The following is a 288,358-nucleotide window of genomic DNA, read 5'->3' as shown; positions in this document are numbered from 1 at the left end:
CAAAAATCATGTAGGATGGGATGAGGATTCTCCTCCTCACAAAGTCCAGTTAAAATCACAACCAACTGCACAAAGGCAGTACCCAATTAAGCAAGAAGCTAAAAAACAAGTAAATGAAATACTAGATCAGCTAGAATACCAAGGGGTGATTGAAACTTGCACCTCACAAATGAACAATCCTTTGTTTCCGGTCTCCAAACCAGACAATTCGTACCGTCTAGTTTTGGATTACCGACACCTTAACACATGTTGCAAAACTTTTGCAGTGCAAAACTCACACAGTGCTGCACTAATGAATAACATAGTGCGCAAAAAATACAAAACAACCTTGGACATCTCCAACGGATTCTTTTGTCAAAACATAGCACCAGAGAGCAGATATTTAACTGCATTCTCAGTAAATGGCACTCAAAAACAATTCTGTCGGTTAGCCCAGGGGTACAAGAATAGCCCGGGGGTATTCTCAGCGAGAGTAACAGAATTACTACAACAATATGATGATGAAGCATTATCTTATGTCGATGACATTTACTTAACAGATGATGACTTGGAAACTCACTTGAAAAGAGTGAACACCATAATACTTGGTTTCGCTGCAGAGGGTTACAAATTCAACTTCAAAAAGTCCAGAATTGCCCATCTGAAAATTCAGTACGGAGGATATGAATTATCAAGTATTGCCTGGTTGACAGTCTTTTAAGAACTAGACGAATTAAAAAATCTAAAATATGAAAAAACGTATCCTCTGCCAATCGACATTCTGCCTCTAAGACATTACGCCTGTGTAATCTATACAGACGGACATGCTCAACCCTCCGTTTGGAGAGAACATGCATACAATCCCACATGTGAGATTACAAAAGAAGTGTGGCACGGAGGTAAACTAAGACCTCTATTAACAAAATCACACTCAGTAGAAACTAATTCAGAACTACAAACTGAAATATTAGCTTTGAAAATGGCGCTAGATAATGCGGATCGCGAATTCCCGACACTTATAGTGTCAGATTCATATTTCTGCATCAAAGCATATAACAAGGATTTGCAGACATGGATTCAGAACGGTTACAAAGATGACACAGGTGCACCAATAAAGCAGAGACTTCTCTGGGAACAAGTAGCTCTTTTGAAGAAAGAACTACCAAAGACTCACGTGACTCACTCACTGAGTCATCAACGTGATGGCGTTCACGTTGTGGGGAATTCATTGGCTGAGACAGCCGCAGCGGCAGCCACTAAATCGGCTCCCGTAGATCGAAAAAAGCGTACATTAAAATACATTGACGGCGAAACATTGCTGGCGGTGAAAACGTCATCAAAAGGCGACTGTTCAGCGTTACCGATCAACTATCCACTCAATTATACATACATAATCGATGCAAACTCCGTCCCTTTTGCTCGAATCCCTGGAGTGGGGGATAGAGTGATTCCAAACATGGACAGGAGAAACTTGTTAATCGCAGACGCACACATGGGCGAGGGTCACAGACACCTTAAATTAAAAGATTCTCTGGAAGAATTACAATCACGGTACTGGTGGCCAGGCATGAGCCTGCACTACACCATGTTTGTAAAAAACTGCCCAAACTGTAACAGAGATCGCAGTGGGGAGAGAAGCAGTTTAATACCTCGTCGTATCAAGGCAGATAATATTACCAGCAAAAAGAATGGCTTGCGATTAACATACATAGGCTAGTTCCACTTATAATGTAGATCCACAGCACTCGGCTGACGTCCGGACTGTTATACAAGATTTGCGAGTCTAAATGGCATATACGCTAAGAGCATGCTACGTTCGACCATTTTTTTCTTTTTTCTCAGGCAATCCAGCCTGGGGGGGGAAAGAATGGCCAAATGAGCACAGCCCAGCGGGAATCTTCTCACTTCCTTCCTGAGGGTATGGGATGGTGTAAAGAAAAAACCAAGACAGAAAGCAATCTATAATAGAAAGGATATTAGGTTCGGGAGCTGGGTGGGTCAAACATCTAATAAGTGTCCAACGTAGTCTAAATAACTTGCCAAGAAATTCTCTGAAGGGATTCAGTCCGTACGAATTATTATTCGGAACTAGGATGTTGATCTCTGACCTTGATAGTCAGACTTCAGTGGTAACAGAAAAAACCTTTGATGTCAAAGACCGTTTGGCTATTTTGCAGGACTTAAACAAAACAAGAAAAGACCTGAGCAACATACAGTTGAAACAACAGCCAACAACCACTGAAGATTCACCACCTGTCCCAGCAAGACCTGTCTGGATTCCAAAAGTCGGGGATCTAGTCAGGGAAAAGATCGCGGTAAAGAAGGAATTTGGGCCTTCTTACAGAAAAGCAGTTCCTGTCTTGTCTGTCAACGGGACAAGATCAGTTGTACTACCGCCACTTGCTGGAAAAAAGGAGAACCGAGTTGTATCCATCGACCTGGTAAAACCACAACATGTGGCCGATAACAAACAGTAGGCCAAGTGGACTCCCAATAAGTAGCAGAACACCAAGGTTTGCTACCAGTACAGAGGTTCTATCAAAAAGGCTCATCACATTCGAAACGCCTACAGAAGAACAACAAGGACTATGCAACAATGCAATAGAACTAAGACCTCTGAAAACCCAAATAAAAACATTTAGCAGAGACACACCAATCTATACTGAAGTACCAAGTGAAAATGCAAGGAACAAAAATCCTGAACCAATTGGAACAATTGATAGAACTGCATCTGGTTACTTCATCAACTTCGATGATTCCTCTAACGGCTTCAGTGAACAAAAGACACAGCCATCACCAAAATCCTTTAAAGACAAAGCAAAGGAACTTTTGAAACAACTAAAAGAAACATATCTGATTTCTCCATGGATTGAATTTTGGGTGGGTTTTGGTGCATTTATCCTCATACTTTGGCTCATCATGGTATTTACCTTGGGACGCTTCATTGAGGGAAAATATGCTAAAATGGACACAGCAAGTCAGAACATCAACTTGGTCCTCAAACCACACACATCTTCACACGTCGAGAAACGAGAACTTTCTTCAGAACTTTCTTCAGCCAACTTCACAGCAAATCCAATACCTGGTGGGGTAGCCTGGGACAACACTGACTATGAAATTTATGGTCCGGTCGAGATCCTGAAATATCCACACCAAATTAAGATCTCTTTGAGTGACTTTGCAAAACCAAACTCATTTGCTGATGATTGGGACTTTGAAAGTATAAACAATATGATGTCTGACTTAGTAATGTCTGCTAAATTTACAAAACATGATTATTTGCAAGGTTCTACAAATTATGATAGTATGTATTGCTATAACCACTATGGTAACCATTTCTTGCATAAATCTGCACAACCTAGAAATGTTTTAAATTATAATCAATGGGAACATTGTGCTACACCTCCAAAAGGGAGCTCTAGAACCGTTTATGACAAATATTCATACTTTCAAGGTTTTAACACTAGTAATGCTGAAACATTTTATTATAAATTGTCAAACAAGACAGGGACCAAAACCATGATAACCAACACAAAATTGATTTATTCTGATTCATTCTTTGAAAAAATGAATACTTTTGGATTCGATTATTGGGACAAAAATGTTGATTTGAAAAGTGTTTGGGGTACAAAAGAATGGCAAGTACAGGGTTTAGAAGCTTTGTTTAGAGCCTGCATGATCCCAGAACAAATGATATTTTTAAATGACACCGTCCAACAAACCACCTGTCTTGGCCTAGCAAAAATCAAAGATTTAAATAACCTGTCTATTCCAAAGCCAACAATGTTTAGCAATAACTCTGATACAGATGAAGAAATAGACATAAACCATATACTTAACCAAAACAGAACACATCCTGATTGGAAACAATGGTTGATCTGGCCCACAGATACAAATAACTGTCAAGATAGATTCCTGAATAAAACACAGGGTTTCAAAATGACCAGGCCAGACCCTAGATATCCCCAAAGACATCACCCAGGGATAATAACAACCTACAGTGTGGGCAAATTATGCCTTCAATGGCTACAAACTTCCACACTGCCTGAAATTAAGCAACACCTAACTTTACTTACTGACGGTGCTGACTTGCGTGATTTCATACTGGGACCACGCAAACAGCGTCATAAGCGTTTCATAGCAGCCTCTGTATATGCAGCATACAATGAGGCCTGGAAGGTTACTCAAATTGAGACAGCAGAAAGAAAAGGGAAATTGACCGTATTAATTTGGAAAAATCACTTTCTGTAGTGGACAATGGGTTAATGACTCTGTCCTCCAGAATTTTTTCATTGGACAGCATTGTGTCTTCAGCAATCGATATATTATCGCAAGACTTACTATTATTACAACATGGTCAGTCACAATTGCGTTCTATTGTACAGCTTGGTTGGACGTTACAAAATCTGCGTTCAGGCTATGTGCCTTGGCGTTTAATCAACACAACGTCACTATTCCAAATCTTTAACCTTACTGATAGACAAATCGGTATGGCGCAGAAGGGTGCTGATTATACAATCTTGAGCATTGAAAAACTAGAAAGATTACCAATGACAATGTCAGAACGACCTGTCAGTGAATGGATAATACACGGAATCATAAATATTCCAATCTCAACCTTCAGGTTTCAATACTGCCAAAAATATATACAGGCTGGCATGTACGAGAAACTGGGAAAGGGGTACCTTAAAACAACTTGGAACCTGCCCTATTCACATGCATGTGTCAGTAACAAAGGACAGAAAGTGTTTCTTAGTGGCAACAATTGTGCTATGTCACTGAGCGGCACGCTTCTGTGTAACGGTATTAGTTTGCACGGAGCCTGTGAAGGGAATTCATACAACCTTTCATGTCACCAGCAAGGCGCACCTGCAACTGAAATAGAACCATTCTTTCAAAGACTCTATAATGGGAGTTACATTCTTATTGTAGACCGCAGATGTTGTAGTCTTATGCCCGGGACTCCTTATCTCGTCACTACGACGGCGAAGGTCAAGTGCTGTGGACGTTCTTTATTCCCCAGCTCCTTTCCAGACAGGGAGGCAAGGGCATGGCCCGGTTTGAAAATTACTTCTATTCGAATAGATACTTTAAGCAGAATGAAAACAGTGCTTCTTCAGACGCCTACAAGGCTCACGTCATCTAAAGAAACGTATGATCTACAAGTCGCAAGGACGACTGCAGAGATACATACATTATTATCAACTAATTCCCCCGTACATTTCGCGGAAATCCTGAGCGAAATCTTAAATATTTCTGATACCACAGGGGTCTCAAAGGTATTTAAGACAGTATTTTCGATGGCATTAACACCATTCAAAGCCATACTGGGTATTTTTCCAGACTTCGTCCATTCGATTTTTGGCGGACTTCCCCTGATCCTAGGACTAATTGCAGGAATCCTATTCCTGGTCCTTATTTTTCGTTATGGCAACCCATGTCACAGAACAAAATCTCACGACAATGGAAGATACGATCCTAGCCATTGGATACCGGGACCGGATATCAAAAATCCTGGGACTCTCCCGGCTTAGAGACCTAAACATGACTTGGTTTCTATCATTTCGACCAATGTGGCAAAGGTGTGTTTTACCTGTACTAAGGTGTCTGCTATGCGGAGAAGAATGCGTGTTAGACACCTGTCTGACGCTACAATCGGATGCGCCAGTGGATGCAGATACACTGTTGGTTCCTACCAAGGTTCACGCACTGTGCTGCCCTCAAAGGCTGCCAATTCTGATGACGGCATTCCTGGAATCTTCACCACTGCGATTGAAGAGTAGTGAAGTTCAAGATGAAAGCAGCATCGAACAGGTACGACCTTCTGTCAGCAATGCAAATCAGAATGTCAATGCAGACAATCATGCGCATGAATACATGGTTACCCCTATTTCCGACTTAGTGGAACTTTCCCATGAAGCTGTTGACAGTTTTTTCGAAAGCCTGAATGATATGATGTTCTCTCCGGAACAGAAATAGAGACTTTTGAGTAAACTCGCACGCGGCGTTCCCTGAATTCGGCCTTCAACTTTAAAAATAAAGTCACATGAACAATTACAATCCAGTTCACGGACAGCAACTTTTTTCAGCAAGCCCCTAAAATATTTTTCTATATATTTTTTCCCGGGACACTGATCTTCTGCTTAAAGTAAGAAACTATTCCTAGAGAACTAAGATTTCTATTTTTTTTAGATTCTTTATAGACTTTATATAGACTTTAGCTGCCCACTGGTATGTTCACAATATATTTTATGTGATGAAATGGTTTCGACCTTTTTTCTGTATAGCCATATTAAGAGCCATTTCATGTGTATTTCTCATATACCAACAAACAATAATGCATAACAATGCGTGTTTACTTTTGCATTTGATTCATAGCTTAAGTGCATACGATATATATGACTGCAATTTTTCAGTATATTTGAAAATTTCAAAATGCATTTATGTATTTTGGGGTGGTAAGGTATACACTATACTCTATAGTATGTTGTACTATGTTATACTATGCATAGATTAGTAGATATGACCATAGTTAGCGTGGAGTGGGTGTCGTGTATTTCTATAGGTTCTGAATCGATCCCCCTATTCCTGACCCTATTCTGGTTAAACTACCTAGCTAGTTAACTAACAGTCAGCCCATGAGGCAAGAAATCCCCCATGATGCAGATACCGTTATCTGACGCAGTCACACTACGGCACAGGAACGTGGTATCTGATTAGGTCATAACGCTTGAGATCTAATTAGACAAGCGATATTCCTCCAGCCCCTGATAAGGCATACGACGTTCTCATAACAAATCAAACCTATGACAACCTGGATAATCCGTGCGGCCATTGTTTTGATTTCACAGAGAACTTTAGTAAAGAATGTGCTAACGAGCAAGTCGTATGACATCTTTATTGACGTACCTATGTCCATCCTTACGTCAATCCCGGCACCTTTAAGGTATAAATATTGCCGATCTTGCCCTATGCAAAACACACGCGTGGTGACAAGACGGAGCAGCCTTACTTGCCGAAGCCGAGAGCAGAAGCAGACCCCGCAGGCAGCAGCCCCGCCTTCCTGACGCGCTGAGAGACGCGCTGCTATCTCAAGCCGAGAGACCCAGCACCGGCGCTTCCGGGTAGCCCTCGCAGGCAGCCTGGAATATCGAGAGCAGAGAAAGAGATACCATTCCTCATTCATCCTAAATTCCAGGTACAGAACTGAATAACCCCTCCTAGAGAATTCTTTAGTTATTCACTTGGCAAAACAAACTTAACTTAAACTGTAACTTTCTATTCCCGCCCACGCATTAGACTTAGGTCAGGTACACGGGGTAGGCGTATTTAGAAACACCAGTTGAGTACGTTTAGTCAAATGTATATGTGTATGTAAATATATTTTAATCATTTTAAAACATCATATGGCTCAGAAACCATATCAATGTTTTTACAGTATTATTTTATACTATTGCTTTTAATGTATGCACTTTACTTAACTATAAGTATTGCAATAATATCGATCCATTTCTCTTGTACGAGAAAAGAGACTGATCAATAAATAACATCTTTTATTGAACACGCCCGTCTCTTCCTTTTCTCTACATTCTGATGAGACTAAGAATGCACGTACTGACTGAGTAAAATAATTGCCTTGTGCTCACACGACTCTTGAGATTGACTCTTGATTAGGGGAGAGCAAAGTTGTCATGTTCTATGGTTGTCAGAAACTAAATCCCTTCTTGTCTAATCAGGGGAGTTAATCCTTCCTTGAACATTCGAGAAAGTTTCTAGCAAACTCTGAGCTTAGCTGGCAAACCCAAAAATTAAGTCTAGCATCGACAGTAGTAGACCTAGTTAACGTCTGGCCTAGGCCTTTACTGCTGTAGGTACTATTCCAATGCGCAGAGCCTATTGGGAAGATAGGAACTACACTACAGGTGGATCCAAGGGTGGATCGGAGATGTGAAGAACCTGAAAGCAGAAGGGACAGAGTCTGGGTCACTAGCCAGTGACCAGGATGGTAATGGGAAGCTGCCAGCCAATGTCGGGTGATTTCAGGTGAAAAGGTGAAGTTTGACTCTTCAGCCACGAGGTCCAGGAGGCGTCAACAACAACTAGAAACTGGATTCAAGCTGTCCCACAGAGGATCTAGTTGACTGCGGTGTCGGTATCCGGATTGGGCCCAACATGCCTTGGCAAACGCAATCCACACAAGATGTCAAGATTGGCTTTGGTGCAGACCAGCAAGGTCTGAGGAACTTCTCTTTTTGAGGAGAAGTTGGAGCAAGCCTGGAGCAACAAGGAAAGCAAAGTAAATTAAGGATTGGTTTTCTTGGGGGCTCACTAGCCAACAGACTAGGAACCGCAAAGATGCATCGAGCTGAAATGCACAAAGCGGGCCCATGGGACACTCGTGGAGTGTGGGCCTCTGAGCTTCTGTGCAAAATAGTGTTCGGGCTGGGCTTCAAGCACCCCAATGCACAATTTCGGCATACCTCGGGAAGTAGGTGCAGGTTGCAGAAAGCAGGATGTCCAGGAGTTTCAGTCCCACGTCTCTCGTGTCCGCCAAAGGTCTCAGCTTTGCTGGGAGTGCAGGTCAGCATCAGAGATGTCTGGAAGTCTGTGTCCTGAGTCACAGATTCTTTGGGATCCAGCTGGAGCCTTGAAAAAGCAGACCGGCAAAGTTGCTGTTGGTAATAACCGCGAGGATTATAATGCACTTAAGAGTATATGGTATGGCAATACCCTGGAACAGCTATAAGGACATGGTTCCGAAAGCTGCAGACAGGCTCAGCTCATGCTAGGGCACCCTCTCACACAAAACCAAGCACTCTGCCTTCAGGAGTGTCAAGGTCTGCCATAGGAGTGACTTATAGGTTAATATGTGTCTATTTATATATATAGATATAGGTATACTATATCTAAGTAAGGGGTGATTACACCACCTTACCCAGGCTGTAAGTACAGACCTGTTGAGTCAGTTTGGAAGGCTAACCATACCTGCTGCAGCCCCTGGTAGGCCCAAGGTGCACCTATGCCCTGGGTACCTAAGGTACACTATATAGGGGCTCACAAGGGTGACCCAGTAACCAATCTGGTATGTACCTAAAGTACATGGTATCAATTTAGAGAGAGAACAGCTAGGCTGTGGGCCTGATTAGCAGGGCCACAGCCATACTAAAGTAGAAAAATCAAAGAATCACAGCAAAAAGTGGGGGTAACCATAGGAAGCAGACCCTATTCTCCTACAACTACTACTAGGTTCAGACATATGGTGGATGTGCTTGGCTGAGGAGCCAGTGGGGTGAACGACCTCATTCTGGGTCAGGGTTTCGTGAGTAGCAGAGTAGCTACTTTGTTGCAATCTATAGAAAGTCATCCACTGAGCCAAACTTTTGAGAACTCACGCTGCCAGCATCCCTCTGCTGCCAGGCTGGTGGAAGGGATGAGGTGTGGGCCCCTGGGAGGCTGCCTTCAACATCTGCAGCGTGTCATGGGGGCTTCCCCTACCACCCCATGCTGTTGGGTGCAGGGACGAGGTCACAATCTCTCACAGGTCAGCAGGATGACCAGATGGCCACAGCGAGCACAAGCAGAGTCGCCTAAAGGCAAGAAACTGGTCTGTGGCTCAAGGAAGGAGCCTGTTGAGCAGCACCTCATCGGTGGCTGCTGCCTGGGCACTCTGGTCACAAGAATGGCTCAAGTAATCTGGTTGTCTCACTGGCTGACCTGATGACCAGCCGGTGGTTGGCTGACCATGTGACCAGCTGGTGGCTGGCCGACCTGATGACTGGTCGGTAGTTGGCCAGCCAGATGACAGACAGGTCAGTCGGTGCCGCTGACTCTGACTTAGTCAAGGAAAAATAGCTTCTAGGCAGCCCCAAATGATAGACGGGTTGGCTGGGGGCTTAACCCACCTTAGCTCCCGAGGCTTGGGCACTGGGAAGGTGGAAGTCATCGACACAGTGCACCCAAACCCAATTGACTGGGGTGACAGTCCCTAACCTGGGCGTGGTCGCTGAAGACTGGGAAGGACTATCATGCCCCTCCAGCTATGGAGTGAAGATGGAACCTAATGTGAAGGCCCAGGTAGGTCCTGAGGCAGGGTGGCATTGGACCAAATAGGAGCCTGAGGCTCCAACAAGCTCAATAGCTCTAACAATACCCCATGAGAGGTCTGCTAAGCCATGACCTTCCCCCGGAAGGCTCGGTCCATTCAGGCCAGGGCTCAAGGCGCTAGACAGGTCTACCTTCTCTAACTGAGCCAGGATGGTGTTGGACTGAAGAGGAGTCTAGGGCTCCTGTGGACTGAAAGCTCTTGTATTACACATGAAAGATGGGAGAAGCCATGGCTTTCATCTGGGAGGCCTGGTCCCCTCAGGCCTGGACTTCGGGCACTGGATAGGGCCATCTTCCCAACCCGGGCCTGGGTGGCATCAGACCAGCAAGGAGTCTGGGGCTCTTACAGGCTGAAAAGCTCCTGCAATCCCCCATGAGAGGAAGGCAAAGCCATGGCTTAGACCTGGGAGGCCAGAGTTACAGGCAGCAAGCAGGGCCAACCTACATACCGTGGCCACGGTGGCTTTGGACTGGGGTAATATGGTGCTCCTGCAGACTGAATAGCTCCCGTATTCTCCCATAGGATGCCCAGTCCCCGCGGGCAGGTGGTGCCAGCTAGCAGGCAGAGCCTCCTAACCTGCATCAGCAACAGTTTTCCAGAGTTCAAAATTTTCACCAATTACCTTGTTACATTTGTATTAGCAAAAAGCTCCCCAGTGACGTTTCATTAGCAAGGCCTGTCCACAAAATAGACGAGCATGGGATTGCCAACTCAGAGAACCACGTCAGAAGCCCAACCTTCCTAATTTAAATTATGCCCAGGCCTACTTTTTAGCAATCGTAGAATAAAGGCATATTAAGAAAAAAAGAACCATAAGGTTCTAAACCAATGCCTTACAGTGTGCATGCAGCTGCTTGATACCAGTTCATAACTAACTGTGCAATAATATAAAGATTGCTACTTAATTGCAAGTAACAAAAGGATCTCTATATCTCAAAAGCAGTAGATCACCTATCTACATCAATACCAATATGTGATCTGCATATTACTCAGTGTGCTTTGCAGTTGACAAATTAATTGCCTATACTATTTCTATGAGTCAAAACTGTGAGTAGACAAGACGGATCTCTCCAGCAAGTGTATTGACCAACAGAGTTATCTTACCATTATTACTGTCCCCTGAAAAATGCTGAGCCAACAAAAGTCGCTGCAGCAAATGCCATAACCCCATAAGATAACTGAAAAGGCAGACTGTTAGTGATCAAATAAGTAAGCCAGAACAGGCCTACTGTCACATGTGTACTTCTTGCCAAGTTCTTTTTATAAGAGTTTCTAAAAAATAAAAATATAACTTGACCTGTCTGCTTCCGTTTTCATGACTACCCACCACTTGTGGATCCACCTCCTTTCTGCTGCCACATCTTGACCCTCAATTAACTAATTTTCCAATTACTGTACTGAGGCTAACATAAACATCTTTTTACTATACATTGTTGTGGCAGATTCTTGTATTAGACTTTTATTTCAGCCAGTAGAAATTGGCATAGATTGATAAAATATAGAACGCCCTGTGCAGACAAACGAATGTATTTATCTTTTATTGCTATGTTAACAAGGCTTAACTGTTAAGGATGCATGACTGTCTTTCCCTCACCACATAAGACACCGGTACACACCTATATTTGGCAACCAGGGAGATTCACGGTATTGCAAAACCCCTGAATGCAAAATACATATATACATAGTCCCAATGTTAAGCATTCTTTGTTTCCTTAGTTATTTAACTGAGAGACCAACCAGAAAGTTCTACAGTTTGCCAACTTCAGTGGTGTGAGTTTACTTCCTATTTGTGATGGAATTAGACTGTCTTAACCCCTTAACTGCTGGGCTTGCCCACATTGCTAAGCCCTTTTCTTGGCTATTTAGGGTAGTTTTGTTCTTAGGACTCCATATCATGTTTACACATAAGATATAGACGCCAAATTTGTCTCATTTATTTCCCCATCATTCTGGGGATTCTAAAGGTACCCAAGGGTCATGAATTCCCCTGGAAGAAACTGAGAAAATAGGCAAAATATAGCTGTGTTTCGAGTTTTTGGGGGAAAATTTGAAAAAGTGTTTCAGATAAAAGTGTCTGGGTTTTTTGTGCAAAAGAATAACAACAAATGGTCTGCTGTGCTAAAGCCACCATCTTCCGTCTTTCAGAAACAAGCAGAGCTGATTAAAAAAAAAACATTATTACCATAGTTTTGTAATTTTTTCTGGTTTCTAATTGTTTCTATTTTTCTTCTTTTTGTGCTCTCAACCTATTTCCAATCTGTGGTTTGGACGGTGGAGCCTGCTAAATATTTGGGGGTTATGGGTGAATCATGACCCAGAGATGGTGCTGAGGGAAAACTTTGGAAAAGCGTTGGTCTCAACAGAAGAGCAGGTGGATGGATGGATTAAATTACCATTATCTCTGGCTGGCAGAATCGCAGTGAGAAAAATGGTTATAATCCCGAGATTTTTATATCTCTTCACAAATGTTCCCATCAGATTATCGGGATCCTTCTTTGCCAGGCTACGTTCAGTGCTAATTCGTATGGTCTGGGCAGCCAAGAACTCCAGGTGCAGTTGGGGAACTCTCACTAGACCCTATTCACAGGTGGGCTTCGGAGCTCCAGATGTATTAATGTAATGTATTAATGCAAACTGTGTCTGTGCACACAGATAGTGTGCACAGGCACAGTTTGCCCATTATTGGTCTTTCCCCCGCCTTTTCTTCCACACCTGGCGGTGGAGGCAGATGTTGTGTTCCCGGACCAACTGGTGGCGCGGATATTGAAGGCATGTGCAAACTATCCACCTAAGGAAATGTGCACTGCTGACTGTACAGTGCAGGCATGGCTATTGATGGAAGTAATGGCGGGCAAATCCCCAATTTATGCGCCGGCATTCCCACTGGCGCATCATCCCAGCATCTCTGTTGCGCAGGACAAACAAGCGCTGGAAATACTGGCGACAATGGGTATAGTTACGATGGGTTATGCATACCCGGAAGGCACCTTTATTACGTTTGGCTGCCATACACGACCGACATCCCAGATCACCTATGACAGTATTCACATATTATAGCCTACGAGAAGCACTTGAAGCTTTTAATGACAGACATTCTGCAGAGCCAATAGTGCTGAGTCCACTTAAATCTTTACTGGCAGGTCCCTCACTGGTAAAATAAGTCATTAGGCTGTACACTGCTATGCAAGCGGAAACCGCACCCAAATCCAGCAAAGCAAGGGGGTGGTGGGAAGCGACACTAGGGACCACACTTACAGGTGAAGAATGGGACTTCAGTTGTTCTGTGACGCAACGGCTGACTGCCAACTGCAATCTGCGTATAATCCTCTTCAAATATGTACAACAATTGTATTATACCCCCGTACAGTTACAAAAATATGGTCTGAGAGAAACGGCTAGTTGTAAAAGGTGCCATCCGCAGGTGGCAGATTTTATCCATTTAGCTTGGCCATGTGACAGAGTGCATGGGTTCTGGGTTTCGGTTACACAGGCTGTGTCAGAAATGGTCCTGGAAGCAATGGGCTGCACACCGCAGGTGTGCCTGCTGGGGCTTGTGAAACATTTGAGGCCGGAAAACAGACGGCTAGTCCTGATCAAATTGTTTGTTTGTTTTAATTCTTTTTATTTGCAACAAAGGTAAAGTGTTGGTCAGCACAAGCAGGGAATACATTAGCCACAGACGTACCTTAGGAAAACACAGTATACACATAACATGTACAGTACATGACGTTCCATAGCAGTACAATCACAACAGCAGTTCACAATGTAATCAGCCCGTCAATCTGTGAGATTCGGGGGGGGGGGGCTCACATATGGTACCTTGATAGTCATTCCAGTTGGACCACACTGCTACCCATTTTCGGGGGCACCTTCGTGCCACGTATACTGTCTTTTCCTGGATCATGCAACAGTCCATGTCCGCCTTCCAGGAACTGAGTGTTTGAGGTGCTACCGCCCCCCACAGCCTAGCAATGTTCCGCTTCGCGTTACCAACCCTAGCGTTACCCAAAGCTTACCCCTCAATGGCAGGTCCGTGGGCTCCCAGATATTCAAAAGGCATCTCTTTGCCTCCAGTTTCAACTCCACCCCCATACCTCTTGCATACAATCAAGCACCCGTATTCCAATAAGTCTGCAGTACCGGGCATTCCCACAGTATATAGAAGGAGGTTCCTACCTCCCCACATCTCCTCCTGCAGAGGCCATCCACACTGCGGCCCATCAGCATCAGCCTAGTGCCAGAGACGTAAACCCGGTGGAGAATTTTCAATTGGATTGATCTAAGTCTGGCTGATATCGCTACCTCCCTGGAGGAGGCCAGCGCTCCCCTCCACTCCTGATCATCTATTTCAAGCCTATCTGCCTCCCATTTTCCCTTGAGAGTTAGTAACGGGTCTGGAGAGTGATTAATAAGTTTCTTGTATGTGAGGGAGATGGCGCGCACTGGGAGGTGGCCATCTAGCAGCATATCCTCCAGAGGAGAGGACTCTGAGGGCTGCATCCCCCAGGGTATGTTGGTCTGAAGGGAGTGCCTGACCTGGAGGTATCGAAAAAATTCTGTCTGCGCCAAATCGTATGTGCGCTGGAGCGAAGCGACGGACACAACTCCATCTGGACCTCACAGATCTTTAACATGAGAAATCCCAATCAGATCCCAGTTGCGGAACCCCTTGGTGCGGCCCAGATTGCCCAACCTCTCTGAGACCCATAGCGGGGTAGCCATTGTTAGAGTGTTGGCCCACCCCAATGTTTGTTGGACAATATGCCATAATTGAACAGAGTGTTTTGTGGGTCCAGTAAGTGGGTACCTGCCAGGCCTACAGTAGAGCGTGGCCTCAAAGTTCCCACCCGGAAGGAGCCATCGGTCCATGCCGTATCCCGGGTCGTTTCCGTCACAGTAGGTGCCCTGATTTATGGCCGAAAGGTGCGCGGCCCAATAGTATTTCCGGATGTCTGGGAGCGCTATGCCCCCATGCAACCATCCCAGTGTGAGTTTCTTCAAGCATATGCAGGGCAGTCCGGTCCACAAAAGATCTCTCTGTGTGGCTTCGATGGTAGCAAAATAGGACTGCGGGACCAAGTCCGGGTAGTTTTGTAGAGTGTAAAGGAATCGCGGCAGCGCCATCATTTTGAAGAGCGCTACCCGGCCCAAGAGGGACAGCGGGAGTTTCTGCCAGGTGGTGGAGTCCCTTTTAAGCCGCTGCAGAGGTGGCAGCTGATTTTTCTCATACCTAATTGTTTTCTCTTTGGAAATAAAAATTCCTAAGTACATGAACCCGTCTGTGGCCACCCTAATCGGGCAGTCGCGTGGGATAACCGGAGGGTCTCCATGAAGAACATACATGAAGGACTTACCCCAGTTAATACTGTATCCGGAGTTCCTTCCGAAACTGGTGAAAATGTCTAGGGCTACTATGAGGGACTTTCGGGGTTTTGTAAGGTATAGGAGGATGTCATCCGCGTAAAGCGAAATCTTGTCCTCCCAGCCATCAGCCCACTGGAGCCCCTTCAGAGAGAGATCCTGTCTGATCCAGGCAGCAAGTGGTACCAGAGAAAGGGCAAAGAGCAGAGGTGAAAGGGGACACCCCTGTCGCATCCCTCATCCCAGGTTAAAAATCTCAGAGGTTTTGTTATTAATTGTGACCTGGGCCAAAGGCTCGGAGTAGAGGAGACGCACCCATCCAATGAAGCTAGGGCCAAAGCCCAATTTCTTGAGAGCTGCCATCATATAGGGCCATTCCAAAGTGTCGAATGCCATTGCGGCATCAAGTGACACCACTACCGCATCTTCTTGGATCACGTGGCAGCGTCCCAGCACACCATGTAGGCGGCGCAGATTGAGCGCCGTGTTTCGATGGGGCATAAAGCCCGATTGGTCGGGGTGGACCAGTGTAGTTAAGACTGGCTTAAGCCTATTGGCGAGGACCTTAGTGAGGATTTTGGGCTCTGCATTTAATAAAGAAATGGGCCTGTAGGAGGCACACAGGTCTCTCGGCTTCCCCTCTTTAGGGATGGCCACGATTGTGGCTATACGTTGATCCCGAGGCAGAACACCCCTCTCCCTACTCTCCTCAAACATACATTTCAGGTGTGGGCTAAGGCCGTCAGGTTTGAGCCTGTACAGTTCGATCGGGAGACCATTGGGCCCGAGGGCCTTCACCGGCCGAAGATCTCGAATGGCTCCACACAGCTCCTCGACGGTAAGTGGCACCTCCAGAATTTCCCGTTCAGCAGCATAGAGAGTAGGCAGTCTAATGTCAGCTAGTAGGGCCACTGAGTCCTCCTCCAGCCAATCAGACCCCCTACTATAAACCCTACTGGAAGTGCCTCGCAAATTCCCTGACAATCTCTCGGGGTTCCGTGATGACGGCCAATGATTCAGCCCGAAGCTCGGTGACCACTCTCTGCGCCTCCTGCTTTTTATCTAACCAGGCTATGAGTTTGCCCGCTTTGTCTCCTTGGTCATACAATCTGCCCTCCCTATCTCTTGCTAGAGTCTTAGCGGCATCCGTAGCCAGGGCCTTTTATTCCGCGGCTTTAAGTTGCATACGGTGCATAATTTTCGGGGTCCCATCAGCCTGCGCAGCATTTTCTAGGGCAAGAAGGTCAGTTTCCAAAGTTATAAGTTGTGCCTCCCGCTCCTTGCGACAGCCAGCGGTCGCAGAAAGGGCCTCCCCCCTAAGCATGGTTTTGAATGCCTCCCACAATACTACTGAGGACTCTACAGTGCCTTTGTTGCTCTCAAAGTACTGGTCAATTGAAAGAGTCAGTTTCTTCCTCATCTCTTCGCTGTGAAGGTGCCAGGCACTAATCGGCGTGATGCACTCCTCTCATCGCTCACTGATGGTGAGGTGGGCCCACAGTGGGGAGTGGTCCGATATACCTCTTGCTAGGTGCATGACCTCCTGAATTGTAGTGCCCTGGTGCATAGGTGCCAGGATGTAATCTATGCGCGAGAAGGAGCGGTGTGGGCCTGAAAAGAAAGTATATTGTTTGTGCGTCGAGTGTCGGAGACGCCAGAGATCAAGTAGGCCAAACGCCTCCAGGAAATCAGCGAGCCACATGTGTCCCGTCGGTATGTCCCTAGGCGGGTGTCTATCGAAGTCCCCCGAGACCACAGCATTAAAGTCTCCGCCCACTAGGAGTTGCCCCTCCGGAAGGGAGAGAAGAAGCCTACCCAAGTCTTGATAGGATTGAGTTTGGAGACCCGGCGGGATATAGGTCGTCACCAAGTTGAGCCTGACCCCTCCCATTTCCCAGAGACAGCCGCAAAGCGCCCCAGAGGGTCGGATTCTGTGTGGTCAATGACAAGGGGGAAGTTGCGGCGGAGGAGGATTCCCACCCCCCAGGACCCTGAGGTAAAACCAGCGTGGATCACAAGAGAGTACCCCCATCTGTTCAGCGCATGGCATGTGTTTCCCAGCAGGTTGGTCTCCTGCAGTAGTACCACATTCGGGAGGTGTCGTTTAACAAATTGCAATACAATAGTCCTTTTAAGCTTCTTCCCCAGCCCATTGACATTCCAGCTTAAGACTTTTATCCCACTTCATAGCCATCAGCGCATTTCACTGCAAGAACGATCCTGTGATTCCTGGCACGTTGAAACTGGCCCCCAACTCCCTCCATCCCCAAAATGTTTTTTCCCTCCCCACAAATACTCCCCCACCCTGCTTCTCTGCTCCGTAGGTTTCAAACTGCCCACAACCCCAATTAGCAGAGCGCCTTTTGCCCAACCCCAACCCGGGAGAGAGGAAACCACCCCCTCCCGCTAAAAACTCCTGAAGAGGAAGAGGCTCCAGCTCCAGCTGCCACCCACGCCCGTCCCCCCACATGGATAACGGTCCTATACCCAAGAAAACACTCTTAAAGAATTAGATCACAGTCATTACAGTTCGTAACTCGCCACTAGTGTTATCAGGTAGTGGCCTCCCAAGGGGATCATCACCCTCCATTAGTTCGGTGAGGTAGAGGCCTTCCTTCCTACCCCGCCCAGCAGTACCAGGTGTCTGTGATGCTAACTGGGCTGAGAGGTTCCCCCCCCCGTGTCCACCCGCCCAGAGGGAATAAACGATTGTCCTGGCAGTTCACAACTTTATACTTTACTGTTTTGTCGGGGTCCATGTCTCATGTCCGCCTCCACTAGCGACCATCCGTGTCTCGGAGAGACCCCCACTTGGGGCTGGCTGACCTGGACCTCCAGGAGCGTTGACTCTGGACGTCCACCTCCGACCTTCCAGCTGTGGATCCAAGAGAAGCGACCTGGTTGTCTCTCCAGGTACCACCCTCTGTCCGCTCCTGCGCTTGCGACGACTCCCTCTCAAGCCAGTCCTGCACTTCCAATGGCGCGGTGAAAAACAGGGATTTGGCCCCCGTGATGACCTTCAACTTGGCCGGAAAAAACATCATATATTTGAGACCCCTATCACGGAGTGCCGCATTCACGCCCGCAAAGGAGCGCCTTTCCCGCTGGACTTGAAGCGTGAAATCCGGGAAGGAGCGGATCGTGGCGTTTTCATATTGCAGGTCACCCTTCTGTCTAGCCGCCTGGAGGATAGCATCTCTATCCCTATGGTTCAGGATTTTCTCAATTATCGTCCTGGGCGGTGCTCTTGGCTTGGGTTTCGGGGCCGGTGCGATGGGCACGTTCCACCGTGAAGATGTTGGATAGGCGCTTAGGTTTTAGGTGAGTGAGGATGAGGTCCTCCAGGAACAGTTCAACGCTGGGCCCCTCCATTCCTTCCGGCACCCCCACCACCCGTATGTTGCTTCTGCGGGCTTTACGTTCTTGATCCTCGAGTCAGAGGGCCAGTTGTCGGTGTTGGTGTACCAGTTCGCTCACTCGTTTTTCTAAATTCTCAGAGGAGGCCTGAAGCGCCCGTATATCAGATTTGTTTGCTTTGGTCTTTTCACTGGTCTTGCCAAGGTCCGTTCGGAGAAGGTTGACCTCTATTGAGATTTTGTCCATTTTAGTCTCTAAAAAAGGGGGTGGTGATGGACGGAGCATCTGAACCAATCAAACACTCACACCCAGTCAAAAGATCTGGGTTTGATCCATCACCGTTCTTTAGCCCACTCTGCCACCCCAGTTCAGACATGGCTATATGCAAATCAGTCTGACCCTGTGCCCCATGGGAACAGTCCAGCCCGAACTGCCAAGCCATGTCTTCCCTGGACCGGAAACAAGCTTCCGAGGACCGGTTTCTGGCATTCCAGCCGTCTTCAGCCCGGCTTGATTGAATCCAGTGGCAAAGTGAGCAAGGGACTCACGTCTGAGCATACCCTGCCACACTTATGGCGGCCAAAAGCACTACAAAAGGGGGTGGTGAATCTGTGATGGACGGAGCATCTGAACCAATCAAACACTCACACCCAGTCAAAATATCTGGGTTTGATCCATCACCGTTCTTTAGCCCACTCTGCCACCTCAGTTCAGACATGGCTATATGCAAATCAGTCTGACCCTGTGCCCCATGGGAACAGTCCAGCCCGAACTCCCAAGCCATGCCTTCCCTGGACCGGAAACAAGCTTCCGAAGACCGGTTTCTGGCATTCCAGCCGTCTTCAGCCCGGCTTGCTTGAATCCAGTGGCAAAGTGAGCAAGGGACTCACGTCTGAGCATACCCTGCCACACTTATGGCGGCCAAAAGCGGTACAAAAGGAGGTGGTGATGGGCGGAGCATCTGAATCAATCAAACACTCACACCCAGTCAAAAGATCTGGGTTTAATCCATCACCGTTCTTTAGCCCACTCTGCCACCCCAGTTCAGACATGGCTATATGCAAATCAGTCTGACCCTGTGCCCCATGGGAACAGTCCAGCCCGAACTGCCAAGCCATGTCTTCCCTGGACCGGAAACAAGCTTCCGAGGACCGGTTTCTGGCATTCCAGCCTCCTTTTGTACCGCTTTTGGCCGCCATAAGTGTGGCAGGGTATGCTCAGACGTGAGTCCCTTGCTCACTTTGCCACTGGATTCAAGCAAGCCGGGCTGAAGACGGCTGGAATGCCAGAAACCGGTCTTCGGAAGCTTGTTTCCGGTCCAGGGAAGGCATGGCTTGGCAGTTCGGGCTGGACTGTTCCCATGAGGCACAGGGTCAGACTGATTTGCATATAGCCATGTCTGAACTGGGGTGGCAGAGTGGGCTAAAGAACGGTGATGGATTAAACCCAGATCTTTTGACTGGGTGTGAGTGTTTGATTGATTCAGATGCTCCGCCCATCACCACCCCCTTTTGTACCATTTTAGTCTCTAAGTTTGTGCCCAGCGTTTGTATCGCCGCCATAATGGAGGTCAAGGACAGCTCCTTCTGGCCCGCTTGGTCTTCGGATGCGCTCCCCGCCTGGCCCTGTCCAAGGGGAACTGCATATTTGTCCAATTTGTTGGTCTGAGCAGTAACATTGCCTTTCGGTCTCATAATGGCGGACTGTCCACACCTCGGTATTCCACCCCGAGTTTGTAATGCCTGGATTTGGAGGCGTTGCTCAACTTCCGTTGCATGAGGGGCCCCCCCAGCGGCCTCCTTTGATGATCTCCAGTCCCTTGCGTTGCCCTGGTAGGTTTTTGTGGCTTGCTATGTTTGGCCCCAAAGTCGTCGGTCCACCCAAGGCCGCAGTCTATCCGCGCTCGTAAAATTCGGCGCAGGCCGCACCCTCTTCCAGAATGGAGCTGCGGCTCCGGGGGAGAAGAGCGCACCTCCGCCGTGTCCCGGGCATCCCAGGGGTCCACACTCCTCTGTGCTCCCTTTTTCAACTGCCAGTGATCAACCGCCGCTTTGGACCATCGGTATCATCTGGCGAACAAAGGCCGCAAGCAAGTTTTGCGTGTTTCACTTAGACGCCAACCGCACCTCTCATCCGGGTGGTGCAGCGACTCTGGGGTCCAGGATAATCCCCACACTGCAGCTCAAGATGTCTCAGGGGGTTCCACACTTCTCGGTGCTCCCCCTATGCTGCTGCTAGTCCTCAGGCTCCACTCCAGATCACCGGTCTCGCCTGTTTGACAAAGGCCCCAGACCAGTGATGTTGGGCCACTTTCGCGCAGGCCGCGCTTTCTACACTGGTGGCGCTGTGTCTACAGGGGCAGGGATAGTATCCCCACACTGTCCCAGGGTAGCCCAGGGGTCCGCACACCTCCGTGCTCCCCTACTTGCTGTCCTACCTCGGCTCTGCTTCGAATCAGGCCACAGCGCGAACCCCCTCACAGCGGGCAGGCTGCAAGCCGGGGCCTCTCCTGATTACGCGATGCAGGCACGGTGCTCCAGCGTGACTGCGGGCCGCACGGTCTCCATGACTCGGGAACGTTTCTCTGGGCCACAGGCAATTCGCGCTCCGAGAATCAGTTGCGCCGGGAGCGATCCGCCACAGCAAGTACCGGATCGCACTTGAGTGTGTCTCGGGGCGGATACACTCCGGATATTCAAGGGGACATACTTAGCTCCAGCGGAGCTCATCTCTTAGGCGGCCATCTTCTCTGGGGCCTGGCTACGCCCCCGATCACATTGCACATTAGCAAAGAGAAAGGTGGCACAAAATTGGGATAGTAAAAACGTGCCCAAATTTCGAAATTGGTTTATGGACGTTGTATACTTCAGAGATCAACTGTTGTACTATGCCGAAGAACTGCCTACATCATCTAGGCCCAAGGACATTTGGGCTCCTCTTACGACATATCTGTTGTCAACAGCCAATGAGGTCCCTTCAGATGTAGGAATGTCTTAGTTCAGTTAAAACCTAACTGTAAAAAGAGTTGTAATGCTGCACTGCATATCTGTATCTTGATGTACCATGTACATGCTGATTATACTGTGGTATCAAGCTGGGGATTGTTGACGTGTACTTCTACATGTCTGTTGTATGTTTGAAAATGAATTAAACAAATTAATTAAAAAAGAAAAAAAACTTCTAATCTGTGGTGGAAACCATTGTGAAACCCATGGGTGAGCCTGAAAAGCTATAGATTTATGAAAAGGAGACAAAAGTTTAAATACTGCAAGGGGGGCATATGTGTAGATTTCTCAGGATTTCCTAAAGAAACTAACTGTGGAAACATTGAAAATAAGTAGGAAAAATGAAACAAAAAAATTACTATAACAACGGACTGCTGGATTTACTTTGGAATGGACATTTGCTCATGATTACATTTTGTTTCTATATATTTATGAATTGGGCACAAGATGTAGAGTTTAGGAGCAATGTTTATTTGTACATCTCTGAATTTGTGTGTACACGTATCAGCAAATGATTTAGATGGGATTTTTCAAACTGTCTTCTTTCTTAAACACTGGCTTACATTGAAAGGCACAAATGCAGTGAAATCCAATTAGTAATAACAAATGTTCTACTACACCAGGGGTACTCATAGTATGGCCCGCGGGCCGCTGGCGGCCCGGCAAGCCTTCGCTGGCGGCCCGCGGACCTTGCAGACATTGTACCCGAGTTTTTTTTGGTTTATTTTAAGAGTGTCTGCAACCAGAGCGCGACTCAGACTCTGCTGCTCTGTGGGGGCCGGGCGATTCCCGCCATTGTCAGAGTGGGGCTGCAGGGGCGCTGAGAGGTGAACAAAGCCTCATTAACATGCCAATGGTCTTTTAAAGGCCTGTGAAGTGCTTGGGTGTGGCTGTGTGTGTGCCTGGAAGCTGTCACAGCCCCGGCACACACAGGCAGGGTGAGGAGGGCGAGCGAGGGAGAGAAAGCGAGGGAGCGAGGGAGGGAGAGCAAGCGAGGGAGCAAGGGAGGGAGAGGGAGGGAGGGAGAGCAAGCGAGGGAGTGAGGGAGAGGGAGCGAGGGAGGGAGGGAGAGCAAGTGAGGGAGCGAGGGAGAGTGAGGGAGGGAGACTGAGTGAGGGAGCGAGGGAGAGCGAGTGAGGGAGAGTGAGGGAGGGAGGGAGAGCAAGCGAGGGAGGGAGAGCGAGGAGGGAGAGCAAGCGAGGGAGAGCAAGCAAGGGAGAGCAATGGAGGTAGAGCGAGGGAGGGAGAGCAAGGGAGGGAGAGCGAGGGAGGGAGGGTGAGCAAGCGAGGGTGAGCGAGGGAGGGAGAGTGAGGGAGGGAGAGCGAGGGAGGGAGGGAGAGCAAGCGAGGGAGAGCGAGGGAGGGAGAGCGAGGGAGGGAGAGCGAGGGAGAGCAAGGGAGGGAGAGTGAGGGAGGGAGAGCGAGGGAGGGAGGGAGAGCAAGCGAGGGAGAGCGAGGGAGACAGAGAGAGGGAGACAGAGGGAGGGAGACAGAGGGAGGGAGGGAGACAGAACGAGAGAGAGGGAGACCTCAGAGAGAGGGAGACCTCAGAGTGAGGGGGAGGTAAGGAGAGAGAGGGAGACCTCAGAATGAGGGAGACAGAGGGAAGGAGAGAGAGGGAAACCTCAGAGTTAGGGAGACAGGGAGGGAGACAGAGGGAGGGAGACCTCAGAGTGAGGGAGAGGGAAGGAGAGAGAGGGAGACCTCAGAGTGAGGGAGACCTCAGAGTGAGGGAGAGGGAAGGAGACAGAGGGAGACAGAGGGAATGAGGGAGAGGGAAGGAGAGAGAGGGAGACAGAGGGAAGGAGGGATAGGGAAGGAGGGAGAGGGAAATAGAGTGAGAGATAGGGAAATAGAGTGAGGGAGAAGGAAACAGAGAGAGGGAGACAGAGAGAGAGAGAGAGAGAGAGAGTGAGACAGTCAGAGTGAGTGAGACAGAGGAAGAGGGGGAGTGAGACAGTCAGAGTGAATGAGACAGAGGGAGAGATGGAGAGAGGGAGTGAGAGAGTCAGGGCGAGAGAGTCAGAGTGAGTGAGACAGAGGGAGACAGAGAGAAAGAGGGAGAGAGGGAGCGAGAGGGAGGGAGAGAGAGGGAGGGAGAGAGAGGGAGGGAGGGAGAAAGAGAGGAAGGGAGAGAGAGAGAGAGAGAGAGAGAGAGAGAGAGAGAGAGAGAGAGAGAGAGAGAGAGAGAGAGAGAGAGAGAGAGAGAGAGAGAGAGGAAGAGGGGGAGTGAGACAGTCAGAGTGAATGAGACAGAGGGAGAGAGGGAGTGAGAGAGTCAGGGCGAGAGAGTCAGAGTGAGTGGGACAGAGGGAGACAGAGAGAAAGAGGGAGAGAGGGAGAGAGAGGGAGGGAGAGAGAGGGAGAGAGAGGGAGGGAGAGAGAGAGAGGGAGAAAGAGAGGGAGGAGAGAGAGAGAGAGAGAGAGAGAGAGAGAGAGAGAGAGAGAGAGAGAGAGAGAGAGAGAGAGAGAGAGAGAGAGAGAGAGAGAGAGAGATGTGTGTATGCCGGGACTGGTGGCTCAGTGGACGAAGGCGTCCGCTGCAGGGACCTGTGATCAACCTCATGGTCACAGGATTTTTTTGCTCTAGCCCCGCATTCGGTCTATCAATTATGTGTCTTTTGCTTTCTCTCCCTATATGCGCCAGGTATGCCCAGACATTGGTCCCGGGCTCACTGTGCCACTGGATTCAAGCTATCCTTGCTGATGAGGGGTGAAACCCTGAAACCGGTCCTAGGATGCTTGTTTATGGTCGTGGGAGGACCCGTCATGGCAGTTTGGGCTAGACTGTTCCCATGTTCCCATGAGGCACAGGGTCAAGACTGATTTGCATATGGCGAGGTCTAAACTGGGGTGGCATGATGAGCAACAGAATGATGGATTTAACCTAGATCTCTTGACTGGGGGTTGATGTTTTGATTTGTACTGCATTCCATCCATCAATTGTGTGTCTTTTGCTTTCTCGCCCTAGGTGCGCCGGGTTTGCCCAGACGTGGATACTGGGCTCACTGTGCCACTGGATTCAAGCTATCCTGGCTGATGAGAGGTGAAACTCTGATACCAGTCCTAGGATGATTGTTTCCGGTCCACGGAGGACCTCGCTTGGCAGTTCAGGCTGGACTGTTCCCATGTTCCCATGAGGCACAGGGTCAAGACTGATTTGCATAAGGCCAGGTCTCAACTGGGGTGGTATGGTGAGCAAAAGAATGATGAATTTAACCTAGATCTCTTTTTTTAAGTTCAGAATAAAGTTTATTAAAATAAAAGAGGTGTCAATACACAGTCAAAGTAAAATACAATATCAGTGTCGAGGTCAAATATAGAGAAAAAAAAAAGAAAATGCATGAAACAGTACAATAATGAAAAGAGGAAAAAGATATACAATATATGAGGCTATCCGAAGGAGAGCAAAACAAAAGGCATTTGTGAAAATTAACGAGTTATAAAAGAAAGAAATGGAACGGAAGGTAAGTCATGGAGGTTTAGAAACCTCTTGCTGAGAGGGAGATAAACGGGTAGAACGTTTAGCACAACCATCTAGATACAGGGTAACGGGAAGCCATAAGGCATGTCTCTTCGGGGCTAGGGTAAGAGGGTAAACAAATGCAGTGTCTAATCTGTGATTATGGCATACATTAAACCACCAAGCTTTGAAGGTAATATTGTTCGAATTCTTCCAGTTAACAGTTATCTGCTGAAAGGCAACCGCTATTAATAAATCAATAATTTGTACATTAGAATCCACATGTGCCCAGGAAGGAGATAGGCTTCCTAGAAAAATGTCAACAATAGAGAAGGGAGAGGTAGTATGGAATATAGAATTGATTTGATCCCAGACTTGAGTCCAAAAGGTGCGAGTTGAAGGACAGGAGAAAAGCATGTGGAGGAGTGTAGCATTAGGTGCGGAGCAAGACCAACAGGAGTCTGGGGTTGAGGGAAATCTCTTGTGAAGTAGAGATGGAGTGTAAAGAAGTCGGTTGTATATAAAGAAAAGTGTTTGTGTGAGGGAGGCAGCTCTGGAAGATTTGCGAAGTTTAGTCCAGAGTTTGTCCCATAAGGAGGAAGGCCAGGACGTATTGAAGTCTGTTTCTCAAAGCTGTTCCACCGTTGACTTCGGTCGGGGAGATAAGGGTGTATGAAAAGAATGATAAATGGAAGAGGCTTTAGGTCCAGTGCTGAGCAAGGCGTGAAGACATGAGGCTGGGCTAGGGGAGTCAGAGAGGGGAGGGGATCGAGGAAGAGAATTGTAGGCAGATAAGACCGCATCTTTTAACAAAGGGAATTTATGGGCAAAAGGAGAAGGGAGTGAAAAGGTCTGACGTAGGACAGAAAAAGATAAGAAATCCGATCCTTGAAATAGTTGGGACACCCAAAGTAAACCTCGTTGTCTCCAGGTTTTCCAATAAAAAGGTTTTTGCTTAATGAGGATACTATTATTGTACCAGATGGGGGACTTAAGAAATTCAGCGACCGAGGCAGGAGGGTCTGGAGAGGAACAAAGGAGTAACTTAGCGGTGTGTTTGTGAATAGGGGTAGAGAGAAATTGAGGTTTGCGGGAAAAGGAAAGGTATTCAGCGAAAGAAAAAGGAGAAAGGGAAAGACGTTCGATTGTAACCCATAGGGGGGATGGTTCATCGGGATCCTTCAACCAAAGGGAGGCTTGCCGGAGGAGGAAAGCCTTATGATAAATGGGAAAATTTGGAAAGTTAACCCCACCCTCTAATTTGGGAAGACGAAGTCGGAGCAAGGACATACGCGGTTTCTTGTGGGACCATAGAAAGGAGGAAAGAATAGTATTGATTTTCCGAAAGAATTTGGTCGGGATAGAAACAGGGATATTGGAGATGACGTAAAGGACTATTGGGGTCATCATCATCTTAACAGTATCAAGCCGGCCCCACCAGGAGAGATAAAGGGGATGCCATCTGGAAGTGAGATCGGAAAGTTTCTGGGAGCATTTGTTGAGACAGAGTGAAACGGTATCTGAGACAGAAGGGGCAATATGCAAGCCAAGATATTTGATATGAGTAGGACTCCATGTAAAGTTGGATGCGACAAAATCTGGTTTAAAGGTAAATTTGGTGAGGGGTAGGATCTCACATTTGTCGTTATTTAATTTATAGCCAGACAATTGAGAGTAGGCCTGAACTTCAGCGAGGAAAGCGGGGATAGAGACAGAAGGGTTAGATATGAAGAGGAGAATGTCGTCTGCGTAGGCAGCTAGTTTGATATGGGTATGAGAAAGTTGAAAGCCATGTAAGTGGGGATTCTGACGTAACCTGGAGAGAAAGGGTTCAAGGGCTAGATTAAAGAGAAAGGGAGAAAGAGGGCATCCCTGACGGACTCCTCTACCTAGATTGAAAAAGGATGAGATTAAGCCATTGGCACAGACCGCGGCTCTGGGATTAGAATAAAGGAAAGAAATGAGAGCGATGAAATTGGGACCAAACCCAAACCACTTTAGCGTAAAGAAAAGGAAAGACCATTCAACTCTATCGAATGCCTTCTCGGCGTCTAAAGCGATTGCAGCCAGGGAATCGTTGAAACGTGAGGATTTAGAAAGGACGTTGAAAAGGAGTCTGGTATTATCTGTGATATAGCGGCCTTTAACAAATCCGGATTGTTCGGGACCTAGGAGTTCTGGAAGGAAAGGATCTAATCTGATTGCTAAGGACTTGGCATATAATTTATAATCAATGTTGACAAGTGAAATTGGTCTATAATTTTTGCAGTGTTGTGGATCCTTACCCTCCTTGGGTATAATACAGATGTGGGCGTCAGAGAATGTGCCAGAGGAAGCACCGCTAGATACAAAGGAATCAATGAGGGCATGCACTTTTGGTAAAAGTAGGGAGGCAAAATGTAAATAGAATTCGACCGTGAATCCATCTGGGCCTGGAGCTTTATCTTTTTTGAGAGAGTTGAGGGCAATATGTAATTCGCGTGTGGTTATGGGTGATTCGAGGGCAGATAAATCGACTGGAAAATTAGAGGGAGGTTGAATGCCTGCAAAGAAAGTATCAAGGGAGTGAGTAGAAGGGTGGGTGTCAGAAGAGTAGAGTGTAGAGTAAAATCGGGAAAACTCCTCCAAAACATCAGAATCTTTATAACGTAAAACAGAAGTAGTATCAAAAACAGATTCAATATTCAATTTGTTTTGTTTAACTTTCAAATAATTTGCAAGAATTTTCCCCGCCTTGTTTTTCCCACCATAAAATTTTGAGCTAGATTTCAACAGGTACAATGAAGCGTCTTCAGTAGCTTGCTTGTTGTATTTCATTTTGGCGCAAACAAGAGCATTCAAGCTGTCTCGGGAATGGGAGGTATAGAAGGAGTGTTCTAGATGTTTGATTTGAAGTAGGAGGTCACTAGTATGTTTACGTGCAACTCTGCGTTTTGTGGCAACGTGTCTGATAATGAAGTCCCTGGCAGAAGCTTTATAGGCATCCCAAATGGTGTGTTTGGGTAGAGAAGGGGTATCGTTGAGGGCAAAATATTCAATGGAGAAGTTCGTGAAGGATTCAGTAAATTTAGGATCGAGGAGAAGGGCATTGTTGAAGCGCCACCTCTTGGGTCCGATAGGTTTGGGGAGAATGTCGATGTTAATGAGTACCGGGGCATGGTCAGAGAACATTATAGGGCCAATATCAGCTTGAGTGAGGGATTGCGATAAATGATGGGAAAGGAAGATGTAGTCAATACGAGATTGCGAGTGGTGTACAGGTGAGTAAAAAGTAAATTCTTCAGAGGTTGGGTTGCAAATTCGCCATGCATCGACGAGCTTGTGTTGAGCGATGGCATGTGTAAAGAGTTTGTGAGATTTATGAGGAACAAAAAATGAGGTGGATTTCCTATCTAAAAAAGGATCAAGGGGCAAGTTACAATCACCAGCTAAAATAAAATTGTCATCTATACATTCAGTAATACGAGTGGTAAAGGAGCTCCAAAAGGCGGGATTGCCGCCAGTGGGGGCGTAAACATTAAGCAGGGAGAGAGAGGTGCCTTTCGAGGAGAGCTTAACAAACAACCATCTACCTTCAGGGTCAAATTCAGAAGACAAAACTGAATGAGGAAAAGATTTGCGAATTAACAGAGAAACACCATTCCTCTTACCATCACCAGGAGCGGAAAACACTGCCCCCACCCAACCTCTTTTAAGTTTTGCAGCTTCAGTGTCAGATAAGTGAGTCTCTTGTAAAAAAGCAAAATCAACATTCAGTTTAGCTAAATGGGAGAGAACTTTTTGTCTCTTAATTGGTGAGTGTAAACCTTTAACGTTCCACGATACAATACGTAATGACATTAAGTAATATTAAAAGAGTAAAGCGTGAAAGAAGTAAGAAAACAAGAAGAAGCCTCAAAGAAGTGCGTAGTACAGCTAAATGGAGAGGGAAGATGAAGAGAAAAAGATGAGAGAGTAAGTGGGAAAAAGAAGAATAAAGAACGTGGTGAAAGGATCATAGCAAGAAGTAAGGAGGAAAAATAGGAAAGAAACAGCAGGAAAGGGAAAAACAGTGAAGATGAAATATCAGGATCAAACCAGAGGGAGATTGAAATGAGGATCAAGGTGAGTCTGAGAGAAAAAAGGAGGAAAGGAGAGGAGAGAGGAAAAGATAAATAATGCAAGCATATGAAAAAAGGGAGAAGAGACGAAAAGAAGCAAAATTGTGCGAAAAAGAGTGACACCAAAAGAAATGACAAGGTGAAAAAGGGTAGGAGATCAGGAATGGATACAACAAATGAAAACATTTCAAAAATAGGAAGGGAGGAAGGGTAGGTACTTACAAGGGTGAAGGAATAAGGATACAAAATCTGGAAGGAGGACGAAGGGGATGAGAACGAAGATGAGACGAGGGGGGTAAGGCCAACCAACGGAGGGCAGGAAAATGGGGCAACGAGACGTCCAACCAGGTAGACATGAGGGGGCGCTAAATAGGGATCTGCAAAAAAAAGGAGAACAGCGTGATTAGGTAAGAAGAAACATGAAAAATATACTATGACAAGAAAACAGATAGATAAAAATGCATAAAACAGCAACGAGGGTCGGCTTAGTCAAAAAAAGACTAGTCAAAAACAGGAACGGGGGTGAACAATCAATGAGAGTAAAGAAACATGAATAAAAGGCCAGCAGCATACTAGGAGAACCAATTACAACAATGTGAAGAGTCACGGAGGAAATGAGGATGAAGAACTGGAACTGGAGAACTCCATGTTGACAGGACCGCAGGAATTGAGGAAACTACGGAGTCGCACTGGACCTTCATAGGTTGTGGTCTTATTGTTGTGGGTAACTTTGAATAAGCAAGGATGAAAAAGACCATATCTAGCTCCAATAGAACAAAGTTCCGCTCTCATGTCAAGGAAGGCTTTGCGTCGAGTAGCAGTGGCCTTGGCATAGTCTTGGGCGAAGAATAGGGTGGAGCCAGACCAAGTTAAGCATGGAGAAGCTTTAGCAGCCAGGAGAACCTTCAATAGATCAGTGTATTCAAGAAAATACATTATGACACCCCTAGGCTTTGTAGATGGAGACGCAGAAGAAGAGAGTCGGCCAAGCCTGTGAGCACGCTGGATATTGAGCGTAGTGTCTTCAGGTAGATGCAGGAGCTTGGGCAGAAGGGACTTGAAGAAAGTGATAGGATCATTCCCCTCACAACCTTCTTTCAGGCCGTAAAGACGGAGATTATTACGTCTATTTCTATTTTCAAGGTCCTCCACCTGCTTCTGGAGAGAGGACAACTGCAAATCCATGTGGGGAATCTTGGTGGCAGATTCCTGAAGAGACGACACAGACTTTTCCACGGTAGAGACCCTGGCGTCCATCTGAGACCAATTGTCAGTTAGTGTTTGCAGTTTGGCATTAGTCTCCTCCATGTAGGGGCGCAAGGCCCTAATCTCCTCAAGTAGCAATTCCATGGAGATGACTGAGGAGGATTTCGTAGGAGAGGGGGGATCCTTTTTTAACCTCTTTGGATTGGTTTTAGAAACATTGTGTGAAGGAGTATCCATATTAGACAGCGTGTCACTGGCGATGAAGGGTGCAGAAGCTTCTAAGTGAGCTAGCGCTGTAAAAAGTTTGGAGTTTTTAATATAATTGCGCTTAGGGGTCCTGCTGGAGCAATTCGCCATCCAAGCGTGCGTAAAAAGGATTATAGAAGACGCACGAGTTAAGGCTGAAGGAGTAAAAATATATAGTAGGAGCAAACAGCGTGCAAAAATGTAGGAAGTCGTGGAAAAAAGCCCAAAAAAAGAGTCAATGAAGTAATGTGGCAGAAGAAAAATACCAGAGTAGCCAAAGGAGAAAGGTAACTCCTATTCAAATCGCAAGGAAATTGCGAGCAGAGAGGACAAAAAACAAAATGGCGGCTCGTTTTGAGGGAAGCGAAAAAGACGAAGTAATTGGCATTTGTGACGCCAACAAGCAAAGAAAAGTCACCTGTGTAGGTCAAAAGATGTCTTCATGATGGTAGAGTGGGCGAAGACAGAGCAGGAAGCCTCATGGCGCTGGAGTGCAGACGTGAAGAAAGCTCACGGTGAAAAGGAGCGCCGCTACGAAGGACAAAATGGCGTCCGCGTCCGCTGCAGAGCCGCGACCGGAACGAAGACTGGAAAATGCGGGTGTAGGGGCTTCAAGCCGCGACGGGAGTCATCGCATGTGAAGCCTGACGCTGTCACACATCTTGCGCTGCTTCTCCGGTGCAATTTTGTCGGCGCGAACCGCCAGTCAGCTCTGGTGCGGACGGAGCTCTACCGCCGCACCGCCATCCAGATCGGGCGCTTAGCCACGCCCCCCTAACCTAGATCTCTTGACGGGGGTGAATGTTTTGATTTGTACTGCATTCCGTCCAACAATTGTGTGTCTTTTGCTTTCTCGCCGTAAGTGCGCCGGGTATACATAGACGCGGGTCCTGGGCTCACTGTGTCACTGAATTCAATCTATCCTAGCTGAAAAGGGGTGAAACCCCAAAAACGGTCCTAGGATGCTTGTTTCCAGTCCACGGATGACCTAGCTTGGCAGTTCGGGCTGTACTGTTCCCATGAGGCACAGGGTCAAGACTGATTTGCATATGGCCAAGTCTAAACTGGGGTGGAATGGTTAGCAAAAGAATGAGGGATTTAACCCAGATCTCTTGATTGGGGGTGAATGTTTTGATTTGTTCTGCATTCTATCCATCAATTGTGTGTCTTTTGATTACCTTCGTCAGCGTCTGCAAGTGGTGCAAAAGGCTGCGGCTAGGGCAATCCTGAGACCAAAGCCCAGAACCCATACGACTCCCATTCTGAAGTCCCTGCATTGGTTTCGTATGAAGGAAAGGTTCAAATTTAAAGCCATGGTGATCATTTTTAAAGCATTGCATGCCATAGGTGCTAACTACCTGAACAAACGTGTCAATCACTACAAGCCAACAAGGACCTTAAGATCCTCCAAGCTGATCTTGTTCGCATTCCCAAAATTTGTTAGGCTCGTATTGGGGCAGATCTTTTGGGTTCCTTGGGGTAAAAGCATGGAACAGTTTACCAGCTTTGCTGAGAGCCACTGCTGACCTTTTAACCTTCAGGAAACACCTTAAAACATGGGTTTTTAAGAACTAAGGGGCATATTATCAAGAACGGCATTAAAATGAGCGCCGCTTTAGTGGCAGGACACTGCAGCTAAAGCGGCGATAATGGGCTTGATAATATGCCCTTGTGAATTCCCATAGAAGCCCAGGCTCTGGTGTGAAACTGGCTTCTATGGGAATTCACAAGGGCATATTATCAAGCCCAATATTCCTGCCGCTAAAGCGGCGATAATTTTAACACCAGTCTTGATAATATGCCCTTAACTCCTGTTTTACTGACCTGCCTATCATCTAGTCTCAGTGCCAGGACACTCTAGTTTGAGTATCTGTGTGCTATACCAAATTCATCTTTTTTATTCATTTATTCATTAATTCATTCCTCAATTCAAACGAGGAAAGAAAGGGGGATGCTAGTAAGTGTAGAAATCTCCTAACACAGACCAAGCAGGGGGCTACAACTTGGGGGTGATTAAATCTGTCTGGGGATCTCCGGCGTAGCACACACATGTATGCAGGGCAGATTAACTCCCAGAAACTCTGTGCTAAAAGTCAGAGCAAGGACCCCAAGTTTTCTCAAATTGAGGGAGCTTATGCTCTACGAAGGCCATCAGTTTCTCCATACCCGGGAAATCTCATAACTTATATTGCCAGTCTGTGTGCGTTGGTGCTGTCACCTTGCCCCACCTCAACAAGAGAACCTTTTTGGCTGTGCCTAGGGCTAGGGTGATATGTAATCACAATGGGGTAACCCTGTGTTCCTCAGAACCTGGATACACACATGAAAAGCTACAATGGTTCTGTCGAAAAAGAGCAATTACTTCACAAATAATAAACAAATCATAAAGTAGCACGTCTATTCAATGCAGTTGGAACCCGAAAACACTGGCAAGTAAGTGCTTGCAAAATAATTACTTTATGTTAAATAGAGCAATCTTCATGTATATTTACAAGTAATTACAAGGCTGTCAATATTCAATGCAATATTGGAGTGACATAATATAGTGACAACGAGTGATCAGTGACAGTGCTGCAGTGCACATCACATAAACAAGGGTAAGAATGGTTTTTGTACAAGTTATCAAGGGAAAATAAGCTAAAGGTGGGCAGAGCAACGAAGAGACAATCAGCCTGATTCATCAAGCCGAATTGCGCTCGCAAAGGGCCAGATTCTGAGAATCTGGCCCTTTGCGAGCGCAATTTTTGCATTTGGAATTCATCATCCAAAATGCAAAAATCGGTAATTGCTAATTCGCTAAATTGCGAGGAATTACATTTAAGGAATCTCTATTTGAGATTCCTTAAATGCAATTCATCAACCATTTTTAAATTGCTAATTCGCAATTTTGGGCCGCTATTTACCGAGAGGTCAGACCTCTCGGTAAATAGCAAAAACTTAGAAAAATGCTTTTAAAAGCATTTTTCTAAGTTGCATGTTGCACACACACATGTCCTTTGGACATGTGTGTGCGCAACACCTGTTTCAATTTGCATTTAAGGGGTGCTACAGGGTGTCCTTTGGACACCCCTGGCACCCTTTAAATCGCTATCTTATTTGCGAGTAGCAAATTGCTAATCGCAAATAAGGAATACTTCCCATTCATTCCTATGGGCCTTTTGGCCCATAGGAATGAATGGGGAGTTATTCCTTATTTGCGATTAGCAATTTGCTACTCGCAAATAAGGAATGTGTAGGAATCGCTATTTATTTAGCAATTCCTACATGAATACCGTTTTGCAAGTCCTTAATAGCGATTCTCTTGGAATCGCTATTAGGGGCTCGCAAAACGGGCCGTTGATGAATAAGGCTGAATATCTCTGGTGAATAGCAAAATTGCTTATTGGTTTGAGCTAGGGTGATTGTAGTCCCCCTGGCTGATCACAAGGGATAGTTAATGAAAGAAGGGGGTTTCCCAGTGGGTTTTAATGATGTGGGCAGGCAGTGGGGGGAAAAGAAACTATGAATAGAACACACACATACTCTTACCTTTAAGTTCTAGTAGTTCGTCCTTCAGTGGGATTCCGTCGCCTCTCCGGGACCACAATATCTTGAGGCAGGGTTGCTCTTTTGTGTTCTATTCATATATGACCACAAGGGATAGGTCAGCGCATTAGGAAGAATTAGTAGGATGTAGCTGGGGAAATGTGGCAGCTAAGTGTCAAACATTTCATCAATGTCCGCAAGGACATCAGACCAGTAACGGTGTAAGTTGGGGCATGCCATAAGAGGTGAGTCAGTGTGCCTGTATGGTTGCATTGGCGGCAGCAGCTGTCATCACTACCCTGCTTCCACTTAGCAGTTCTTGCCGCTGTATAGTACCAATAATGTGTGATTTTGAGGAGGGTTCCTTTTCCACAGGCACTGCAGGGGGATGTTCGGACCCGTTGTAGCCGGACGTCTGACTGTTCCTTATGGGTGAACTGACGTTTACACTCCCTTACCCAGCGTAAGTGGGAAGGAGCTGTGCTAGAGTTGGGAAGCATGTTAAGGAGGCTGTAGATATCAGAAAGGAGATGTTTCACATAACAGCAGGAAAAGAGCCACTTCTTTTTTTTTTTTTTTTTTTGCAGGGTTTTATATAGCGCGAACTAGACCCGAAACGAATCAGGTATCAGAGCGCTTTACAAAGCACCAGTTACGTTACATGAGGACGGACACACATTCATTTTAGGCACGGGGAGATTAAGGGCCAGATGTAGGTGGCCAATTACCGGTCGGTAACGGCCGAATTCGGCCGTTACCGACCGGTAATTGGATTTTGAGATGTAGGGCCATTCATTTTACAGAATCGGTAAATTTACCGATCGGTAAATTTACCGATTCTGTAAAATACCGAATCGGTATTTTTACCGAGTCGGTAAATTTGAGATGTAGGTGGGACTCTTCTGAGTCCCACAAGCCTTACCGGATCGGTATTTTACCATCAAATCCAATTTGATGGTAAAATACCGATTCCGGTGTGCATGCACATGTGTGCATGCACACCTATGCCATATGACAGGCAGACCTGCCCTTAGGGCATGTATGCCTGCCACATGGCACCCGAGCCTGTTTTGGGGGGGCCAGAGGGTGTCAAAGTGACACCCCCTGCACCCATGTGAAATTCGGTATTTACCGATTCGGTAAATACCGAATCGGTAATGCCCATTCATTCTTATGGGCTTCAAAGCCCATAGGAATGAATGGGCATTACCGGTCGGTATTTACCGAATCGGTAAATTCCGATTTTTACCGAATCAGTAAAAAAACATCTGGATTGTCCTACATGTCCCCCCTTCATATTTACCGACTCTTAAATACCGAATCTGTAAAATTCGGTATTTAAGAGTCGGTAAATATGCTTTACCTACATCTAGCCATAAGTGATTTGCCCAGAATCACAGGAGTTTTTGGCGTCGTTACCGAGACTCGAACCCAGAACCGCAGGTCCGAGGTCGAGCGCCCTAGCCGTTAGGCCAACTAAATGAGGGGTGTGCCTGCATGGGGAGCAAACTAGAGAGTGTGTTACTCAGTCTTTAAGGGTAGTGTAGTGCCAATATTCTGTGTCATGTAATCCATAGGCAGCTTTGAGCTGATAGAAGTCCAGCAAGCCTTTATGGTCAAACAGGTCCCAGATCTGCTTACAGTTAGCCTTGTGCCAGGGAGTGAACAACGGAGCATGAAGTGCCGTGGAGAAGTCTGGATTCGCTATTATATGTTTGAGCGGTGAAAAGCTGTTTAGCTAAGCAGGTATTGTTCCATGTCCCCACCGTCGCCCTCTCCACTGGGGAAATGTAGACCCCTGGTGGTCGCTGTTTCTTGGGAAGCCAGGTGATTTTCCATATGCGTATACCCACAATAGCCTGATCCATAAAGCACCCGTTTTTCACCGTGCTTGGTCGCTGCCATTCCACCAGGTACTAAAGCTGTGCTGCCTGGTAGTAGCCACTAGGTGGAGGATCCCCAGTCGTCCCGCCATCATCGGCAAGTGAGACTGCCTCCTAGCCATACATATCCACCTACCATTCCAGATAATGTCTCCAAAAGCTGCCAAAGCTTCTGTAGGACATGTGTGATTGGTCAGAAGGGAAGCGTCTGCATTAGGTAGAGAATCTTGGGAAGAAAGAACATTTTGATGGTCGCATTCCTCTCAAGCCATGATAAGGGTCCTCCTCACCAAGATTGGACTGTAGAATAGGAGGTGGCCAGCAAGGCAGCATAGTTGTAGTTTGCCTTCTTGTCTAGTGTGGAAAACTATTGAATAAGTAGGCAGCGAACCACTTGGGTCACTAAGGGGAGGAGGCTTTCACTGTCAATCCTCTCACCCTGAGGGATGGTGAGAGTAAGGGATTGATATTCCCACATGTTAATCTTAACGCCTGATACTCTGCCAAAAATCTCAAGCTCCTGCAACAGCAGGGGAAAGAGCGACGAGTTAGAGTGATGGCCAGCAGAATGTCGCCTGCGTAGAGGGCTATTTAAGAGCCTAACCTCCCATAGAAATGCCTTCAATGAGGCGATGTTGCTGAATCCGCTCGGCAAAGGGTTCCATGTAAAGGGCGAGTGGTGATAGTGGACACCCCGACGTGTCCCACGGGAGACTGCAAAGTGGTGGGACAACAGCCCATTGATGCACATGGAAGCAGTGGGGTCAGCGTAACTGGACCATAACCAGCGTTGAAAGTTCAGAGCCAAGCCCACCCTCTCTAAAACAAGCCAGAAAAAGTGCAAATGCACTCGGTCAAACGCTTTTTCAGCGTCAATCAAAATGAATAAGACTGGAATACAGGATCAGGTTGTTTTATCAATGAAGTGGAGGATGCGCTTGGTGTTGTCAGTAGAGTTTCTCCCAAGAATAAACCGGCCTGATCAGAGTCAATTAACCCAGACAATTATGGCCCATAGCGGACTGCAAATATGTTAGTGAAGTTTTTGGCATCAACATTGAGGAGAGAGATGGGACAGTATGAGGAACAGAAAGCGGGGTTCTTCCAGGGCTTGGATATGACCGTAATGATTGACGTTTTCATCATGTCAGTAAGGGTTCCTGTGCACTAAAGGAGGTATGCAGCCTAATCAACATTGTTGCCAGCTAAGCAGCAAATGTTTTATAAAAAAGGGGATGTGACACTCATCCTGGACGGGTGCTTTATCCAGTTGGTGTTTCCCTAGTGCCACAAGAACTTTATTCACTGTTATGTACTAGTCTAGGAGGTGGGCATCCCTCTCAGATAAGCCTGTGAAATATATTCAGAGGCCTCAGTATGGCTGAGCTGATCTGCCGAACCCAGTTCAGCATAAACGTGTTCAAACTCCACTCTGATACCATCATCATGGCATACCCTGGTATCAGATGGGCCCTGATTATCCTCAATCCCGTGGGGTTGGGTCTGAGCTCGTAATTAGTGGGCAAGAAGTCATCTCGCCTTGTTGCCCACATTATAATACTTCTGCCTAGTGCAGAGTTGGGCATGTTCTGGGGCATCTACCTCTAACACTTTAAGTTGCTTCCTGGCTAACGTGAGCTGGCGGCTTATTTTACGCGAACTGGTTTGTCTGTGAGTATTCTCTAAAGCCCTCACATGACCCTCTAATGTAGTCCGGCTGTCCTTATAAGGGCCCCTGCTATAAATGCCCCAGAAACCACTGCCTTGAGGGTGACCCAAAGTAATGCAGTTGAAGTGTGGTTATTGTCATTGATGATGAGGTATGCCTATATGGTGTTTCTGATTTCTTTGGCTGTAGGCTCCTAAGTCAGAAACTTTGGATTGAGTCATCACATGCATGATTGTGGACAGGAAAGGGGTGTGGTCCGAGAGGGCCACCACTCCAATGTATGTGGGTGTGGTGGCCGGTAGAAAGGAGATGGTGGTCTGAAAGTAACCAATACTCGTGTATGTTTGGTTTGCAGTATAATCTTTAATTGCGGTGTTTTGGGATCTCCAGACCTCTGCAGTCACACCTTACTCAACCACTGAAGGCCTTGAGTCAAAAATGCCCCCATTTGACCCGCATGTTTCATCAAACAGTCCATGAGGGCATTGGGAACTAGACTGAGGCCTCCACCAATTAAGACATCAGCAGATGTAAGTACCCTCCACACTGCTTGTTGGATGAAATCTTCCTGTCATTTATTGTGTGCATAGATACAGGCCACAGTACGGATAGTTGACCAGCAACCTCCGAGTGCATTTGTAGCATCTGCCCCTGGAAATGTGTTGCCAGGAGGATCGCCACGCCTGCTTTCTTCCTAGGTCTAGAGGATACATACTGTCTATTGAACCATTTGGATTTCATGCATTCCCAGTCCTTCTGGAAGAGGTGACTCTCTTCCAAGAGGCATGCATTGCATGGAGAGTCTTTCAGCATCACAAGTAGTGCCAGACATTTTGTTGTGGCATTGAGGCCCCGGACGTTGAGGTTCAGCACTTTAACCATTGCTGCAGTATGAGGGGTAGGCCATCAACTGACTCACTCTTCTCAGTCCCCTGGTCTAGCATAGTTGTGGGGGCAGTGTACGGTAAAGCAGCAATTTGGGAGGAGTTGAGAAGATCGGGTGAGCGAGAAAACAATCCAACCAGGGAAACCAATTGTTTCAATACTTGGAGTCCAAAGTGTGGTGTGAGTAGAGTCCAATGTCGCTAGAGGGGATCCTGTGTGGGGAGGGAATGACTGACCAGAGCTCCGCTGTACCAAAAATAAGGATAGTAGGAGCAGGCAGCCTACCAGGGAGTTTCATCCAACGGTCAGCTGGGGAGAGCCCCCAATGCAGAGGCAGGGGAACCCCATTCAGCGGGATGGGCAGCCGTCTGTCCCACTGTGGCCAGCCCAGGATTCTCATGACTGTCCAGCGTCAATTTGTGGGAGAATCCGGGGAAGGGTCCCCCTGATGTAGTTGTTGGAGAAGGGTCAACCGCCCTCTACGCCACTCAGCTGCTGAGGGCTTGCTGTTCTTTTCAATATCAGGGGTCTAGGCCGTCCCATGGGACTAGTAAGTGGTTAGAAGGGGCTGCAGCTGTTGTGTTGGTGGGGGACTGTCCTCCCCTTAGTCCAGCCCCAGGATTGAGCATTCTTCATCCAGCTTGAATACAGCATGTGCCTTACCCTTCCATGCAAAGATGAGAGGAAACGGGTGCCCCCATTTGTATTTGACTCCTTTCTCTCTGAGTAAGGCAGGGGCTGGTTTCAGGGCCCTGCACAATTGGAGAGTTATATAGGAGAGATCCTGATAAATCCATTCTTTCGATCCCTCGAAAGCGACCAATTAATCCATCAATCAAAACATTTATAGAGCAAGCTACTCACCCGTAAGGGTCTCAAGGCGCTGAAGGGAGGGGGGTGCTGTTACTGCTCGAATAGCCAGGTCTAGAGGTGTTTGCTGAAGGTGAGATGGTCTTGGGTCAGTCATAGGTGGGTGGGGAGGTGAGTTTCACATCTTGGTAACCAGATAGGAGAACGATCTTCCTCCGGTGGTAGTTCTGCGAATCCGTGGGATGGTGGCGAGGGCGAGGCTAGCGGAGCAGAGCTGGCGGGTTGGAGTGTAGAACGTGAGGCGGTTGTTGAGGTATTCGGGGCCCATGTCGTGGAGCACTTTGTGTGCGTGGTGAGAAGCCTGACTGTGATCCTTTTGCAGACGGGGAGCCAGTGTAGGTCTCTCAGGTGGGCAGGTATGTGACAGTGGCTAGGGATGTCGAGGATGAGTCGTGCGGATGCGTTCTGTATGCGCTGGAGTGTTTTCTGGAGTTTGGCTGTGGTTCCTGCGAATAGGGCGTTCCCGTAGTCCAGTCGGCTGGTGATGAGGGCCTGGATGACCGTTTTTCTAATTCCGGTCGGGATCCACCACAAGATCTTTCGGAGCATGTGCAGGGTGGTGAAGCATGAGGATGAGATGGCGTTGACTTGCTTGGTCATCGTGAGAGAGGAGTCCAGGATGAATCCCAGGTTGTGTGCGTGGTCCGTGGGTGTCTGTACGGTGCCCAGCACTGTGGGCCACCAGGAGTTGTCCCAGGCGGATGGGATGGTCTGAGGATGAGGACCTCCGTCTTGTCTGAGTTCAGTTTCAGACGGCTGAGCTTCATCCATTCCGCGACGTCTTCATTCCTTCCTGGAGGTTGATCTTGGCGGTGGCTGGGTCTTTGGTGAGGGAGAGTATCAGCTGGGTGTCGTCTGCGTAGGAGATGATGTTGAGGTTGTGTTTGTGTGCGATGGCGGCGAGGGGGCTCATGTAGATATTGAAGAGGGTTGGGCTGAGCGAAGAGCCCTGGGGTAAGCAGCAGATGATCTCGGTGGCCGCGGAGCGGAAGGGAGGGAGGCGGACTCTCTGGGTTCTGTTGGAGAGGAACGAGGTGATCCAGTCCAGGGCTTTACCTTGGATCCCAGCGTGTGGAGGCGGGTTATTATGGTGCGATGGCAGACGGTATCAAAGGCAGCTGAGAGGTCTAGAAGGATGAGAGCGGTTGTTTCCCCGTTGTCAAGCAGGATCCTGATGTCATCGGTTGCTGCGATGAGGGCGGTCTCGGTGCTGTGGTTGGCTCAAAATCTGGACTGGGATGTTTCGAGGGAGCCATTTGTCTCGAGGAATGCGGTCAGCTGTTTATTGACGGTCTACTTGATGACTTTTGCAGGGAAGGGAAGAAGAGAGATGGTGCGCAAGTTCTTGAGGTCTTTAGGGTTTGCTGTGGGTCTTCAGTAGGGCGTTGATCTCTGCGTGCTTCCAACTCTTAGGGAAGGTGGCGGACGTGAAGGAGTTGTTTATGACGTTCCGGAGGTGGGGTGCGATGGTGGTGTCGGCTTTGTTGAAGATGTGGTGAGGGCATGGGTCGGAGGGAGAGCCGGAGTAGATGGTGTTCATAACGTGGATGGTGTCTTCAGTGCTGATGGGAGTCCAAGCGTTGAGGGTGGTGGTAGAGGGCGTTGGTTCGGTGGCTGGAGGCGGAGTCTGGGCGCCGAAGCTGTCGTGTATATCAGCGACTTTGCGGTGAAAGAACGTGGCGAGGGAGTAGCAGAGGTCTTGTGACGGTGTGATGTCGTTGCTACTGGTGCTGGGGTTGGAGAGCTCTTTTACGATGCAGAAGAGTTCCTTGCTGTTGTGTATGTTGTTGTCCAGCCTCTCTTTGAATGATATCTTTTTGGTGGTGCGGATCAGCTGGTGTTGTTTGCGAGTGGCGTTCTTGAGGGCTGTCAGGTTTTCTGTTGTCTGTTCACGGCACCAGTTTTTCTCGAGGGTTCGGCAAGATTTCTTTGATTCTATGAGGTCGTCGGAGAACCATGTGGCTTTCCTGTTGTCGAGCTTGCCTGGGGGGTTCTTCAGTGGTGCGAGGGCGTCAGCGCAGTTGGTGATCCACTGTGTGAGGTTGCGAGCTGCGTTGTTGGTGACAGCAGTGTCGATTGGTGGTTCTGGCTCAGTGATGTGCCTAGCTGGTCTGTGGTGACTTTGCTCCAGCATCTGTGGGGGATCTGTTGCGGGCGGTGGTGAGAAGTGGTCTTCTTAAAGGTGAAGTGGATGCAGCTGTCGTCGGTCCAGTGTAGTCCAGTGGAGTGGCTGAAGGGAACGTGGCCGCTGGCAGAGAAGATGGGGTCGAGCATGTGGCCGGTGTAGTGGGTGGGGGTGTTCACCAGTTGCTTGAGTCCGAGGTTGGCGAGATTGTCGAGCAGGGTGGTGGTGTTGTTGTCGTTGTTGTTCTCCAGGTGGAAGTTCAGGTCCCCTAGGAGGATGAAGTCTGATGAGGCGAGGGCATGCGGGCTGATGAAGTCGGCGATGGCTTCACTCAATTGTGTGCGTGGGCCCGGGGGTCTGTAGATGAGGGTTCCTCTGAGGGTGGTCTTTGGGTCGGTGTGGATCTGGAAATTTAGATCTTCGGCGGCAGGGAGTTTGTTTTCAGAGATGGTGTTGACGCTGATGGTGTTCCTGTAGATGATGGCGATTCCTCCTCCGGTTTGGTTGACGTGGTCCTTCTGGATGAGCTTGTAGCCGTCCGGGATAGCTAAGGCATTGTCGGGGGTTGAGGAGGCGTTCATCCAGGTTTCCATGAGGAAGGTGACGTCTGGTGCTGCTGTATCGAGGAGGTCCCAGAGTTCGATGGCGTGCTTGTGGACAGAACGGGTGTTAAGTAGGATGCACTTGAGGTGGTTATTGTTGTTGCCTGGTCCGGAGGATGGGGTGCAGGTTCGGAGGCAGGTAAATTTGCAGGCTTAGCAGGTGAAGGGTCCATGGGTGCTCTTCGGGGTGGCCTGGTAGCAGGCGGATGGTCGGCCAGTGTTGAGTGCGTGGAGGGTGGCGGTGTCGTATCTCAGTCGGGTTTCTTGGTTTCGGCGGGGGCCAGGGGTTCTGGCGATGGGCGCGGTCCAGGCGCGGACGGGCGTAGACGGGCTTGGCTTTGGCGCGCCTTCAGCGCACCAGCGGCGCAGCCGCTGCACGGCCTCCATATGAGGTGTTGTGGGAGGGAGGAGCAGCTGGGAGGTGGGAGCAGGGCGGCGAATGGGGCACCAGGGGGCGGGGCCGCAACGGACGCAGCGGCGGGAAAGCACGAGGGAGTGGAGCGGGTGGGGGGTTTACACAGGAGGCAAAAGGGGGCAAGGGTGGAGAGGGCACGAGAGGGCAGAAGGGGCAAGATAAATGAATAAGCGGCAACAAGAGGGCACAAGGGGCGAAATAAACAATTAGGAGACACCCGGAGGCAAAAATAAACATACACAGGCAAATCAGGCAGGCCTGACCGCGGAGCTGAAGAAGCGGTCAGGACACAGGCACAGTGGGTAGCGGCAGCGTGACAGTGGCACAGGAGGACCGTGTGGCAGCTGGGGGGGGCAACTTACCCGGTGACAGGGTCATGGGTCGCTCCTTGGTGCCGCTCCTTGGTGCCTCACCGCTGCCATGATCAATTCCATCTAGCAATAATTATGAAGAAAGGTAAAGATATCTTGTGGGATCCCAGGTGCACTCCAAGTGCAGCCAACCCTGTGTCTGTGGTTCAAGATGAGGTCTTCATCAGCAAGTTTCAGTACTATGTTGCAGAATAGGCAAAGAACGTAGTCTTCTAGCTTCCCAGAATCCACCTGCAAAGGGACCCCTTTATTTCAAATGTTGGATTTGCGGAACCTGTTCTCTAATTCCTCTAGGTGGTATCAGAGATCGGCATTCTGATCCTGGAGTTCAATCAGCTGGTGTCGGTGCACCTCCAGCTCCTCCTCTTGAGCGTAGCGACCCTGTTCCAAAGTGAAGACTCTTTGGCCCATGTCACCCCACTTACGATGAATCTCCTTAATATCTTGGGCTAATTCCTGCTGTAAGGCCGCTATGTCAATTCGCAATGTAAGGAAAAGGGTTTCCATGAATCCATGGGAGACTGGGGGTCTTCGTCCCCATTGCGCTCTTGTGAGGCAGTGGAGAGGGCCCGTGTAGGGGTTGGTTGAATCTGAACCTTTCGAGACACATTTGGAGAGCATGTCTTTAATGGTGTTATCCCTTCTGCCTCAATGTGATGCCATGGCTGCAGATGAGCCCCATGCAGTGCGAGGATGTTCAAAGGGGGGACCGCAACATAATGGGCACCCAGAACAATGGTCAGTCCCCATAGTATCAGGGCAAAGCGCCTCCTCTAAGTCACCTCTTACAGGCTCAACGTCGCTTCAGTAATTCATTGGGTGGGCTGCGCAGGGGCTGTTCCCCCCCATCACCTCAGCCTGGAGGACAACACAATGCACAGCAGGGCAGAAGGGTAGACAAAGCTTTTGCAGTTGCGGGTTCAGTAGGGCACAGCCTACGACAGCCAGGAGTATAGCAAGTTTCTCTTAGTAGTAGAAGTATCTTTATTTGATTTTATAAAAACCATAAAAGTACATCAAATCACGCGAATACAATTCAGAGAATTCTGATTTCCCATTCAGAAAATAAAATTAAATTCTAAAACATAAATACATTAGCATACAGTTTAATTAAAAAATAATTAAACTGTCCATTAGGATGCTTCTCAGTATGGATTATTTCCAGAATTTAATCACAGCTGTTAGTATTATCAACGGTAAATTATATTCACTGAAATGCTGAATAAAGTGCAGTGTGAAGTATTTCATCATTAGATTGCTGTGTAGGAATTTCTTTACAAAAATTGATGAAATTCGCCCTTTAGTTAAAATCTTTACCCATTATGTAGATGCTGTTAAAAAAAGTTAAAATCATGAAAACTTCCTTATACACAGTACACTTTAATAAAAATGATGCACCTATCCCCTGAAGCTATGCTCATTGGGAGTTATATTCGAAATGTATGGCACAGCTGTATTAATATCGATAATATGCTTAACAAAGTGTCAAGTGCAATATTTCATCGTTCTAATTACTACATAGAGAATTCCTTGCAGGAATGATATCGTTTATCATAGAATAAAATCTCCAGGAACTCTCCAGTCTTGTAAGTTGTTGGAATCGCTCCAGCTATTCCATATTAATGAATTAACATAAAACACAGACACATGCTATGCATCATAATCAGTTCAGTTGTTACTCAAAGTTTTCGGCATCCTAGATCTTAGTCTCCATGCATATAATTTGTATCTAGACACAGTAAAAGCTAAGTACTCTGTGCAGTCGCTTTTTAAGATCCTGATAATCTGATTCAGTCTATTTGTGGCAAGTATTCTACAAATAAGTATTAACCATGTTCTTCTAATGTGTGTATACTTGGAACAAAGGAATAAGAAATGCTCTTAAGTTTCAGGTTCCTCCTTACATGTAGCGAGGGTGGGCGAGATGTTGTTACTCCTCTTGTAACTACAAAAGCTGTTCACAGGTAGGATACTATACCTGAATTTCAGGTAAAGAGATGTAGCTAACGAGGGTTCTATGCGATTTATACATTCTTCTTGATGAATGTTGTCTTTGAAACTCAAAAACCTACTTGTCAACTCCCCTGCAAATCCTTTGTTTAGCCATTTGTCATTAGCATAGAGCCAGGAAGTCTTTTTGAGGATGGGCAAAATCCTTTTTTGAATAGTACTAGGATTAAACCAGAGGTAACTCATACCCAGTCTATCCAACCAGCCCTTAATGAAATTAAGCCACTGTATACTCTGTCTAGTATTGAGTGATAATAGTTCGAGTTAAAATTCTTTCATGGGTAGTGGTGTGTCATTTGACCAGATGCGGATTCCGTAAGCAAGGGGCCTAAAAGCAATTGCATGAGCGATGTTCTTTGGACCCAGATCCAGATGTATCGGTGTCAAAGGAGAATTCTGAGGGAGCTTCAAAACTGATCTCATTTATTTATTTATTTATTTATTTAACCCCTTCAGTGCTAATGACAAGGGTAACTCGTCATGGAGTTTCCATTGATTTCAATGGAAAGTGCATGCGGAGCCATAAAACACCTTAGCATTCAAGTGGTTAAAGAGTTTTATATAGCGCTGGCTAGACCCGAAGGTATCAGAGCGCTTTACAAGAGAATCAACAATGTAACAGAAAAAGTCCAACAATTACACAATACATAAAAAAATAGGCAATACAATTAGGAGGTGAGAGAAAGGAGAGAGAAAAATAGTGGGGGGGGGGCAGGGGAGGTGAGAAAAAGAGGATAAAGGAAGAGACAACAAGGAGAGACGAAAGGAAGTCTGTCTAAAGACCGACTGGGTAGGTGATGACCAAGGAGGGAATCCACGGCCCATCTCCCCTATAGCTAAACCAGGTAGCTCCATCGGGCATCAGACAAAATTGTTATAAATGTGATTTCAGTTTTGTCTACCACTCCTACATTGTTGTTGCCCAAAGCTCTGCCCCATAAGGTGTAGCTCCAATGCCCTGAGCTTGTTACACTTCGATTACTGGTGCCAAAGTTCTGAAAATTGACTTCCTTAGCTTTTAGACAAGGGCAGTGCCTACATGCTGAAGTGAGAGTTGTCTTTTCACTATTTGGGGTGCCCAAGGTTGTGTACTAGTCAGCCTTACCCCCAAGTAGTCAAATTGGTTCACCTCCTCTAGTAAGGTAGATCCCACCCTTGTACTCCCCCTGAAGGACTTCTGTCGATTGAACTGCCTGCTGCAAATGATAAAGACTTACAATTGAGAATTTGTTCTTGGAATGTCCTCCGGCAGGCCCATTTGATAGCCGATCCGGACACTCTTTATTTTTAAATACCTTTGAAATGTTAATGTTCCAAGAAACATGGAGACAACAAGCAACTCCATTGGTTGAGTTCAATGAATTTAAACTCCCCGCTCTTTGCACTAATAAACTAGTCCATGCAAAGTGCGGACTTTCGTGCTAAAATTGCGATTGAACTACATTTAACAGTAGAAGTAGTTGATTTACAGTTGGAATGGTTACAATGCATTTTACTACAATTTAATTTCCATAAGATAATAATATTTTATGTTTATTTAAGTGTAAGAAAAATTAGGCAACCCAGCTGTTGCTTTTATTTGATATTTTAAGCTTATTAGCAATTCGGTACTCAGAAGCTGCTTTGATTATTTCTAGTGACTTTAACTTACATCTGGTCACTCTTAATTCCTTAAATGGAATGAGTAATGGTCTCGCAAATGAGTGTTGTGACAACATGAATCAGCTTGGGCTAATACTGTTAAAAGAAAAAATCGCTGTGCAAATTAAGGTCAGTTCCATCTTTTAAACAGTCCAAGCAAGGTTCAATTATTGATTACACATTTCAGAAAAACTCGGCCCAGAAATTGTTGAATATAAGGTGACACTTCAACTCAAAAGTGAATATAACCCTCAGATAGTCATACTACAACTGCCAATAAACTGTAATCTTAAATCCAATTAGCTTGCCAATATAGTCATTTCTTCATACAACCTGAAAAGACTGAAATGGCATTCGGATAAACAAGTAGAAATAATAAAGTTTTCCAAAACAATAATAAAGGACAGTGTCCATTGGCAGGTGGGGGCAAGTTCAGTGCTAGATAAATGGAAGAAAATTTCCAGTTCGAAATCGCAGAAAAATAAATCCTTCATTATTCTCCCTAAAGAAATGGTATACATCTCAGTTACTTAAATGAAAACAGTCCATTAACAAAGCACACAGGACATTTTTTTATCATAGATACGGGCAATTTTATTATGCTTTTAAAGATAAAATGATGGCCCTGAGAAGATTATATAGACGAGGGGTTTGGGTGGCTAAATCAAGTTATCATTCTGGGCTATGGCATTGATTATTACATGTCAATATCAAAGAGGACTAGCTATTTTAGGGGGGGTTGGAAGGGGAGACTCAATGAAGTACGCGTGCCAGCAAACTCATTGGTTTGTTTATGAAGCCCTCACCCACCAACCTAGTTGGTGGCATGCTTCATCATCAGGCCCACCACAGTGACACCGAATGTGTCCCGGGTGTGCTTCAATGCCAGATTACTGCAGAGCTGGTATGTTGCTGAGTGTGCAGTGTGATGGGTGAGAAAGTGAAGGTTAAAAAGCTATACAGTGGGTCCCAGTACCCGAGGGTAAATAAATAGATTTTAATTACTGGGCCCCTGTTAGCTACTAAAAAGGCAGACGGACGTAGTGGAGTAGGGATTATGACCTCCAACGTCCTGCGTGGTCTACATGTTTCAGCCAGGCCTTTTGTTTTAAAACTGGCTTTCCTCAGGACCAAGTGAGTATGTGAATAAGGTGCAATACAAAATAAAGAAACTAAATTATAGTGATGTGCTATTCTTTTTTATGTGTCGCACTCTCTAAGGTGCGTTTATATGTTAGAGGGGATTCCCTCTAGCTTTGCTACACATAACATATAGGACGTAGACAGACGTACATGGTAGAGTCATATTAGCATGATATGATAATTTCCACATCATTAGCCGACTTATAAGGTGAGTGCGCGACCTATATTCGACTAGGGTGTGGTCATGTGCGACATGGCCTGCGTGGGTTTAATCTTACAACCGCTTGTAGTGGTGGTGAACTAGAACAGCGGTTATTGGCATGGTGAGGTACAGGTAAGTAAATTCACATTATCCTCACACAGGCTATTTGCTGTAAAAAGCTTCCTTGGGTCACCATGCAGAGAAAGAGACCCTGAAAGAAGGTTGTAAGAGTTTTTGGTTATATACGACCTATACGACCTGTAGGGAGGAAGATTTAGAGAGCTTACCCCAATTGTTGCAGTAGCGCGCTGAGATTACTCACGGAATTGCCGGTCTGGATCCTCCTTGGACCTGTCGTCCTTCTGCGGTGCCCGAAATGAAATGCTTGGGCCCGTTGATGGTGTTTAAGTAGCCCCGTTTATTGCTTTCACCTGGGTTTGGATGGAAATAGAGGAGGGATGCGCTCGCGCTGGATGCCTAGTCATTCTGCTGCGAGGCGCATGCTCAGGTGAGCAGTCTTTTGTGCGCATGCGCATTGTGATGTTGGGTGCTTCCGAGTCGCACTGGCGTAATTGAAGGCTAGTGAGGGCAAGGCTCTGCTGGATTACCAGCGGCACGTTAGGATTCTATGTGTGAAAGCGGTACAGAGCTGCATGCAGAGTTCTAACAGGGTGCCCAGGAGTCAGTATGTTAAGTGATTCGTATACTTTGGGTGCCTACGTGCTAATAATGTGCACGTAGGTATGGATTGTGCTGGGAACATTTGCGAGAAGGGGAAGGTTGGGACCGTATGATGGATCACACTGTGTAAGAGTGGAAAGATCACTGGGTTAATGAATTCCACGGAATGGAATCGTTCAGGCCCACAGTGTGGGTGGATAGTCTATATATCCAACGTTGTTCTTTCTGGAGGAGATACTTATCTTTGTTTTCTTTCGTGTTGAACTGTTCAATGACAGTCCATGTAAAATCATTGGGGGTGTGGTTGTGGGATAAGAAATTGTCCGTCAGTTTACTAATGTTCTTGCCACATCGAATGGTACTTCGGTGTTCTGTCATTCTGGTTCTGACTTTGCGGGTAGTCATCCCGACGTATCTGAGGCCACATCTACAGGTCATCATATATACTAAGTTGGATGAGTTGCAATTTGTAAACTGGCGCTGCGTCCATATTTTGCCTGGTTGCCTGGTTCCAAATTGAGAGTTTTTGATGATGTCGTCAAGTGGCAAACGCTGCAGCTATTGCATGGTTGGTGACCTGTGACTTTTGGTAGGCCCCAGGCGTTGAGGATTGTGTTCTGGGCCGGGCAGGGTTCGACCTGGGCCTTGTGTTGACAAGTTGGTCTTTAAAGTTTTTTCCTCTTTTGTATGCGAAACGTGGTTTTTCCCAGTTTCTTGTGCCTGAGTTAATGATCTTCCAGTTTCTTTGGATGATGTTGGAAATCTGGTTAGATGCAGTATTGTATGTCGTCACACAGGTGAGAACAGGTTCTTCTGGTGGTTTGACATTGGTTTCAAGTAGCGCCTCCCTGTTCTGGTTACGTGCTCTTTTACATGTGGTTCTGATGATCCTAGTAGGGTACTCTCTGTCCTCCAGTTTGTGGACCAGGGCGGTGGATTGTTGCTTGTAGTCCTGGATTTTGCTGCAGTTGCGTCTGAGGCGCAAAAATTGCGCATAGGGGAGGTTTTCCCTCAGTGGTCTCGGAAGGAAACTGTCGAATCTAAGGAGGGAGTTCCTTGCTGTGGGTTTGTAAAAGGTGGTGGTGGTAAGGCCCTCTTGGTCTGCTTTGATGTTAAGATCCAGGAAAGCCAGTTCGGTTGGGCTACTTGTGCTTGTGAATCGTAAGTAGCTGTCCCGACTGTTGATCCAAATTAGAAAGTTGTCCAGCGTATCCTGGTTGCCTTCCCAGATGATGAAGATATCGTCGATATAGCGACGCCATGTTTTTATGTTGATTGAGTATGGATTGGTTGGGGGTTGTATGTCAGTCTGTTCGAAGTGGGCGACATAAAGACCCGCCACGCTTGGGGCAAAAACACTGCCCATTGAGTTCCCGTTGGTCTGTAGGTAGAATTTCCCTTCGTATTCGAAATAGTTTTCTTTCAGCGCGAGGGTGGCGCAGTCAATGATGAAGCTTCGGGGGTATGATAGTCCCAGGTGAGATCCATAAGGACATCATGTAACACTTTCAGTGAGGCGTCTTGTGGCAGGCTGGTGTACAAGCTCTCTATATCAAGTCCGACAAGGAGTTGAGTTGCCGGGTTGAAGCTAGTGTCCTTTATGATGTTGAGAAGATGTTTGGTATCTTTTATGTACGATGATGTCTTTTGAACAAGGGGGTTTAGGAAGAAATCACAGAAGCGTGATAGGGGTTCTAGGAGCGATTGGATCCCTGACACGATGGGTCTTCCCGGTGGTGGTGTGACCCCTTTGTGCACCTTGGGGACCGTGTAAAAGTACAGGGTTTTATCATTTTTCGTACAGAGGTAATCAGCTACTTGTTTTGAAATTTGTTCTGCATCACTGCCATTTTTAACCAGGATGTTGATGGTGTTGCCTAGCTCCTCAGTTGGGTCTTTTTTGAGGCATTTATAATTCCTGGTGTCACTCAGGAGCCTGCGGCACTCAGTGTCATAGTCCGATCTGTCCATAAGGACAATGCCTCCGCCCTTATCTGCCGGCTTGAAGATCAGGGATGGGTCATTCTGTAAGCGTTTGATCGTTTCACGTTCCCGGTAGGACAGGTTGTTGAAGGTGTTCCTTTGTTGTAGGTTTTCAACATCTGTATAGACCGCCTGTTCAAAGGTAGATATTTCTACTGGGATGCTGGCTGGTGGTGGGATAAAGTTGGACTTCAGTCTGAGGCCTGTCTCATTGATGGTCTCGTTGTTACTGTTGTCTGTGTTTTATTTCTTTTCAAAGAAAGCTTTCAGCTTGAGCTTCCTGAAGAATTCGGCTAGTTCTATATGCAGCTTGAAAATGTCCAATCTGGTTGTGGGAACGAAGGAGAGCCCTTTGTTCAGGACTTCCGTTTCCTCATTAGTGAGCTGTGTGCTCGAGATGTTGAAGACTAATGGAGTGGTAGTTCGGGAAGATGTTATTTGCTTGGTCCCGCCTGTTCCCTGGAATTGTTCCTTGTGTTGGAGCTCACTGGTTCCTCTTCCGGTGCCCACTGGACCTGTTGGACCTGCGTGTTGTTCCTTCTTTTTCCGCGTGGTCTCCGGCCCTGGGATAAAAAAGGGTATCTCTGGTTATGACTATTTTGATAGAAGGGCAAGTGCCCTGGTGCATATAGAGGTGGGTATCCGAAGTATGGTGGCGGCATGGGGCCAAATTGCGGGGGCCCAAAGTTGTGATTTTGTGGCGGTTCCTGCCAAGGTTGTGCCAGTGTTGTCCTCGACGTCCTCTGCCTCTCGGTTTGTTGGATCCTGTGCTGGAATTGCTCGAGATGGAGCTGTTGTCATCGGAACTGTCAGTGTCCCTTCGGGGAACAGTGTAGTCATCGTCAGCATAGGGGTAGGTTTTTAAATAGCTGAATTTTTTCAGATCTTTCTCGAATTTCTTCACCTTGGTCTGGGTTAGATACTCTTTGTACTCCGCCATCTCTCGGTTCTGATCGTCCAGTTTTTTCTTAAAACCCGTGAGTGTGGTTTTAAAGTGAGTCTCTGTTGCTTGGATTTCGATCATAATGGCATCCGATAGACGTTTAGCGGTTTTTATGATTAGTATCAGCCAGTCCCTGGTGCAGTGCCAGGCGATCTGGGCCCAGTCTTTTCTGAAAGTGGTGTCATCCAGGAATATCCTTGGGGCATTGGTAACTAAAAGGCCTGTGGGCGCCGTGTTAGTGCGTAGATATTGCGCCAGATTTACACCATGCAGAATGGTCCGTATTCTATTCCTCTTTTTCTCGGTCAATGTGTCCCAGTCTGTACTTTGCGCTATTGTGGTGGAGATATTGAAATCTGCCAGGAGGGATGGGTCGGATAGGATTTCACTGACATCATCCCGGGTGTGCTTCAACGCCAGATTACTGCGGAGCTGGTATGTTTTGTATTTTTTGTATTGCACCTTATTCACATACTCACTTGGTCCTGAGGAAAGCCAGTTTTAAAACAAAAGGCCTGGCTGAAACGTGTAGACCACACAGGAGGTTGGAGGTCATAATCCGTACTCCACTACGTCCGTCTGCCTTTTTAGTAGCTAACAGGGGCCCAGTAATTAAAATCTATTTATTTACCCTCGGGTACTGGGACCCACTGTATAGCTTTTTAACCTTCACTTTCTCACCCATCACACTGCACACTCAGCAACATACCAGCTCCGCAGTAATCTGGCGTTGAAGCACACCCGGGACACATTCGGTGTCACTGTGGTTGGCCTGATGATGAAGCATGCCACCAACTAGGTTGGTGGGTGAGGGCTTCATGAACAAACCAATGAGTTTGCTGGCACGCGTACTTCATTGAGTCTCCCCTTCCAACCCCCCCTAAAATAGCTAGTCCTCTTTGATATTGACATATAATCCTGGGGATTCGGACTGGCTTACCTAGTCCTCACTCTCTCCTTTGATACGGCGATTGATTATTACATGCTTCATGACAAAATAACGTAAAAATGTTTTGGGAGATCATCAATAACCTCGAAAGGAAAGGCAACAGGGCTTACAGTATCAATATTATGGGAGACAAATTGGTACTGTTTATTACTAATTTGTATGGTGTGTGCAATCTTGATGTGAGTAGGCAAGATTTGTGCCATAACTGTGATAAAATCGGCAAGCCAAATATAGAGAAAGTGTGTGACCTAAACCTGGTAATGACTTGGATCATTCAAATAATGTTAGGAAATCTAGCAAGTCAGATATAGAAGAAGAGAGCAGTTTTAATTTGGAGAATGATTTTGATTTTATAAAATCTAACAAAATAGCCATTCACCTACATCGCCTTCGATCAAATGGGGCTCCTGGCCCAAATGGGCTTCCTAATGCCATATTCCGTGCCAATATTGATGTGTGGGCCAAAGTGTTAACTCCAGTGTTCCATGAAGTATCGGCATTGGGTATCGCCCCTGTACCATGACAAGGTAGTATTGTGCAGCCCATTTATAAAGATGGCTCAGTTGACAACCCTGCCATTTATCGGTTAATTGCCTTAACTGATGTAGATGCTAAGGTTTTTGCCTCCCGTTTGATGATCAATCCTGAAAACTGGGCTGCACAGCAAGGTATAATCCCCATCAAACAAACAGGTTTCCGTAAGGGCCATTACCAATCTGTTGGCCTTTACTTTACTTGCGGAATGGGAAGTAAAAAAAAAAAAATCTATTTATTTCTTTTATAGACCTAAAAGCAGCATTTGACTCAGTTCCTCCAGCTTCATTATGGAAACCCCTGGTAGGTTGGGCTATCCCATGAAAATTGCTATATGCTATGATTCTCCTCTACACTAAAACTTGGGTCCAGGTCAAGCTAGGCGATGGTGGCCCACTATCACAAAAAATTAAACCCTATAATGGTCTTAAGAAAGGAGGTATTCTTGCACCTTGCCTTTTTAGTTTATTTTTCGTCAGATCTGCTTCAGCACCTAGAACCCATTAATGCCCATCCTCCAAAAATTGGTGAGGTGCACTTTAGTTATCTACAATACACAGATGACACTATTTTGTTGAGTCAGACCTTGATGGGCCTACAAAGACTGATTAATGCATTTGATGAGTCTATCTTATTGAATGGCGTGGAATTGAATGTTAAAAAAACTAAAATCTTGAAAATCGGCCCAACAAAATCAAAGACAGATTCATGAGGGCCAGAGGAGGGCCAATTGAAGTCGTAAAGACATATAAATAACTGGGGGTTTTAATTCACACTAGAGTCTTATTTAAAAGTAATTTTAAAGACCTATAGGCAAAAACTCCAACCTTACTCTTTGCTTTAAATTTTTTACATACATCATTGAGATGCCAATTATATGATCATCTCCTTGCAGTTATGAGAGTAAAGCTACAGCCAACTATTACATATGGTTCAACTATTACTAGGGGAAACATGCAAAATTATTGGATCTACTCGTACTTAAGGCTTATAAATCAATCTTTGGGATCCCTCGATCAATTGGACAAGCAGAAATTAGACTGGAGTTTGGACATCAGAGACAGTTGTCAGTGTTGCAAGGATCTTTTCTGAAGTGTATGTACTCTTTGTATTTATCTGACCCTGCGTCCTTAGTGAACATTTGTTGGTATGAAATACTGAACTCTGACTATACAGATACCTAGCGATCTCATATCTCAATATGCCTCCAGAGTTTTGAACTGCATATAGGGCTTTCTGACTTGACAATGGCCAGCCTTAAACAACTTGTAAAAAATAAAAAATAAAATCAACTCATTAAATGTAGATAAAATAGCCTGAGCAGCAAAATCTCATGCATGGTCCATGATTAATTCACATCAGTCTCTGCGAATCTAGCCTTATCTGAATGCTCATTTCTCAACCCAATGGAAAGAAACATTTTTAAAAATAAGATTGGGCATAAACTCAACCAAGGAGGGTACGCCGATCTGGATTTTGCAATGGCGAAGTACTAAATGTTGACTGTGTGGATGGCCATGTGAAACCTTATTGCACATAGTATGTGTGTACCCTAAATTGCTAAAATTATGCTGCACATTTTTAAAACCTCTATTTCTTGAAGCTGGGGTATGAACAGCCCGTAAGGCTTTTATTTTATGTCTAACGGACGAGTCGATTCCACTGTTATACCAAATCGACTAAATATTTAGCTTATGCTGATAAACTATTGGAATCTGCTACCTAAGGGTTGATTTAATGAATCATGATTTATAGTGGTAGTCCTCAGGTTGCTGACATCCTGAAGGATTTATTGTCTAAGCAATTATGGTAACTAGGCCATACGAAAAATATGAAAATATTGATTCATTTCTATTGCTCTTTGAACAATGGAACTTATTGCTTAAATTTCTAGCCATAAGGCAATTTTAGATAACAGGTTTTAAAGCATATAGAGTCACCATATTGTTAATTTGTACTATGGTGTATAATGATACAGGATAGTTCGCACACGCACTTTATAGCAAATTTGCACAATGAAAAATAAAGTTAATCGTTTTTATTGCATATTTCTGGGAATGTACCCATAATATGGTATCAGATCTTTGATTACATCGCGCCTTGAGACCCTCATGGGTGAATAGTTCGCTTTATAAAACTCCTGATTGATTGATTGTTAAAAAAATGATGCATGATGTTAATGTTATGGTACAGCATGTAATCATAGAAACATTTCCTTTGTTCAACCGCATATTGTTTAATTAAATTGGCACTGTGTTTCTTTTTGCTTTGCATGATATTTTTAATGTTTTGATTGTAATGATTTTTGATAATCAAGCAATAAATATTTCCACACTTATGTTGATTGAATGCCATAAAATTAGTTTTTGAAGTATTGATTTCTAGTCCAAGTTCCTCACAGTCTACACGAAACTGAGCCACTATATTTTGAAGCCACATCAGTGTTCTAGAGATGAGCAGGTTGTAATTTGCGAATAGTAAGGAGGGCACGACTTGTCCAGCAAGCTTGGGAGGATCACCTCTACACACTCTTAGTGATTTAATCAGGCCATTGATGTAGAGGCTGAGCAGAGTCGGCGCATGGACACAACCTTGGCGCACTCCTCTGTTTTCCCTAACCCGGTCGGTCAACTCCCCGCCTCACTCCCCCACCTAAACGATTCAAAAAGGGGGGGGTGATGGACAGAGTATCTGAATTAAGCAGAACACTCCTACCCAGTCAAAAGATCAGGGCTTGATCCATCACCGCTTTTTAGCTCACTGCACCATCCCAATTCACTCCCCCACCTGACTTGGGCGTAGTTGTTATTATGGAGTCTCACAATAATTTGTAATAGGTTGCTCGGAATCCCCATTTTCGTAAGGGCCGCCCAGAGTTTTTCGCGGGGGACTAGATCAAATGCAGCGTGGTGGTCCATGAACACCACATTTAAGTGATCCTTTTTAATTGTTACATAGTTCCAAAGGATCAGTAAAAAATTAAACAGTTGGTCTATGGTGCTTGTGTTGCCTCTAAATCCTGCCTGGAGAGGTGACAGAATATTCCCATCCCTCATCCAATCTAGGAGCCTCTCCAGCAACTGCTGGCAGCACCAGCTCCAAAGGATACAGGTGAGGGGATGTACTTCGGCTGCTTCCCATTATTTATTTGCTGGAGATTGCTAGGCACATGGCAGTACCACTAGGGGCTGGGAGGTTGGGTGGGATTTTTTGGGGAGAATCCTTTGCAATCCTTAAGAGCAAGAGGTGACTGTTGCCTCCAAGAGAGGGTGCTGTAGTCCTCCCCTCGAGTGCCAGTTCCTGGTGTCTTGCTGGTGGTGGTGGTATCACTGACCATGGGGGAATATGTATCTTCACATCGCATGTGAATACGTCACATGCCATTACAACAGTAGTTACAAAACTCCGTTGTAACAACTCAAACCAGTACATCGCAAGTCATTACAATGACTTGCTGTAGGTTATGCGCTGGACTTAGGAATAGTACTATTTACTATTCCTACTCCAGTTTGTGCAACAGCAGGGAAGGTATCGGATTGTAAATCCAATGCCAGCGCGCCCCCATAGCAAGTCGTTGAAATGACTTGAAATATAATGGTATGTGTGATAACAACGCAGTTGTTGTAACAACCACATTGTAAAGGTACCACATGTGGAGATAGCATTGTAAATGCTGTTTCCCACCGCGGTGCCACCCAGCACTTAAGAGCGCATGGTGGGCTAGGCCTCCAAGAGAGGGTGCTGGGGTCTGTAGTCCTCACCTAGAGTGCCGGTTCCTGGCATCCTGCTGGTGGTGGCAGTGTCTCTTATCAGGGATCCCTCAATCATTGGTTTCCCTGCAGGGTAGCAATGCTGGGGCCCCCCACTTAGTTGATGCTGGTCCCAGTCACCTCCCTGCAAATAGTTTCCTCCAGTCAGATTCTGGCTCATTGGGAGCAGGGAGATTGCAATAGGTCCAGATGCCTTGCTCTCTCCCCTCCGGGTCTCAGGTAGTGGCTGCCTGCTTGTCTATGCCCACACTGCCCCCCCAAATGTCAAGGAGCATCTCTTGTTGTCCTCAATGTACTGGGCCTTTACTAGGTGCAGTACTAAGTTGTCAGGAGGGGTCTGCTTCCAGTTACTGTGGGTGCCAGGCTCTCTGCCTGCAGCTGCTCTCCAGGTTTCCTGAGCCTTCTGTGACTAGGCGGCCTTTAGCAGTAATTGTTTGGGGTTGGATGCTTGCCCCTCCCCTGGCTGTTGTTCGACTACTGCGGACTGCTGCCTGGCTGCCACTGACCTAAGCGGGTGATCTGGAACTCAGTTGCTGCTCTGATGGTCCAGCAGGGACTTCCCCAGCACTGCAACAGTCTCGGGTACCCTGGTAATCATTAGTGGGCTGTTGCGAATCCACGCGCGGCAGTGGCCAATTTGCAGACTGGTGTCTTTCGGCAGCCACTTGTGGTGCCAGATCGGATGTCTCCTCCCTGATGCTGCTCGGCCTCGTTCATCTCCTCCCCAGGCTACGACGTGGAGTACATGAGATCCCTGGGCTGGTTGCAGCCGAACAGGTTTAGCAGAGCTCCGGGAATCGGCTCCTATACAGGCACCAACTTGGACAACCCCCCTTTTTAAAACCTAGACACCTAGGGAAATCCAGAGTGGAATGGCTTGAATGGCTTTAACTAACATATATATTTGCCCTGAATCCTCAAATGTTGAACATAAAAACACATTTTCCTCAAATTTCTGTAATAGAAAGTTCGGGAATCTGCAGGAAGTCACAAACTTTCTTCCACCTTACTTCTTTGGGTAGGCCTAATGCCTGCGGGAGGAAAAGGCCAAAAGCGCAACATGGACACATCACAATTTTCCACACAAAACTGCACCTTTTTAGGTCTCGCCTAGGCAGCGCATGCACTGTCTCAAGAGATGCTGTAGACAGTATAGCGGGGGAAGATCCACCCAGTTTTTGGCCATATATTTGATTGGCTGCAATGATAAATTCTGCATTTGAATTTTTTTTGCCTTCTTAGTCCCGCCTCCTGACTGCCATGGCGTCATTGTTGCTCTTCTGAGGTAATCAGCCCCTTTATTTGTAAAACAGTTTTGTTTCCCTGTCTCTCCACATTCCCTCCAGCAGTCTGTAACATTTTGTACTACAACCACCCCCCATCCCCTCCCGTTTGTGCCTTTTTTCATGCCGGCACTTGCATTTAAAATGCAATAGGTCTCGAGTAAATCCGAGTCATATTGCATTTTCAATGCTTGTTTATGGTGTGATTGGTGGATGAATTTGCACTCTTTGTCTCGCATGCGCGCGATGCCTTACATCCTACGCATGTGCGACAAAACAGTAGTGTTTTTTCAATTTACAACTGCCCCCAGGCGTCTACGAGCAGATGGCGCGCGCCGGTAGCTGTTAAAGAGTGGCCGCGACGGAGCACGCAGGTTGAAAGTGAGCAGTGGTCGCCCTGGGGCCCATCCCCCGGAGACCAGCAGGCTCCAGCCACGGCGTGCTGCACCGCCTCTCAGCCCAGGTTTTGCACCCAGCTGGTGCCCATGGTGGCCTGCCGCAGCTGCGTGGTCCGGCGGATGCAAAAGCATGAATGAAAGTTCGCTCTGATTTCAGGTAAAGGGATCGCAAGGTTGAAAGAGAGCTGTGGCCGCCCTCGGGCCAATCCTCCGGAGACCAGCAGGCTCCAGCCACCGCACGCTGCACCGCCTCTCAGCCCAGGTCTTGCACCCAGCGTGAGCGGGCCATTTGCCTCTTCAAATGCAAATAAACTTTGGACAATTGAACTCCAACGAGGGGCTGCTTTCCTGCTTCTCTAAAAGAATGCAAGGTTGTGTTTTCTGACCGAGTGGCCAAAGTGCTTGGGTTAGCAACTCTTTCCCAAAGTATTTAGAGTCCGGTTATACAATCAAGTTTCTCCCACGATGCAATGCTCACAATGCTAACAGGGCACTATAGCAGAACTACAGGTTTCTCCGCGCTTGGATAAATCCATGTTGTGTACTATAAAACAAATATCACACTGGTTAAAACTAACACTGTTTTACCACTGCCAGCAAACGGCAAAATCTAACCTCCCACGGGCTGTATTGAAGGTCATTTCTTATATTAACAGGTGCATCCAAGGTTGTACACATCTCGCCCTGATCTTCGGGCGGTAAGGTTGCTGAAATAGTCACGGAGAAACTCAGCTTCAAGTTCCCTCAATCCGTCACATCTTTCGCCTTAGCACCTCGAAGCCTCGTCGTGGAATTTTCATTAAAGGTGGGCAAGCACTTCTTGTATTTGGAAACCAATTAATACTGCACAGCGCCGCGACTGTCCTTGTTTTGACCGCCCTGCATACAATGTGACAGCAGGTAAACTCTGCTGCCGCTACCTTTGGTCCTGATTTGACCTCACTCCTATAGGATTTATTCTAATTGATTTCCGAAATTTGCGCACCCCTCTTATTTTACCTCTTTGCGCCATCACTACCCTAGTGGCCCCTTTTTCTGTCCACCACACCACGTCTTAACCTCATCTCCTTATCATGGCTTCCTGTCGAATTAAGTCTGGAATCAATTGCTTCAAAGTCATTTATCCCCCTTATATGTCCAAAGCACAAGCTAAACGGTTCAAGCATAACATCATTGAACAATATCCAGATTCCCTTTTTGTTGACCAATTCCATAATGGGCGCCTAGGGAAGATTAAAAATGACTTAATTTTCTTCACTAATGACATCCCTCCTGGTCCTCCAGCTTCTCCAATTCCATCAACGTCTCCTCCTCCTCTTCTTTCCCGCAGCGGTTAAAAATGTCTTCCTCCGCTCGCTATCTCACCATTACACTTTATAACAATGGCACCGTCATGATCCAAGCTTCTGAGTCCAGTCTCTCTCTCTTTGACCACATCTTCCACTCCCTTCGTCCCACCCCTGCGACTACTATCTCTCTAGATTCTTCCTCTTCTTCTTCTAACTTGTCTACTTTCTCCCTTTCTCCCCCCTTGACCCCCACACATTCCTTCAGACCGCTCTCCTGGGAGTCACAGGTCGACCCTTTATCCCCCCTTCTCTTGTTCCCTCACCTCCCATTCTGCCACCTTCCCAACTGGACCTCCCCCTTATCTCATCTGCTTTACACCCCCACTTCACCCCTACAGCCTGCATCTCCTCATTATCCCACTGCCTTCTCCCACCCCCTAACTCCCCTATTTCTTCCCATTTCCCCCCTATTTAATCCACCTTTCTTACAATCTGAAGTACCGATCAACTCGCCTTACCCTCCCCTTTTCTCCTCACCCCTCTACGCTCTTCCCCTTTCCTCGTACCCTCAACTCTGTTCTTACATCTCCCATCTCTCTTCAACTTTCTCACCCCCCTCCCATGCCTCACATCCCTGCCTCCCCTATTGGTAAACCCATCATCTTCCCTCCCACTGATCTCTCACCTCCTATCTCGCCACATCTTACATTCCCCCTGATGCTTCACAACCCTGTTTCCCCTCTTGGTAGTTCCTCCCTCTTCCCTCCCTTTGACTCCCACAACTTTCATTTTGCTAGACCCCCCCGCCCACTTTGCCTGGTGCATTTACCCCTTCATTCACCTTTCATTACCCATGATACCTGACCTGCACCCTCTCTCTTCTCCCCACTCCTGTGGCCTCCCTTTGACCTCCCTCCCTCCTCTACCTGTTCAGCCCCTTCTCCTCTCATCTCACCGTATCCATGGCCTTCCCATAACCCCACTCTTTCCCCCCTCCTCCTCCAGCCATCCATTTCTACTTCTCAACTTTCTCCTCCTATGTATGATCTCTATTATTCACCTCTGCTCAACACCAGTAAAAATATCACAGTAACTCCATTCACTCTTTGCTATTACCTTCTCCCCCCCTCAGACCCTTGCATCACATCTCTCTCCCCAGTCCCCCACAGCCCACTGTCCTCCTTTGCCTACTTCACTTCCCCCACCACCTTCCATTTCCCAGCTTGAAGCATCCATTTCACTCTTATGTGCTAAGATATCCCCCTCCCCGAATAACCTCCCGATGAATTCCTTGCTCCAGCGCCCCAGTAGAACCAACCACAATCTGTCCTTCACCAACTTATTGGCTTCCTACAAGAACATCAATGTCAATTCCCCTCCACTCGGCTCTCCTAACAGCTCTACTCAATTTGCCATTCAGACCATCTCTTCCGTCAGAACTTACCAGCCTCCCCCTCAAGGGGCACCCTCATTCAAGAATCTAATCGCTATCGCCCTCATCAGTCCAGACACTCACATCACCAAAACAGTTGCGTCAGAGCTACACTGTATGCTCCATAACTGCAGATCTACAGCCAAACACAAACTGGAAATCTCTGACACTATCACTCACCACAATCTTGACATGCTCTTTCCCATTGAGACCTGATTTATTGACCACTCTCACACTTCTTTTGATCTTTTCTTACCTATTGACTACTCTATCCTCAGAAATTATAGAACAGGTAAGATTGGGGGAGGTGTTGCGATTATCTACAGAAACGCCCTTCAAATCAAAGCCTTTCCCACCACCCTCTTTCGCACCTTGAATGCCTGTCCCTAGAACTCCTAGTTCATTATGGCTCACCCTTCAGGTTCCATACCATCTACCACCCGCCTGGTAATTGCTCTTCCTTCATTGAGGAATTCATCGACTTCATTAGTGACCAATATTCACAAAGTGACAAGCAGATCTTCCTAGGTGATTTCAATCTCCACTGGGGCTCCGTGGAATACTCAGCTGCCAACAAGCTTGCAACCTTTCTCTCAGCGAACAATCTTGCCCAATACTGCTCGAAAATTACATACGCCAAGGGCTCAATTCTGGACCTTGTGATATCCAAATCAGATCAGATTACCACTGCTTCACCCATCCGTGTTGACTGGTATGACCATTTCCTCATTCCCTTCTGTTTTCACCTCTCTCACATTTTAACTCTCGGCCAACCTAAAAGAGCCTCTACTTGGTTCCACAACACAAAAAACATTGATCTTGGGGGGGCGTGGCCAAGATGGCGGCCTGAGAAGACGGTGATTTCTGTGGCTCCCCGTCCCGATCCCCATTAACACCCTTTATATTGCAGTTTAACCCCCCCCAGCACCTCGAAACCTGACAGCCTTGTGGGGGCACCTTGCAGCTGCTCCAGTGTGCCCGCGACCTGGCCCACGCGACCTCCGAGCTCCCTCCAAGCCGCGAGACACTTGCCGGCTCGCGGGTAAACGAAATGGCGGCTGGTCCCGCCGAGTAATAGCGGCCGATCTGACCCCCGGCTGTCGGCCAGGTTTTCCCACAGCAAGACGTTGGCCACGCTCCCAGTCCGCCTGCTTGGGGCCAGGAGCGAGTGAAAGCGGCGAACGGAGAGAGGTTCCTTATTCCTGGGGACACCCGTTCCGCTGATATTCAAATGGAACGGAGCCCTACAACAGCTGCATTCACTCAAGGACACTTGTACACTACTGGGCATAGAGATTGCAGAGGACGCATCACCAGTGAGGTCCTCCCAGGGAACCTCCAGGGGAGGTTGGCAGATGGTGGGCTGAAGACGCTCCCCCAAACCCGAGGCCCATATTATCTCACAGGAGAGAGCTACGGTAATTTTAGAAGTGGCCAAAGAAACATCGTCCTCTGATTGACTTCCCTTGTCGGGGGGGATTATCACAGCACCGTTGCATGCTAGGTAGGGGGGGGGCGGGCGGGGGGCCACGATGGTCGCCATTGGATATCACCCCAATAGGTATCACTACCACATCCCTGTGTTGGACTGACAGGACTGGGACGTTGTATTCACACAGTTGGGATGTTGGGGTCCGGGTGGGGGGAGGAGGGGATTGGTTTTTGGGATTGGGGGCTTGCTGGGGTTGGGGGTGGGGAGGGGGGGTGGACGGGATGGGAGTTTTGGGGGGGGTGGGTTGGGAAGGGCGGGAGGGGAGGGAGGGGAGCCGGTGTGCCACAGGGGGTTCAAAAAGCTGGGTCTGTCGCCCCTCACCTTTGTTTCAGGGCGGGGCGCTATCCTCCTCATACAACGCCTCTTCTCTACCTGATTCGTGATGGCTAATTCTGTTTTGAAAGTGTTGACCCTTAATGTGAAGGGCTTGAACAATCCCATCAAGTGGAGGGCAGTGATCTCATATCTGGAAAACTCGGGGGCTGAGGTTTGTTTACTTCAGGAGACCCACCTGCTTGCGAAAGACTGGCATAGGATGCGTTCCCGCGCTTTTCCCCAGCAGTTTTTTTCCTCTCTTCCATCGAAGAAGGCGGGGGTGGCCATTCTGGTTTCTAGGCACTTCAAGGGGCGAATGGGGGCTAAAGTGGGAGAAATTAAAGGCAGGCTCCTTGCTTACAGCTTTTACATTGGCGATCAACATCTCACCATCGGTTCCCTTTACGCTCCTAACACAGGTCTAGAGCCCTTTATGAAGGGTGCCATTTCAGAGACGCTTCAATCACCCGACCCTCTCTTACTCCTTGGGGGGACCTCAATCTAGTGTTGGACACTCATATGGATAGATCAGGCCACAGGTATGGGGACACGAGTGCCCTTTCCAGCGCAGGTAAGGCTTGGTTACACGAGCGGGGTTTGGTGGATTTATGGAGGGCCAAACACCCTACTGCATCCCAATTCACTTTTTATTCCCACATTCACCGCACTTACGCCAGACTTGACTACTTCCTCGGCTCCTCCGACCTAGCCACTTCCCTCGCTGATGTTAGCATTGTCCCTGCCGCTCTCTCCGATCATGATGCCGTGGAAATACTGCTTGAGCTTCCCAGCCCTAGTCATCCCCCTGGGGCGTGGAGGCTGTGCGAGACTCTGTATCAGCGCCCAGAGGTTACTAAACAACTCCGTGCGTGTATTTCACATTATTTAGCCATTAACGACACGCCGGAGACGCCGATCTTAGCTTTGTGGCGGGCCCTCAAATCAGTGGCCCGTGGTGACCTCATCGCAATAGCGGCAGCGGAGGCTAAGGCTCGTAAGGCGAAGCGGGAGGACCTCTCCGCTCAGGTTTCTGAGCTCGAGAGAGTTCACAGCCGTACCGGGGCTCCACGAGTGTGGAAGCAGTTGAAGGCCGCCAGGGCCCAATTAGCCAGCCTACACACAGACAGGGCAGAGTTCGCGGCTCTCCGACTGCGCCATTCGTACTACGTCAGGGGGAATAGAACTGTCCGCCTTCTGGCCAGCGCGCTGAAAGCCAAATCCCAACACTCGAAGATTTCCGGCCTTCGGGATGACTATGGCGTTACCATTGAGGGGGAGACGAGGTTCGCGGAAACATTCAGAGACTTCTACGCCTCACTATACCGCGCTGATAATGTCCCGAGCGGGGGATATCGATAGCTATCTGGAGACAGCGGAGATTACCGCACTCTCCCCGGTTACAGCAGACGCCCTGGAGGCTCCAATCCGTTTGGAGGAGGTGCTGGCAGCTATCTCTTGCCTCCGCCCTCTTAAATCTCCGGGGCCTGATGGCTTCTCAGCTGATTTTTATAAGACTTTTAGCTCACTACTCGCTCCTATCCTTACTCGGCTCTTCAATTCCTTTACTGGTCCAGGCTCCATCCCCCCAGATATGTTGGCGGCTGAAATCGTGGTGCTGCCTAAACCCGGCAAGGACTCCACACACTGCTCGGCGTTCCGCCCCATCTCTCTCCTCAATTTAGACCCGAAGCTTTTCACCGGAGTATTAGCCGCACGCCTCGGGGCGTGCCTGCCTGGGATTCTGGAACCCGACCAATCGGGTTTTGTCCCGAGCCGCCAGTGTAGCGACAACACCAAGCGGATCCTCCACTTGGTCAACAAGGCCCACTTCCAACAATCGGACTCAGCTCTTGTCGCCATCGACGCTGAAAAAGCGTTTGACCGCGTCGATTGGACCTTTTTACAGCGGGTCCTGGCCCGCTTTCGGCTCAGGGATCGCTTTCAATCCTGGATTGCGAGCTGTTACCATCGTCCTTCAGCGCGGGTCCGCTTGGGCGGCTTCTGTTCCAGTCCCTTCGAAATCCAAAGGGGACGAGGCAAGGGTGCCCACTTTCACCCCTTTTATTTGCTCTTTATGTTGAGCCGCTAGCGCAAAAAATTCACGATAACCCCAACATTCACGGCATCACTTTTGGTGGGGAGCCCCACACGATCGGCCTTTACCCCGACAATATTATTGCTGCTCTCGACAACCCGGAACGCTCGATCCCTGCTTTTTTGGGGGAGATTGACACCTTTAGCGCCATATCTGGCTTTAAAATTAACAGGGGGAAGTCGTTGATACTGCCCTTAGGTAGGAATGCCCGAGCTCTAGACGATGTGCCACCATATTGCGGAGGCCTGCAGACGACAACATGACTCCCTTATTTGGGCATCACGCCCACCTCCTCCACAGATACGATGGTCACCCTCAACTACGATACCCTCGCCTCCCGGATTCGAGCTGACCTCACGCGGTGGTCTAAACAACCGCTCTCTTTGCTAGGCCACGTCGCGGCAGTGAAAATGTCGGCCCTGCCCAGGATTTTGTGTATCTTCCAAACCATTCCGGTAACTCCTCCGGCTGGGGCTCTCGCAAGTCTGCAGACTGCCTTTCACCATTTCATCTGGGGGGGGAAACGCCCGCGCCTGAACAAACAACTGGCATATCGCGGCTTAGAAGAGGTTGGCCTCAGGATCCCCAATCTCCAGCAACATTTCCAGGCTTCCCACCTCCATTATCTAGTGGAGTGGTATAGACCGGAATCTGAAAAGAGATGGTTATTTAAAGACAGGGCAATCGGCCAGACATCTCTTTGGAAAATCCCGCTCCTTCGTCGCCAGGATCGACCGAAATATCTCCAGAAATCTCCCATCACTCGCTCTATTCTACGCGTGTGGGACACGGTTGCCGTTAAGTGAGAACTGACAAATTTTCCCTCCCCGCTCACCCCCCTCCTGGATAACCCCGAATTCCCACCGGGTGCTGACCCCCACGCCTTTTTGCAGTGGCGTGGCACGAGCTGCAGGTCGGCAGGCCATCTCTTTGACCTGCAGGGCTTTCTCCCTCTCTCCGAGCTGTCGGAGGGTTATGATGTTGTCTCTCCCCACTTGTTCCAATACTTTCAACTCCAGCACTGGCTCACCCACCCAGATTATGCTCCCTTGGTGAACAGACATATGACAAGTTTTGAGCGGTGGACGGTGACAAGGGAATTGGACAAACATCTTATCTCGGACCTTTACACGATGATCACACCCCAAAGCGCCCCGGGTCGAGCGGGGGGACAACGACGTTGGGAGGCGGAGTTGGGGAGGACCTTGACGACCCAGGAATGGAGCTCCATATACTTTAGGGCCTCCCACACTACACGTAACACAGCGGGCAGGGAGGCAGCGGTGAAACTTTACTGGCATCTCACTCCTGTTAGGCTCAACAAAGGGAATCCGGCTCGCAGCGCGCTCTGCTGGAGAGGCTGCAGGGAACAGGGCACCATGACTCATCTCCTCTGGGACTGTCGGGAAGTCAGGGACTATTGGACAGCGGTCTTAGATGATATAGATAAAACTTTTGACACTGAAATCTCACGATTCCCTGCCTATGCTATCTTAGGCCTTCCCAATGCGCACACCATCCCCCTGAAATCAGTCCGAGGGCGTCAAATGGGGATTGCGGTACAGGCGGCAACACAACACATTTTGTCACTCTGGGGATCCTCCACCAAACCCACCCATACGGGATGGCTGCATAAACTATGGTTTACACTAGGCATGGAGCGCATTCAGGCTACACTCACACAGTCCGCAGTCACGTTTCGGAAAGTATGGCTACCACTGCTGTCCCTCCTCTCCACTGAATTCAATGAGATCACGTGCCCCAGATATCTCCGCTTACTGCGCCTCACAGAGGTCCCTCCATGACCTCTTGATGGGGCACACTATATCCATTACGAGTGACTTGGCGTTTGTTTTTCTGTTATGGCACACTGGCTGGGGTGGGGGGGCTTGGGGGGGTGGGAGTTTCGGGGTTTAATTTTTGAAGTTTTGCTTCTCTGCTAAGCTCGGCAACTATGATTCTTGTATCACACTCATAGCCCGGATCATGTACCTTGCTTGCAGTTCGATTTGTGGAGAAGCCTTGTATGTCTGTCTCGGACGCTTCCTTTACATGATGCCTTTCTATTGCAATGTATTGCCTGTCATTGCTCTTGAAATCAATAAAACAAATTTAAATTTAAAAAACATTGATCTTGAGACTCTGTGTGATTCTGCTATACGTTCACTTCCTAGTCTAGATTTCAATACGGATGTCAACTATCTCACTCCCCTTTGCCTCTTAATCCTTGCAGTCGAAATCGACAAGGTTGCTCCACTCCAAAGCAAAAGGAAAAGACCCACCCCATCAGCTCCTTGGTTCAACAAAGCTCTATATGGCGAAAGGAAAAACCTTAGAATCTTGGAGAAGCACTGGAGACAATCTCCATCCACCCCGTCACTTGGCAGAACTTTGCCGCCATCTCGGAGAATGATCTCCTCAAATGCATCCGCAAAACCAAACCCTCCAACCATTCTTCTGACCCCATACCCAGTGGCATCCCCATTGATTTCTATACTAACACTCCCTCCCTCCTACTGGACCAGGCTAGTCAATCTCTTCCTCAATCAAGGATCCCTCCCAGTTGTCCTCAAAACAGGACAGGTTACCCCCTTCTAAAAAAATCTCTGCAGATGCAGATGCAAATGACCTCAATAACTTCCACCCCATCACCAATCTCCCGTTTCTTTCAAAGATCACAGAAAAATGTGTTGCACAACAACTTTCCCAACAAATTATGGATAATAACCTCCTCAACATGTTCCGGTCGGGCTTTACTCAAAATTGCAGCACTGAAACAGCCCTGCTGCAAGTGATCGATGATGCGCTGCACATTCTAGATTCGGAGGAATAATGCCTTCTGCTTCTTCTTGACCTCTCTGCAGCTTTTGACACTGTTAATCACAACAACATCCTTAACATTCTTCAACAGAGAATGGGCGTGGAAGGCACAGTTCTCAAATGGTTTGCCTCTTTTCTCTTGGACAGATCCCAAATTATTAAGATTGCGAACAGTCTCTCATCTCCACTGCTGGTTTGTCAAGGCATCCCTCAAGGTTCTATTCTTGCTCCCACTCTGTTTAATCTCTATCTGGAACCATTAGGGAACCTCCTAAGCAAATCTGGAATCCTCTACCATCTCTATGCGGATGAAAAACAAATCTACCTCAAGGTGTCTTCCCCTCATGATCTCTCACTACTCAGCTCTACTCTCAACACTATTCACAACTGGATGTTAGTGCACCAACTCATTCTTAATCACTCCAAAACTGAATTCCTTCTCGTATCTAGCTCTCTCTCCCCGCCTCCTGTTCAATCCTGGATGGATCAGTTGAATCTACTCAACAGTAAATCCATCATTGTGGACTGCGCTAAATCCTTAGGTGTCACACTTGACAAAAGACTCAACCTAATCTCACGCATCAATTCCATGGCCAAGAGCGCACGTTATCAGCTGCGCCTTTTATGGGGGATTCGTCAGTTCTTCGCGGAGAATGACCTAAAAACCTTGGTCCAATCGCTAGTTCTCTCTAGACTGGATTATTGTATTTCTCTTCTGACTGGCCGTCCCAAATCTCACCTCTCCCCCCTCAAATCCGTCCTCCACTCGGCAGCTCGCTTCATTTCAGGGTCCAAACGAAGTGACCACATCACTACTATCCTGTCTTCTCTCCGATGGCTTCCCATCGAGGCTAGAGCTACCTGCAAAACGGCGTGCATCACCCACAAAGCTTTGCTCTCTTCCTCCCCTCGCTATCTGGTGAATAAACTGAAATTGTCTGGAGGCTCAAGACCTTCTTGGAATGCGGAAAAGTTCCTACTTAAGCCCCCCTCCTTCAAAAGGGAAAAATTGATGGCACAATCGTTCTCAGGTAATGCAGTGAGAATCTGGAACTCGTTTCCTCCTACGCTCTGTGCCATCACCTCCATCCAGATCTTCAAAGCGGACCTCAAATCTCTTTTATTCCACAGACACTTTCAGAACTAATTCCCTCCTTCTCAGACCCTGCAAGGAAGTTCCTTAGTCATTGTAAATTTGTCACTGACATTTATATTTTTTTTGTACATCCTGTGCTTGCTGCGTTCGATATTGTGTTCCTTTTGCCTGCGTTGTTTTGATTCTATGGCCTGCTATTTTTCACCAGGAAGTGCTTTGGTTATTGTAAAATTTGTCATATATATTCATATTTTTGCTTTTTCAGTCTGTGCTTGCTGTGGTTGAGATTGTTTGCCTTATGCCTGCGTCGCTTTGATTCTATGGCATGTTATTTTTGTTTGTTCCATTCCTGTAACAGTTCACTCATGTAACGTAACTGGTTCTATTGTACAGTGCTCTGACACCTTCGGGTAAAGTCAGCGCTTTATAAAAATGCATTAAATAAATAAAATAAATAAATAAAGGGCTTTGTGTTCACGCCCCCCAGCATCGTCACGGCCCACCATCCTCTAAAGTCATTGGAGTCGAGACTGTAGGTGCCCCGGAATCATAACATGCCATGGGACATATGTATCTTATGACCCATGCTCTGCTTGTGGCTCGAAGCCTAGAATGTGTGATGCTCATTTTTGTGTCGACACATGCATGTAAACAGATGTGATTGTGCGAAATCAGGAGGAATATTTGGTACATGATTCCGTGTAGTTGATGTGGCATATCGTAGTCCGGGGGAAAGGGCACAGGGAGGGGTGGGCCTGGGGGTGGTGGCGGTGGGTGTTGTGGCCCTCTTGGGTGTCTGGGCTGCATGATCAGTGGCTCCATGGCATCTGTTGTTCTTCTGGTGTGGCTCTTGGCTGGGCTCCCGTTTGTGGTGCAGGCTGTGGTCCGAATTTACAGCAGGTCAGAGCAGCTGTTAGTTTCCTGCAGCTAACGCGCTTTATCGCATGTTTTGTGATCTTATTGCCGATGTGGCTGGTCGTTGAGAATGTTGCGGAGTGGTGTTATTCCGACTTTTTGATCGGGAACGCCTACTCTGCCTCTCATTAGCAATAGTTGAGGGGGTCATCTGTGGAATTTTTTTTTGCGGATGCTATTGCAGGTAAACTGGTGCAATGGGCTGTTAGCACCAGCTTGTGAATGGAGCGATAAATCTATTGCGACTTTGGCTGCGATAAAGTGCTGTTAACTCAGCGATAGCTCCTTGAGAATATGCCCCCCAGTTCCATACATGTTTGCATTCTCTAAATTTAGGTACTTCTGATCTTTTTTTGCAAGGGTAGCTCTTATTTGTGTCCATGAGGCCTCCCATTGTGCCCATTAAATACTGCCATATGGCTCGATGGTAATATGTGTTTGTTGAAGGTCTCCTTGATGGTTCCATAGATTTTTGAACAGTGTTTCAGTGCCACATGTGGACAAAGGAGACTTAATTCTGCACATGTCTTTCATCCTCACAAGATGTACCCATATCTACGGGCTTGAGAATGACTATGTCAATTGTGTTGGTTAGCCACAGATTGAGCCACCCCCCAGCAACCTCACCCATGCTGGCAGCTTATTGTACACAATGAGCTGTGCACTAGACACATCAACACTGTTTGTGTATCCTACATCCTGAGACTCATGCATACTCCTTGTTGGAACCCGAAGGTCTCTGGTTGGCACAGGTAGGTACTTGTGACAAGCAGGGACCCTGAGCTCCAATCGTCAGGGCAAGGGAACTACTCCTTTGAATAACCCCTGCTCACCCTCTAGGCAACGTGGCGCGAGCAGACAAGGCTAATCTTCAGGGCGATAGTAAGTTAAGCATTTATGATCACACACAGTAAACCCACTGACCCACCACAAATGGACACCAGTCAAATGGTTGTATCAAAAATACGTATACTTTATATAAAAGATATATTCGAGCAGAATTATCACAAGACCAACAATAACGTTTAGCGAATGGGGGCCACCAGATTACAATAGGCAAACTTAGTCTTTCAATGTTCGTTATTCGGCAAGGTACGAAGACAGGGAAATAAGAACGTTGCGGACCCTGGATCCGATATGAACTCGGGACGGAGTTCAGGTGTACCTTGCTGTGGGAGTCCGAGGCGTTTCAGGCGCGGCCGGTGAGGGCTGACCCCGAACGAGGCCGACGGTTCTCCAGAGGATCTCTCCGGCTCGGTCCCCCTCGAGGAGCGAGGCGGGGGAGCTAGACTGTGGAGGGTTGCGGAGATCCGGGATCGATGCAGCTCACTGGGCGAGGCGCCGTTCAGGCCTGCGGGGTGTACTACTTCTTAGCACGCCGGGTCGTACTCGTGGATCTGTGAGGGGCGTCGCGTTCTCGGGCAGACGGGTGCAGCACCAGGCTTCCAGTACCACTGTCCGGGGAGGCCTTTCTTGAGGTGCGGCACGAGCCTTGGTATGCAGGAGGACAAAGCGAGACAGTCGGGTACGTTGCAACGTTCGGACCGTCCGAGGCTATGAAAATGTTCTCCGTGCAGATTCCGGCTGGAGAGATGAGAGGTACACAGTCGCGCTCCGTTAGCGGCGAGGTGACAGGAGAGCAGGCGGCCCGGCACTGAAGCGGAGAGCGACTCAGGGATGAGCGGGGCTCTCTACGGCGGGGCGACCAGGCTCCGAGCTGTCACGACCTGGGAGGGGGCGAAGGCACCCGAGTCACAACTCTGGTGAGGGAATAAGAACTAAGGCCCAACAGCAGACGGGCACAAGCAGATAGAACCCAATGGCCCTGGGGTTCCGTTCAGGGGGCAAGCTCTCGATCAAGCCCTTGGAGATCGTTTCAGGCACAAGTCTACAAAGTCCTTTCTGGTCCTTTCCTCTCCGTTCTCAGCAAGGCACCACTGCAGGCAAGTCTAACAGGATACAGACTGGTTTCCGTCCTTCAGCTTCTCTTGGTCCTTCTAGTCAGGCAGAGGTTCGTCGTGGTCAAAACTGGATCTGATTTGTAAGGAGCGGAGCTCTTATATTTATACTGCGATTCTTTTGTCTTTGCAGGCCAGGGGGCCTGAGCCTGGTTCAACCCAGTTCTGGAGTACTTTGTTGACAGGACGCTGCCGTCTTCTTTCAGGGTTCAGGGCAGAGACATCAGACGCTCTGCGGGCGGTGGAGCCAGCATCGTAGTGGAGGAACACAACCCTATTTAGAGTCAAGGACTACTCCGCCCACCCATCCTGGGGTAAGCACCCAATTCACCACCTGGAGCACCCGACTATCCCCGGGAATCTCCCAGCCCTGTCACTCACACAAACCCAGACAGCAGATACACATCCTGGCAGAGGCGGTTAAACAGTTAGGCGAGCAAAGGCTAACTTTCTAAAAGTAGCGTTTGCAAACACAGGATATTAAAATAAACCTTACTAAAGGAAGTATTTTATTATTCTGAGTTCAGGCATACTAAACTCGACCTGCTACCGTGTTCCCGGAGCCTGCCGGGACTATAGCGTGTAATAGCTCCGACAGCTCGTCTGGCCTAAGGGAACAGGTAGCCCTTCAATAGTGAAGAACCAAAAAGGCGGTAATTCACTACTAGGACATGCCACACTCTAGGCTTGTCCTACCTTACGCTCGCAACGCACCCTGCCCGTAGTCCTACCATAGAGGTGACTGATATGGAGGTTAGGGAAGGTTCAGGGACTGGCAAGTGACACTTGCGCAATCAGCGTGCAGTACGAGACTGTACGCGGGGTCTGCAATGGCGGACCCGAGACACATCTTACGAGGCCGCTTCTGTGGGTGGCGCAACCAGCGCTGCAGGCCCAGTAGCAGCATTTGTATCTACAAGCCCCGGCACTCCTCGTGCACGTTACAGGGGACTGACAGTAAAGCAAATAAGCCAATCATGGAAATCAATTGTACATACACTTTACATTGGGAGCACTTGCACTGCGGCATGGATTGGCCGTGGCGCAGTGCCCTGAGCATCGAATACCAGCAAAACATCGGAGGCACATCAGCAAAAAGAGGAAGGGAGACTCACGCCAAGGTGCCAGGTCTAACACTCCTACTGTTGTGCAGGACACAATTTGCACTTTCAAAATGAGATTATTATTTTGCAGCACACACTACAGTCTGAGGAGCTAGATGCTGACTTTCTGTGAATGACATTCTCCAAAGATGACCGTAGATGCATACAGATTGGGTATTGTGTGCAGCGGCACCAGTGATGAATTTATCCTACATTGTTGTTGGCCAATGCTTCTTTCAAATCCAAGATGGATTTGGTCTACAAATATTTCCATGGCGATTGTGACACAACCACTTATATGTTGTTGTATTTGGAGACACTGAAATCAGTACATAGTGGCTGGGTCAGTGGACATGTGTGTTGCCTGGGCCAATATCCTCTGTGCTTTACTGTACACAGACACATCACAATGTCTTACTATTGTGAGTACATTGTAGTTCTGTTGCCCTACTATTTTTCAGTGTGTGTTGTGGTGTAGTCATGCATTCACTTTGTGATACATATATGTGTGGTTATGGCATTTCCTGTTCTACTGTAAAATGTTTGTTTCCCCCAGTATTTAGCGTGCTAGTGTACCTACCTGGTGATGACATTCTCTCAATGTACATACAGGGCATGATATGGACCCATGTTCTGATTGGGATCACAGTGATGCTCAGGCCCTCTGAAAGTAATTGCCACGCACTCTGTGATCAACTCTTTTATTCTGGCCTTTGTGCTTTTACCTGTCAAGTGTTTTTTTAAATAAGACACATTGCTGCTGAGGAAGGGGGTGCTGTATCGGTCAGACTGCCCAGATGTGACTTCCCTCCCTGCAAGGCCCCAACATACAACACAACCTCCCTGCACCTGCCATGACCTGTAAGCGATGGTCGTGTAGAGGAATGACATTACCTCTGTCAAGGCCTGTAAGGCAGTGCACCAAGGTGAGTATGCTCCAAAGGCTGTCCCCCAGCCTCAAATTACAGCACAGATGGTGAGCTGAGAAAATGCTGGACCCACATTGCAGTAGCGTGGTTGGACTGTGTAAGTGAGTCAGTCTCTTGGTGTGGTTTTCAAAGGCCCAAAAACCATGGCCCACAGGTGTCCCTGGTGCACCAGCCCATCAACCAATGCCCAATTGCCAACATGGCCAATCCAAGGGTATGCTAAACACTTTCTGATTTAACTCACCACACAGCTTTGTGGTATTCGGCCCCCATCATGTGTGTCAGCCCAGGCTGAGACAGCTTCTCCACACACATATACAGTCCTTGAGCGGCTGTTGGTGGCTGGTCTAAACTATTTGCGCATCCACCCCACGGTATTTCACAGATTTTTAAAGGACCATTTAGTAGATAATGAGGCTTTGTTTGTCTTTCAAAGATTCCTAGAGCACTTGCATCTCCACTCTGCCCATTCCACAAAGTTGCCAGTTACTTTTGCTGCAACAGTATGGGAATGCATTTCATGGAAAATGACTTTTGTGTTTGTTTATTTAGACATTCCTGCAGCATGAACTCCACCTGTAGGTATTAAGGTACTTTGCATGTGCACAAGTTACATTGTTCACGTACATGTTGCTGGGGGGTTTTGCCCCTAAACCTCAGATTTGGATCTACATTACTGGCAAATTTCCCCAAACCCCCAGATTTGCATCTACTTTACTGGGGGGGTTCTCCACAAAACCCAGATTTTCATCTGCATTACTGGTGGTTTTGCCCCCCAAACTCCAGATTTGCATCTACATTGCTGGGGGATTTGCCCCCAAATCCCAGATTCACAACTACATTAATGGGTGTTTTGCCCCACAAACCCCAGATTGGCATCTACATTACTGGGGTTTTTTCACCCCAACTCCCAGATTTGCATCTACATTACTGGGGGTTTTGCACACCAAACCCGAGATAGGCATCTACATTACTGGGAGGGTTTGCACACTGAACCCCAGATATGCATCTACATTACTAGGGGTAACAACGAAAATGCCTAAGCACACATAAGAGAAAATCAAGTTCATGTGAATAACCAGTTGAAGGACACAAGAAATCTCATACGGATGGAAGAAAAAAAGTCTTGCTGTAATTTGCATTCAAAGTTCAATCAGGTAGATGCTTTTTATCCCGTATCAACAGTGAGGGCACGTAGAACAAGCCAGCCGACACATGTTTCGTTGCACAATGGAGTGATGCTCCGCTACTTCTTCAGGGCAAATGGCCTCTTACCCACATGCATGCACACAACATACATTAAAAACATTTTATTTTTCTTATCTAAGATGCCAGTGAAGGTCCTGATCTTGCTGCTCCACTTTTTCTTACACTAATAGTGAATAATAAACTATTTTAACAATTAATGTAATACAAATTAGGAGATACCGAGGTTAGCGCCTGACTCTGATAATGTGCGAAACCCCTGTGTTCTTGGCACTGATTTTTTCACCTATGTGGCCCGGGGTCGCAAAGTGGCGACCTCTAGATGACATCCATGATGGGGATGCAACATAAATGAAGCATTTGAAAGTAAGTGCATGTACAATTGTACAATAGTTTCTTTTACAAAGGTAGGTGCATGGATTATTGTCAGATGTTTATAAATGAAAGAAACTGTAAAATCAAGTTTGAATATAAACATGTATGTTATTTAATATTCAAATAAGAAATGCAGGAATCAAATCTCTGTTTTAGGAGCATCAGTCATTGTGTAGTGGCGGCTGGTGAAGGTAGGAGTAAGACCAGTAGGAGGAAGACAAGGACAAGTAGGAGAATAGGGGCCAGTACGTGGATCACTAGGGGTGCTAGGACGACCAGAGCCTCAAGTACCAGGACAAGAAGAATCAGACTCAGTCAGACCTAATCTATGAGGACCAAGGTTACCAATGCTAGAAGGGAACAGGATCAAATGGATGACTAGGAACAGGAAAAGGGAAAACAGGCCTATGAGGTACCAGGGTGAGAATTATCAGGAGGGCCAGGAGGATGCAGAACAGGGGCTCTAGACCCAGTGGACAAGTGTCCGAAGGAACAGAAGGACCAGGCATGGAAGGAACAGAAGGTTCTGGATCAAAATGACAGAGTAGAGGACCTACATGAACCTACCAGAAACAGTCGGATGAGGGCAACCAGGGCCAGGAGTCGCAGACCCAGGTAGGCAGACAAAACAGGATCAGTACCAGGAGAACAATGGAAAGGTAGACCAGAGACAGGAGTGACAAGATCAAAGGGATCAGATGTCTTTCAGAATAAGTTGGATTTTTTTTTATATGTGGAACATTTAGATCTATAATTGAGGGTGACATAAAATGCATGTTTTGCTGTGGTGGAATTACATTGCCGTTAGGGCTATTTTCTTGGCATAAAATGCACCCTTACATCCAAAATGTACCCAAGGATGCATTTTGTGTAAAGAATGTACTGCTAAATGCATCAGAAAAGGAACAGAAGCAGCCACTCATGCTTAATATGTTCCTTGTTTCTAAGCTCCTGTAGTAAGAATGTTAATTCAAATTACTCTCAATTGTGCAACTGGGCATAATCGTGTAATTTATGGAAATCCCGCATCGCAAGAGTAATGCAGAGGTACCAAAATAACTCATATTTCCCAGGCGTAATTAAAATTTCACCCAGGCGTACTTATAATTTTGTGCTTGCATCTAAGCCAGCTTTAACACTAAGTCCCTCATGTCACAAAACTTGTAACAGGACGTTTGTGATTGTTATTGAAATAGAAATAGCAGGGGCCATGAAAGGGGCTTCTTCCCTACCCTTTCCAATTTGGAAAGGAATGTATTGATACAATTGCAATTGCTGTCACAAACCAGTGATGAGCTAACAACCACAGAGTTGGGGTAGTTACTAATAGCAAAAGGGAAGATGAGCCCTTTCACTTTGGTAATCATGTTGGCAACCTCAGAGGGAAGACGTTTCCCAAAACGGAGAACCTTTTGTTCTATAGCAGCACTGGTTCTTTAAGTACACAGGCTACTTAGAAAACTAGTTTTTCGATTTTGTACAGCAGTCATTGGATTGGGGTGTGCTATCCCTTGCAGGCCACAATCTCAGTGATTAAAGTCAATCTCAGAGAGTCGCAAATGGCGTCTGCCTAAATGAATATTAACTAGGCAGGTCATTCTGGAACACCCTGCAATTAAGTATTCTGTGAACCAACCTAATAGTTCATAGGTTGTTTGTAAAATACATTTCTATTTGCAAAATAAATGCGGGCAATTTGCAACCACATTTTTCAAATTAAATGATAATACCTCAGAACCCTAAATTCCATTAGGGGATGGATGCCAATTATATTCACTCCTTGTTTGCAATTATTCTTTGTGGTAAGTACCTGTTAAAATCTGCAGAAAGCATTATTACACAAAAATTAAACTGTTTAGACAGCAGCCGGGCAAATAGTGAGGTTCCTCTGCTATTTGGATGGATACTGGTCAAAGTGTGTATGCTGTCTGCTATTTAGCGAACTACCAGGTGAAGAATGAAGCTTCTTTTATATGTGCAAGATCTCCTGTCAAACAGAACATTGTTTCCGTATTTACAGACCTGCTGTGTTGCTGAGGGCCGGGCTTAGCTCCACTGTGTCTCCCTGGCCGGGCTTGGCTCCGCTGTGTCTCCCTGGCCGGGCTTGGCTCCGCCGACCCCGTGTTCCACTGTGTGGCACCTGTGAGCTGGGCTTTGCTTCACTCGCACTCTGGCCGGGCTTGGCTCCGCCGGGCCCCCTGGAACTACATTGCCCAGCAGCCTCATCGCGGCAAGGACGCCGCAGACGCGATTCGGAAGCGCCAGGAGGCGCATAAAGGCTCCCTTGGTACCGAGGTCGGGGGGAGCCGTATCTACAGACCTGCTGTGTTGCTGAGGGCCGGGCTTAGCTCCGCTGTGTCTCCCTGGCCGGGCTTGGCTCCGCCGACCCCCTGTTCCCCTGTGTGGCACCTGTGAGCCGGGCTTTGCTTCGCTCGCACTCTGGCCGGGCTTGGCTCCGCCGGGCCCCCTGGAACTACATTGCCCAGCAGCCTCATCGCCGCAAGGACGCCGCAGACGCGATTCGGAAGCGCCAGGAGGCGCATAAAGGCTCCCTTGGTTCCTCGTCCCGCGGGACGCGCGCGGGAGCGCCCGGGACAAGCCCGGGACAAGGCCGGGGCCGTCGGCGGCCCCCAGAGGCCAGAAGAGGCCGGGCCGGGCCACGGACTTTGGCCCCTTTCCCTTTGACTCTTTACAAACTGTGAGATATATACCCTATGACCTTTATCTTTATGTTTTGTGGCCTTTTTTAATGAACTTGCACTAGAGCTAGATTCTGGGTGATTCGTTTTTGTTTCAACAGTACTCGTGTTATAAATCTTGAAGTGCCCTAGGCTACTTAAAATGTCGAAACTTAGATCGGCAAAAATAACGACTGAGACCAGGACAATGGATAACTATCTAGTTAAGGTGGTTAGTAAGATCAATAAAGAAAGGCGACTCTCATTAAACAGGGTAAGCCCTATAGCTTCACCCACAAGTCCGAGATCACCTTTAGTTTTTCCGGTACTAGTGGATAGTTGTAATGAAGATCCGATTGTCATTAATACTAATGATACACCTCCAGTAGAGACACAGGAAGAGCGGGAAGAACTAGCCGACCTTACCCTGTGTTTGACCCCGACACCCTCTCCTAGGCCTTCACCAGTTCAATCGCCTGTTCGAAGAGTTGTGAGGGCATGTAGGAAGGCACCCACAAAGCGGGGGGGGGGGAGGGGAGGAAATAAAAAAAAGACAGGGACTATAACGACTAGTTCGACTTGTTCAGGAAGTGTATCTGAACCTACAAACAATGCAGAGATGAATAACCTGCTCCCTGCCCATATTGAGCTATTGGCAAGAATCATTGAATCAAAACTAGAACTTATGATTAAACCTCTTGTTGTAAAATTAGATCAGGTTACTCAAGAGGTTTCTAGATTAGGGGGTCTTTTAAATTCACACATAACCCTGACTAAAACACATAAGTGTGCCACCGCTGGTAATAACGTAATAGGGGTTGTAGGTAGCTCCAGTAAAGGGGAGAATAGGGCCATAGACACTACACAAACTATATTAGCTACCCAACCATCAATGGCACCAACTCGTAAAACCTCTCCACCTCTAGCACCAGTCACTCAACCATCTCCACCGAATCTCGGTAGTCAGAATATTATAGCTGGGGGGAATAATGGAGAGAGAAGTGTGCCTAAGAGAAGAACTGCAGACAATCTCCCTCCGGAGTGTGTCCCATATACAGTTGTATTAACAAATTTCCCTGAGGTTGATTCTTGTCTTACTGATTCTAGGCTAGAAACCCATGCGGCCCTAAAAAACAAAACACTAGTGTGGTTGAATAGGAATTGTGGTTTTCCATTTGCCTTTTCAAACGACATAATCTCCACACGAAGAGTCAGTTGGATAGGAAATGCTAGGAAGAACACTAGGGGGGACTGTATTATTGTAAATTTCAAGCACCTGCAACATGTTGCTACAGTCCTCCTTAGAGCAGCTTCCCTACCTATAGTGGATAACACCGTATGTGCATGGCCTCTTGGGTTTTTCTATAACCATCTTGTTAATACCCAGTCTTTACAATCTGACCAGCCCAAGTTTCCTGTCACCATAAATAGACGGGGAGTTGCCTGTTCTGTGCCAAATGGATATCAACCCCCAAACAGCCTGGATCCTTATTGTCATCAGTTGGCTAGCCCGTTCAATCAATTTGATCAATCCCTACCATTATTTAATCGTTATACCCCTTTATCCTCATTGGAGGAAAATGATTGACTCCTAATTGAACCTAGGACCATAGCTCAGCACCCAACATCTACTTTCAGAATTGCAACCTGGAATATTGCCGGTATTAAGGCTAAAGTTGGAAATGATGTGTGGATCAATTCATTAAAAACCTTTGACATTATTGTTCTACAAGAGACTTGGGATCAATCTAATAGCTTTTCTTTGGATGGTTGCAGTCATTTTTGCATCCCAGCAACCAGTAGTGTTGCAGGTAGAGCCAAGGGCGGTTTACTAAGTTTATTTAAACTTGATATAAAAGGCACTCTATCGCAGTGTAATTCAGGATGTGATAACTGTCTAATTGTTGAACTTTCTACCCAGGATAAGGCCAAGATTTTATTTATAAATTTTTATAATTCAAATGCAAATGACTGCACCGGTTACATTTTGGATGTACTGGATACATTTTTGTCAGCTTACAGTGTAAATGTGAATTCTTTTGAAATAATATTTCTTGGGGATTTTAATATTCATCCATGCACCCTACCATGTATTAGTTGCGAGGAAGAAGGCCCTCCTCTTTCTTCATTTATCCATCTGGAACATACTAGACGGGGGGAGTATCTACAAAACTTCCTGGCTAGATGGAATTTATATGAGTCAGGGTGCGGGGATGGTAAAAGCAGGTCCCCTACATTTAAGGGAAAAGATGATGGTACTATTATTGATTATATTTTTATGTCTTCTTTTTTGTTGTGTAAGGTTTTAAATTACAATACTGAGGTCTCGGTCTTTAGTGACCATAATCCGGTGTCAATGGAAATAAAGCATACGGACTTATTTTCATTGAAAACAGTGACACACAGAGGTGGCCTAAAGGTGACCATTAAAGATCAAGGACGTAGGCTAAAATGGACAAATATAGTCCCTGAAACTTTTCTGCTACAGGTATTGAATAAAGTAGAGGATGAAGTGGCAATATGCTTAGCAAATTGGGTGCAAAATAAAGAAGTTGTTCTCGCATTTGATAATATCTGCGCTGAAATTAATCAAAACCTACTTGCCGGTCCAAGAAAGAAGCCGTGTCAAGGCAAGAGGTGGTTTAATAAAAAATGCTCCAAGGCACACGGAGAACTACTCAGAGCCCTGAAGGCCACTCCAAAAGACCGAGCTTACATAGCTAGTCTAAGAACCGCGTATAAAAAAGCTATCTTAGAAAGAAAAAAGGAGTTGAAAGATGATGCTTGGGCCCAATTACTTGACCCAGATACCCTAAAAAATAGTGGATTATTTTGGAAAATTATAAATCAGCCATTATTCTCGGGTGAGGAGAATTCCCCACTTGAGGCAAATATCCCAGATGAGGGCTGGATAAAACATTTTGGAGAAATTTACTCTGATCCTAGTAATGATTCTTCAATGGGGGTTACCACCTTCATCGTTGAGGGTCCCGCTGTAACTTTTGAGGTTGCAGAAGTGGAAAGGGCGATAGACCTGACCCTGAAAAATAAGGCTCCAGGCCCTGATGGGGTCCCTGCAGATGTTTTTAAATGTGCCCCAAAATTTTGGTCAAAGATCTTGTGCAACGTTTTTAATGTCCTAACCCATGACAATATTCCGGTCTCGTGGAAAAAATCAATTATCATTCCAGTTTACAAGAAGGGTAACAGGCAGGACCCCTCCTGCTACAGACCCATCTCTCTAATTGACTCTTCTTTCAAAATATTGGGTCGGGTCATTTTGTTTAAATTGAATGAATGGGTGAACGAGAGAGGGGTATTGTCCAATGTCCAATATGGGTTTAGACCAAAGAGGAGCACATTAGATCAAGGTCTTAACCTGCATCTGCTAGTGGATAAATATACCAAGGCTAAGGAGGGGTCCATGTACTTAGGGTTCATGGACCTCTCGTCAGCTTTTGACCTTGTAAATCGGTCAAAGTTGTGGCAAATTCTACTCCATATGGGTCTTGATAGGGCTTTAGTCAATCTTCTGGCGGATCTACATTCTGGGCTATTAGCTTCCATCAGGGTCACTTCGGAGGGCCGCTGTACTAGTCATTTTAACTCAGAAAGGGGTGTCAGGCAAGGGTATATCCTGGCTCCCCTTCTTTTTACGATCTACATTAATGCCCTGGAACCCGCACTAAAGGAGGCCTCCATTGACATTCCGCGTGTAGGAGAACTTGGTATTCCAGTCCTCCTATACGCGGATGATGCTGTCCTGCTTTAGCGGACAGGGGTTGGTCTACAACGCCTTCTGGACGTATTTGAGAATTTTATGGGTTCTCTGGACCTTAAGATAAACGTCAAGAAGTCTCAAATTATGATAATGGGTAGGTGTCTTCTGGAAGAAGCACTCAAAAACTTTTTCCTGTGGTAGAGAAGAACTCTGCAGAGTATCTACTTTCCCATATTTGGGCATTACTTTTGATGAGAGAGGGAACTGGGGACCACAGCTAATAAATAGAAATATTTCCCTGGCAAGAACCTCTTCTGCTCTTCAGGGTTTCTCGAAAAAACTGGGGGCTAGGCCAATAGCAACACTAATGAAAATCTATAAAGCAAAATGCCTCGCAGTAGCTACCTACGGTAGTTCAATCTGGGGTTATAGCTCCCCGGATTGCTTACAGATTACCGAGAACACATTTTTAAGAGCTGTTCTTTCTGTGCCACAGTCTACCCCGTCATATACAATTCATACTGAACTTGGTGTAGGTTTCATTTCAGATACGAAAAAAATGGCCCCTCTGTTAGCATGGATGAAGATCTGGTTGAATCAGGAAATTCCCCTAAACCACATCATTTTGAAAGACTGTTTACAGCTAGATAGATATAAGAAAATTCAGTGGCTGGCATATATCAAAGATAGCTTTGTCAAGTTAGGGAGACCAGAGCTTTTTTCCTCACCAGAGTCGATAATATCAAAGGACATTGCACTAATTAAGGGTGCAATGGGGAAATGCTAAGCTTGGAAAGAAAACAAATGGAATTAAACAAACCTACTGTGAGGGCTAACATTATTATATCTACCCAAGAAGGACCTGAAATGTATTTAACTATTGTGAATCGACCGTATCACCGGTTCCTCCTAACTCGATTCCGGTTTAATTTGATCCATTTGAACCTTGGTCATTTTCCAGTCTGGAGTACCCCTGAAAATGCAATGCCGTGTTCTTGTGACAATTTTTCGACCCAGAACACAATGCACTTTTTGATGTTCTGTGGCCATTACACGGCATTAAGGGCCAAATTCTTGATCCCCATTTTATGTTATGTGCGATCTCTTCTATAGCGCACGGCTACCCTGGAGGGTGTCCTGGCGCTTTGGCAAAGAGACCTGAGTCCCAAAACATCCCAACAGCGGCTTATAAGTGGTCATGGAAGTCACGCGGAAAAGAGCCACGTCTTCAGCTCCTTTCTAAAGATGAGGAGACTGTTGGCTTTCCTCAGCGAGATCGGGAGCCCATTCCAATGGAGGGCCGCTAGATAGCAGAAAGACCATCCTCCCATCCGAGCACGTTTGATAGGCGGGACCACAATCGTAGCTGAAGTAGCCGATCGCAGCATCCTCCTAGGTGCATAAAAAGCCATTCGCTTCTTGATATAATTAGGACCTACAGAGTGAAGAGCTTTAAACGCCAGAGTAAGAGTTTTAAAAATGACTCTTTTAGAGATGGGGAGCCAGTGTAACTCTTTGAGCAGATTGGAGGCTCTAGCTCTACGTGGAAGGCCAAAAATGGCTCTTGCAGCCGAATTCTGAACTATTTGTAATCTTGTCAACAGATATTTCGGCAATCCCGCATACTTATTTATTTATTTATTTATTTTAACGACTTGTAGAGCGCCTGGTGACCCGAAGGCATCCCCGCGCTATAATGATTTTGATATCCAGATGAGATGGAGGAGAAAAAAGAAGAAAAGAAGAAAAAGGGGGGGACGTTATTTCGGAAATAGAAGAGTTTTCAATTTTTTTCTAAAAATAAGATAGCTGGGTTCCAGTCTGAGGGTACGGGGGAGTGAGTTCCATCCGGTGGAAGCTTTCACAGAGAAGCGTCGGCCTCCAGTGCGTGTCTTTTTGAATTTGGGGATGTTGGCTAGATGTTCATTCTCGGACCGCAGGGATCTGGGAGCTATATAAGGAGTTACCAGGTCGCTGAGAATCGGAGGGCCAGCTCCATTAATCAGTTTGTAGGCCGTGCACATGGGCATACAAGGCGTTAGCGTAATCAAGTCGTGATCCTATTAACGCCTGAACCACGATTTTTTTGTATTGCAGGGATAGCATTGGAAGAAATTTTCTAAGCATCCTCAGGATGCTGAAACATTTCCCTGATAGCCCATTGATCTGGGTTCTGAAAGAAAGGTCGACATCACAAATCACACCAAGAAGGAGGCTGGGTTTATTCAAGTGAAGCCAGCTCTTTTATTTCTTCAATTATTGCAGACCCCTAGGACCATGTTCCATGTTGCCAGTTTTCTAGTGGGTGCTGTCAGGATTAAGAATAGGAACATGATTAATAACTCCTAAATGTTGAATTGAATTGGGATGAAATCTAATATTATGTTTACATAATGAAAACGTTTACAGAATGAAAATGAAATGCGGGTATCTATAATGTATGAAGTTTTGTATCTTTTTTTAGCATTACCTCATTTTTATGAATTTTATGTATTTTTAAAGGGAATTTTTAGAAAAAATGTTGACATACTTTTTACTGTGTATAATTAATTCAGATTTTATCTTGTATAATTTATGTATCATAGTATATGTAAATTTTGTATAGAACTATTGTCTTTTTATGATATTGATTTATCGAAATAAAGTATTTTGACTGACTGACTGGCTATTTAGCCAGCAGCCAGGTAAATGTTCAATTGTGTTTTGCTATTTGCCAGGCTACCATTGAAATAGTATAAAATATCTGCCATTTAATCATTAGTCATGAAAATAGTTATGTTTATTTGCTATTTGCGTAACAGATGGCCACATTGTAAATAATATCTGCTGTTTTGTCAGCAGCTGGGCAATAAATGAGGCATATATGCTGTTTGCTTTACTACTGGTCAAATAGTACACAACCACTGCTAATTAGCCAGTGGCCAAGTAAATAGTGAAGTTTCCTTGTTTGCATTGCTACTGGCTAAAAAGTGCAGAATCTCTACTATTTAGCTAGCGGCCAGGTAAATAGTGGTTGTTCTGCTATTTCTACAGCTGCTGGCCAAACAGTGCAGAATCACTATAATTTGGCCAGTGGCCAGGTAAAAAGCAAAGTTTCTTTTCAAGGATGCCTGCCAAATAGTAAATCATTTCTCCCTGAAAGTCAAAGGCCACGTAAATAGCTACGAAAATTCACTCAATAGCTGCTAAGGGGTGTTTTACATAACCGGTGATACTATCAAGCTCCATCAAACAATCTGGAAAGAATGAAGGATAGAATCAGATATTCTTGGCCCTCAATTGGACTGCAGTGATAAGCATACTCTGTGTCACCCATCCTCACTGCAAAGACTCAGAGGAAAAGTATGATGTAGGAAAGATGGTGCAATCTGAAACAATCATGAAACTGAAGTACAGTGATGGTCTATGCTTGTGTACATATGTAAAGACTACCAGGGACTGCTTGAGATGGTAAGGAGCTAGAAGGAGTCCAACATTACAAAAGCATTAGAGTGGACAAACACTGATGAAATCATAAGGTACAGACTGTATAGGATTGTAGGTCAGGCAGAAACAAAAGGCTGTCATAGAGAGATTGAGCCATCACAAAGATGGACAGGGATCGCCAGAGACTGGTGGGAGCAGATGCAGACAAAGGCCTGTAGAGGGAGAGCAAAGACTCAAACTGAAACGAAGAGCCCAAGGCTGCCTATTATGTGCATCATGTCCCAGAAAGTTAAGAACCATCCCTGTGGCAGTCCCCCACATACTATTAACATAGTCTACAAGTGCACCTGATCTACAGTGAAAATTCAGCTATCATCTGGCAACAGGCTCACTAGTTCAGAATGTTTCCTATTTAATCCGTGACAGCATACATTTTAAGATTTGTTCACCCTATGGTACTTAATCTCTTCTTTTTTGTTGGTATCTGGGTAAATTGGTATCTGGGTAAATAAAGATTTTTTGCTATTTGAAAGCGACCCGGTCAGATTGTACTTGATCTCTGGCATTTAGTTGACAGCCAGGACAATAGCTAAATTGATTTGCTATTTCCACACCTGCCAGCCAAATAGTACATATTTTCTTCTATTTAATTGGCAGCCAGGTAAATAGTGAATTTTCTTCGCTGTTTGTACAGCTGTCATTGAGATAGTACATGACTTTAGGCATTTAGTCGGCAGCGAGGGAAATACTGCATTTTATTTGCTATTTGCATGACGGCTGACCAAATAGTATATGATCTCTGGTATGTAGTAGGTGGTCTAGGTAAATAGATGAGCTTCTTTGCTGTTTGCATGGCCACTCTCCAAATAGTAAATGATCTGTCATTTAGTCGATGGTTGAGTAAATAGTGAATTTTCTTTGCAATTTGCACAGCCATTTTTTAGGTCTCGGCTAAGCGCGCGGAAGGGCGTTCTCGCCGAGAACCTATTGTGGCCGTGTCTGCTTCCCAGGAGACAATCCTGGCCGTGCGCATCGCCTTGGAGGCGATTTGAAACTGGCACGCGCCGCGCTGGCCGTGGCTGTCTCCTGGGAAGCGCAAACATACACAGGCACACCTCCCCCTGCACGCATGCGCACACACACACGAGCGCACACAGAGACACTCCCCCTTACCCCCCGCCGTCACACACAGAGACACACACACAGGAGCGCACATACACGCACACATTCAGAGACACCCCGCCGTCGCACACATACACACACACACACACAAGCGCCCCCCAAGGCCCACTTACCGCCAATCCAGTGTTCTGTCGCCTCCGCGGGGCTCTCCCTCAGGCATGGGAGCCCCGCGTCACCACTGCTCCTCGGACCAGGAACTCCGTGGGCACGGGCTTCGCGCACAAGACGGAAGTCCCGCCCCCACGCTAGGTTTCGTTTTCGAGTGCGCACTTAACTTTTTAAATGTTTTTACCATGGCCAGCAGAGAAGAAAAGCACACGTCACACTATACAGTTTCGTGGTGAATACCAGGTGCGGGAGAAATTCAATTTCAATAAAGTTATGTTCGCAGTACGGTTACACCTTCACAAACAAACAGCAAATGGCGAGTCACACCTGCAGGCAACACGCGTCAGACATAGTGCACTAGATACATAACACACATGCTTTGGACACACGATCTTTCCCACTAGACACACAGCTTAGTTATCTGGCTTCACAACAGAGAGCCTTCAAGTCCAATGGCAACGCTCTTACGGACATGATTTAGACTGCACAGCTATCTCTCAGGTTAGCCCGGTTTTACCTACACCACTCCAGCTCATACGAGGCACCGTGTTCCAGTTGTGGGCTGTTACTTGAACATCAATTACATCCTCAGTTCTGTAGCCTCGTTTGCTTCAATAGCATTAATTTAATTATAAAAGGTTAAATACCCTGATTAGTAGAGGGAAAATCTCAGCTGTGATATTGTGTCCTGGGTTACATGGAACCATATAGACATATAGCCGTTAGGTTTTAGAGAGGTGAGTTAGAGCTCATGTTTCACGAAGGCCCATAGGGAAGGCTACAGCGTCCCACATAAGACACATAACTTGGCTTTACAAGTTACACAAATTGTACACGGGTTTGCTTTAGACAGAGCTATCCCTCAGGTGATACTGAACATAAAAGCTTTGGCAAGAGATAGCATATCTAACAGGGACCCGGTACACTTACTGGGCCAGGTGTCAGCCGCACTACTCTCAGTTGACACCAGTTGACACCAAACTTAAAAGCTCATTCTTCAGACAGCAGAATTAGCTTAAAGGCTTTGCTATCAGATAACAGTTATCTCTTTTGTTAAGGACGTCTAACAGCATAAAGCCTGAATCTCAGGCTAGAGCTATTCAAATGTGAAATTGGAAAATTCTAAGCACTTTGCACGATTGATTAAACCTAATATAAATAGGTTAAGTAATTTGCTCAGGATCACACTGACTGTCAGCAAGAAGCTGGGAACTCCACACTTGAAACCCAGCAGCTCAGTTGCCTGTTCACTCTTTCCTCCACCTTGGCCATCCAAAAATGTATAGTGCATACAGAGAGTTAACTTTGGTTACTTGGATTACTTAGTTTTAAGTCATGCAGAAAAACTGGATTTTGCATAGCACATTAAAGCTAAGCTTTCATACGATCTCATCTTTCATCCTGAATCTCATTTTTTGTTCTCCCTTCCTTTATCTCTCCCCTTTCACTCTAAACGTTATTGTCTTTCTTGCAAATTCCAACTCTGTGCTATAATAGAGAAACTGAGGTAATACGTCATACAGTCATGTACATTTGGACTAACATTACAAAATCAATGTTACGGCACTGATTTCCACATGTAACCCATAATGCAAGCCTTGCTTTTAGCTGTCATGTGCTGAGGATTCCATGCAGTATTACAGGATCCAGGAATACTGCTGTGCTGTAACACTACACCACTATTATAACCTTTTGAGTCAAAAGTGAATGACTGAGCAGCTTCTAATAGGGGCCGAAGTCTGCCACATTCCCCTAAAAGAGGCACATTCCTTACCCTACTGACGTCCCTTTTCCAGAAACCTATTGAGCCTCCTATGGATATCTTTGGCCCATTTGGAAGTTATCTCGGACCACGAAAAGCGTTGTGGTGCCATGCTCATGGGCGATTGTACACTACATGCATGGTGAATAACAATGACAACAGCTCAGTTATTTATGCATGGTCCTTAAGGATGCATTTATCATCAAATCATATAGCAGTCTTTTTAGGTCAAGCCTGGGCAGTGCATGCACTGCTTTGCGAGGCATGCTGTATTCAGGTATGGACTTGAAGTTCCTCCCATTTTCAGCCCATCTTTTCAATTGGCTCCTTTTACTGTCCTTTCTAAATGGTTGTTTTTTTAATAATGCCTAGGTTTAGTAGTTAGTCCCACTCTAGTACCGCCTTGTCTATGTTTGTAACCTCCCCTGAGGACTGGAACTTTTATTTGTGTTATTGCTCGGTATGTTTTATTTAGTCTGTGAACACTATTTTCTTGAATGATTTCTCCTATTGCACCTACAACAGGTTTTCCTGTAATACAGCATGGCGCCAGCTTTTATATTTTCTTAGTATTGGAGGATGTATCATATTTACAGCCTGCACCTTTTAATTGATATTGACATTTTTTGGCAGCGCTGTCCGTTTTAACTATAGTGGCTGCACTCAATTCAATTCAATTCAATTCACTGCACTCCTTTCTTTCTTTCTTTACTTTGCCAGCGCGTTCTACTTTAACTATAGCGGCTGCGCTCCTTCCTTAACTTACGTTGTCAGCGTGGGCCGCTTTGACAATAGCGGTCCCACTCCTTTTTAGGTCGAGGCTACCGTCGCACTGCGAAGCAGTCCCCAACACTGTACAGCGAGGAACTTTCCTATTAAAGGGACAGTGCTCGCGCGCACGCATCTGTGTCGGAACATTTGGGGTAATCTGCAGAGCCGCTGTTGTTGACAGTGTCGCACAGCTTTCTGCCGGCTTTCATTGCCTTTCCTTTGTTGTACCGTAGAAATGACGGGCGCAGGCGAGATATCGTCAGGCGGCCGCCACAGCTCCCCCTGCTGCGATATGCACAGAAGGCTCTGTGTGTGTGTGTGTGGCTCTGTCTGTCTGTGTGCGCGTGGGTGGCTCTGTCTGTGTGCGCGTGGGTGGCACTGTCTGTGTGCGCGTGGGTGGCTCTGTCTGTGTGCGCGTGGGTGGCTCTGTCTGTGTGCGCTTGGGTGGCTCTGTCTGTGTGTGCGTGGGTTGCTCTGTCTGTCTGTGTGTGCGTGGGTGGCTCTGTCTGTCTATGTGTGCGTGGGTGGCTCTGTCTGTGTCTGTGTGTGCGTGGGTGGCTCTGTCTGTCTGTGTGTGCGTGGGTGGCTCTGTCTGTCTGTGTGCGTGGGTGTATCTGTCTGTGTGTGCGTGGGTGGCTCTGTCTGTGTGTAGGTGGCTCTGTGTGGGTGGCTCTATGTGAATGACTCTGTGTGGGCGGCTCTGTATGTGTGTGTGGGTGGCTTTGTGTGGGCGGCTCTGTATGTGTGTGTGGGTGGCTTTGTGTGGGCGGCTCTGTGTGGGTGCAAATGCAATAGGTCTCGCATTTGCGAGCGATTAAGCTATTGGCATTGTAAATGACAATGTCATTTATTTATGTTTTCAAAACAAAAACATAAATAAAAATAATGTCATGAGCAATGCCAATGGCTCTAACTTTAACAATGTCGAGACCATTGCATTGTAAATGCTTGTGCTATTTAGTCAGTGACAAGGTAAATAGTGAAGTTTCTTTCGTTTTCACATAGCTGTGGGAAAAGAGTACATAATATCTGCTATTTATTCGGAGGCCAGGAAAATTGCGAATTTTCTTAGCTGTCTACATGGTGAAATGGTCCATCAAGTCAAGTCAAGTTTGAATTTATATAGCGCACTACTCACCCAGAGGGTCTCAAGGCACTTGAGGGAGGGGGGGGAGCTTTACTTATCAAATATCCAAGTTTTAAGTTGTTTCCTGAAGGAGAGGTGGTTCTGTGTGAGGCGGAGGTGGGTGGGGAGGGAATTCCAGGTCTTGGCCGGTAAGTAGGAGAAGGATCTTCCTCCCATGGTGGATCTTTGGATGCGTGGAATTGCGGCGAGGGCTTGATTGGACGATCGAAGTTGGCGGGTGGGGGTGTAGAAGGACAGGCGCGTGTTGAGGTATTCGGGTCCTAGGTCGTAGAGGGCTTTGTGTGCGTGGGTGAGGAGGCGGAAAGTTATTCTCTTGTTGACGGGGAGCCAGTGGAGGTCTCTCAGGTGACCGGAAATGTGAGCTTGGCGGGGGATGTCTAGGATGAGTCTGGCTGAGGCGTTTTGGATGCGTTGGAGTTTTTTCTGTAGTTTGGCTGTTGTTCCGGCGTAATGGGTGTTTCCATAGTCTAGTCTGCTTGTGACCAGTGCATGGGTGACCGTCTTTCTTGTTTCGGTGGGGATCCAACGGAAGATTTTGTTGAGCATTCGTAGGATGTTGAAGCATGATGATGAGACAGCGTTGACTTGTCTGGTCATCGAGAGGGAGGAGTCCAGGATGAAGCCCAGGTTACGTGCGTGGTCTGTTGGTATGGGTGCGGTTCACAGGGCCGGTGGCCACCATGAATTGTCCCAGGCGGAGGGGGATGATCCTAAGATGAGGACTTCCGTTTTGTCTGAGTTAAGTTTAAGACGGCTGTTCTTCATCCAATCGGCTACTTCTTTCATCCCTTTGTGTAGGTTGGTTTTGGCGGTGTTTGGGTCTTTGGTGAGGGATAGGATCAGCTGAGTGTCGTCTGCGTAGGAGATAATGTTGAGGTTGTGTTGGTGCGCGATGGATGCGAGGGGACTCATGTATACGTTGAAGAGGGTGGGACTGAGTGAGGATCCATGGGGTACGCCGCAGATGACTTCGGTGGCCTCTGACCTGAAAGGGGGGAGGCGGACTCTCTGGGTTCTTCCGGCGAGGAACGAGATTATCCAGTCTAATGCTTTTCCTTGTATTCCGACGTTGCTGAGGCGCTGTATGAGGGTGCTATGACAGACCGTGTCGAAGGCTGCGGAGAGGTCGAGTAGGATGAGGGCAGACGTTTCTCCGTTGTCCAGAAGAGTTCGAATGTCGTCTGTTGCTGCGATGAGGGCGGTTTCGGTGCTGTGTTTGGCTCGGAAGCCGGACTGCGAAGGGTCGAGGGATTTGTTGGATTCGAGGAAGGCGGCGAGTTGACTGTTGACGGCTTTCTCAATGACTTTGGCAGGGAAAGGGAGGAGCGAAATGGGGCGGTAGTTTTTAAGTTCGGTGGGGTCCGCTGTAGGTTTCTTCAATAGGGCGCTGAGTTCGGCGTGTTTCCAGCTTTCCGGGAAGATGGCGGAGTTGAGGGAGCAGTTGATGACGTCTCGGAGATGGGGTGCAATAATGGAGTCTGCTTTGTTGAAAATGTGGTGGGGACATGGGTCGGTTGGAGATTCTGAGTGAATGGTGTTCATCAGGCGGATGGTGTCTTCAGTGGTGATTGGGTTCCAGGCGTAAAGGTTGTTGGAGGGGGGTTTTGGTTCGGAGGTTGGTGGGGTGGGCTGGTCTCCAAAGCTGTTATGTATGTCGGCGATTTTGTTGTGGAAGAACGAGGCAAGAGAGTCGCAGAGGTCTTGGGATGGAGTGATGTCGTTGGTGCCGGCGGAGGGGTTGGTAAACTCTTTGACGATGTTGAATAGTTCTTTGCTGTTGTGGGCGTTGTTGTCGAGTCGATTCGTGAATGCTGATTTCTTTGTGGATCGGATCAGTTGGTGGTGTTTGCGGGTGGCGTTCTTGAAGGTGGTCAGGTTACCAGTGGTTGGGTTTTTACGCCAGGCTTTCTCGCGGGTGCGACAGATCTTCTTGGATTTCTTAAGGGCATCATTAAACCAGGGGGCTTTTTTGTTGCCTTGTTTGATTTGATGGTTTTTCAGGGGTGCTAATTCGTCAGCACTGTGGGTGATCCATTGTGTGAGGTTGGTGGCTGCTTGGTTTAGGTTCAATGATTTTGCAGGAAGGTTTTGGTGAAGCGATGTGAAGAGCTGTTCGGTGGTGATTTTATTCCAGTTTCTCCGGGGAATAGGTTGTGGGTGGTTGTGGGTCGTGGTCTTTTTTTTGTAGTTGAAGTGAACGCAGCTGTGGTCCGTTCAATGGAGAGATGTGGTGTGATTAAAGGAGATGTGCTTGCTGGAGGTGAAGATTGGGTCGAGCGTGTGCCCGGCAAGGTGGGTGGGGATGTCGACAAGTTGTTTGAGTCCGAGATTGGCGAGGTTGTCTAGAAGGGTGGTGGTGTTGCTGTCGTTGTTCTTTTCCAGGTGGAAGTTGAGGTCTCCCAGTAAGATGTAGTCCTGGGAGGGGAGGGCGTGAGGGCTGATGAAGTCAGTGATGTCATCGCTGAATTGTGTGCAGGGTCCGGGTGGTCTATAGATGAGGGTGCCTCTGAGTGTGGTCTTAGGGTCGGCGTGAATCTGGAAGTGAAGGTGTTCGGCGGTTGTGAGGTTGTCATCGGAACTGGTCGTGATGCGGATGGTGTTCTTATGGACGATGGCGATGCCTCCTCCAGTTTGGTAGATGCGGTCCTTTCGGATGATCTTGTAACCGTCCGGGATGGCTATGGCGATGTCGGGCGCTGAAGAGGCGTTCATCCAGGTTTCTGTAAGAAAGGCGACGTCCGGCGATGTGGTGTCGAGTAGGTTCCAGAGTTCTATGGCGTGTCTGTGGACCGAGCGGGTGTTGAGTAGGATGCACTTCAGGTGGTTAGTGTCGGGGCTCTGTTTGGAGTCTTTGAGTTTGGTGTGGGTCCTGATGTAGTTGAACTTGCAGGAGTGGCAGGCGAAGGGTCCATGGGTGTGTCCTGGGGCGGCTTGGTAGCAGTTTGGGAGTCGGCCGAGGTTAAGTGCTGAGAGGGTAGCTGAGTCGTACGTAATGCGGGTGGAGAGGAGTTTGCGGGGGCCAGGGGGTCTGGCGCTGGGCGCGGTCCAGGCGCGGACGGGAGTAGACGGGCTTACCTTTGGCGCACCTTCGGCGCGCATGGGGCGCACCCGCAGCGCGTGAACGCTGCGCGTCTGTTGAATTGACATATGTAGACAGTGGAGGGGGAGGGGCGAGGGAGGAGCAGCTGGGAGGCGGGAGCGGGGTGGAGAGGCTGGCTACGAGGCACAACAACAAATATGGCGGCGAAAGCAAAACCGAAACAGGACGAGATTGGGGGCAGGAAGTTGGATGTCGCAGTGGCACCGGCACATTCAGGCAATAATTGGTTAATTTAAAATCAGGCAATGCGAGCGCTCAATATTAATAAAATACTTTGCACAGATTAAAATGCGAGCAGCAGCAGTGAGCACTAGCAGGCAGCAATTCTTCACAAGTCAAGCGAACAAAGCGCCACGATACCCAGATCACAAGTAAAGTCAGCAAAGCGCTTTGATATCAAGGAAGGGAGCGTGGGAAGCGACCGCTTCTCACAGAGACAGAGCGGTCACAGCGTTACTGCCTCCGGGACGAGCCTTATCAGTCAGTGGGAGGGAGGAGCAGCTGGGAGGCAGGAGCGGGGTGGAGAGGCTGGCTACGAGGCACAACAACAAATATGGCGGCGAAAGCAAAACCGAAACAGGACGAGATTGGGGGCAGGAAGTTGGATGTCGCAGTGGCACCGGTACAATCAGGCAATAATTGGTTAATTTAAAATCAGGCAATGCGAGCGCTCAATAATAATAAAATACTTTGCACAGATTAAAATGCGAGCAGCAGCAGTGAGCACTAGCAGGCAGCAATTCTTCACAAGTCAAGCGAACAAAGCGCTACGATACCCAGATCACAAGTAAAGTCAGCAAAGCGCTTCGATATCCAGGAAGGGAGCGTGGGGAGCGACCACTTCTCACAGAGACAGAGCGGTCACAGCGTTACTGCCTCCGGGATGAGCCTTATCAGTCAGTGGGAGGGAGGAGCAGCTGGGAGGCGGGAGCGGGGTGGAGAGGCTGGCTACGAGGCACAACGACAAATATGGCGGCGAAAGCAAAACCGAAACAGGACGAGATTGGGGGCAGGAAGTTGGATGTCGCAGTGGCGCCGGCACAATCAGGCAATAATTGGTTAATTTAAAATCAGGCAATGCGAGCGCTCAATAATAATAAAATACTTTGCACAGATTAAAATGCGAGCAGCAGCAGTGAGCACTAGCCGGCAGCAATTCTTCACAAGTCAAGCGAACAAAGCGCTACGATACCCAGATCACAAGTAAAGTCAGCAAAGCGCTTCGATATCCAGGAAGGGAGCGTGGGGAGTGACCGCTTCTCACAGAGACAGAGCGGCCATGATATCTACTATTTCATTTGACAGCTGGATAAGTAGTGAAGGTTCTTTTTTGTTTGCACTGTCACTGGCCAAATACCTCCTGATCACTGCTATCTAGCCAGCAGCACAAAAATTCATGATCTTTACTATCCCGTTGGCGGCAGTGTAAATAGGGAATCTTGTTTGCTGTTTCATCGGCTGCCAGCCAGTTAGTACATGATCTCTGCTTTCTATTTGCCTGCTGGGTAAATAGCAAAGATTCTTTGCTATTTGGACGGCTGCAGGCAAAATAGTACATAATCTCTGATATCTAGTCGGCGTCCAGGTGAATAAGGAAGTTTATTTGCCAGTAGTATGGCGTCCAACCAAATAGTACATAATCTTTACTATTTTGTTGGTAGACAAGTAAACAATAACAGTTGCTACCTTTACATGGACGCCAATAAAAAAGTGCATAATTGATGCTATTTAGCCAACAGCTGTTTAAATTGCAGCAGAAATTCACTGTTTACCCGGTGGCTGGGTAAATAGCCGGTACCATTAATTAATGTCCAAACTCAAATTGCAGGGCACACTTTAAATGTGATATGGCCTCACCCTATCAAATTCTTTGGCAATGCTCACTCCCATTGTTTGGACGGATAATTCCTTATTACCATTTAACCTAACAACATACAGAAACCAAGGACACTCTCTAAACCACCAACCATGCCCAGACCTTTGCATAGGATCGATCATAATCTTCAGATGGAAGCCTTTGTAGTGTAGTTCCTATAGTCCCAATAGGCTCTGCGCATTGGAATAATATCTTCAGTAGTGTAGACGTAGGACTGAGGTTAACTAGGTCTCTACTGACTATATTAGACTTAAGTTTTTTGCCAGCTAGCTCAGAGTTCACTAGAAACTTTCTCGAATAAGCGAGGAGGAGTTTAACCTCCCTGGGTAGACAAGAAGGGATTTAGTTTCTGACAACCATAAAACATGACAACTGTGCTCTCCCTGATTAAGAGTATATCTCTAGAGTCGTGTGAAAACAGAATACAGCTATTTCACTCAGTCATAAGTGCGTACTTCGTTTCACCAGAGTGCAGAGAAAAGAGAGACGGGCGTTTTCAATAAAAGGTGTTATTTATTGAGCAGTCTATTTCTCATACAAGAGAAATGAATCGCTACAATTGCAATACTCATAGTAAAGTACAGTGCATATAGTAAAAGCAGGATTATAAAATAATACTGTAAAAGCATTGATATGGTTTCTTAGCCATATGATACTTTAAAATGGATAAAATATATACATACATATATACATTGACTAATCGTACTCAACTGGTGCTTCTAAATACGCCTACCCCGGTGTACCTGACCTAAGCCTAATACGTGGGAAGGAGTAAGTAAGTAGCAGTTTAAGTTAAGTTTGTTTTGCCAAGAATCTGACTCAAGAATTCTCTGTAAGGGTTAAGTCAGTTCAGTACCTGGGTATTAGAAGGCAGGAGGGCTGGTATCTCTCTCTCAGGACTCGGTATCCCAGTCACCCGCAAGGGTGGGCTGGAAATGCCGGAGGCTGGATTTCTCGGCAGGAGAAAAGACAGCGTCTTTCTCAGCGCGTCAAAAGGGAGGGGCAGCGTCCGTGGGCTCTCGCATCAGCTGGGCTCTCGGCAAGTAGATAGCTGCTCCAGATTCACCACCACCGTGTCTTTGCTTAAGGCAGCGTTGGTATATTTATACCTGAAAGGTGCCGGGTTTGACGTAAGGCTGGACATAAGACGTCAATAAAGATGTCACTAAGAACTGGTCGTTCTTACAGTGCTTTACAGGAGTTTTTGGACGAAATCAAAACAACGGGCAGCGGGGATTTCCCAGGTTGCTGGAGGCTTGGATTTGTTTAAGAACTCGGTGTGCTTTCTAGGGGGGCTGGAGGAGTAGGCTTGCTTAATGTGACAGCATGCGCTACGACTGAATTATGAATAGGGCTTCTATGCCGTTGTAGGGATATTATTGATTTATAACCGGACAAGGGCAAAGAATAGGAATATCGATTCAGGTACCTAGATAAACACACTACACCCACTCCATGAATTCATGTCCATAATTACTAAAACTAAGCAATAGTAAACATATCTAACGGGGCATGTGTATACCGATCCACCCCAAAATACAATTTTTGCATTTGAAATGGCGTATGCGAAATATATGAAAAATGAGTAAAGATACTGTACGTTTTTCAAGCAGAGTAATCATTCATAAAATAGGATGCATATATATAACAACGGAATGATTTTGTGAAAATTACACATGAAATGGCTCTTAATACAGAAAAGAAAAGTGCGAGACCATTTCATCACATATAAATACAATTAATTGTAAATATGCTAGAGGCTGAGGTAATGTATTGTCTCTAGAGTTCCTAAAAATAGAAGCTCTGTTCTCTAAGAATAGTTCTACTTTAAGCAGAGGATGAGTGCCAAAAAGTAAATATTTTGGAATCGGGCAAAAAAATAATTTCGTTTTTCAGGGCAAGGTGAAAAAACAGTTCCAAATATTTCCAGTAGCTTTTGTTTTTCAAAGCCGAAGGCCAAATTCAGAGTTCAGGGAACGCTGTGTGCTCGTTTGCTTTAAAGTTTATTCTTTCTGTTCAGGGGAGAACATCATTTCAGACAGACTTTCAAAAAAGCAGTTAACCGCTTCAGGTGAAAGGTTGACTAAGTTGGAAAATGTCCCTACCATGCAATCTTGCGCATGATTGCTTTCATCGATGTATTGATCAGCATTGCTTACAGAAGGTCGTACCTTGTTGATGCTGCTCTCATCTTGTACTTCACTAACCTTTAATCGCAGTGGTGAAGTTTCCACGAATGCCGTCATCAGGATAGGTAACCGCTGGGGACAATACGATGCATGAGCCGTTACTGGACCTAGCAAAGTATCTGTATCCAATGGTACTTCTGATTGTAGTGTAAGACAGGTGTCCAACACGCATTCTTCTCCGCACAGCATACATCTTAACACAGGTAAGATACAATTCTGCCAGGTGGGTCTGAATGAAAGAAACCAGGTCATATTCAGATCTCTTAGCCGGGCTATTCCAAGGACTTTAGTTATGCGGTCCCGATAGCGTATCGCTAGGATCGTTTCTTACATTGTTGCCGGAGTCTTGTCTGTGACATGGCTTGCCATAACGAAGCAGGAGTACCAAAAATAAAATACCTGCTACGAGTCCCAACAGGAGTGGAAGGCCGCCAAAGATCGAATGGACAAAATTAGGAAAGATGCCCAGGACTGCTTTAAATGGTGTCAACAGTCCCGAAATTTTTTTCTTAAATACACTAGGGATACCATTTGTATCAGAAATGTTTAAGATTTGGCTTAGCATTTCCGCGAAATGTAAGGGGCAATTAGTTGATAATAGTGCATGTATCTCTGCCGTCATCCTTGCAACTTGGAGATCATACGTTTCTTTTGATGACGTCAAGGGCACAGGCCTCTGTAGAAGAACAGACTTCATTCTGCTTAAAGTATCAATTCGAATAGAAGAGATTTTCAAACTGGGCCAAATTTTTCCCTCCCTGTCTGGAGTGTCGTTCGGATACAATACTTGCATACAACAAGTGACCATAGACGAAACGCTTACTAGATAAGCTTTTCCTGGCACTAAGCCACAACATCTGTGGTCCACTATTAGAATGTAGCTCCGGTTCGAAAGCCGTCTAAAGAATGGCTCTATTCGAGTTGCAGGTGTGCCAAGCTGGTGGCATGAAAGGTTATTTGATGTCCCCTCACAGGCCCCATGTAGATTTATACCCTGACACAGAAGTATACCACTTAGTGATTTTTCACAATTATTACCACTAAGAAATACATTCTGTCCTTTTTCACTATAATTTAATTTAATTAATTTAATTGTGGGTTTATATAGCGCTAGAATCAACTCCCGGAGGAGTTGATTCTATAACATGTGTGTGTGTGTAAGGTAATTTCCATGATGACTTAATGTATCCTTTACCCAACCTTTCATACTGGCATGCCTGTATATACTTTTGGCAGTATCGAAATTGGAAAGTTGTTATCGGAATAGTTATGATTCTGTGTATTATTCATTCAATGACAGGTCGTTCTAACATTGTCAATGGTAATCTCTCAAGTTTTTCAATGCTCAGAATTGTATATTCCGCTCCTTTTTGTGCCAAGCTGATTTGTGTATCAGTAAGGTTAAAGATAGAGAATAATGACGTTGTGTTGATTAAACGCCAAGGCACGTAGCCTGAACGCAGATTTTGTAACGTCCAGCCAAGCTGTACAATAGAACACAATTGGGACTGACCATGTTGTAACATTAGTAAGTCCTGCTCTATTATATCGATTGCAGATGATACAATACTGTCCAGTGAATATATTCTGGAAGACAGAGTCATTAACCCATTGTCCACAACAGAAAGTGATTTTTCCAAATTACTACGGTCAATTTCCCGTATTTTTTCTGCTGTTTCAATTTGTGTTTCTTTCCAAGCTTCGTTGTAAGCTGCATATATAGAGGCCGCTATGAAACGTTTTCGACGCTGTTTGCGTGGTCCCATTATGAAATCACGCAAGTCAGCACCTTCTTTAAGTAAAGTTAAGTGTTGCTTAATTTCTGCCAGTGTGGATGTCTGTAGCCATTCGAGGCAGAGTTTTCCTACACTGTATGTTGTCACTATCCCTGGATGTTGTCTCTGGGAGTATCTAGGGTCTGGCCTGGTCAATTTGAACCCCTGTATTTTGTTCAGGAATCTATCTTGACAGTTATTTGTGTCTGTGGGCCAGATCAACCATTTTTTTCAATCAGGATGTGTTCTGTTCTGGTTAAAAATATGGGATACGTCTATCTCAACATCTGTAGTGCTATTACTGTCAGGTATTGGTTTTGGAATAGACGGTTTGTTTAAGTCTTTGATTTTGGCTAGGCCAAGACAGGTTGTCTGTTGAATTGTGTCATTCAAAAATATAATTTGTTCTGGGATCATGCAGGCTCTGAATAATGATTCTATACCTTGGACCTGCCAATCTCTGGTACCGCATATGGATTTAGTTTCAATATTATTTTTCCAAAAATCAAAACCAAATGTATTCATTTTTTCAAAAAATGATTCTGAATATATTAATTTTGTATTTGTCAGCATGGTTTTCATTCCCGTCTTACTTAACAGTTTGAAATAAAACGTTTCTGCTTCACTTGTGTTAAACCCCTGAGAAGTATGGGAATTTATCATAAAATGTTTTTGAACTGCCTTTTGGTGGAGTTGCACAATATTCCCATTGGTTATAATTAAAAACATTTCCAGGTTGAGCAGATTTATGCAAATAATGGTTAGCATAGTGGTTGTAACAGTACATCTGGTCATAATTAGATGAACCCTGTAAATAATCATGTTCTGTAAATTTAGCTGACATAACTAAGTCTGACATCATATCATTAATACTTTTAAAGTCCCAATCATCAGAGAATGTGCTTGGTTTTACAAAGTCACTTAAAGAAACCTTAAATTGATGTGGGAACTTCAAGAGCTCGACCGGGCCATAGATTTCGTAATCTGTTTTGTCCCAAGCTACCCCACCAGGTATTGGATTGGCTGTGAAATTTACTGATGACAGTTCTCTTTTCTCGATGTGTGAAGACTTGTGTAGCTTCAGGACCAAGTTGATGTTCTGACTTGCTGTGTCCATTGTAACATATTTTCCCTCAATGAAATGTCCCAAGTATAGTACCATGATGAGCCAAAGCAGGAGGAAAAGTACACCTAGCAACACCCAAAATTCAATCCATGGAGAAATTAGATAGGTTTCTTGGAGTTGATGAAAGAGTTCTTTTGCTTTGTCTTTAAAAGTCTTTGTTGTTGGCTGTTCTTCAGGTTCGCTAGGATCCTCAGAAAAGTCATCGAAGTTGATGAAGTAGCCTGATGCAGTTCTGTCATTATTGGAATTGCTTCTGGATTTTCCTTTATTTTTGGAATTTTCTTTGTTTCATTAGCATAGTCTGTGGCTACATCGTTGTAGACAGGTGTTTCCTGACGAATTGTTGCAATTTGGGTTTTAAGAGGCGTAAGTTCCATGGTTTTGTTGCATAGTCCTTGTTGATTTACAGTAGGTTTATCAAATGTGATTAGTCTCTCAGTTTGAACCTCTTGTATTGTAGCAAACTTTGGTGTTCTGCTATTTCTTGGGAGTCCACTTGGCCTACTACTTATTATTGGCCACATGATTGTGGTTTAACCAGGTCGATGGATACAACTCGGTTCTCCTTTTTACCAGCAAGGGGCGGTAGTACAACTGATCTTGTTCCGTTGATAGCTAAGACAGGTACTGCTTTTCTGTAAGAAGGCCCAAATTCCTTCTTCACCGCGATTTTCTCTCTGACCAGATCCCCAATCTTTGGAATCCAGACAGGCCTTGCTGGGACAGGTGGTTTCTCTTCAGTGGCTGTTGGCTGCTGTTTCAACTTTATGTTGCTCAGGTCTTTTCTTGTTTCATTTAAATCCTGTAAAATAGCCAAACGATCTTTGATATCAAAGCATTTTCTTTCTACCACTGAAGTCTGACTATCGAGGTCCTGGATATGCATTCTAGTCCAGAACAATAGTTCGTACGGACTGAAACCTTTTAGAGAATTTCTTGGCAGATTATTTAGACTACGTTGGACACTTGTTAAATGTTTGACCCACCCAACCCCCGAACCTAATACCTTTGCTGTTATAGATTGTTCTATGTCTCGTTTTTTTCTTTCCACCATCCCATTTCCCTCAGGAAGGAAGTGATAAGATTACCGCAATGCAATGCCCATGCTGGTCATGGCCTCCTTATAAGCTCGAGAGCTAAAAGCAGGACCTTGAACAGAATGTAGCATGCCAATTGCGTCTATGCCGCTGTAGACTCGCGAATCTTTTATAACAGTTCTGGCGTCAGCCGAAAGCTGTGGTCTACATTTTAAGTGAAACTAGTCTCTATGTGTTAATATGACGCACTATTCCTACTGGGTTTTGAATATAGATAGCCTTATCCTATCTAAGCGAAGGGCCATGGCAATACACCGGCCGGTTCGCCACTGCGATCTCTGTTGCAGTCTGGGCAGTTTATTGCGAATTTGTGATGTTGCAGGCTCATTCCTGGCCACCAGTATATTGATTGTAATTCTTTCAGAGATTCCTTAATCTTGAGGTGTCTTAGACCCTCACCCATATGTGCGTCTGCTATTAACAAGACTCTCCTGTTCGTGTTTGGAATTACCCTATCCCCCACTCCAGGGATTAGAGCAAAATGAACGGAGTTTGAGTTTGCATCGATTATGTATGTATAATTGAGTGGATAGTTGACGGGTAACGCTGCGCAGTCGCCTTTACATGACGTTTTTACCGCCAGCATGGTTTCCCCGTCTATGTATTTTTCTGAACGCTTTTTTGTAGCTTACGAAGCCGGTTTAGTTGCTTCCTCTGTGGCTGTCTGAGCCAATGAATTCCCTGCAACGTGAACGCCATCACGTCGATGACTCAGTGAATGTATCATGTAAGTCTTTGGTAGTTCTTTCTGTAAAAGAACTACTTGTTCCCAAACCGATTTTTGCTTGATTGTGGCACCTGTGTCATCTTTGTAACCGTTTTGAACCCATTTCTGCAAATCGTTATTGTATGATTTGACGCAGTAATGCGAATCGCACACTATTAGTGTCGGGAATTCGCGATCGGCATTATCTAGCGCCATTTTTAAAGCTATTACTTCAGTTTGTTGATCTGAATTGTCTTCTACAGAGTGTGATATTGTCACCAGAGGTCCCAATTTACCTCCGCGCCACACGCATTTAACAATCTCGCATGTGGCATTATAGGCTTGTTTTCCCCAAACTGAGGGTTGTGCATATCCGTCTGTATATATTACACAGGCGTACTGTTGTATGGGCAGAATGTCGATTGGCAGAGGATATTCTCTTTCATATTCTAGATTTTTTAATCTTTTCATGTTCGGGCCAAAGTAGTATTTCACTGTGTCTGTAGCAAGAAAATGTTCCCATTGTATCCATTTTAGATTTAATGCCACGGTAGTTAAATTACATGGGCCTGTTAATGCCTCAAAGGCTGATTCTGCTGTTAAAACAGTAATCCGTCTGCCTTGGGCTTGGGCTCTTTCTTTTGCTACAGCTGTTTGAACTGCATGTACAATGTTTTCCTTAATACTGAATGTTTTTTCAGCTTTTGTGTACAAATGTGATTTGTATGCTATTGGTACCGTTTCTCCCTCATTAGAGGTTAGGTATGTGAATCCGCATCTTCCTGGGATGACCCGGATCACAAGGTTGCGTGTGTTATCACGTGTTTGCAATTTTGTTTTAGCTAACATGTCTGTTTACAATGATCTCAAAATTTCTGTGTGTTTTTGAGTCCAATTGATTGGTTTAAAATCTGGTTTGATTAGTTCATAGAGAGGTTTAACCCTCTCTGCATAATTTAGAATGTAAGTTCTTCAGAAATTCAGGAAACCTAGAATTGATTGTAAGTTTTTCAGCGTTCTTGGTGCTTGGATTACAGCGCATTTTTCTAAGAAATTGTCTGCCAGGCTTTTGCCTTCACTTGATAATTCATGTCCTAAAAATAGGACAGTTAGATGTGCAATTCTTGATTTTTTAAAGTTGAATTTGTAACCCTCTGCTGCGAACCCAAGTATTATGGTGTTCACTCTTTTCAAGTGAGTATCCAAGTCATCATCTGTTAGATAGATGTCATCGACATAAGATAATGCCTCATCATCATACATTTGTAGTAACACTGTTACTCTTGCTGAGAATAATCCTGGGCTGTTCTTGAACCCCTGTGGGAGTCGGCAGAATTTTTTCTGCGAGCCCATTATTGAGAACGCGGTCAAATATCTGCTTACAGGTGCTATGTTTTGACAAAAGAATCCATTAGAGATGTCTAATGTTGTTTTGTATTTTTTGCGCACGATGTTATTCATTAGTGCTGCACTGTGTGAGTTTTGTACTGCAAAAGTTTTGCAACATGAGTTTAGGTGTCTGTAGTCCAAAACTAGACGATATGATCCGTCTGGCTTGGAGACAGGAAACAAAGGATTGTTCATTTGTGAGGTGCAAGTTTCAATCACCCCCTGGTATTCAAGTTGATCTAAGATTTCCCTGACCTGTTTTTTAGCTTCTTGCTTAATTGGGTACTGCCTCTGTGCAGTTGGTTGACATTTTATCTGGATTTTGTGAGGAGGAGAGTCCTCATCCCATCCAACATGGTTTTTATATAATGCAGGAACTTGGGCTACTGCCCACTTTCTTGCAAGTGTATTTTTTTATGAATTGGAATGTGATTTGAGAAGGCAGGCATAATCATTTCTTCGCCATGAGGGCACTCCCTGACAAACTCCGGTGGCCAGTCTTTTTCAGCTAAAAGGATGTCATAGCCTTTGGAGAGGTTATCCCAAAATAGACCCCTTATTTTCCTAGTCTTATCTCCCTCTATACGTAATGTTATTTCGTATATTTTATGAGGTTTGCTAACCCTGGTATCTGCAGTTTCCACATGAATGTATTCATTTGTGTCCACTGTCTCCAGATGATTCATCAGGATCTTGCGAGCTATGCTCACTTCTGAGCCCACTCTCCGTTTTTCAGTTGTGTCCTCAGTATCCTCGGCATGTTTGATTACTTTAATACTGGCTACCTTCTTTTTTGGAAATTGTAATTTTTTACTTTGATGAGCAGGTTCCTTGTCTTTGGACTTGACGTGCTCTTCCCTGTGTTCTGACCGTCCTCTTCTTTCCGATTTCTGCGAGGAATTCTGAAAAGATCAAGAGGGACGTGTAACAATATCTTGATATCTATCAGGTTTCTTCAAATTATCCCTATTTCTAAGGTTGTATCTTTTCTCAGAGGGCTCCCTCTGGGGAGACTTGTGTCCTTGGTCCGGAGATCTTTCTCTCCGCCGAGGAGACCTTCCTCTGGACTGGAATCTTTTTTCTTTGGGAGTGGATTGTTTATTTCCATCCCAGCTCTTTTTTGGAGTGTTTAGATTAGTTTTAATAAATATTTTTTCAGGATTTTCAGTTAGTTGGGGTTTTACCGGTTTCCCACCCAAACTATCTCTTCCTAGTTCTTCATAGGATTTTTCTATGATTCTGGCAAGTTCAAATGGTTGTTCTGCTATATCTGTTTATTTCAATTTCTGGCGGATCGCCACAGATGCTGCTTCCCTTTTTATGTTGGATAACAATAAAGCTGAGACCTGCTTGAAGTCTTTCAGTAATTTCATACCCAGAGTTAAAGCAGGTTCTGGACCGTATTAATTTTGAATCGGTTTTAGCACATCGGGTATTACCGCCATGGACGGAACACCATGTGTTTTCGTGTAAATGGAAGCAAAGACTGTGCCCCAAGTGTCACAGTCCTCCACATGTGGTGCGATCCCCATTGGAAGACAGATAGTCAGAATTCTATGTTTCTCAACAGGGGTAGTATCCGGAAATACTGCCTCAATTTGAGTGATTTTTGTGCTAACCAGAATGGAATTTGTTCCCGTTTTATGGGTACTTTACCCAGACATGACTGTATGTTCTGTGGTGTGATTTTATTTGTGTTCTCCTGATGAGGGGTCAGCTGTGGAATGTTAGTAGCTGGTTGGACTGTTGAAGTTCACATTACATATTGGACTAATTGTCTATGTATTTTAATTAGTATTTTTAGCTGTGCTAAAAGTTCTGGTACTGACATTTTTTCAATGTCTGGATGTGGTGTGTAGCTGGCTAGAACCGGCCACGTTGCTCCTGGTCTACCTAGTGGACCGAGCCTACTGATGTGATTATTATGTTTTAGGGCGCCTTTAAACCAGAGCAGGTGCTCTTGGTATTTTAATGGGATTTCCACCTCCTCGAAAGGAGTGTACTCTTCCGGAGGTTCCTCTATTTTGTAATAGTGGAAGTCGTGTGTGACAGCGTTTGCTGCTGGAAAGTTTATCCATCAATAGAATACCTCTGTCTGCCGATATTCGTGTGCCTCAATTACGAATATGACTGTACCACCTCTTGGTGTCAGTCCATTTTCTATAAGTTTAAGAGTTATAGTTTTTCTTATGTTGACCGGAATGAGTATGGCATCCGGGTCATTCTGTAGGAGAGTCTTGTCATCCGCTAGGAGTTGAGCTGCTATTCTAGCTGCCTCCCTTTCTTCTTCACCATCTGACATTTTTACTGACAGAAGGGTTTTTGTTGCAGATCAAGTTTCAAGGAAACAAAGATTAGGTGCACAATATTTTGGAACACTGTATCCTTCAACGTTGAATAAACCAAAAACTATACATAGGAATCTCTTCCTACTAAGTTCCGGCAGATTTTAACCTTTGACCCACTCCAGACGTCTTTGGGGTATTTACGGGAGAAAGGGTCTGTGTGAAAAAGCACGACTGAGTTACTCTAACGTCTTGCGTTAGATTTATCGCCTTACCAAACGTTTAGCGCCATGTAGTGTAGTTCCTATAGTCCCAATAGGCTCCGCTCATTGGAATAATATCTTCAGTAGTGTAGACGTAGGACTGAGGTTAACTAGGCCTCTACTGACTATATTAGACTTGAGTTTTTTGCCAGCTAGCTCAGAGTTCACTAGAAACTTTCTCGAATAAGCGAGGAGGAGTTTAACCTCCCTGGGTAGACAAGAAGGGATTTAGTTGCTGACAACCATAAAACATGACAACTGTGCTCTCCCTGATTAAGAGTATATCTCTAGAGTCGTGTGAAAACAGAAGACAGCTATTTCACTCAGTCATAAGTGCGTACTTAGTTTCACCAGAGTGCAGAGAAAAGAGAGACGGGCGTTTTCAATAAAAGGTGTTATTTATTGAGCAGTCTCTTTCTCATACAAGAGAAATGAATTGCTACAATTGCAATACTTATAGTAAAGTACAGTGCATATAGTAAAAGCAGGATTATAAAATAATACTGTAAAAGCATTGATATGGTTTCTTAGCCATATGATACTTTAAAATGGATAAAAGATATACATACATATATACATTGACTAATCGTACTCAACTGGTGCTTCTAAATACGCCTACCCCGGTGTACCTGACCTAAGCCTAATACGTGGGAAGGAGTAAGTAAGTAGCAGTTTAAGTTAAGTTTGTTTTGCCAAGAATCTGACTCAAGAATTCTCTGTAAGGGTTTAGTCAGTTCAGTACCTGGGTATTAGAAGGCAGGAGGGCTGGTATCTCTCTCTCAGGACTCGGTATCCCAGTCACCCGCAAGGGTGGGCTGGAAACGCCGGAGGCTGGATTTCTCGGCAGGAGAAAAGACAGCGTCTTTCTCAGCACGTCAAAAGGGAGGGGCAGCGTCTGTGGGCTCTCGCATCAGCTGGGCTCTCGGCAAGTAGATAGCTGCTCCAGATTCACCACCACCGTGTCTTTGCTTAAGGCACCGTTGGTATATTTATACCTGAAAGGTGCCGGGTTTGACGTAAGGCTGGACATAAGACGTCAATAAAGATGTCACTAAGAACTGGTCGTTCTTACAGTGCTTTACAGGAGTTCTTGGACAAAATCAAAACAACGGGCAGCGGGGATTTCCCAGGTTGCTGGAGGCTTGGATTTGTTTAAGAATTCGGTGTGCTTTCTAGGGGGGCTGGAGGAGTAGGCTTGCTTAATGTGACAGCATGCGCTACGACTGAATTATGAATAGGGTTTCTATGCCGTTGTAGGGATATTATTGATTTATAACCGGACAAGGGCAAAGAATAGGAATATCGATTCAGGTACCTAGATAAACACACTACACCTTTTGGACTCCCCCTGTATCTCAGTGCCCTATTCATTGGTCCTCCTAAATTGCTAACACTATATTATCGGTATCTAAAGAAAACAGAGACAAACGTCACCTTGTTTACTGCAACACTTCATAAGTAAAAATACTTCATAAGTAAACTTGAGGTAAGACAAGCTGAGCAGAACAGGTGATCTCACTAGTCCCTAGAAATGTAAGTATTCTCTGAGCAAGCTCGCCGACTGTCGTATTGATGAATCACACATGTTTTTAAAATAGGTGCCACTCCATAGCACAGCGTGGCAAGATTATTGATGACAATACTTACAATTTCATTTATACTGTATAAAATTGTGGTATGCAGGGGGAGCATATGAGGGGAAAATGCAGACGTGCTTTTCATTGCAATGCAGGTCTCGCCTTTGGGACTTTTTATGTATTTGGCTATGCAGCACATTAGCCTGGGGTCTGACAAATCTCCTGTTCTTTAACATGGAGGGAAAGTAAGCACCAAACGGCGTAACATGCCAGGTATGGGAACACATAGAGAGAAATATTGCTTTTCAGTGGGAAATGTTATAGTCCAAAGCTCTGTTTTTGATATAAAATCAGGGCCTTCCGTGGTCATATCACTGAAAATACAAGATTTGTAAAAAATATTATTGTCTACGGGTGCTTGTGGAAGATAATTTCTATGGACTGGAATCTAGAAAATGCTAAAGTGATTCTGGTATGTTACTGACATCTGCTGGTCCTTTTCTATCAAGAAAGTTAAATAGAAGCAGTTGCCAGAAAAAGAAAAAAAAAGAAAGTCTCTCAGCAGAAAGCAATTCTGGTATTTTACTAACCTCTGCTGGTCGTATTTTATCAAGACAGTTGAACAGAAAAAAGTTCCTAAGCGGAATCAGACAAGTCCTAGGGATGATCTCCAGAGCCCACAAAGTACATACCCATATAAGTATATACTAAAGTATATACAAGAGGTCTCAAATGCTCGACCTAAATAAAGTGAGCTTGTTGAGAAAAAGAACCGAAAAATGTGTGTAAAAATGATGAATCTCTATACCGCAGTTTCTCATCACATGTTCTCCTTCCCTCCGCTTAATGGGCATGCAGGTGTGCCTTCCATAAAGAAGCAGAATCAGTTTTATTTACCTATAGCATCCAGGCAGCGGTTCTGTGTGAAAAGTACACAGTGGAAAGGGCGAGGTTTTGAAAGTGTCTTTGCTTCACAGAAAAACATGTGTACCTTGTTAGTGAAGTGTTAAGGCGGAAAAAGGAAGGCTGCTAACTGCCCCAAATAACAACTTGAGTTTTCTTCTCAGTACAGACATATAAAGAAACAAAAATATCACTTAGAAGCATAGTTTCAACTTCGTCAGTGGTAGTAAGCGCTATATAGATACAATTTAAAATAGTACAATTGGGAAGAAACATTAAGACTTGCACTGTAACAGTCTTTTTACAAAAATGAGTAAAAATGAAATTGTGTGACACAAATACATATATGAAGTTTAGATGTAAAATTGAACGCACAACATTTTATGTAGAAGGCCTATAAGGGATTCAAACTCAACTTCAGTGGTAAGCTTGCTCTGAACTGAGCCACAACGCAGGCTATAAGCAATGATTTTTTAGGTTTTGCCTGCACAGCGCTTGCGATGTGCTTTGAGAAATCTATTATTTTTAATATAAACTTAAAAATGACTTACATGCCACCTCCTTTCTTTCCTGGCTTCTCATTGGTTCCTGTGCATGCCACTCACCTTTCCTCCATTTCTACTGGCTGTAGCATATTTTCCTGCATATACCAATACTTGTTCCTCGTCTGCTTCTCTCATCAGTTTCCAGCTGCAGAAATACTATTAACATCCACTTTGGTGGAACTATATTTTCATAACGTTTAGCTTTTTGCTCTTGCAGCATATTTATATAACAATTTATCATCCGGAGAGATTAAGCGATTTGCATAGAATCCCAGAAGCACCGCCATGACTCCTGTCAGGAAGCTCTTTCCTTCTCCCTTACGATGATTGATGAAAGCAGCTCTTTATTCATTACAAAGGCAAAACCGGTGCATTTCCAATGCTTGTTTTCAATTGTTTTCCTTTTATTTGTTTTCAAAACATCCACATAATTTGTGTGGATCCCATTAATCAATAAGACACAAAGCTCAGGTATCAAGAATGCATTTAACAGTGTTAGTGAGATAAGGCTACGAAAAACCTATTTTCTTACTTTAAAAAACAATACAGAGCTATTATTCTATTATTCCCATTGTACAACACATGATGCCAGGCTCTCTTTTCAGCCAAAAGTGCTGGTCACAGGGACCATTCTCCAAGAAATTGCATCAATGTGCATCTGCCCAGACTGGAAGAAGAATGAAGCAGCAATCTCGGCTTTGTGGGGGACGACAAGCCTCAGGAGGCAAAGGGGCCCAGGAGGTGGCCCACTTCAACATCCTCAGCTCTGCTGAGCCCGCTAGCTCTATATAGAATCATGTTATGTTATGTTATGTTATGTTATGTTATGTTATGTTATTATGACTTTTATAGCGCGCAGCTGCCCCAGCAAAGGGGCATCCCAGCACTTCCAGCATCAGAAAACGGGCCTAAACACCATAACAGAACAACGCCGAAGAAAAGAGAAAGGGGCCAAGAATACTAAATTGAAGGTAAGAGAAAGGTTTTGATGGCTTTTCTAAAGTCCAGCAGACACTCCATTCTACGTATCTGAACAGGCATGGAGTTCCATAACTTGGCCGCCAAGCAGCGAAAGGACCGCCCCCCCGCATGACAGCTTTTCACACGGGGAACAGTAACTAAGTGCTGCCCCAAGGAGCGCAACTGGTGGGGGGAACATAAGGGGTAAGCAGGTTGCCAACCAGGCTAGGTGTTGCGAGCTTCAGAATCTTGAAAGAAAGACACAGCGTCTTAAATCAGATGCGCTCCACCATGGGAAGCCAGTGAAGTTTCTGGATGACGCCAGCAACGGGGCAGGACCGCGGGAGCCCCAACAAGGCTCTGGCAGCGGCGTTTTGAACACGCTGCATCCAAGTTATTTCAGCCTGATTGGCCCCCAGAAGGAGAGAACTGGCATAGTCCAATCGAGATAAAATAGCCGACTGAACAATCAGCTGGTTCGTAGGTGGATCAAAAAACTTCAAAAGGGGCTTAAGACCCCATAAGAGGCCAAAGCATGTGCTGGCAACTTTTTTGGTATGGTCTTGAAAGCTGAGAGAGGAATCCATCCATATCCCCAGGTTCTTAACCACTTTGTTAGGAGTACTACCCAGGACACTCGTTGCGTTCGTCCCTACTAACAAAACCCCGGTTTTGCTAGCATTCAGCTGCAAGCAATTAATGGTCATCCATTGTGCAATGGCCGTCAGGCCACCTCTAAACCTGGAGGCATTCAGAGTGGAACCTTCAGCCAGTGCCACCACTAGCTGCGTGTCATCCGCATAGGAGACCATGGTGAGGTCCCACTGCCTGGCGACCGCTGTCAGGGGCTGGACGTACAGATTGAATAGTGAGGGACTCAGCGCCGATCCCTGGGGCACCCCCTGGTCGATGGAATGGGCCTGAGAAAGAGGTGGGGGCAGACACTCGGAAAGATCTTTCGGTCAGAAATTATCTGAACCATTCCAGAGCCAAGCAAGTCACACCCGACTCCTCCAGCCATTGTAGCAGAATACCATGGGAGACTGTGTCAAAGGCGGCACTAAGATCCAGCAGGATCAGTGCCGCCATCTGCCCGGAAACGAGGATGGTCTGCAGATGTTCAGTCATGGCCAGGAGAGCAGTCTCAGTGCTGTGGCCCGAGCGGAAACCATTTTGCGATGGATCCAAGATGTTGTTGGAGTTAAAAACATTTGTTAGTGTGTTATTAACATGCGCCTCTGCTATCTTAGCCACCCAAGGGAGGAGAGATATAGGCCATAAGTTTTCGAGTTTGCCCGGGTCAAGCGATGTTTTTTTGAGAACGGGGGATACCCATGCATGTTTCCACAGCACCAGGACAATTGCTGTGGAAAAGGAAGAGTTAACTATCTGGCAAAGCGGGGCCAGAAAAAGAGAGAGTGACTCCCTAAACTGAGCCACTTTAAAGGGTCAGCTGGAGAACCAGATTTCATTTTCCTGCTCAATCGAATGAACTCATCCTGTGAAATACTAGGGATAGCTGTATGAGAAAACCGTGGCAAGGATCTAGGAGGGGTAGCAGTAGTAGAAGGAGCGGTCATTTGTGGGAAGGACCGATAGATGGCACGAACTTTCTCCACAAAGAAAATGGCCAGATCCTCACACTGCTGTTCAGATGAAATAGCAGGTGCCGCATTTTTCCTAGCCCTGAGGTCTTTAAGGATCTTAAAAATACATTTGGCCGGGTTAGGGCTAAGCATGGGCTGAAAATTCATTCCGCTTGTGGAATTTGCGAAATTTTGGCAATTTCGCAATCCGCAAATGGCACGAAATTACCAAACAATTCGCAATTCGCGAGTTGGTGATTTTTTTTTGCTTGTTCGTGCTTTAAAAATACAATCTCGCGCGCGCGGCGTTGACTTACCGTGATTCTGAGTTCGCCAAGTTGTTTTCCTCCCGGTTTGTGTGGGCTGCACTATTTTTGATCTGGCTGCGTGATTTTTCGACCGCGAGTATGTCATGGAGTCCCGCCATCTTGCACTGCGAGACATTGAGATCGCGAATAAGTCATAAGGACCCGCGATCATATATCGCGAGAGTAAACAATCTTATGTAGATGCGACGCGCAGCTAACATCCGGCGGGAGATTTGAACAGCTCGCTTTCCCGAACTCGCAAAAATTGCAATTCTGCACAAGAAATCTATCGCAGGCAGCATAAACCTTCTGAAAATGATGATTTGGATCAGAATAACTACTCAGATTGACATTTGGCTGCACTTTTTTGTGTGAGGAGTGCATTTCTGGGGGGTGGGAGGAAGGAAGTGCCCCAGAGTCTCCAACTTCCTGTTCCTGATCCTGTCCAGCAGGCTCCTCCCAGTGCTTTGTCCATGTCCTGGTCACTTTTCATTTGGATCTGGAGCAGGAAGGATTACTCTTTGTGGCTGCTGCTGGATATTTGTATATGAGGACTTTTTGTTTGGATCACTTTTGGATTTGAGATTTTACAAGTAAGTTGGTGTTGTTTGGGTGGGGCATTGCAGTTGCTGCAACTAAAATGTATAAACTTTTTCTCAACTTTAAAAAATATATATTGTGGGTAGCCACAGTATCCAGTAAGCCCAGGGTTAGTCATGGATGCATGATAAAACTGTTTCAGTGAGTTTTGTTGAACTTAAATATCATTTACGGCATGGGTGGCATGGGATTGAATAGCTCACTATTACATGTGGAATTTTTTTTTTAATGTTGGGTGCGTGTTAAAGCCACACTAACCAGTAGGCCCAGGGGTAGTCAGTGGTGCATGGACCAAGTCTTTCTGTGGGGTCTCTTGGATGTAAACATAAACATCATTTAGGGCATGGATGGCATTGGATTGAGGTGATTTTTCTGTGTATTTCGATTTTTTGGGGTGTTGTTGGGGCGTGGCCCAGGGCCTGGCCATATGGATGGGGGCCATTTTGAGGCCTGGTCCAGAGCCTGGCCATGTGGGTGGGGGTCTAGGGGCCATTTTGAAGCCAGGCAGTGTGCTTTGTGCCATAGGCCTGCACCCAGTCTGCCTTGCTTTCATCCATTATGCCCTGGGGTACTCAGTGGTACATGGACCAAGTCTTTCTGTGGGGTCTCTTGAATTTAAAGAAACATCATTTAAGGCATGGATGGCATTGGATTGAGGTGATTTTTGTGTGTATTTCGATTTTTTGGGTGTTGTTGGGGCCTGGTCCAGGGTCTGGCCATGTGGGCGGGGGCCATTTTGAGGCCTGGTCCAGGGCCTGGTCATGTAGGTGGGGGTCATTTTGAGGCCTGGTCCAGGGACTGGCTATGTAGGAGGGGGTCTAGGGGCCATTTTGGAGCCAGGCAGTGTGCTTTATGCCATAGGCCTGCGCCCAGTCTGCCTTGCTTTCATCCATTATGCCCTGGGGTACTCAGTGGTGCATGGACCAAGTCTTTCTGTGGGGTCTCTTGAGTGTAAAGAAACATCATTTAGGGTATGGATGGCATTGGATTGAGGTGATTTTTGTGTGTATTTTGATTTTTTGGGTGTTGTTGGGGCCTGGTCCAGGGCCTGGCCATGTGGTTGGGGGCCATTTTGCGGCCTGGTCCAGGGCCTGGCCATGTGGGTGGGGGCCATTTTGAGGCCTGGTCCAGGGACTGGCCATGTGGGTGGGGTCTCAGGGCCATTTTGAAGCCGCGCAGTGGGGTTTATGCCATAGGCCTGCACCCAGTCTGCCTTGCTTTCATCCTTTATGCCCTGGGGTACTCAGTGGTGCATGGACCAAGTATTTCTGTGGGGTCTCTTGAATTTAAAGAAACATAATTTAGGGAATGGATGGCATAGGATTGAGGTGATTTTTGTGTGTATTTCGATTTTGTGGGTGTTGTTGGGGCCTGGTCCAGGGCTTGGCCATGTGGGTGGGGGCCATTTTGAGGCTTGGTCAAGGGCCTGGTCATGTGTGTGGGGGCCATTTTGAGGCCTGGTCCAGGGACTGGCCATGTGGGTGGGGGTCTAGGGGACATTTTGAAGCCAGGCAGTGTGCTTTGTGTCATAGGCCTGCAGCCAGTCTGCCTTGCTTTCATCCATTATACCCAGGGGTACTCAGTGGTGCATGGACCAAGTCTTTCTGTGGGGTCTCTTGAATTTAAAGAAACATAATTTAGGGCATGGATGGCATTGGATTTAGGTGATCTTTGTGTGTATTCCGATTTTTTTGGGTGTTGTTGGGGCTTGGTCCAGGGCCTGGCCATGTTGGCGGGGCCATTTTGAGGCCTGGTCCAGGGCCTGGCCATGTGGGTGGGGGCCATTTTGAGGCTTGATTCAGGGACTGAACATGTGGTTGGGGGTCTAGGGGCCATTTTGAAGCCAGGCAGTGTGCTTTGTGCCATAAGCCTGCACCCAGTCTGCCTTGCTTTCATCCATTATGCACAGGGGTACTCAGTGGTGCATGGACCAAGTATTTCTGTGGGGTCTCCTGAATTTAAAGAAACATAATTTAGGGCATGGATGGCATGGGATTGAGGTGATTTTTGTGTGTATTTCGATTTTTTTGGTGTTGTTGGGGCCTGGTCCAGAACCTGACCATGTGGGTGGTGGCCATTTTGAGGCCTGGTCCAGGGCCTGGTCATGTGGGTGGGGCCATTTTGAGGCCTGGTCCAGGGACTGGCCATGTGGGTGGGGGTCTAGGGGACATTTTGAAGCCAGGCAGTGTGCTTTGTGTCATAGGCCTGCACCCAGTCTGCCTTGCTTTCATCCATTATACCCAGGGGTACTCAGTGGTGCATGGACCAAGTCTTTCTGTGGGGTCTCTTGAATTTAAAGAAACATCATTTAGGGCATGGATGGCATTGGATTGAGGTGATCTTTGTGTGTATTTCGATTTTTGGGTGTTGCTGGGGCTTGGTCCAGGGCCTGGCCATGTGGGTGAGGCCATTTTGGGGCCTGGTCCAGGGCCTTGCCATGTGGGTGGAGGCCATTTTGAGGCCTGGTTCAGGGACTGACCATGTGGGTGGGGATCTAGGGGCCATTTTGAAGCCAGGCAGTGTGCTTTGTGCCATAAGCCTGCACCCAGTCTGCCTTGCTTTAATCCGTTATGCCCAGGGGTACTCAGTGGTGCTTGGACCAAGTCTTTCTGTGGGGTCTCTTGAATTTAAAGAAACACCATTTAGGGCATGAATGGCATTGGATTGAGGTGATTTTTGTGTATATTTCGATTTTTTGGGTGTTGTTGAGGCCTGGTCCAGGGCCTGACCATGTGGGTGGTGGCTGTTTTGAGGCCTGGTCCAGGGCCTGGCCATGTGGGTGGGGGTTATCTTGAGGCCTGGTCCAGGGACTGGCCATGTGGGTGGGGGTCTAGGGGCCATTTTGAAGCCAGGCAGTGTGCATTGTGCCATAGGCCTGCACCCAGTCTGCCTTGCTTTCATCCATTATGCCCAGAGGTATTCAGTGGTGCATGGAACAAGTCTTTCTGTGGGGTCTCTTGAATTTAAACGAACATCATTTATGGCATGGATGGCATTGGATTGAGGTGATTTTTGTGTGTATTTAGATTTTTTGGTGTTCCTATTGGCCTAGCCTTCTTTTAGTTGTTGTTTGCCTAGCCATGTGGGTGGGGGCATATTGAGGCCAGGCAGTTTTTGCCATAAGCCGGCAAGCTTGCGGGCCAGGAGGCCTAGGGTTATGAATGGGTGCATGAAACAATTGAAACAACTCTCTCTGGGTGGTCTCTCTTCTATTAATTTAAACATCCATTTTTGATTAGAATTGCAGTTTTTGTTTGGGTCTTTCCGTTTTTGGGTGTGTTGTGTTAATAATAATAAATGCCTAGTTGCAATAGTATTAATTGAAGCACGACATATGCAACATTTATTTAACTGATGTTCCTCTGGCTTCTTTGCATTTAGGTGGACAAAGACTAAGAACCAGGAATCATCCTCATCATCATCACTTGTAGTGCCAGGAAGAAGTCCTGCTGCGGGGTGTGCACAACGTCACGTGATGTCACGTGTGGCCACAGACAACCCTGCAACTCATGCAACTGCGTCCTGCTGTTCTGACATCAGAAGAAGATGGGCCCAAAGAAAGGTAGCCGCAGCTCCTCTACCAAGAAAGTTGCCAGTGCCACTGCCAGTAAGAAGGAGCAGAAGAAGCAAGTTGTGCCACTTACCAAGGAGACTGGTGTGCCGACCCCCACTTTTTTTGGGAAAATAAAACTACGCCTGCCGCAGCGGTGTCCGCCTGGGACCAAGCTAGGAGCAGCACCTCCGCTTCATTGGTCTCAGTGCCACCGCGCCAAGTTAGGCCCAAGCACATGAGTGCCGCAGAGGCAGCCACTTTAATTGCTCTTTCCCCATCGACCAGTGATGTTGGAGTTGACTCATCGCAAAGTAGCATCCAATCAACGCAGGGTCTAACTCATCTGACGAGTGTTCAACCACAGCCGAAACGGCAACCACAGGTGCAACAAGGAGAGGCTCAAGGAGAGGCTCAAGGAGAGGCTCAAGGAGAGGTGCAAGGAGAGGTGCAAGGAGAGGTGCAAGGAGAGGTGCAAGGAGAGGTGCAAGGAGAGGTGCAAGGAGAGGTGCAAGGAGAGGCGCAAGGAGAGGCGCAAGGAGAGGCGCAAGGAGAGCCACAACTGCCCACAATACTTGTTCCTCAAGAAGTAGCGGCACATCAGGAAATTGAGATTCATGTGGAGGTATCAGCTGAGCAAGCCACTCCTGATGATCCATTGTCTTCCAGATCCCCAGCAAGGAAAAGGAGGGCTAGTACAACTTCTTCTTCAAGCCCCCTTCCTTCTGATGAACTAGATCTTGATTGGCACCCACCAATTCAGTCTAAGAAGGAGGCACGCCATGAGCCGACAAAGCTAGGGAAAAGGAACGTTCCCGCAAGGCTTTTACTTATGGGTGATGAAGAAGAAGTAGAAGTGGTGTATTCTGCTGCTGATGAAGAGTCTGACAATGACGAGCCAGTCATCACAGTCGTCAATTACAGGCCGGCACTTACCCTGTGCGATGGGAAAAACATTAACTCAGGCTTACCATAGCAATCCGCAATTCCACATCCGCCATGGAGGCAGTGACAGTGTGGTCATGTGGTTATGGCTGATGACGAAGAAGAAGTAGTAGTGGTGTATTCTGCTGCTGATGAAGAGTCTGATGATGACGACCCAGTCATCACAGTCGTCACTCCAGCCCTTAGCGGGCATGCAGCAGACAGACATTTTTACCCTAGGCCTGTTAGAGGTGTCAGTATTAAATAACGATCTCTTAAAATTACAAGGGGAGCAGTCTAAAGCAATGTTGCTTGAGTTGTCTCAAATCAGAGGGCTAATGCCGGCCTTAGTTAGTCCGAATAGCGAAGAACAGGAGGGGGTAGGTAGAATTGAAGAGGTGGAAACGGGGACAAGGGCTCCTAACCTAAAGATAGGGGAACCATCTGTATATATATCGCGGCAGCCAATGATTGTGAAAAGATGGGGTGAAAGAAGATATTATATGAATGGTCGCCGGAGATTAAGGGCGGGGGTAGTCGCCCTTAGAAAAAGACATTTAACAAGGCATTATGTAAGGAAGGTGAGAATAGGGACAGTAGGGAACAAGATGGTTGCGAGAGGGATACAATGCAAAGATTAAAAGCGAATAAAGCAAAGCCCCAAGCTGAACTAGCTGAACAAGAAGAGCATTGGAAAATCTTAGACAGACCTAAGATTAGCAAAAGTCGTTTGTCATCTACAATGAGAGAGAAGAAGGGGAAAGAAGGGGAAAGTATAGAAAGGAGGAAATTGATGCAAGAGAGACCTGGAAACTCTAGAGATAGTAAGGCCCCTATAGACAAAGAAAAGGGGGCTCCTATAACAATGAAAAGGGAGGCCAGACCAAAGGGGGTTACCCTTGGGGTAAGGGAAGAAGGTAACCCCGACCTATGGGTATTTTAGAACCTTACAACATCGGCAAAGGTGGCAAAAAAGTTAAGAAGTTAAACCCATTAAATTGATCACAGCTTCTATTCTCCCTGGCAAAATGTGCAAGTCTCGGCAGCATTGGTACGGAGGACCTTAGAGAAGTGGGGTTTGTTAAAAGTAGCATAGGGGGTGAAGTGACCAAGGTTCTGTTTTATTCAGCCTTGGTGAAAGATGCGGTTGAAAATGCCAAAAACTAACTGCAAATGGAGGGGATTAGATTGGTAAGAAGGGAGGAAATACAGGGACAGCATTTCCTTAAGAATCATGCTGAACTAGGATTACGGAAGATTAGGTTAATCAACTCTAATTGGAATAAGAGGGAGGACTTAACAATAACGGTATTTGATAATAAATCTGTAAGATACGGAAATGATATATCTGATGGAAATAGATTTAATGTCCTAGTATCCCCAGAATTTAGGGAGTATGAAGAGGAGGGATTTCTAAGTGAAATCGACTAGGAATATGGGTCGTAACACAGCCTTTCAGTACTTTCATGGAATATAAATGGCTACAGGAAAATATCATCTCAGACTAACTTTGATCATTTCATTAAGAATAATGATATTGTGTGCCTACAGGAAACTTGGCTGTGTGACGATAACCTAGAAACCTTAGTTATAGAAGGATTTGTCCAATTCTCTAAAGCAGCAAAGAAAAATAACTCTGGGAGGCCATCAGGGGGTCAGCTAACGCTAATTTCCACCCAAATTGTAAGGAAGGTTGAAAAGCTGGATCTACTCTGTGATTGGGCTTTAGGTTGCAGGACCCTACTACAGAACTCGGATCCCCGTTATGACGGAATTTGTATTATAAATGTTTACATACAGAAGGGAAAGGTCCAGGAATATAAGATAAACCTGAGAAGATTGAAAGAAGATATAGCGTCGGTTAGTGTAAAGTTCCAGAAGGATATATTATTGGTGATGGGTGATTTTAATCATAGATTAGATCCCCGAAGGGTGGATAGCTGGCATAAAGATTTATTAGAATCTTATAATATTGAATTGGCAATTTTCCCAAGAGGAGAGCAATTGCCACAGGACGTGACCTTTACCCAGCTGATGGGTTCATTGGGCATGGTATGTGCAAATGGGAGATTGAAGCCAGATTGGCCAGCGGAACGTACTTTTCTGAGGGGCCAGCAACTCTGCCCAATAGATTATGTGTTTTGCCAGGCTTGGTGTTTTGGGCTAATTAAAAACTTTGAGGTGGTGAAAATGACGGGTAGTGATCATTATCCATTGAGGGCAGAACTACATTCACTACGTAGGATAAATAGAGAAAGGGTTCTGCAGGTCCAAGTGAATTATTCAAAACGGCTGACAACTAGTATAACAGAGGATTATATCGAAAAGTTAAATCTAACCCAGCAGGCTATTCCTGTTGAAGAGTTTGAATTTAGAGATGAAATTACCTGGTTTGAATCCACCATTGGAAAGCTGGTGGATACCTTAAAGAAACAATTTAGGTCACGAATGCCAGGTTCTGGGAGCCATAGTACTAATAAAAATAGGAAAACATGGTTTGAAGATGAATGTCGGGTAGCTAAGGCCCAGATTAGACAGAAGGAAAGAAAACTAAGGGTAAGGTTTAATGTGGAATTATATCAGTCGCTCCAGTATTTAAGGTTAAAATATAAAACCCTAATTCGAAATAAAAAAAGAACATTTAAAAATAAGTGTTGGGTAAAAATGTTGGAGGTAATTGAAACTAGAGATGCCAAAGGATTTTGGAAATTAGTTCAAGAAAGTGTGGGCAGGGAAGTAGGTTCCCTAGAATGTATGGTCCCGGAAGATCACTGGGCGGGCTACCTGGGAGAAATCTATGGGAAATGGTCAACGCAAGAATAGCCCAGGATTCCAGTTTGGCCGCAGGTGAGGGATGACGTAAAGGAATACTTCACCACAAGCTATATAAAGAAAATTATAACAAGTATGAATCTTACCCGTGCTACAGGCCCAGATAACCTTCCGGCAGTGATAATAAAAACTAGGCCAGATTGGTGGGCTGAGTTCTTTGCAAAGATGTTTCAGGTAGTCTTGGAAACTGGTATTATTCCAGAAAGTTGGAAGGGTGCAATCATAAGACCTATACATAAGAAGGGCTACTACAAAATACCGAAAAATTATAGGTTGATAAATCTCCTTGATGTAGGGGAAAAGGTCTTTGCCAAAGCCATATTGGGTTTATTAAAAGACTGGGCAGAGGAGAATCAGATTATACCCCCGGAACAGGGAGGGTTTAAAGCAGGGCACTCAACAATCGACCATTGTTTTGCTCTCTGGGCAATAGCGCGGAAGTCGACGGAAGTACGGGGAAGCTTGTTCTGCTGCTTCGTAGACTTCCGAGCAGCTTTCGATCTGATGGATCGGGAACTGTTGTGGGAGGCCCTAACTAGTTTTGGTATTCCTAAAGATCTGCTATGCCTGATTCAATTTCTCCACTCTAAGAACTGGGCCCAGATAATTATAGATATAGACGGTAGTTTAACTGGGAGAATTGAGATTGGAAACGGGCTGCGGCAGGGATGTGTATTGGCACCTCTGCTGTTTTCCTTGTTCTTAGCAGATCTGCCAAAAAATGTGGGGAATGTGATTGGAGCAAGCCCGAAACAAGATGGTAGGCACATTGCATGTTTGCTTTATGCCGACGATCTTGTGATCATGGATCAGACAGAAGTTGGCCTGCAAAGGAAACTGAATATATTTAAGGATTACTGCTCCAGGAAAAAACTTATAATCAATATGGATAAGACTAAAACCCTGAGCTTTGGTAGAAGGAAGGCCGGGTTTACATGGTGGCTGGGGGAAGATAAATTAGAATCGGTTACTGAATACAGGTACCTGGGGCTATGGTTTGAAAAAAGTATGAAATGGTCCACCCATCTAGAGGCATCAAAAGTAAGAACTTCCGCATCAATAAGTGGCTTGAAATTGTTTAACACAGCCTATGGTGGGATGTTAGAAAGACCAGTGCTAAAAGCTTACTCGGCCATGGTACCTCCGCAAATTCTGTACGGCGCAGAATTGCTATACCTGAGCGGCAAAGAGAGCTGGGATGTTGAGGAAGGTAAAAACCTAAAAAATCTATTTATACTGCCCTTGTCAGCCATGGTTCAAGCAGTAAGACTAGAATTAGGACTTACTTCATGGGGCATTCTAGCTGGTATGGCCCTACTTCGATTCTGGCAACGTCTAGGAGTAGACGAAGACACCAAAATTTCACAATGGAGTAAAACGAAATACAGAATAGCGAATTAAAATGGGCAAGAGAGACTAGGGCGATTATGAAGAAGCTATGTCACACGATGGAGGTTAAATTGTGCCCTACGACCCTTATGATTAATATTGACAAGAAGATACTAAAGACTTTGGGGAAGGAATTATCCCATGCACAGGACCAAAATTACCTTGCAAATAAAATCTCAGTGCATTTTATGTTAGATGTGGCGCCGCGGCCAGGGCGACTGACTCCGGAAGCTGAGGATCACGGTTCTATCCCTGACACCGGCGGCAGATTAGCCCAGCACCATGTGACTCTGGGCAATAGCTTGCTTGATCTTCCCGACGGCCCCCAGCACCTAGAGACCCTAATGGGTGATTGTGCGCTTTACAAATGTGGATTATTATTATTATTATTATAATTAGCAGAGCTTTCCCTATATTGATAGGCTACCGGACTGCCGATTACGAAGTGAAGTTCTCAGGGTAAGAATTGGGGTGAACCCGTGTTATATGAATAATGTGGCAAAAAACGTAATGATCGATACGACGGGAAGATGCACTTGCACCTTGGGTACATCTTGTGACTTGTTACATATTTTAGTTGATTGTCAGAAGTTTCTTGACTTACGAATTATGTTTTTAAAACCGATTTTTAAGAAATATGAAATTAAATCTAGGGCCCAGGCTGTAACTTTAATGACTGAAATGACCCATCTAGATATAGCTGTTGATATTGGGAAATTTATGCAAAGAGTGAAGGCATTACTTCTTACCTTTTTTAATGAGTTTTAGTAATAATGTAGCTCCAATCAGAGTTACTGGAGGGTTTTATATTGAATATGTTTTATGATATGTTTTAGTGTGTTAATGAAGTGTCATTTTTAAGAGAAAATTTTAATAGTATATGTTTTGTTTGTGGACCAACGGTCCAAATAAACGTGATTTTAAAACTGAAAAAACTGAAACTACCCTATCCCTAAATGCTGCGCGGGATGTGGGTGGCGTGGCACTGGTACCACCACCAACACAGGTAACTACTACACCAACACGACCTACAGCTTCCATATTTTCTCTTCAGAAGGGCCGGCAGGGACCTCCATCCAGCTCGACCTCCATTACCTCAAGTAGTGGTGCTGTAAGTGCACAACAGAGTCAAATTCCGCCACGCCCATCCTCCACTTCATCTGGCATTGAAAGTGGCACCTCCACAACCACCAGAAATCTCAACTCCCAAGTTTGGGACTTCTTTAGTATTAGCAAAAAGGCGGAAAACCAAGTTATTTGTTCGATTTGTAAACAAGTAGTTAGTCGGGGTAAGCTAGGTACAAACTATGGTACTGGAGGCCAGAGAGGTCATCTCCAAAAACACCACAGCATCCAGTGGGAGGCGCACCAAAGTAACATCCGGAAAGCCAAAAGTACAAATCCAAATATAGCAATTGATATTGCATCGGATGACGAGGAGGTGATCATGCAGGGGGGAGGTGAAGAAGCGAGAGACATTTTTTCTGGTACACACAGTAGCCCTGGCAGCAGCACTGCAGTGGTAGCGCCCACACCCTCTACCCCAGTAACATCTAGGTGGCTCAGTAAGTGTGTGGTAGAGACACCAATGCGAAAAAGTACATCAATTAGCCTAACTGGGTTGAAGAAGTCTGGATCATCATCACATATGAAAATGGTACAGACCACCATTAAAAGCATATTTTGGTCGGAGGCGCCATTGGAACGCAACCACCTAACGACACGTCTGTATAAGCAAAGCTGGCTAAAATGTTAGCGCCGGACCTTCTCCCTTTTTAGGTCTTGACCTTCACAACGTGCATGCATTGCAAAGGAAAAAGACCTTTTCCCGTGGCTTCGGCTTTTCAGCCAAGCACGTGCACGCGTTCCATTGCCTTCAATGGCAACGCGTGCACGTAGGAGATTCACTCGCGGGAGCGTGCAGCCCATCTGGTCGCAATTATCGCTCCCGCACCCTTCCCCTGCTGCGCGCAAGGGCATTTTCTTCAATTTGCCTTTTGTCTGTTCGTCTCGCACACGCTACATTCCGTGAATTCCTTGTTAAATTTCTCCTTCCTCTCTGCCGCAGTGATCAGCACTTGGGAGTCGGACCTTCACCCTCAGGGACAGCCCGCGGACCCCCGTCACTTCGCTGCCCAGCCTCGCTGGTCCGGTTCATTGGCAGTGACTCACCGTGGCTCCCAGGGCCGCCGCCGTCAAACACACTTCTCACTCTCAGGGTCTGCAGATCACCGTCAGCTGCCATAGCTCATTTCTCTCTGCATGTCTCGTTGCTGAGCAGACCTCCCCCCATGAATCTTGTTGCAGGGAGTCTAGCTGCCGGGTGCACCGCATGAGTATCGGTCGCGGATATTGTCTCTGGTTGTTAGTTATGTGCAGATCTGTATGAGTGAATGCGCAAGTGAGAGGTAGTCAAGTCAAGTCAAAAGGCTTTATTTCGATAAAAACATATCATAAAAGCTTCACATTAAAAAGACACAGTTTTGGGATAAAAACATGAAATAATCTATTTACACCAATTTTGAGTTCATTATTTACAAAATAAAAAACATTTCAAGCAATTAATTTAAAATCTAATTAAAATTTCATTTAAGCCTTTTGCTTCTAATTTGCCATGCCCATGCTAAAAATTTAGACAGGCCACAAGCATACAGTGGCTGTGAGTCTAGCTGCCGGGTGCACCGCATGAGTATCGGTCGCGGATATTGTCTCTGGTTGTTAGTTATGTGCAGATCTGTATGAGTGAATGCGCAAGTGAGAGGTAGTCAAGTCAAGTCAAAAGGCTTTATTTCGATAAAAACATATCATAAAAGCTTCACATTAAAAAGACACAGTTTTGGGATAAAAACATGAAATAATCTATTTACACCAATTTTGAGTTCATTATTTACAAAATAAAAAACATTTCAAGCAATTAATTTAAAATCTAATTAAAATTTCATTTAAGCCTTTTGCTTCTAATTTGCCATGCCCATGCTAAAAATTTAGACAGGCCACAAGCATACAGTGGCTGTGAGTCTGCTGTTAAGATGCGCAACGCCTCATTGTGAGACCTAGTGCCTAACAACCGACACAATGGTTTAAGCCACCTATATCTTGGGTGCGTGTACTCCGGACACTCGAACATGAAATGCGCTATAGTTTCTGGCCTAGTTATGCAGATGGGACAAAATACTGTTGTCTGAGCCGGGGGTTTCCAGCGAGCTGTAAGGGCTCGCACAGGGAGAGCCCCGACCCTGAATCTGAAGTAGAGGGCCCTATCCAATGGTTTGGAGATGATGTCCAGATAAAGTTCGCGGATCGGTAGATCCTTAAACTTCAGAAAATCATCCGTAAGCCTGCCCAGATCATGGTTAATACTGGTTCGAAACGCAACCCAATTCCAATACAGGCTGTTTAGAGTTGTTTTCGGGGGAGAGGACCTGCCATCCCATGCCTCACTTAGACCCAGATTGCCGAGCAAGGCTTTTAAATCTTTTAACCACTTTATTTTGTGCCATCCAGGCAATGACATGACTTCAGATAGCCCTTTAGCGTATTTGGACAGTTCCGGTACTCGCCACAGCCGGGCCCATAAGAGCAACGGCCGCAGTTTTGCCAGATCGCTAATAGGGCGACACCCTAGGTCAAGGATGAGTGGTATCATTGGGGTGCTCTGGGGGAGTGACATGAGGGCCCTATAAAATTTGTTTTCAGACCTCATTAATTCGTCTATACTATTTGTACCCCATAACTCTGCCCCGTAAAGAGCAGCGCTAACACCCTTAGCCTTGTAGATGTCAATTACTGGGGCTATTGGTCTTATTGAGCAGGTACGCTGCTTCTTGAGCAATGCTCCAGCTACCCTCTTATGGGTTAGCAGCATTTTGCAAGGTGTGGGGTCCACTGCATGGTATGTGATATTCGTATACCCAAATAGTCGAACACAGTGACTCTTTCCAAGGGGACAAGATTCAGGGTAGGGACTCGGGCAAGATTTTTGGGGGGATTCATCACTAGATATTTTGTTTTATCAGTGTTAATTACTAGGCCCCGCTCTGAGCAAAAAATCTGAAAGTTGTTGAGGAGTTTTTGCAAGCCCATAGGAGATTTGGACAACAAGAGCGTATCGTCCGCAAATAGGAGGGTAGGTATTCGATCGCCCACCAGGGATGGTTCATCTGAAGGATCTTTTATGAGATGCTCGACCACACCATTAACATACAATGAGAAAAGGGTGGGAGCAAGAACACATCCCTGGCGGACCCCTCTCTCTACCGGGATTCTGTTGGTTTTTTCGCCCTCTATACCCCATCTTATTTGGGCAAAATTATCTTCGTGGAGCCTGACTAACATGGAGAGAATGTAACAAGGTAGCCCCATGTCGGCAAGTACTCCCCAAAGAGTCTCCCTGGGCACATGGTCAAAGGCAGTCTTTAGGTCGATAAAAGCGAGATAAAGACTGCCCTTGCCTATGACCACCACCTTCCAATAAATTAGCATTAACCTAAACGCTTGCTCTATTGTGCCTGTTCCGGACCTGAACCCTGCTTGGAAATCGGAGAGAATTTCATTTTCTTCGATCCATTGTAATATTCTCTCAAACAACACCTTACCAATAACCTTCTGGGTTGTGTCTAACAAGCTTATGGGCCGATAGTTAGAGGGGTCATCCCTCATCCCCTTTTTAAAAATCGGCACTACCTCGGCCCCTTTCCAGGACTGGGGAATAGCAGCACCTTTGTCGATTGCAGTGAGCAAAGAGTGAATGAACTTCCCCCATTTCAGCTTGTCCGAGCGAGCAAGTCCCCAGGAATGCCATCTGGGCCAGCTGCTTTTTGGGGCACGATGGTACTAATTGCGTACTCTACCTCCTTAATTGTGAAGGGGGACTCATTTGGGTCACCTTTCAAAGCATGAAAATTGGATGTGGTTAGGGCGCTAGTCTCAGGCTGACTGGAATACAATTTTGAAAAGTGGTCAAACCAAGCTTGGCTAGTGATACTACATGTAATAAGATCACTATCTGGTCTATTTCTAGCTCTTATGGTGTCCCAGAAGCGCCTGGTATCCTTGCTAGAGCTAGCCTCTTTTAGGGTTTGCCAATACTCCTATTCCCACTCCTTTTTTGCATTAGCTATCGCCTGCTTGTACTCTTTCCTGGCACACTGTATCGAGGGTTGTGACTTGTCTTTAGTGGCCTTAATCAGGGCTGATTTTTTATGACGGCAAGTAGTTGTGAACCAATCATGCAGGCCCTTGGGTTTCTGAGTCCCAATAGGCTTACCCCTGGACACTTGCTTCAGGAATTTCAGGATATTGTTGGAATACTGCAGAAAAGATTCCCTGTTATTATGAAGAAACTGAGTGTTTGGTACAACGTTAAACTGATGATGATAGGGGTACTTCACAAGTTGAACCATAGTTGATTGTACATCTTTAAACGTCTTAATCACTGTAAATATTGTACGATGATGAAAAAGTATGATAATGTAATCGGTGTTGAATGCTTGTATTTACGATACTGTTGGAATATTGCAGAAATAATTCCCTGTTATTATGAAGAAATTAAGTGTTTGTTGTATAGATCTTGCTATCAATGATCAATATGTCTGCTAAATCCCCAGAAGTATATTAAAAAATGTAAAACGCCATCTCGATAACGGGCCCCAAGTAACCCATTGAGGCTTAGAAACCGATACAGGAACTACCGTCACTTTAAAAACTACAGTAATGGCGGACATAATCTTAAGCGAGATCGTTCACGAAAGATATACATTAATTAATAAGGGATACGGAATCATTCGAATAAATGTGGTAATTATTTGTAAAGCTTATGGATAAATTTACGTAAGGACATTTAATAAATCCAACAAATTGATGAAGTTGGAGAAATACTGATATCTGGGTCCTCTTAGTATGGACATCTGAGTCTGTTTTCTATTCTTAGTTCTAAATACTAGAACTACCGTTAGCACAAAACTACAATAATGGTGGACGTGTTTTTCAAGCGTGATTGGCCCTGAGGTACATTATATGAATAGGGACATATAATCATCCAGATAAATTGACAAACGGTTGTCACATTCAAGAAAAGGAGCATGGATTGACACTTTAAAGACATAACAGGTCGGACGAACGGGATAAACATTGTCATGTAGATCCCCCCCATTATGGAGGTTGTAGGCCGTTTTCTATTTTTTGAGAAAACTACTACTCAAAACTACAAAAATGGCGAGACCGGGTGGCTATTTTTACCCGATGAGTCCCAGCTGTATCTTGTTTATTAGAGTAATTGCAATCACGCCGGGTATAAATAGAGCGTGCAAATAGTAGCGGTTTATCTGACTCGGGAGACCGGGAAGGCGGACCGCTACTATTTTGAGAAGAGGTAAGGCAAGCTTAATCGGACGTTTGTCAGGAACGTCAGCGGGGTTGGAGTAATGTTAGAAAGTACTTACTACCTCAAATCCCTGTTATTAGTAATTTTGGCTATATGCACCATGGGTTATTGATGGAATTAAGGATTAAAAAATATAACTACTTTATGCCATATGCTAGCGTGCTGTGGGACCGGCTTTATTAAAACCAATAGCCCTGATAACTAAAATGCATATATGTTATTCACTAAAAAATATGAGCAGGGGTCTTGCACCCTAATTTAACAACCTGGAGGGAATAGTGTGAACCATTGGTTGTTCCTGTATCCCGAATTATTACCTCGGAGGGATCAGTGTACACCATGGGATTGAGTTGCACAAAATAGGACGCACCAATCAATAGAAAAGTATTGACTTCTTACTAAAACAACAAATAATTAGGCAAATATGCATAGTTTAATTGCTATAATCAATAGATGGGAAGGCGTTCCTTATACTGTGTATTATATGCCTAGACGCTGACTATCCCCTCAAAGAATAAAGAGGAAGGAACCTTGAGACACCCCAAGAGGAGATAAAGAAAGAAATATCCTCGGGCAAGCAAGGCAAAGAATAAACAAAACTTAAGAGTCAATCGACATATAGTGCTCTAAACGAAGCGTGGCGCCGCCAGGCAATAAATAAGTGCATACTGAGGCAACTGTCTTTATACATCAGACAGTAAAATTTAAATGTGAAAACTAAAGATATATGTTGTTTTACATACAGATTCTCTGATGAAACACAGAGTTGAAGTGGAGGTTCAGCATTTACTGTGACCGCAGGGATATATTTGGTACCTGAAAGATTAAATTTAACAATAATGTAAGACCTGTTTTTGACCATTCACTCTAGTAGCCCGTTAGTGAAAAGAAGCTTTCTCCATATAAGTACAACTCTATTAATTGTATGCATTTAATTTTAGAAAGAAGATTTGATGTTTTTAAACCATACCGTCCTGAGGAAGGTGTTCTATAATAATGAAGCACCGAAACGCGTCAACATACGGATTTTTTATATGTATAAATATTGTTTTATTGAAATGATGTATTGTGAAATATGTATCGATTTATTGTAAAATTTAACAAAACTAAATATAATGTTATTATGAGGAATATGTACGATTGTTTTTAATGAATTGTTAATGCATCTATTTCGAATTTCTTTTAATAAAAAGTACTTAGATACATACAATTTTATGTGTGATTATAATATCTTATATGGGGCTATATATATAGTTTGAAATTGGTCTAAACAAAAGGTGTTTTGGAAAGTAAATGCGAATATATGAGTTGGAACACACATAAAGGAATTTCTTTGTTTGATCTTCATTTCATGACACAAATGTGTATACTGGTAATTATTACATGTACAATGACAAGCATTGGAATAGGTCTCACCTTTGGGACCTATAAGTGTTTAGCCATGCAACATTTGATGTTGTTGCACCAAGGACATTGCGCTGGATAACTAAAACTTATAAGGTCCCAAAGGCGAGACCTATTGGCTATGCCAATGCTTGTTCTTTCGTGGATGGGGTGGGTTTTCTAAAATTTGTGGCAACACTCTGCCCTTAATGGAAGGTTCCTAGCCGGTCTTAGTTTGTCAGAGTTGCGGTTCAAGCACTACATCAAGATGTGCTGGACGTGATTGGGGCAGCTTTGCAGAAGGGTGATGTTCACACTATCCAACTGACAACAGACATGTGGACCAGTTGCCAAGCCGTTGATTACATGTGCATCACTGCACACTGGGTCTCTTTTGCAGGGGTTAGAGAGAAGTTAGCTGCAGGTGTTGACAGTATCACAATTTTTCAAGCTACTCGGAAACATGCAACAGTAGCCATGTTTGCCATGGAGAAATCTCATACTGCAGTACACATTTTGGAGAAGTTAAACAGTAAGGTCTTTGAATGGCTGCAGCCAAGAAGGCGCATGATTGGTTATGTTTCCACGGATAATGGCAGTAATATAGTTAAGGCCATGGCGGATGGTGGCTATTTCAGTGTGCCGTGTTTGGCGCACAGCATTAACATTATTGTTCAAGATTTCTTGAAAAAAGAAAACACAGTAAGCAAGTTACTGACCACCTGCCGAAGAATCTGCACACATTTCAGCCATTCTTTTAAGGCCCGGAAGTAGCTGAGGATCATTCAACGTAACCGTAGAGTGCCAGTCAGAGGACTCACCCAGGAGGTGGCAACACAATGGAACTCAACCTTCTACTTGCTTGAGCGTCTGTTTGAGCAGTACTTGGTAATCAATGAGTATGTCTTTCACGCACGGGGTGCTTCTATGAAAGACATGAGGCTAGAGGTGGAGGAGTGGGACCTAGTTAAAAGCCTGACAGACATGCTTCATCCTTTTGAGGTCTTCACGTGTGAAGTCAGCAGGGAGGACTGTACTTTGGGAAAAGCTATCCCATTTTTGCGCATGCTAGAGCATCAACTGAAGGCGGTGTCTTCAACGTTCCGAGTTGATGCTGAAAAACAAGACGCATATCAGTTGGCGGAGAGCTTATTAAGCCGCCTAGTTGACAATGCAAGGCTTAAAGCAATACATTCAGAACAACATTACATTTGTGCCACTATTCTGGATCCCCGGTACAAAAAGGCACTGGCCAGCAATACATTAATTCATTTTTCTGAAGCAGATGTTTCCAAGTACAAACATTGGCTAGCTCTGTCAGCCACTCGGTTTGAAAAAGAGTGGCAGGAACCACCACAAGTAGTACTGAAGCAGCAGGCCATCCGGCGTCAAGGTCCACTACTGTGGCCGAAGGCAGTCATTTTCCCTCAGAGCCGTTACCAACACCAGCAACCATATCATCACCTGCACCAGGCCCAGCCATAATATTCTCGGAAGCGGATTGGATAACTCATCAAGGGTTTGCTCGTTCCAGTGTTGATGCAAAGGCAACATATGGTACACAAAGTGGAGCACCCGTGGAGGACCTTGAGTGGATGGTGCTGGCCTATCTGGATGACCCAACAGAGGTCTTCTTTGATCAGAACCTATTGGTGTATTGGTATGGGAAAAGGCCTCAATGGCTACTGATCACCAAGCTGGCTATAAATTATTTGGCTTTCCCACTCGCAAGTGTGTCTTCTGAACGCGTTTTCAGTGCTGCTGGTGCCATTGTAACTTCAAAAAGGACCCGCCTCATGGCCAAAAATGTGGAGAGGTTAACAATGATCAAGATGAATCAGCACTTCAAACCACCAGATTACAAAATATGTGAATCCACGCAGGAAGAGGACACCGACTTAGGTGACGAAAGTTCTTCTCTGTTAGCTGACCTACCCCCGGTTCAATTCACAGAGTTTGAGGACGAGCTCTACTTCCCTGACACCTAGGCTTGAAATACTTACTTTTTGTTTCCGTCCTTATTCACTTTTATTTCTGTGTGTCTTTTTTTGTTTTGCAACTTTTAGCACAACAAAACTTTAATCACAACAAATCCATCAGCAGCACTGTCTTTGTCTTATTTCCATATTGAAGGTGTCGCTGCCTGCATTCCTGAAGTTCACAAGTTCACAACTCAGTCATGCTCCCCAATCCTCCTCCTCCAGACTCCCCCTATCTATTTCCCTAAAGGCAGATGGCCGGATTACGCAGAATCAAGAAACTGTCGCTTCGTAGACGAGTCCCCTCAAAAGAAGTGGGATTAATATGACTGACTATGCTCACTGTTACTTCTGAAATTGACACGAGAGGCTGCCCTGTGGCCCTTCCCTTAAGAATAAGATGTCGACAAAAAGTGGAACAGGTAATGAATGATGAGATGGCATGCAGTGGACAACACTGGCTGTCTGCTTCTGATGAAAACAATTGCTGTTTGTTTGTTGTGCAAGAAATGAATCCTATTTGTTCTGTTATTATTTAATCTTTTACACATTAAATGTAACTCAAGTCTACTCTGTTTACCTTGTTTAATACAAATTGTACTTCTACTGCATTGGCCACTACGTTGCGTTTTTTAATATGGAAAATGTCCTTGCACTCACTGTGTGTAGACTTTGACTGCATGAACAGCATTGAGTTTGCCAACACCATGATGATGATAAATCATGATGACCAAAGTTACATATTATCTTCACAGTCACTTACTGGGATGGATGGATCATCATCGTCGATTTACGGAAGAACTATGGCCATTTCGTGAGTGGCAAACAGGTAAACAAGTCAACAACAACCACAGCAGAGCTACATGTCTGTCTAGTCGTGGTGGTATGGAGTGGTCGAGCCAATGTAGTGTTATGCCAGAGTCCAGCCAGCGGTTCATGTAAAATTGGGGCTATGTGGCTTGCTGTATAAAATTAGATCTGCTTTGTCTGTCTGTGTCAAAGAGGTATGCTACGTGGAGGTTGGTTCACTCAGCGGTGCCTGCCTTGACCGTCTGCATGGCCCTGGCCTGCTGTGTGCTAATTATTATCCTGGAAACAGAGACTCAGAGTAGGCACTTTAGAAATGATGCATGTATGTAATACTGTCGCCTCTGAAAGTAAAAGTGTTATTTCTGCCCTCACACCGTACCTTATATTTTTCCTCCGGGGTGTTTTAATATCCCTTTCTGTTTTCCATCGACAATTACAGGCCGGCACTTACCCTGTGCGATGGGAAAAACATTAACTCGGGCTTACCATGGCAATCCGCAATTCCACATCCACCAGGCAGGCAGTGGACAGTGTGGTCACCAAGATTGATCGACGGAGTGCCCGATGGAATGGAGGAGTACCGCGAATAAGAGATATGGCTTGATGCATGCAACTTCCCAATTTGACCAGGACAATTACAACATACAGTTACAGTATCCACTTCACTTGTCCCTATCTTTTAAATAATGTTATTGTTGTAAAGTTCTGAGTGCGACTCTGTGAGTTTGCTCTCTGCTTCAAATTCATCCCTACAGCTATTTGATAAGTTTCTTTGCTATTTTTAAAACTAATGTAATGTACTACTAAGTGTTTATTCTCTCTGAGGGCAGATAGGCAAGTGAAATTGCGTATTTACTGCAGCCCTGTACGGTCTAATTGTTTAGTACTAGTTAGTAAGTTGTAGTAAGTACTACTTTTCAGTAACCTAACCATCCATTTACCAAACAACTTCATGCATGCACTTCCTTTATGTCCCTTAAAAGATTTATGGATATCTTCGTATCCAAAGATTTGTTTTTCTTCATTTGTTGTTTGGCCATGCGTACTGTGTTTTTTTTTCTCTCTGAAGGATACAATTCTGATTGCCTCGTGCTCATGTATAAAATATAATAAGTTCATACTGTCGATATATATTGTATTAGCATGATGAATCAATAAGTCTTTGCCTTTTTGAATTAACAGAATGTATCTTGCATTTATTCGTACTTAAAGAAGTATATTGATTGTTCTTGTACATAGGCTAGGCCCTCGTAAGACCTGTGCCATATTGATATGTGGTTACTTCAGCTTCAGCAGTGGTCACGTGTTATCCCTTGCACAAATATAATGAGTTATAGTGGACAGCTGAATGTGGGGTGTTCTCTTTCTGTCCTGGGAACCAAGGTCACATCTGGTTGTTAGGGTGATAAGCACATTCCTGAAGGCGCCGTTCTTGCCCTCCCTAGCACCAAGACGAAAGGGAGTCACTCCTGCTGACCTACACCCACAATAGCCGTGTCTAATAATGAAACCAATTATGTGTGCCATATATGGTCTTTCCTTGGAGCCCTAGGGCCGGCTGGTACTTTTCCTATTATAGTGTTTCATGTGTGTAATAAAAAGGTATATATACCCTGTTTTGAATGTAAGCCAGCAGTCGTCTCTGCGGACCTCGAGGGTGGAGGTTGTGGGGAGTCTCCTCTGCGTAGAGTACTTTGTTAATAAACGATTGAACTTTCCTCACTGCCAACTGTCTGATTATTGATAATTGGTATAGGGGCTATTGGTGAGTATAGCTCCATAGATATACATTTTAACATACAACATCTCTCCCAAAAAACCCCATTCCCATCCATTTTTCAAACCCTAACCCTCTTCCCCCGGGCTGTGTGGTTTTTATTGATGTGTGACTAAATGACACCAATAATTCCACACGCTTTCTGGGGAGGATAAGGTCAAAAGCAACAGAAAATCAATTTCTAGGCAGGTCAAGGAATCCGAGGATATATTCTTATTCTGCTTGACACACACCCATGAGTATTTGCAAATCAATTCAGAATTTCATGTCCGCCATCAAGTGGATTCATCATCAACAACATCCTCCTACACGAGACTAAAGCTTACGCTGCTGTGTCCTTCAGTACTAGTTATTGTAGAAGCCATAATCCACGCAACTAGTAGTTAACTTTTGATTGAATACTTTAGCATTGCTTAGGCTACAATTTATGGCACTGTTCTTGTGTACTGTACTATCGTACTGTTTTAATTCTCCTCTCAGGCCACTCAATGTCTCATTTCCTTTTTTTTTCATATGCTGCTACTGCCAGTGTGTACCACTACTACTACCACCACAACAATGCCATTTCATCCGTCCAGGATTCCATAGCCAACCTTAATCGCCATTTGCAATGCAGCCAGCCCTGTGCCTAGCCCTATTCTCAAAGACGAATCACAGGTAAGATAAGCATTTTGGGGGAGGAAGAATAATGGAGTAGGCGATTACTTAGACAATTTGAATCAACCAGCCAGTTAAGTTTCAGGAAAACAAACGTACAGTTAACCACCCTGCCTCCCCCACAAAACAGTAAAAACGCGTATGCTATGTTTAAGTGGAAAATAAATAATTATTTAGACCCTAACAAAAATAAACTATCCCATAAGACCCGACCCAATCCCCCTCCCTAACCTCAACCAATGTCCATGAAATAAATGTCCCCAAAAGTTCAAAAACCCCAACGCCCAATTCCCCCTCCCCCCCCCCCAAAGTCTTTAAAAAAGGGTCAAGGGACAGTCTCTACTTTGGCCGGCGGTGTCCTGTGACCAGGTGGTCCCGCAGCTCTTTCCGGAGGGCCTTGAGCAGCACTTTCTGCCTCTCCACCTCCTGCTCAAGGCAGGCCACTCGCAGGGTTAGGGGGTGCACACACGCCTTGCAGGTACTGTAGGGGGACAGCTGTTGGTTGTGCTGCTCGGCGGCGGCAGGTGGCTGCAGGACCACGATGCCGTACCGCTGGAGAATTGCGCTGGCTGGATGACCCTGGGGCAGTGGAGGAGGATGCAGCTGTTGTTGTTGACTCCTCCTCCTCCTGAGCCACCAGCAGCTGATTTTCGGCAACAATTGCCTCCAGCTACGGGTGCCTGGCTCAGATAGCCAACTCCTTCCTCGATGGTTTAGAAGGAGTATCTATATGAAGAAAGAAAAAAATACTGTAACCAATACTCTTTAAGATTAACACAAAATAATTCAACAGAAAGTTGTGTCACAGTAGCACTAGCAACTTGCAAGCACAGTACATAACATTTGTGGCATGTATCTATCTAACCTCCCACTTCGTTGGCCTCTGCTCTAACACTAGTGGGAGTTTCAGGAATTCTACTAGCACTATGGACTCACTACATTAGACTCAGACAGTGCACCAGTCTTCTTCTTCTCTCTTGTTTAGCGAAATTAGTACGTAAACTTGTGGAAGCCGGCATAATGCCAGCGCAGTCAGCTTGCACCCAAGAAAAACAGACGCAAGCCATGATGACGCAGACTCGCGTTGTTACCAGTACTTGCAGGTGGGGAAGCTCTTACTTTTCAATTACGGGTGGCCCTGGCCATACTCTGTTACAACAAGGACTACGGCTCAATTAATTTAACTTTCACCCTGCCCTGCCCCTGACTACTACAAAAGGAAAAAGAAGTAGATAATATGATCATATATCCCTTCACATGATATTTGCTTACATAAGGGATAACTTTAGGTGCTTTGTTTTTATTGATTGAGTGAACACCGATAGGCCACACATGACAGAGTAGAAGAAAAATTATTAACATAGGTAGTGAGTGGTCCCCGTAATCACAGGAGGAAGGCACTTGTGACTTGACTTTGATAATGTGAACTATACAATATAGATACACAATATATGCTGTGCTTGTAAACTACTGTTAGTCAAGGGAGTATTCTGAAAAATTACAACTTCTACTTTCCTCGGCTTTCCTACTCTGGCACGGACGTGCGGTGTTACATGCTCTTCAAACTAACAATCTTCATCCAGTGACTGTCTACTCTGTCTACTCTACATACACCTATGCTATCTATGAGAAAATACCACCCAGGCATCCATCCATTCAAAGTAAATGTCAATCATTCTTCTTAATGTCTCAACTGGACAAACCTTACTTTTTCTCACAGACAAACACCCTTTTTATCATCAGATTCCTACCAGCCACCTCTGCCTGCATTCAAAAACGCGTATCATTCTTTGCCAGCTATTAATTTAACTTGCTCGTCCTTCCTCCTTCCTTACACCCTTCTTTCCCTTTTCATTCATCCCATCAATCAAGTTCATCTCTGATCTGACTTGGCTTCTCGATAAAACTTTCACAGCTGAGTTGAAGTCAAATTTAGAGGAGGCCATTGGTCACTCGTCACTCCCGCCGCTAATGCTACTGCTGATGCGAAGTCAAGGGTGACTGTCTTCTACCTGGTTGACAAAAACTTAGTTCTAAATTTGTAAGTCTTCTTAACAGTAAAGTGTACTTGTACTGTACAACATACACCCCTGCAGCGAGCCTACTGTGCAATCTCAATAAGTAAGGAATATAATAGCTTACCACTGCCCGCCACTACCGAGGCATCCCCCACAGCACTTCCTGCTGGCACTGGTGGCACTGCATACGCCCCTGGAGTGACCACCTCCACGCTGGCCCCGGCACTGGTGGTTGTCTGTGCTGATGGTGTTCCGCCTAGAAAAAACATTTCAGATTTTTAGATGCCATATACACCACTCCCTATTTTGTCTTGGAATGAAAAAAAAGTTACTACATAAACAAATTTAATTATTTGTGACTCTCTAGTCTAAACTAAAGATTTCCCTTTCGGAAGGGGAGGGTGTTTTTATTTATGCTTACCCATAACATGCTACACTTTTTGCCACAACTGATGAATGCTTGCTTTTTACCGCGCAACATTTTTCTCATAACAGAGAGAAGATTCCCTTCTAAAAACAAGAGCAATATGTTACTCATCATCATCACCACCAGTACTTTAAGTTCCAACAAGGTGAGGGGTCTCCCACAATTAATGTGTAAATCAGCCACTGTTCAGTTTTCATGAGTTCACCGTTTCTCTTCTATGAAGTTGATTTTAATAAATGTTTTTATATAATGCACAATTGAAAATGAATATACAGAGTACACACAGAGCTAGTTGTTTTACTTTTAATAAAGCTTTAAAACTTACATAGACTCTGTGTTTTTTGGTCATGAGTGAGTGAGCGAAAGGGTTTGCAATTTGCAAGCATGATTCCGTGACTCTGAGAGGTCGGGACTCTGACTCTGTAGTCTTATGTTCTGGGTTGTATAATCATTGGGGATCATCGCTGCATTCGGGAGCTAAATAATGACTCTGACACATTATCTAGTCAGTAAGGAGATTGGGGGTTCAACTTCTGTAATGAATGAGGTATGTGGAAAGTCGAACTGCGCCTTTTATCACCAATGCCCTATTTCTTGTCCATAGTTCTGTATGTGCAGAATAGTCCCTGCAACAGTAGTAGTATGTCCTCCTATCCAATCAAAAAGTAAACTAATATCTTATTCTTGGTAGCCATTGACATTTTATTGTTGGGAATTGTCAAAGCATAAACATTAAGAAGACTTCAATAGACATTATGGACAACCCAGAGGACTGCACTCAGTGCCTAGAGCTATTGCTGAATAGGAGTTTTGTTTAACCCCTTTTGCCAACTGTGCAAGCTTAGCTAGCTACACAGACAGACTAATCATAATAAATAGTAGTAGCACAGAGAGTCATAGTAGAGGCAGGATAAGAATTTAGAAACAGTCTACAAGAAGATCAAAGACAATTTCGGAAAAAATAGAATTATGATAAACGTTTGGAATAAATAGGTGCTGTTAAAGTTAGGGAAGTATAATTATTAATATTAACAGGAAAACTTACTGGGGCCAGCAGAAGAGCCCTCGGTGGACCAATCCTGGCCTTCCTGCTCTGCCGGCGCCACTACCTCTGTCTCTTGCCCCTGGGAGGTGCTGATGTACAGGAAAGAAAGATACAAACATGGATGATTGTTGTCAACGAAATCAAACATTTAAAAAGAACAATAAAAAATGATTACGGGGAAATAAACAACAATTGCACCAAATGTATTCACCTATCTGATGTGGTCTACTAGGATATTAGTATTGCTGGATTCGCGGACCGTCTACTTGGAAAGTTATGTAAATCACTAAACCAACTACAAAAAGGTTCTACTAGGACTGGCAGCACTCAGCAGCACGCGAAGTGACAGACACAGTCCGTCATGATTGCAGACCACTAAAAATGTTCCTACTAAATAACAAGTCATAATATACTCAACCTATCAATCCACTACCACTACCTCTTCTTAGTGGCAGGAGTGCAAAGGAAGGACTGGACTTGAGTCTCTAATCTCTGGCATTACGCAGTTCTGTTAAGTATACTCTTACATAATCAATCAGGCCAAATGAGCACAAAATTGAAAACAAGTAAGCATAGTAGCACCGCCACTGAGCAGGCGAGCACCTGCAATCACAGAAGTTTTTGAAACATAATTTACCTGCAATGTAATCAGCAGCATTCTTGCTCTTCAAAAAAAACATATATTTGCAATATAACACAGAGCAGAAGAAAACAAAGTAGTTATTAAATAGCTACTAGTACTCACCAAGCCCAGGGATCTCGATGCCAAGCAGGTCGAGCAGGTCTTGTTCCCGGTCCAGTATGTCGGACCACCGGTGCGTCACCTGGTTGTAGTTGCGCCGGACCCCTGACTCCCGATACATGGCCCGGCACACCTTACCCCATAGCTGGTGACGCTCCTGGAGGCCGTACCCGGTACTGGGCCTGCCGCCTGCTGCGATGGTCTTGGGGAGGTAGCGCTGAACAAAGAAGACAAGTGCGGCCACCTCCACCTGGCTGAAGATCTCCCTGGGACTTACAGATGCCTCCCTTAAACGTCCGCAAAGGAGCCGGCTGAGAGGTGCAGGACTCTTCCCCTTGGAGTTCTTGCCGGTTCCCTTTGCCATGGTCCTGGGTTAAAGGAAAAATAGGAAATAATAGGGAAAAAGTAAATAAAAGGAAAGAGAGAGAGAGATTGAGAGAGTTACAAAAAAGTAGTTATTACAGCAACGAAAAGTAGAAAAAACCACAAAATATAGATGTACAAAAATAGCAATGAATGAAAAACAAGATGGCCGCGCCCATTGCAATCGCGTGGGTAAGTTTGCGCGATATTTTCCTCGCGAGCACGCATAAACGGACGCGAACATGTAGTAACATCTAACATGCGACCTGGAACAGGAAATGCACAACGCGAGCATGCAACTCGCGACCGGAAACAGAAATCCGCAACGTGAACAGTGAAAAAAAAGATGGCCGCGCCCATATGCCACCGCATGGGTAACTTCGCGATCGCCGCGATGAAAAAAATCTCGCAATCTCGCAAACTCGCAAAAATAAAAAATCCGCAATCTTGCAAAAGTTCCTGTATTTTGCAAACGCGAGTACGCTTTCGTGCAAATTTGCATACCGCGAATTCGCAAAATTCTCCCATATTTATTTAGGGCTAAGCTTAATTTCATTAGCATAATAGGCCGCTTGAATTTTAAAGATGCTTCTGTGAAAGTGTTTGATCTCGGCCCGATAGCATGCTTTTTTCCTGAGGTCATAGTCCTTGCTCCACTCGCGCTCTGATCTTTTACAGGCCTTCCTTAAGATGGTCAAGGAGTCGTTATACCAGGGACTGGCGTTGGAAGTGTATCCCTTAGACCACTTCGCCGGAATGAGGGAGTCTACCTCTTGGGTGATCCAGTCGCAAAATAAACCATAACCTGTCTCAGCGTTATTAAGCGGTCCCAGAGGGTTTGCACCGAGAGGCCCTGCTGTACTTGGAGCAGGAATGTCGGCTTTGTGGGGGAATATATGCCACAGGAGGCAAAGTCGCCAAGGAGGTGCCCCTTCTCCACCTTCACCTGTGCTGAGAGTTCCCCAGCGCTATATAGCACCAACAGAGGTCCTGCTGCAAAGTACCAGTGCAGGCCAAGGGTGGGCCCATCCTGCCCCTTCAGTGACTGGAAGAGGCTGAACCACACCTCTTTCAATTGCAAATCAGACACCAATTAGGGGTCAGCAAAAGTTAACCAATTCGGATACCTCAAAGGTCCCAGAGAAGCATGCCTCCATTATTTCATACTTTACATTAGAAATACTAAGCACAGAAGAAAAACTGGGGCTAGGGGTGGAAAGAAGTTTAGTCTGCTGTGGTCTTCAGGGGAAGAAGGGATGTTCTGAATCCAAGGAGTGGGCAACTCAATTGTGGAACCTCCTCGAAAGGCCCACTGTACCTGAAGCTAAACCTACTGGTGGTCAACATATGCCCGAGCTGCCCACACTGGGATGCACAAGGAAAGCAAAGGGCCTGAAGACAAGCAGTGTTACCAGTGAGATGCCTGTGAATTTGCATAAAATGATGATTTCATTGACAAATTGAAGGCTTCTCATAGCTTTGGCCCTACAGGTGTAAATCTAGCTGAGACTCAGTTCAAAACAGTTTTGAAGCTGTTGTTTAAAGCTTTATATGAAGATGTTGGTAAGTCATTTTCCAGGTTATTGGAGTAATTGCAATCAAAGTTGCGTACCATAGAGTCTTCAGTTGACAGTTTGAAATCAATGATGGTTGGGAAAGGAAGAGGGGAGCTGTCCTCTGGTGTTCAGAGTGCTCAAGGGGCTTATACCATTGGCCCTAGCTCGGGTCCTATTTCTTTATATTCTGGGCCCACTGACCCATTGCCAAAATATGTTGGCGAAGATTCTCAGGAGTCTAGGACTGCCTCCATGAGATATGTTACCACACTGACACAAGCTTCAAGGGAGGTTAGTGCGAAAGGGCCTTCCTCCCAAATTTCTCAGTGCCATAGATAGATTCTTGATGAACAATAAGAGACCCGGAGAAGTCCCCGCGAGAAGAAGAAGGATACCAGTGGGAGCACCACTAGAATGCAGCTCCCTCCAAAATGGTGTTGCTCACTTGAGAGAAGGTGTGGTAGAATCAACACCAGAGTTAATGTGTAAATCCAAACATAGATGTGATAATTTTCTGGTGGATAGGCAGCAGGTTTCCTCCCATTTAGTAATGGCAAGAAGAGTGAGGTGGTTGAGAAATGGAGAAAAAGAATATGAGGGTGATTGTATAGTTTTAAATTTTAGGCATCTAGAATATGCAAGAAGAGTTTTACAACATAGGGTGTAGGGTAGCAAGCTCACCATGTTAATCAGAGTTTTACCATTGGGCTTTTTTTTTATCACCGCAGAAATCTTGGTCACTCAAAGTAAGGGAGTTAACTTTAATGTACAGAACATGAGGATGTGAGAAGGGTTATCTCAGATGAAGGTTTGCCTCTGGGGCATTTCCTGATGCACCACACACTTGCTTTCGGCTAGGTGTGGCAATTTAGCATCAGAACATCCCACACACCGCCTATTACAATATCTACACTTAATGGGCACAGGGAGACACTTGATATGCTGGTTCACCTCCTCACTCCGCCAACACACTGCGATATATCCGTGACTCACTGGGAGGAAGACCTAGGTCCAGTGAGGAGTTGGACTAACCCACATCTAGATCTTAATCGGGTTGTGATAAAGGAGCGTTTGTCTCTGGATAGGGCGATTCACATTCCTTGGCTCAAATATATTAAGGAAGCTACGACAAAACTGGGATGCCCAGAGTTATTCGAAAATCTGCAGGGCATCATAAAGTGATACTTGATTTGGGTGAAAGGGCATTTCCTTACAATGTTGGATTCAGAGAGAGAGGTAGAGAACTACACAAACCTTCTGTTAGGGCCACACATTAATAAAAACTTGTTCCTCACTAGAGCCTTACCTAATCATGGTCGCCATACCTTACCACCGTTTTCTGCTGATAAGATTTTGATCGAGTCACTTACATTGGTTACTGGTGGCCCCGCAAGGTTGGCACAAAGTAAACGAGCTGGGCCCCTTTTCTTGTGATAATTTTTCTTTGCAAGATACTATGCATTTTATAATGTTCTGTGCCCATTGTTATGCTCTGTGGCAACACCATATAGTACCTTTGTTAAGAGATAAATGTTTTCAGTATTTGGGGTGCACGGTTTTCTGCAACATCGCCTTTCTTCAATGGGAGCCTCTGCTGTCGGTCAGAACACAGGCTTCTATTGAAGTCAATGGGAGTCCGACCGAATGGTGTTTGGAAACATCGTAATCGGTCTATCGGACTCCCTGAACCCGAGTCGCCGGAAAGAATTCTGACAAGGAGTCAGTCGGAATACTTTCCAACCAACATCGTAATGAGGCCCTTAATGTTTATTTTTTAAGAATGTATATGTTTAATTTTATGGTTTTTATTAACCGAATAAAGTGTTTCTGACTGACTGACTGCAAGATGTGGTTGGTTACTTACCGGTAATCTTCTGTACTGTGAGTGTAGTCTTCCTCACCACATGAGTCACAAAGTACTTCAGCTTCCCAACGGAATCCTCCAAGCAATTTGGCGCTCCAGTCATCCCATCCCTCCCCAAGTTGGCTGACCTCCTTCACCCCCGACCCCAACAAGAGGAGGCACGACCCACCCTCCTACCTGTTTTACTACCAAGCCACAGTACCCAGCAACATGAAGCCGAAAGCCAAACTGGGCAGGGAGGGATGGAAACTCATGTGGCGAGGAAGACTACACTTGGAGAAATGAAGATTACTAGTAAGTAAGCAGAACATTACCTCCTCGTAAGTCGTCCTCGCCACCTGAGTTGTGAAGTGAGCATATACTTAAGCCAACACGGCTTCATGGTCACCAAAAAGAACACCAAAGGGCGATGCATAAACAAAGTTTAATCAAACAGAAACAAAGGTAAAAAACAAAGAGGCGCCCATCGGGTGGGCGGATGTCAAGCATAGGCACAGCCAGCCTGCAAAACAGCCTCAGCAAAACCTCCAGCAGCCGGACCATCCAACACCACCCGATAGTGGTCCATGAACATGTGAGGAGAGTCCCACGTTGCGGCCTTGCAAACATCCTCAATCAAAACACCCTTGAAAGAAGCCAAGGAGACAGAAACAGCCTGGTGGACCTCCCCTGGACCCAGGAAGACACCTTCAACCCCAGGGACCCATAGGCCAGGAGGATTGTCTATTTAATCCAACTACTCATGGTGGAAAGAGAAGGCTTATGACTGACCGCACCGAGCCAAACGTGGCAAACAGACTATCACGCTTGCAAAATGCCAAGTTCCGCTCCAGATACACCAACACTGCCCTCTTGACTTCCAACAGTGGGAGACCAGCATCTACCCCAGAACCAAGAACCGAGGAGAAGGCAGGAAGAATGATCTCCCTGGAATGATTGGCCACAGATGGGACCTTGGTCAAGAAATTAGGATTGGAGCACAAGACATCCCGATCTGGCAAGATACACAAGAAAGGAGGAAAGCGCAAAAATGACCCAACTCCCCAATCCAACCAGAATGGCCACCCAAAACACCACATTCATGGTCTAGAACTTTACGTCCACCAACCCCACTGGTCCAAAAGGAGCTGCTGAAGAGCATGCAAGACCAATGGGAGATCCCATGGTTGGGGCAGGACAAATCACCCTGGGGCGCAGAAGAAAACAACTACCCATCAACCGGGCCAACAAGGGGTCCAGCTAATCTAAATGAGAACTACAGAAAGACCGCAAAGCTGCTGACTGTGCCCAAAGCATAGAGGGGGGGCCAGGTTCAAAGCAAAACTATCGGACAGAAAATCCACTATCCTGATTGGATCCAGTGAACCAGAATCCAGCCCCTTACATAGACACCATTTCGAAAAGGACCACCAATGCCAGGCATAATACCTAAGAGTCGGCAGACATCTGGAACCCTGGAGCAGGTCCACCACCTTCATAGAGCAGCCATGTGACAAGAGACTCTACTTCTCCAGAGCCAGGCCTGAGGATGGAGCCACAGCAGAAGTCCTGTATGAAGACGCGGACCCCTAAGAGACTACGGGCGCTCAGGAATTGACCAATACCCCTGAACCACAAGCTCCCTCAGGAGAGGACACCAGGAACCTCAAACCCAGCCCAGCACAATCAACAGATCAAATGCCCTCTCAGGCAGATTTTGCACAGGACTCTGGCAATCAAAGGGATTGGAGGAAATGCGTAAAACAGGGAGTCGAGCAACTGGAACATCTACTCGCCACGCCTACAGACACTAAGTAATCATGCAGACGTGGGGCAGTTGAGCATTGTCCCTTGCTGCAAACAAGTCCCCCGTCGGGCACCCAAACCTTCCCTGCAACATACAGAAGACAGAGAGATTGGACTCATGGGTAGAAAAATCCTGCTCAGGTGGTCAGCAGCACAATTCTACCCCCGGGAGATATACAGCCCTCAGCAACAATACAGAGCCCTCCGCCCAAGTCAGATTCTCCTGCAGCCCCCCTTTGATTGAGATAGCCCATCACACCTAAGCCTAGACAGAGAACTCCCCTCCGCTCGCATTTTCCGTACTCCGCGTTACGCGGAGCTCCGAAAAAATCAGCTTTGTGCAGTGTAGTGGAGTTTTTTCCTTGCACGCGTTCACCAACGTCAAGTTGGCAAGCGCAGGTGCGGAAAATCCACCTCTCTGCAAGATTTTTCCTCGTTCCCGATAGCCAACATCAAGTTGCCGAGCGCGAGTGTGGAAAATAAATCTCCCGGCGAGATTTCTCAATACGGGGGGGGGTCAGGTTTCTCATTGCGAGTGGTCGCGTATGCTCGCGACCGCTCGCGTTGAGAAACTGCCCGTTCGCGTTGAGAAAGCTGCTGCTCGAGTAAAAATCTACTTGAGGGGCTAAAAAAGGTAAGCTTGTGCTGTGCATGGTGCTGTTCGCAATGATTGCACAGTGCGGACAATCATCCGGCACTGTGCAATCACTGTGAACTGCATTTTTCTACCATACTCCGTTGCTCCGTAGTGCGGCAGAGTTTTTTTTGCACTTCGCATAGTGCAACTCTGCGAACTCCACCCAGGGTTAATCACAACCTGATTATCCATCTGAACCAGAACATGATGCCCCCGGCAGGCCGAAGCAAACTCCAGACAAGCCATTTGAACTGCTTTCAGTTCCTGAAAGTTGGAGGAACAACCAGCCTCCAGGCAATCCCAGAGACCCTGCACAGACCAGAAATCCATTGTCGCCCCTCAGCCCAACTGGCTGGCATCTGTCGTCACCACTTGAGAGGAGGACACCTGAAATGGAAGACCCTTCACCACATTAGACTCCTCCATCCACCAACCCAGGGAGAGATGAATCTGAGGGGACACCACCACCCAAAGATTATAAGCTGCAGAACAAGGGGACCAATGGCACAGAAGATGGTTCACCAAAGGGTACAGGTGTAAATGAACCCATGGCAGCATATGGATGGCCGCCGACATCAAACCCCGTAGCCTCAACTATAAGTATGGGTGTCAAGTCAAAGTCAAGTCAAAAAGTTTTTATTTGCTTTGGTACTCCACTGAGGACCACAAATTTAAAAACAGTTTACAAAGATAAGTGTAATCATTAATATAACACTAAAAAAGATTTTAAGAATTTGTAAAAATTATAGCAAACCCATTCATTAGTCGGATATTTACATAATTGTAATAAGCCGTTTACTGTAGTAATGTTGCATTTCTGATAAAGAGGTTCAAGATATCTTTTACGCGCTTTAACAACAATTGCATGTGGACATACAAATAAGATATGCACAATATCTTGATCACCACCTAAACAAAGGCTGCAGATAGGGGAATCACCTAATGACCATTTTGATATGTAGGCGGAAACAGGTAAAATGCCTAAACGCAACATAGTAATAGACCTTCTTGCACCATGGGTTAGACAGAACCCTAGATACGGTCTTTTTTGCTTATATTCCAGTGACTCTATGTAAGTTTTGTATGTAGATAACTTACTACAATGCATGAAATCAAGGTCATAACTTAACCTCGGAGTGAAGCATTTCAAAAAGAGTTTTAACTGGGATTTTGTCCAGGATAGCAGGATATCTTCAGTAATATTCGCTAGTTCAAATGCATCAGACATATTCTAGTATGGGTGAATTTTGCGAAAGCATACTCGCAGTCCGCAAAATCCACGAACTTTCGTTTGATTGCAGATTTTTTTATTTTTGCGAGTTCGTGGGATTTTTTTCACCGCGGCTACCGCAAACTTACCGATGCGGTCTCCTATGGGCGCGGCCATCTTGTTCGCATTGCGTATTTCCGTTTCCGGTCGCTAGTTGCATGCTCGCGTTGTGCATTTCCAGTTGGGGGCGCAATTGCGTGTTCGCGTCCATTTCTGCGTGCTCGCGAGGGAAATATCGCGCAAACTTACCCACGTGGTTGCAATGGGCGCGGCCATTTTGTTTTTCATTCATTGCTATGGTTCTGGACATGCCTTTTCTATCCTGTTTCAATCTTTGTACTCCTTTGTTTCTTTGAACCTTTTTTGATCTTTTTTACTCATTATCTATCTCTCTATTTTTCTACATCTATATTTTGTGTTTTTTTCTACTTTTTTTACTTTAATAACTACTTTTTTTAGCTCTCTCTTTTCTTTTATTTACTTTTTTTTCCCTATTATTTCCTATTTTTCCTTTCTTCTTTGACCCAGGTCCATGGCAAAGGGAGCCGGCAAGTCAAAGGCGAAGAGTCCCGCACCCCGTAGCCGGCTTCCTTGCGGGCGAATAAAGGGGGGAGTCAGTAAGTTTCAGGGAGATCTTCAGCACGGTGGAGGTGGCCGCACTGGTCTTCTTTGTTCAGAGCCACCTCCCCAAGACCGTCGCAGCAGGCGGCAGGCCCGGTACCTGGTACGGCCTCCGGGTGCGTCATCAGCAATGGGGTAAGGTGTGCCGGGCCATGTATCGGGAGTCAGGGGTCCGGCGCACCTACAACCAGGTGACGCACCGGTGGTCCGACATACTGGACCGGGAACAAGACCTGCTCGACCTGCTTGGCGTTGAGATTCCTGGGCTTGGTGAGTACTAGTAGCTATTTAACAACTACTTTGTTTTCTTCTGCTCTGTGTTATATTGCAAATATATGATTTTTCCGAAGAGCAAGAATGCTGCCGATTACATTGCAGGTAAATTATGTTTCAAAATTTTCTGTGATTGCAGGTGCTCGCCTGCTGAGTGGCGGTGCTACTATGCTTACTTGTTTTCAATGTTGTGCTCATTTGGCCTGAGTGATTATGTATGAGTATACTTTACAGAACTGCGTAATGCTAGAGAGACTAGAGACTCACGTCAAGTCCTTCCTTTGTACTCCTGCCAGTAAGAAGATATAGTGCTGATGGATTGATAGGTTGAGTATATTATGACTTGTTATTTAATAGGACATTTTTTAGTGGTCAGCAATCATGACGGACTGTGTCTGTCACTTCGAGTGCTGCTGAGTGCTGCCAGTCCTAGTAGAACCTTTTTGTAGTTGGTTTAGTGAGTTGCATAACTTTCCAAGTAGACGGTCCGCGAATCCAGCAATACTATGATGATATCCTAGTAGACCACATCAGATTGGTGAATACGTTTAGTGCAATTGTTGTTTATTTCCCCGAAATAATTTTTTACTGTTTTTTTTAAATGTTTGATTTTGTTGACAACAATCATCCATGTTTGTGTCTTTCTTTCATGTACATCAGCTCCTCCCAGGGGCAAGAGGACAGAGGTGGCGGTGGCGGCGCCGGCAGAGCAGGAAGGCCAGGATCGGTCTGCCAAGGGCTCTTCTGCTGGCCCCAATAGGTTTTCTTGTTAATATTAATAATTATACTTCCCTAACTTTTACAGCACCTATTTATTCCAAACGTTCATCATAATTCTATTTTTTTCTAAATCGTCTTTGATCTTCTTGTAGACTGTTTCTAAATTCTTATCCTGCCTCTACTATGACTCTCTGTGCTACTACTATTTATCATTATTAGTCTGTCTGTGTAACTAGCTAAGCTTGCACAGTTGGCAAAAGGTGTTAAACAAAACTCCTGTTCATCAATAGCTCTAGGCACTGAGTGCAGTCCTCTTGGTTGTCCATAATGTCTATTGAAGTCTTCTTAATGTTTATGCTTTGACAATTCCCAACAATAAAATGTCAATGGCCACCAAGAATTAGATACTAGTTTACTTTTTGATTGGATAGGAGGACATACTACTACTGTTGCAGGGATTATTCTGCACATACACAACTATGGACAAGAAATAGAGCATTGGTGATAATAGGCGCAGTTAGACTTTCCACATACCTCAGTGATAACAGACGTTGAACCCCCAATCTCCTTACTGACTAGCTAGTGTGTCAGAGTCATTATTTAGCTCCAGAATGCAGCAATGATCCCCAATGATTATACAACCGAAAACATAAGACTACGGAGTCAGAGTCCCGACCTCTCAGAGTCACAGAATCATGCTTGTAAATTGCAAACCCTTTCGTTCACTCACTCATGACCAAAAACCACAGAGTCTATGTAAGTTTTAAAACTTTATTAAAAGTAAAACAACTAGCTCTGTGTGTAGTCTGTATATTAAATTTCAATTGTGCATTATATAAAAACATTTATTAAAATCAACTTCATATTGTTAGGAAACGGCAGTTAGTCCTGTTTCTGTGACCATGGGCCACCATCACATGACTTGGGCAATGTATATATTTGTGTCCTACCTTTTTGTTCATTGCTCGATATCGCCAACGTTGTGGCCCTGGTATCCAGCTCCTTCGTTTTCCTGTGCTTGCTGAGGAGGATTCATTGCCCCTTGCTCCTTTACTGTCTCCCACGGGCTCGTGGGGGATTTCTGTTCGTTTTTTGGTCTCCTTGTCTCCTTGTCCCTCCCCACTGTATTAGCGAGTAAGTTAGTTCCCCTTTTTATTTTTCGTGCCATTCCTGTTTTCTTTCTGTCCCCTCCCTTGTTGTTTGCCAGCATTTTGGTATCGTATCTTGATGTGAGCGGGGGCTCCCGTTTTCACCTTTTTGTCTTTTTGCCGACAGCGCGGTGTTAAACGCGCTGTTTGTTTTTCATCCGGCAATTTGCAAGTAAGCGCCTGTCTAAATCATTCGGCGCGCAGATGTGACGTTTTGGGTCATTCCGCTATTGTTGTTTAGATACAAACTGCTGGCGTGTTGGAAAGAGAGTCGCTAGTCTCTTTATTATCCCTTGCCCATTTTAATACATTAAGGTTTTTTTTTGTAGCTGGTGCTAGCTGGCGCTAGCGGAAGTATTTCCCAGCCTTTCTTTTTTCCCCTTGTTCGGTGCATAGCATGCACCTTCAGTAAATTCAGGACTTCGTTTTCTTTGTGCCCCTGACTGGGTTCTATCTCCTTGGAGAGTTATTTATTATCCATTGTTGGAGATACCAGTCCCTACACGAAGCCAAGCCTGCGCTTACCATTGGTAAGGAGGGGGTATATGTTGTTTGGGTGTTTTGGTGGAACTGGTCACAGATATAGAGGCTATATTGGTGTTATGTATATTTAGTGTTATTCTTTCCCTTGTTGACTTCAGGTGCAGAAGCGTGAAGGAGGGAGCCGTGTCCTGACGTTCAACAGGGTGGGAGACTTGGTGTCTCGTATTATACCACCCTCTTTTCGGGTTCACTGGGATACTCACAGTATAATCCAATTTGTGGGTTTTCGGTGGACAAGAGAAGGGGACTGGTGCATGCTTCGCTCCTGCAGTGCTTGGGCTGAGCAGGGTCCAACAGAATATCGAGCCCACGTATTTAGCACTGCCTGAGCGAGCATGGACGTGGATGGGAACGCAGTGGGGGATGGCTCAGGAGGTCCTTCAATGCAGGATATCATGGGGGCATTACAGACATTACAGACACAGGTTCAGGAACTACAGCAGGAGAACGCTGGTTTGAAACAGGAGTTGGTGGCTGTTAGGGCTAGAGAACAGTCACACCAAAGGGGGGCCGCTCCCGTTATTCACCCTGCGACCTTCCAGTACAGTGGGGGGGTTGGTCAGGGTACAATGGGAGGTAGTAACACCAGTAACCCTATAAACGTCACAGTGTCATCCCCGGTAGCTGTGCCATTGGCCCCTCCTGAGAGATTCACGGGAGATAGTGAGAAATTCGGAATGTTTATGACCCAGTGTCAGCTACATTTCATGTGCAGACCGAGTGCCTTCCCTGACGATTCTGCAAAAGTGGCCTTCACTATATCCTACCTGGCTGGCAATGCGGCTCAATGGGCTATACCTTTGGTGGATAGCGATGATCGGGTGTTGTACAATTATAGCGCATTTAAAGAACTCATGCGGGGACTGTTTGCCAAGCATGCGTTTATGCAGGCTAGTGATGCTGAACTAATGAAGCTCCGGCAGGGCAGACAGGATTTGTTGTCCTATATTGCTTCTTTTAACAGACTGGTATCTGAGACTCATTGGCCCGCTGAAAAGAGAACTTCAATATTTTATCAGGGTCTCTGTGAGGAGCTAAAGGACATCGTGTCCCAGGTGGTAGATCCACCAGAAGATTGTGCGGCATTCATAGATCTGGTGGTTAAACTGAACCACAGGGTGTCCGAGAGGCGAGGTGAGCGTAGCAGGTTCCAGGCATCCAGAGGTAGTTACGTGAGGGCGGAGGTAAAAGCCGCAGGGGATAACAAGGCAGCACCCGAGCCCATGGAACTGGGCGGGGTACGGGGTCCTTTGGCGCCAGAGGAGAAGAAGAGAAGGAGGGAGAACAATTTGTGCCTATACTGTGGTCAGGGGGGTCATTTTGCTAGGGAATGCCCTGTGAAGCCCTCTGGTGTGGGATTCAGCAAGAAGGTGGCTTGTGTTCAGGTAGATCGCAGGGTAGGTGAAGGACATGGTCAACAGTATGAGGTTGTCGGTTCCATAGACCAAGCACCTAGACATTTCGTTATCAACGCCCAGTTATTGATATGGACTCAGGATTGTGTTTCTGTATCAGTATTGTTGGATTCAGGCGCCACTGGCAATTTTATGGATATTACTATGGCGGAGAAGCTGGGGGTTCCTTGGCAGCTGAAGGAACGACCTGAGCCAGTAAGGGCTATTGATGGTACTGAGCTGACATCGGGGTGTATCACCCGTCAGACTGCACCTCTGGGTCTATCATGTGAGAATGGGCATTCCGAGATGGTGGTTTTCGATCTAATCGATGCCCCTTCATTTGGATTGGTGTTGGGGGTACCATGGCTGCAGAAGCATAATCCGAGGATTGATTGGGTGCAGAGGTTGGTGACGTTAGATTCAGCGTACTGTTTGAAGCATTGTTACGCCGTTGCAAGGGTACAGATCGAACCGTTGGTTTGCGCTGTGACGGATGTGGGATCTGTTCCTCCTCAGTACTTGGCGTTTAAAGACGTCTTTGATAAGACGAATGCCCAGACACTTCCCCCTAACAGGGCTTATGATTGTAAGATAGACCTGGTACCAGGGGTCTCTTTGCCTTGTAGTCGGGTGTACGCATTGTCGGAACCAGAAGAAGAACACTTGAAGGAGTACATCGATGAGATGTTGAGACTTGGGTTCATTCGTCCGTCTTCCTCCCCTGTGTCATCAGCTATTTTCTTCATTCCTAAGAAGGAAGGGACCCTCAGGGCATGTGTGGACTATAGGATTCTGAATGCGGCCACAGTGAAGAACAGGTACCCTCTTCCACTCATCTCCGTGTTGTTAGATCAGCTCCGTAGGGCTACCGTATTTACAAAATTGGATTTGTGGGGAGCCTACCATCTAATTAGGATGAGACCAGGGGATGAGTGGAAGACGGCTTTTAGGACCAAGTATGGTTTATATGAGTATACTGTGATGCCGTTCGGCTTATGTAATGCGCCGGCGGCGTTCCAGTTTTTCATAAATGAGGTGCTTAGTGAATACTTGGATCGCACAGTTATCGTCTATTTAGACGATATTCTTGTGTTCTCTGAAACAAGGGCAGAGCATACAGATCATGTACTTCAGGTATTGCGGACACTCCGGGAGCACCATCTTTATGATAAGCTAGAGAAATGCCAGTTTGATACTCAAGAGGTAGAGTTTCTTGGTTTCGTTATTTCAGCAAAGGGGATACGAATGGATCCAGGGAAGATACAGGCCATTGTGACCTGGCCTGTGCCTACCTCTGTGAAACAGATTCAGGTGCTCCTGGGTTTCGCCAACTTCTATCGGCGATTCATTACGCATTTCTCCGAGGTGGTGTCACCGATGACTCGTCTGTTGAGAAAGGGTGTTCCTTTTGAGTGGACCAGTGAGACTCAGAAAGCTTTTCGGTCTTTATTGGAGCACTTCACTTCAGCTCCCGTATTGGTGCACCCTGATCCTGCCCTGCCGTTCTTTGTAGAAACCGATGCCTCCATGTGTGCTGTAGGTGGGGTGTTATCCCAGCGTGACGAATCTACCGGTCATATGCATCCAATCGCCTTTTTCTCAAAGACATTGTTGCCCGCCGAAAGGAATTATACAGTGGCTGAACGAGAGTTGCTAGCCGTAAAATTGGCATTCGAGGAATGGCGACACTATTTGTGGGGTGCTAGACACGTTATCACCATCTATACAGACCACAAAAACCTTGAATTTTTCCGTTCCGCTAGGGCATTGACACCTCGTCAGATGCGGTGGGTGTTATTCTTTAATGAATATGATTTTGTCATCACCTACAGGCCAGCGGCCCAACAGGTTAAATCCGATGCCCTTTCTCGGATACATAGTGAGCCTAAAGGGGAAGAATCCATGGCAGAGAACAGGGCCATGATAGATGGTAAGCGGATAGTGGGGGCCATGGATATGGATGAATTTCCTGGTTTGGTAAAAGAGCGTTTGAAGCATTTTGACCTAGCTCCTTTGTTATCTGTGCCCGAGGTAAGAGAGAAGGAAGGGTTGTTGTATCATGGGGACAGGATGGTAATCCCTCCTTCTCTAAGGGATGAGGTTTTGGAGTGGTGCCATTCGTCTGCACTGGTGGCACATCCAGGGATGAGAAAGACAAGAGAACTGTGCGAGCGGTGGTTTTGGTGGGACTCCATGATAAAGGACATTCAGGGATATGTTAAGTCATGCCCTGTATGTGCCATCAATAAGCCATCGCACTGTAAGCCCTCAGGGCTTCTGTGCCCTTTGGAGGTACCGCCATCCCCGTGGCATACCATCAGTATGGATTTTGTGGCTGAATTACCATTAGTCTCTGGATATACGGCTATATTGGTGGTGGTGGATTTATTCACCAAAATGGCACATTTCATACCACTCCGCAAGATCCCTACTGCCAAGGAAATGTCGGTGGTCTTTATGTCTTCAGTAGTACGTTTACATGGGTTGCCAGAGGTGATCATATCCGATCGAGGGGCACAATTTGTGTCCCATTTCTGGTCTGAACTATGTCTGGTCCTGAAGACAGAGATACGTTTGTCCTCGGCATACCATCCTCAGTCTGATGGACAGACTGAGCGTACTAATCAGACAATGGAACAGTACCTGAGATGTTTGATTACCTCCTTGTCATGTGATTGGGTGACGGCTCTGCCCATTGCCGAGTTTGCATATAACAACAGCTTGCACTCCGCTTTGGGCATGACCCCATTCTATTGTTCACTTGGGTACCACCCTAGGGCGGTGGCCATCAGCCCACGGGACGCATGCCAGCCATTGACGGGATTTGTAGGCAATTGAGTGATATCTGGGGCTTGGCCCGGGAGAGTCTGGTGGAGGCCAAGGCTGCTATGAAGACACAAGCGGATAGACATCGGGCCCCAGCTCCCCCGTATAAGGTGGGTGATTTGGTATGGTTGGCGTCTCGTAATCTGCGGTTGCAGGGGTCTCGTAAATTGCAGCCCAGGTACGTAGGTCCCTTTCCAATAGTCCAGGTTATTAACCCAGTTGCAATGAAACTTGAGTTGCCACAGGACTATGGGGTACATCCTGTGTTTCATGCGTCCTTGTTGAAACCTTACATACCTTCTGCACAGGTGTTGCCCCCGCCTCCTCCTTTGACAATTGATGGTCAGGAGGAATTTGAGGTACATGCCATCTGCGACTCTAAACGGGTTAGGGGTCGCCTCTTTTACTTGATTGATTGGAAGGGATATAAACAGGAGGACAGGACTTGGGAGCCGGCTGGTGGGGTTCATGCCCCTCGATTGGTCCGATTGTTCCATAGGCAGCATCCCACGAAGCCCCGTCCCGTGGGGAGGGCCGTAGGGGGGGGGTACTGTTAGGAAACAGCAGTTAGTCCTGTTTCTGTGACCATGGGCCACCATCACATGACTTGGGCAATGTATATATTTGTGTCCTACCTTTTTGTTCATTGCTCGATATCGCCAACGTTGTGGCCCTGGTATCCAGCTCCTTCGTTTTCCTGTGCTTGCTGAGGAGGATTCATTGCCCCTTGCTCCTTTACTGTCTCCCACGGGCTCGTGGGGGATTTCTGTTCGTTTTTTGGTCTCCTTGTCTCCTTGTCCCTCCCCACTGTATTAGCGAGTAAGTTAGTTCCCCTTTTTATTTTTCGTGCCATTCCTGTTTTCTTTCTGTCCCCTCCCTTGTTGTTCGCCAGCATTTTGGTATCGTATCTTGATGTGAGCGGGGGCTCCCGTTTTCATCTTTTTGTCTTTTTGCCGACAGCGCGGTGTTAAACGCGCTGTTTGTTTTTCATCCGGCAATTTGCAAGTAAGCGCCTGTCTACATCATTCGGCGCGCGGATGTGACGTTTTGGGTCATTCCGCTATTGTTGTTTAGATACAAACTGCTGGCGTGTTGGAAAGAGAGTCGCTAGTCTCTTTATTATCCCTTGCCCATTTTAATACATTAAGGGTTTTTTTTGTAGCTGGTGCTAGCTGGCGCTAGCGGAAGTATTTCCCAGCCTTTCTTTTTTCCCCTTGTTCGGTGCATAGCATGCACCTTCAGTAAATTTAGGACTTCGTTTTCTTTGTGCCCCTGACTGGGTTCTATCTCCTTGGAGAGTTATTTATTATCCATTGTTGGAGATACCAGTCCCTACACGAAGCCAAGCCTGCGCTTACCATTGGTAAGGAGGGGGTATATGTTGTTTGGGTGTTTTGGTGGAACTGGTCACAGATATAGAGGCTATATTGGTGTTATGTATATTGAGTGTTATTCTTTCCCTTATTGACTTCAGGTGCAGAAGCGTGAAGGAGGGAGCCGTGTCCTGACGTTCAACAGGGTGGGAGACTTGGTGTCTCGTATTATACCACCCTCTTTTCGGGTTCACTGGGATACTCACAGTATAATCCAATTTGTGGGTTTTCGGTGGACAAGAGAAGGGGACTGGTGCATGCTTCGCTCCTGCAGTGCTTGGGCTGAGCAGGGTCCAACACATATAAGATAAACGGTGAACTCTTGAAAACTGAACAGTGACTGATTTTACACATTAACTGTGGGAGAACCCTCACCTGGTTGGAACTTAAAGTCTTGGTGGTGATGATGACGACTCCTACTAATATATTGCTCTTGTTCATAGAAGGGAAGCTTCTGTCTGTTATGAGAAGAATGGTGCGTGTTAAAAAGCAAGCATTCATCAGTTGTGCCAAAAAGTGTTACATGTTATGGCTAAGCATAAATAAAAACACCCTCCTCGTCCGAAAGGGGAATTTTTAGTTTAGACTAGAGAGTCACAAATAATTACATTTGTTTATGTAGTAACATTTTTTTTCATTCCTAGACAAAATAGGGAGTGGTGTATATGGCATCTAAAAATATGAAATGTATTTTCAGGCGTAACACCATCGGCACAGCCCACAACAAGTGCCAGGGCCAGCACGAAGGTGGTCACTCCAGGGGCGGATGCGTGTCCAGCAGGTACTGCTGTGGGGGATGCCACGGTAGTGGCGGGCAGTGGTGAGCTATTATATTCCTTACTTATTGAGAATGCAGAGTAGGCTCACTGCAGGGGTGTATATGTTGTACAGTACAAGTACACTTTACTGTTAAGAAGACTTACAAATTTAGAACTAAGTTTTTGTCAACCAGGTAGAAGACAGTCACCCTTGACTTCGCATTAGCAATAGCATTAGCGGCGGTAGTTGACGAGTAACCAATGGCCTCCTCTAAATTTGACTTCAACTCAGCTGTGAAAGTTTTATCGAGAACCCAAGTCAGATCAGAGATGAACTTGATGGATGGGATGAACGAAAAGGGAAAGAAGGGTGTAAGGAAGGACGAGCGAGTTAAATGAATGACTGGCAAAGAATGATACATGTTTTTGAATGCAGGCACAGGTGGCTGGGAATCTGATGCATGGCCGGTTGAAGGCTGAAGCAAGGATGGGTGGAAGGAGAAAGAAAAGAGGACTGCCTGGATGGGTGAAACAGAAACTGTATGTGTGCACAATATATCCTTTGGTTCAAATTCAAATGCAAGTCAAGCACAGATGCATGTCTGGCGGTTTACAAAATAAAATAAATAGGGTCTTTTTCAGTGAGAAAAAGTAAGGTTTGTCCAGTTGAGACATTAAGAAGAATGATTGACATTTACTTTGAATGGATGGATGCCTGGGTGGTATCTTCCTCATTGATAGCATAGGTGTATGTAGAGTAGACAGAGTAGACGGTCACTGGATGAAGAGTGTTACTTTGAAGAGCATGTAAAACCGCACGTCCGTGCCAGAGTAGCAAAGCCAAGGAAAGTAGAAGTTGTAATTTTTCAGAATACTCCCTTGACTAACAGTAGTTTGCAAGCACAGCATATATTGTGTATCTATATTGTATAGTTCACATTATCAAGTCAAGTCACAAGTGCCTTCCTCCGGCGATTACGGGGACCACTCACTACCTCTGTTAATAAATTTTTTTCAACTCTGTCATTCAAGTGTGGCCTATCGGTGTTCACTCAATCAATAAAAATAAAGCACCTAAAGCAGTGGTTCCCAAACTTTTTTAACCTGTGGCTCCCTTGAACTAATTGGCAGCTGGCCCTGGCTCCCCACCATTTTTTTACTGGTGGGCGGGTGGGGGGGTGTAAGCAAGACCTCGGGAATACTTCCTGTTGGCTTCCTTAAATTAATTGGGATGCAATGAAGGTATTAGGGATAAAAAGGATAGCAGCTGCTAGCTAGCTATTAACAAACTACCAGCAGACCATTAGTCATTCTCAGAGGTGTTGTAAGCACATCAACTAGTACCCGAATAGCATCACATCGCAAATTTTGGTACACTGGACAGATGATTTTTCACCTTTTCTTTAAATTAAAGGTAACGAGTAGCATATTGGCAAGACCTGGGGTGACCATCTACAGCACTTTTTCCATTTCGAAAGTTAACACAACAAATATTTTTTATAAATGCACATTAGGGAGGGCGAGATACAGGATGTACTCAAATATTGGGGTGGTTCACATATTTGTTGGGTTGATTTGACATGGTGGCCCACCCAGAGCCCACTCTCCCACCTCATGCCATTGGCATTTCACCTTTTATTATGGAGTTTGCGCACTGGAATGAAGGAGGGATCATTTTAATTCTCCACAGCATACAAATTAATAATCTGTACTTCATACATGCATTTTGTGGTCATAGCAATCCTTTTTGTTTTTCTATCCTCAATCCAGCAAGTTTCTTTTTTATGTTTTATTCAGGATTTTAATTTTACCTGCTGGACCATGCCAAAGACTGATAAATATTGGCAGAGCTCACTGGTCTAATTATTTTCAAACTTTTACACATGAAAGGTGAGTCTGGCTGCTAGTTGTAACAAATAAATGCAATAGCCGAGAGCATCGGTGGATCTACAGATTTGGGGATATGACTACTGACTCATTGTCAGTGAAATTGCTCTTCATTCAAGCTCCCCCATTAAGTGAGGCCTTTCCCCACCCAAGCCCCTGCACTTTTGAGTGTTGGTGTTGGAGGCCCTCTTCCACCTGCAGGTTTCACCTTCGCCTCATCCCTGGTGGTCCAGTGGACCTCTGTCTCCATTCTCTTGCTCCACTTTTCTCTCCTTTTTCACTCATTTTTTCCTCACTTCTATCTCCCCCCTTCTGGGTCTTTCCTCCACTTTCTCGTTTCCCCCTCATTTCAAGCTCCCCCTTTCACTCTCCTGTGTCTTTCCTCCACTCTTTCTTTCACTTTTTCTGTTTCCCCCTCATTTCAAGCTCCCTTTTCACTCTCCTTCTGTGTCTTCCCTCCGTTTTTTACCCTCAGCTCAATCTCCCCTTTCACTCTCCTGTGTCCTCTGTGTCTTTCCTCCACTCTTTCTTGCACTTTTTCTGTCGTTTCCCCCTCATTGACCTTCATTGACCTAAAAAGTGGCAGTGGATTGAGTCAGCACTTTGACCTAATACCTGGGTGCCACCTTGTGCCAGTCACATTATTGCTTTATAAAATGCTTTCACACCTTCCGTATTAATTCTTTTTGGACCCATTTTGTTTGTTGCACCATTCATACATCACAATGCTAATTATCTGATAACGTAATCTTTACAGCCTGATTCAGAATTGGTTGAGCAATAACTATCATCTGTTTGTTTTTTACGGAAGAACAAAATGAATGAAAAAAATATCCTTGCTTTTCTTTGGAGGACATTTCCATATCAATATTAGTTTGTAAACAGATTGAAATGAAGCAATGCATCTGTTTAGTAACTTTTCACTTACAGGGCCAAGGGCATGTTCCAAAATCTACACCTCTACTTTTTTATTATGAGATCTTTGAAACTCAAATATATGTTTCAGCATGCCATCTGGAGACCGTGTGCTTGAATGCAACTTTAAACTTTGTATTATTGTCGAACTTGTGGCGGGTGCTAGCTAGTTAAAAACGACTGACTTGGCTGTTGCTAAAATGTATTACAATAACAAAATGCTTGTCAATCAGCACGTACATAATGCTAACATTTTAAATCATTCGTGAGACAGCTCGGCTTAATGTTGCCTAAAATTAAATAGTGTGGCACGTGACAGCGGTTTCATAAAAATGCCATATTCCTTTCAGTGTTTCTCCTGGCTGCATTTTGTATTTCGCCTCGTAGCACAGTCGCCTGAAATTTCTGCAAGTCAGATGGTATGATTTCTTGTTTTTAATTTCACCGTTATAGGTTATTTGCCATCCGGATTATTTTCGCATAGCTCTGCTTGACGCCTGTTATTCTTCAGATCATTCAAACGGTATCCATGTATAAAGACCTGATAATCATTTTACATTTTTTAGCCACCCTCTGCTAGCAAAAACATGTTCCCCTGTCAGATTCTGAAGTCCTAAATCTTTGTAGTGTCTAGCCTGCCAACCTCTCCATGGTAGTTACATTTTTCCCCATGTAGGAAAAGAAAGAAAATGGGGCTTGGTTTGTTAGAAATGAAGCCTGTGCGCAGCGTTTGCTTGTTTATTCATGTATGAGTGTGCATGTGATCGTGTGTTTGTTTGTTTTAATCGCGCATAATTACTCTGGTGTTCTGGCACTCTGCACTTCTGGCATCGCTGCACAGGGGGCCTAACGAGGCCAGATGCTATTTTTTCCACATAGTGTGGCGGCGCCCCTGGCTACTGATAACGGCGCAACAGGGCACCGTGGCGCACAGTTTGGGAACCACAGACCTAAAGTCATCCCTTATATAAGCAAATATCCTGTAAAGGGATAGATGATCATATTATCTTCTTCATTTTCCTTTTGTAGTAGTCAGGGGTAGGGCAGGGTGAAAGTTAAATGAATTGAGCAGTAGCCCTTGTAACAGTGTATGGCCAGTGCCACCCGTAATAGAAAAGTAAGAGCTTCACCATCTGCATGTACTGGACTGGTAACAGTAACGCAAGTCTGCGTCATCATGGCTTGCATCTGTTTTTCTTGGGTGCAAGCTGACTGCGCTGGCATAATGGCGGCTTCCACAAGTTTACGTACTAATTTCGCTAAACAAGAGAGAAGAAAACTGGTTTACTGTCTGAGTCTAATGTAGTGAGTCCATATAGTGCTAGTAGAATTCCTGAAACTCCAACTAATGTTGGAGCAGAGGCCGACGAAGTGGGAGGTTAGATAGATACATGCCCCAAATGTTATGTACTGTGCTTGCAAGTTGCTAGTACTACTGTGACACAACTTTCTGTTGAATTATTTTGTGTTAATCTTAAAGAATATTGGTTACAGTATTTTTTCTTTCTTCATATAGATACTCCTTCTAAACTATCAAGGAAGGAGTTGGCTATCCGGACCAGGGGACGGAAGCTGGAGGCAATTGTCGCCGAATATTGGCGGCTGGTGGCTCAGGAGGAGGAGGATGACTCGCAGTCAACATCCATAACAGCTGCATCCTCCTCCGCTGCCCCTGGGTCATACAGTAAGGGCAATACTACAGCGGTACGGCGCCGTGGTCCGGCAGCCACCCGCCGCCGCCGAGCAGCGAAAACAACAGTTACCCCCCACAGTACGTGCAAGGCTCGTGTGCACCGATTGACCCTGCGAGTGGCCTACCTTGAGCACGAGGTGGAGAGGCAGAAATCCCTGCTCAAGGCCCTACGGAGAGAGCTGCGTGACCACCTGCCCACAGGACACCTCCAGCCAACTGGAGAGAGACTGTCCCTTGCCCCTTTTTTAAAGACTTTTTGGGGGGTGGGAATTGGGCGTTGGGGTTTTTAAACTTTTGGGGACATTTCATGGACATTGGTTGGGGTTAGGGAGGGGGGTGGGTCGGGTCTTGTGGGATAGTTTATTTTTATTAGGCTCAAAATAATTATTTATTTTACACTTAAACATAGCATACGTGTTTTTACTGTTTTGTATGGAAGGAAGGGGGGGGTTAACTACTGTACGTTTGTTTTCCTGAAACTTAACTGGCTGGTTGATTCAAATTGTCTAAGTAATCGCCCAAATTTGTACAAAAGTGCCATTGACAGAGTTACTGAATTCAATTGTCCTACTACTTTACTAGTACTACCGTCAGTCTCTCCTCTCCTCCTACTCCATTATTCTTCCTCCCCCAAAATGCTTATCTTATCTGTGATTCGTCTTTGAGAATAGGGCTAGGCTCTGGGATGGCTGCATGGCAAATGGCGATTAAGGGTGGCTATGGAATCCTGGACGGATAAAATGGCACCGTTGTGGTGGTAGTAGTAGTGGTACACACTGGCAGTAGCAGCATATGAAAAAAAAGGAAATGAGACATTGAGTGGCCTGAGAGGAGCATTAGACCAGTATGATAGTACACAAGAACAGTGCCATAAATTGGAGCCTAAGCAATGCTAAAGTATTCAATCAAAAGGTAACTATTAGTTGCATGAATTATGGCTACTACAAGAACTAGTACTGAAGGACACAGCAGCGTAAGCTTTCGTCACGTGTTGGAGGTTGTTGTTGTTGATGAATCCACTCGATGGCAGACATGAAATTCTGTAATGATTTGAAATACTCAAGGGTGTGTGTCAAGCAGAATAGGAATATATCCTTGGATTCCTTGACCTGCCTTGAAATTGATTTTCTGCTGCTTTGACCTTATCCTCTCCAGCAAGCGTGTGGAATTATTGGTGTAATTTACTCACACCTCAATGAAAACAACACAGCCCGGGGGAAGAGGGTAAGGGTTTGAAAAATGGATGGGAATGGTGGGTTTTGGGAAAGTTTTTTGTAGAGAGAAAAAAAAACACAGCATGGACAAACAACAAATGAAGAAAAATAAATCTTTGGATACAACCATATCCATAAATCTTTAGAGGGACATAAAGGAAGTGCATGCATGAAGTTGTTTGCTAAATGGACGGTTAGGTTACTGAAAAGTAGTACTTATACTACAACTTACTAACTAGTACTAAACAATTAGACAGTACAGGGCTGCAGTAATTACGCAATTTCACTTGCCTATCTGTCCTCAGAGAGAATAAACACTTAGTAGTACATTACATTAGGTTTAAAAATAGCAAATAAACTTATCAAATAGCTGTAGGGATGAATTTGAAGCAGAGAGCAAACGCACAGAGTGGCACTCTTAGAAGTTCACAACAATAACATTATTTAAAAGATAAGGACAAGTGAAGTGGATACTGTAACTGTATGTTGTAGTTGTCCTGGTCAAATTGGTAAGTTGCATGCATCCAGCTATTCCTCTTATTCACGGTACTCCTCCATTCCATCGGGCGCTCCGTCGATCAATCTTGGTGACCAGACTGCCACTGCCTGCCTGGCGGATGTGGAATTGCGGATAGCTATGGTAAGCCTGAGTTAATGTTTTTCCCATCGCACAGTGTAAGTGCCGGACTGTAATTGTCGATGGAAAAACAGAAAGGGATAATAAAATACCCCGGAGGAACAATATAAGGTACGATGTGTAGTGCAAAAATAACACTTTCACTTTCAGAGGCGACAGTATTACATACATGCATCATTTCTAAAGTGCCTACTCTGAGTCTCTGTTTCCAGGGTAATAATTAGCACACAGCAGGCCAGGGCCATGCAGAGGTCAAGGCAGGCACCACTGAGTGAACCAACCTCCATGTAGCATACCTCTTTGACACAGACAGACAAAGCAGATCTAATTTTATACAGCGAGCCACATAGCCACAATTTTACATGAACTGCTGTCTGGAATCTGGCATAACACTACACTGGCGCGACCACTCCATACCACGACTAGACAGACATGTAGTTCTGCTGTGGTTGTTGTTGACTTGTTTACCTGTTTGCCACTCACGAAATGGCCATAGTTCTTCCGTAAATCGACAATGATGACCCATCCATCCCAGTGAGTGACTGTAAAGACATTATGTAACTTTGGTCATCATGACTCATCATCATCATGGTGTTGGCAAACTCAATGTTGTTCATGCAGTCACAGTCTACACACAGTGAGTCCAAGGACATTTTCCATATTGAAAAATGCAATTTATTGGCCCCTGCAGTAGAAGTACAATTTGTATTAAACAAGGTACACAAAGTAGACTTGAGTTACATTTAGTGTGTAAAAGATTAAATAATTACAGAACACATAGGATTCATTTCATGCACAACAAACAAACATCAATTGCTTTGATCAGAGCCAGACAGCCAGTGTTGTCCACTGCATGCCATCTCATCATTCATTACCTGTTCCACTTTTTGTCAGCATTTTATTCTTAAGTGAAGGGCCACTGGGCAGCCTCTCGTGTCAATGTCAGAAGTAACAGTCAGCATAGTCAGTCATTCCAGTCCCACTTCTTTTGAGGGGACTCGTCTACGAAGCGACAGTTTCTTGATTCTTCGTAATCCGGCCATCTGCCTTTAGGGAAATGGGAGGGGGGGTCTGGAGGAGGAGGATAGAGGAGCATGACTGAGTTGTGAACTTGTGAACTTCAGGAATGCAGACAGTGGCACCTTCAATATGGAAATAAGACAAATACAGTTCTGCTGATGGATTTGCTGTGATTAAAGTTTTGTTGTTCTAAAAGTTGCAAATCAAAGAAAGACACAAAGAAATAAAAGTGAATAAGGACGAAAAAAAAACAGTAAGTATTTCATACCTAGGTGTCAGGGAAGTAGAGCTCGTCCTCAAATTCTGTGAATTGAACCGGGAGTAGGTCAGCTAACAGAGAAGAACTTCTGTCACCTAAGTCTGTGTCATCTTCTTCCTGCGTGGCTTCACGTATTTTGTAATCTGGTGGTATGAAGTGCTGATTCATCTTGATCATTGTTTACCTCTCCACATTTTTGGGCGAGAGGCGGATCCTTTTTGAAGTTACAATGGCACCAGCAGCATTGAAAACACGTTAAGAAGACACGTTTGCGAGTGGGCAAGAGAAATAATTATAGCCAGCTTGGAAATCAGTGGCTATTGAGGTATTTTCCCATACCAATACACCAATGGGTTCTGATCAAAGAAGACTTCTGTTGGGTCATCCAGATAGGCCTGCACCATCCACTCAAGGTCCTGCAGGGGTGCTCCACTTTGCGTACCATCTGTTGCCTTTGCATCAACACTGGAACGAGCACACCCTTGATGAGTTATCCAATCCGCTTCCGACAATATTATGGCTGGGCCTGGTGCAGGTGATGATGATACGGTTGCTGGTGTCGGTAATGGCTCTGAGGGAAAGTGACTGCCTTCGGCCACAGAAGTGGACCTTGACGCCGGATGGCCTGATGCTTCAGTAGTACTTGTGGTGGTTCCTTCAATTTCCTGCCGCTCTTTTTCGAACAGAGTGGCTGACAGAGCTAGCCAATGTTTGTACTTGGAAACATCTTCTTTAGAACAAGGAATGAATGTATTGCTGGTCAGTGCATTTTTGTACCATGGATCCAGAATAGTGGCACCAATGTAATGTTGTTCTGAATGTATTGCTTTAAGCTTTGCATTGTCAACTAGGCGGCTTAATAAGCTCTCCGCCAACCGATATGCGTCTTGTTTTTCAGCATCAACTCGGAACGTTGAAGACACCGCCTTCAGTTGGTGCTCTAGCATGCGCAACAATGGGATAGCTTTGCCCAAAGTACAGTTCTCCCTGCTGACTTCACACGTGAAGACCTCAAAAGGATGAAGCATGTCTATCAGGCTTTTAACTAGGTCCCACTCCTCCACCTCTAGCCTCATGTCTTTCATAGAAGTAGTCCGTGCGTGAAAGACATACTCATTGATTACCAAGTACTGCTCAAACAGACGCTCAAGCATGTAGAAGGTTGAGTTCCAACGTGTTGCCACCTCCTGGATGAGTCCTCTGACTGGCACGCTACGGTCACGTTGAATGATCCTCAGCTGCTTCCGGGACTTAAAAGAATGGCTGAAATGTGTGCAGATTCTTCGGCAGGTGGTCAGTAACTTGCTGACTGTGTTTTCTTTTTTCAAGAAATCTTGAACAATAATGTTAATGCTGTGCACAAAACACGGCACTCTGAATTAGCCACCATCAGCCATGGCCTTAACTATATTACTGCTATTATCGGTGGAAACATAACCAATCGTACACCTTCATGGATGCAGCCATTGAAAGACCTTACTGTTAAACTCCTCCAAAATGTTTACTGCAGTATGAGATTTCTCCACGGCAAACATGGCTACTGTTGCATGTTCCTGAGTAGCTTGAAAAACTGTGACACTGTCAACACCTGCAGCTATCTTCTCTCTAACCCCTGCAAAAGAGACCCAGTGTGCAGTGATGCACATGTAATCAACAGCTTGGCAACTGGTCCACATGTCTGTTGTCAGGTGGATAGTGTGAACAGTACTCTTCTGCAAAGCTGCCCCAATCACGTCCAGCACATCTTAATGTAGTGCTGGAACCGCAACTCTGGCAAAATAGGGCCGGCTAGGAACCTTTCATTTAGGGCAGACTGTTGCCACAAATTCTAGAAAACCCACCCCTTCCACGAAAGAAAAAGGGAGAAAGTCCAGCGCTAACATTTTAGCCAGCATTGCATTATACAGACGTGCCGTTAGGTGGTTGCGTTCAAATGGCGCCTCTGACAAAAACAGGCTTTTAATGGTGGTCTGGACTGTTTTCATATGCTATAATGATCCAGGCTTCTTCAACCCAGTTAGGCTCATTGATGTACTATTTTCGCATTGGTGTCTCTACCAGACTCTTACTGTGCCTCCTAGATGTTGCTGGGGTAGAGGGTGTGGGCGCTACCACTGCAGTGCTGCTGCCAGGGGTACAGTGTGTACCAGAAAAAATGTCTCTCGCTTCTTCACCTCCCCCTGCACGATTAGCTCCTCGTCATCACCAGATGCAATATCAATGGCTACATTTGGATTTGTACTTTTGGCTTTCCGGATGTTACTTAGGTGCGCCTCCCACTGGATGCTGTGGTGTTTTTGGAGATGACCTCTCTGGTCTCCGGTACCATAGTTAGTTTCAAGCTTACACCGACTAACTACTTGTTTACAAATCAAACAAATAACGAGGTTTTCCACCTTTTTGCTAATACTAAAGAAGTCCCAAACTGGGTAGTTGAGACTTCTGGTGGTGGTGGTGGAGGTGCCACTTTCAATGCCAGATGAAGTGGAGGATGGGTGTGGCGGAATTTGTCTCTGTTGTGCACTTACATCACCACTACTTGAGGTAATGGAGGTCGAGCTGGATGGAGGTCCCTGCTGGCCCTTCTGAAGAGAAAATATAGAAGCTGTAGGTCGTGTTGGTGTAGTAGTTACCTGTGTTGGTGGTGGTACCAGTGCCACGCTGCACACATCCCGCACAGCATTTCGGGGTAGGGTAAAAATGTCTGTCTGCTGCATGCCCGCTGGGGCTGGAGTGACGACTGTGATGACTGGGTCGTCATCATCAGACGCTTCATCAGCAGCAGAATACACCACTACTACTTCTTCTTCGTCGTCAGCCGTAACCACATGACCACACTGTCAATGCCTCCATGGCGGATGTGGAATTGTGGATTGCTATGGTAAGCCTGAGTTAATGTTTTTCTCATCGCACAGGGTAAGTGCCAGCCTATAATTGTCGATGGAAAAACAGAAAGGGATAATAAAACACCCCGGAGGAAAAATATATGGTACGGTGTGGAGTGCAAAAATAACACTTTCACCTTCAGAGGCGACAGTATTACATACACGCATCATTTCTAAAGTGCCTACTCTGAGTCTCTGTTTCCAGGGTAATATTTAGCACACAGCAGGCCAGGGCCATGCAGAGGTCAAAGCAGGCACCACTGAGTGAACCAACCTCCATGTAGCATACCTCTTTGACACAGACAGACAAAGCAGATCTAATTTTATACAGCAAGCCACATAGCCGCAATTTTACATGAACCGCTGTCTGGAATCTGGCATAACACTACACTGGCTCAACCACTCCATACCACGACTAGACAGACATGTAGTTCTGCTGTGGTTGTTGTTGACTTGCTTACCTGTTTGCCACTCACGAAATGGCCATAGTTCTTCCGTAAATCAACAATGATGACCCATCCATCCCAGTGAGTGACTGTAAAGATATTATGTAACTTTGGTCATCATGACTCATCATCATCATCATGGTGTTGGCAAACTCAATGTTGTTCATGCAGTCACAGTCTACACACAGTGAGTGCAAGGACATTTTCCATATTGAAAAATGCATCGTATTGGCCCCTGCAGTAGAAGTACAATTTGTATTAAACAAGGTAAACAAAGTAGACTTGAGTTACATTTAGTGTGTAAAAGATTAAATAATTACAGAACACATAGGATTCATTTCATGCACAACAAACACAAATCAATTGCGTTGATCAGAGCCAAACAGCCAGTGTTGTCCACTGCATGCCATCTCATCATTCATTACCTGTTCCACTTTTTGTCAGCATCTTATTCTTAAGTGAAGGGCCACAGGGCAGCCTCTCGTGTCAATTTCAGAAGTAACAGTCAGCATAGTCAGTCATTCCAGTCCCACTTCTTTTGAGGGGACTCGTCTACGAAGCGACAGTTTCTAGATTCTTCGTAATCCGGCCATCTGCCTTGAGGGAAATGGATAGGGGGAGTCTGGAGGAGGAGGATAGAGGAGCATGACTGAGTTGTGAACTTGTGAACTTCAGGAATGCAGACAGTGGCACCTTCAATATGAAAATAAGACAAAGACAGTGCTGCTGATGGATTTGTTGTGATTAAAGTTTTGTTGTTCTAAAAGTTGCAAATCAAAGAAAGACACAAAGAAATAAAAGTGAATAAGGACGGGAAAAAAAAAGTAAGTATTTCAAGCCTAGGTGTCAGGGAAGTGGAGCTCGTCCTCAAATTCTGTGAATTGAACTGGGAGTAGGTCAGCTAACAGAGAAGAACTTCTGTCACCTAAGTCGGTGTCATCTTCTTCCTGCGTGGATTCACGTATTTTGTAATCTGGTGGTATGAAGTGCTGATTCATCTTGATCATTGTTAACCTCTCCACATTTTTGGGCGAGAGGCGGGTCCTTTTTGAAGTTACAATGGCACCAGCAGCATTGAAAACACGTTCAGAAGACACGCTTGCGAGTGGGCAAGACAAATAATTTATAGCCAGCTTGGTGATCAGTGGCTATTGAGGTCTTTTCCCATACCAATACACCAATGGGTTCTGATCAAAGAAGACCTCTGTTGGGTCATTCAGATAGGCTGGCACCTTCAACTCAAGGTCCTCCAGGGGTGCTCCACTTTGCGTACCATCTGTTGCCTTTGCATCAACACTGGAACGAGCACACCCTTGATGAATTATCCAATCCGCTTCCGACAATATTATGGCTGGGCCTGGTGCAGGTGATGATGATACGGTTGCTGGTGTCGGTAACGACTCTGAGGGAAAGTGACTGTCTTTGGCCACAGAAGTGGACCTTGATGCCGGATGGCCTGATGCTTCAGTAGTACTTGGGTGGTTCCTTTAATTTCCTGCAGCTCTTTTTCGAACCGAGTGGCTGACAGAGCTAGCCAATGTTTGTACTTGGAAACATCTGCTTCAGAAAAATGAATTAATGTATTGCTGGCCAGTGCCTTTTTGTACCATGGATCCAGAATAGTGGCACAAATGTAATGTTGTTCTGAATGTATTCCTTTAAGCTTTGCATTGTCAACTAGGCGGCTTAATAAGCTCTCCGCCAACCGATATGCGTCTTGTTTTTCAGCATCAACTCGGAACGTTGAAGACACCGCCTTCAGTTGGTGCTCTAGCATGCGCAACAATGGGATAGCTTTGCCCAAAGTACAGTCCTCCCTGCTGACTTCACGGGTGACGACCTCAAAAGGACGAAGCATGTCTGTCAGGCTTTTAACTAGGTCCCATTCCTCCACCTCTAGCCGCATGTCTTTCATAGAAGCAGTCCGTGCGTGAAAGACATACTTATTGATTACCAAGTACTGCTCAAACAGATGCTCAAGCATGTAGGAGGTTGAGTTCCAACGTGTTGCCACCTCCTGGATGAATCCTCTGACCGGCACCCTACGGTCATGTTGAATGATCCTCAGCTGCTTCCGGGACTTAAAAGAATGGCTGAAATGTGTGCAGATTATTCGGCAGGTGGTCAGTAACTTGCTGATTGTGTTTTCTTTTTTCAAGAAATCTTGAACAATAATGTTAATGCTGTGCACCAAACACGGCACTCTGAAATAGCCACCATTAGCCATGGCCTTAACTATATTACTGCCATTATCCGAGGAAACATAACCAATCGTGCGCCTTCTTGGATGCAGCCATTGAAAGACCTTACTGTTAAACTCCTCCAAAATGTTTACTGCAGTATGAGATTTCTCCGGAGCTAACATGGCTACTGTTGCATGTTTCTGAGTAGCTTGAAAAACTGTGACACTGTCAACACCTGCAGCTATCTTCTCTCTATCCCCCGCAAAAGAGACCCGGTGTGCAGTGATGCACATGTAATCAACGGCTTGGCAACTGGTCGACATGGCTGTTGTCAGGTGGATAGTGTGAACAGTACTCTTCTGCAAAGCTGCCCCAATCACGTCCAGCACATCTTGATGTAGTGCTGGAACCGCCACTCTGGGAAAATAGGGCTGGCTAGGAACCTTTCATTTAGGGCAGACTGTTACCACAAATTCTAGAAAACCCACCCCTTCCACGAAAGAAAAAGGGAGAAGGTCCAGCGCTAACATTTTAGCCAGCATTGCATTATACAGACGTGCCGTTAGGTGGTTGCGTTCAAATGGCGCCTCCGACCAAAACATGCTTTTAATGGTGGTCTGGACCGTTTTCATATTCGATGATGATCCAGACTTCTTCAACCCAGTTAGGCTCATTGATGTACTTTTTCACATTGGTCTCTCTACCAGACTCTTACTGTGCCTCCTAGATGATGCTGGGGTAGAGGGGTGGGGAGTTGAGACTTCTGGTGGTGGTGATGGAGGTGCCACTTTCAATGCCAGATGAAGTGGAGGATGGGCGTGGCGGAATTTATCTCTGTTGTGCACTTATAGCACCACTACTTGAGGTAATGGAAGTCGAGCTGGATGTAGGTCCCTGCCGGCCCTTCTGAAGAGAAAATATGGAAGCTGTATTTCGTGTTGGTGTAGTAGTTACCTGTGTTGGTGGTGGTACCAGCGCCACGCCGCCCACATCCCGTGCAGCATTTCGGGGTAGGGTAAAAATGTCTGTCTGCTGCATGCCCGCTGGGGCTGGAGTGACAACTGTGATGACTGGGTCGTCATCATCAGACTCTTCATCAGCAGCAGAATACACCCCTACTACTTCTTGTTCGTCATCAGCCATAACTGAAAGCCTTGCGGGAACCTTCCTTTTACCTTGCTTTGTCGGCTCATGGAGTGCCTCCCTCTCAGACTGAATTGGTGGGTGCCAATCAAGATCTAAATCTTCAGAAGGAAGGGGGCTTGAAGAAGAACTTGTACTAGCCCTCCTTTTCCTGTTGGGGATCTCGAAGACAATGGATCATCAGGGGTGGCTTGCTCTGCTGATACCTCCGCATGAATCTCAATTTCCTCATGTGCCGCTACTTCTGGAGGAACAAGCATTGTGGGGAGTGTGCCTCTCCTTGCGCCTCTCCTTGCGCCTCTCCTTGTTGCACCTGTGGTTGTCGTTGTGGCTGTGGTTAAACACTCGTCAGATGAGTTACAGCCTGCGTTGATTGGACGCTACTTTGCGATGAGTCAACGCCAACATCACTGGTCGATGGTGAAAGAGCAATTAAAGTGTCTGTCTCTGCAGCACTCATGGGCTTGGCCCTAACTTGGTGTGGTGGCACTGAGACCAATGAAGCAGAGGTGCTGCTCCCAGCTTGGTCCCCGGCGGACACTGCTGCTGCAGGCGTAGTTTTTTTTCCCCAAAAAAGTGGCGGGCGGAACACCAGTCTCCTTGGTAAGTGGCGCCACTTGCTTCTTCTGCTCCTTCTTACTGGCAGTGGCACTGGCAACTTTCTTGGTAGAGGAGCTACGGCCACCTTTCTTTGGGCCCATCTTCTTCGGATGTCAGAACAGCAGGACGCAGTTGCACGAGTTGCGGAGTTGTCTGTGGCCACACGTGACATCACGTGACATTGTGCACACACCGCAGCAGGACTTTTTCCTGGCACTACAACAAGTGATGTTGATGAGGATGATTCCTGGTTCTCAGTCTTTGTGCACCTAAAAGCAAAGAAGCCAGAGGAACATCAGTTAAAATGTTGCATATGTCGTGCTTCAATTAATACTATTGCAACTAGGCATTTATTATTATTAAGTTAACACAACACACCCAAAAATGGAAAGACCCAAAATCAAAATTGCAATTCTAATAAAAAATTGATGTTTAAATTAATAGAAGAGAGACCACACAGAGAGAGTTGTTTCATGCACCCATTCATAACCCTAGGCCTACTGGCCCGCAAGCTTGCCGGCCTATGGCAAAAACTGCCTGGCCTCAATATTCCCCCCCCCACCCACATGGCCAGGCCCTGGACCAGGCCCCAACAACACCCAAAAAATCGAAATACACACAAAAATCACCCCAATCCAATGCAATCCATGCCCTAAATGATGTTTAAATTCAAGAGACCACACAGAAAGACTTTGTCCATGCACCACTGAGTACCCCTGGGCATAATGGATGAAAGCAAGGCAGACTGGGTGCAGGACTATGGCACAAAGCACACTGCCTGGCTTCAAAATGACCCCTAGACCCCCACCCACATGGCCAGGCCCTGGACCAGGCCCCAACAACACCCAAAAAAATTAAAATGCACATAAAAATCACCCCAACCCAATGCCATACATGCAATAAATGATGTTTAAATTCAAGAGACCACACAGAAAGACTATGTGCAAGCACCACTGAGTACCCCTGGGCATAATGGATAAAAGCAAGGCAGATTGGGTGCAGGCCTATGGCACAAAGCGCACTGCCTGGCTTCAAAATGGCCCTTAGACCCCCACCCACATGGCCAGACCCTTGACCAGGCCTCAAAATGGCCCCCACCCACATGGCCAGGCCATGAACCAGGCCCCAACAACACCCAAAAAAATCAAAGTACACACAAAAATCACCACAATCCAATGCCATCCATGCAATAAATGATGTTTAAATTCAAGAGACCCCACAGAAAGACTTGGTCCATGCACCACTGAGTACACCTGTGCATAATGGATGAAAGCAAGGCAGACTGGGTGCAGGCCTATGGCACAAAGCATACTGCCTGGCATCAAAATGGCCCCTAGACCCCCACCCACATGGCCAGGCCCTGGACTCAAAATGGCCCCCACCAACATGGCCAGGCCCTGGACCAGGCCCCAAAAATACCCTAAAAGATCTAAATACACACACAAATCACCACAATCCAATGCCATCCATGCAATAAATGATGTTTAAATTCAAGAGACCCCACAGAAAGACTTGGTCCATGCACCACTGAGTACCCCTGGGAATAATGGATGAAAGCAAGGCAGACTGGGTGCAGGTCTATAGCACAAAGCACACTGCCTGGCTTTAAAATGCCCCCTAGACACCCACCCACATGGCCAGGCCCTGGACCAGGCCTCAAAATGCCCCCCACCCACATTACCAGGCCCTGGACCAGGCCCCAACAACTCCCCAAAAAATCAAAATACACACAAGAATCACCCCAATCCAATGCCATCAATGCAATAAATGATGTTTAAATTCAAGAGACCACACAGAAAGACTTTGTCCATGCACCACTGAGTACCCCTGGGCATAATGGATGAAAGCAAGGCAGACTGGGTGCAGGCCTATGGCACAAAGCACACTGCCTGGCTTCAAAATGTCCCCCAACCCCCACCCACATGGCCAGGCCCTGGACCAGGCATCAAAATGTCCCCCAACCCCCACCCATATGGCCAGGCCCTGGACCAGGCATCAAAATGGCCCCCACCCACATGGCCAGGCCCTGGAACAGGCCATAACAATACCCAAAAAATCGAAATACACACAAAAATCACCCCAATCCAATGCCATCCATGCCCTAAATGATGTTTAAATTAAAGAGACCACACAGAAAGACTTTGTCCATACACCACTGAGTACCCCTGGGCATAATGGATGAAAGCAAGGCAGACTGGTTGCAGCCCTATGGCACAAAGCACACCTCCTGGCTTCAAAATGGCCCCTAGACCCCCACCCACATGGCCAGGCCCTGGACCAGGCATCAAAATGGCCCCCACCCACATGGCCAGGCCCTGGACCAGGCCACAACAACACCCAAAAAATCTAAATACACACAAAAATCACCTCAAACCAATGCCATCCATGCCCTAAATGATGTTTAAATTCAAGAGACCCCACAGAAAGACTTGGTCCATGCACCACTGATTACGTGTGTGTCACCCCTGAGGCGGAACCCGGGGGTTGTGAGTGTGTAGACGCTGATTTTAATAGCGCTGTGCTGTATTTTAGCCTTATGTCCTTTTTGCACGATTGCCTAGAATTTTAATAACTGAGGACAATCACTGTATTCTTTGAAGTTTGCTTAATCGCCCTGCTCCTACCCTTGTTTCATCCCTCGCTCGGCAGATCTGGTGCTGGGTCGAGCTGAGGGTGGGCATCATATTGGGAGAAGGCAGGGGTAGCGCTGTAGTCGCGGCTGCCCCCGCCCTCCCAGACTACTTAAGATCCTCAATCACTCTATCACAGAGATTACGTGTGTGTAACCACTGAGGCGGAAGCCGGGGGTTGTGAGTGTGTAGACGCTGATTTTAATAGCGCTGTGCTGTATTTTAGCCTTATGTCCTTTGTGCACGATTGCCTAGAATTTTAATAACTGAGGACAATCACTGTATTCTTTGAAGTTTGCTTAATCACCCTGCTCCTACCTTTGTCTCATCCCTCGCTCGGCAGATCTGGTGCTGGGTCGAGCTGAGGGTGGGCGCCATATTGGGAGAAGGCAGGGGTAGCGCTCTAGTCGCGGCTGCCCCCGCCCTCCTCTCCACCCATAAAATGATCACTGCTCCCCGACGGCGCAGAGGGCGCGCCTTTGGCGTGCCAAAGGCAAGCCCGTCTGCGCCCGGCCGCGCCCAGCCGGGTCCCGGGGCCACACACCCTGCCTCTAGTTTATCTTATACCTCTGCACAGCTTCTCTCATTTCAGGGTTCCTGGTCGCTCTGCCCTGCTTGATCATTCGGTCCACTCTTCAATTTCAACCCCTGTCCTTCCCCCTTATACCTAAAATTGACTTTCTAGTAGCTCGCTCGGTCAACCTCTCCGCTCCCCTCACTATAGTTCTACTATATCGCCCTCCCCAAACTATGCCCCATTTCTTACCCACCTTACAGGAACTGCTGGCTACTCTCGTAATCAATAACTCGTCAGTACTCCTATTGGGCGATTTCAACTATTGGCCCGGCGACCCCAGGGAAGATCAACCCTCCAAAGACTTCTCTGATACTCTTCGTTGCCTCAATTTTACTCCCCACTTCCACGTTCCTACCCATGTCCACGGCCACACCCTAGATCAGATGTGGTCGGCTAACCGGGTCATTTCTTCTGTCACCTCTTTCCCCTGTATTTGGTCTGACCATTCGCTTATCTCCTTCTCCATTGATTTGACAGCTATAGATAAGCTCCCCCTGCCCAAGAACGTCCGCGCACGGAATTGGAACCGGGTGGATTTCAATACTCTGCACTCGTCCCTGGCGGCTTCCCTCCCGGATCTATCTTCCCTCCCCGTTGACCATCAAGTAGATGCCATTAACACCTGGTTATCTACTTCTTGCGATCGGATCGCCCCGTTTAGGACGGTTAAAGCTTGCCGCCCCCATGAAGCCAACAAATGGTTCTCCGGTGACCTTAAGGCTCTCTTAAACAATCAGAGCGTCAATGGAGACGCAATTATTGCCCTCTTCTGAGGGACCAATATAGGTCTCTCTTAAATAATTATAAGAGAGCCATTCTCTTGGCCAAACTAGAATATTTCTCCAGCAAAATCCTATCAGCTGCCAACAAATCTAGGGAGATCTTCTCTATTATTCACAATCTGGCTGCCTCCGACAGAGTCAACCTCAATCCTGTTCCTTCCCAAGCCCTCTGTCTCTCTCTTAACGATTATTTCTTCGAAAAGATCGTCAATATTAAACAGAATATCTCCCCTCCATCCTCCCCTCTCCCCCCTTTCTCTCCCTCTTCCGGTCTCATCCTTCACTCATTTCCCCCCCATTCCCAAATAACTTTTTCTGATCCTGCTTGGGTAGGTTAAGTCTGGCTCTCCTGCCGATTGTGCACCGGCCCACATCTTAAGGGAGATATTTGCGAGCTGTCCTGACTCCCCCTGTCCCTTCTTAACTCATCTATCTCCCAAGGAATAGTTCCATCCCAATTTAAATCGTCTATCGTCATCCCCATTCTAAAAAAACCTGGCTCTGATCCTACCCTTCCTGTTAATTTCAGGCCTATTTCTTTGCTCCCTTATTTAGGCAAGATCCTAGAGAGCCACATCACTTCCTGCCTATCGACCTATATAGAGGACAACCACCTTTTGGCTTCCCATCAGGCAGGTTTCCGTCCGGTTCATTCGACGGAAACAGTGGTCCTCTCCCTCTTGGATGAATTAAAGAGAAAGGCGGATACCAACTCTCCCCAAGCCTTGGTGCTTCTCGATTTGTCCGCTGCCTTCGACACGGTTGATCATTCCATCCTTCTCGACCGTGTCAGGGCGGCGGGCATCCAGGGCACCGCTCTCTCTTGGCTCAGGTCATTCCTCCAAGGCAGGTCGCAGGCCGTTCAGCTCTCTGGTTTCGCTGCCCCGTCCCGTCCGGTGTCCTGTGGGGTTCCCCAGGGTTCCTCCCTTTCCCTTCTCCTCTTCAACCTCTATATCTATCCCCTTATTGCTTCTCTGTTACGCATGGAGGTCTCTGTGTACAACTACGCAGATGACCTTCAGCTTATCTTTGATCTTTCTTCCTCCACTGATTCCATTCTCAAACTTCAAACATCACTCGTCTTCATTTCTGATTGGATGAGCTCGAACCATCTTAAGCTCAATCCAGATAAAACGGAGCTGGTCTTGACTGGCGGTTCTTCCAGTCCCTGGACTTCTGCCTTTTGGCCTTCTAGTTTTGGTCCCCCCCGGCCCCCTCTGCCTCGGTTAAAACCCTTGGCATTAAGGTCAGCCAGGACCTCTCCATGCGTCCTCAGATCAGCTCCGTTGTCTCGTCCTGCTACCTGTCCCTCCGGATTATTCAAAAGACTTCTCGTTTTTTCTCCCTTGATGCCCTCAAAATTATGTTTTTAGCCATGGTCCTTTCCTGTCTGGACTACGGGAATTGCCTATATGTAGGCATCCCCGCCTATGAGCTGCGGCGGCTCTAGACTATTCAGAACCAGGCTGCCCGTCTCATTTATCGGCTTCCTAAATCTCACCATACCTCCCCCCTTCTAAAAACCCTCCACTGGCTTCCCATTCTGTATCGAACCCTCTTCAAAATGGGATGCACAGTTTTCATGGCTCGCGCTCGCACTGCCCCTCTTTTTTTCATTATCTCGCTGGTCACCCATTACCTTCCTGCTCGCAATCTCCGCTCTTCTAGTCAGGCTCTCCTCGTGGTTCCCCGCTTCCACAAGGTTAGGGCAGGCGGCACTAGGTATTCCATTCTTGCCCCCCGCTTCTGGAATACCCTCCCGCCTACTATTAGATCTATTACTGGCTACATACACTTTCGCCAAACATCTTTTCACCCAAGCTTTCTCCACCCTCTGATCACTCCTCCCGCACTTCCCCTCACCCATAATCACCCAGCGCCAGGAAAACGCCAGGTTGCAGTGCGCTCTATAAGCATTTTCAACTTCAACTTCAACTTCAACTTCACTGACTACCCCTGGGCCTACTGGCTAGTGTGGCTTAAACATGCACCCCAAAATTAAAAAAAAACTTCCACATATAACAGTGAGCTATTCAATCCCATGCCATCGTGGAGAAGTGTGGCTCACTGGTTAGAGCAGGCAGACCCTGAAGCAGAGAACGGCCCGGGACCAGGGTTCAATTCCCGGCGCGGCAGGGTGGTGGACCAGGGTCAGCGGACTCGATAATTCTCGCTTCAGTGCCTACACGAATCACGGGTTCACACTCTGCAACTCTGGGCATTAGCTTGCTTAATCTCCACTACGGCCCCCCCGCGGCGGGATGCCTGGCTTTCACCTTGGGGATACCCAGTACGGGTTATCTCACTGGGAAAAGCCAGGACGGGTTCCCAAGGCAAGCGCCGAGATGCCTCACGGTGATTCGAGCGCTATATAAGTAGCCTAAACATTTTTTTTTTTAAATCCAATTCGTAAATGATTTTTTACTTCAACAAAACTGACAGAAACAGTTGTATCATGCACCCATGACTAACCCTGGGCCTACCGGAAACTGTGGCTACCCACAATATATTTTTTTTAAAGTTGTGAACATTTTTATAAAGTGTAGTTGCAGCAACTGCAATGCCCCAAACAAACAACACCAACTTACTTGTAAAATCTCAAATCCAAAAGTGGTCCCCAAAAAAGTCCTCAAATACAAATATCCAGCAGCAGCCACAAAGAGTAATCCTTCCAGCTCCAGATCCAAATGAAAAGTGACCAGGACATGGACAAAACAATGGGGGGAGCCCGCTGGACAGGAAGAGGAAGTTGGAAACTCTGGGGCACTTCCTTCCTCCCACCCCCCAAAAATGGACTCCTTGCACAAAAAAGTGCAGCCAAATGTCAATCTGAGGAATTATTCTGATCCAAATCATCGTTTTAAGAAGGTTTATGCTGCCAGCGATATATTTTTTGTGCAGAATTGCAATTTTTTCAATTTTGGGAAAGCGAGCTGTTCAAATCTCCCGCTGGATGTCAGTTGCACGTCGCTATTGTTTACTCTCGCGATGCGTGATCGCGGGCCCTTATGACGTATTCACGTTCTCAAAGTTTCGCAGTGCAAGATGGCGGACCTCGACGACGTACTCGCGGTCGAAAAGTCTCGCGCGATCACGTAGCCAGATCAAAATGGCGCAGCGCACGCAAACCGGGAGGAAAACAACTCGGTGAACTCAGAATCACGGTAAGTCAACGCCGTGCGCACGAGATTGTAATTTTGAAGCGCGACCTAGCAAAAGAAATTCACCAACTAGCAAATTGTGGATTTTTGGGCAAATTCGCGTGATTCGCGGACCGCGAAATTGCCAAAAATCCGCAAATTCCGCGAGCTGAACCAATTTTCAGCCCATACTTACTCAACTACTGATGCACTGGGGCAGAATCCAGGGCAAGCAGACTACCCAGGTCCCTTCTCAAGGTCGCCCTCCTCTTGACCAGCAGGAACACTAGCCCCTTGACCATGTCCAGGTGACCTCCAATGAACACCAATTAATGAGTGGGAGTCAGGTGTGATTTTTTGTGGTTGATCAGGAAGCTGTGGACCTCCAGAATCTCGCACACCCTCTGGACATGAAGAGTCCCCCTGAAAAAAGAAGAGGCAGAAATCAGCCACTCATCAAGATATGGGAAAACCCGAATCCCCTCCCTATGGATAAGCCCAACCAAGGGAGCCAGGACCTTAGTGAAGACCCTCTGGACAGATGACAAACCATAAGGTAATGCCTGGAACTGGAAATGATTGGGCCCCACACAGAACCTGAGGAACAGCTGGGATGCTGGGTGAATGGGCATGTGCAGATATGCATCGAGCAGTTCCAAGGATCCACCACTTTCCCCTGAACCAGCAAGGTAAGGATCTCCTGCAAAGGCAACATCTTATACTTAACATGAGGGACAAACAAATTTACCCATTTGAAATCTAGCACAGGACAGAAATAAACCTACACCTTCCTTACCAGGAAAAGGATTGAGTAGACCCCTAGACCCCTCCGATAGGCCACAATGGGAAAGCTAGCCCTTTTGTCGAGAAGATCCAGAATACCTGCCAAAAGTGCCTTCCTCTTTGGTGCATGCAAAAACAACAATTGACGGACAGAATGCAGAACAATGTGATAAGTTCACTCCAGTATGGAGATCTGGGAGCAAATCCATCATTTTTTAATTTTTTTTTTGCTCACCATGCCATTCCAGTTTGAACCCAGGCATATGTAAATAAATCACTCTTGACCCTGTTCCCAATGGGAACAGTCCAGCCCAACTGGCCAGCCAGGGTCCTCCCCGGACTGGAAACAAGCATCCTAGGACCGGTTTCAGGGTTTTACCCCTCATTAGCCAGGATAGCTTGACTCCAGGGGCACGGAGAGCACTGGACCCACGTCTGGGCATACCCATCCCACTCTGGGTGACAAATTCCAAAACAACAATTGATGGACAGAATGCAGAACAATGTCATATTTTTACCCCAGTATGGAGATCTGGGCCTAAATCCATCTTTTTTTTGCTCACCATGCCATTCCAGTTTGAACCCAGCCATATGCAAATCAGTCTTGACCTAGTGCCCAGTGGGAACAGCAGTCCCAACTGCCAGGCCAGGTCCTCCCTGAACTGGGAACAAGCATACTAGGACCAGTTTCAGGGTTTTACCCCTCATCAAACAGGATAGCTTGACTCCAGTGGCATGGAGAGCACGGGACCAACGTCTGGGCTTACCCTTTCCACTCGGGGTGACAAATGCAAAAACAACAATTGATGGACAGAATACAGAACAATGTCACACATTCACCCCAGTACGGAGATCTGGGCCTCAATTCATCTTTTTTTTTTGGTGCAGCTGATGGCAAGGGAATGTGAACAAAAAACTCTGGGGGAGGAGAGTCAAAGACTATTGTGCAATCTTCCTTGACAATTTGCAGGATCCACTGGTCAAAGATGGACCTCCGCCAAGCCCCCATGAAATTCAACAAATGACCCCTCACAAGTAGCTGACCACACGGATAGTCAGGACTTCTTAGCAGGGACAGAGCCACCATCCGACTACTAAAACCTAGTTTTGTGGAAGAAAAGGACAGCCCAGCCATGATCCATGCCCCGAAAGAGCAAGTTTCCTCCAGGAGCAGAAGATGGACCGAAGGCCCTCTTCGTGCCTTCGTGCCTAAGAACCTCCCCCTGAAAGGAGAGATGGGAGCCAGCAGCTTTCTGTTCTCAGACGATTTTTTTCACCATCTCCTCCAGGGAGCACCCAAAAGCTTAGGCCCAGAAAAAGGAATCTTCTTTAGAAGGGACTTCCTAGCCGCCTCTGCTTTCCAATTGTGCAACAAGACCTGGTGCTGAGCCGGAACAGCACTGCCTCCCGCAGCGGCCTCATAGGTATTAAACAAAATGTCTGACAACAGCCTTGTCTGTTGTTCATTGACCAACAGGGTAGACATGATGTCCGTAACTGCTCTAGAGGTTCAGCAAGGGACTAATAGTCCTTCAAAAGAGGCTGGAAAGTGTAGGAGAGGTAAGCAGATGCCCGAATGGAAAAGTTGGCCACGGCGTAAGATCTTTTTACTGCAGCTTCCACTCACTGGTTCACCGCGTCCAAAGGAGAAGCACCCTCTGAAATGATGGACCCCTGAGAAGACAACCCAGCCATCAGAGAATCAACCATCCCAGCAGAGGGAAATTCTTTAGCAAAATCCTGATTGGCATAGTGCTTAGAAAGATAGCACAGAAAAGACTGTTTGTCCACCTCCTGACACTCATTATCAATCACCTTCTTAATTGATGGGTGCCATGGCAGAGACTCAGGTTCACACTTCTGGTACTGCAAAACAAATCCTCTGCATCATCCTCAACTAGAGGAACAGAGAAAGCCAGGTTATTCTTAATATGCTGCAGGACCTCCTTCAGCTCATGCCCCTGCACATATCTGCCTTGGAGGTCATCATCCTCCCTGTCAGCCTCTGTGTTGGTGGAAGGCTCCATGCTCTGCTTTTTAGTAGAAGAGTGCCCTCATCCTCCTTAAATGCCACAGCCACAGCAGCCTAAATAATCTGCTGGATGGCCTGCAAGGAAGGTGTCTCTACAGGAGCCTGAACACCAGGGCCTTCCTCCATGAGGGACTCATCACCAGGCTCCATCCTGAACACATTGACAGGATAGCAAGATCCCCACAGCGAGCAGCAGAAACAGCACATCATGTCCCAACAAAAACCACAAGCCGAGAAACCTGGCCAGTTGTCAAGCAAACCCAAACCAAAAGCAGTATGCACGCTGTCAGAGCAACACCATGTCCGCATTCCCTGGCAATTGCCGGTATGCCAGAAATGCGTGATGCATCACAGGTGCCGTCCAGCCTGACCGCCCTACTGCAGCATCCTGCACATAAACAGTGGGAGAAGACTCGCACCGGCCCGAAGTCAACCCGGACCAGCAGCGCACTCCCTGTGGTGCCCACGAGAACAGGGGCAGCAGAAGCCGGGGTCAGGGACCCACCAGACGATCCATTTGCCTCTGAAGAACGGCCCACAGTTGCAGGGCCTACTTCAACAATTAAGAGCCCACTTTGCTGATCTTACAATACACGTTGAAAATAATTAAGAAGATGCTGACAGTGAGCCCGCTTCGCAGGGCCTCCAACCCGGGCGTTAGGGCCAGCTTTGGCACGACCTTGCCCCACATGTGCACTCGGAGAGTCTGCAGAGCAAAACAAAAGAGCAGGAAGTCGGGTGGATTGTGCCTCCTCTTGTAGGTGTCAGGGGTGAAAGAGGTCAGCCATCTTAGGAAGGGATGGGATGACTACAGCGCAAACTTTCTTGAAGGGGTCTGTTGGGGAGCTGAAGCTCACTTCATAACTCAGGTGGCGAGGAAGACTTACAAAGAGGTAATGTGCCCACACATTGTGGTGTCAGGTACACACTTTAAATGAGGGCCTCAGTGTTGCAGGATCCTAAAAATATTTGCTTCTAACTATGGGCTAGAGGTGTCTTTGGAGATGTTGCTAGCAATGGGTGCACACTGCACATCAACTTTGTGCGACCTGCCCAGCATTTTGCACTGCACCTGATCGATGCTTCAGTTGCATCGCAAAGAAAATATTCCCAGAAGATCACAAAACCTCATGCTAGCGGCTGGATGAAATGTATGACCCCTATGAAGGGCTGAAAATGAAAGGAAAGAGGCCTGCAAGGGATAACAAATCTCAATTCCTAGTTTTGAGTTCCTGAAGGGAAGTGGGGGAGTGACACTCTAGCCCCCTTTTAAAACATGCGAACTGTCCCCTTGCCACATCACTGCATAGCTCTCACCCCCTTTGCATTTTGAGTTATTGAGATTATGGGGGACCGACTGATTTATTTGATACATCAAGGACACAATCCCCGTGCCTGACCTCAAGATGGCCGCCTCAGTGGGTCGCTCCTTAACCCCTTCCATGCTGGGCCGTTTCCGCCGCTGTGCGGTAAACAAATGAACAGGTTGGGGCCGTGACGAACCCCAGCCGTCATCAGCACACGAGCACCGTGGAGCGTGACGGCTGGGGTACGTCATCAGCATGGAATGGGTTAATGCTCTACTTCTCCTGGACATTATAACTGGCCTACGACCTTGATCATGATCACAGCCCTCTCCTGACCTTGATCCTGCTCACTCTTTTGGACTTTTACTTTGGGATCTTTCCCGTGACCTTAGAGACTTAGCTATGTGACGAATGCCCAGTGGAGCTACTTGATAGCAAAAGAGGAGATGGGCTGTGGACTCCCCCTCGGCCGTCACCTATCCAGCCGTACTTTGGACAGACTTTCCTTAGTCTCTCCATCATACCCCCCTCCCACCCCTACACCCCCTGTCTCCCTCTATGCTCCTTTCTTTTCGTCTTCTTTAATGTTTTTCCGTGGAGACTTAGCTATTTGGCAGATGCCCAGTGGAGCTACCTGATAGCTATTAACAAGATGGGCTATGGACTTCCCCCTTAGCCCTCACCTACCCAGCCGGTCCTTGGACAGATGTTTCCTTCGTCTCTCCGACGTATCTCCCCGCTCCTTTTCCCTACACCCTTACCTTTCTTCACTCCATGAACCTCGTCCTCTATGCTACTTAATTTTTTTCATTGGTATATTATGTAAATTGTAGCTGCTGTAATTTTTGCAACTTTGTGGAACCTTATTTAAAGCGCTTTGCTATCTTCGGGTCTAGCCAGCACTATATAAAACTCTTTAAATAAATAAATACACTTTTTTTAAAGCAGCTTATGTCTCTCACTAAAGCTGACAGTAATCATTCCCAAAGAAAAAGTTGTCCCATTGGAACAGTTTCCCCTTTCAAGATCAAATACCACCACAATTCACTATCTGATAAATGGTTTGTGATGGCAACTGCAATTGCAATAGTTATGAAATGATACATACAAACGGCCTCCCAAAAAGGGGGTGCAAGCCCCCTCCTATGTGCAATTTGTAATGGGATTTAAAACCCCTCTTTTGTGAGTCAGAAAGACTATTAAACTACATAAGGGGGAGCTTGTACATCCTAAACTAACTTTTTTCATTTCACAAAGCTTGTGTTGTTATGGCTTGCAGACTTTGCAACTGCAAATATATTTTATACATGAGGCCCTATAGTCTAATGACATATTTGAACAGTGGGATCATTATAGCGCTTGCATCAACTTCTTGGAACCAAACAAGATACATAGCAAGTTTCTAAGCTGTTTTCTCAAATACCCTGTAGACTCCTTTTGGTCTGACACATTTAGTACCCCTCAAGAGCTTCATCCATGAAAGCATGCCAATTTGAAGGTTAAATGCTCCATCTTGCACGTTTATCACCTACCTGCACATTTGTTGGACCATGTGAAACATCATCAATTATTTCTACTCTAAGAGTTCGGACATTCTAAGCTACATCTACACAAATACACAACCATCCCTCACGAGTCTTTCTGCAGTCCTTAAAGTGGATACGTAGAGGTTTGTGGTTGCAGCCATGCAATCACTTGGAGCAGATTACTGTCTGGGTAATCATATTGTCATAGACATTTAACTGTTGTACAGCCCGTAGTGCAAGACATTATTCGAGAAACTTCGATAAAGACCCAGAAGTCGTCTCACTAGCTGGTATGATGCAACAATACTTGCGAAAGCTTTGTCGATGTGCCACTTCAAATCAATTGTCTACCACCAAATAAAAGGTGCGTTTGAGCCATTTTGATTTCTCATTGTCTTTTATTTTGAAACTGCAACACAGCAAGCACAGTTTATTTTCTGGGAATGCTGCATACCTCCCTATAAATACGGTAATCTCCTTTTGCAGTTTGTTTGCCAAATAAGCTAAATTTAGGAAGGGATTGCAAAGTGTTGTAAGTAAACAGGTTCATCATGTTTTGACCTATGTTTGAATACTCTCAGCCTTCTCAATCACCTCTGTTTGAGCTCCTGACACAACTGCTTTATTTAATTTGACTACAAATATTTGCTAGGTACTGTTTACATACAATATTAGACATTGTTGAGTGATGTGTAGCCAACAGTGTTTAATATGAAGGAAAGTGCTTTTGCAGGCCTCATCTGCAATGCACACAAAAGAATAATAACATAATCCTGTGTGTTCACATCATGGAGCAAGGTGGAAAAACAAAATTTTCTATACCCCTTATGAAATCATACTTCCATAACCATAACTTGAACTAATTGAGTGATGTGTGAAATTAACCAACTTAGAATAAGAAATGCACCTACACAAGTACACGTGGGAAACTAATTTTGCTTATGTTGTGATCATAATTAACTAATTATGTGATTCTGTCGTGTCCTGAACTAATGAGCAGCTATGATATAATCGAAAGTAGCATAAATGTGCTTTTTGTACATGTATTTGTGGCAGAAACCGAAGGATAAGTGAGTATAAATTGCATAAATGTCGCTTATTTGCTAGGTAATAATTAACCGGGAAACCTTAGTATGGGGGGAGATAAACAGAAGGGCTATAGTATCATATTTAACATTTATTTTTGTTTGTTTCTATGGTAGTACCCATTTTGACTTGTGAGGCCTATCAGAAAATGGAGTCACACGTTTACTGTGGCCATAAGTGAAATACGCATGCGCGAATAAAGCCGAGAATTAATGCGAGCTGACTGTGCCTGAACAGCGAGGTTCAAGGCCACCATGTCCCAAGAATACAGATGACTGCCAACATCTGTGGGTGTCACTATTGTATAACGTGGGAACATGTTTGGATATAGCAATTTGAGAATGTGACTAGGCCGGACATTTTCTTAAACAAAGGACCCATTAAATTTTATCTGACACGACGGAAGGCGAATATTAAAAAGATGAGGTTATGCTCATCCACCCCTAAATTCTCCAATCAGAACTCGAGTTTATGCTGATAGTTACTTTTGTAGATAGATAAAATTAGTGAAAAAGGTATAAAAAGTGCTGATTTTACTTAAGAAAGAACTCCTCTTCAATTTCCTCCAGAGATGCTGTTGGAATGCTGATTTTTCCTGAGATGTAAGACTTTGAATAATTTTCTATTTCTTCTGAATGAGGTCTGAACTTTGGGTGAGGTTATTAGTCAGGGAAGTTAGGAGAAAAAAAGGAATTTTGGGAACTATCTGTCTTTTGCTAATACTTGCATATCTGAAATTAAAATAAAATGTCTATTTCAGATCTTCTGAAATAAATGAAATTAACTGTTTGAAATAAAATTCATATTCCTTAAATGTCGGTTTGAATAAAGAAAGAAATAAAGTGAATAAATTGTTTAGACATGCTAAATTTTTCTTTAATAAAAATTATATAAATGGAGAATTAAGCTGTTCTTGTATTTTCCTACGCCTAATTTTTACTAGCAGATTCGTCGACCATAATGGTGGCGTGTCTAAATAAATATTTTGTTAATGAAAACCATGGTAAATTCATTTAAGCTACAGGTGTAAATAGAATAAATATCCAGTTTTAGTTTAGACACCCCGCTATGATACAGCAGCTAACCTTTGAATTTCATCGATCCATGAAGTAGGATGGAAGTGTTTTGTGAGTGGCTCACGGTGTTATGGGCCCCACTGATGGGTAGATGTATGATTTTTGTACTTCAGGGAAAGGTGACATGGTTTTAGAATTTATTTCCGAAGTAGCGCTGCATCACACACAAATGTCATCCATTTTTTACCGTCCTGTTCAATCAAAATATTAAAGGTCCTATTCACATGAGCAAAAATGTACTTGTGCAGATTCACCCGTATGTAAGTTTACTCTTGCACGTAGATGTAAATCTACATATTTTTGCACTTTCAAGGGGGTGGAGACAACTAAGACTGAAAAACAAGTGTAAAGTTACTACAAGTAACTTTTCTCATGTAGGCACAGATCTCCACTATAAGGGCAGATACTGCCATCATGTGGGGGTGAACTTCATCACTGGGGTGGAGATCCCTGTTAGGCATAATACAGGGAAAGTGATATCATTTCTTAATTTTAAAAAGTTAACAAATATTACAATTTACAATAAAATTGACATTTAAAAAAAAATAATAATTATTAATTTGGAAGCAATAAAATAAAGTGTTACAGACAGTTACCTCATCAAATTAAATGTTTATTAAATAGTTTACCTAGATTAATTTAATTTATAAATATTACTTTTTGAACAGAAGTTCTCAAAACCCAACCCTCACTAGACTTTTCATGTTTAAATATTATTTAGTACATTTATTTAAAACCTATGTTATGTTTAAATTACATGTTTATTATTTAAAGGTTTAACATTTAATTTAATAATTTAAAAAAAATGTAAGGCCTAATGTAGATCTTGGCAGGACTCCTGTCATCCCTCAGCGGAAGAGTTTACAAGTACTTTGTCAAGCTGATGGATTCCCGCCTGCCGTACGCCAACGCAGACTTCTGTGGTGCCTAACATTAGTCCATTGCCATCAGGGCAGAGGGATTGGGCCGAACCTACTTAGATTTCATAGTTGTGCTGACATTGTTCTAGTGGCAGATTGCACAAGGGAGTGATTCCGTTCTGGGACAAGTTGAACATTGTATTATTCCTGTTGCTTTGGGATGGATGCTAGCATCACACACCTGATGTGTTTTGGCTAATTATTTTCACCTGCATACCCCACTATAAAATACACTTCATGTCAGACCATGATGCTTTGCCATTCCACTGCAGCACAACATTGTCAAGCAGAACTTTTGTCAGAGAAGTCAGTTTTTTTTGTTTTCTCTGTTTCTTGTCGCTTTTTTCGTCTTTAATTAATGTTCTTGTGGGTCATAAAATTGATTTAAGTTTTCTTTTTTTTCTTTTTTTAATAATGGCAGGGAGGAGAAATCTCCATTTTACAGAGGGAGAATTGCCAGTCATGGTGTATGAAATTATTAGAGTAGAGCCACAATTGTTTGGAGCCCAAGTACAAAATACAACTATAGCTCAGAAAAGGCAAATGTGGACTAGAATAGTTGACAGATTGAATGCTGTAGCAAACAACCTGCCCACACAGGAGGAAATTAGGAAGAGGTTGAATGACCTGCAGGGGAGGGTGCGTTCTAGGTCTCTAAATGTCACCTGGAGACCCAGTAGAAAGTCTTGCATATCCTGCATCCTGAAAGCTTGACAGGAATTCCTGGTGGAGTGTAAATTGGTAAATTATACTTTTGTATGTGCCACTAGACCTAAATGTCATTTTTGGTTTTCATTTAGCTGTTGATAATGTGTTTTGCATCTTTAGGAAAGTTAGAAACTATATATATTTTTGGATCATTTATTTTTGGTCTTGTTTGTTTGTTTGAATGTAGTTTGTTATATTTAAGATTACAGGATTCATTCTCCATTACATTTCACATGATGTAATGGTATTTGTAAGTGTTTTTACACAAAATAACATATTTCATATATGTGTTTTATATTGTAAATGTCTGGTCATTTTTGTTGCATATTTTCACTAACTTATGTTTAACTTACAAATTTGCAAGTGTTTTAATGTTTAATTGAAATGACTACAATTACCAGGATGCCTTGATTTTGTTTTGTCAAAATAATATTGCAATGTTATTCTGCTCATTCTCTCTTTTCTAATATACTTTTCAATAATGTTAACGTGCTATGTATTTATCAATCTCTATTTCAGGCTATGTGTTGAAATATTTTTGTGTTCCATTTTGTAAGTTGTCCTATCCTTGTTCTTTTATTGAATTGATGTTATTTGTTTTACAGATCGAAATGTATTGCCCTAAAAATCTTAAGGTATGTAATTCTGTATGTTGAATATAAGTATTTTTCTTAATAAATATACTCTGCAATGTTTATATGATGACTAATGCAATTCATCCTCCTAAGTTATTTAATTGTCAGATTTGTAGCCTGCTAAGTTTTGGAATGGTGTCTGTCACATTCTTCCTGTCTACAGTGTGGTGTTGAATGTTTGGTATATTTCATGTATACTTTTTTTTTTTTTTTTAAAACCTTTATTGAACAATGAAAGCTCACAAATACTGGCCTACAACCCCACGGGCTGGCCAGAACAGAATGGTCAAATAACCAGCATACAAAAAGAAGATCTGCACAGGATATAACATCAGGAGCACTGGTGAAGCAATAAAAACCATCGAGCGTTCAGCAAGAGCAGGATGATAAAGGTTAATTTTCTAGCACGGGGAGGGGACCAAAGGAATAACGGGCCATATATGAGAGTACAAGGGAGGGACCGCGGCAAGCCGCCATTTTATAAACACAACGTAAGAAAATGAAGCCATATAATCAAATCTAGCAAAGGACAGAAACAGAATCAGACCATCAAATAGCGACAGTGGCAACAGTCAATCGTGCTCACTCACCTCCGCCCCTACCCGAACAAAGAAGACGTGGTCAAAAAGCCCCATCACAAAGACTATGCAATACGCACCCCAACGGAAAAAGGGGACCTCCATAAAGGAGGAAGGGAAAGAGGGAGAAAAAGACAACAAAAGGAACACCCGCCAGACCATGCACCCCCAGGGGGAAAAACAGGACAATAAAACCGGCATGCGATGTAACAGAAATACGATACCAGAATAGGCAGCGAACCACAATCAGCCACACACCGGAAGAAGGACAGAAAACCCCCGGGGGAGATACGAGGTGACAGAGTCCCGAAAAAGTGAATACACAAGAGCCATAGAACAAAAAAGGGGAAAATAAGGGGGGAAAAAGACCCCCCGACACAAACAGACCCCCCCCACCCACCCCTAAGCCCACCCTGCACCCCTGCAGAAGGCTACGGCCTACCCCCCCCCGCAGCGTGCCTGTCGCCCTAAGTAGAACCCGAAATTTAGTGGAGCAAGAAAAGTTGGAATTAAAAGACAAAAAAGGGGGGGGGGAAGGAAGGGAAGGAAAGAAGGGAGTAAAGACATACAAACATACACACGGGGGAGGGCCAAAGACAGGAGTAAACGCACCCATCCACCCGCCCGGGTTAAAGGTCCAAGTCCTCGGGAAGCCAAAGAGTATCCGGCCAAAGTCCAGGAGCACTAACCAGTTACACAGAACCATATCAGGACACAGAGATCATCCAAACCGTTCATGAGCTACCGCATATAAGAGTCAGTTTTCATCAGCCCTGACCCTTTTTATCCAAAGCAGTAAGGGTCCGATCCAACGAGGACCCTGCCAGAAAGAACAGAAGGCAGGCAGCAGGAGAGTCCAACGGCAGTCCAAAAAAGTCACAGGAAGAAAAGCACGGAAGATCCAGGAAAATCACAGAATGTAGCAAACGATGCAGGCACAGTTCCAAGGATATATCCATAAAAACCGACCCATCCGGGCCGGCACAGGAGACGTCATCGGGCAGTGGTGATTGAGAGGGACCAGGAGAATCATAAAAGTCCGGCAAAACAAAATCCAGCTCCCGGGCCAAGGGCAGAGGAGGCAGCACAGGAGGAGAAGGCGCCATCAGGTTGCGCACCTCCGGGGCGGCAGCCGGGGCCGAGTCCGCCAGGAGAGTACCAGCCACACCCCGCGATATCAATGCCTCATCCGGTCGTGGGGGCCCGGGAGGCCCGCAGTGAGGAACCGTCTCCAGAGCCAGGAGTGGCGCGGCCACCGAGAGCCGCCAGGATAGCAGGATGTTCAAGATCCCCTTAAGTGCAGGAAAGCCTTCACAGTATCCGACACCCGGGCCTTGCGGCGGGCCCCCAGTGCTCGTCCGGGCCCGGCCCAAACAAATGGGGTTGGTCGCCATCTTGAGAGCCCGAACAGGCCGCGCGGCCAACAACCTCCGCCGGGGCGGCAGTCAAGCAGATGAAGCCCCGCCAACAGGCAGAAGAACACCCCGGACAGGAAGGGGGGCCACCAGAAGAAGGGGATTCGCCGGCCCCCCAATGTCGCCAGTCCCGTTCTCCGAGTCCGGGCGGCAAAGAACAAAATGGCCGGACCGGAGAACAAAGGGGGAGGAAGCTGAACACACGAGGAACCCCAATAATGAAGGGCAGCGACACCATCCAAGGCTGCCGCCACACAGGAGTCTCTCAGCCAGGAACCTCCGGCTCACACGAACAGCGGCCCTCCAGTCACCTCCAGCGCGCCCCGAAGGGCAAGCCCGCAGGCTGCATCCGGCCCAGGAGCCGGGACGAAGAACCAGGCCAGTCCGCCCTCGAGTCCCGGGAATGGTCGGGGGCACTGCACCGGACCCACAGCAGCCAGGACAACCGGAACAAGTGGTAAGTGCCTGCAGTGCGTCGTAGCAGTACCACACAGCAAGGAGGGCTTCCCGGGGCAGGATAAATGCAGGATAAATGTGAAAAACACAGGCGGGCGAACGGAGCCGAGCTAAAGCGCGGCCATCTCGGTCGCGAGCTAGGCTCCTCCCCATACTTTTTAATTATTATTTCATTTCAGGACATCTTTTTACCTGTTGTTTTTACATTTTTTGTGTGTAATTTAAATTGTTTTTGTAATTTATTATAATACAACTGAAAAGTACAATCCTTATATACATTTTCTTTTCCTCTAAAAATGCTTCAATTTTAGCTTCAAACTCATTTGATGTATAATTCAGACTTTTATCATATTTTCTTTTGTAATTCATAATCGGTCCAGCACCAAGAGTACATGAACAACAATACGCCACTGAGGATACCTCAATTTCAAACCAGGAACAAGCTATTAGTGAAGACTCTGCTCCTACAAGTCCATATGACGAGTAGCTGCCTGGTCCATCTGATCTTCCTGGACAGACTGCTCCAGTGAGTTTCCCTTGGCCCACACCTACATCTCCTACCCCAGCTGTTACAACACCTCATCCTATGGATACCTCCACTTCCTATGTCCAAACCAACATCACCCCAATCTTGTGGTCCATAGTCCTGGCTGCTGTTGTTCCCCCACCATCAGGCCACTGAATCAGACTCCGAGATAATTATACAATTGTGTACTGTTCAATATTAGTGGTCCCAAACTCCATTTCATAAGCTTCTTTTTCGGATGGCGTCCAAAGATCACTATCTTGGATTTCGTTGGGTTTGCAACCAGCTTATTTTTAGCGTTATACTCCGAGAGTGCTGTTAAGGCTTTTTGAAGGCCGCCTTTAGTGTGGTCCAAAAGGACCAAGTCGTCTGCAGATTGTATCAGCTGGATCCTGGTTCTCCCAATACTAGGAGTTGCTAAAGTTGCTCCGTGCAATGCGTTAGCCAAACCTGCTGTGTATAGGTTAAAGAGCAACGGGGCAATGACACAGCACTGATTTAACCCGTGATCTGTGATGATTTTTCCTGTAGCAGATTCGCACGGGAGTTTAACTCTTACCCAAGTTTGCGTATACAAGGGGGCGCTGGGTGGCGCACATCCAAGATGGCCGCACAACTGTGACGCGCTGGAAGCTTGGCATCATTATCCGGCAATAATCCTGATTTCTACCCCAGATAGACACTGACTTTTGTGCTCCAGCTCTTCGTTGTGGTCTCTGCTCTTGGCAGTAAAAAAAATGGCACATTTGCACCTCTGTGGGCCCAGCTGCAGGGAGCGGACTGCCTCCCGGGCCGACTTGACCAATCCTGTAGGACGCCTGCCCGGAGACTGTGGCTGCTCAAGCCCTGAGTGCACATGTGGTGTCGGGCCTCGCTGGGCCCTTCCCGGAGACTCGGCCCGCCCGCGGTGCTCTGACCTCCTGCTGCTTTCTACTTTGGTCCGGTGCTCTGCGGGCATATCTACTTGTGGACCAACCGCCTATGGGGTCGAGAACTGGCGGTGCGGACCCGTGCTTGCAGTGAGGGACTGTGACATCTGCAGGTAGGACTGCGGGGGGCCCATACACCCCCTGTTTGCCAGTATTGCCCCCCCACCGCTGGCTGCCTCCTCACCTTTTCCACATACCTGGGCTCTGTGAGACCCCGCCGACAGCGCTGGATTCTGCTGCTAACCTCTGCGGTCGTCATCTTTCACCCTGCGGCCTGGGACCATAGCCGCATGTGCCCCGCCCGCATGTGAGACGGCGGGATAGCGGGCATTGATACATCGCCCCATCGTCATATCCATGCTTTCCTGAGGCATTTACCATAATTCTGTGGGGCCTGTTGAGGACGTTTGGGCTGGGCAGCGCCTTTGCAGAAACACATGCAGCCAGATTCATCAATATCCAAATCTGAGAATTTTAAATTGCGAGAAAATGCGAATCGCAATTTAGAATTCGCAGAACGGCATTCATGAAGTTTTCCGATTTAAAAATGCTATTCGCAAGCGGCCGCAATCGCCGATTGCGGGAAGCCAGAAATCGGTAAAAAATCGCAGATTCCGCAGATACCCCTGTTGAAATTGCGATTTCGCAATTACCGATATCGCAAATAGCGATCTTGCTAACTGCGAGATCACAAAAACGGGAAGTCGCATCCTGAGCACAGTGATGACATCACAACCAGGAAGTAGGCAGCTCCCACCCTCATTCAGCAGTGAGAGGCAGAAGTACAGGCGGCAGTTGCAGAGCTCCCCTCCAGCATTCCCACAGGACTACAGCAGGAGACAGCACAGTGGCAAGCATGGCACAGGATGCAGCAGGAGCTTCCACCAGTGGGAGAAAGTGCAAAATAAAGTTTTCTGAGCAGGAGCTCGAACACCTAATTGAAGGAGTTTCCAAGGATCACAACCGCCTATTTGGTAGTGACTCCCGAAGGGTACCAGAGGTGGACAAAAGGCGCATATGGCTGCGCATCTGCACCAAAGTGAACGCCGTGGGGGTGACCCAGCGCTCGGTGGACGAGCTGAAAAAGCGCTGGTATGACTTAAGAGGGCGGGCAAAAGAAAAGATTGCTGAGAGGCTGGGGGAGCAATTAGCGACAGGTGGAGGGGAGCCCACTGTCCCACGAACACCCCACTGGAGGACCAAGTGGAGGAGACCATCAACCCACAGGCCTGCGTGGGTGTGACCCAGCTTGACTCCTCCCGACCCACCCAAGACACACCAGGTAAGTGCCATGCGACTGCAACCCCCTGTCCCCTAACATCGTCCATGACTCCAGTGCATCCCATAACAAACCCCAATCATGCAGCCAAAGTACAGCTCCATAGCGCTATTGCATTGTGGGACATGTAGTCTGCCCACAATTACCATCCTGTACCATAGAGCCTGACATGTCCAGTGAGAGTCAATCTTGCAGCGAGACAGGGAATGGTAGACTGCATGCATGTAGCAAGCCTAACTGTGTACGGAACATGTCACTAATCAACGTCCACTTCACATCACAGGTGGCGCTGATGTCCCCAGCACAGACAGCGAGGCCCTGGTGATTGAGGAGAACACGGAGGGAACGGAGGGAGATACACATCATACCTCACAGCCCGGACCATCAGGGCAAGCTGCCAGAACAGCGGTCATCCCACCACCCGCCCCTGTGGCCCGTGCCACCCCCGTGACAACAGGCGCTGCTGTAGCACCACGCAGCACACAGCCACCAGTGGGGCCTGCAACACCAGCAGCAGGTCGCCAACAAACCCGCCGCCCTGCGGCTGTGAGGAGCCAGACGAGCGGTCTGGTCAGGGAGCCGCGCACCAACACATCCCGCGCTGGCAGGGGCAGAATTATGCGAGCAGGTGGGCTCTCTATTGAGCGCAGGATGCTGAGTGTGCACCAGACCCAGGCCCGACACGTAGCCGCCATCCACCTCCAACTGGACAAGACGGCACGTAATGTGGCACATATGACAGCAGCTGTGGAGGCCAACACTCAGGCAATGTCCAGGCAGCCGAATGTCAATCGCCGCAGACACCGCCAACTATTGACCCGCCTGTCAGCGTACACGCGGTCAAATTACATTATTGGGAACGCCACCTCCCAGCTCTCGCGTCGCTCCCTGGCCATGCGGCAGCAGACCTCAGGATCGTATTTCATGGCTCCACCTGTCTTGTGCAGTATGCGGAACCTGCTTTTCAACAGGCCAAATGTCCTCTCAATACAGTTCCTTGTGCGAATGTGTGATGCATTAAATCGCCGTTATTGTGGAGTTGCAGGGTTGAGGTATGGGGTGAGGAGGTACTCACGGAGAGCATAGCCGCTGTCACCGCTATGTAAGGAGCAGAGAGTGAGTGCCTGTTCTGCGCAGCTACATGATCACAACTTACACATTTGGGGCATGTGTACTTACCCAGTAGGTGTCCTTCCCCAGAGTCTCCCCTGGCCAGTCGTGTGTGGATGCCGCTGTGCCTGAAGATGAAGGAGTCATGTGTGCTCCCTGGGTACTGTGCCACAATGTCCGTGATTATTGTTTTGGCATTGCACACCATCTGGATGTTGAGGGAGTGGTAGCATTTCCGGTTGCGGTACATGTACTCTGTCTCAGCAGGTGGGAAAATATGGACGTGTGTACAGTCAATACATTCAATGACGTGTGGGAATTGAGCTACATTGTAAAATTGCAGCTTTGTATCATTGAGGTCCTGTTGGCTGGTGGGGAATGATATATAGTGGTGTAGCCGGGTCAGCAATGCCTCCAGGAAACTCCTTAGGCAGGGGGACATGGTGGGCTGGGATATCCCCCCTGCAACAGCGACCATCCCCTGGAAGCTTCCGGAACCCAGGAGGTGCAGGCAGCACAATACATGCACATGTGTGGGCACGGCATTGGTCCTCCTTGTAGGGTGCTGCATCAGGGGGTCTAGGTCCCGGATGAGCTTGATTATCATGGCCCCACTCAGGCGGTACTTGGCATAGATTTGCTCCCTGGTTTGGCCCAGAAGGGTGACCCGCTGGCGGTATATCCGCTCCTGTATCCTCCGTCTGTTGCGTGCAGCTCGCTGCAGCCTACGCCGCCTCACCAGCATGTAAAGTCCAGGCATTGTGGGAATCACCAGGCTGCAGCTGCATGTCCTTAAATGTGTTTGATCAGCCCTGCACCTGTTGGGAGGGACCTAACTGTTTTTTGAATTTTTTTTTCAGTACTGGTTACCACCTGATTTGAGTTCTTCTTAAATTGCGCGTCGCAAATAGCGATTTTCACGTTTTTCGCTTTTAGCGATTTTTCATGAATGGCTTATTTGCGAATTCGCTATTAAATTCACAGAAACCATGGTTCCTCGCAATTTCCGATTCGCAAATGCCCATCCTCCAAGATTTCTGCGAATTTAATAGCCAATTCCCTATTTTTAAATAGCGATTTAGCTATTTTGGTTGTTTGGGTTTCTTGAATTCCTTCCCTTCAAATTGCGAGCGGAATTGCGAATTCGCAGCTATTTCCTTTCATGAATCTAGCTGTAGCACTCCTCCGTTGCTTGTGCTGCGCGAGGCCTGTGGGGCTGTGGTGGTGTGATGCGAGCCCAGGCCTGGCGCAGGGCGGTGTTTTGCAGGCGTCCATCGGCGGGCCTTCGGGTGTTGGCTGCCCCCCCCGCTGTGTAGTGACTCTCGTGTACACTATTATGCAATATACCGGTGTGTTCTCTTTTTTTTGAGGTGCCTCTTTGGACTCATGGGTGTTGCACACCCATACTAGTGCTGCTGGTACCAACCCCACTGTTCTGTGGACTGATTACACTGCTGTGAGGGCCCCTGGGAGCTGTGGAGGGGTGCTACCCGTGATCTTTCAACCTGCTCGGGTTGTATGCCCTGACTGTCCTATGTCCCACCACCGCTCTACACGCACCGTCTACTGCTGCATGTAAATTACATAGTTCCTGGTCTAAACGCTTACAACCTGGTGCGACTCGCTCTACGTACTCCTTGATTGCCGCCCTCTATGCTGACCTGCTGCGAGGCTTGTGCCCTCCTCCCATGGTGTGCACTGTTGACACCATATCATTGTGGACCGGTCCTGCATCAGTGAACCATCACAAACTTTCTCTCCTGCTGCAAACACGCACTGAGCGGCATTTACTCCCTCTTACTGCAGAGAGGCCTGTCTGTAGTGGGCAATGGATAAGCTGGACGGTCGCCAACCTCGTCTCACATTTGACACGCAAAAAAAGGCAGTGACAAGGTCGAATTCGGCAGATCCTGCGCCAACCAACATGGAGCAAACACAAACCCTGCCGCAAGCCGATAGGGACGACGTTAAATCGATACTCCTTGCACTGCAGCATGGTCTAACGGACTTATCAGGGAAAATGGTCACTATGAATAACCGTTTGGACTTCCTTGTGCAAAAATTGGATAAGCACGATGGTCATTTAAAGAAGGTAGATCATTGCATCTCTGAGACTGAGGACATCACCACCCAGATGCAAACACAGGTCTCACAGATGGACAAACTACTGAAAGTGATTGCAGCCAAGAATGAGGACATTGAGGCCAGGAGCCGCCGCAACATTGTCCGTATTTTAGGCATAACGGAGAGCACAAACATGGCCGGATGGAGGACTACGTTGAGTGTCTCCTTAAAAGCTCCTTCGGCGCTGAATCATTGTCGCCGCACCTGGTGGTGGAACGCGCTCATCGCTCCCTGGGCTAGAGACCGCCCCCTGTAGAAACCCCTCGCCCCATCTTAGCATGCCTTCTCAATTACTACGATTGCGACTTTGCACTTCAGAAAGCCCGCGAGCTGAAGTCATTGCAATTCGAGGGAAACGCCTTCCAAATCTACCCCGACTTTACGATTGTGGTTCAGGTGGCACGCCAGAAATTCCTCACAGTTAAACAAAAGTTCCGTAAAGCACAACTGGAATATGCCCTTCTATACCCGGCGAGGCGACACATCACGCTTAATGGCAAGCAGGTATTCTGCACCAACCCGCAGCAGGTGGAAGATTTCCTGAAAACTATTGTACGACGTTCGCCCCGTCCGGATCACAGCTCCAGTCCATCCTCCTCGGCCAATGACTAACCCGGTCTACGGTGGAGCATCCTGTTCTTCATTTACAAGTGATGGCGAACTGCGAGAACCCTTCTTTTGTGGTCTGCGGTGCAATGCCTTCCGTTGACTCACATCCAATGTGGAGCAATAGACGTTTTGAACCTTGTGCTATGACCTGGTCATCATGCCCAGATTGGACTAGAAGACAGATAAATGCCAGATAGGCTACGCTAATTATATCCTGTAATGTGTTCCCTTTTTTGCTCCTCCCTGTCTTTTACTTGCCTGTTGCTGGTCTATGTTGTTTTCTAAGGAGTGGAACTTTGACACTATGCCAAGCACACCTCCCTTTTTTAGGCCGCTTCCTCCCCTGCATTAATTGTAACCTGGGGACTGCATCGCAGCTGGTTGGAGGCTGGCCGAGGGAAGAGAGGACTGCCATCTAGTGCCCCTTACATGGGAAATCCCCCAATGCAAATTGTTTCTGTTACACTGTATTTGATTTTACATTTCCCGCTACCGAAGCCCAGCCCTGCTAGAACGGACTGGCCAGTTTTTCAGATTGGGAAATTGGGTGGGAAGAAGTATCCCGGCACATTTAAGGTACCGCAGTGGGTAGGGGGGGATTGTTAATTTTTTCTGGAGACAATGTGCCTATGTTACGTTTTTCCACAGGGTCTGATGGAGACAGATGCTGGTTACACCACTCACATATACATTTGAGTCGCAAGGCTTTTCATCTACGCTACTACGCACTTGAGTCGTTTGATATACTGCGCCGACAATATTATTGTAAAATGATGAATTCCCCGCACCTACACCACAGATAGTCTCACCATGCATTAATCTACTCACGTGGAATGTTAGGGGTCTTCGTGACCCATGCAAACGCCGGCAGATACTATCCTACTTGGACCGACACCACATACAAATTGCTATGCTCCAGGACACGCACCTTGATCCTGCATGACATTCATGCTTCGGCACCCGCTGGGCCTCGGTGCAAGCCATTTCCTCCTACTCCTCATACTCGCAAGGCACGCTTATCTTAATAAAGAAAAACACACCGTTCCAACTGGGAGGCACGTACAGTGACCCTTCTGGGCGCAGCTGTTTCCTCTGGGGCACCTTAGCCACACAATCGGTCACACTTATCTGTAGTTATGGCCCTAATACAGATGACCCTGACTACTTCATGACCCTCTGGGGGCATGTGCTTAAGATAGGTTCCACACATGTTATGTGGGGCGGAGACCTCAACACAGTCATTTGTCCTTCCATGGATCGCTCTAACCCTCTCCCACATCATTACACAAAAGTGCGCGAGGTCCTCTCAGGGTTGTTGGTGGAGAACGGTCTTGTCGATGCTTGGCGGCATGTACACCCCACTATCACAGAAGGTACTTTTTATATGGCTGGGCATTCTGCCTGATCGAGATTAGATTATTGGCTGTGCTCCCAGGGTGTAGTCCCATGGATCAAACTGGCCACTCATATGGCATGCACCTACTCTGATCACGCTCCAGTGCGCCTTGAGTTGCTACCACCTGATGCAGTGGCTGTTGCCCGTTGCCGGAGGCCCGTCCCGGAGGCCCGTCCCGGAGACTCTCCTCGACACTGTGTTCCAAACTGAAGTGAGGAAAGAGGTAGAAGATTTCTTTCTCAGAAACAAAGGCTCTGTTGACAGTGTTGGGTTGCTCTGGGAAGCCTTTAAAGTGACAATTAGGGGCGTCTGTATGTCCAAGAGTTTTGGGGTGCTCCGCGACCTTAGGAGGGATTTGGAGCGCCTTGAACTCGAAATAAACGGCTTGAGGTGGACATGTGGGTGACCAACTCTAGAGATAAGCTCGCCGCCCTCCGCAAACTTTTAACGGAGTACACTGACACTGCCAATCGGGAGGTGAAATTCAGAGGTAAATAGTATACTGCCCATCGCTATGGCGAAGGTGAGAGACCTGGGCGGGGACTTGCGAGTACTATAAAAAAAGCCCCGCTTCTCAAATCACATTTTGGACGTGGTGGACGATAGTGGCACACGCTATAGAGACAGTTTAGATATCCTCAATATATTCACTACATATTATGTGGAACTTTATGGCTCTCACAGTTCGACCACCCCTGACTTCTCTTCTTATTTTTGGGACATAACCCTGGGCTGGCTGGGAAATTCCCAGCGCGAGTTCCTAGCGGCCCCGTTTGAGGACGACGAGTATCGGGAAGCCATTATGCAAATGGCATCCGGGAAAACGCCTGGCTCGGATGGGCTACCTATTGACTTTTACAAAATGTACATGGATCAGCTAATCCCAGTGCTTAAGGAAATATTCATTGAGGCTCATGAGGTGCTTACCCTACCTGGCACCATGAGAGAGGCACTCATCAATTCTTTGTTAAAACCTGGCAAACCTGCAGATTGCTGCGAGTTTTATAGGCCTCTCTCACTAATAAACACTAATGTGAAAATCTTGGCTAAATTATTGGCCAACAGGCTCAGTCTACTTATGAACAAACTAGTCCTCCCCGACCAAGCCGGGTTCATACCGGGGAGAGCCACATCCCACAACCTCAGGACCCTGCTTTCCATTTTGCAAGCAGTAGACCCACAATTACAATTGGTAGCTGTGTTCCTCGATGCCTCAAAGGTTTTTGATTCAGTGGAGTGGGACTACCTCTTTACTGTTTTGCAGTGTATCGGCCTCCCCATTGGATTCCTCACATGGATAAGACTTTTGTATACCTCTCCCACTGCGAGAGTTTTGATTAATGGGCACACCTCACCACCCATCCCTCTCTCCCGTGGCACTCGTCAGGGGTGTCCACTTTACCCCCTCCTCTTCGCTCTGATTATGGAGCCCCTTGCAGCGAGAGTCAGGCAACATCACAACCACATGGGCCTGCGCTGCTATCTTCGCCCGATACTCATCTCCCTATACCCGGATGATGTGACCCTCTATATTAAAGAACCCCAACATAATGTCAATACACTGCTGCATGAGTTTGTCAGGAGGCCTATCCGGGATACACATAAACTGGTCCAAATCGCAAATATTCCTCTTAACCGCCTCGGTTGCTTCATTTACGATAGATTACCCGCTCAAGTGGTGTGCTGATGATGCTAAATATCTAGGGATCCGAGTGACGTCCGACAGGGACAAATTGATGCGCACCAACAATGGATGTGAGATGGAGCACATTACAGACTGCATCACCCGATGGATTGCTTTTCCCTTGACCATGGCTGGGCGCATCTCCCCGATAAAAATGGTGATTCTCCCAAAATGTGTGGGGGGCAATCTGTAGACTCGCCGGACTTGCCTGTTGGGTCCCGCACTTCTCGCCAGCACCTGCCCAGCCTGCAGCCGCTCTTCCTCCTGCCGCCGCACCTCCAGCCTACAGCGGCCGCCGAGTGGAGGGGAGACAGGCAAAGGCAAACTACAATACCCAGCCTGCACAGCGGCAGGAAACAGGAAGCGGTCACCGCCCGCAAACACAGCGCCAGGAGGCACTTAAACTCCACACAGTTTCGGTGGAGTGGGGGCAATCTGTAGACTCGCCGGACTTGCCTGTTGGGTCCCGCACTTCTCGCCAGCACCTGCCCAGCCTGCAGCCGCTCTCCCTCCCGCCGCCGCACCTCCAGCCTACAGCGGCCGCCGAGTGGAGGGGAGACAGGCAAAGGCAAACTACAATACCCAGCCTGCACAGCGGCAGGAAACAGGAAGCGGTCACCGCCCGCAAACACAGCGCCAGGAAGCACTTAAACTCCACACAGTTTCGGTGGAGTGGGGGCAATCTGTAGACTCGCCGGACTTGCCTGTTGGGTCCCGCACTTCTCGCCAGCACCTGCCCAGCCTGCAGCCGATCTCCCTCCCGCCGCCGCACCTCCAGCCTACAGCGGCCACCGAGTGGAGGGGAGACAGGCAAAGGCAAACTACAATACCCAGCCTGCACAGCGGCAGGAAACAGGAAGCGGTCACCGCCCGCAAACACAGCCCCAGGAGGCACTTAAACTCCACACAGTTTCGGTGGAGTGGGGGCAATCTGTAGACTCGCCGGACTTGCCTGTTGGGTCCCGCACTTCTCGCCAGCACCTGCCCAGCCTGCAGCCGCTCTCCCTCCTGCCTCCGCACCTCCAGCCTACAGCGGCCGCCGAGTGGAGGGGAGACAGGCAAAGGCAAACTACAATACCCAGCCTGCACAGCGGCAGGAAACAGGAAGCGGTCACCGCCCGCAAACACAGCCCCAGGAGGCACTTAAACTCCACACAGTTTCGGTGGAGTGGGGGCAATCTGTAGACTCGCCGGACTTGCCTGTTGGGTCCCGCACTTCTCGCCAGCACCTGCCCAGCCTGCAGCCGCTCTCCCTCCTGCCTCCGCACCTCCAGCCTACAGCGGCCGCCGAGTGGAGGGGAGACAGGCAAAGGCAAACTACAATACCCAGCCTGCACAGCGGCAGGAAACAGGAAGCGGTCACCGCCCGCAAACACAGCGCCAGGAGGCACTTAAACTCCACACAGTTTCTGCGTCGTGGGACCGCACGCGGACCAGCGCCGGGCTAAGCCGGGGCAAAGGGCGGGCCCTCTGTGGCCCTCAGAGGCACGAGGAGGACGGGACGGGGTAACCTCCCTAACATTATTCCCGTAAGGTACTTTCTTGTTTAAATCCTGTTTACGTGCCTGGGCAATCACAGTCACATTCATTCTGAGGACTATTGTTACTGACATTTCTGTTCCACATCTTAGTTGGGACTACCTGCATGCTGATTCTTAGCCATTTTACTTTGCGTACTGAGTGGTAACCCATTACTCCTCCTAGTTTGTTGTCCTTCGTATCTGCTCTGTCCATTCTTACCGTCTTGTCTAACAAACGTTAGCTCATATTGTGTTTGGACTAGTATATGCCATTCCCATTATGTCCCCAAGGGGCAGTCGCAGTAAAACAGCTGCCGCGGGGGGTGGACCAGTAATTGGCCCTATCGATAATTTCATCACTAAGGCCAATGATGCTATAAACCAGGGTATTTCTCTTTTAGTACGCAGGGTCTCACAAGATCTGGCCCATGCTAAACGTTCTTCCCTTGGTCTTATTGCTGCTGCTACCACACCTGCTCAGGTTTTGCCCAACAACATAAGACCCTTATTAAACGTAAATTCCGACATTCATACCATCCCAAGTGAGGTAAACTTATCAGCCTCTATTCCTTTGATAGACTCAGACACAGATATCAGTATGGATCTGGAGAAGACCCCAGATCTGCTTATCAATTCCACTCCTGAAGCAATATCTGTTGATAATACAAGGCAATTAAGAGGTAGATGTGAGGGGGCTATCCTAAAACAAAAATCATATGCACCCAAGTCCCGGTCTACAAAGGTTAGGAAACATGGTCTGATAAAAAGAAAAATTGGGAAAGGTACCAATTCTAACCTCAACCAAAATGTGAGTAGGGTTACGGAGACCACTCAGGGGGAGGAAAGAGAGAGGGAACAGCACGGTAGACTATCAGATAGCAATAATACAATTAATGACAACACTGAAAATGCAAACGACCGCATGCTGGAAAGGCTGGGTGAATTATTAAGTATTTACTTATCTCCCATTGAAAGTAGGCTTACTCGGATAGAAAAGCAAATAGCCAAACTGAGTATCCCTATTAAGAACCTATCCAAAGAAGGTGCTGTAAATGGTGCAATCAATCATAGTTCTACTAAAACAGTAGGCACCAAACCTAACACTTCTCAAGCACCAATTATAAATAAAAAAATTGCACCCAAAGTCCCATTAGCTACTTCAGTGACACCGAAGGGCCCATCCATTAGTCAGTCAATAGCTACCCTTAACACTAACAATGTAGCCCCAGACAAAAGGAAGGACCATAATACTAAACAATTAAATGGGACTACTACAGGCCAATCTGTGAACCCCGTAAGCAGCTATACCACGGCCCAACCACCACAAAAAACAATTAGGCAAGTCCCCTCTCGCATTAACCTTCCACCGGAATGCGGAGCATATGTATTGGTGTTAGTAAATGTCTCCAAATTAAGGAAGGACCAGGATGAAACACCTACATCTCTCAAAAATAAAACCTTACACTGGTTAATTGCAAATTGCAATTATCCCATCAATGGTGCAAGGGAGATTATTAACACTCAGCGAGTGGGCTGGATTGGCCCACTCAGGAAAAAGTTTGAGGGTGATTGCGTTACTATAAGCTTTAAAAGCCCTCAATGGGCAGAGAAAACACTTGTCAGCGCCCCATCACCCTCACCCTGGGAATTTAACACCACACTCCTTCCATTAGGTTATTTCTACAGACACCTGATACCCCCCGAACAAGCTATGGCGAATTATTCTACAATTCCCCATCAAGATTTGAATTTTGGAGCAAGGATCAAATCACCGCTCTTTATTCAGAATCAGAATCCCAATGTTAATTACATGAATAGCCGCAATTGGCGGATTCAGGCCCCAATGTCAATTCCCATTCCTCATCCCCCGCACTATCCACAATTCCCAACCATGCATCAATATAATCATAGAGATAGGTCCTACCCAGTTCCTGACCCCTATCAGTTCACACCGATAACTGAAGTTGGGTCAACATTTAACATCCCTACTCATAATCGGTTCGAATATTTTTCCAATTTAGATGAACAGGACTGACTGGGTACATCGGTCAAAAATGAAATGTATGGCCAAGTTGCAGCCTGTAAATTAGAGGGATCTTCAATTCCAGCTGTAGTTTGTCAGGATCAGAATCGCCCTACAGAAATTATGTTATCCGACAGTGTTTTGTCCATTCCTTATAAAATAATTCATCATAAAACAGGGAATAGTGGGAGCAGACCTGTCAAACGTTGTACTACCTATGGTTTATCAATATTAAGCTGGAATGTTGCAGGACTGGAATCCAAGCTGTCGGACCCTGCATGGATTGAGATAATTAATGATGTGGACATTCTCATGTTCCAAGAAACATGGGCTGTTGGGAATTTGTACATAGAGGGCTACCACTGTTTCAGTTTAACATCACCCAAACCTAGTTTCGGTCGAGCAGTGGGTGGCCTTTTCATTGGGATCAGAATTCTGGCAGGTGGTACAATCAGAGACCTGCAGATTGATAACCTTGTTAACCCTAACATCCAAATTCTTGAATACAAGTCAAAGACAAAGACCACGATTTATTTAATTAACTTTTATAATAATGATTTTTATGGTGTACCGAATAAGAATTTTTTGGCATTATCTAAGGTTTTAAGTATGTTTGAATGTTCTTTATCAGTAGACACTAAGGGGGTCATTAGGATGGCGGATTTCCCGCATACTCTGGGCCGGCGGAAGCCACCGCCGGCCCGGAGGATGCGGGAAATCCGCCGAGGAGGCCTGAAAGACCCACCGCCAAATCAGGATGGCTGGTGGGTCTCCCAATCCGTCCGCCGCTTTTCCGCCGCGGTCGGAAGGCGACCACGGCGGAAAAGCAATAACATGGCTGGCGGTGTCTATCAGACACCGCCAGCCATATTAGGATGCAGGGTGAGTCATGCTTTTCCGCCGTGGAAAAGCATACGGACAGTCACTTTGGGGGCCCATTGCGGGCCCCCTGGGTGAAGGTTGCGTGGGGGGTGCACATGGGGGGTACCTATGGTACCCCCCTGCCCTTGCGTGCACGAAGCGGCAGGCACCGCGCGGTGCCTGCCGCTTTGTGCATGCAAATGCACACCTTTCGTTTTTTGCATTGCGGCGGATGCTGCTTCAAGCAGCATCCGCCGCAATGTAAAACATAGAGGATGTGACCGCCAGGGTGACGGTCACATCCTAATTGCTATGGAGGGACCGCCGCTGCCCATGCGGACGGTCCCTCCAACTCAGGGGTGGCGGACGGACGCAAGTCCGTCCGCCATCTTAATCGGCCCCTAAGACTGGTATTCTAATAGGGGGCGATTTCAATGTGAAATTAACAGAGAATTATGGGTCTGATGATCCTATTTACCCTGACTTAGTAGATTGCAGGGGATCTGAATTGTTTAAAATATTATCCGAATTTGACCTTGCTGATGCTATGAGAGTAGGGTATAATAGGAATTTCCCCTATGCCCCCACATTTATCAGCAGGGATAGTAGCTCAATTATTGATTATGTATTTACGTCACCACTGCTAACAGATTGTATAGCAAAAACTTCTGTGGTACAAACATCTTTTAGCGATCATAATCCATTGCTGGTGATTTTAAATTTTGCATCTAGTCCGATTTTTATGAATTTAAATGGGGCAAGGGATATTACACCCTCAATTGACGGTCTTCGATTAAAATGGAGAGGAATTGACTGTGGGTCCATCTTAGTAAGTGTACAAACAACACACCCACATCTGATAAAATCTTGCTTGTCCCCCAGTGGAAACCATGATAAATTAATTGCAGATTTTGAAGCTTTATGTTCAACCATTAAAACCCTCCTGTCAGTCCCATTACCCAAGGAACGCAAAGAGCCAAGATGGTTCGATTCATCTTGCTCCTTGGCCAACAGAGAACTAAGAAAGGCACTCTCTGCCAAACCAAGGTGCAAAGTTGTTGTTCAAGCTGCCAGGAAAAATTATAAAGATAAAATATCGGAAAGGAAGGCTACTTTGCTTTCCGATCACTGGGACTACTTGTTAATTAGTGCGAACTTGGGTGGCAGTGGCCCATTTTGGGCCGCTGTCAGGAGAACGAGGGAAATGGGAAAAGAGCTCACACAAATTAGCTGCAAAATAGCAAGTGCAGCATGGGAGAGCCATTTCTCCAAAATCTATGCAGCCCCCTCCGATGAGTATTCTCTCCCTAATTCAGGCCAATTGGATGGTTTAAAGATTTTGGACCATGAAGTTAAAATAGCCATAAAAGAGAGTTTAGGAAACAAGGCGCCTGGACCAGATGGCCTTCCCATCAATATTATTAAATACAATGTCGATTTGTGGACATCAATACTCCTTAATATTTTTAATAGTCTCCCAAAAGCAGCCATGCCGGCTACTTGGGCTACCAGTATTATTGTCCCAATTTATAAAAAGGGAGACAGATCTGATCCAGCAAATTATCGTCCTATCTCCCTTTTGGATAATACCCTAAAAGTTCTAGGACGTATAATTTACAATAGGGTATTGGAATGGGCGGTTGATACTGACTTTTTAGATCCTTGTCAGATGGGGTTCAGGAGCGGGGTAGGAACAGTGGAGCAATGTTTAAATTTAAAATTGATAACTGATAAATATTGCATTGCCCGCTCATCTCCTACCTACCTTGCCTTTATGGATCTTTCATCCGCTTTTGATCTTGTGAATAGATCTAAGCTCTGGTCAATTCTCTCATCCAATGGTCTTGATGACACTCTCATTAGATTTTTAGCCTATCTCCATACAGACCTGAAAGCACGGGTACGTATTGGGATGGGTGGAGAGGTCTCGGGAGCCATTGAGATAGGGAGGGGGGTGAGACAGGGGTGCGTTTTAGCACCCCTGTTGTTTATTATTTATGTCAATGGTTTATGCAATCACTTGAAAAAAGCAACCTCTGATGTTCCACTGATTCTAGGTAATTCTTTACCTGTGCTTTTATATGCAGACGATGCGGTGCTTATGGCCCGCACTCCTAATGCTCTCCGTCTGCTTGTACACAGTTTTGTTGATTTTATGGAGGGCTTGGACTTGAAGGTAAATTTTAAAAAATCTTTCATTATGTCTTGTGGACCGGGCAAAAGGAAACTCAGCACAATCCGGATAGGCACAGATAAACTAGAATCTGTTCCTAAATTTCCTTATTTAGGGTTGGTTTTCGCTGCGAACAGCTCATGGAGTGGGCATTTGGCCCACGCCACGGGCAAGTTCTCGAAAGCCAACAATTCTGTTCTGAGTCTCCCCCACCCAAAGAAAATTGGTGCCACTAAGGCTATTTTAAAGATTTTTAAACTACAGTGTTCACCTGTCGCCACGTATGGAGCAGAGGTATGGGGGTCGGGAAGCAGTATTTGTATCCAAAGAGAGGAAAACCGTTTTTGCAGAAAAGTGCTGGGCGCACCGATTTCCACATCTGATTCTATTTGTCATTACGAACTTAATCTTCCTTACATAAGTGATTTTATCAGAGCAAGACCAGCTCTCTTCTGGATTAGAATCTGGAGGAATGATGCTGCTGTCCTTACACAAAATATTATCAAGGACTGCCTAAATTGCAAACATGGTATGAAGATTCCTTGGCTCATAGAAGTTTCTAAATCACTTAATGAAGTTGATAGAGGCACTTTGTTCACCGACCCAACGTCAATTGAACATAAGGACAAAGTTGAGGTTCAAAATGCACTTTATGCACTTTATAGAAATGGTCACACAGGAAGAGAATCCCAGAAATCAAGCGTTATGAAATATATAGGAAATGGTCTCTGTAGGCAAACTCTGCCGCCCTATCTCTCCCTCCCCATGTCCAGTTGGGAGCGATCTTTATTGTTTCGTTTAAGGGCAGGAACTGTAAAATTGTTGCTGTCCTTTCCTATGGGGTACCAATATAGTGCTGATCTCACTCCATGTCCTTGTGATGGTGTGAGCACACAGGATGATCTGCACTTTTTATTTTTCTGCAAATTTTATTTGAGATTTATTAAATGGTTTTTAACTCCCTATTTTAAAAAATACAGACCTCTCACTCTTAAAGAATCCTATATGATGCTGCTTACTTTGGACACTGATGAACTGACCTTCCGCACTAGCACTTTTTTAAGATCAGCCATACGAGCGCGTAAGACGATGGAAAATCCCTGAAATTAGAAACTAGTCACATTGGTGTTTATTGTGCAAACATTACAATGAAATGAAATTCACTGTATAGTTATTGTATGATTTTTTATGATATTATGAAATGTTTCTCTGTACAAATTCTTTTTATTGTTCTGTCTGTATTATATACAAATGTTTTATTGCTGTAATCGGTACTTTTATGAATTTTATGAAATTCGAATAAAGGTCTTTTGGAACTTGGTGTATACCTTTTTTTAAACATTTCATATGACCCTGGTCGTCACTTCTTCACCACTCTCGGAATTGATTTGCCTTGTATGGGGTGGAAAGCAACCATGTATACAGTGGAATGTGATGATGCAACCATACTCTCTTGGGGGGTTTGACATTCCAAATTTCGAGCTTTATTACCTTTGTGCACAAGCCCATTATTCCCATTTCTAGTTTCATCTACCCCGATACACAGTTCATGTCGCTACGGAACACTGACTGGCAGACCCTCTTCCCCTAGATGACGTCATCTTGGCCCCCAAGACACCCCGTAGCAGCGCCCCGTCCTCTGTGGATTGCACAATCTCGGCCTGGTCCCGCATATTGAAACACATGCGAGCACCTAGTCTATACTCCCGTCTTCTTTCGCTTACCTATTACCCTGAATTAACACTCCTACGGGAGGGGCTCTTCAAAAACACAGCATGTAAACGAGGCCTTCGATGTTGGGGAGACCTCTATAGTAGCGGCAAGTTCCACTCTCACCAGCAGATGTGTCCTGACCCACTATCATCCACTATGGAGACGTTCCTGTATGCTCGACTCCGCCACGGTATACAGGCATGCTTTGACACGTACCCTTCCCAGCCCGCTACATTCGCCCCACTGCATAATGTCCTGCGCTCCCCCACCACTTCTCACTTGGTGTCCACACTCTAACCATGGCCTTTATAGTGACATTGAATATCCTGCATGCCCAGCGCGCGCCAAATGGTCAGCTGAGTTGGGCCATGACATTACAGATGTGCAGTGGCTGTACTGCTGTGGACAGACTGGGCAGATATCAGCTAATAGTACACTTCGCATCATACACTGTAGGTTTCTGCATCACAGCTATTATACCTCAGCTACACTTCATAGATTCGGCCTAAGAGACATACACAAATGTGAGAGATGTAATGTAGACCATGCTGACTTCCTCCACCTTGCCTGGGATTGCCCTGATATACACGCTTACTGGGATGATTCCATGGCCACTACACCTCTCCCGAGGTCTCCACTGTTAACCCTCTTGGGATACACTGAGCAACTTCCTGCTAAACACCGGCACTTTGTGTCCCTCTACCTGGTGCTTGCAAAGTGGCGCATATCCTGTCGATGGGGCAGAGGGAGAGCACCCAAATTTAAGGACTGGCTATCGGATTTGATACTTTTCCAAACCCAACTCAACACGTATGCCTAACTCCTTCCCTGCTCTTCCCGCCCCCCTGACATTTGGGGCCCACTTCAGATATATTTATTAGAACACCCTTCTGTGGACAACGCTTTGCCCTAAGACATGACAACACCTGCTCTTCCATCTGCAAATCAACTAATACCTTAACTCTTCCTACCCTTCCATCAGTGCTCGCTACAGTTTTGTTCTAACCCTTACATTCTCATTTAAGTGCAAATGGGGACAGCACATGTATAATATCTTGCTTTGTTCTTTGATTGTTCATTCCTCAACTGTGGTGTGTATGGATTCAAGATGCTCCATGTGATCAAATACTTGTATATGTCCAGATATGTCCCTGCCACATGACTCGATGTATGTATGCTATGTCTCCCTTCTGGTTTTTGCAACTGCTTTTCTGTATGTTTCCATGCTGACCCAGTCTGCTAGTTCGGCCAGGAGAGTGCTTGCATAAGCCTTGCCCTCAATGTCCAAGAAGGCAATCATGCGGTAGTTCCTGGGGTCCGTGCTTGGCCCTTTTTTGTAGATTGAATGTAGTAATGACCCCTTCCAGGAATCTGGGACATCCTCCAAAAACCTGCACTCAGCATACAACTGTCCCAAACTCTCAGTCCAGAAGTTGATGTCCTCTTTGAAGAGGGAGCCAGGCAGGTCATTAGGTCCAGGAGCTCCATTGTGGCGTATTTTTTTCAGAATAGTTCATATTGCCTGTTTTTCGGGGGGGTGGGGTGGCTACGGCCAAAGGATAGGATCAATAGATTCAATTGCTGTTTTACTTGGATGGTCCCCGAAAGTTGTTATTTCTATTGGATTTATCTTCGAGTCGTTGGTGTAGAGGGTTTTTACATGGGCTGTCCAAGTGCTTGCATCAAGTGGGTTCTCTCCCTTTTAGAGGTCCCATGGATTACCTTGTTTATATATTGCCATAATTCTTGGAATTTGCTAGGTGCAAGCAGCTCGAAAATCTTCAGCCATTTTTCCTATGTAAGTTCGCGTTTTACTTGCCAGACCAATGTTGAGTGGCTCTTGGCCACTAGTTTTAGTTCTTTTTTTGCATACTCGGATCTAGTTACTCAATAGGCCCTGCGTTTAGAATTCAGTTGTCTGGAGCATTTCTTAATTGCTGGTTGATGTCCCAATTTGTAAGCACAGTTAACATGGATTCTTTCAATGTCGCTCCCCCGAAGCTGATGTGCTAAGTCATAGGACCTCACGAACAGCGTCAAAAACGTTTCATATACGCCGGTGTATATACGCTGCTTACAACGAAGCTTGGAAAGTAACGCAAATTGAAACTGCTGAAAAAATACGATAAATTGATCGTATTAATTTGGAAAAATCACTGTCTGTAGTAGATAATGGGTTAACGACTCTGTCCTCCAGAATTTATTCACTGGACAGCATTGTATCATCTGCTATTGATATAATATAACAGGATATGCTAATGTTACAACATGGCCAGTCCCAATGCATTCTATTGTACAGTTAGGCTGGACGTTGCAAAACCTCAGTTCAGGCTACCTGCCATGGCGTCTAATCAACACAACGTCATTATTTTCTATCTTTAACCTTACTGATAAACAAATCTCTTTGGCACAAAAAGTAGCAGACTATACAGTGCTGAGCATTGAAAAACTTGAAAAATTGCCATTGACAGTCTCCGAAAGACCCGTCATTGAATGGATAATACATGGCACAATTACAATTCCGATTACGACTTTTCAGTTTCAATATTGCCAAAAGCATATACCAGCAGGCCTGTATGAAAGGTTGGGTAAAGGTTACATCAAGTCGACCTGGGATCTATCTTATACACATAGATGTTACAGTGGGGGGAAAAAAGAGGTATTTCTTAGAGGTAATAACTGTAAAACTTCACTAAGCGGTACTCTTCTGTGTCAAGGAATGAACTTGAATGGAGCCTGCGAAGGTTCATCAAATAACCTTTCATGCCACCTGCACGGCACCCCAGCTACACAGATAGAGCCTTTTTTCAGACAACTTTCCAACGGCAGTTGCGTTATAATAAGTGACCGCAGCTGTTGTGGCATGGTGCCAGGAAGGCATATCTCGTCAGTGTAACTTCCAGGGTCAATTGCTGTATGCAAGTATTGTATCCAAACAGCAAAGCAGACAAGGAGGCAACGATATGGCCTTCTCTGAATATCTCTTCTATTCGAATTGATACTTTAAGCAGAATGAAATCCATTCTTTTACAAACAACAGTGCCTTTAACCTCGTCCAAAGAGACGTATGATCTGCAAGTTGCAAGGACAGCGGCAGAGATACATACATTATTGTCAACCAATTGTCCCGTGCATTTCGCAGAAATGTTAGGTCAAATTTTAAACATGTCTGATACCAGTGTCATCGCACATGTATTTAAGACAATTTTTTCGGGACTATTAGCACCCTTTGAAGCAGTCCTGAGCATCTTCCCGAATTTCGTGCACTCTGTGTTTGGCGGCCTGCCTCTCATCTTGGGACTCGTAGCAGGAATTTTATTTTTGTTCCTTCTGCTCCGATATGACAAATCCAGCCACAAACAAAACTCAGGCTACCATGGAAGAAACGATCCTTGCGATGAGATGCAGAGAAAGAATAACTAAAGTACTCGGTTTAGCTCGGCTAAGAGATCTGAATACCACATGGTTTCTTTCATTCAGACCAATCTGGCAAGATTGCATCCTACCTGTTCTACGATGCCTGCTTTGCGGAGAAGAATGCGTGTTGGACGTCTGTCTCACACCACCATCAGCAGTACCTTTGGATATCGATACTTTGCATGGTTCGGTAACGGCTCATGCAACGTGTTGTCCCCAGCGGCTACCTATTCTGATGACGGCATTCGTTGAGACTTCACCATTACGATTAGGTGACGGTGAGGTACGAGATGAAAGCGGCACACAGGTACCACCTTCTGTGACCATTGCTGATCTGAACACCGATGACAGCAATGCCTCTCATATTTGCACTATTTCTGCTTTTTTGAACTTGGTCGAACTTTCACCTACTGTTGTAGACGAATTCTTTGCCACCCTATCTGAGTTAATGTTCTCTCCTATCAACGAGAATAACTTTTGAGCACACAGCGTTCCCTGAACTCTGAATTCGACCTTCAATTTTGAAAACTGAACTTCTAAAAAGCTGTGGAACTATTTTTGCCCTGAAAGCAAAATTAATTATCCCCGTTCCCAAAATATTTACTTTTTTTTGGGCACACGATACTCTGCTTAAAGTAGAACTATTCTTAGAGAACAAGATTTCTATTTTGAAACTCTAGAGACAATATTTTGATTCAGCCTCTAGCACATGTACAATCTTGTATAAATATGTGATGAAATGGTCTCGACCTTCTCTTCTGTATTAAGAGCCATTTCATGAATGAAATTTTTTGTGATTCATTCAGCCAATATTTCAATGTACTATACATGCATTATCTGAATGATACCACTGTTTAAAAAACGTACAGTATTTTACTCATTTTTCGTGAATATACCATTTCAAGTGCATTTTATGTATTTTGGGGTGGGATGGAAAACACATGCATATTCATCTGTTTAAAATTGCTTAGTATTTAGTAATGATGGACATTATACGTGGAGTGGGTGTTGTGAACGTATCTAGGACCCTATTTAAATATTCCCGATTTATGCCCTTATTTGTTTATAACAAATCATATCCTTATAAAGGCATAAGAATCATATCCATATTAAGTCATAGCCAATGCAGTCCAAATACGGCAAAGCTACTCCCATAGACTCCTAGAAAGTAAAACGCGTTCTTAAAACAAACCAAGCCTCCAGCAGCCCGGGAATTCCCCCTGCTTCTGTTTTGATTTGTCCAAGAACTCCTGGAGTCCTGAAAGAACTGCGAGTTCTTAGTGACGTCTTATGTCCAACCTTACGTCAAACTCGGCACCTTCCAGGTATAAATATACCAGCAGCTGCCCTAGTAAACACGCGGTGGTTTGGAGCAGATCAGCTATCTACTTGCCCGACGCCCTGCTGTGGCAAGTGCCGAAGGAAGCCGACCCTCCCATTGACGCACTGAGAGAGACGCTGTCTTTTCTCCTGCCGAGAGATCCAGCTCAATTGTTTCCAGTCACCCTTGCGGGTTGCTGGGATATCGAGTCATGAGAGAGATACAAGACCTCCTTCATTCTATAACCAAGGTACGGAGCTGATTAGATCCTTAGAGAATTCTTGATTCAGATTCTTGGCAAAAACTATCTTAACTTAAACTGCAGCTCACTTACTCCTTCCCACGTACTAGGCTTAGGTTAGGTACATCGGGGTAGGCGTATCTTAGAAGCACCAGTTGAGTACGTTTAGTCATGGTTTTATCTATGTATATATTTTATCTATTTTAGATACCGTATGGCTTAGAAACCATACCATGCTTTTACAGTATTATTTTATAATACTCCTTTTACTGTACGCACTTTACTTTATGACAAGTATTGCAATTGTGGCAACTCACTTCTCTTGCATGAGAAAGAAGACTGTTCAATAAATAACCACTTTTATTGAAAACACCCGTCTCTCTACTTCTCTGCGCTTCTGGTGAAACTAAGTATGCACGATTGACTGAGTGAAATAGTTATCTATTGTTTCCGCGACTCTGGAGATATACTCCTTATTCTGGAGGGAGCAAAGTTGTCATGTTTATGCGGTTGTCAGAAACTAATCCCTTCTTGTCTATTCAGGAAAGTTAACACCTTCCTGTTTACTCGAGAAAGTTTCTAGTGACCTCTGAGCTAGCTGGCATTCATAATTAAGTCTAACATATTAAATAGAGACCTAGTCGACCTAAGTCCTACGTCTAAATTATCGTTTATGTTATTCCAGAGCCTATTGGGAATATAGGAACTACACTACAGCACAATACACAGTGGGATTAAGGGGGAGACCAAACCATATACTAAAATAGTGGTATAACAGTCACGACTGAGATCAAGACATTGTCTAGAGCACGTTGAATCCCTGGGACCCCAAGGAGCCACCCAAGGTGAGTAGACAGGGACCTCACGGAGGCTAGGTGCAGTGTGGGAACACGACAACGGGCTCCGTACAATTCTATGTGAAAGTCGTGGTAACACTTTTAAAGTTTAATGACCCTCCTAGGAGGACTTCAGGTGAACCCTTTGGAACTTAAGAGTTTGAAGAGCCACCCCACCCTTGGATACTGTAGTACCAGAGTTACCTAATCCAGAGGAGCCAGGTGCAAAGGTCTGGAGTGGCATTGGAAACTCTTGTGGTTGTCAATGGAGGGCTGTGAAGAAGTACTTGTGACTTGAAGGTGAAAAGGGTCCGGTGGAATCCAAGCCTGGATTCTGGAAGGAAAGAACCTGAAAGCAGATGAGACAGAGTCTGGGTCACTTCAGATTGATCCGGGGCTCGGAAGACGAATGCCCACCAATGTCGGATGATACAGGTGCGAAGAAGGGATGCTTAACTCTGCAGCCACGAGGACCAGGAAACATTGAGGACAAACAGGAGCTGGAGGTGAGCTGTCCCATGAAGATTGTTGAGTGCTGAGGAGTCAGTGTCTAGCGGGAGAACCAACAAGCATTGGCAACAGCAACCCACGCAGGACGGTCAAATAGGTTACCGTGTGGACCAGCAATGTCCAGGAGACTCACCAAGAAATGGAGAGTCAGGGCACGTCTGGAGAAACCAGGAAAGCCCAGGTGAAATCAAGATGACCCTCAGGAGGATCCACAGGCCGGATTATCAGGAGTCGTGAGGGGACCTCAAGCAAGATTGCAAAGTACCAGCCTACAGAGCACTCGGTGCGAGGAGGCTGGAGTTCTTTAGTGCAAACACTGCTCAGGGTCAGGACAACACGGAGTCCAATGCACAAGCTCGGGAGTTGCCAACATCATATGCAACTGCAAATGGACAGGGTGCAAAGGGGATCTGGTTATGCAGTCCCCACGAGGGATACTGGCCTCAAGTTCAGTGAGAGGGCATATTAGCCCCAGGGACCTTCGGAAACCCACCTCCTGTGTTGCTGAAATCTTCAGAGTCCATAGGAGCTCAGGAGCAGCAGGCCAGTAAGTTGCAATTAGGTACCTACCTCCTTTACTCCATGGGAGATTCTTCTGTTGTGTTAAGTGCACCACAGGTCCTGCACAGAGCCTGTATGGAGCACAGGCATTAACTAAGCTTCAGACAGAAAGGCTTGACAAAGTCAAACCTAGTCGGGGTCCAGCAAAGTCCAAGGTGTCCAGACGGTTGAAGGTTAGTGGTTTCTTCTTGTAGAATCCTGTCCATGTAAAATCTAAAGTCTTACAGCCAGGTAAGCCCTTTTGTACCCATGGGAGAGGGTTGGACAGATTCAGTAGACCCTCCTAGGGGAGGGGCAGGACAGAGGGGTGGCTACAGCCATGTCCTTTGTCCAGTTTCGTGCCAGAGCAGGAGCCAATGGCTCCCCGAACTGGTTTGAGCTGGACTATGCACAGGGACACCAAATGTGACCCAAGTGCAGACTTTCAGGCACTCTCAGAGTGCACCCACCCAGCCCCAATACACTAAATCCTGTCTGGGAGGTGGTCACTCCTCCCTGTGACAGGATGCCTATTGTGCTGACTTCCGGTACTCGAGCTTGGCTCAGAAGCACGAGGGCAGAAATGTTTCTTTGGTCGGCAGCATCCATTTTGTGCTGTCCGGGTCGAGAAGGCTGGCACTGGTAAGACCAGTGACCACAAGAAGCTCACTTCTGAAGGGTGGAATCATACCTCCCACACCAGTTACTAGTGTGGAGGTATGATTCCAAGGTGTTTGATACTAAAAACGATATGTTTCTATGCAGCCTTTTTCAAGATAGCATTTACCACAAGGTTATAATGCACCTTTACCTACGACTGAGTCACAGACAACCCAGGAGATTGGTCTCCGAAGGCTGCAGAGAGGCTCTGCTCATGCAGGAGCACCCTCTCACATAAAACCTAGCACCCTGCCTTCAGGATTGTTAAGACCTGCTGTAGGGGTGACATAAGTTTTAAGTGTAGTGACTATTAGATATAGTGAACCTACATCTAAAGTAAGTGGTGCAAGCACCATCTTACACAGGCTGCAGTAGCAGATCTCGAGTTCCATTTTGCGTGGCCTCTCATGGGTGGCATAATACATGCTTCAGCCCATGGGAGGCCTCTGGGGATCCTACGTTTGGTCGAAACTTCCTACAAAATCCTGGGTGACTATCTTGGAAGATACCTTTCCCATACATGAAACTAACCCGGTAACTGCGAATTATGACTTCCATTGTTGGTTAGCGTTGTCACTTGACACTATTCTTCCAAAAAAATGGATTCACAATAAAGTAGGAGCCAATCTAAAGGCCTGGTACATACCTAAATTTCAGGAGCTCAGACAGTCCAGCAAAAATCTGGAAAGAAATTGGAGAAAGTAAGCCTCAGTAACTAACAAAATCAAATATTAGAGAGGCTATAAAGATTTACAAATATGAAATAAAAGCTGCCAAAGCTCTCTATTACGAAGAGAGAATCACTTTAGTGGCAAACTCTCCACGCAAAATCTTTGGGATTGCAAAATCACTCTTAACTCCTCCTGCGCCCCCCATTGCTTTTGGGGATATCCCTCTAAGCTGCAACCAAACTGCAGAATTTTTCTCTGATAAAATACAAGTCAGTATTTACAAGTCCTTTCCTCTGGCGACGGTCTCACAAACTTTATTTCTATGTGACGAGACAGCCCAAGATGGAGATTGCCGACTGGAGGCAATCCCCCACTTGAGTCTGACCTCCCATCAAGGGCTTCTTAGTCAACTTAAATCTGGAGCACCGTCAAACGTTGCCCCCCCTAACATTTTAAACTTAATTTCTGAGATTGTATCCCCAGTAATCTTAAATGTGATAAACGCTTCGTTGGTAATGGGATTAGTGCCCTCACGATGGAAACAGGCACTGGTTAGAGCACTCTTAAAAAAAAAACAACCATGATCCTAACATGTTGGCAAACTATCACCCTATCTTACTATTACCAGGAATTGGTAACTTAGCTGAGAAGCATGTAAACCATACTCTCTCATTCTTTCTTGAAAATAATAATCCTCTTCATCCCTGACAGACTGGGCTCAGGCCATAGCAAGGCACAGAAACTGCATTCCTCACAGTGGTGGAAGAATTAATAAACATCCTGGCTGGAGGGGGCTGCGCTGCTCTTATTTTGTTAGATCTCAGAACAGCCTTCGACACAGTGAACCATCATACGTTAATCCAAAGATTTAGGAAGGCAGGAGTTGCCAGAACAGCGTTAAAATGGCTTCAGTCCTTTTTAGAGGACAGATCTTTTATAGTCTTTGAAGATGAAATTTCCTCAAAGTGAATGCCCCTTAGATGTCGGGTTCCTCAGGGACCCTCTCTGAGCCCCACTCTATTTAATGTCTATATGAGTTCCCTGGCAGAAGTAGTAACATCTTTTGGCATTCAGACCATCACCTACGCTGATGATACCCAGTTGATGGTTTCGCTTAATCAACTGGATGACTCAGGTCCGGGGCTAACCTTGCCCTTTGAACCTCCGGCTGACGGCTGTCCGGTCTTCTTGAATGAAGAATATTCCCGTATTATGGGGAGTGTAGGAAGGTGGCTACCTGACTATGGTTACCCCAGATTTTTTGCCTGTGTTTAGCTGGTTTTTTGACTTAGTTGACCTGGTTCCCTGCTAATCAGGGCCGCAGGCCATCTGCTCTCTCTGTAAAATGGATTCCATGTACCCTAGGTACATACCACAATTGGAAATGGACTCCTTGTCAGCCCCTGTATAATGCACTATAGGTGCCCAGGGCATAGGGGCCACCAAGGCCTACCAGGGGCTGCAGCATATCTTTTGCCACCCCTGGCTGGTTCTTAAATTGACACAACTGGCTGATCACTCAGCTGGGGTAAGGTGGTGTAATCACCCCTTACTTAGATATAGTATACCTATATCTAAACCTATATCTGGACACATATAAACCTGTGAGCCACTCCTATGGAAGGCCTCATCAATCCTGGAGGCAGAGTGCGTGGTTTAATGTGAGATGGAGCTCTAGCATGAGCTGAGCCTGTCTGCAGCTGTCGGGAACAACTCCCTAAGCCGTTTCAGGATAATGCCATACCATATACTCTTAAGTGCCTTATAATCCTCGCGGTTATATAGCAACTTTGGTTTGGCTTTATCAAAACATGTTGTGTAAGGTGTCATACGATTTGGAATACTATCCCCTCGCCAGTTCTGGCGACGGGGATAGCATTCCACCCCTCTAGAGGGGTAAGACATGTTACTTTGCTTAAATGCGGTTAATTTCTAAAAGGGCCTTAGATCCACAAAATGGATGCCTCTGCCACAGACAAGAGTCTGACCCCCTGAAGCTGACCGAAACTCAGCCAAATGGGGCCTGGACAAAGGGTTTCCTGTCGCAGGAGGGTGTCACCACCCTCCAGACAGGAGATAGTGGATTGTAGCAGGGAGGTCTGAAAGAAACCAGACACTGCCTGGGGCGCACAAGGCTGCCCCTTGCATAATCCGGCCAAACCAGTTCTGGGGCACTCCAGCCCTCGTGCCAGGGCGGCCTGGATCAAAGGAAAGGGGTGTATCCACCCCCTTCCTGGGTCCCACCCATAGGAGGGGACCTAGCAGGTAATCCAGCCCCCAAAATTAGTATAAGACTGGGAGCAGTGCCAATGCACTTCAGATTATCCTGAAGAAACATAAGAAACGAAATTCTGGACCCTTCGACATCCTACTCGACGTAGAAGCCCGAAGAATCTCCCTTGTGGTCAAGGAGTGACCACCCTGTGCAAACAGGCACCATCCAGCTATCGACGTCTACTTTGTTGCAGTTCCCGCCGGAACTCGAGCAACAGAGATCAACGAGATCAAGCCTGCCTGCTTTCCAACAGCCCGATCCACAGTCTCTGAAGAGCTGAGACCCGTGGAGGCGACCGGAAGCGTGGGGCACGCCATCTTGAATTGACCACGAGACGCTGACTGTGCAGCCCACGAGTGACCCTCGAAGCTGTGCACCAGGGTTTGAGAAGCCCCAACCCTGAGCCACTCTTGCACCGAAGCTCACCCCTCTACACTCATCGAGTGCTGCGTGGGGCCCTTCTGCTACTTTTGGCTCAATGCGTTGGCCCGGTCACTTGCCAGTCGGCTAGTGGCCCCTGTGCCGACGAAAACTTGAAATCGACTTGTGAATCTGGTTGCTCCAGATCTGCACCAGCTCCCCTGAAAAGGAGCCCCCACTCTGACCCTCCTGGTTCGAGTGAGAAGCAATCTCCCGGTTCCGCGTGGATTGCTTTTGCCAAGTGTTGTTTGCTCCAATCTTGAAGCCGACAGCGCCGACGGCGAGAGCCTGCATGGGACAGATCGTGACCTGCTCCTGGACGTCGTAGATGCCCCCGAGCCCACGTGACAGCGGAGAGAAGCACCTCGACAGCGACCTGATTGCGCCCGACATTGCCTGGTTCCGTCCTGGTTCCACCCTGGTCACTGCTGAGTGACCCAGACTCTGTCCCCTCTGCTTTCAGGTACTTTTCGACTCGAGTCCACCCTTGGACTCCACCGGACACTTTTCTTTCACCCCGCCTGCAGCCCTTTCAGCTTCAAGCACCAAGAGCCTGCGTGACGAAACCCGACTCAACTTCGACCCTGTGCACCCGCTTCCTGTGGGTGAGGTAACTTTGCTCCGCCGGTGTTCCCACACTGGTACACATCTCTAGGGTCTGTGTCTTAAGTTTTGTTCCTCTAGGTTCAGCGGAAGTGTCCTTAAACTTTAACTTTGTAACTTTTACGCACCATTGGTTAACATTGGTGCATGCGTGCGCTTTCCGCACTGCTCCCGAATCCCGTGGGCCTCTCCCGACTTCAGCACTGCTTGTCCTGACTGCTCCCAGCGATTCCCTAGGCCCTAGGCCTAACCACTGTTCGATTGGTATCTCTTATACCACTTGTTTAGTATATGGTTTGAGTGGCCACCCGCCCTCATCCATAATTGTGCAACTTGTATGTTTAAACTGTGCTTTTGATTTAACGCTTGTGCCCCTTTATTCATAAAGAATACTGGGGATTGTTTTTAGTAATAAACACATATATTTTTATAATATATACTTGTGTGGTGTCCTTTCATTTGATATTACAGGATTGTATGTGGTAAAACAGCTAGCTTAACACGACCTCTTAAGTTAAGCCTTTAGGCTGCTTAGTCCATGCTACCCCTAGGATAGCTTGTCTAATAAGGTTGACTTTCAACCTGACACCATAAGGGATTGTTTGGTCTGATAATAGGTGGTTCCAGAATTGGAAACATCACCTATCAGGCCAACTTCTCACATTGGTGAGCAGCGGTGCGGATTTGAGCTTGCTGTTGTTTTACCATTGCAATCTTTTATCAAATTGAAAGATCACATCAAGTACCTCTAGGTACATATAAATCAAAAGCTTAGCATATTAAGTTCTACTGAACTTAGTAGTTGTAGATTAAAGGGATTAGCACACCCTGACTACAACTCACTAGCAAGGTACAGTAGGAAAACACTTAGTGTAGGTAAGTGCACCACTTACACCTCACTAGCAGTCATGTCTGACACAGGAAAAGCCTCAGGGTCTGCTCCTGTGACAGTTGACCTTACCAAGGCAACTTCCAGCTATGACAAACTAACCCGAAAAGACTTGATTGCCTTGTGCATATCAAGAGGGTTAAAAAGGGGCAGAAGTCCCACCTGTCCTATCCTGATAGCCATTCTAGAGCAGGATGACTTAGAGAAGGGAAATGAACCTCCCTTAGAATCAGGAGAAGGAGTGAACCCCCCTGTAACTGATACCCCTCAAGAGGAAGGAGAAGAGGAAGAAGAAGAGGAGGAGGAGGACTCAGATGTAGAGGACCCAGAAGATCAGGATCAGAGGGGTAGCCAGGTCCAAGTTGCCAGGCTTAACCAGGCCAACTTAGACCTACTGGGAAATGGAGAGGGCCAGCAACTCCCCAGATCCAACCATGTCATTCTCCCAGGCAACAGAAGAGTGAGATCTCCCTCAAGGGACTCTCATATTTCTAGTGCCTCAAGAGAATCTCAGAGAGGCATGACTGCTTCTCAAAAGCTAGAGCATAGGGCCAGAATGAGGGCTGTCAAACTCCAAATAGAGAGGGAGGAGGTAGCCTTGGCTCAAGCTAGACTTGCCTTGGCAAGAGAGCAGAAATTGTGTGGCTTAGATGCCACTGGTGGCAGCAATATTCCTAAAGAGAAACCCAGGTCCTATGATAGTAGAAACCTGACAAAGATTGTGCCCCCCTACAAGGAAGGGGATGACATCCACAAGTGGATAACTGCTCTTGAGAGAGCCTGCATGGTACAGCAGGTTCCTGAGGAACAGTGGGCAGCAATCTTATGGTACTCCTTTTCAGAGAAAGGGAGAGATAAGCTCCTCACTGTCAGACATGAGGATGCAAACAATTACAAAGTCCTGAAGAGTGTCCTAATAGATGGGTTTGGCTTAACCACTGAACAGTACAGGTTGAAGTTCAGAGACACCCAGAAGACACAGACACAGGACTGGACTGATTTTGTAGATTGTGCTACTAAGGCTCTGGAGGGTTGCCTACATGGCAGCAAAGTACATGACTTTACAGGATTGTATAATTTGTACATGAGGGAGCAGATCCTAAGTAATTGTCAGAACCAGCTCTTACACCAGCACCTGGTGGACTCTGATCTGACCTCTCCCCAAGAATTGGGAAAGAAGGCAGACAAGTGGGTCAGAACCAGGATTAGGCCTAAGAATCAGGACAGTAACCAGAAGAAGGAGTCTACCAAGCCTCAAGATAAGGGTGGGGATAAAGATAAAGAAAAGACTTCCCCAGGGCCCCAAAACTCCAAGAATGGGGGTGGGTCCCAAGACACTTCTTCAACTGAGAAAAAGCCTTATTGTTATGCCTGTAAACAGGTTGGGCATTACAAAACAGACAACTGTTGTCCCAAGAATAACAATAAAGAGAATATACCTCCAAAGCCAGCTCCACCACCTCCTGTTACTGTCAGCAGTAATCCCCCAGGAAGTGGGAGCACACCCAGGAATCTGGGTGGGTTCACTTTTGGAGCTCAGGTGGACCCTGGCCTATCCAGGTCCCCATCACCCAATGATCTTGTTTATGAGACTGGCATGGGGTTTGCCAACTTCTCTGATTGCCCAAATACCTTGAGCAAGTATAGACAAGAGCCCATCATCAATGGTTTGAAAGTTGAAGCTTTTAGAGACACAGGGGCTAGCATCACCATGGTGGCTGATGGTATAGTCCCCTCTAAGCAACTTTGACCTGGTGCCACATACCAGGTAACAAACATTGATGGCATCAAAACAAATCATCCCATGGCAGTAGTAAGTCTCAGCTGGGGAGGTGTCATTGGCCCAAAGAGAGTGGCAGTGTCATCAAACTTGCCTGTAGACTGCCTACTTGGTAATGATTTAGAAATCTCAGCCTGGGCTGAGGTTGAACAGGAAATCCATTCTAGAATGGTAAATTCCAATGGAAAAGTTAGTGGGGCTGTAATGGCTACAGCCCCAATCCAAGATGTCCTTCCTGAAAAGGTTGGTAGGGCTGAGAAACTCTCTGCCCCATCTTTAGCAAAAGCTCTTCCTGAACAGAATAGCAAAGCTGTTATGATAACAGCAGAAACCCAAACTGAGTCTCCTCCTGAAAAGGTTGGTGGGGCTGTGATGGCCACAGCCCAAACTCAAACTGATATGTGTGTTGTGAAGCCTGAAAAGATGGATAACTCCACACAAACTGAGAGCATGGAGGAGGAAGAGAAATCTCCCCCTCACCAGACTTTAGGACAGGATCAGCCTCCTCAGGGAACTGATCTTACCCCTGATGAAGGAACTGCCCCAGAGGTTGTTAGGCCTGGCCTGACAGAGCCTCTGATGGCGGTGGACCCTTCTCAGGTGGGACCCAGTCTGGAGCAGGTAACCTGCCCCTCTCTCCCTTGCCTTAGCCAGCCCAGGGCTGCAGAGGACAAGAAGGACAGTGAGACCCAGAGGGCCCCCTGTCAAATAAAGCACCCCCATCAACAGATTAGGGGCACCAAAACTAGTAGCCCTAGTGAGGTGAAAACTTTAAAAACTCCTGAGGGAGCCCCCTTAAAAACAGTTAGGGACCTCCCACAGATGGATTCTGTTGGGCACAGCCAAACCTGGGACCCAAAGGGCCCAAACCTGAACTGTCCCTCCAGCAAGCCGAACATAGGGACCCAGCCTCCAGCTTTAGGTAGCCAGAGGTTGACCCTGAGAGCACAGTGCAACTCAGTTAAAGAAAGAAAGGCACACATGGTGGAAGATAATTGGAGGAAGCTAAGCCCTAAATTAGTAGAGCCTCACTTCAATACTCCATATCCAAACCAGCCTTTAACTTTGCATAAACACACCCAAGGTAGTGATTCCCTATGGTGGAGACCCTCTAATACCCCAAGGGTGAGGGACTGCTTAGTGGACCTTGAGACGGGGGGTACCCATGCTAGACTTCCTTATATGGCCACTCAGGCAATATAGGCTTACCTGGCCAAGGATAGCCTTATCTCCTTTCGTTTGGGGGGGGGTTGTGTAGGAAGGTGGCTACCTGACTATGGTTACCCCAGATTTTTTGCCTGTGTTTAGCTGGTTTTTTGACTTAGTTGACCTGGTTCCCTGCTAATCAGGGCCCCAGGCCATCTGCTCTCTCTGTAAAATGGATTCCATGTACCCTAGGTACATACCACAATTGGAAATGGACTCCTTGTCAGCCCCTGTATAATGCACTATAGGTGCCCAGGGCATAGGGGCCACCAAGGCCTACCAGGGGCTGCAGCATATCTTTTGCCACCCCTGGCTGGTTCTTAAATTGACACAACTGGCTGATCACTCAGCTGGGGTAAGGTGGTGTAATCACCCCTTACTTAGATATAGTATACCTATATCTAAACCTATATCTGGACACATATAAACCTGTGAGCCACTCCTATGGAAGTCCTCATCAATCCTGGAGGCAGAGTGCGTGGTTTAATGTGAGATGGAGCTCTAGCATGAGCTGAGCCTGTCTGCAGCTGTCGGGAACAACTCCCTAAGCCGTTTCAGGATAATGCCATACCATATACTCTTAAGTGCCTTATAATCCTCGCGGTTATATAGCAACTTTGGTTTGGCTTTATCAAAACATGTCGTGTAAGGTGTCATACGATTTGGAATACTATCCCCTCGCCAGTTCTGGCGACGGGGATAGCATTCCACCCCTCTAGAGGGGTAAGACATGTTACTTTGCTTAAATGCGGTTAATTTCTAAAAGGGCCTTAGATCCACAAAATGGATGCCTCTGCCACAGACAAGAGTCTGACCCCCTGAAGCTGACCGAAACTCAGCCAAATGGGGCCTGGACAAAGGGTTTCCTGTCGCAGGAGGGTGTCACCACCCTCCAGACAGGAGATAGTGGATTGTAGCAGGGAGGTCTGAAAGAAACCAGACACTGCCTGGGGCGCACAAGGCTGCCCCTTGCATAATCCGGCCAAACCGGTTCTGGGGCACTCCAGCCCTCGTGCCAGGGCGGCCTGGATCAAAGGAAAGGGGTGTATCCACCCCCTTCCTGGGTCCCACCCATAGGAGGGGACCTAGCAGGTAATCCAGCCCCCAAAATTAGTATAAGACTGGGAGCAGTGCCAATGCACTTCAGATTATCCTGAAGAAACATAAGAAACGAAATTCTGGACCCTTCGACATCCTACTCGACGTAGAAGCCCGAAGAATCTCCCTTGTGGTCAAGGAGTGACCACCCTGTGCAAACAGGCACCATCCAGCTATCGACGTCTACTTTGTTGCAGTTCCCGCCAGAACTCGAGCGACAGAGATCGACGAGATCAAGCCTGCCTGCTTTCCAACAGCCCGATCCACAGTCCCTGCAGAGCTGAGACCCGTGGAGGCGACCGGAAGCGTGGGGCACGCCATCTTGAATTGACCACGAGACGCTGACTGTGCAGCCCACGAGTGACCCTCGAAGTTGTGCACCGGGGTTTGAGAAGCCCCAACCCTGAGCCACTCTTGCACCGAAGCTCACCCCTCTACACTCATCGAGTGCTGCGTGGGGCCCTTCTGCTACTTTTGGCTCAACGCGTTGGCCCGGTCACTTGCCAGTCGGCTAGTGGCCCCTGTGCCGACGAAAACTTGAAATCGACTTGTGAATCTGGTTGCTCCAGATCTGCACCAGCTCCCCTGAAAAGGAGCCCCCACTCTGACCCTCCTGGTTCGAGTGAGAAGCAATCTCCCGGTTCCGCGTGGATTGCTTTTGCCAAGTTTTGTTTGCTCCAATCTTGAAGCCGACAGCGCCGACGGCGAGAGCCTGCGTGGGACAGATCGTGACCTGCTCTTGGATGTCGTAGATGCCCCCGAGCCCACGTGACAGCGGAGAGAAGCACCTCGACAGCGACCTGATTGCGCCCGACATTGCCTGGTTCCGTCCTGGTTCCACCCTGGTCACTGCTGAGTGACCCAGACTCTGTCCCCTCTGCTTTCAGGTACTTTTCGACTCGAGTCCACCCTTGGACTTCACCGGACACTTTTCTTTCACCCCGCCTGCAGCCCTTTCAGCTTCAAGCACCAAGAGCCTGCGTGACGAAACCCGACTCAACTTCGACCCTGTGCACCCGCTTCCTGTGGGTGAGGTAACTTTGCTCCGCCGGTGTTCCCACACTGGTACACATCTCTAGGGTCTGTGTCTTAAGTTTTGTTCCTCTAGGTTCAGCGGAAGTGTCCTTAAACTTTAACTTTGTAACTTTTACGCACCATTGGTTAACATTGGTGCATGCGTGCGCTTTCCGCACTGCTCCCGAATCCCGTGGGCCTCTCCCGACTTCAGCACTGCTTGTCCTGACTGCTCCCAGCGATTCCCTAGGCCCTAGGCCTAACCACTGTTCAATTGGTATCTCTTATACCACTTGTTTAGTATATGGTTTGAGTGGCCACCCGCCCTCATCCATAATTGTGCAACTTGTATGTTTAAACTGTGCTTTTGATTTAACGCTTGTGCCCCTTTATTCATAAAGAATACTGGGGATTGTTTTTAGTAATAAACACATATATTTTTATAATATATACTTGTGTGGTGTCCTTTCATTTGATATTACAGGATTGTATGTGGTAAAACAGCTCGCTTAACACGACCTCTTAAGTGAAGCCTTTAGGCTGCTTAGTCCATGCTACCCCTAGGATAGCTTGTCTAATAAGGTTGACTTACAACCTGACACCATAAGGGATTGTTTGGTCTGATAATAGGTGGTTCCAGAATTGGAAACATCACCTATCAAGCCAACTTCTCACAGGGAGATTTTTATTTCGGCGGTGAACAGGAGTTATACATGCCTGTTTTTCTCGCATCTTCACGCATAATTGCAGTTTCCCACTATCAACAACGTCGCCCATGGTGCCTTCATTTTCAAAATTGGTTACATTCCAGGCTTTTCATCTACCAAGGGCTACACCACTGAGTCTAGGACTGTGACTTATAGCCAAGGACCGTCGTTTTTTTTGACTTCCAGCGATCTTACATGAGGATCTTGTATATGCATTTGGAACTACATCGACTTTCTTTGCGGACTCGTGCACCTTTGGATTAGCATGTCCAGGGTTCATCTGGAATATTGTTGTGGTTTTTTTTCCCTGGCGAATTCCCCTTGGGGACGAAACGTGTTGGCTGAGGCTTTTTAAAGATTACTAAACAATAAAGGAACTTTTTCTACTCAATCACATGTGCCACGGACTTCTCTTTTTTTGGTGCACCATCCTATATTCATACAACCGGGGCTAACCTTATGCCTTGAAAAGGAGTTGGATGGACAGCTCTTGTCGAAAACTTAATGGAGCTAACACTGAGCTGATGCTCTTGGGTAATCCTACTAAGTTGAGCATGGGCTCATTCTGGCCTAGCTGTCGGCCTGGAGGCCCATAGGAATGAATGTCAATTACCGAATCGGTAAATACCGATTCGGTAATTGGGAAAACATTGAAGGGTGGCAGGGTGTCACTTTGACACCCTGTTGCACCCCTCAATTGTGTATGGGTGCACATGTTGCAGACATACATGCCGCATGTATGTCTGCTACATGGCACTGTTGGAAAAGCAAAAAAAATGCTTTTTCAAGGGTTTTCATTATTTACCACCAACTTCTAGTTGGTGGTAAATAACGAATCCTTAACCGAGGAATGCACTAACTTGAGTGCTTCCTACATCCTGGATTCGGTAATTTACCTAATTGGTATGTTAAGAATTCGGTATTTTACCGAATCCTTAAATTACCGATTCGTTAAAATACCGAATCCTTAAAAAATGCCACCTACATCTCAAAAACCCAATACCGGTCGGTAACGGCCGAAATTCGGTAATTTCGGTCGTTACCGACCGGTATTGGGCGACCTACATCTGGCCCTTAGTGAGACAACTATGAATCCAAAGAGAGAAGGACTATATTGGGGATATATGCGCCCCCTCAGGTAAACTAGAAGTTATGGAGCAAGGAAATGCATGGACCTTTGGGACATTCTATAAATCACTGTATACAGCTGACCAGACCGATACGCAAGGGCAACAGGACTACCTATGTTCAGTGAAACTTCCACAGCTAACCACATCCCAAAATGAGCAACTGGGAGAACAATAAGCAAGGAAGTACGACAGGCATAAGGGACCCTGAAGCTTCACAAGTCCACCCAGCCCGGATGGCTTGACAGCACAATTTTATGAAACCTTTAGCTTAGAGCTAGTTCCCTACCTGGCTTGTCTTTTTAATCATATAGGAGACACCAAACGTGTGACTCCTATAATGAGCGAGGCCATAATTTCAGTTATACTGAAACCAGGAAAGGACCCACAGAGATGTGGCTCCTTCCATCCTATAGCTTTGCTCAATCTGGAAGTGAAGTTATACTCTAAAATATTGGTCTCACGTCTAAAGGATCTGATGCCAGTTCTGATCCACCCAGATCAATCAGGCTTCATTATAGGCCAGCAAACTCATAATAATGTAAGGAGGGTACTCCATTTGGTTGATTAGGCCACTTAAAAGCATATTCTGGCAGTACTGCTTGATTTAGATGCTGAGAAGGTGTTTGATAGGGTAGACTGGCCCTTTCTGTTTCACACTCTGGAGTGATTGGGTGTTGCAAGGCCTTTATAGCAATGATACAGGCTAATTTTGCTGCGCCATGCACTAGGGTACTAGTCAATGGGGTGAGCTCAGATTCCTTTCTACTGAGCAGAAGGACGATACAAGGATGCCCGCTCTCACCATTTCTCTTTGCGGACAGTATTGAACCTTTGGCAGAAAAGATAAGGGTGAACCCAATGATCAGTGGCATTTGTTTTGGCTCAGAAGATCATAAGATTTCACTGTTCGCCGATGACATCTTACTAACACTTACAGATCCACAACATTATCTGACAACATTGCAAGAGGAGCTGCAACTATTTGAAAGGGTAGGGGGCTTATGCATTAACCTAACTAAATCCTTTCTCCTTAACCTGACGTTGCCCAACATGGAGAAGCAGGCGCTGGTGGGTGCAACCACCTTTCAGTGTGCAAGGAAATACCTCACTTACCTGGGCATTAAGATAATTCCCAAGAACACAAGTATGCTTGTGGCTAACTACCCTCCACTCCTCCACCAATTAAAGATTGGCCTTGCACGATGGGCCTCATGTACATGTCATGGCTCTGTAGAAGGCATGAAAGAAAGAGTTGTCCCTTTCAACAATTATGAATGGAGCAAATCATCACAGAAATATAATAACAAGTGTGTCGTATATTTTTTATAAGAAAAAACATTTTAATTTACATTATGAAAAATATGGAAATAATCACAAAGGCAGTGGGTTAGTGCCAAAAAAACGTAGGGAAAAGAGAAACGAAGATATAAACAAAAGAGTGTGGCCAGGACATAATCAAATAGTTAGGTCAAACAACATAGTAGAAGCAGCATTGCACCAATATAGAGTAATTTATATTCAACAATTTTGTGTCAAGGTGCTAGAGCCAGAGCCAGAGATCCGAGAAGTGGAGACTAGGGATCTCACACCTCTAGAGCGCTTTGTGAAGGGGGCTGGGACTATTAAGGATGCCATTTCCTTTCTATATTCCTTCCTGCTACACACACTACTCTCCTGACAACCACATAACCTCAATTTCTGGGAACGCACTCTCGGACATTACATTTTGGATATCCAGTGAAAGGCATCCTGGAAAGACATAGCACGGCACAATCATTCTCTCGGCCTCCGAGAAGCCCACTGCAAGATACTTTACGATTGGTACCTATATCCCAGCAAATTGAGAAAGATCTTCCCTAACTCATCAGATTTTTGTTGGAGTTGTTGTGGACTACTAGGTGACTTTCGCCATATTTAGTGGGACTGCCTGACAGTCCTCTCTTTTTTGGCTAAAATCCTAGCCCAAATCAAAGACATGTTGGGTTACCCCATTCAGGATTACCCGACTTCGCACTCCTGGGTTTACGGGATAAGTGCCTGAAATATCAACCAAAAACTGACCAAGATATAACGTTGCTCTGCCTAGAAGCAGCGAAGACTGCAATTGCTGCAGCCTGGAAAAAGAGAGAAGCACCGGCCCTGACACAATGGCACGCAAGCTTATGTCAGGAAGTCATATGGGAAAAAATGTGTGACATTTTTAAAGATTACTTTTAAAACTTTGGATATGTCTGAGGCCCTCTGATCAGTTACCTCTCTAGGGGTTTCCCACTTGTGGCCTGCCCCTCAAGGGTATGAGCGTTACATCTCTTCCAGTTCTGAACAACAAAGTCTCACCCACTAGAGATCCAACTACGAGATTCACATTCACCTCCATGTCACCCGCGTCCACTGCTATGTTTATCTTCATTTGTTGTGTTCTATTTCTTTTTCTTTTTAGTTCAAAAGGGAGGATTGAGGGACATAAGACAAGGGGAGAGCACATCTTGGGAGGGGTAATTGTAAAATGTTTCATTATTAGCCTTGGTATGCTTAATGAGAATCAGTTAGAGGGGTTACCCTAAAGAAAGAAAGTACGTTGTGTATTGATGTAGATACTGTGAGGCCGTGTTAGGATTCCTAGGGTGAATGAATTGCCATATTATGTGTTGAAAAATCAATAAAAACACATTTGACAAAAAAAACCTTTTTCTTACCAAACACTTGCAACTACACAAACTTCAGATTTGCCAGTGCCAAAACTGCAAGCACAGGCTACAACAAAGGAAAACAAAAGCTTGGCACTAGAATAAAAAGGAGAAATAAAATATTACGATCACAAATGATGACAAAAAATAACAGTTTACATTATCAAACACTTTGAAGCGTGCCCATCACATCCAAATGCAAGTCACACACACCGCCAGCCATGCACCAGTCCACACACTGCCAGCCAAATGCCAGAACACTCAGACCATTAGCCAAACTACATTTCACACGCAAAATTTCCCTGGTAGTTTAGTGGCTAATGGGCCTACAAATATCTCTAATCTCAGTCGACTCGGTCAAAACATTCATCCCCTAAAGGGGAGCAACCCTTGGCCAAGGGGCAACTGTCCAAAACATTATGTGCCAAATATAATAAAACATTGGTGGTCTAATGGCTTCTGCCCTCCCTTGGGGCCAGATGGTCCTAAACATGCAAGGCCAATCTGCCCTGTATGGGAGCAGAAACTGACACAATATTCACCACAAAAAGGGGAGCAACCTTTGGCAAAGGGGCCGCTCCCCCAAACATTATGCACCATATATAATAAAATCCCTGGTGGTTTAATGGCTTCTGCCCTCTGCCCCCCCCCCCCTTTGGGGGCAGATCAGTAAATAAATACAAGGCAGATCTGCCTCCAAGGGACCACAAAAAATTCACCCTCAAAAGGGGAGTGACCGATGCCCAGGGACCATACCCCAAAACATTATGTGTCAGATAAAAAAAATCCCTGGTGGTCCAGGGGCTTCTGCCCCACTTGGGGCAGGTGGGCCTAAAAATATAAAGCTGTTCTGCCCTAAGGGGGTAGAACCAGCCAAAATATTATCTCCCAAAAGGGAGCAACCCTTGCCCAAGGAATTGCTCCCCATAATCATAATAAACATAAAATCCGTGGCTTCCACCCACCCCCCCAGGGGCTAGATCGGCCACAAACACTGATCTAACCCTAGGGAGGGCGCAACACAGAAAAACATGTTTCCCCTAGGGCAGCGACCATTACCCTGAGGGTAAGATCGCCTAAAAAAACTGCCAAATATGCCCCCAGAGGGCTGAAACACAGATTCAATATGCCCCCAGTGGAATGGCCCTTGCCTAGGGGACCCCTCCCACAAATAACACCAAAAAACCTCCCTGGTGTCTAGTGGTGTTGATTTTGGTGCATGATCACGGCCCCATCTGCTATTGTGTAGCATAAATTGCTGAGGGGGCCATCCCAGTTGGGGGCATGTGGGTGAGTGCACCATGGGGGAGCACCAGCGCTTTCCCTGTGGGTAGGTGTCTAGACAGAATGGTTACATCCTCTGCACAGGACCACCATGGCCATTACATCCATGGCACAGAAGAGGTTAAGAAATCCCAAGGCTTAAAGCCTTTGCGCAACTTCGTCCGGCATGCATTTCAATACACATTTTAAATGCATGATTACAGATACATATACGGTTACATTATAGATGTTAAGCACTATTCAAATGGGTACATTTTTCAGTTACATGGAGAGTATTATTTAAATGAATATGCAGACATTTAAGAATTGACAATATTATTCAAACCACACAAATACAGATATATGTGAGATCCGCAATACGTTGGTACTGTAAGGGAAAACTTTAATATGCACACTTATATAGATGTTGAGATATCACATTCAGTGCATTTTCTAGATCTGTTCAAGTGCACTACATTACGTTAATAATGCTACATCCCATTTGTACACGAGGCCGTGTGTATACCTATATGTGGCCTAGTTTAACATGAAAGGGCGGAGTTCAAATTACACTGCTTCATATGGCACATTGTTCATGGGGAAGGAGAGGGATGACAGGGACATTTTCCCCCTCACCCGATTAATTCACCCCGCGCTTGATGAGCAAGGAAGTGGAAGACTGTGATTAGTCCCCCCCCCCCGTCCCCCATCCCTGTCCATAGTTACGCTACCCCCAGCGACACCTTTTGAGAAGACACCATTGAAATGGTTTACGTTGTATAAATAGATAAATGCGGAGCTTTGTATAACTAGATAGGTTTAAATAATATATACCACTTTGGTAGATCTTGATTTATAGGAATGCTAGTTTGTAATTAAAAAAAGCATCCTTTTCGTTTAAAAATGTTGGGCTAGAACATAAAAATGTGTTGAAGATTGATGTCAGTGTGTTAATGTATATATTGTGAATATATGTGTATATATTTTTTCGTGATGACTCTAAATGGGATGTGTATATATACGTGTTAGTTTTTGTATATATATGATCTTTTGAGTAACAAAAAAATTATGAATTCTAAGACAAAATAGAACAACATACAATGAAAAATCAATAGGTAAAAATGAAATATTTAGTATGATGCATCTTTTCTATCAGTTTGGGTTTGGATGAACATAAATTTGGAGATTAGTTTTGTTTGTGATTGAACTCACGTAGGAAGGGATAATTCATTTGTTCTTTTTCCTAAAATAGCTGGATATATCTTTTCCTAGGCATCGCTTCGTGTTTGCTTAATATGTTATTTACCCAGATGCTATAGGGTTAGTCTTAGATGGTCCCGATGTATAAATATCTGTCCATAGTTAAGAAGCATCTGATTTTCACCAGCTTCTTTGAATTTTTCCCTTTTCCTATGCTTTAATTTTTTTCTTAGATTTTATTATTTTTCTACCAATGGCTATAAACATTGGGCAAAAAATAATTACTTAGGCACTCATTACAAGTTTGTCAGAACAGTATAGGGTATAAACCACATGAGAAACTTACCATTACTCCAGGGCTTGCAACAGGAAAATGAGGCATATTATCCAGAAACTGTTTTTAACACACTGAGTTCCAATTCTTTTGACTTTTTTCTCTGTGTGTTTTCGCCCCATATATTACAGCTGGTTTGATCTGCCAGAATTTATCAGAGTAAACCTGTGAGGGTGCAATAATTATCACACAATCTAAAATCCCGTTCACTGTGTTTGAGCAGGGATCGAAATTTAGCTCTGAACTGAGGGCAACGTGCATAGCACTTGGTCTGGAGGTGGCCAAAGATACATAGCTAGATCATGGTGAGTGGAAGAGGTGCCAAGGCTGGAGAACTGGAGCAGAGACATGAACTGTTGTATGCTAGCCGAGAAAACAATCTACAAAAGCAGGGGCTGCCCCAGAAAATGGAGGAAAATACGGGCGGTGTGGAGAACACCCATGAGGTACTAGGGGCTGTTAAAAGACATCATGCAATACTTCATTTAACAACAGGTTGCTGGGAACTGTGTAATGCTGTGCTGTTTTTAATCGTTTATGTCTCTTGAGTTCTTAAAAATATCAATAAAAACATGTTTTTTTTTAATGAGCAGAGAGCCTTAGTGTCAGTGTACCAGAGCACTGATATCCTATTTTCTCTACATGCCCACAGGGCATTCACAGACGTGCGCACATGAACTTCACATTTTGTATTTTTATCTCCAAAATGGCTTAATGAATTTTCACCAAACCGAGAAAAAGCACAGAATAATGTAAAGGGCACTGCGACTTATACATATGTCCTATAGCAAAAAAATAGCGCGTCCAAAATTGGATTCATTATGATATGGCTATTTCCAATGACAGTGTCATATGTACATACAGTACTTCGAATGCAATAGCAATTTCTTAGTAATTGCTATTTAAAATCGTCATTTCTTAATAGTTGTAATTTTGCTATTCATTAAATTGCAGTTCACAATTTTTCTTTGGCAAATGCTAAAGAGGATGTGAGCCATTGAGGTCAGAGGAGGACAGAAAAGTATTGAAAAGAGTTGCTGTTATGCCTTGTAGAACACTTTTAGGAGTATAATCACAAGAACGTGTGATAACTACCACAAGAGTAACGCAATGCAACTTTCAACATCGCAGCCTATTGCAGGAAAATAACCCCATGTCAACGTGGAATTCACAACAAGGCGTTAGCATGCAACAGTCATCAGATAACGCGTCAAAAATCAGCGTAAAAATCTACAACGCGCCACAAAAATGTGAAGTATGAACGCAAAAAAACATGCGATGAGGCCAATCGCAGTACAAAAATCAGAGAAAACCAGCTACAGGCCTGTAAATCCCACACATCTGGTGGGAAAATGCACTATAAAAGAAAGAGCGAAAAAAAAATCAAAATGCGTAGGACCATGAATGCCCCCGGACCGGGTGCAGAGGACAAGCCGAACCCCACAAGCCCCAAGGAGGCCGAGCAAGGAACCCCATGCTCGGGGAAGGACAAGGACAAGAGGAAGAGGAAGAAGGGGTTCAGTCCGCAGGAAGACCAGACCATCGTCTCAGAGGTCATAGGACACTACCAAAAACTGTTCAGCACCTCCACTGCGGCACTGGAAACCCAAACGGAAATATAGCAGGCCCTCGTCATCAATGTCAATGCATTCGGAGTGGCGAGGAGGACACCAGAGGAGGTCAAGAGGCGCTGGCATGCAGTGCGCAGCCAAACCAAGGAGGATCTCCCCGCCAACAGGAAAGCAGCAAGGGCGACTGGAGGTGTGAGTCCTGCAACAAAGGTGCTGACTGATGAGCTGGAGGAAATGGTGGCCACAGTCAGTAGTGTGGAGACGGTGGCAGAAATTGGGGGCCTGGACACTGCACAATACGACCTGACCCAACAGCAACACGATGAGTAACGACCAGGGATGGGGGAACGCGGGGAGTATGGCACATATGCACGTGTAGCACACTGCACTCCCACAATGATCGTGGAGCATGTCACTGAGAGTCTTGACACACTGCAGCACACATAGAAATGCTAAGTAGGCCCCCGTCCACAATGATCACCAACATCATAATGCAGCGCACACATAGCAATCACAGAACAACAGCAATGATGGCAATGAGGTACAAAGTGCAACAGCAGCAGCATAGTACACGATTCACAACAGGTCCCGTATATGCGCAGTAACTATCCACTCATCTCTGGCATTGCCTGACACTGTGTGATGATAAAGCATGGGTACTACCACACATCCGTCATGTAGTCGAACAAATACACTGACTGCCATCAAATAGCCAGCTACACCAAAACAGCCACAATGTACATTGGCATGCAGTCAGAACATATACATAAGCAAATCTCCAACATACATGTACGACTCTGTAACCCTACATCTCCCCTTTCACATTGCAGAGGGAGAAACAACACCTCCTGCAGAGCAGACCAGGTAATCTGCACCGACACCCTCCAACGGATCGTAGATAGCCTCCGCACCCCATCCCCAGAAACAGGGCAGGCCACCTGCCCTGAGTTGAGCCCACCACCTGCAAAGACCACACTGCAGGAAACACACACCACCACTGCTGTCCCCCAGCACCCCAGACCAATTCATGGAGTTCCAACAATGTATATGGTGTTGCCAGGTGGAGTTGGCTCATCAGCTGCGGGTGGGCTTCGAACTCATGGCAGCCAATCTCGATGCCATACGTGGGTGTCTGAGTCCCATCAGGGACCACGTACAGTCCCTATTGGACACCCCCTGTATGCACCATGCCCCAGCACAGACCTTGGCTGACCTCGCTGGGGCAATGACCATAATACAAGAGCTGTGTCGTCAGACAGGTACCAGCGATCAGAGCACAGAGTAGTAACTGGGAACCTCAATGCCCTGCAGTACTTCATATTGCCATTGCTACCACTGAGCCGTTCCCAGATGACTGCAGCGGGAACTTCGACACACACAGCTCCGAGCCCTGATGTGTCTGTGGCACACAGTGATGCTGAAATCACCCCCCACACACACTGGACACACTGGACACAGAACCCGTATCAGGGGAGCAAGAAGGGGAGGGGAATTACTGTGTGAGAAGGTGGCAGTAGCATCCATCACCGCCATGTGCCCTGTCCCTGCCTGGTGATGACCTAAGCAGCATGCCCTGGGAAACACCTCCTACTGACCCCCGAAACACTCTGCGACATTCACCCGGACCCCGACACGGACGGTCATTTCATCACTGCAGACCAATTTCACAGCAATCCTGCCAAGGAATGCTCTCTCCCACTTCCGAATCACTGCTCAATCCCCATAGGACTGTGTTTGGCCCACCACTGGGCTTCCATGTGATGTGGGCTTGGATGGCCATTATTTGCTTCCATCAACGATAGTCTCTTGGCAAAACTCCAGGAGGTCCTGCAAAACACCGCAGCCAGAATGGTGCTTGATCTCCCCCCCCCCCCGCACCTCCTCTGTGCCCAATCTTAGGACACTCCACTGGCTCCCTATAAAGAAGCGCATCAACTTCAATGTATGCTGCCTAGTCCACAAAACCATCAATGGACAAGGACCTAAATACCTAGCAAAAAAACTCACAAACCATTGTCCGGTCAGAATCCTCCGGTCTACTGACAAGTCTCTCCTAACTGTCCCCAAAGTTCGCACAGTTAGAAACGGCGACAGGTCTTTTTCCAAAATAGCTCCAGAAGCCTTGAACGCCCTGCCCCTACACATCAGGACTGAACCCAACCACCTGAGATTTCGAGGACACTTAAATACCTGGCTTTTTTAGCTATCAGCTATTAGTTTCCTTCTCTGAGCATCTGCCAAGCGCTCTGAGACATACGGATGATTTATGCGCTATATAAACACAAATACAAATACAAATACAAATGCACCAGCTCCGTCAATCACCTGAATGTGAATAAAACATTCTGAATCACACAGATGTGTCATTACTATGTTCTCTCACGTATGGAAGTATGGCTGGATGTGGGGACATTGATGGCACATGAAGGTACACCATGGTAACTTACGTCTCTGCACATGGGTATCCCTAAGACACATGGCAAATTGGATGACTTTGAAGGTGAGTACTAGCTGTGTCCCCATTGTACATCGACAATAATCTCACGACCCCCACACTATAGCCCCACATCCATGTGTAGAATGGGGCTGCGGGTAGGAGTGACCAAATCTGTAGCCGCCCAGGAGTGCTGCCCTACATCACATGTGACAACAGAACTGCACGTCGCAAACCCACTTACAAACATCTGTGTGGTCACATTCCGTTATGATGTATGACAGTGCTCCACATGGTCAGAGGTTGCACACAACACTCACATTGTTGTAGTCACTTAAGTGCACATGTCGGCCAGCACCTATCCCATGACAGTGTCTGGCCCACAGAGGTTGAACTTGCAAAAGGGACACACTACCATTGCACATGCGTCAGTCAGTTCCTCCCTGTGATGTGACGATGCTCATTGTGGCACACGAGTGGACAATCAAATCAACACACCACACAGTTAGACACCAGTGAAGTGAAATGGACTTTATTGGGACTTAATTGGCGGCTCAAGGGTGGTAGTGTGCGCATGCAGGGCTCTGCTTGCACAGTCACGCGCCCGTTTTTTACAACTATTTTAAAAAGTTTAATTTTAACTTGATTTTTATCTTTTTGTGCTCACTAGTGTTACCTGCTGCTGGGGAATCGTTGTGCTGACTCCCTCCCCTACTGTGTCACTCTGGCTGGGTCCGTCCGTGCGAGCGGACCCGCCATCTTGGGAGGGGTAGTTGATCCGCTCTAGTGTTTTCTGACACCAGCCACTTCCCGGTACTCCTGAGTTCCCGGGGGCATAAATTCACCTATGGTGCGAGCGCGCATCACTTCATTGGCGGCAGAAGGGTGGTGGTGTGCGCATGCAGGGCTCTGCTTGCGCAGTCACACGCCCGTTTTTTATAACTATTTTAAAAAGTTGAATTTTAACTTCGTTTTTATCTTTTTTGCTCACTAGTGTTATCTGCTGCTGGGGAATCGTTGTGCTGACTCCCTCCCCTACTGTGTCACTCTGGCTGGGTCCGTCTGTGCGAGTGGACCCGCCATCTTGGGAGGGGTAGTTGATCCGCTCTAGTGTTTTCTGACACCAGCCACTTCCTGGTCCTACTGAGTTCCCTGGGGCATAAATTCACCTATGGTGCGAACGCGCATCACTTAATTGGCGGCTCAAGGGTGGGAGTGTGCGCATGCAGGGCTCTGCTTGCGCAGTCACGCCCGTTTTTTACAACTATTTTAAAAAGTTTTATTTTAACTTCGTTTTTATCTTTTTGTGCTCACTAGTGTTACCTGCTGCTGGGGAATCGTTGTGCTGACTTCCTCCCCTACTGTGTCACTCTGGCTGGGTCCGTCCGCGCGGGAGGACCCGCCATCTTGGGAGGGGTAGTTGATCCGCTCTAGTGTTTTTTGACACCAGCCACTTCCTGGTTCTCCTGAGTTCCCGGGGGCATAAAGTCACCTATGGTGCGAGCGCGCATCACTTAATTGGCGGCTCAAGGGTGGTAGTGTGCGCATGCAGGGCTCTGCTTGCGCAGTCACACGCCTGTTTTTTATAACTATTTTAAAAAGTTTAATTTTAACTTCGTTTTTATCTTTTTGTGCTCACTAGTGTTACCTGCTGCTGGGGAATCGTTGTGCCGAAGCCCCTCCCATACTGTGTCACTCTGGCTGGGTCCGTCCATGCGAGCGGACCCGCCATCTTGGGAGGGGTAGTTGATCCGCTCTAGTGTTTTCTGACACCAGCCACGTCCTGGTTCTCCTGAGTTCCCGGGGGCATAAATTCACCTATGGTGCGAACGCGCGCAGCGGGTGCGCCGGCGGCGCGCCAAAGGCAAGCCCGTCTGTGCCCGTCAGCACTAAGGAAGCACTCAGCGACAGCCACGCTGGTTGTTTGGATTCTAATGGAGGGCCTTCAGGGGGCATAGGCAGATTGTCAAGGCAGATGCTTCTTGATTTAGGTGAGTCTGCTACTAACAGAGGGGTTTTACACTTCTCCGATTCAGCAACACCCCTTGGGGACTTTCTTGCTAAAGGCCTCTTAATATGTGGCCTACTTAATGTTAGGTCTCTTCCTAAACATACGGTTGAGATTCAGCTTTTGCTGGAATCACATGAGCTCGCTGTCCTATTCATGACTGAAACTTGGACGCAGGCGGAGTGTGAGGTTGACCTTGGTTGGGCCTGCCCGCCAGGATATAAAATCCATCATCAACATAGAGAAAAGGGGTAATGCGGGGGGGTTGGAATAATCTATAAAGATACGTGGGTGATTGGTACCATTGACATTGACAGGGTCAATGACGTGGAACTATGTGGCATTTCCTTAAAAAATGAGTCTGGCCTTATATGTACTGGGATCGTTTGTTATAGGCCTCCGGGTGCGTTCTGTATTTCACAGCAGCAATTCTTATTGGACACCCTCTCTAATATTGCAGCTACTCACCATAAACTTATAGTTCTGGGGGACTTCAACTTATGGTTGAATGGACCACTTGATTCTGGCCTTTATAATCTTACTCACTCTTGTGAAGGGCTCGGCCTTTTTCAGCATGTTTCCTCAGCCACGCACAAAGCCGGACACATACTTGACCTAATTTTTTCAGAACCTCTCCTTCTACAGATTGGCAATATTCTTCCTATGGATTGGACGGACCTGTCGCGATTGCAAGCGGCGCTACTACAGTCGCGCACCACTAACCTGATGAATCTGGTCAGCAGGAACGATGGGATGAAAGTCCTCCCGACTTGTCTAGACACCACACCCAGTGGCGTCGTAGAGAGCACCTTCTGAATGGGTATTGCGAGAAGCCGGAAGGATAAGGCGTAGGGGATAAACGGAGTGAAGAATGTGGCTCTCTGGGTCTGGGTCCAAGGAATCCTCAGTGTAGGGACGTACTGCAGCGTAGAAAGACAAATGACAGGTATAAGTACCTGGTCCCCAAATATACACTTCCTTTCCCTGGCCCCGTACAATGGCACTTACCAAAGATCAACTCTTTATCACTTTAACGGAAAATAGTTAGTTCCTCCTTTCACAGCTCTCTGGGTCTGGGTCCGAGGAATCCTCAGTGTAGGGACGTACTGCAGCGTAGAAAGACAAATGACAGGTATAAGTACCTGGTTCCCAAATATACACTTCCTTTCCCTGGCCCCGTACAATGGCACTTACCAAAGATCAACTCTTTATCACTTTAAAGGAAAATAGTTAGTTCCTCCTTTCACAAGGACAGGCAAGATGATGAGAAAGTTATTCGTCACTTTCTCTAAATGTCAGATACCCCAAATCCAGGCTCGACCACTTGGAATGCTGAAACGTTTTTTCCTCCGTTTATACCTTTTTCTCAATACTGCTTGAGAACAAAAAGAATTTGTCGTAGAGCACCCGACCAAGATAATCACTAAGGCTCTTGGAACTAAAGAATGCACACCAGGGTACTTGCGGGAAAACCGAACTAATAATATTCAATGAGAATGAAGAACGATCTCGTTCTTCTATAGTTATACTTGCGGTTGGTCGGAAGTTTCTTCACTCCCCTGACCACGCTGGCTCTGACTCGGAAAAAGGCTTGATGAAGTGCTGACCACGCTGGCTCTTGATCGGCGGTGATTTCACTTCACTGAACACGCAGGCTCTTGATCGGCGGTGATATCACTTCACTGAACACGCAGGCTCTTGGATAACTCCGGCGGGGAACACCATCCGCCAAACACCAAAACACAAAAACAATTGTCAAGCGCCGACCCGTTTCCAAGGCGGGGCTATATAGGTACGACCTTCTTTCCTGCTCTCCAGAGCCGCTTGGCCTTCTGGGACTTGTAGTGCGAAGAGAGCATTCGCGCTTTTTGTCCTTTCCTTCTTCCCCTTGCTGTGGCTGCGAGAGCGATCACGACAGGACCATTCTCTGGTTAAATTTTTGGTGAGAATGCCTACCATCCGGAATCAGGCACCTCGATCCAAATTTGACTATGTTAGTAGGAACTGGAAGGCTCTTGCTCGTGCAAGAATTCTTGGCTTGGTGTTCAAGGTGGGAGATTGTTTTTCTGTAAACAGACAAGTCGAGGATAATTATGACTCTATTTGTTCTGTAATCACCTCGACGTTGGATTCCCAGGCCCCACTAGAAAAACATAGTTGTAAGGGTAAGCCCTCCGCTCCTTGGTTTACTGACCTTTTAAAGAACCTGAAATTAGCAAGTAGACAGGCAGAGAGGAAATGGAGGCGAGGTTATAAGGAGACAGATACATTTTTTGTGGAAGCAAAAAATGGCTGAATACAAATCTGAGATTAGAAGTTCTAAGGCACAACACTTCTCTCAGTTAATTTGTAAAAGTTCCAATAGCACTAGAAGCATTTTTACCATCCTGAATAGCATCACCAAACCGGAGTGTTCTAGGAAGGTGATAACTCCTTCTCTGGCCCTCTGTGAGAACCTGGCGGAATTCTTTCATGAGAAAATCCAACGGATTATTGACAACCTTAAAGTCGGTAAAACTGAGGCTGGGAATTTCTCAGTGGAGGATACCAGCATAGCTGGCTGCCTGCTGAGTGAGGCAAAGACTATTGGGAAGGGATCACTGAATAAGGATGCGAACTGTTTATCGGAGTTTCAGCCTTTATCCTCAGAGGAGTTTAGTAAATTGGCACAGGGTATCTCCTCTGGATCACCGTTAGATCCCCTCCCACATAGGATTTGGAAAGGATATGGGGAGGAAGTGTTTCCCTCCCTCCGCCTCATCTGGAATCAGTCTGTAACGACCGGTGTGGTTCCCACCAAATGGAAACAAGCCCTGGTGTCTCCTCTGTTAAAAACAACATCCTTAAACCCAGAATGTGCAAAAAATTATAGGCCCATCTCTCTGCTACCTTTCCCTTCAAAAATCGTAGAACGCACGGTTAGCTCTGCTCTCTCTGCATATTTGGAGCAAGCCAATGTACTGGAGGAGGCACAATTTGGTTTTCGACCAGCGCACAGGACTGAGTCGGCACTGGTGACGGTCATGGACGAGCTTCGGAGGCGGACAGACAGGGGTCAGGCAGTGGCATTGGTCCTGCTGGACCTGTCTGCCACCTTTGATACGGTAGATCATAAGCTCCTGCTGGATAGACTGAGTGGGGTCGGAGTGAATGGCTGCGCCTGGCAGTGGTTCCGCTCCTTTCTGCAAAACAGACAGCAGGCGGTGTCTCTTCCCCCATTTCAATCCTCCTTCTTTGACATACAGCATGGTGTGCCTCAGGGCTCGGCGATCAGCCCTATTTTGTTTAACGTGTATTTAAGACCTTTAATTGATGATATTAAAGCACACAACATTAGTATGGTAAATTATGCTGATGACACTCAGCTCATTCTATTTTTTTATGGCGAAAACGTGACCTCTGGGGAGGTATTTCATGAGTGTCTTCGGGACACAGCCTCCTGGCTACGGAAAAACTCCTTACAATTTAATGCTGGGAAGACAGAGGTGATCTACTGTGCAGCATCGAAGATTCCTCCCCCGTTCCCTGACAATATCTGGCCTCCTGAAACGCCAATGACAATACAGCCAGTGCAAGCAGCTCAGAACCTGGGCTTTATATTTGACAATAGACTTTCGCTGGAAGCTCAGGTAACCAAAATGATGGCTGCTTGTTTTGCAATTATCAGGTCCCTTCCAAAAAAATTTCCTTTACTCCCTCTTCATGCTCGGGCTCAAGTGGCACGATGTACAATACTTAGCAGGCTCGATTACTGCAATGCCCTTTTGCTAAACTCCCCGGAATTTGTATTCGATAGACTGCAGAGAATCCAGTCAGCAGCTGCCAAACTAGCACTTGGTCTTCCTAGAAGAGTCTCAGCATCTGCAGCCCTAGCAACACTTCATTGGCTTCCCTTGAGACAGAGAGTACAATTTAAGTCTCTGTGCCTGGTATTTAAAGCTCTTCGTGAGATCGGTCCCCTTTCCTTGCGTAAAAAATTTGAATGGTACACTCCTTCTAGAAATCTTCGTTCCTCTCTGGCAAGACTGGTGAGGATACCTAAATATAGAAGAGTTAGAATGGGAGGTAGACTGTTTGAAGTGGCTGCGGCCAAGCTTTGGAATAGTCTGCCCCGCGAAATCAGACAAATTCAGGAACTAATCCCTTTTAGAAAAGCCATTAAGACCTGGCTATTTCCTTTATTTTAGTTGCCGCCACAGTGTACACCTGTCATGGAATAGAGTAGCCAGTACCATTTTCACTGAGAGAGGGTAAGAAGAGGCCCTTTCGACCCTTAGTGGTCGCCAGCTGAGAGAGGGTAAGAAGAGGCCCTTTCGAGCCCCCTCGAGGATGTGGCCACGTTCACTGTGATCTGGATAATCGTCTCAATCAGGCACTGGTGGAAGGAAGAGCAATAACGTGAAATGACGAGTTTTCAAGCTGGAGTGGCACGTTTATTTTCATAAACACATGTATATCAATAAGGCATATTGCTAAAGAACACTCCTAAAAAGCTCTGGCTTCACTCTGCCAGAAAGTATGCAAGAAATCAATTGTTTCTAAAAGTACTGAGATGCAAACAGAAGTGACTATCTATTAAAAGATGACTTTCAGTGTAAAGAGGAAACGTTAAGAAGACATTAAAACCTGTTCAAGAAAATACGTTGTCTTCACACAATTTCCCGGAAGAGAACCATCATTGCAGGTTTAAACATTTAGCAAGAATAAAACATCAGAGGTTAAGATTCTTAAAAAGGCATAATAGAATTTCAGCTTGATTATACAGAGTACATTTCTATCAGGCCTAGTGCCTTAAAGCACCTACCTAGGGGAAAGAACCCTAGAGGATCTAATGCTAAAAGATACCTTTAACTAATGCAAGGAATTGGGTATGGATGAAAAAGCACTTAGCAAGTTAATTAAGAGGGTTTAAGATGCTATCTCATTCAGGAAGACATCACCTGGTAGAGTAGGTTTTTGCTGTCCCAAATCAGATAGTCGGTCGACCGGAGAACCACCCAAAAAGTCAGCTTGGAAAGTTCTGCCTTCTAATTGTGATGGTGAATCTTTTATACCTGAAATCACAGAACTGACACTGTCCTGACGTACTTTCTGGCGCAGGTGGCTTGACCGCATTGTCCTAGGACAGTGGGGGCGGTCGGGTGTCCTAACGGTCGGTTGGCCATGCTTGACCGCAGAACATAAACAGAGAACATCTTGTTCTATACATATTTCTAGAAATGTATGTGTGACTGGAACTTAAGTTAGGTGCTAGTTTTGCAAGAAGTTGCAGCTTATTTCAGCAAGCTAAGTTTCAAAACAAGACTTCAGTGGGAACTCCCTAGATGTGTCAACCTGCACCAGCTGGGTCTTGTGTACGTGTGTGGGCGTTGGTCTTGATGCTGTGGAAAATTACTGTACTTCACGTCAGGCCAATTTACCACGTTATTTTTCAGTGCAGCAGAAATGCATTTTTAACATTATTGTGGCATTGTGCACTCTATTAGCCTAAGGCATGTCTTTTTGGCCTTTGCCTTGGGTCTACGACCCCGGGATTCAGGGATTTTGTGGGATCTAATTCGCTGATCATGCATAGCAAAAATTGAGGGTTTTAAGCATATTTTCAGGTTTTCTCTGATAGGCCCATATGTGACATTTTCGCTATCAATGCAGCTAAGAAGTGCTCTTTTTGGTGATCAGATGGTAGAGCGTGATTTTAACCCTTCATCATATCCCCCGTCTTGTTCATTTATGAACACACTCCTTACTGAGTATCTTGGTGACCCTTCAGCTAGTGGCGGTTTCCAGGGCATGTCGTTAACATAACACTTAAAGCTGCCTTGGAGCCTTTTCTGGGTGATGGCTTTTTCTCCCTCTGTCCTAAGGAGTATTTTGACATATTCTGCATCTCGTTCATTAAGCAGACTTTCATACTGGGCTGCTGTAGGGCTCTTGCTCAGGGTGTCCCTACCTGGGGGAAGTGGGGGAGCAGTTGGTATGCCATAGTGGGTGCCAGGTGCTGCTATCTCGCTCATTTCTAATTGTACTCCAGTCCCATCCCCGGGGACTCGATCCATGTCTTCATACTTTGCTATCTGGGAGATCCCTGTGCTAGCATAATTCATTCCTACGGCCTTGGTACTTAATCTTTTAATGCAATGGCTCCCTATCTGAAAGGCGCAACACAGTATTATGAGAATCTCAACAATCGGTATCATTAACTTCAAGATTGCTGTGAGCCATGAAGGCATCCAATCAAGATTGCACAGGCTGTTGGAATAATGTCCGCAGGGGCACCTCCTTCATCGGTCATTTCTTTTCCCAAGTTGGTCAGCTCCTCAATGGCTCTTGCTATCGATCCGTTATCCTCGTCATTTCCTGGTATGAAAGTGCAGCAGGATTTTCCTATTTGATGACACAGACCACCATCTTTGGCAGTCAGCATGTCAAGGAAGTAGCGATGTTCCAGAACCATTAGTCTCAGTGGGCGCAGTTCTTCCCTGATTGCATTTAGTCCGTCTCTGGTGCTGTTGATGGCTTGCATGACCTCATAGCGCGTCACTTCCAGCCAGCGAGCATTAGCCTGAGTTTGGAACATTGGAACTGCTCCTCCGAAGAAAAGTTGGGCCTCGTTGAAGAGGCGGAATTCTGCTGGAACTTTACCAAAAGCCTCAGCTGCGAAGTACTCCGCTGTTCGCCGGTGTCGGTGGAGGAATATCACGTCACCTGTCATTGGGTGTGACAGTATGTGGGAAGCATTTGATGCCGGCACAACCAGATGTACTTCATGCAGAGTCACCAAAGAACACAGTCCGAGCCACTGTGGAGGTAGTTGGAGATAGAGGTGTTCTCCGCAAGCCCAATAGTAGTCCATCAGGGTGGAGGTGCCGTACTGCATATCAAAATTGAAGATAGTCGAATTACAGTCTGTGTTACGCCCAACAGAGACAGAGCCATTACCTATGAAACAAAGAGAAGGATTTTTTAGTTTAAATGCTTTTTTATGTTTGTACATTCTTTCCCCACCCCAGGTGTATCTGCTTCCTGCCTCATTCCAAATTTGTTCACAGTTATCCTCGACATCCCAGTCAATATTTTCTTCCCAGTCTGTTTCACCTGCCCAAGGGGGGCCTAAAGATGCTGCCTTGCAGTACACCTTGCTAGGTTCATGCCACTCATTGTTGTAATAGACTCGTGCCCGCAGCCTCAGTAATGTTCTATTTTGGCATAAGCGCTCACTGGGGGAATGAGGAGTCTGGTGCTTTCCATGGTCACATGCTGCAATGGGGGTTCATTTCACAACATATCCTAATTGTATTATTATCGGTGCCCGGTGATCCATATTAGGTGAACCTCTCTTTCGCATTGCCTTTATATGCTTCTCTATTTCTGCCCTGTCAGAAACGATCCTGAATATAACATTGTTGTAGTCCCATTCCGTTATATTTACAACTCCGATCCATATTTCAACCCCACTTACTTGGACCGGTCCCTCCATGCGGCAAAGATACAGGTGTAATAGGCACATGACAATATTTGGAGGAACTTCTTTAGGAAAAGTTAGTCTGTCCGCTCCTACTGCATGAGGGATGTAGGAACATACATAGCAGGACTCATTCGTAATTGTTTTCCCTACTGATGTCATGTCCCTGTACCACGAGTTCTCTCCTAGGGAGGAGTGGACTGAGTGATCTCTTATGGATTGTTGTAGGTCTAGCATGGGCCCTAGGCCTTCTTGTATTTCTACAAGATGTTGGAATGTTTTGGATGGGTATCCTTTAGACTTGTGTCGACTCTCTATATGGGAACCAGGGACGAATGGGGAAGGGACACGGGGTTTTGACTTTGTTAAGTAGGGGGGGATGGCGAAGGCAAATCTGCGTTTCCTATGGTGGCGAGGAAAGCGATGGCGGGACACTTGTTCTGTGATGTTTGTAGCTGTATTCCATGAGCCATTCCTTTCCCCTGGGGTGAAGTGTGAGAGTTCAAGCTGCCCACTAGTGAGTGCGTTGCTAGAAGTACTATTTTCTGGTAGTTCAGGACCTAGTGTGCGTTGTGTTGCTGTCTGATGTTTGAGTGTGACCGCTGGTACAGTGGCTGAAACAGTGGATGCTAAGGCATTTATCTCATTAAAACTTTTTACAGCAAGAAAATAGACACACCAATTGAAAGTTATTAGTGCCACTCCAACAATGATACAGAACATAAATGTGAAAAGAGTACATAACTTCGCATCACGGCTGCTGTATTCCTGGAACAGCAAGGGGGTGCCTTCTTCTTCTTCTTCTTCTTCTTCAGTGGACGGGAAACCGCTGTCCTCATTCAGGGGGACCATGGGCATGTCGCTTTCCTCTCTTAGTCCATTGTCTATTGCTGTGGAGGCGCAGGATCGAGCTGGACGTCTCGTCGGTGGACCCATGCCTTGCGCTCAGCTATCCGGATGGCAGTTGAAGATGAATCAGTCACTGCAAAGGGACCGTCGGATTTGGGGTCTTTCCACTTCCTGACGTGCCTCCGGACGAAGATCGAGTCCCAGGACAAATGGGTGGCAGTTCTGGATCGTTGGAGCTCTTCTCCTTCCTTTTGGACACCTGGGCAGAAAGGAACTGCGTAGCGCGGGTTAGTGTGCACACAAATTCGTAAAGCTCAGCTTTAACTACCTCTGAAGATGATTCACTGTCAGTCTTGGGCCTGGTGGAGGGGATAGTTACATTTATGGATCGTCCGGTGACAAGTTGGTGGGGCGTGAGGTGGTGATCCGAGCTTGGGGAGTTTCTTAGTGAGTAGAGGGCAAGTGGAAGGCAGTAGAGCCATTTCTTACCGATGGTGGCGCTGATTTTGCTTATTTTATTTTTGAGCAGGCCGTTGAGGCGCTCGCAAATACCATTGCATTGGGGATGGTAGGCAGATGTTAGTTTGTGTCTGATACCTAGCATTGTGGTCAGGGAGGAGAAGATGATGTTTGAAAAATGGCTCCCATTGTCAGATCTTATGGCGGTGGGAATTCCAAAGCATGAGATGACGTCACGCAGTAGGAATGTGGCTGCTGCTTTGGCATCGCAGTGGACGCATGGTCCAGCTTCGATCCACCGCAAGAATGGGCATACCACCACAATGAGATATCGGTAGTTTTGGCACTGATCGATCATATCAACATAATCGAGGTGGAGTTCCTTGAAAGGGCCAGAGGGTTTGGGGAAGGTGGAAGCAACTGTTTTGAGCGTTGGATTTGGTGAATACTGTTGGCAGATGAGGTAATTATTAACAAAGAGTTGTATTAGTTCGTGGGCATTGGGAATGAACCAATCTGCTTGCAGTGTTGTGGACATGTTATCTCGGGAGACATGTGCGGGATGGTGGAGTTGGTCCAGTGCCACCTGCAGGAAGGCTTGTGGCATGACAGGTTTCCCCGACATGGTCTGTCTGTAGATAAAATCAGCAGTGTCCTGCTGTACTCCCCTCTTCTTCTATAGCTCTTTCTCTTGATGTGGTGCACTTTCTTGTATTTCTCTGAGGTGCAGTTGGGCAAGGGAATCGTATTGTTGCGTGTTATCTATCGGGCAGGAAGCATTTGGGACAAGAGTGTCATTGCTGGTGTCTGTGTCATTGCTGTTGTCTGTGTCATTGCTGTTGTCTGTGTCATTGTTGTTGTCTGTGTGCTGTGCTGGAGCTACACTGTCTTCATGTGTCGTTATCTGTTCTGCTGGTGTTACAGCTTGCCCAAGTAAGATTGGGGCGTTGTACGTATCATGTTCCGTGAAAGGTAAGGGGGGTCTGGCTGCAGCTTTGGCTGCCCAATCTGCTAGAGGGTTACCTCTGGAGACAAAATCCTGTCCATTCGTGTGCGCTGCACATTTGACAACCGCTACCTCATTGGGAAGTGTAAGGGCCTCAATCAAGTCCTCCAGCAATTGTTTGTGGCATACAGGTGTCCCATCTGATTTGAGAAAGCCGCGCCTCTTCCAGCGCAGAATGCTTGAGTGTGTCGTTGTTGTGACATATGCAGAGTCTGAGTACACTGTGATGCGGTCATCAGCCCCGAGGTGCAAAGCGGCAGTTAGTGCCACCAATTCTGCAGCCTGGGCTGAGTAGTGTGGAGGCAATGTAATTTGCTGTACGATATCTAGGGAATCAGGGACTCCTGCTGTTGGGCCCTGACTACTGTGGCAGCTGTGTACCTAATCCCTGTTTCTTGATCAATGGTGGAGGACCCATCAACAAAATACACAGTGCTGTCCGGCAGGGGGTCCTCCTTTGCTGCTCCTGACTCGTCAGGAGAGTATTTGGCACAGTCATGGGTGTCGTCATCGGAGGCTGCAATGGGATGGGCAAAGAATGTGGCTGGGTTGACGGTGTGACATTTGACAACCTTCAGGGAGGGCAATGACAGAATGACTTTGTAACCTGACACTCTCTGTGTAGTCAATGTTGTCTTGGTTTTCTGAATTATAGCAAAGACGGCGTGCTCTGTGTACATTGTCAGCGAGGACCCCATGACAATGGGGGTGCTTTTATCCACAGCAAAGGCTGCAGCAGCGAGTGCCTGTTCACAGGGATAATGACCTCTCATAACTGAGTCTAGCAAGCCGCTGAAGTAAGCAATTGGCTTGTGGCCCATGGGGTATTTCTGTGTAAGGACAGCAGTCATGACCTGACCATTGCAATGGGCGAACAGATAGAATTATTTTGTGTAATCAGGTGTCCCTAACACTGGTGCATTTGTTATCTCATATTTGAGCTGTTGGAAGGAAGCTGTCATTTCAGGTGTCCAGTCTAGTCTGTTGCGTCTGTCTTTTGCTGCTTTGACTGCCTTCAGCAAGGGGGCAGTTATCGTGGAGAAGTCAAAAATCCATTGACGGACATAATTCACAAGTCCAAGGAATTATTGCATCTCCTTAACCGTTTGGGGCTCTGGGGTGTTTCTTATGGCCTCGACTCTGTCTGGTGTCACTCTTCTCCCTGATGCTGATAGTACCTGTCCTAGATAGTATACCTCTGTTTGGCAGTGCTGAAGCTTGTTCTTGTCCACTCTATAGCCTCTGTGAGCTAGGGTGGTAAGCAGAGAGATGGTGTCTGTTCTGCACTGCTGTTCTGTGGTGCTGCAGAGCAAAAGGTCATCGACATATTGCAGCAGGTGCTGTCACATTGAAAGTTTGATAAGTCTTCTTTGACAACTCTGTTGAAGACGCTGGGGTACTCACAGTACCCCATAGGGAGACTTTGGTAAGTCATTTGTACCCCTTTGTAGCAGAATGCCCATAGGTACTGACTGTCTGGATGAAGGGGGACGCTGAAAAAGGCATTTTTCAGGTCGATCACGGAAAAGTATTGTGCATTCGGGGGAACATTGGTGAGGATGACAGAAGGGTCTGGGACGATGGGAAACTCTGGTACTACTATGTTATTGATCGAATGCAGATCATGAACCAAACGCCATTGATTGGTCTTGCCCTTGCGGACAGGAAAAAGGCACGTGTTGCAGGGGGATACACAGGGGTATATGACTCCCTGATCTAGCAGGGCTTGTATAGTGGGGGCAATGCCTTCCTCTGCTTCCTTAGAAAGTGGGCACTGTTTAATTCTGGGTAGAATAGCGCCTGGTGTCAGTGTTATTTTAAATGGGGTGGCAGAACGGATGAGGCCTACATCATTGGGACCAGTGGTCCACAGATGCGGCGGGACTTGTGCTAAGTCCGCTTCACGTACTGAATCATATTTTAGTGGGGCAGCGGGTGTTCTCTTTTCTACTGTCACCGAGAGGGGTACCTCATACTGATAGACGATCTCTGTTATGGGGTATTCGTCAGGATCACCAAAGAGCTGTTCATCTCGAATGTCTCTTACTTGGTGTCCGGGCTCGATGAAAATTACACAGGCCCAGGAGCGCATATTGTCGTCTCCTGCTATGAATGACCCGTATGTAGGTGTAATGTGAAGAGCGTGTATGCCTAGGGTCATGCTTTTGTCCGATATCTGGTAGTGCTGGGACTGTGGGCGAAAGAGAAATTCCTTCGGGAGCTGGACAGTGCGCTGGTGCAGTTCAGGTGTGTTGGCTACAATGATGTGTACCTCAGTGGAGAACGCTTGCTCATCCACAGGGCAAGCCCTTATCTGATCCTTCAAGGAAGAGTCAACAGTGAGTGCCATAATCCTTGCTAGGGGTGTGCCTGGTATAGAACAAACCATTGTTCCGTTCTCATGGAAGTGAATGGTCATGTTCAGTTTTGCCATGAGGTCTCTCCCTAAAAGGTTGACTGGAGAGTGCGGTGAATAAAGCAGTGGTTGCTTCAGCATCGGGTCTCCTATTTGTAGGAGTACTGGCTTGGTAAAGGGGACCCTTGCTATTGCCCCAGAGAATCCCTGTGTGTCTGCTACTTGATCAGAAATAGGCAGATGTCCGCCTGTAATGCAGGAGTACGTGGCGCCTGTGTCAATGAGGAAGCTATATGTTTTGTTATTTATCGTGACCAGGACGGTGGGGTCATCTTCACTGCCCATGATGCATGATAAAACTGGGCACACAAGAGTTGTCTGTGGGCTGTCCTAGCAAGTGTATCCTCCAGCTTGGTATTGCTGGATGGTGCCCTGTGTGAAAGGGTTGTTGGGAGTAATCACCACTCCTCCTTGGGGTGTAGTGTTTTGGGCTTGGGACACCATTTGGTACGCGGATACTTGCTGTTGCGGCTGTATGGGAGCTTGCATTTGCTGGGGCTGCATGGGAGCTTGCATTTGCTGGGGCTGCATGGGGACTTGCTGTAGGGCAGGCTGGGCATAGGCATACAACATCTGGGGCTGTTGTGAAAACGTCTGTTGTTGTTGTTGTAATTGTGGTGGTACTTGTTGGATGGGGACTTGGTGGATGGGGCCCATGAGTTGCTGGCCTTGCTCTCGAAGTCTAGTACGACATTCCCTCATCATGTGGCCTTGTTTGTGACAATAAAAACAAGTGCGTGTCCCTGCCTGTAGTTGGGCCCTCTGTTGCCCCTTTCCATTTCCTCGTCCCTGCATGCCCTTGTTTCTGTTGGAGTTGTTTCTGTCATTGCTGTGATACTGTTGTTGGTCATTCCCATAAGCCGGTAGTGGTGCCACGTATTGTACAGGGGGCTGTTGTTGAACGTACTGCACTGTAGGCTGTTGCTGGGCCTGTACATACTGCACTGCTTGTTGTGGTGGGGTCGGCAAGTACTGTATGGCTGGCTGTATTTGCTGTTGTGTCTGTGCTTGCGCATATTGCATGGCAGGCTGTATGGCAGGCTGCTGTATCTGAGGAGTGTGTGCCGGGACATATTGTATGGCAGGCTGCTGCACTTGTTGCGAAGACTGGGTATTGGTGGTAAGCGCGTTTTGGGCGGCCTGTGGAAAGGTGGTAACTGCTGTCATTTGGCTGACAGGTGCAGCCAACATGACAGTGTCTAGGGCGTCTTTTTTCTTATTAAGCTTCTCCTGCACCAATTATTCAGCTGCATTCTCTAAAGCTAGTTGTCTATTTTTTCCTGATCAATTTTCTTTTTGCAAAAATGTATAATGTGGTCTTGTATTTCAGGCCATGGTTTTCCTTCCATGGCTACTACCCCATCTAATTTCTCCTGCACATCGTCTGGCAGTCCTCTTTTAACCATGTGGTAAAAGAGTCTGCTATTTCCTCCCGTGGTATTCCAAGAGTCACCTAACTCCTGGTGCCATTTTTCTTTCATCCTGGAAATAAAGTTAATCGGGTCTTCATTTGTTTGCATTGTCAGTGACATGAGAGACCCAATATCCGGAACATCAGGGTACTTTAGCCGCAATTTAGTCCAGACTGTTGCCCTTATTTTATCGAATGGTTCTCCATCGTACGTTGTGTCGTTCATAGTTATCAATCCTCTACTGATACTTGTGAACATTTCTTCTGCTTCCCCTCCCATGAGGGAGATTAGCAAACTCTTCATATCACCAACCCCTGGTTTGGTGCCTGTAGTATTTTTCTCTAGGGCCACTATCCATTTGCTGGCACCCTCCGTGAGGGGCGGGAGGTTCTTTTTAATGGCTTGCTTCTCCGCATAAGACCAGCAGTTATATATGGGGGGCCTTTGCTGTTTTGTATATTAGCGGCATCTGGCGGGTAATCCCTGCACCTTGATGCTTCGGTCTGGTGGTGTCATATCGTCTGGCATATTTCTGCCAAATTTTGAGACTGGCTCGCATATAATCATAATCCCAATCCTCATCCCCTACTCCCTGCAGGATACATTCTACTGCTGTGGCCATGTGCTGAGGTTCAAAAGACCCTTCTCTTGGCCAGGGGATCATCTGCGGGGCCAATGACTCTGTCCATCCTGCTAGATCGTCTGTGAATGGGTTGACAGCATAGTCTGAATTCTCACCTAGTATCACTATTTGGTTGGGAGTTAGGTCATTGTCCCGCCGGGCACATGTCTTGTTGAGAAACATTTCAAAATGAGGGGCGAATTTTCACCCCCAAACAATCGCACAGCTTTTGTGAAGCCTCCTTTGGCTTACATTCTTTAACAGTTATTTTAACCATAGTATTCCAATATATTCCGATTGTTCTTTTCTTTTTCACTCAATTTTAATCAATAGTATTGTCTGTCCACACGCGGAAAGAGAACTGCCATGTTTTCAGGTTTCTGATGCTCATTCAGTGTCCATCCGGACCTTCTCAAAGAACACGATTGAAGCAAACATCGTATGAAGCAGCGTTTATTGAATTAAAAGGCCCAATGCATTTCGGGCGACTCGCGCCCTTCGCCAGGGGTCGCTAGAAAATAAACAGTAAAACAATCACTATCCCTTGCATTAACATTGTATCATGCCGTGAAAAATACACATCAAACATTAAGTAATCCATCACTCCTATCCAGTGTGCTAATCATTGTTTCTGCATGTCAATCCTTCAAACATTACCCACAGTGTGCGCCAGTTACGTTTTATAAAAGTTTACAATGAGCCTACATACACTCGTTCCACCCCGTTTTGTTGTATAACCCTCGTCAATCCTTCGGTGTAACCCCATTCTATCTAGCTCCCTTTAGTATCTACCCGCCCTATATTTTTCTGAATCCTGCCTCCATTCACATCTATCATGGTACCGGTCAACTTTTTACTCACTTAACCCGCCTTTCCTGGCTACATACATTTCACTGTTACCAGTTTCCATCTGCTCTATTAGTTCCTGTTAGCGTTCTAATCTCAATAATATATCCCGTTGTTAACCATTCAAAATCCCTTAAATCCAGAGTCACTCTTTTCGTACCTGCTTTCATGAAACATGAGGTTTCCCATCTCGGTCTGTGTAAATCAACTGCCAGGTAAACGCCCAAATTTACCTCCCACGTGTCCCAGAATATATTAGCCCCATCATCTTCCCATTGGCTCGCACAACTGCTTAACCCCCTGGTGGTAGCGTCATCATTAGTTACTAGATGTCAAACGAACTCTAGTCCCCATAATCCCATTCATTCTGCCGCTAGCAGCACAAATAACACCACATTTAGAAACCCTATGCCTAAATCACGTATCAACATTATTTCTGCCCATATGAAGGAATAGTATCCATTTAAAAGTTTTGTCCTTATTCATTAAACGTCAGCATTTCAAGACGACTCTCGATGTTATTCCGTCCGTGTGGGTGACTCCATTCTTCGTCGTTGTGTTTTTCTCTCCTCCTTGTTTTTGACGGGTGCAAACCCAATTGTGGACAGTGGGTATGAATATATCTTTTGAGAAAGTGGGATGCACACCTACGTATTCTACTTTAAACATACTTTTGTTTAAAGGAAAGGCGGGTTAAGTGAGTAAAAAGTTGACCGGTACCATGATAGATGTGAATGGTGGGAGGATTCAGAAAAATATAGGGCGGGTAGATACTAAAGGGAGCTAGATAGAATGGGGTTACACCGAAGGATTGACGAGGGTTATACAACAAAACGGGGTGGAACGAGTGTATGTAGGCTCATTGTAAACTTTTATAAAACGTAACTGGCGCACACTGTGGGTAATGTTTGACGGATTGACATGCAGAAACAATGATTAGCACACTGGATAGGAGTTATGGATTACTTAATGTTTGATGTGTATTTTTCACGGCATGATACAATGTTAATGCAAGGGATAGTGATTGTTTTACTGTTTATTTTCTAGCGACCCCTGACGAAGGGCGCGAGTCGCCCGAAATGCATTGGGCCTTTTAATTCAATAAACGCTGCTTCATACGATGTTTGCTTCAATCGTGTTCTTTGAGAAGGTCCGGATGGACACTGAATGAGCATCAGAAACCTGAAAACATGGCAGTTCTCTTTCCGCGTGTGGACAGACAATACTATTGATTAAAATTGAGTGAAAAAGAAAAGAACAATCGGAATATATTGGAATACTATGGTTAAAATAACTGTTAAAGAATGTAAGCCAAAGGAGGCTTCACAAAAGCTGTGCGATTGTTTGGGGGTGAAAATTCGCCCCTCATTTTGAATTGTATTCTGGCGCCATGTGGGCAGAGCGTCATTGCAACCTGCACGCAATCATGACACAAAAGGAAACAAAAGCATGTTTAAAGTAGAATACGTAGGTGTGCATCCCACTCTCTCAAAAGATATATTCATACCCACTGTCCACAATTGAGGTTGCAGCCGTCAAAAACAAGGAGGAGAGAAAAACACAACGACGAAGAATGGAGTCACCCACACGGACGGAATAACATCGAGAGTCGTCTTGAAATGCTGACGTTTAATGAATAAGGACAAAACTTTTAAATGGATACTATTCCTTCATATGGGCAGAAATAATGTTGATACGTGATTTAGGCATAGGGTTTCTAAATGTGGTGTTATTTGTGCTGCTAGCGGCAGAACGAATGGGATTATGGGGACTAGAGTTCGTTTGACATCTAGTAACTAATGATGACGCTACCACCAGGTGGTTAAGCAGTTGTGCGAGCCAATGGGAAGATGATGGGGCTAATATATTCTGGGACACGTGGGAGGTAAATTTGGGCGTTTACCTGGCAGTTGATTTACACAGACCGAGATGGGAAACCTCATGTTTCATGAAAGCAGGTACGAAAAGAGTGACTCTGGATTTAAGGGATTTTGAATGGTTAACAACGGGATATATTATTGAGATTAGAACGCTAACAGGAACTAATAGAGCAGATGGAAACTGGTAACAGTGAAATGTATGTAGCCAGGAAAGGCGGGTTAAGTGAGTAAAAAGTTGACCGGTACCATGATAGATGTGAATGGAGGGAGGATTCAGAAAAATATAGGGCGGGTAGATACTAAAGGGAGCTAGATAGAATGGGGTTACACCGAAGGATTGACGAGGGTTATACAACAAAACGGGGTGGAACGAGTGTATGTAGGCTCATTGTAAACTTTTATAAAACGTAACTGGCGCACACTGTGGGTAATGTTTGACGGATTGACATGCAGAAACAATGATTAGCACACTGGATAGGAGTTATGGATTACTTAATGTTTGATGTGTATTTTTCACGGCATGATACAATGTTAATGCAAGGGATAGTGATTGTTTTACTGTTTATTTTCTAGCGACCCCTGACGAAGGGCGCGAGTCGCCCGAAATGCATTGGGCCTTTTAATTCAATAAACGCTGCTTCATACGATGTTTGCTTCAATCGTGTTCTTTGAGAAGGTCCGGATGGACACTGAATGAGCATCAGAAACCTGAAAACATGGCAGTTCTCTTTCCGCGTGTGGACAGACAATACTATTGATTAAAATTGAGTGAAAAAGAAAAGAACAATCGGAATATATTGGAATACTATGGTTAAAATAACTGTTAAAGAATGTAAGCCAAAGGAGGCTTCACAAAAGCTGTGCGATTGTTTGGGGGTGAAAATTCGCCCCTCATTTTGAATTGTATTCTGGCGCCATGTGGGCAGAGCGTCATTGCAACCTGCACGCAATCATGACACAAAAGGAAACAAAAGCATGTTTAAAGTAGAATACGTAGGTGTGCATCCCACTCTCTCAAAAGATATATTCATACCCACTGTCCACAATTGAGTTTGCAGCCGTCAAAAACAAGGAGGAGAGAAAAACACAACGACGAAGAATGGAGTCACCCACACGGACGGAATAACATCGAGAGTCGTCTTGAAATGCTGACGTTTAATGAATAAGGACAAAACTTTTAAATGGATACTATTCCTTCATATGGGCAGAAATAATGTTGATACGTGATTTAGGCATAGGGTTTCTAAATGTGGTGTTATTTGTGCTGCTAGCGGCAGAACGAATGGGATTATGGGGACTAGAGTTCGTTTGACATCTAGTAACTAATGATGACGCTACCACCAGGTGGTTAAGCAGTTGTGCGAGCCAATGGGAAGATGATGGGGCTAATATATTCTGGGACACGTGGGAGGTAAATTTGGGCGTTTACCTGGCAGTTGATTTACACAGACCGAGATGGGAAACCTCATGTTTCATGAAAGCAGGTACGAAAAGAGTGACTCTGGATTTAAGGGATTTTGAATGGTTAACAACGGGATATATTATTGAGATTAGAACGCTAACAGGAACTAATAGAGCAGATGGAAACTGGTAACAGTGAAATGTATGTAGCCAGGAAAGGCGGGTTAAGTGAGTAAAAAGTTGACCGGTACCATGATAGATGTGAATGGAGGGAGGATTCAGAAAAATATAGGGCGGGTAGATACTAAAGGGAGCTAGATAGAATGGGGTTACACCGAAGGATTGACGAGGGTTATACAACAAAACGGGGTGGAACGAGTGTATGTAGGCTCATTGTAAACTTTTATAAAACGTAACTGGCGCACACTGTGGGTAATGTTTGAAGGATTGACATGCAGAAACAATGATTAGCACACTGGATAGGAGTTATGGATTACTTAATGTTTGATGTGTATTTTTCACGGCATGATACAATGTTAATGCAAGGGATAGTGATTGTTTTACTGTTTATTTTCTAGCGACCCCTGGCGAAGGGCGCGAGTCGCCCGAAATGCATTGGGCCTTTTAATTCAATAAACGCTGCTTCATACGATATTTGCTTCAATCGTGTTCTTTGAGAAGGTCCGGATGGACACTGAATGAGCATCAGAAACCTGAAAACATGGCAGTTCTCTTTCCGCGTGTGGACAGACAATACTATTGATTAAAATTGAGTGAAAAAGAAAAGAACAATCGGAATATATTGGAATACTATGGTTAAAATAACTGTTAAAGAATGTAAGCCAAAGGAGGCTTCACAAAAGCTGTGCGATTGTTTGGGGGTGAAAATTCGCCCCTCATTTTGAATTGTATTCTGGCGCCATGTGGGCAGAGCGTCATTGCAACCTGCACGCAATCATGACACAAAAGGAAACAAAAGTATGTTTAAAGTAGAATACGTAGGTGTGCATCCCACTCTCTCAAAAGATTGTTGAGTAACATGCCATTGCCTGTTCTAGCTCGAGTGTTTCGCATGGAGGCAGTGCCAGTGACCTTGTAGTTGATGTGGGCGTCGGTGCCAGGGACATCGTAGACGATGTCCTCTGGTTGTCCGTGTGTTCCCAACACAGTAAGTCTTTCTACCTCTGTTTTTCTTTTCCTACTTTTCCCCCCTGTGTCCTCTGTATTTTGGAATTCTTGATTGTCATAGAATGGGTTTGTTGATTGCTTTGTCAAATTTGTGGCGCGTGGCTGGCTGGAAGAATCAATCATGGCTGTGGCGGATGGTGGGGCAAACGGGTCTGCTACAGGTGCAGGGTGCCGTGGTGGTATGTCAGGGGGTGTAGGCTGGACCTGTGTTGTCTCGGCAGTCGTATGTGTGTGGTCTGGCACAGCTGTCTGGCGACAAGGGGAGGGGGACCTATGGTACTGCACTTCTGGCTGTCCTTCATAATCCCTTATGTCCCGAGAGGGACCCGCACTCGGCAAAGGTGTGGATGGGAAATGGGCAGTCTGTTGTTTACTATGGCCTAGTTCCCCAGTCCCTTCCGTGCTTTGAAAGATGTCTGCTTGTTCAGTAAGTTGTCGTGAAGTGCTCATTGTCGCTTTAGTATTTGGTGTGTTAAAATGGGTGATCCTGAGAGTCTCGGATAATCTGTCACTTATTTGTTCTAGCTTTAATGAGGCACGTCGGACTACCTGTGATATGTCGTCATGTTCGGGGCTGCGAGTCATTTCTGGGATGCTCAGGTCTGTTCGGGTATCCCCATTGGGGCTGTCCTCAAAGCTTTTATTGAATTCTGCGGCTGTCCTCCATGTGTCATAATGGACTTGAAATGGTGCTGGAAGGCCCTGTAACCCTCTGTCCTTATTCTGTTGTTGGACAGAGGAGAATGTGATCAGTGGTTCGCCTGTGTTTATGCCGCAAAATGGCATGTGGTCTCGGGGGGTGGCCTTCTGCTCCTGGAGTTGTGGAGCATTGGTGTCTCGGAGGCTGCCGAGATCGGGGTAGTGGGGGAGTGCATGACGAAGCGAGTCGGATGAGTGGTGAGGTGACGTGCGTGAGTGATTTGATGGTGCGAGGGACACATTGTTGGACACTTCCTCTTCCTCCTCAACAGGCAGGACTGCGACAGAAGTGGGGTTCAGTTGTAGCAAAAACTGCGCATTTATTTGCCCTGGTAACCCTGGCACTGTGGCGTGCAGCGTTGGACTGCCACCAGCGACAGGTGTAACAGGTGGGGGGTTGACTAGGGCTGGCACTGACACGGGTATGGTGGCTGGCACTGTAACGGGTATTGTTGGGCCACTGCTGGTGCCGGGTGGTGTCGATGGGGCAGCACTACCTTCAGTGACAGGTTGAGGGTGTTCGGATGTGGTAAAGAGATCACTTGGGAGTTGACTGTACCCCACAGTTGCCATATTATTAGTTGTACACTGTAGGTCTAGTTCTTTATTTTCGGCGGATGCTAATGCGGTATACATGCCATTGGCCTGATACGGTGGGGGCGCCGAAGGGGCAGTGGGCCGGGTGGCAGTGTGTTCTTGCGTATTGTCCTCTTTAAAGATACGCCAGAGATCTAAGGTGGCCTTTCTTTTTTGTAATTTGGTGTCTGAATATTTGGTGTTTAGGAAGGTGGTGGCGTGCTCAATGATATTTACATCAAAGCTCCCTTCTGAGGGCCATGGATAATTCATATTTCTAGTTAACTTGTGAAGCTCCCTACAATGTTTGAGTATGCATTGTTCCTGGCCACTAAACATTTTCAGGACATGTTGGAGCGGTGTTGCCATGATGGGATATTTGTGTGGAAGCAAATTAGGCTCTGCAATAGAGGGTGGTGCGGTCTGTGTGGTCCTAGAGGTCAGGTACGAGTTCACCTGCTACTGCCTCAAGGATGCGGTCATATATGGCATTCTGTAATTCAATATTCTGGGAAGGAGTGCACCCGGGGAAAAGAAGTTGGCCTCCAAAGCAAGCGTCAGCTATTTTAGAGTGGTGTGGGTGTCTGGGGAAAACGCTTGATAGGACTGTCGGTCCTTCCCACCCTTCAAGGTCTAGGATAAAATATATATAAAAGCCAGCAGGCGTTTGGTATATAGTGGAACTCAGTATCCTGTTCATGGGGGTACTGACAGCAGGTGTTTGGTATATAGTGGACCTCAGTATCCTATTCATGGGGGTACTAACGTGTTGGTGATGTGGTGTTTCGTGCACAGGAGGGTGGGTGTGTCTCACCTATGTCTTTCTGCCCTAGACGATGGGAAAGTTGGGGAATTGATCTTTTATGAGTTCGTCTCCTACTTCACAGAAAACAATGTGCATAAGTATTAGCCTGAAGCCCAATTCGTTGGGTCCCCGATATACACCTGTCCCTGAGAAGTCAGGGAATTCGAGATTATAGCGGGCAAGGGACAAAATTATTTTACTCTGTAAAGGGTTTCGGGCCAGGAAGAAGTGTAAGTGGTGGGTATTTCTAAGCCTGGCGATACTAGGCGGACATGTATGTGAATCCAATTGGGAGTTTTGAGTGATGATACGCTTATTATTCTTTTTTCAAATAGTTCCCGAAGTGCTTGCATCAAGCTTGCGATGAACTGAGTTGTGTCCTGTGTGAGGGTGTGCTATTTGCGTCTGTATTTGAAGGCGTTTGATGCCGCCTCAAGAGGGCACGAGAATGCTGGTGCAATAGATAGAGTAATTTGTCTGGTGTGGCTATAGTCAATGTTGAGTGCTTGAAGGATTGTGAGAAGAACCGTGCTGGTGAGTGGTGTCACGTGGATAAAACAAGACGGGCATCCGTCTGAAATACCCACAACGTTATCGTTGATTAGAAATATTGTGATATTATCACGAGTATTTTCGTTCATTCCCCTACATAAAGTGGGAACAGTGGGGTAAGTTATCGATGTTAGGTAGGGATGCAGAGCCTGCAGGATCTTGTAAATAATCGGATAACATCGCTCTTAACAGAGGTGTTGTATCCTCCTCAGACTGTGAGTGGAAATAATTGGCGTCTGAGACTGAGGGTGGAGGGGAGTCGGGACCTTCGCCCTCCAGGGGTGGGATGGACGCTGCTTCAGATGGGGCGGCTGACTGTATGGAATCTACTGAGGACTCTTCGTCAGTGATAAAGATGGGTGAGTTGGTGGGATGGTGAGGGTATCCCAGGTATTCACGGGGTAGGAAGGGGGGGGCAGATAGGGTGGAGGAATTAGAGGCTTCTTCAGCGTATAGCAGGTCAGGGCGGGTAGTGTCTGGAGATGGCGGGCTGAGAGATATACCTGGGAGGGCGTTATATATGTCGTTTAAAGAGATCGCAGAAATGTGAACTTGGGTGTTTTGGGTGAAGTTGATGCCTAAGAGTGCCCAGGTGGCGGTCAGTATTTCGTGACCCTCGATGTCAAGGAGAGCGATGTGGTCAGTGGTGGTGTTATGAACAGCTTCAGGGATACCGTTAACAAACTGGATATTACAATGGATGATGCGTGGTGGGGCGTTGGACATCACGGATATACGGGGAGGCAGAGCATGACCGGTGTGGGGGAGGCAGAAAAAGGGAGGCAAGGGCCAAGACAGAATAAAGTTTACCCCTCCTCTTTTGACAATCAATTGCATGCAGCAAATGATAGGCAAAAGAATGCAATGGACGTGGGAAAGAGCGAGGCAAGGGTAGTTAGTTTGTAAATGAGAAGGCGATCCTACCTAGCAAGAGTGCAATAAAGGTAATGTCAGTGAGTATGCACCCCAGACACCGGGAGGGCTGGAGAGTGTTGTGGGACAAGGGGGGCAATGGGGCCAATTACACAAGAGGCAAAAGCAATGTTATCAAGAGCACAAGCAATGAGACTGATGACATGAAGCACGACACATAAACAGGGTACAGAAAACAAAAACGAAAAAGTATTTTTAGATGGAGCAATAAATGCTGATAAGGAAAAAAGGATGCATTCTGAAAGATGGCATTTTAATTCTTTGAATGTGCTAGTATATGAAAGGGAAGGAAGGAAATGCTTTAGTGAAGGCACGGATGAGGCAGGCAGCATAGGATCCTGACAAGGGAAGTAAGTCGTGAGGCCAGGGTTCCGATGCGGAGGGGAGATGGGGAGGGCTGGGGGAGGAGAGAGGATAGAGAGAGATAGAGAGAGAAAGAGAGAGAGAGAGAGAGAGGGAGATGACGAGAGGGATGACGAAGTAGCGAAGGAGAGTTGATAGGGCGTGGGGGTCAGGAGGTGGGGGCTGCATGAGGCAGGCGCTCAAGAGCGTCTGTGGACAGGGGAGGTGTGAAGTGCCATGGGATGTAGTGAACGACGGAGGCAGTGTTTTTTCTACAAATAGCACATACCACTTCCTCTTTTCGTGCGCGCGGATTGCAAGCTGACAAAGGCGATCGGTACTGCCTTCTGACAAGGTGAAGCGTAAGAGACACGACAATGCCCACTCCGTGAATAAGAATACCCAATCCTTGAAGAAATAAATCAGGAGAAGAAGGAAGGGGAGAAGTGAAGGGCGGAAAGGCGGTCCTCATAAATGAATGTGGAAGGGCAAGGCCAAATTTTAAAGCATGAGAAAAACAGTAAATGAGATCCGTATATACCAAAGCATAATGAAAACAGGAAATAACATTGTACTATAATAGGAAATGAAGTGAAACCAGAATGCAAGACAGAGAAATGCAGTCAGTACTGGCCGAAATAAGAGACACAACACTGGAGTGTCTGCAATATGAAAAAAGAGACATCAAAATCAACCAGAAGAGAGGCTAATCGTAGGATCTGTCAGGGACTTGAACCCGGACTCCATGCAAAACCTGAAATGCCGAGGGAGGATGAATCTAGAATTTGTCGAGGAATTAAACCTCGACTTCATGCATGCTGAGAACAAAAAAGAACCCTAGATTCTGTCGGAAACTGAAAGTCCGACCCCATGCAGTGATCAGTAATGCTGAGGAAGCGGAAATATATTTTTACTTAAGTGCGACCCATCCCCTACGGGCTCACACCCGGCGCAGGGGCAAAACAGAAGAAAACCACAAAATTACTATATGTGAAGTCACAGGAAGCTCACACTAGAAACGAACTCCGTAAACTCCACCTGACACGAAAAGCCGACAGGGGCAGATGTCAAGAAAGTGACAAAGCGTGACCACACAAAGAGAGAGAGAGAGATAGAGGGTACTAATCCTGGCCAGACAGGGTGCCGACAGCAGGTCAAGAGCCAGCAGAGAGGCCCCAGAGAGTCCGCCTCCAATCAGACCCCAAGGGCAACCCAAGGAAAAACAAAAATATCCTTGACTTACCCCTTGGTCAGCAGAGGAGACCGGACCCCGTAGCACAATCTGTGGTGATACTCCAGACCCAACACCGGCAAAATCGTCTTTGCAGGATGGAGGGGGTCGCCAGCTGAGAGAGGGTAAGAAGAGGCCCTTTCGACCCTTCGTGGTCGCCAGCTGAGAGAGGGTAAGAAGAGGCCCTTTCGAGCCCCCTTGAGGATGTGGCCACGTTCACTGTGATCTGGATAATCGTCTCAATCAGGCACTGGTGGAAGGAAGAGCAATAACGTGAAATGACGACTTTTCAAGTTGGAGTGGCACGTTTATTTTCACAAACACATGTATATCAATAAGGCATATTGCTAAAGAACACTCTTAAAAAGCTCTGGCTTCACTCTGCCAGAAAGTATGCAAGAAATCAATTATTTCTAAAAGTACTGAGGTGCAACCAGAAGTGACTATCTATTAAAAGATGACTTTCAGTGTAAAGAGGAAACGTTAAGAAGACATTAAAACCTGTTCAAGAAAATACGTTGTCTTCACTCAATTTCCCGGAAGAGAACCATCATTGCAGGTTTAAACATTTTAGCAAGAATAAAACATCAGAGGTTAAGATTCTTAAAAAGGCATAATAGAATTTCAGCTTGATTATACAGAGTACATTTCTATCAGGCCTAGTGTCTTAAAGCACCTACCTAGGGGAAAGAACCCTAGAGGATCTAATGCTAAAAGATACCTTTAACTAATGCAAGGAATTGGGTATGGATGAAAAAGCACTTAGCAAGTTAAGATAATTAAGAGGGTTTAAGATGCTATCTCATTCAGGAAGGCATCACCTGGTAGAGTAGGTTTTTGCTGTCCCAAATCAGATAGTCGGTCGACCGGAGAACCACCCAAAAAGTCAGCTTGGAAAGTTCTGCCTTCTAATTGTGATGGTGAATCTTTTATACCTGAAGTCACAGAACTGACACTGTCCTGACGTACTTTCTGACGCAGGTGGCTTGACCGCATTGTCCTAGGACAGTGGGGGCGGTCGGGTGTCCTAACGGTCGGTTGGCCATGCTTGACCGCAGAACATAAACAGAGAACATCTTGTTCTGTACATATTTCTAAAAATGTATGTGTGACCGGAACTTACGCTAGGTGCTAGTTTTGCAAGAAGTTGCGGCTTATTTCGGCAAGCTAAGTTTCAAAACAAGACTTCAGTGGAAACTCCCTAGATGTGTCAACCTGCACCAGCTGGGTCTTGTGTACGTGTGTGGGCGTTGGTCTTGATGCTGTGGAAAATTACTGTACTTCACGTCAGGCCAATTTACCACGTTATTTTTCAGTGCAGCAGAAATGCATTTTTAACAATATTGTGGCCTCATGCACTCTATTAGCCTAAGGCATGTCTTTTTGGCCTTTGCCTTGGGTCTACGACCCCGGGATTCAGGAATTTTGTGGGATCTAATTTGCTGATCATGCATAGCAAAAATTGAGGGTTTTAAGCATATTTTCAGGTTTTCTCTGTTAGGTCCATATGTGACATTTTCGCTATCAAGGCAGCTAAGAAGTGCTCTTTTTGGTGATCAGATGGTAGAGCGTGATTTTAACCCTTCATCATCACAAAGTAATGGCAGAATGCTGTGAAAGTAATGCCCACAATACACATCGTGCAAAATGCAGCAATAGTCGAAAAGTGAAAATAAAACAATGTTTTGGACTTGACGTTTGTATTGCTTTAAACTCGTGCTTCTCCTGGTTCTTTTCTTCATAGGCAACTGCTTTTATTTGATTTTAATATATAATGTGTGGGAGGGGTTTATTTGAAATTCTCCAAATATTAGTGTAGCGTGTGTTGCATGTTGTCTTGTGTGATTTATATGTATTGTGTGAGATATTAGGAATCATCAATAATAAAACAAGTATCTCATGAAAGACATAAAAAAGTAGGGGCATATTATCAACAGCCAGCGATAATTAATGCTGACCATGCTTAGCGATAATTTTGTTATCGAGGCTATCTCTGGAATGTATCGCCCTGGTAGCTCATTATTAACAATGCGCTCCTACAGGGCGATAAAAAATCCAGAGATACCGCTGGTTTTCCAGCGATGTTCCCTGCAAAACAGTGATAACCTTGCTGATACGACCCACAGGGTCGTATCAGCATAATCCACCCCAATGTTAGGGATAGGTAAGTCTGCATTTTAGCAGACATTAGTTTTTGGAGTAAACAGCGTTTTTCTCCAAAAACTAACATGTGCTAAAATGCTGGTGCAGCCTTGTAAATATCGTAATGTGAACATCAGCGATATTTGCAAGGTAGTCCATCCGGGGTACGCCCAGTGACGCCCACTTTGCATCTCATTAGAGATGAAAAGGGAGGCGTTTGGAAAAGGGTGTTAACATGTGATCATGCAAGTTAGCACCCTCTTGTAAATAGGGCGATCGTTTTATCTCTGCTTTTTTGGCTTTTTAAGCCAAAAAAGCGGAGATAAAACCCTTGTAAATATGCCCGTATTGGGCAGGCACTCGATCTGGGACTCATTCTTTGTTTAGCAGCACACCTCACATGATAAGGGAACTTTAAAAGACTATCACTAACTGTTTGGAGCCCTTGCTCAAAGCACAACTATTGCTTAGAAAAGGCAAATATGGGATAGAACTGTCTCAAGAGTGAATACTGTATCTGAAAGTAGGCGGCCACAGGCAATGAGGAAGGGATGGACTGATCCGCGTGGGAGTGTAAGATCCCTCCCTTCCAAAGTCCACATAGCAGCCCAGCAGACTTGTGGTGATTCTCCCAGGCATATAGGCCTCTTGCCCTGAGGGGAAAAGGTGTATAAGATCCTGCACACTGAAGGCTTTGAAGGAATCCCAGGTGGAAAGGAGACAAGCAAGCACAGTAATATTAGATAGCACATATTTTTTTCTTTGCAGTGTGCTGAATGGAATTGTGTCTTGTTATTTCCAAAATTGTGTTTAAAGCTATATATTTTCCATAAATGCATGGTACATTTACTGATAAGTGCTTTTGGAGCCCACCTACCTCACTAAACTTTAATGCCTCAACATCTATTAACGTCATTTCCTTTCAAGCAAGTTGTCAAAACACCCATATATATTTACTTTATGAATATATTTATTTATTAACCATTAACCATTGTATGTAATTGTATTTTCCCTACACATAGAAATAAAGTAAGAGAATGCATGCTATTTTCTTTCTTTGGCCCTTGTACACATTATTAGTGGTCAAAACTGTCAGTTTCACTCACTTATGCATAAAAACGTTGCTAAGTCATTACATAACTGTTGGACTTGGCCCTCTCTGCAGGATCATCCACAAACTTGTTCCCTTCACTCTCCTTTTTCTCAAACCCGGTTTTGTTGGTTCTTAGCACTCTGTGCACTTTACTACTGCTAATCAGTACTAAAGTGCTCTGTCCTTTAGACATGGTGAAATTACCTTACAAACATTTGGCACATTTAATTTTCTTCTAAATCCATAGTAAAGTGGGACTACATGTACCCTGGGCCTATAAATAAATGCTACTAGTGGGCCTGCATCATTAATTGTGCCACCTAAGCCCTTTAAGCTCGTCTCAGGCCTCCCATTGCATCCTGTAGGTGCAGTTTTAAACTGCCATTTCTATCTCTCAATAGCCTAAATAGAGTCAATCCTCAGTCCAGTTCGCAACCGCAGCTATCCCGTTAGTGGTCAATGTCTATAGCTGCTATAATGCTTTCAAACAGATAATATAGCTTTATGTGATGAATCACTCTCATCATACCATAGGTATCATAAAACAGCTCTTCAAGTGCCATATTATTAACACAGTCGATGTTCACACTCTTCAAAATATACATAGTTTCAGGTGAGTTACTTGCGACTATGGTATCACATTCCCAATATGTAACCTTTGCATTTGTAGCATGGGGCCCAGTGTGTGTTGAACAATCTGAGGTATTTGCTTACTTGTACAAATTATGGCCTATAAATATCAAATGAATGTGATGTAGTTCTCAAATATAAAATAACAAAGACAATATGTGGTTGAGTAAAGGAGCTCAAAATGATAAAGGAATGGATATCACTCTAGGCAGATGACTTACAAGTGTGATGTGATAGGCATACTTACCATATCACTTCATCATACTTAAGAATATATAGTAATTCTATGTCTGATTGAAGTAATGTAAATTGATGCTATAATAAAAGGTGCATTTAACTCTCTTCTCCCTTAACATCGAAACTTTAGCATTCCTATCAATTTTGTGATCAACTTTAAGATTTTGTAAATATGCATTATGAGTACAAAAAGTCGGAGACTTACAAATACACTTATAGTAGTGCACACAGAATTACTAACAATCCACATGTCATATCATAATGTAGGACGAGTTCCCATCCTTGTTGTGTCTCCTTTTCAGCAACAGCCAGGAATCTTCACTGCTTCCTGTGGCCCACATCACAGTCTCCATCCTCAGTATGCACCCCAGTCCTGGCTCCTGTTTTGCCAGCTACAACACCAACACAAACGTCTGCAGCTGGGCCAGGACCCAGTGTGATGGTGCCAACTCTGCCAAGGCCACAGGGCAGTGCGGACAGGGGGAGGCCACCATTTGGATAGCAGAGTGATCCCACTGATGCTCATGGTTTAGGGAAAGTATGGCCCAATCATCATCAGAGCAGCCTCCTGGTATGAAGAACAGTTGGGCCATGTCACAGAGGTCCTCACAGACAACATAGAGCTAGAGGTGACCATAACATTTGCAGAGGGAACACAATGACCTCATTAAGAGGCAAATATCTGTCTTATGCTCCTTGTCTGGAGTGGCGCAGGTTGGGTTTAGGGACATATGCAGGGCCATCAACTCATTTCAGTGGACCCCCAAAATCAGAGGAACCTACAGAGGCCTCTTCCATAGAGAGTGAGACCCTGCACCCCCAGGAGCCACCTCCCATCACCTTGAACCCTGCAACTGTTGCATTGGCAGTCACCATGATGTGGGGCAGATGAGGAAGACCAGGGGGAAAGGATCTCACCAAAAGCACCACAAAGCGGCGCAAGTAATTTCCTTTTGTGAATCTGCAACAGTGAGCCTTGGCACAATTCTTTCAACTCATTTGCCATTTGAGGATGGTTTTACCTTTGGACATGTACAACAAACAATTGTGGTTGGACTCTTAAGGATCTCATTCATCATGATGGTCAGTTCTCTGCTTAATCCTTTTATGTTTTGTGAGATTGAACATTCTTCATATTTTTCTTCTCCCAACATACTCAATATATGTCTCAATTTTAAAGAATGTTATCTTTTTCACTACATTTAAGTTGTTTATCCTACGACTCTTTGCTGGTTTTGTCAAATGTTTTATACATAAGTTTATGTATTGTCAAAGTTACCAGGAAAATCCACATGCATCTTTTTACAATAGTCATGGTTTAATAGTCTTATTGAAAAACATGTTCACAGCTTAGCTCCAAAAATGACACACACTTTGATGTTTTTGAGAATTAAAAAGGTTTCATTACCTGTATTACATTTATCAGAATCATCCAGTTCTGTTTTTCATGTATTACAATGTATGCATATTTCACATTTTAGGTATATATTAGTACCATCACACTACATGTATATACTTACAGGGAAGTATTAGCCATTACTAGAAACACACACTGTAAGTATGCCAGCTGTGACAACAAATTTAAATGTGAGAGAATAGAAAATACCCCTATATGAGAATAGTCACGATATAGTACATCTGTATAACACAATTAAGGTAACCTACCCTTTCAATAAGTCACCAATGATTCTTTTGTGCTACTGAAGATAACAGTGTAAATTCATCTATGGCAAAAAAAAAGCATGTTAAAAATAATTACGTGGACTTAATGTAATACTTAAATAGACTAAAAAGGACTGTACCATAATGTAGCAAATTTAAAAACACAAGCTTTTCGTACTGTTTTTAACACAATTACAGAATCAAATGCATGGATTTCCAATCTGCCCTGTAGTACACATCACCATATGTACAACTACCTTATGTGACAACAACTTAAACTTACTAATTAAGAAAAGATGGCAGGAGTCTGTCACCTGTATATCAAGATTGCTACATTTACATTTGTGTCCATGTTGTGCAGCATACAGGAGAACATCGTTATCATGCACAATTTTTCATTTGAGTAGAGAAGGACTACACCTGACAATGAAATCTAGATTTCAGGATCGCAAGAGCCCGGTCAACAGGTCCATTTGTTCTACCGTGTGCCTCATTGAGGCGGACTTCCACTGCCATTATTTGATTTCCCAGTGGTCATAACAACTAAGGTCGATTAGGATATGCTGAATCTCCTACAAAACATAAAATATGACCATAATGTAAGCTTTAGAAACATTGGTTTGCAAGGTTGACATAACCATATTGGTAAACACCCAAAATCCAGAATTAAAAACATCGAAAGGACACAATAGCGAATCAAAAATATTGAGAAGGCAGAAAATAGAATAGACATAATATAGTTGGAAATAATATTTACATATAGGTAAGCAATATTGAATGTCATTATATCGAATGTCAATATATAGCATGTCATGATATAGAATGTCATTATATGGAATGTCATTATATCGCAAAAAAGTAATTGTATTATATGTTAGTATATGTGTTAAAAGTATATCATATTTTTTTAATGTATGTTACAATTTTTTTAAGATAATGAATTTTATGTTAATAAATTTTTGTGTATATGAGTTACGTAGCGGGTTGTGGGTTTATAGGGGAATAGTGTGGGAAGTGATTTAATTTAAATAAATAAATCAAAATGATTAATTAATAATGTTATGGTTAATAATTAATATTGGTAATTAATTGTTGTGTATATTAGTTCCGTAGTGGGTTGTGGGTTCATAGGGGAATATGGTGGGGAGTAATTTAATTTAAATTAAAAAAATTATAATGTATTACATAATAATTCTATGGAAATAATTAATTTTGGTCATTAAGTTAATTAATTTATTATTAAATATTTTAAAAGTTAATAATTATGTTTTTAATTAATTCATAATTATGTAAAGTGTGTACATTTTTATTAATTGGTAATTAATTACATATTAATTATTAATCATTACTGTTTTAATATGTTAATTATGTTCATTTTTTGATGAGTGTGTTGAGTGTTTATAGGGGAGAATGGTGGTGTGTATTAAAATAATTGAAAATACATTTTTATTAATATTTATATAATATTAAATCAGTTATTTTATACTGTTAACTGTGGTAATTAATTTAGATATCATTGTTATTATTTTTTGTTAATTGTGATTAGCTAACTAATTAAATGTTAATTAATTATGTTAATTTATTAATATTTTAGACTATTGGAGGGGATGTTTATAGTGAAAAATAGTGGGAGGTAAATTAAATTTAAATAATTAATTATTTTTTAATTAAATTGTAGGACTGGGTCTACTAAATTATTCCTCTACGCTATCCAACACTTTCCCTACTGTTCCACTCATTGGAGTGGGAATGATATTTATTATTCTCCCGCTATCCAACATTTTCTCTACTGTTCTACTCGTAGGAGTGGGAATAGTAATTTTTACCCACCTGCTATCCAACACTTTCCCTACTGTTTCACTCACTGGAATGGGAATACTAATTTTTATCCTCCCGCTATCGAACACTTTCCCTACTGTTCCACTCACTCGAGTGGGAATAGTAATTTTTATTCTCCCACTATCCAACACTTTCTCTACTGTTCTACTGGTAGGAGTGGGAATAGTAATTATTACCCACCCGCTATCCAACACTTTCTCTACTGTTCAACTCATTGGAGTGGGACTAGTAATTTTTACCCTCCCACTATCAAACACTTTCCCCACTATTCCACTCACTGGAGTGGGAATAGTTATTTTTATTCTCCCACTATCCAACACTTTCCATACTGTTCCACTCACTGGAGTGGGAATAGTAATTTTTAACCTCCCGACATCCAACACTTTCTCTACTTTTACACTCATTGGAGTAGGAATAGTAATTTTTAACCTCCCGCTATCCAACACTTTCCCTACTTTTCCACTCATTGGAGTGAGAATAGTCATTTGTATCCTCCCGCTATCCAACACTTTCCCTACTGTTCCACTCATTGGAGTGGGAATAGTAATTTGTATCCTCCCACTATCCAACACTTTCTCTACTGTTCCACTCACTGGAGGGGAATAGTTATTTTTACCCTCCCTCTATCCAACACTTTCCCTACTGTTCCACTCATTGGAGTGGGAATAGTAATTTGTATCCTCCCACTATCCAACACTTTCCCTACTGTTCCCCTCACTGGAGGGGAATAGTTATTTTTACCCTCCCTCTATTCAACACTTTTCCTACTGTTTTACTCACTGGAGTGGGAATAGTAATTTTTATTCTCCCGCTATCCAACACTTTCCCTACTGTTCCACGTATTGTAGTGGGAATAGTAATTTTTACCCTTCCGCTAGCCAACACTTTCCCCACTGTTCCACTCATAGGAGTGGGAATAGTAATTGGTACCCACCTGCTATCCAGCATTTTCCCTACTGTTCCACTCATTGGAGTGGAAATAGTAATTTGTACCCACCCGCTATCCCACATATTCTATACTTTTGCACTTGTTGTGAGTGTGAATAATATTTTTATTCACTACGCTATGCAACATTTTTATTGTTGTTCCATTTAATGTAGGGTAAAATATTAATTTGCATAACAAATATTAATATTATTATTTAAATTATTGTATATTATTTATTTTTACATTTATATATGTTTATTTATACATATGTAATTATATTTTAATACTGTTCTAAATATTTTATCATTAAGAATATCAATAATTTTTTAATATTATTAAGTTAATATATATATATGTTAAAAAATAATAAAAAAATGTTTACATTACATTTATTATTTTTACATGTTAAGCTTTTTTACATTATTTTAACTATGTTTTATTTAATTGTGTTTATTATTTAATTACTTTTATGTTTGTTTTAATATATTTTAAAAAATCGATATTTTAGTTACCTATATTTATAACAACGGCATTTTGTACTCAATATTTTGGTACATACCTGTTTGTAGATCGGTATTCGATATTATGTCCCTCGATATTTTTGCTTCTATATTCTGGACACTCAATATTGTGTCCCTCGATATTTAGTCACTGATCCAACAATATTATGGTATTATCACATTTATTCACACAGTAATTACCAACAAGCTAGGCTCTCACATTTCCAGGTTGTGCCAATTGCTGTTATTGTGTAGCACAAAAGAATCATAGGTGGGTCCAGGTAAGTTAGTGCACACACACGAGTGATGTACAGATCAGGTGTGCAAACCACTTGCAGGTTTATCAAAATAAGGTTTTCCTGTTGCAGTACACTTGCTCCCTGTTGTTTGGTTGTTGTAAGGCAATGTGTGTCCAATCAATGGCACCTATGACATGAGGAATACACCCTAAGCATACAATTCTGCTTCCATATTGTTGAATTCATCTGTACTAATTGCGAATTGGATGAAGCTCTTCCTGTGGGTCTGTTGCAGGGATTCTGCTCCTACACAGAACTGTGCACAGAGACTTAGGATCTTAGTGAATTAGGGTGTACCAAAACTCACCTTAGTACCCAACATCCCCTACCAGACTAGCATCAGTGTCTCATTGGCTCTTCGTCCTATAGCAAAAATACCAATGATTAGACAACCCAGAACATGTGACTTAGGTTACCTCAGGCAATGTGGAAAACAAGAACACTCTTTCGTTTTACTCTCATACCAGTCCAAAACAGGGAGTAAAAGGAGACACGTGCACGTTTTAGGTATTTATTTCTAACGCCGTGATCTCAGGCGCAGCACTTTAGCTAATACAAGCAGACATATTATTAGAAACAAGATTGTCAGCATAGTTACTATTCCATAAAATAACACCGCGAGAAAGCATGTTAGAATGCTAAGGAATAGGTTTTAAATATGCCTATATTTCACCCTCCCTTGCTAGTAGGTTATTTTATATCTACAGAAGGTCTCTCAGGATTACATGGGCGGCCCCATACCTCTGGTATTTAGCAGAAGTGGATCACATCAGATTCTGCACAAGCTCTCAGCATACGAATGTATGTGTGATCATGCCTAAGCAGTGCATTATCAAACGCACCAATATCAGAGGTGGCCACAGCTGCATATATGTTATGGCTAGAACGTGCGCTGATCAGTTAGAACAACAGCCACAGTGTCTACGATAACCTTGACGGTCTCGGCTCACACTGTACAGACTAAACTAGCGAAGCAGCTTAGAAATGCGGTAAAACAAGTTATTCTCATGTGAAGCGAAATACTCAGTGTCCTCTAAACAATAGCGCAAGCGCGTGTCGTGTGCAAAGCAGAGCAGGAAAGTAAAAATGGCGTTTAAACTTCTAATAAGCCCATGCTAACTTAACACTGTGTAAATGTACGGGTCATCCCCACGACACTCTCCCTTGATCGGAGCACATGGAAGCAGTGGGGGCAAATCAGGAACGCAGAGTTCAAGTTCAAAAGCCAAAGTCAAGTTCAAATTTGCCACAACGGGAAAATGGGAGCAAACACCGAATTTGGAAATAATACACAAATGTAGTATAATCTTCCCGATCAATCAAAAAACGAAGGGAATGTCAGAGAGAGAAAAAAAATCCGCTGTTCAACACATGAATTCTGTCGTGGAAGAGAGAGAAAAGAAAAAATGTCTCACTCCAACAGCGTGTAACAGCCTCTAATAGGTAGTCATTGTTCGCATCCGAAAACATTTCAGCCATCTAATTCAGTAATGGAAATGAACATACATGTTCTTCAATAACTGGAGCCTCTAGTACCATCAGAGGACAACTCGGGTTCTCTTCAATGTCACTTTGTGCCAAAGAAGTCATGCGCCGCTGCAAAAACATTCCAACGCCCCAAGACTCCATGCATCGCTGCAAAGGCCATAATCCCGACGCCAGAACAAAGCAATTCATGAGCAACTAAGGGGCTCATCAGTTGATCATAATCCGCATTGAGAGGCACCGTATTGCAGAGGCACAAATCCCTGTGCCTGCCATGTTGTACTTGGAAACGCAGGGGGGTCCCATAGGTACCCCCATGTGCACCCCCCACCCTTCTTCACCCTGGGGGCCCGCAACAGGCCCCCACAGCAAAGACCGCAATGCCGCCACGGAAAGGCATACCCCACAGCCCATCCTAATATGGCTGGCGGTGTCTGATAGACACCGCCACCATATTAGATCTTTCCGTCACGGTCGCAAGCCGACCGCGGCGGACACGCGGCGGACGGTGTCTGTAACCCAATACCAAACGGTATGGACCGTTAGGCTTGGTCACAGTAAAAAGCAGGTTATTCATCGGAGACACACAAGTTTCAATCTCTCCTTGATATTCTAATTGTTCATGGATTTCTGCCACGGAAGCCTTCGCTTCTCACCATATGGGATATTGAGGTTGAGGCTGTGGCATAGACCGTAAGGGAATCTCGTGGTGGGAGGAGAATTTATCCCAACCACAATGAGTACGGTACAAAGGAGGCGCAAGTGCCATAGCCCACTCTTCTGCAAAATTCAGCACATGCTCTTTCGACACTGTGTGCGCGAAACTACGGAGGATTACCTCCTTCCCTCTTGGAGCCGCGAGTACAAAAGGTGGGGGCCAATCAGCCTCCGCTAACAAAATATCATAGGTAGTCGTAAGATTTTCCCAAAATACCCCTTTTATGGTACGTTGTATTTCCCCTTCAATTAAAAGGTCAATCTCATAAAGCCTGTCAGGGGAAGCTACTCTAGTGTCAGCTGTCTCAACAACAACAAATGTATTAGTTGTCACCTTCAGTAGTGGACGCAGGGCCTCTTGCACTATGGTAATCTCCGCCGCGCTGTCCAACAGCGTCAGGGCCCATGTCAGATTCTGAAGCTGCGTTCTCACTATCTGTGGCATATCTCGCTGTTAAAGCGGCAACTTTCTTTTTCTGAAACTGGGGTCTTTTCTGTGAAGAATCGTTCTGCTTGCCTTTTCCGTCTTTTGGGCGGGGCTGGTCGCGACTCTGCTGGCCACCACGACCTCTGCTGCCGCCTCCACCACCGGAAGATGAGGCCGATGTGTCCTGTAAAGAACGAGGAGAACGTTGATCAGGAACCTGAAATCGATCGGGTGACTTAATCGTAGCGCAGTCGCGCAAATCATATACGCGTTCAGTGGACGCAGGCACTGGTGATGGGGGATGGGAACTTCTGTTTCTGTTGCTGTTTAACCTGTTTTTTGTTCCTACTCCAATTCTGCTTTTGAGATTTGGGCTGATCAACCTTATCAGAATTCGGAGCCTGAGTCTGTTTTCTCTCTTTGGTAGAAAAAAGCTTGAGACCTAAACTATTATGGCCTATGGTTTCATAAGCCGCCGTAATAATTCTCAGTAACTGCCGGGGTTTGTCGGCATTTGGGACATCGCATAAGGCATTAGCAACTTGAAAGTTAACCACATCTCCCTTAATATTAGAAAGGACGAGATCGGAAACTAAGTCAAAAGTGCCAATGAGTCTCATTCCCATTTCAACCGCAGCCTCAGGTCCATGCTCATCTTGAACACGCTTAATGACCGTCGGCAGGAAAGCCTTTGACGGAGTGCCAAAGCACCTCATGTACACTGCCGCAAAAATTCTACCCCATGACTTGCAGTCACCTGCTTCCGGTACCAAGTCCTTGGGAAAACTAATTGTAAGAATCCTGTGTTTTTCTACAGGACTCGCATTAGGAAAAACTGCCCCCAGCTGGTCAAACTTCTCAGCAAGCCAAAAAGGCATATCATCCTTATCTTGGGGACGCTTGCCATAACTGCATTAACCATCACAGGACTAAGCTTCACTCATCTCGGTCCAACTGGATGCGCCGCAACACCAGGGGCCCGCCCTGGAAATTGTGGGTGATATATTGGACAAGAGCCCTAATAACCCCGATCGCTGAGTTATATAGGATCCTCAAGTCAGCAACGGAGACAGTCCCCGCACGAGGATGCGGGGTAAATCCAGCCAAAACAGGCCAAGAAGCGCCTGGAATGGACAAAGGACCTAAGCTACTCGCCGTTAAACTATGGGGAAGGGCGCCATTAAACCTAACACAGTGCTGCCAAGCAGAAATCGGAACTTCCTGTGTCCTATAAGGAATATACTCCCAGGGCACGTCTGTGTGAGTATGAGTGTGAAACACCTGAGTAGCCGCATCCACAGCAGGAAACGTCACCCATGAGTAGAAAATGTCAAAAGGGAATGCTACCTCAGCACTCACTACCAAAATAACTGCCATGCCCTCCAAGCCGACATTATAAGCCTGCAAATGATTGCGGACAGCAATGCGACTATGCTGCGGTATGTCAATGTCAGCTATTACGACACAGAAAGGAGAAGTACAATGCAATACAATGTAGCACAACTGGGTAGTAATTCAAAAGAAAACCGTTTTGATAGATTCAAGCTTGAAAGGACCTATGTAACTATAGGTAGGTTTTACCTGTCACCACTGTTAACCGGAAACAATAGCGAGGGGGTTATGGACTGATATAAGCACTACTCAAGCGTCTCGTAAATAAGACCACCAAAATTGGGCCCCATGTCGCAGGGATTCTGCTCCTACACAGAACTGTGCACAGAGACTTAGGAGCTTAGTGAATTAGGGTGTACCAAAACTCACCTTAGTACCCAACATCCCCTACCAGACTAGCATCAGTGTCTCATTGGCTCTTCGTCCTATAGCAAAACAACCAATGATTAGACAACTCAGAACATGCGACTTAGGTTACCTCAGGCAATATGGAAAATAAGAACACTCTTTCGTTATACTCTCATACCAGTCAAAACAGGGAGTAAAAGGAGACACGTGCAAGTTTGAAATATTTATTTCTAACGCCGTGATCTCAGGCGCAGCACCTTAGCTAATACAAGCAGACATATTATTAGAAACAAGATTGTCAGCATAGTTACTATTCCATAAAATACCAAGGGAGAAAGCATGTTAGAATGCTAAGGAAACAGTTTTTAAATATACCTATATTTCACCCTCCCTTGCCAGTAGGTTATTTTATATCTACAGAAAGTCTCTCAGGGTTACATAGGCGCACCCATACCTCTGGTATTTAGCAGAAGTGGATCACATCAGATTCTGCACAAGCTCTCAGCATGCGAATGTTCTCTAAGTGTGTGTGATCATGCCTACGCAGTGCATTATTAATCGCGCCAATATCAGAGGTGGCCACAGCTGCATATATGTTATGGCTAGAACGTGCGCTGATCAGTTAGACCAACAGCCACAGTGTCTACGATAACCTTGACGGTCTCGGCTCACACTGTACAGACTAAACTAGCAAAGCAGCTTAGAAATGCAGCAAAATAAGTTATTCTCATGTGAAGCGAAATACTCAGTGTTCTCTAAACAATAGCGCAAGTGTGTGTCGTGTGCAAAGCAGAGCAGGAAAGTAAAAATGGCGTTTAAACTTCTAATAAGCCCATGCTAACTTAACGCTGTGTAAATATACGGGTCATCCCCACGACAGGTCTGCATTGTCATGTCCTTTAGGCTAGTCTTGTCACGTATGCCCCCTTTTACATACATTTGTCCCATCCACACGACTCCATGATGGTTCTGAACAGGTGACCTTATACCTAGTAGTTTGCTCCTGTCTCTTTGACACCAGGATCTTAGTTTTTTATCATAATACCTGTACCTAACTTATATAAACATGTCTTCAGGAACTGCATAATTAGTCTGTATAAGGGTCACCACTTTTTTTCATCCTTGGCCAACAGGCCAGCTCTGCATGATCGCATTGTTTTAGAAAAACATTTATGATTGTTTTCAAAACATTCATGATTGTTTTCAAAACATAAAATCTACAATAAACCTGGAGTTACCACTCCATTATATAAGACACTTATTCCCCTCAACAAATTGGAGAAGAATTCCTGCCACGCTGACAAGGGGTCCTGCATGCTGAATCTTCTACAAGCAGCGGTCTGACATTCCATACGGGTGTCATCCTCAAGCAGAGACAGGGTCCTTCATTCTCTACCATCAGTTGAGGGGGTTGGTTCTTCCCTAAGGGATTCTTCGCTATATACATATATATCTATACACATATACATGCTACACCTACATATCTAGGCTAAGGATATTTAGGAAAATTACATAGGGCACACATTATAGGAGTATGCAAGTGCTATTGTCTTATCTGAACTGTATATGTTCACCTTAGCACTATGGTAGAAATGTATCTATTGTTTACTATATTAGTACTTGCGATTTCTTTCATATGCTTCTGTCTCCTGATTGTTGCAGCAAATATGTTTTACACAAGACTGACGCTGGACCAATAAATACTTACTGAACACATCCTAATCCTGTGTATTTTCTGAGAATAAGTAAGCACGAGTGACCTAGAGAAAATAACTGTACTGATTTGCACGTTCACTGAAGAATCAGGGTTGTCATATTCAGTGGTTGCCAGATACTACCTACACCACTGTAGGATACAATGATGTGGTAGTGGCACTGTAGAGCTGGCTGGTCTAATGGCTGATGTATCCTGTGGGAGTGTCCAGAATCAGTTTGGACACCAAGCCCTCAGATTATGTGATCCAAAACACTCAGGTCCTGGAGATTCCTAGGAACCACACGACATGGCACCGCCAACGTTGGTTTGGTTCTTATATTACGAGTTAAATCTGAGTAATTCAATCGCATTTTTTCAGAAAGCCCTACTCACACTTTTCAGAGACGTCTGAAGTGGGAAGGGAGATCTGCCTCAGCTAAGAAGATATAACTTTTGTATTGGCTGAAGGTTTAAACAAGCTTGCAGGATAAAAGGTTCCCACATTGTGCAAAACCCTTGCTCTTAACCTTTTTCTTTCTTTCTACTTTTCTCCTTTAAAAATGACTGACCCTGTGAATATCAATGGAGGTACAGAAGAAGATGAATTTGCAAACGCTCTCAACATTACATAAAACTGCAGACATGCAGTAACTATAATATTGTTAGAACACGGCAAACCCACAACAGGTGGCTGTGTTACCTTCGTGATTGAGGCACACGAGGTGTTCGGATCAGAGGTATTCTATTCTTGTGTTCAGTTCCTGCCTGCAGACCCACAGACTAAATTGTTTCACACATACATTGTAGTTGAACCACCCAAAGAATGCATTCCTTACAAAGACATTGAAGACCTGTTAACTTACCAGCAACAAAGAAACTGGTTTAAAGGCACCCTCCCACACACATCTGTCATAAGACTTGGTCCTCTCAGCATAGAAGAAGCGACCTGGCCGGTCCTAGTGACATACACTCCACATCTTGAGATAGATACAGTACCAGTGGATGAAGTCCGTACAATATACAAATACATAGTCCGGCTAAACAGACACATTGTTCAGTTTGTCTTGCGAACATTAACAGTCCCCCTGCGAGAAATGCTCCAGCCGGTACACATCATACCACACCTGCAATTAGCCCACAGCCACTAAAATCAGTAATGGGGACAATCCCCTCCAAACAGGGGCAAATTCTGTTCTGGATAGCACAAAAACTTGCACAGCTGGAAGAAGTATTTCCCCATACGGGTTCGCAGGAAAAATATAGAATGCTAACCATTTGTTGCCAATGCGGATGGTTCCCTCGATTTGAAGATTGTACCACATGGGGAACAATCTTTATTGACGTTTACATCAGAATACACAGTACCCCTTCCAAAGGAGTGTTTCCAGATGTATTGAAACAGATAGAGAATAAGTATGGGGCAGGTCCTGCCCTGAATTTGGGGATGGCACATTGGTAATTTTGCCAAGGCTCTGCAATCATGCTGAGCAACATAAAAGGGGAGGCAGAAGCAATGGCCATACACCACCACCTAAGGGAAATAGCTCCTATAAATAAGGAGTGAGTTTTACCAAACATTATTGAAGAACCCTATGCCACATTAGGTAGAGATAGATTGGGAGCCAAACCAGGGAAACCACAAAAGGTGGGTAATCCCTACAAGGACAACTTGAAGCAAGCACCGTCTTCTTCTAAAAAAGAAATAGGATAACAAACAATCCAAAAATAACAATACAGAAAAGAATTCATGATCAAGGGGTGGGTCTCTCCAACAGGAGTCCTCTGAAAAGGAATCATGATTACATTGGGAAACCTGACAGGAATCAGGACTCTGACACACGTTCTGTTCGTTCCTTTCAGGGTTCATAAAAAAACTCGGAGAGGGACAGGCGATCAGAACAAAAGACAGAAAATCGACCAAAGACAAAAAGGAAAACACATTGTAATTCAGAACAACCTAAAGGAAAGCCTCAATTCAAAAACAAGAAAGTAGCTGGCTTAAAGATGAGACATGCCCAGGTTATTGACGACTAAGCTTCTGACTGGGGAATGAGCTCTGACGATGCTAGACAGTGCGGCAGATGTAACAAGAGCTCTCCAGAACCTGAAGAATGTTCGGGGACAGCAGCATTGAATGAACATATCATGGTGGAAACACCTGATACAACTCCTGATACAAGAGTTACTGTACAACATAGACTGTACAAAATTACACTCCAAATAGAGGGGTACATTTCATGAAAAGTTGAAGGTCTCTTTTGGGAGAACTTAACATTTGGATATGACATCCTGTTAGGGAAAAGGATTGGCAGACAGAATTTTTGATGAGTTACCAAAAAGGGGGAAGCGTCACTTTGCCTGCTTTTTCTGACCTCGTTCCAGAATCTCTAAAACTTTCATGTGCACAGGAGTGGGCATTAGCACTAGATCCAGCATTATAAAGCAACCATGTAGGGTGGGACGTGGAGTCTACTCATCACAAATACCATAATATTCTACTCCAAATCCACAGAGACAGTACCCTATTAAAAATGATGCAGGGGGAGGAGCTACGCGCGGATCCAAGATGGACGCATGAGCACAGCGCTCCCGAGACCCCTTCCGCCACCCACATTTATCCTGAAACAAATCCTGATTTGGACGACGGGTATTTTTTGCTGATGCCCTGCTGATATTGAAAACTTTTTCTAAAACTCGATTTGGCCGCTGGGAACAGGACTTGCTGCACCTTGTAATTTGCGGCCTTTGTCGAAGGCCATCCGGGGGCTGGAGTTCCCGAGGTACCCAGGTGGCAGTTGAACAACAACGGCTGGAGTGATACTTCCACTGCCCCTGTGGTACTTTCGGTTTCGCTCTTGGTCACTGTTGACGCCGACTCGCTGCTGATCGCTACTGCTGCCCTGGTCTAGTCGTCAATCCCATGCTGGCCGTTGATCCTCGACTACTCGACTCTACAGGCTTGCCACAGAGGGAATCATTCTGACCAGATCCCAAAGGTCCCGTCGGAGCTCGTCGCCCATTATGGCGGGCAGGGCGGACGCCGAGAAGCGCAACACCAGAGGCCCGAACGGAGGAGGGGTTGCCCAATCTCAGACCATAGATCGCTTTACTCGCCCGAAGGGATCCCCAGGCGGAGCGAGCAAGGTCCTTGAGGAGACCGGTGACGGTCCTCCTGCGACTGAGGAGCCGACTTTAAAGGATGTTATGTGCGCCATTGCCAGTGTCCGGACTGCTATGGGCCAGCAGTATGAAACTCTAGCTACTAAGTTAGACACGGTGGCAATCGAGGTCAACCTTATCAGGACGGACTTGGGGAAAACCAATGAGCGGGTCAAGTCCCTGGACATCAAGACCGCAAGCCTGACTACGGACGTCTCGGATCTCCAGGCCAAGGTCTGCAATCTTCGAACGGCCAGAGACTTGTTTGCCCGTCGGCTGGATGATTTCGAGAGCCGAGCCAGACGCAACAACCTTCGCATTGTAGGTGTTCCGGAGAACTCCACAGACGTGCCTACGGATCTTCTGGTGGCAGACCTTGTCCGGAACCACTTGGCACCAAAGGGTCTCAGTAATCTTTTTGCGGTGGAGCGTGCTCACAGAATTCCAGGTGGGAAGCCCAAGCTTGGAGCCACTCCGAGGCCTATAATAGCGTGGATTTTTAATTTCCGAGACAGAGACGCTATCCTGCAGGCCTCACGCGCCAATGGTCCCACTAAGTTTGAGAATGTGTCAATCAGTTTTTACCCGGACTTTACACAGGCGGTGCAGAAACAACGTATGGGCTTTATGGGGGTGAAAAGACGTCTCAGGGACATGGGACTGAAGTACGCCATGCTTTTTCCGGCCCGCCTGAGGATTGAACATATTGAACGTGCATTCTTTTTCGACCGCCCCGAGGTGGCTAGTGACTGGTTAGACACTTTGACGACACACTATACCAGCCCGGAGAGTTCGAGGGGCGCCGAGGGCGGCTTGGAAGAACAGGAGTAGTGAGTCTGCGCCGGGGAGCCAATTTATGGACGCTTTGCAGTGGCTCTGTGATAGCTATGTTTGTACGGTGTTGATACCCGGGGGTGGGGGGATTCGGGACTCTTCCACCTCAGGGGACTTTTTTCTCTCTCTTCTTGTAGGTTAGTTAAATGGGGCGACAGGCACACTACAAGTTGGGGTGGCTTTTTGGTCTACCGCAGGGGTGCAGGGTGAGGGGATGTGTGTTGAGGGTTCCTTGGGGGGTGGTGGAGGGGTCTTTTCTTGTTTGTTTGTTTCGAGGCTACGATTTGGTCGGTATTTCATCCTTTGTGCCTGTTTCATGGTGGGGGGATTGTTTGTTCATTTACGGGATGGGGGGGTAGGGGGCTGAGGGTGCTGAGCTGGAACGTTAATGGTCTCGGGGATAGGATAAAACGGGGGATAGTTTTGCAGTATTTGAAGCGACACTCCCCGGATATCGTTTTACTCCAGGAGACGCATCTCGTAGGAAATACGTGCCATGCACTGAATAGACGGGGCTACCGTTTGGTGGCCCACTCTGGATTTACCACTGGGTCGAGGGGGGCAGGCATCCTGGTTAGAAACTCCCTCCCCTCGAAATAGACGACACGGTGTTGGATGATAGGGGCCGCTATGCCGCTGTTGTGGGTCGATGGGAGGGGAAGACGATCTCCATTTTGTCTGTGTATGTTCCCCCTGGTCTACAGTCCACCACGTTTTTTGATTTGGGCGGGGTGGTCCTGGGACTCCCCGATGGCCTGTTGGTGGTGGGTGGTGATTTTAATTCAGTCGTCAGTGGAGAGGAGGATCGTAGGCCTCGCAGAACCCTCCCCACGTCGCAGCTATTGCTGGGGAAATTTTTGGACACATTGGGTTTAGCGGATTGTTGGAGGCAGCTGCACCCTGGACAGCTCCAGTATACCTTCTATTCAGGATCTCATGGTAGTCTCTCGAGACTCGATTATATCCTTATACCAGCGGCACAGATGGTCTCAGTGGGGGAAATTAGGCATTTGGCTAGGGGGATCTCAGACCACTCCCCACTCTGGCTCACTATTGACGTACAGCTAGAGTCCGGGGGTCGGGTTGCTCCAATTAATCCGTGGCATCTTCGTAACCCCAACATTGGTACGGAAGTGGTTAAGTGTATGGATCTCTACTTTGCTGAGAATGAAGGGTCAGTGTCCTCCCCTGTTTCTTTATGGGAGGCATATAAAACTGTGATCCGGGGTCAGACTCTATCCTTGATTGCTAGCAAGAGGAAGCGCAGAACTATGGAAGTGGTGGGCCTGGAAAATGACATCACTGAGTTGGAGGAGCAGATGGAGTCTGGGACTACACCTGATAGCTTGCACTCCTTGGCGCTTAAACAGTCTGAATACAGAGCTCTGGTGACTGATGCGGCTAGGGCGATGAATCGTGAGCAGCAGGGGCGTCTGTATGATGTGGGTGACAAGGCGGGAAAATTGATTGCTTGGCTGGACAAAAGGGATAGATTAAATCGGGTGGTGCCTGTTATTGAGAGAGTGGATGGCGTGCGAGTGGTGGACCCGGTCGAGATAGTGGAGGTCTTTGCCCAGCACTTTCAGAAGGTGTACGCGCCGGTCTCGGACAGACCGGAGGAGGACTCGCACTTGTTGCTCCGCGATATAGCGTTGCCCAGTCTGTCGGACTCGGACAAGGAGCTTATGGAGGCGGATTTTTCCACCGATGAAGTAGCGCTCGCTATCCGTTCGCTTCGTTCGGGCAAGGCTTCGGGCCCGAACGGTATACCGGTCGAGCTGTATAAGCTGAGCCCTGACAAAATGGCGCCGTATCTTCGTCAGAAGTTTTTGGCATCGCGAGATCTCGGGCTCCTTCCCCGGGATCAGAGACTGGCGTCCATTGTGGTCATCCATAAGGATGGCAAGCCTCGTGAACACTGTTCGTCATATCGGCCGATCTCGCTTTTGAATGTGGAGCCCAAGATCCTTGCGAAGCTCTTGGCGAGCCGGCTGGTTACGGTGATCGGTGATTTGGTACACCCGGATCAGTCTGGTTTTATCCCCCACCGCAATACAGCGCTCAATCTTCGACGTCTTCATGGTGTCTTGGCAAGGGCGGGGTCTCTTGAGGAGTCGGCCATCTTGGTCTAACTTAATGCCTCAATGGCCTTCGATACGGTGGAATGGCCATATCTGTGGGCTGCACTTGCCAAGTTTGGCTTTGGCCCTAAGTTCATCGGGTGGGTTAGACTTTTATATGAGCAACCGCTGGCTCAGGTGGTGGTCAACGGAAGGGCCTCGGAACCCTTTGTTCTTGGGCGCGGCACGAGGCAAGGCTGCCCTTTGTCGCCTCTCCTTTTTGCGCTTGCTCTTGAACCCCTTGCCGTGTGGCTCCGTTGGGAGCCCTCGCTCAGGGGCATACGATGGTCCCCTGCCTTCGAGGATCGTGTGTCGCTTTATGCCGACAACATATTGTTGTACCTTACTTCTCCCCGTAAGTCATTGGGTGTTCTGTTTGACGTCCTGAGTTCTTTCGGGAAGAACTCTGGTTTGGTTATCAATTGGGCTAAATCCTGCATTTACCCACTCACAGGTGGACACCCTTCTCTGCCCCGCGTTTGCCCTATACCTGTTTCCAGAGTTGGCTTCAAGTACTTGGGGATCTACATTTCGTTGGACCCCACGGTACGCTATGAGCGGAATTTACTACCTCCGCTCGTCCGGCTTAGGTCGGATGTTGCGGCGTGGTGTGGACTGCCTCTGTCCCCTTTGGGAAGAGCGGCCTTGTTTAAAATGATGTCTCTTCCCCGGTTCCTATACGCCATCCAAAACACGCTCGATCTGGTTCCGGCTAGCTATTTCCGTGAAATTGAGGGCCTCCAGTGGAAGTTGGTTTGGGGCGGGCGGCCCCGCATAGCATTGGCAAAATTGACTTTGCCCTGGTATGAGGGTGGTATAGCTTTGCCTGATGTTAAACGTTATTACTGGGCATCTCAGTTGAGTGCTATCAATCATGCCATGTATGGTCCTGTCCCGAATCCCGCGTATGAGATGGATAGGTGGCAACTGCCGGGGGGCGATTACAATAGAGCGCTCTATTCCAGAACCGCCGGGAGGAATCTGACGGGTCCCACTGCGGTGGCGGTACGAGTATGGGGTAGTGCAACATCGGCCACGGGCTGGACGGATAAACTGACTAGAGCAACTCCCCTGTACGCTGCTGAGAGATTGGGTGGTCTGTGGTCATCGAAGGGATTCGATAGATGGGACCTTATTGGTATCAGCACAGTGGGCGATCTTTGGGCCACCAGCAGAGTTAAAACTTTCGACGAACTGAAACGGGAGTATAAGTTGAGTGATAGGGAATATTTCCGATATCTTCAAGTCCGCCACGCACTCGATTCAGTCTTCCCTGCTGGGACTACGATCCATGAGTCTTCACCCCAAGAGGATAGAGTGCTGGATGGGCATGTCCCTGACAGCACCATCTCTCTCATATATAAAAAACTTATTAATGCTCGTTCGGACCTCCTTATACAGCTAAGAGATGCATGGATTGGTGATGGTCTGGAGTTAGACGATGAAGACTGGCAAGCCGCAATATCCTCCCCTAAAGAAGTCGCGATTACGGCGCGTCTCCGACTGGTGCAGCTGAAGATTCTGCATCGTGTCTATGTCACGGGTCCACGGTTGATGCATATGGGTTATTCTGTGGATGGGTCGTGTCGGCGTGGCTGTTGTATGCTTGCTACCTTCCTCCACAGTATATGGGAATGCCCGGAGGTAGTGGTTTTCTGGAATCGAGTGCATGCGGTGATGGGTGAAGTGACGGGTGTTGAGCTACTCCCAGAGGCCAGACGCTGTTTGTTGAATATTTGGGAACCGAATGACTGTACTGTTGCTCAGACTCAATGGGTCACGCTGGGCAACATGATTGCGAAGAGAGATATTGCTCAATTGTGGGGATCTCATAGGGCACCGTCAGTCTCGACCTGGGAGGAGAACATGGACTGGTGCATGTTTAGAGAAAAAATCGTGTACATCTCCCGTGGTAGGCCCAAGAAGTGGGGAAGGATATGGGGTCAATGGAATTCATATCGAGGAGAGATCTGTGCTCCTCCCCTCGCTGAGCCCCCTGACATTCCAAGATCTCCTTGACTGTACGTTTCGGTACTTCCATTTCCTGTTATATGTGATGTACTGCTCACTCTCGATCCCCACTCCCCTCTCCCATGATTTCTTGATGCTTGCTACTCATCTGTCTCCCCCTACCGTACGTAACAGTCCTTATATTGCTTGGTTCTGCCTCGATTCTTTTTCGTGTTTTCCCTTTTTGTTGTTTATACATTGTAAAATATGAAACCTTTTATTTATCCTCTTGCCATGAGCTCCGGATAACACCGTGCTTCTACGCTGCCGGAACCTCGGGTTGTCGGCTGATGAGCTGTGTATTGCTTTGTTATTGTTATTGCGTATACCTGACCGGCCTTTGTGGTTGTAGGTCTGTAACTGTACTCTTTTTACGAAATAAAGGTTTAAAAAAAAAAAAATGATGCAAAAATACAGGCCAATAAAATATTAGACCAACTTGAATACCAAGGTGTGATTGAGGATTGCACCTCCCCAATGAACAATCCTTTCTTTCCTGTAATAAAACCTGACAACTCATATTGTCTAGTTTTGGATGACAGACATTTAAACACATGCACACAAATATTTGCAGTTCAAAACGCTCATAGTGCCGCATTAATGAATAACATTGTGCAGAAGAAATATAAAACAACATTAGATATCTCAAATGGATTCTCCGGCCAAAACATAGCTCCAGAAAGTAGATATTGGACAGCATTTTCTGTCCTCAGCAATCAGCATCACTTATGTTGTTTGCCCCAGGGGTATAAGAACAGCCCTGGGCTATTCTCGACAGGAGTGACAGAATTATTAGAAACATGCAACGAGGGGGCAGTGTCCTATGTAGATGACATCTTAATAAGGTACTGTTGTCGATCTACCCTTGAAATTTCATGTTCTTCTGGACTCTAAGATTGGACTAATAGTCAGCTCCCTATTGGCCATTATAGCTCTGGTGGGGCTAGTACTGTTTGTAGCACTCTTGTTGAGGTTTGTTTGCTTAACTAGTGACATGGGGAAAAGAAA

The 288,358-nt window shown here is 46.0% G+C and overlaps 1 long non-coding RNA gene across 1 annotated transcript; it reads left to right on the top strand.

Moving 5' to 3' along the window:
* The first annotated feature begins 78,278 nt into the window (after positions 1 to 78,278).
* Positions 78,279 to 258,158, top strand: LOC144791113 (uncharacterized). Its single transcript, XR_013602298.1, has 3 exons — positions 78,279 to 78,427; positions 187,913 to 187,942; positions 255,273 to 258,158. It is a non-coding gene; the product is annotated as an uncharacterized LOC144791113 (long non-coding RNA).
* The last annotated feature ends 30,200 nt before the right edge of the window (positions 258,159 to 288,358 follow it).

This window comes from Lissotriton helveticus, chromosome 11, assembly GCF_964261635.1.
Source record: "Lissotriton helveticus chromosome 11, aLisHel1.1, whole genome shotgun sequence".
Classification (NCBI taxonomy): Eukaryota; Metazoa; Chordata; class Amphibia; order Caudata; family Salamandridae; genus Lissotriton; species Lissotriton helveticus.
This window is presented reverse-complemented; position numbering and strand designations above follow the sequence as displayed.